The sequence below is a fragment of the Elgaria multicarinata genome, chromosome 3 (genome assembly GCF_023053635.1).
Source record: "Elgaria multicarinata webbii isolate HBS135686 ecotype San Diego chromosome 3, rElgMul1.1.pri, whole genome shotgun sequence".
Classification (NCBI taxonomy): Eukaryota; Metazoa; Chordata; class Lepidosauria; order Squamata; family Anguidae; genus Elgaria; species Elgaria multicarinata.
The window spans coordinates 87,768,000-87,998,425 of record NC_086173.1 but is presented as its reverse complement, the minus strand read 5'-3'; the positions used below and the strand labels follow the sequence as shown (position 1 = coordinate 87,998,425).

Below are 230,426 nucleotides of genomic sequence, written 5' to 3'. Positions count from 1 at the left end.
CTGGAAAGAGTAGGCCCCGAAAAGTTTGCTGGCTTTCTGGCCCGGTCAATTCTTAACACGTTTGGCCGAAGTCGGGGAGGAATGTGACACGGTCAACAAACTCCTAGAGAGAGTTCTTTTTTGCTGGGTTGGAATCCATTAAATCAAGAGCGGCCAAACTTAATGCATCTGGGATCTTTGGGTGGTTTTTTTTTTTAGTAGAACTTCAACGTCCACCAACCAGACTCTAAAATAGGGGCTCAGGGCAGACATACACCAAGACAAATTGAAGAACAAGATGTCTCTGAGCATATGGTCCAGATCAGCTATTTGTTTTCAGTATCAGAACTGAGCTTGCAGTCCTTACGCTCAAACATCTGGTTCTCCCTGCTCCCCAAGTTTTCTTCATTTCATCAGCCTAATTGATGCATAGAATGTAATTTTGTTGTTGCCATTATTAAATAGCTAGGAGTCATTCTACTGCAAGCCACCCAGAGATCTACATTTTCCCCACCCCCTTCCCAATCTACATTTTGCCCATTAAACAATACTCACATCATCATTAAGTCGGAGCTGGCTGGCCACTGTGTGAACAGGATGTTGGACTAGATAGGCCCTTGGCCTGATCCAGCATGGTTCTAAGGGCTGTTGTTGGTTCTCTCACATTATTAAATAATTGCCCCTTGTTTAATGTTACAGCAGCAATGTTTTGGTAGGTATGCATTCAAGGAAATGCAGGCAATATTCCTTTGGCACCAGCACGCTATTCAGATGTCTTCCGTATGTTTCTGTGTCATGCAAACTTGGATTTTTCTTCTACTGTGCGTCAACCCACCTCTATACCGTGAATTTAAGAACCTGAAGATCCCTGCTGGATCAAACCAAAGGTCCATCTAATTCAGCTTTCTTTTTCCAGCTGTGGTTACTTAAATTATTAGGGAAATTTTGCAAACAGGGTATGAATGCAACAGCCCTCCCCTGTGATTTGCCCTATGTAAACTTTCCAAGCAATTGAGGCTGTAGAACTAAACAACAGTATTGAACACAGTGGGACTTACTTCTGAGTAAATATGTGTAGGATTATTGGGGTAGTTTTAAATTGTCTGCTGCCCTGAAACTTTAATACAATGAAGAGTGACATATGTTTTAAATAAATAAAATGCTATCAGGGTGCTTTCAACAATCAGAATGCATTGTGCAGCTGTTCCTTCTTCTTCTTTTAAACAGATTTTCTGCATTAAGGAAAAAGTCAGAAGAAGTGGTAACAAAGCACAGGAGGGCCATGAGGGGAAGATGTTGTTGTCTGGAACACCCACCCACCCCCGGTAAACCTCTGTGAATGTAGCAGGGCGATGGTGCCATAAAAACCCCATCTGGAAGCACCCTCAATCCTTAACCTCCACAGTACTTAAACATTCTTTGGTTTAACTGGGTGTTGGAGGCAAACAGGGGGAAAATCATATTTAGCAAGCTGTAGAACAAGAGCTACAAATGAATGGGTTAATAAGATGTGCTTAATGTTCCAGATGTCCATGGTATAGTTATATAATTGGATTCTTTACCTGGGAGTGATTTACTCAGTCTTTTGTACCATCCAGTGTCTGACAGTTGGTTTTGATGTCTGGGCTTATCAGGTTTGTTGCCGAAATAAAATAGCAACTCACGTAAACGTCTAGGAATCTACATTTATGCATTCTGGCCATTGTCATCTGTAAACTTATCCTTTTATTTCTCATACTTTGGAGCTATTTCTTAACGAAAGCTAATTTGTTCTCTGCAGCATGCATTTCTAGAGCTGAATCAGATAGTGGTGAAAACTTGACTGATATTAGAGATGATTTTTAACCGGCTTTTTAGGATGGTTGGTTACACAATATGTTGCTCAGAGAGGGCTAATATACTTCTCGAGCTAGATAATGGTCCAGCTTGTAGAAGATGCTATCTGAGTCTTCTAGGTAACTGAAGACAGATAAGAAACAAGCTCCTATTCAATATTCAAGCTCCCATCTTTCAGGGTCCTCACTGCTCTAATTTCTTTGCAAGACAGAGAGATAAGGTGATACCTTGAATGATGTGCAGCCCAATTTTATGTACAATTTAGCATTTCTAAGCCCCCTGAAATCATCAAATGTGGTTTCTAACTGTTCATAGGTTCTGTCTGATGGAGTTAGTAATGTCTTGCGGTAGATATGATATTTTACTGGGCTCTCTTATGAACTTAATATTTCTCAGAACAAAAGTGGTGGCCTTACTTTCCTGGTAATGAAGACCTGCTCTAAGCAGCTAGCAGAGAGGCTTCTCTCAGAGATGGTATTTCAAACCTTCCTTTTGCTTGTAAGATTTTTCTAACTTATCAACATTTATATATAAAAAAGGAGGCCCAGATAAGTTGTTAGAAGAAATAGCTTGGTCTTGGAGACGATCTCCAATAAGTGTTTTAGATGGCTTTAGTTGAATATGGCATAGACAGCTACATAAACATTTGCACTGGTTCTAAGCAACTTTGACTTCTATTGGTAAAAAGAGGATTGACCAGATAGCCATAGAAGTTTTCAGTCTTTGTTCCCTAAAAAACTCGTAGATTGCTTCCAGACAAGGCTTTTATTCATGGAATTTTATTGCCTTATTCATGGAGTTTTATTGGAAGGGGTGGGGGAGGTCCAGACATTGGCCCTTTCTACACCTAAGTATTACCCCAGGAAAGTGGAGGGATCGTCCTTGCCTGCTCCCGGGATCCCCTGTGTGTCATTTGGATGCACAGGGATGATCCCGGGACAATCCTGGGGAAAAAGGCAGGTGTAGAAATGGCCATTGTCTTCAATTTAGAATCCTTCCGTATTTTCCCACCACTTCCTCAGTTAAGAAGGAAAAGATGGAATTGCTGAACAATGCCTTTTGAACTAGGAGCCCTCTGTCCAGAAGCACTGTTACACTGTCATCTGGGATCATCATGTAGGAATGTGTGTTGCGCAAAAAGTTTGGTTTTGATTGCAGTTTGAGATTGATAAACAAATGGTCAAGGAACACCTACTTTCTTTGAATGAGTTCAAATCTCTAGGGCCCAATGAACTAGAGTAATGAAGGAGCTAGCGGAAGAACTCTCAGAACCGCTGTCGATTATCTTTGCGAAATCATGGAAGACAGGTGAAGTGCCAGATGACTGGAGGAGGGCTAACATTGTCCCTATCTACAACAAGTGCAAAAAGGAGGAACCTGGGAACTACAGACCAGTCAGTCTGACATCTATCCCTGGGAAAATTTTGGAGCAGATTATAAAGAAGTCAATCTGTAAGCACCTTGAAAACAATGTAGTGATTACTAGAAGCCAGCATGGATTTGTCAGGAACAAATCCTGTCAGACTAATTTGATCTCATTTTTGATCGGTTAACCTCCCTTGTGGACTGCGGGAATGCTGTGGATGTCATATATCTTGACTTCAGCAAAGCTTTTGACAAAGTGCCCCATGATATTCTGATTAACAAACTAGCTAAAAGTGGGCTAATGGAACAACTATTAGGTGGATTCACAGTTGGCTACAGAATCGGACTCCAAAGAGTTCTTATCAACGGTACCTTCTCAAATTGGGGGGAAGTAATGAGTGGGGTACCGCAGGGCTCAGTCTTGGGCCCAGTGCTCTTCAACATTTTTATTAATGATTTGGACAAGGAGGTGCAGGGAACGCTTATCAAATTTGCAGATGACACAAATTGGGTGGGATAGCTGGGAGACAGAAATAAACTTCAAAGTGATCTTGATAGGCTGGAGTGCTGGGCTGAAAACAACAGAATGAAATTTAATAGGGATAAATGCCAAGTTCTAAATCTAGGAAATAGAAACCAAATGCACAGTTACAAGATGGGGGATACTTGGCTCAGCAATACTACAAATTAGAAGGATCTTGGAATTGTTGTAGATCACAAGCTGAATATGAACCAACAGTGCGATATGGCTGTAAGAAAGGCAAATGCTATTTTGGGCAGGAGCCACACCAAGCAGGATATAATGGTATGAAAGTGGTTTATGGTATGTGTCAGTGGACTTGTAACAGTTGTCAGTGTACTTCAATACTGCTATAAAGCTCATAGTGCAATATCCTGCTTGGTGTAAATTAGGCCTAAGTCTCTGCGTTTTCACCTAACTGTTCCCTGCTTTAACTTTTAACACTAACTCTGTCCATCATTCTGTCTGGTCCTTCACCCTTTCTCCAGTTACAAAATCCACCATTTGGCAATAACCAAATTGCCTCAAAAGATTGTGCAACCTTCCGAATTCTCCAGGACTCTTTTTATCAGGCTAGGTGTTAAGAAGGTAGGGATGGGGAAAGAACAGAAGAGTCCAAAAATTCAGCCAGATGTTGTGGCCATGAAGTTTGCAGTTTAAACTCAGTCTCAAAATAAAGATTGCAGACTGAACAAATTAGTCACTGCTATGTGTTATGGGTGTTAGATTCCAGCTAGCCTTCTGGGACAGAGGAGCAATGGTTGAACCTCATTTTTGAAAACGTAAAGGACAGCTGTAACTCAGTTTTGGCTTTGCTAATATAAAGACTATTGTGTTTCTCATCTCATCTCTCTGCCTACCAAATAACCTGTTTTCCCCAGAGCAAGATATTCTAAAGGGAAGCAAGTTCAGCTGTTAATGACTCAGCTGAGTCTCATGATCACTTTCCTTTTACCTCATCCCCTTACCTAAGCACAGCCTCTCTTATTGCTCTAGTAAGAAAGTATCACCAATACCTGCAGAGTCATTGGCCCTGTTCAGAAGACACCTTTAACCACAGTGAATAAGGCTTTTGGCCTTATTCACCATGCTTAAAGTTGTGGTTTAAGGTGTCTTCTGAACAGGGCCACTGTGTTACATTAAAGAGTTTCTGAAGGAGGAAAATAGATTTATAATGACATAAAATTTAACTACTGTAAAATGAACTACCTTGCCTATAATATTCTGCTTTACATGATTAGAGAACTGTCACTAATCTTCCTGTATTGCTTGTAGACAAGGGTTTGTATAAACATCAGAAAAGTAGAGAGGGAGAGGAAGGATCATCCCTAAAGCCATAGCAAATCACAGAGAAAAAAACAAAAGGCACAAAGGCCTCAGGTGCTGTCAGCTATTTGGGGCGGAGAATTGGATATCTTACACAGTTTGGGTTGGAGTTCTTCCTCAGGGGCAGGATAAAACCTTTTTAAAGCCCTAGCTTTCATCCAATTTATATGGCCTTCCCCGTTTTAGCGCCTTTAGTTGCCACTTTATTTTGTGGGGCTACATGTTTACTCTGACAGGTATGAATTTAAAAGCCGAAGCTTTTCCCATCATTTATCTCAATGCCAGGAAAAGTGTTACTTCCCGGGTTAGGCTGCTATTAAAGATATAAGAGCAGAGCAAAACCAAACAAAAGACCTACTTGTGGGAAAATGCAGTAAAGCAGTTTGATATAAATACATTCTCTTTGCAATCCTATGCTCACTTAGGAACTCCCCAAGCCAGGAAAAGCTTCACCCATTTAATATGAGTACCAAATTAGATATGGCGGGGCACCACATTTGCCATTCACACGTCTGCCCTGTTCACATATAAAGGGCAGTTGGGATCTGACATTTACATCAAAAGAGATACACAGGTGAGAGCGAAATTCTTCCCTACGTTACCTTGCTTCCTTGCTTCAGACACTTCCCATACTCCCTTGCTTCAGACACTTTTCTTCCAGTTGTGTTAATTCCAACATTAGGGTTGAACCAAACTGAAATAAAAATGCCTAAAAGCAACTGGGAGGGCGCAGTGCTCTATCCCACATGCCCCCACCCGCTCCCAGCTTTTTAACTGAATGGGTAGATGGATAAACAAATGTGGCCTCCACGCACACAGACACTTAGTATATCCTCATAAATTAAGTGGGTAAAACTTTTCCTAGCTTGGGTGGGTTTGTAGTGACTGAATTCTAGGGCCATGGCTACACCAGTCCTATATTCCGGGATTGTTCCTGTGCATCCAAATGCCACACAGGGAATCCCGGGAGCAGGCAGGGACAATCCCTCCATTTTCCTGGGATAACCATTAGGTGTAGAAAGGGCCTAGGCCCTTGTTTCTCATTAGGAACATTCCAGAAGCAAGTTGACAGGATCTTTTTGTCCAGTCGCTAAAGGGCATCACATTCTGCTCTGACATCATAGCACTTTGGATTTCCTGTCTGAACCTTTGGCTCACAAATCCAAAGACTCGCGACTATCTGTTGCCCTCTGAAAAAACCCTTCTGTTGGCCCCTTTTGGCCTGCTTGAAGGAACTTAAATCAGATGGCTATGACTCAGCTGAGTCCCATGATCATTTTCCTTTCCCCAGCAAATCCTAAAGAGGGAGCTCTAGGCTCAGTTTATATAACATGTAAATATTTGTAATCTGTATCTTTGGCACCATCTCCTTGCTCTGTCATAGTGAGTCAAGCTCTGGTACAGCAGCCGAGACCATTCTAGAACTGACTGGAACATTACCAATTTATGTTAAGATTAGGAAAAATTATGAGGCTTTGCCTCTTCCTTATGAAGCCATTGTTCTACTACAGAATGATATGGATAATTGGAATTGAAAGCAGAGCTGTCTTATTCGGTGTTCTGTTGTTATAGCAAGAATAACTCTATTTGACGCTGAAAGATTATCATCCTTCTCTTTGCAAAACTGTATGCAGGAGAGGGAAAGCACCAGAATCGTTTTTAAAGCAAGAAGATGTCCTGGTGTTTAGTTTTGAAAAATTGATAGGGATACTGCCTCCTTCAGGTCTACCAAAAATTGTATTGTTGGGAATAAAGGATTCTAGGACATCCTATGTGATGATACGCAAGTGCATTTTGAAAATTGATGTGCAGATAGTAGATCCCCTTCCCCAAAAGTATCTACTAGAGCTACAGAAATAACAGTGCTCCCGGGATCCCCTGTGTGTCATTTACATGAACAGGAATGACCCCGAGACGATCCCGGGATAAACCTTAGGTCTAGTTAAGGCCTTTGACTCTGGTTGGGGAATGCTGGAGGTGTAAGACTTTTTTTTCTGTCTAAATATGTATAGGATTGCACCCTAAAACCGAGATGATTGGAAGAATTTCTGTCTGGCATCTGTTCTGGAACCTAACAGTGCCTTCTTTCATAAATGTAAACTTTTGAAATCTTTTTATGTTAAGATCGGGAAATCTTAACATGAGTTAAAAGGAGCGCCCCATTTTAAAACACGTTCCTTTTTTCATAAGCTCTTTTAAGACATTTTGATTCTTATACTGTATAATGGAAAATTGGGCCTGGCTCTGCTGCCAATACAGACAAAATAAACAGGAAATGAAGTAATGTGTTGTTGTTTATTCGTTCAATCGCTTCCGACTCTTCGTGACTTCATGGACCAGTCCACGCCAGACCTTTCTGTCAGCCGTTGCCACCCCTAGCTCCCCCAAGGTCAAGTCTGTCACCTCCAGAATATCATCCATCCATCTTGCCCTTGGTCAGCCCCTCTTCCTTTTGCCTTCCACTTTCCCTAGCATCAGCCTCTTCTCCAGGGTATCCTGTCTTCTCATTATGTGGCCAAAGTACTTCAGTTTTGCCTTTAATACCATTCCCTCAAGTGAGCAGTCTGGCTTTATTTCCTGGAGTATGGTTTGATCTTCTTGCAGTCCAAGGCACTCTCAGAATTTTCCTCCAACACCACAGTTCAAAAGCATCTATCTTCCTTCGCTCAGCTTTCCTTATGGTCCAGCTCTCGCAGCCATAGGTTACTACGGGGAATACCATTGCTTTAACTATGCGGACCTTTGTTGTCAGTGTGGTGTCTCTGCTCTTAACTATTTTATCAAGACTTGTCATTGCTCTCCTCCCAAGAAGTAAACATCTTCTGATTTCCTGGCTGCAGTCAGCGTCTGCAGTAATCTTTGCGCCCAGAAATACAAAGTCTGTCACCGCCTCCATGTTTTCTTCCTCTATTTGCCAGTTATCAATCAAGCTGGTTGCCATGATCTTGTTTTTTTTGAGGTTTAACTGCAACCCAGCTTTTAGTAATGTACCTAAGATATAGCTCAAACACTTGAGGAAAAACATCTTATTGAAGTGCACAGCTATTCTGTGCTGTCCCGTGTTCATTCGGTGAAATAGGAAGATATGTATGGTGAATAAGATAGTCGGGAAAGGGCAGCTTCAGTTAAATACAAGAGAGCTCAGTTAATAATTCATGGTATGAGATCTGGCCTTTAGCCCCAAACAGCAGCACTTGGAGAATACCCAAGGCTTTCAACACATGCAAGTCCTGTACACTATGCAGCATGTGATCCTTTGCACTTTTACTAGGGAGTAATCCGCATTGCTCTCTTTCTTCTGACTGAACACGCAGGGAACAGTGCTATTAGTGTTTCAAATGAGGAAGGCCCTTAACTGGAGCATTCCTGCTGGCCATACCATTGTCATTCTTACATAGTTTCCCCCCTATGTATTCTAAGCACATCTAACAGTTCATCTTGTTCAAAACCAGAACTTTCTTTAGCCCAGTCCCTCCACACAAACCTGGTGTCCTCCAGATGTTTTGGCTACTGCACTTGTCAGGGACAATGGGACTTATAGTCTGGAACATTTGGAGGGTGCCAAGTTTGCTAAGGCTGCTTTAGCGGGTACTGTATGAAAATGTGCTCCATTCTGTGACCTCCACACCTTTGTGACCAATATATCATGAACTCTCTTCTTTGTGCACATAGCACATTGAGGCACATTCATTCAGACAGAATGACATACATATAGAGACATTTAATGCTTCCCCTGTCTTGCAAAGTGCACCCCTGAAATAAGCTATGGCGCAGAGAGCAAGCTCCATTCTGCTTAATAAGTTAGGCAGGCTACCAATATTTAATACTTTTTTCCACATCTGGAAACATGCCCATTTGCTCTGGGGTATGTGATAAGAAAGTGGCTGTCATATGCAGAGCAATTTTAAAGGAGTCTGGAATAGTAGGCATAGTACATACTACAGTTGGGGGGCATTCCTTACAAGATGTGTGGCCTAATCCTGTGTGTGTTTAACAGCAGCTGGTCCCACTAAGTTCAGCGGCACTTACTCTGTAGAAAATGTGCGTTAAATTGGGCTGCTCATAGAACTTACTCCATAGCGAGTGTATTTAGGATTGAGGCTTACCTGAGAGTACAATCCACTTCCAAGTAAACATGCATAGAATGAGGATGTTGACATTATTCAAGCCTTGGTCATGGATGAAAGTATCAGGATCAGTTGCAGGAGAACAGTAGATGGAGATGCTTAATGTAATAGTAGCAGCTGAAACAGAATAGTGTGTGTGTGTGTTTGTAAGTAGATGTTTTCAAAAGATTAGGAAAGTGCAGGACACAACACTTCTTGTTTAGAAATTAAGAATGATAGGGGGAAAATACAGGTCACATATTACTATTTACTTGTAGTATTAAAATATTGACGCCACTGTAGTGCTCAGTATTTAATATAAGTGAGGCTAAACAGCACATTAATCACCTTGCCTATTATTTTGCAAATTGGCTGCAGCTTGGAGAAGCCTAGTGCAGAGGATTAGCAGTACGTGCTTCTGTAACTGTGCCTCTAAATTCTCCTTCCTTTATTAGAATGTGCTGTCATGTATTTTGTGCTGCTGATACTGCTTTGCCCCATTGTTATGTCACAATGAATGCCATTTTCTGTGTTGCTGGTCAGGCTCCCTCTACTGTTTGCATCAGTCATTCTGTAAACGATTCCTCTGAGGCATGATGCACAATTATACTACCGTGAGACGGATTATCCACCCTCCATTCCCCAATTGCTGAAAGAGCTATGGAGAGAGACCATAATTCACTCAGTACGTTGCATGTGGAAGTGCCCAAATTCAGTTCAGAGCATCTCCAATTAATAGGATTTTGGATAGCAGGGCTACATGAATCCTTGGAGAGCTGTTAGTCAGAGAAGATCAGGCTAACTGGACCAAGAGCCTAGCAGGATAAAACTGCTCTAAATGAGCAATTTATTGCATGCTTGTGATTTTGCTGGTTGATTACACGACATGAAGATCCAGTACGTCTCCTGCGCTATCCCCTGATAATCTCACTGTAAAAAAAGGGAGATAATGTGGTATTTAAAGTTATTTTTGGAATATTGCAGGATCTTCCCAGTGTGCAAAGTCACCATTGCGTTGTAACGTTGCTGCCTCATTAAACACAATGGAGCCTTGCTGAGAAGGGAAGTTTTCAATTCAAAAATCACGTGGTGGCCTCGTGATGGTGGAAAGATGGCAGATGACAAAAGCCCCAGTAAATCCGTGGGATGATTACTATGTGTAGAGAAGCTCATAGTGAGAGTCATCATGTGTGGGGTGTGTGCACATATCCTACAATTATTTCTCAAAATGTTCTTGAACAGAGGGAACATTGGAGGGGGGAACCTATGTGTATATCTGGTGTGGTGATCCTGTGGCCTTCCAGTTGTTCTTGAACTCCAACTCCCAGCACCTTCGACCATCGGCTGTGCTGATGGGACTTGGGAATCCAACAACATCTGGAAGACAGATATTCTACCCCTGGAGTATACCAAAAGCAACAATGCCTCTGCTAAACTGTGTTGACCTCTTAAGCCTTTCATCTGTCCCCAATTTATAATCAGCAAGGTTTATTTTGTATGTTGTGAGCTGTCTTGAATACCTTATTTCTGTGGTCAGGTGGCATCTAAATTAAAGTCTAATCAAAATCTTTCAGGCCCCTATTTCTTTCCTTCCCCTGCTCAGTACCTCCACTCTCCAGAATCCCTCCCTCCCACTCACTATTCCAATATCAATCCCCAGTGCCTCCCACTATGCCCACTTCCACATCACATCTTTTCTAAAAGAAGGCAAAACTTTGAAAGGCAGGACTGGTTTGAGGAAGCGAGATTCTAGCTGGGAAGGATGGGCAAGGCATCACAAATACATTGCCCACTTTCCCCCCTTCTCTCCTGTTCAGAGGCGAGCCTCTTTGATGTCTTGCTTCCTCCCTTCTCTCTCCTACAACCTGGTTTTCAGCATTGTTATGCCTTGGAGACAGTCTGAGCATGACAAAGCAGCAGAATGCTGAAAACTGGTTCCTACGTATTTAGATTAGGCAGGCAGCATCATGGGAACCTAGTGGCAGAAATGCTTTAAGGATGCTGTGCTAGGTGAATGGTCCCCTCCCTTCACACACCCAAGAGGATTGGCAACTGACAGCTCTAGCAATACTCCTTAAAGCAGGGGTAAACCAGATTTATTTATTTATTTGGACTTCAACTCCCAGAAGTCTTTGCCAGCATGGCCAATGTTCAGGAACATTTGGAGATCTACTTTCTACTCACCCCTGCAGAGCTTCCAATTTCTGACACCTAGCAAAAGGGGATAACATGAAAAATGGAACATCAGTCTCTCTGCCTGCCCAATTATGTGACTTATAGCATCTTTCCGCAACTATGCCACATCTGAATATGGCAATTTTCACTATTTTAGCAGCATTGTTCGATGCACGGAATCTTGGCTTCTTCAACGATGGTCAAGCTGAAGCCTTGTGATTACAGGTTCTTCTTTGATGGGGTCGTCCCTGTTCCATTTCCCAGTTGTGCACTTCGGACACAAGGGATGTCAGAGTCTGGGCATGCCCTAAATAGAATGACATGGCAACAAATGCTAACTGTGAGGCCATAATGATCGGGGATGAAATCTGTACAACAACGTGGGTCATCTTACAAACCGCAGGTTCTAATATTACACTACATCCTAAATACTAATTTGCCAGCACAGTGGCTCAGTTGTGCTATAACTCTACAACTAGAAATGATTTGGTTTGGAATAATGACACTGATTTCCATAAGACTACTGCAGGAAATAATTTTAAGTTAGCAATCAAAATAGTTTCATGATTTGACTTCAGTTGCAAACAGTGTAAGGTTGTTTTGAAAATGTTCTTCTTCCAGGCTCTCTTTGTTTTATATGTTCTGTGACAAATTATAGTTCCAAGGATACTCTTGGAAAGAGCCATGTCAATTAAGCTGGAATAAAACTGATGAAGCGTGTGGTGCAGATATGCTTGCTAATCTGAATATACTTGCAAGATCAATGACAGGGGAAGAGCAACTGTTGTACTTCACCAGTGATAGGCATCCTAAATCCTTGTGATTATATCCCCTGGGTTATGTCCTGCTCCGTTGTCTAGTTTGGCACTATAGTTCTGGGGGAAGCTGATGCCTTGAAGTGCCCACTGCTGGGTCACAGTGATCAAAATAGCTTCAGATATGATGTTATTTCAGTAATATTCTGGCCTTCTCCTGATCTGATTGTTGTTGTTTCTGTCCTTATTGCTGGTTTTTTTGTTGGTTTTTATTGCTGTTTTTATTGTGTTTTTAGCACTCTTAATATTGTGTCAGTTTTATGTGCTTTATTGCTGTATGCAGATTTGGGAGGACTTCTGCCTTGAAAGGTGACTGAGACATATTTTAAAGAAAGAAAGAATACTGTCAACCACACATCCTCCTGGAATCTCCATGGTCACACTCAATTTGTGTGCTTGTTCAAAACTGAAACAACAACAACAACAACAACAATTTGATTAACATATTCTTCAGGCCAATGAGTCATGTCAACATTCATAGTGAGTGTGTTTAGATGATCGCACAGGGGGAAGAAGCCACTGTGGCTTCTCCCCCTCTGGCTGCCATTTGCATAACCCCGTGCGATGCAGCACTGGTTGCCATCTCATCTGAACTCGACGCACAGCATTGTGGGGGTAGCTTTGTACCCACCCTGCAACCTCTACTGCATGTCATGGGTTGTAGTGTGGGTATGAAGCCACCCCGTTGCACTCCATGTCGGGTTCAGATGACACGCCAACCCATGCTGCATTGTAGGGGATTATGCAAATAATGGTTGTGCGTGCAGCATGCAGGGCTGGAGGGGGGGAGAAGCCACAATGGCTTCTAACCCCCCTGTGCAGTCATCTGAAGCCAGTCATCTCTCAGTATCGCTTTGCTCATGCTAGATAATATACCACAAGCAATCTTCTGGATTCTGCAACCAAAAGCAGAATTTATAGTCTACTTATGATATGTAAAGGGAGTGTATCGATTATTTTAGCGTGTATGTATCAAGTTACAAACACATTTATTAGCCATCGGTGTTTGTACCCTGTCAGGCCCTCTTCTACTCTTTTTGCATTTTACTAAAGTCGAGTACACAGTGTACTTTTAAACCTGGGCTTTCAGCCATGGAGCCAATTTTGCCGTCTGTGGACCCTCCCTCTGTGCAGCATGTGTGGAGGCCAAGCTGTGTAGACTCCGTGTGTGTGCGCTGAAGCAGCCTCACATGTTTTCCCAGACTCCCTGTCCGCTCTGGAGCAGTGCATGGGCTGAATTCCCCATTCTGTCCCCACCACCTGAATTACACTAATTCCTTTGCAAGCCTTGTATGATTTGTACCTCATCTTTCTACCAAAAATGGCACTCAAGGCAGCTTACAATCACAAATAAAACTTGATTTAAAAATTATTTATTTACTTATTTATTGCATTTCTATACCACCCAATAGCCAAAGCTCTCTGGGCGGTTCACAAAATTAAGACAATTCAAAACAAACAACAGTATAAAACCATAATATAAAATACAATATGGAAGCACAGCCAAGATAAAAACAGCAGCAATGCAAAAATACAAATTTAAAACAGCAAGGTTAAAATTAATTTATAGACTGTTAAAATACTGGGAGAATAAAAAGGTCTTCACCTGGCATGTAAAAGAATATAATGTAGGTGCCAACCGAACCTCCTGAGGGAGCTCATTCCACAGCCGGGGTGCCACAGCAGAGAAAACAATAAGTAAATACATTAAAGCACAATTAAAAACAAAACATAACAGCAGCAGCAGAGTAAAAACAGCTCAACAGACCCACTAACACAACAAGCGCCCACTTGAATAAAATGGTCTTTGCCTGCCAGTGGAAGGACTGCGGAGAGGGAATGATTCCCTGCTTCCTTGGTAGGGAGTTCTACAGCCAAGGAGCGGCCATCAGGAAGGCCAATTTGTGTTGCTGCGAAACACATCCCTGAAGGCTCCTGAAGATCTTAAGAATCAGGCAGGCTCATGGAGAAAGTGTTCTCCCTATAGTGCTGATTATGACCTATGGGGCTTTATAGGTCATAACGAGCACTTTGAATTGTACCTGGAAACAGACCAGCAGCCAGTGAAGCTGTTGCAACAAGGGAGTCATGAGCTCCCTGTAACCAGCCCCAATCAACAGTCTGACTGCAGCATTCTGGACTAGCAGAAGTTTCTGAAGAGCTTTCAAAGGCAGCTCCATGTGGAGCATGCTACAGTAGTCCAAAATACTGTAGGACCCAAGTTAGACCAAGCACTCCCATCTTTGGTGCTAACTTTTGTATGCTTTTCTGAACTCCCTTAGCTACAGGTTCAGGTAACATCTACATCAGGAATACACCGCAACATTTTGTTGCAGGGCTCTGTTTGTAAGCCCTGACATTGAATTTGCCCTTTTCATTATTGAGACACACTGAACTTATTTTTTGGATGAACTGAGGAGACAATGATTCAAGAAAAATAAAATTCCCTCTTACACAGTGGCTGGGTTCAGATGCAATGCTAAACCATTATGGGTTGCTAACCACTCAGTGTCATAGATTATGCAAACAGCCCACTATGCCCATTCTGCAGAGCTGAATGGAGTTTTCTCAGAATGGGGTGTTTGGCCAGATTAACCCATCGTGGTGGCGGAATCAGCCCACAGATGGCACACAAACCAGTCATGGATGAGTTTCACCAGAAAATAAACCACCCTGGCTTTGTGTGTTGTGTGAACCCAGACAGTAGATATGATTAGATGATTGGTAGCTGTTAAGAAAGAACTGTAGAAGTGCATTAAATGGTCACAAATTCATGATCAGTATTCAAGTCTAGGCATCCTACTCCTAGAATTACAACGGTACTTACTAAAGCCAAACTAGACATGATGCAGAAGAACTGTGAATAGAATCTTCTGTGGCAGTGAACGTGGGAGGGGAAGTGGGATTGGGATCACAGTAGTGGAGAGTTGGAGATTAATCCTTTTCCCCATGCAGGTTTTCTGGTTAAAAATGCCCCAATCCCCAGAATCTTGTTTTCACTGTCAGCCAAAACATAAAAGTACCCCCACCATATCACCTCTAATTTAGCCCTAAGACCACAAATGTAGGTACACATTTTAGAGGGTGAGGCTGCAGACCTATCCCATGTACCTGAGGGTAAGCCCCACTGAATTCAGGGGGGCTGACTTCTGAGTAAACATACACAGGATCCTGCCAGATACCTTTGGAATTACAGCATTGGAGCCTGAGTGCTTGCTTTGAATGGATTGTCAATTGGCTACAGAAATTTGGAAATGAAGCATGTACCTATGTGACTCTATGCAGATTAGCCAATCACACTTCAGTGCAAAATGGAGCAGAAGTGCCATTCCACCTCCCCCACTTTCTGTCAAACAATGCTTTTGTTTGTTCATAAGCATGTTTTCTTGAAATATTATTTGTGCCATAAACCGTATTTGTGTTTACAAAAGTGTTTTTCGCCAGTGACAGCTGGTTCCGTTGTGCTCTGTTGCAGTGCATTCTCTGTCTGATGCCAAGAGCAATGAACTATGGGAGAAAGCCCCAAGAAAATAAATGTGCTTTGGGTGATAACGGTGATGTATTATATTCACAGAAGGTGTGATGAATTGTGTAGCCTACCCGCCTCTGCTCCCGTACACACGGAGTGCTTAATGCAGAACACAGCAGAGAGAACAAAGCTTAAGAACTGGATTCACACTTTACAGTTTAGAATATAATGCCTGTGTCTCTGTGTGTGAGCCTGTTCAGACAACATGCTAAGCTACGACAGTTAAGGACTTTGAGCTAAACATTATGGATTATTGTGGCATGTGAACCATTCCTCACCATGGTGGTTACATAACCACGGTTTAAACACACTAACCATTTGCTGCAAAAGGGTTAGCAGCCTTACCATGGTTTAGGGTGTTGTCTGAACAGGCTCTGTGTGTGTGTGTGTGTGTGTGTGTGTCTGTATGCTTTAGTGTGTGTATGGTTAAATATTAGAATTGCCCCACATGTTGAGTCACTTTAAATAGCCTTTCCTGACCTGGCGCCCTCTGGTTGTACTGACTACAACTCCCATAATCTGGGTGGGTGATGGGAGATGTAGTCCAACACATCTGAAAGGCGCCAGGTTGGGGAAAGCTGCTTGAAAGGTTTTGGAGCTGTGCAAGAGAATGCACCCAGCTTCTGGCCTTCCAGGCTTTTCCTCCAGCAGCCCCTTTGCCCACCCTTCTCCCCTGCAACTACAGTAACAACACCTGGAATTGCCCCACAGCAGTCAGAGGAGCCCTGCCTCCATTCATGATGCAGAGCCCTGGTGCCCAACCTGGTGCTCTCCAGATGTTTTAAATGACAACTCCCATCAGGCGTGGTCAGGAATGCTGATTTGTTGTCATCCAAAACATCTGGCAGGCACCAAGACATGACTACTCTGTTACGTAAGTGCTAGCAACAGGAAATGTATGATGAATTGCCTGGGATAGTCTGGAAGGACAGAAGGTAGTTCTCCAGATGTTTTGGATTTCAACTGTCAGAAGCCCCTGCCAGCATGGCCAATGGTCAGGAATACTGGGAGTTGAAGTCCAAAACAGCTGGAGATCTCCCTTCTGTTCATCCCTGGTCTGCAAGGATAGAGCACTGAGGACACATGACCTCTCTTTCTCCTCATTGTAAAATCCACAGTCAGAACAGCAGATGGTGCTGCCGGCTTGGCTGAAGCTCACCTAAGACGTTCTGGGCAGAGAATATTATTGTCCCTTCTCTTGTGTTCTGTGTCCTCAATCAGAGTGCAATCAAGGAAAGAGGGAGAGCATCTTTCCCCTGCTTCTTTTAGTTTAGCATTAGCGCACAACCTGAGTTTTCTTTGCTGCTGCTTCCTTCTAGCAGCTGTGCCTCAACGTGAAGCTTTTAGAAGCTGTAAAATGATACTGTATCTTCTGCTGTAATGTTATCTCCAGCCAGAAATACAGTTAACTCCATGGTTTCCAAGTGGTGTTACTTCCAGCCCTTGGGGATACTGGACCAGTTTTTAGGGAAAGCCCCAAATGTATCGCAAGGCCTTTCCCCTATTCAAAGTTCTACATGTCGTCCCCCACATCAACGAACCATATGGGAGGGAAGAAGAGAGGGGCAAGCTGGCTGGGTGGCAGCTGTTTGCTGCCTCTTCCAGCTGGAATATTTAAGCATAGAGATTGTACCTGCCTTGAGTGCCATTTTTTGGTCGAAGGGCAGGGTACAAGTCAAATAAATACATTGCCATGATTGACTGGTAGCAGTAAAAAAAAGAGCACTTGGAAGTGTGATCCAGGGCTGGCGGACTAGATTAAGGCTAGTTGGCATGTGGCATATTTATTTTTGTAACAATTAATCCTGGCTAGTACCTGTAATAAGAATGTGTGTGTGTGTGTGGTTAGGATGACTACAGAGCTTGGATTGTAATTGCATATGTGTATTTGTGTGGGTTCATGATCAACGTTAAACATTTTGCTCAGTGGTTTGTAGAACCACAGCTAAGACCAATGCTCACATCCTAAAAGGACAGGCAAAGCATTGTCTGCAGCCTTCCCCAATGTAATGCCCTCCAGATGTTTTGGACTACAACTCCCACCATCCTGAATCATTGGCCATGCTGGCTGGTGTTAATGGAAGTTGTAGTCCCAAACATCCTGGAGGGCACCACATAGGCGAAGGCTGACACGCAAGCTGCAATAGGAAAGGGCTTTCTCACCCCAAGGCCAACCATTTCTCTGTAAATATGTGTTATAATGACTAAAGTGTTGGACTGGGAGTTGGGAGATCCAGGTTCTAGTCCCCACTCGGCCATGAAAACCCACTGGGTGACATTGGGCCAGTCGCAGACTCTCAGCCCAACCCACCTCATAGGGTTGTTGTTATGAGGACAAAATAGAGATGAGGATTATGTTCACTGCCTTGGGTTCCTTGGAGGAAAAAAGGCGGGATATAAATGCAATAAAAATGCAATAATAAAATGTATAAAGTTTTAGAAAAAGACTGATGTTATAACCATGCCTGCTTTGGCACTGATGGTGGCTTCCACATTTGACTTTTCAAGCCAGATGTGTAGTGCTGCTGTGGAATGTTGCCTGCAACTCATTCAGCCTATTTTAACTCTGGGCTCACAAGCCTCACTTAATAGTCCACATTTACCATAATAACAGGTTCCATGGGCCAGGGCAGGAATAGGCAACTTGGATCCTGCATGCACCAATGAGCTCCAGATGGTTTTCTTGGTACCACTAATGTGCTCTACCATCTCCTTTTTCTTTTAATTAACACATTTTCTTACATGCAGCTGGGATTGCTGCGAAATAGGTTTCTGTCAGTGCTGAAAATTGGGTTCAAAGGAATTGTTTAGTGGGTTGGGGGGTTCAGCCCCCACCAACGCCTTTTACTCAGTCTTTGGGGCAGCTTGCTTGTCCTTTGCCCTGCCTCCCACAGCATCCGTCTTTCGGATGGACCCTCGCCAAAACCTGTTGATTAAGTGGGGGTGGGGGAAGAGGAGGAAAAGGGGCTACAGAGAGAAGTTTGAACCAAGAACATACACACTGAACAGCACTATTCAAAATGCAGGCGTCAATACCACAATATGGTGCAGCTTGAAACCATCCCCAAGAGCCTGTACCTGCTTTAAATTCTGCAGAATGATGAGAATTGCAAAACCATGATAATCCGCCATAAAAGACTAATACAGCGAAAGCGTTATGAAAAGAGAACTACACCGTTTCCACCACCTACTCATAAACCCAACCCATCCATATAGGGCTGGTGTCAAGAGTAGGCATGGTTGGGCACCAGCTGAAATCCCACCCAACCCCGCAACTGACAAGATGGAGTTGCTCCTCTTCGCCCTTGCAAACTGCTTGTCCACCTGCCTCTCACGATGGCCCAGGCAAGGCAATGGTGGTGAGAAAGAGGAGCAAGAGACGCCACTGCCTGACATGCTCACTGGCGCTCTGCCTGTCAAGGAGCGGTAGCAAAAATGAGTGACAATGGTGATGGGAAGGGAGACTCACCGAGGAAGTCGGCCCACGGAGGAGGACTTTCCCATTCACAAGTTCTGCTGCAACTTGTCAAATGATACAGATGCGTGATGCCTGTCCTTACTTAGGAGAAATTGCACTATATTTAATGCGCAAGTTCAGGACCAGGTCAGACATGATGGTTGCAGCATCACCACCACCAAAACCACTTCGAAGGAGTGTGGAAACTAACATTTGGAAATAATTTACCACAAAATTGGTGCTAGTCAAGTGAAACATCTCTGTGCTAGTGCCAACAACAACTTCCATGGTTTCATTCCCCTCCTTCCCCGCATGCCAGATCTGATCAATTTAATTTCCCTCCCCACCTGCAAGTTTATTTATTTATTTATTTAATTTATATACTGCCCCATAGCCAAAGCTCTCTGGGCGGTTTACAAAAGTTAAAAACAGTGGACTTTAAAAAAGTATACAACATTTAAAACCATCAATATATATATAAAAACAATAGTATAAAACTTCCTTCATGGAAGGAAGTTTTTGTTTTTATCTGAACTCACATGCGGGGAGGGAAATAAAATTTGAACCAAACTTGCATTTTGTTTTGACCCAAACCTATTCATGAGCTTGAAAGACGAATGCCTATACCGTGCCCTAAAATGGCAGGGGTGGGGAACCTCCAGCCTGCAGGCCTAATCCAGCCTGTGGAGGTTCCCCATGTGGCGGTGGAGGCTGGGGCTCATTCAGTAGCCCTTCACCCCCACTCCAGTAGAGCAGGGGTAAACAGGATCCTGGTGTCCTCTGGATGTTTTGCACCACAACTCTGATCAGCTGCTCTCCCTGCCAATTGGGCTGAGCAGTGCACAGGGGATCTCCCTTCTTTTAGTGCACCACTCACCCTCCCAAATGCAGTGTGCATGATGCAGAAAGATCGTGTAGTGCCCAGCCTGTATCCCATTTGCCAGGGGCTGATTTGATTTATCTGTTTGATGCCCAGAAACTGAATGTGTAAAAAGCCCTTTGTGGTGTTGTTGATTATGATGATGTTGATGCAAACATTCGAGAAGTGGTTTTTGGTAGCTGTGATACTGCACTCACACATGCAAGTCACCCCTTGTGGCTGTTCTCTCTCTTGTGTTTTAAGATGCACGTGTGGACAAGGCCTGAGCGCGAAACCGTGCTCGTAGCGGCAGCGTGGAAGTGGTTTGCCCCGCGTTTTCCAGCGTCCTTCTCTTCTTCGTGCGTAGGGGATCGGGTCAGGAGGTTCTCGGGGCGTTCAGGATGCAGAGCTTCCTTCTCCCTCTTATTGGAGGGAGCCTCTGCTGCCTGGGCGAGGTCAGGTGGCCCAGCTATATGCTTGAATCCCGGGGAGCTACCCGGTAAGCATCCCACTCCGGCAGCGGCTCAGCCCAATCCAGGCCCCACGTCCGTCGCCCGCAAACGGCTGCGAGCCGCTCTTCCTCGGCCCCGATTACACACGCCAGCCAGCCGGCCAGCCGGCGTGCCCGCGTCCGCTCGCACGTGTCTGTCGCCATGCACCCCCTCGCTCAGGGGCTGCTGCTGCTGGCGGCGGGCGGGCAGCCTGGCGAGAGGCGCGCGCGCGGCTCCTTTAACACGGTGGTGCCATCTCCGCCCCTTCCCTTCCTCGGCGGCGGCGGCGGCGGCACAGCAGCCCCCTCTGTGCTCCAGGCCCGGGGAAAGGCAAACGGCGACGAGAGCAGCCCCTGCTGCCCGCTGGAGCCGGCGGCCCGGTGGGGCGCGGCCAGTGCATGAGGGCAGCGGGCGGAGGCGCAGGAGAAGAAGAAGAAGGCGGAGGCGGGGGAGGCGGCGGCGGAGGCGGTGGTGAGTCCCTCCCGCCCGCCTGGGCACGGGCAGCCCCTGCCGCCTCCGCTCCTCGCCGGGGCCCGGGAGGCTGAGGCCGCCGCGACGCGCCCGGGACATGCGGCCTCTCCAGCCGCAGCCATCGCCGAGGAGACGGAGGACATGAGGCTCCGCAATGGCACCTTCCTCACGCTGCTGCTCGGCTGCCTCTGCGCGCTCTTCTCGCTCTCCTGGTACGGGGCCTTCGGCGGGCACAAAGGTAAGCGAGGGGCTCGCTCGGAGCCTGCCGGCGAAGGGAGGAGCGCGCCCGGCTGCCCGCCTTGCGCACTGCGCCTGGCCCGGCGGAGGGGATGGAGAGGCAGCGGCCCCCACCCTCCAGAGGGGGATCTGGAACATCCCACCCCCGGAGACCCCCAGACCCCGCCGCCAGCCGGGGGGCTCCCTTCCTCCGGCTGCATCAGGGGAGACGACCCACATTCGGAACTCTACCTCTGGCTGCCTACTGAGCCTTATTCCGAGCGTGCTTGTTTCTTGAATCCCTCCACCTGACATTCCCCCCCACCCCCACCCCCACCCCCGATCTCTTGACACTGAGCGCTGCCTCCTATTCCAGTTCTTCGCACTGCCAACAATGCAATTTGTCTGTTTTTCAATCCGTCATTTCGAGTATCTGTTCTCCTGACACCAAAAGAGCCAATTATGGGTGAGATGAGATCCACTGTGTTCTCTGTACAAAGTCGAAATCAACGACTCCTCACCCCGACACCCACCGTTCACCCGCGCCCAGCCCTAATTTGCGGACTGCTGCAGGCAGAAAGTGTAGCAAAATCTGTCCTCTTGATTGCCTCCCTGGAACAGGTACTTGTTGTGTCCCCCCCCCCGCACACCCTGGAACAGCTACTTGTTGTGTGTCCCCCCCGCACACTTTTGTGCCTGGTAGCACCCCTCTTTGTGCTAATATTTATCCAATAGAGTATCTACAACTCCTAGTGTTGCATGCCTTGCTTTTAACTTTGGGCTTTAGATAAAGCGGCCATACAAAGCATATAACCTTTCCCCTCTTGTTCAAGGTGTCCCTGAACTTTATACCACTCAAGTGAACAAAGGTTCTCCAGCCTTGTCCTGAGATTTTATAGACTTTCCATATAAAAGCTGCCTGTTGTTTGGGGACACTGGCTTAGCTGGATATTGCATCATTACCAGCAGTGACTTTTGCATTGGCTTAAAATTATTAGGTGGCCAAATGCTTATCAAACCGATGAATGATATTCCTGGTTTGTTTTGGTCTTGTGTATGTTTTTACACAAATGATGTCTCTTCCCCCTTTCCTTGTATTAGTGGGTGGCTGTATCCAACTACAGTGTTTCTCTGAGATCTCATCCTTGCTGTTTGTGTATTTTTAAAATACAGTTAGTTCAAATGTATTAACGTGTTGTAATTGTGAGCCTCCCTAAAGCAATGAGAAGAAAAGCCTATTTGTTCCTATCCATATGTTTTGGCAAAGTGATGACAGTGGCATGTGAAGGCAGGCAAGTTAAGGGGATGGACCATGTTTGAAGCATGTTAATACGGTGTTCTAGGGCTGCATTGAACATTCCTCTTTGAGAACTGAAGATTGATTAATTCATGTTGGAAAAAACATACATATAAATGTATTGAATAGTGATTCAGGTGTCTTTTTCATTCTAAGGTGTATGCAACAGGGAAGCTTCCTAACATGGGAGTATGAAATACCTTTGCACCACTGTCTGCTTAATTACATTCCCCCCCCCTCTCTCTCTCTCTCTCAGGGCCACTTCATACATTATTTTTTCAAAACACAGAAATTAATCTCCATATAGGAAAAAGTATTTTGTCACATATGAAGGACTGTAATAAATAAATAAATGCCTTTCTTTACAAGGAACTTACCTGTCACTGCACATGTACCCAAAGAATAAAATCCAGCCTGGAAAGGGTTTTCAATAAAAGCAGGATATTCATAGATAAAACCAGCCTGAAAATAACTTTCCTTTTTCCCATAGAACTTTTTACTGTGAGTTTTGTTTCTGTAGATATGTAAGATAGTTGCAGAGCAAAGAATGACTTGCATTGAGATAAGGGCTTGGGCCAAAGTTTGTACCTACTATTGCTGGGGTGGCTGATAAGGGGAAACAGAGAATTTCAGCAGTAAGCAAAAAATAATAAAATTGATGCTAATGTTTTGTACTCTGAGGTGGTAAAAATAGTTTTTGGGATAGTGTGTGAGATGTGTCCAGCTCAGGCCCTGATCACTCTGGACATATTCTGTTTTTTCCTGTTCTGTATAACGGCCTTGTATTTACACCATATCTGGCAGTAGTGGCTGGTGGCGGTGCAAATGCTTTAGCAATTTCTGCTGCTGCGCCCAGGGTCAATTCCCTTATCTGCATAAGTGCTGACACAGTGAGCTCCACCTAACAAGTGTTTTTTGCACGTTCGTTACTGGACACTCACGTAGTTTGTTCAGGTCCCTCACATGACATTGTCTGCCTCCTGTGCGCCTTCTGGCCTTCCTTGCGCAACAAAAAAAACTATCTTTAAGTCTGATTTTTTTAAAACTCGGAATTGCTGCTCTCTCCTGCTATGTGCAGGAGAACCAGCACCTTTTGAACAGCGGACTCAATGGGCCTCATGCTAATTGTGTACTTCCTCTTTTGAAAGATAAGTAACTTGAGTAAGGAAAACACAGGCAGAGAAGTGAGGTAGGGAGCGTGTTAACCCCCCCCCCCCCGTGATGGAGCTCAGTAGCTCATAGGAATAGGGCAATTGTCTTAAGAAATGCATCTGTTGACTGTCATGATGGAAGCTTAATAGCTGAGGTGCTCTGGTATCACGATCCTATTGTATCAGCCAGATATGCTATTAGAATAATGTGTTTTGTGATACTGCAGGGGTCACCATTCTTTTCAGCTGGTGGACACATTTTGTGGGCATTTTGAGAAAGTGTCCTGAGTACCATTACAAACTGACTCTCATGGGGGTGCCCATTCTCCAAATGCCTGCCATGCTGGGGTACAGCCAGTCACAAAACACCAATTTCACAGAAAGGTAAACTGGCGAGGCAAAAAGTCAAGTCCTGAATGCATGGCAAAAGTGCATGTTCTGAGTCATGAAACACAAACCCACTCCTTTTAACCCACAGTTTCTTCCTAATCTTCCCAACACCCACACACCTCCTCTCTCAGCACTCCCAGCACACAAGATTCAGTCACCTCAGACATACCTTTCTTTCTCCCGTTCAGGATCACCACTCCAACACACATTCTCCCTCCCTCTGTTTCAGGATCACCCCACCCCTGCCATCTTTTACTCACATACTCCACAGCCAAAACACACACAACCTCCACCAGCCCATTTCTCCCGCTTTTCCAGTCACTCTGCAGGCCTCCTTAACTCTCCTGTTATTCTCACAGGCTTCCCCATCTCAGCTTCAGCCTCCCAATTCCCCCCAACCAACCACCCCACGCCATTTTCAGTGTCCTGGCTTCCTCCTCCCATCCCATTGGGTCCCCTCTATCCCAGTTTCCCTGCTTCCTCCCACTCCATTGGATCATTCCCCACCCTCCTCTAGTTGCCTTCTGCCATCACTAAACCTCCCCTTTTCAGGTAGTGGACTATGTTCCTTCCTTCCCTCGTTCTCCCATCTCCTTAGGTAGCTGGGGGCACTTCAGAGTGAGTCTCTGGTCTCCAGCTGCCTGACATCTTTCATCCCCAGTGGCTTTCTGAGGGATAAAGATGGTAGGTGGCTTTGTAGTGCTCCTAGTCACCCATTTTTAAAATAAAATAAAAATGTAAAGCCCCACCAGTATCAGCAGGCACTTTGCAGGCATAGGGGGGGAGATGTCCACATTGCCAGTCCCTGTGATACTTCATAATAAATAGTGTGTTCTAAACACTTCTAAGCCTTAGGACTACATTGTAACACTATCAAATTCTGTTTCAGTGGAAACATATAGTTATCTAATGTCAAAAAGCCTAAGAAATTTTCCACATATGGCCACAAGTGTCAGTTCTCTCTTGTGTTCATACAGTTATAATTTTGCAATGTGGTTTTTTTCAGAAAAAAGAAGTGCAGCATAAGTTATATCAAGTTTTCTATCAAGTTAAATTACGGAGAGAATATCAAACTGATTGTGAAACACATCTTACTCAGTTCAGCAACCAACCCCCTCCACCTAATGGCTATACCTGTTTCCCATATGTCTGCTAAGGGCTGCAGAACAAGTTTGCCTTGACGAAGCTATGATTTCCAAAGTAGCAAATACTCCAGGCTTTTTCAAAACTATTACAACTCTATTAACTCCTGAAAGTTGAGAGTAGGCGTGTTGGAGAAATTCGAGATGGACTAAAATGAGTCCGGATTTCTAAGAATCTGACTTGCAGAATCCCCTGTGGAATGGCTTCCCCAGGCCACATGGCATCTGCAGATGTCCAGATGCATATATTATTTTACTTTCCCGAAATTTACGCAAATTAATTCATAGGAAAATGTGCAAGTCTCTGCTGAGACATATGCCATGCTGGAAAATATACACAAGTAAAAGTTGAATAGAATGGTGAAAGGATACGCTAAATGTTACATACTAACATAAATTGTGTAAATTGTTGCAAACTTTCTTACAGAATTATTTGCCTATTTTTCTGCATAACTGAAAAGAATTGAATCCGTCTGTGAATGGATGCAGGAATGAATGACACTGCACAATCCAAGTAACAAAGACGGACCGGATTTTACATAGTCCATACATCTCTAGTTGTGAAAGATTTTTCCACCGGTTCCTTCACTGATCCTGAAATTAATATTTGTAATACATAAACCAGTCTTTTATGTGAGAGGACTATGATAATTAAAACAAACACCTAATGACAAATGGAGGAGGACTTAGTGACCAATAAACTATTGGTTGTCTGTGAGTGTGCATGAGAGAGTGAGCATGCTGGTTCCTGTCTGCTTGCTTGCTTCTGCTTTCCTAAACAACTGAAGAATGCCTCATTCCTAGGTTGTTATCGTTATGTCTGAATCTAGAAACCCCCAAACAACCCAGAGTTTCCAGGTTCAGATGTAACAATCATAATCTAGGAGCAGGGGTGTTCCTGGGTTATTTAAGAAAGTGGAAGTGATGAGCATGTGGGAGGCAGAATGCTCGCTCACTTCCATGTGGCCACAACTAACTATGGATTAAACAATCCATAGTTAGCCGTTATGTGTGAACCGGATCAGTAGTTAAAACTTAGTAGAGATGTAAAATTTCTAGAAATTTTGAAGCCATGGAAAAACCCCAGTTATTTCCTGGTGGTTTTTTTTTTTTTTTTTTTTTTTTTTGAAAATAGAAATTATCAGAAAAATTGGGGGGGGGGAAGCAATATTAGCACTTTTTACAGATTGAAAGTCACTTTGTTACTTTAGGAACATAAAATGTAATTATGTACAAGTTGTTTTGGCATAAAATTATCACATTTGGTATATTAAAAGTACAGTGTATTCAAGCAATTATTACAAATTGAAATTATTATTTTAAATTTTTACTTTTTTTTTTTTGGTAACAAATGGAGCTATAAGCTTCAGAACTTTAAGGAATACCTGAACTGTAAGGAACCTCTTTGTTTTTGCCAGTTTATGAGGATCAGGCAATTTTTTTAAAAACAACAACAACCAGAAGAGACCATCAACATTAGTAACAAAGAAAATTATTTATGTCTGTGCTAGTCCTTCACTGTGTCTATAAAGCACAAAGTCTATAAAATGAACTAAGAAAAAGGGAGGACCACGATTCAATGAACATGCATTAAATTTAATCAGACTCATTTTTTGAGCTATAGCTATCACTACGGTTTCAGTCTCTGCTTCAATGGCAGTGCCCCTTAGAGGCAGAAATGCATCTTGAACTTGCATTTGAGAGTTGTAGTCTCAGTTTGCAACCTAGGACTTGGTTGTCCTCATTGCACAGAAATTGTAATAATCTGATACTGCACATAGTTTTTAGAAATCATTTGGAGAAGTAAATATATGAACACTTTATCTTAAACATTTTATTCATCATGCTAAAGAAAACATTCCATAATCCATTTTTTCTTCATTTTTTCCCCAATTTTTTCAATTTTTCAGAAAAAACAAGAAAAGCCTTTGGGGGAAATCTCAATTCCCTCCCCCCCCCCAAATGTTTCCAGGGGGTTTCTGGGCTTTCACATCTCTAAGTACATAGAAACTTATGACTGTATCCAATGGGTTATATCTAATGTTCTAACTTAAGACCCATTCATTTCATTGGGTCTACTCTAAGTAGGACGAACATTGAATACAACCCCCCCCCCCACCGGAACTTAGAAAGCATCCATAACTCACTGGAACACAGCTGCGCTCTTAATGTGGACTGCCTTGGCCATGTAGGAACCAATCCTTGGAGTACTTAAGGCTTCTTTTTAGATACTGCTAAACTGAATAAGAGGCAGTTTTTACTCCTGTCTAGAAAGCCTAATACTTTAAAAAATGTGGAGATGTGTTTTTTATACCTGTGCCAAATCTCACCATCCTCAGTCATCTTGGCTGGACACTTGAGTTTCTTTTTGCCATGTATCCATCAGTTTGTCAAGCTTCTATTAGCTGAATTCTCAGTTCATGTCTAAGCAAGCTGGATGGCTAAACTATTTAGTTTCTAAGAATGACCAACAATATGGTTCAAATTATTTTTCTACTTCCATGAGATATTGGCCTACACAGCCAGGATTAGATTTTTCTGTCATGTTGCATCTTACATCTTCTGGCAGTGCATTGGTATCAATTTCCTATCTTGTCACTCACTGCTGTAAAATGTTTTCCTTTTTAGTGGAATGTAGTCTGGGCCAAGGAGCTGGACCTTCTAGGTGTGGTGGATGCTTGATAAGTTCCCCCATTTCAACCTGGTGAAATCTGTTGTTCCACTTCTCAACCAGGGGTTTATATAAACAGTTGAATACCACTGGTGATAAAATACTAATCTGTTATTTCCTTTTTACATTGGCCACATTAGGAATAAATATTAGAAAAGTTCAGTTACAAAATAATTACAATAGTTGGAGTCACTGGTGGCAGAGTGAGTCTACCAGGCGGTTGTGAACCGCCCAGAGAGTTTCGGCTATTGGGCAGTATAAAAATGTAATAAATAAATAAATTATCCATCATGTTATATTCTATAACAGACTAGAAAAGTTGAGGAAGGGACATCGTTCACAATTACTTTCTCCAGCTTTGTCTGTGTTATGGAGCACTATGTCATCATAATGCTCAATAACAAAAGGGCTATATTGTTAATTGACAGTTGCAGGTATGAGCTGGTAGTGCTGTTTTGAGAGTTAGGTTTGGGGCAGCTTTGCTAACGTTAGCCTCTGTCAAACTACTCTTGCAAGCAACTGCGTAAAGGAATATTAGTATTACTCTGGCAATTAGTATTAGTCTGGCAAAGCTAATGGACGATCTGCTTTGGACACTGTTTCGTCTCTTTATTAACTCAGTGTCTACTTTTGCTGCTAGTTTCTGCACTTTAAAAGTCATTAGGGCCACATCATCCATCTGTCTGGAGGTTATTTTCCTTCCCCCTACCCATTTAAACAATGTGTCTTTGTTACTGCTATATAATGGGTTTTGGCTTTGTGATGCCTTTACTTGCTTCTCTTGCATTACTCATCAACTGAAAGGTTCTTTCGACTGTGGTTTAAATCCCATTAAAATCATCTCCCTACAGAGCTTCAGATAAAGAGATTTGGGGACTGATATCAGCGAAGAAATTTTTATTGGAAGCTACTGCTATATAGATCCTGTTCTTGAAAATATTGCATATGCTCTGCTTAGTCCTTCTGCTCTTTTAGACACTAAAAATGGATGTGTGGTTATATGTGCCATGAGCACAAAAGGCAATGAAATATGATTTCTATTTAAAAAAGAAATAACACAAGAGGTAAGCACATGTATTGCAATGAGATGATCCAGATGAAAGAAAGAGACTTTTCTGCAGTTTCTTTTTAAGTAAACTGCTAATTATTTCTCTTACTTCATGTAGTTACATAAAAAAAGCTCTTCCTCTCCCTTATCTAATGACATAAATCTTTCTAACATTTATATTTGACTGTTTACAAATAACAGAGATCTGTGTTATGGGTTGGATCGAGAACTAGGCATGTTCACCTGGGCAGGTGGAGGTGGATTTTCCTGGCTCTTCAACCCCCTGAAAATGCTACACCAGGGCTACCTAATCTTTTTGGGGCAGTGGGCATACTTGGAATTTTGAGAGAGTGTTGTGAGCACTCTCACAAAATAGTTGCCATGGGGACTTGTTGATTTATAAAATGGCTGCCATTGTGGGCGTGGCTGGTCACAAAATATTCATGTTCCAGAAGGCAGACGGGTGAGATTAAAAAAAAATGGTAACTTGCCCTAGAACATAAGTTATAGGCTGAGATGAGATCTGAGCTACAAAACCATTTTATTGGACCCAAATAAAGATGGTTCTGGAAAGCAGCCCTTCTCTTTTCAGCATGCTTCTTGAACCTGGCAGACACCAGGAGAAGTGTCTATGAGCCCATTCGTCTTCACCATTTCAGGGTCCATGATGCTTCAGGGCTTGCCTTCTGATGCAAAAATGGGTTCTGGTTCATGATGCAACCAAGATTTCTGTTTGTTTATTTTAATGTTTTAATGCAGCTTCACTTTTGCTGAAACAGTTTACAATATAAATCATGAAACAACATGAAATATCTGCAAACCAGCTGCCCATAAAACTCTTAAACAATCCAAAAACATCAGCAATATATCCATGATGAAGGGTGCTTCCTGCTCCTAATGCTAACAGTCAAAAGGCATTGTGCAGCTAGTTTCCCAGTGGCACAAATGGAAGATGAAGATATCTGGACCTCCTATAAAATTATGTAAATGAGGCAGGGCAATTGCAGGATAAAAGTTTCATCTGGAAGTACCCAGAGAGGCTAGCAATAACCCATTGCAAGTAGGACCTTGTGGCATTGTGTAGTGCTTCTGAGGGTTCCAGCCAGCAAGTAAAGCCCTTTTCCAGATTACTCCATTCCCCAATTTTCCATCTTTTCCCACAACTGTCAGCCAGCATTCTGTGCCCACTAAGCATATTTAGTCCTCATTGGGCTGGTTTTCAGTTGCTTGTATTTCCCTCAGTGTTTCCCCCTGCCCTAAATATGTACTTTCTTGCTGCAAACCTTTTGGTTCCCCTGATGACACCTACCTTTTGTGCATGGATTGTGCCATTTTGGCTACACTAAGGATCTACACTCAGGGAATGAATTTGCCGCTAGTACATAGGATTGGAGGATTGCAGTCAAAAAATTGTTTGGTTATTCCAAATCCATATGTGATTCCTGTCCTCCTGGTCATGTACATCACCTCTTTGCCCTCTCTCAGTTTTCCTCTTCCAACGCAAAGTTCCCCAGTGCCCTTGCTTCCCTTTAGCCCTTTCCTTCTTAGATCTTAGCTTCTGCTTCCATAGGCCCATGTTTTCCTATCTTTTCCTACTCCAGTCTGGATTCAGGCCTGGTTTTGGGATGGAATCGGCCTTGGTCGCCCTGATGGATAACCTTCTTCGGGAGAGAGACAGGGGGAGTGTGACCCTGTTACTTCCTCTTGATTGCTCAGCAGCTTTTGATACCATTGACCATAGTATCCTCCTGGGCTGCCATCGTGAGTTGGGAGTCGGAGACACTGTTCTACAGTGGTTCGACTCCTACTTGTGGGGTCAGTTCCAGAGAATAGCATTGGGTGACTGCACTTCAGCCTCATGGCAGCTGAACTGTGGTGTGCCCACTCTTGTCCCCACTATTATATGAAGCCGTTGGGAGTGGTCATCAGGAGATTTGGGGCAAGGTGTCACCAGTATGCTGATGATACCCAGCTCTATTTCTCTGTAACATCTGAATTGGGAGAGGCCGTGCACATTCTGAACCAGTGCCTGAGTACAGTCATGGCTTGGATGAAGGCTAATAAACTGAGGCTGAATCCCAATAAGACAGAGATTCTCTGGGTTGGTGGTTCCTAGGTCCAGGAATTGGGGTGTTTGCCTGTTCTTGATGGGGTTGCAATCCCTCTGAAGGAGCAGGTCCATCATTTGGGGATGTTCCTGGATCCATCTTTGTCACTGGAGACCCAGGTGGCTTTGGTGGCCTGGAGCACCCATTATCAACTTTGGTTGGTATGCCAGCTATGCCTGTTCCTTGATAGGGATAGCCAAGCCATGGTCATTTATGCACTGGTAACCTGGTGACTAGACTAATGTAACACGCTCTATGTGGAGCTACCAATGTGTGTGGTTCAGAAGCTACAGCTAGAGCAGAACACAGCAGCTAGGGTGCTCACAGGGACTCCTAGTTCTGCCCATATAACACCTGTGCTAAAAGAACTGCTCTGCCTGCCTGTTAGCTACTGAGCCATGTACAAAGTTATGTGTTATCTTATAAATAATAATAATAATAATAATAATAATAATAATAATAATAATGATCATCATAATAATTATCTTATAAAGCCCTAAATGACTTGCGACCAAGTTACCTAGCAGACCGCCCTCCCTTATATACACCTAGACAACATTTACAATTGTCAGAGGAGGTCCTGCTCGTCATTCCAAGACCAACAAAATGTCGCCATGAGGAATCTTAGTGCTGGGCCTTCTCTGTAGCAGCCCCCACCCCCTGGAAAACCCTCCCTCATGCAGTTCTGGAGGCAGAAAATGTAACAGCCTTTGAATGCCTCCTAAAAACATATCTTTTTAGACAGGCTTTTCCTGGACTATAACTTATGGTTTTATATGATATTTTTAAAGTTTTAAATCTTGATTTGTATGTTTGGGTTTTAATTGTAAACTGCCCAGAGAGCCTTGGCTATTGGGCAGTATAAAAATGAGATAAAACATTTCCTTCACTAGGACTTCTCTCCCTGCCTCTCTCTAGAACCAGAACAGCCAGAGGCCTTTACAATAACCGCAACCAAAAAGCCATCTACCTGCCATTCTCAGTGATGTTAGGGCAGCTCAGCCTCTCTGTCAGTGCCTTTCCCACCCTTACCAAAGGCCTGCTTCATTCATGGCAGTATAAATTGCGGTTTATAATAAATTACAATAGCTTTTTGGGGATCTGCCCACCATGGAAAGGATAAGGCAGTGGGGAGATATGTGCTGAAGCATTTAAAAGGAAACCAGTGACATTTCAGTATGGGTTTTGCAGTGTAGAGGTACAATGATCTTTAAAGCCTGTTTTGTCAGTTACCACCTAAAAATTGGCTGGACAAAAACAGGATGAAAACAGTGAGTCATTGGGCTTTTTCATATGCTGAGCGTAAGGAGGAAGCAGAGTTGTGGTTTCTACAGTCGAAACCTGTTCATTAGGAAGTGGACTGAAGGCATTTATTTAATGGGCTACCAGGCAGCACTGACTTCTGCCTGCTGACTGTAGTGACAGGTTTGAATGATGATCCTGAGATGGAAAAATGCTGTGGTGACCAGGTAACAATTAAACCCATGAACCACTGTGTACCGTTGTGGCAACCACTTCCCACAAAGGAGTAACTCCCTGTCAGTGATTCTGAAAGAAAATTCAGCAAATAATTCACCTGCATTAGGCATCCAGTTCAAACAGAATGTGCTCTGCTTACCATGTCCAGGCTTAGTACTGTCACAAGCTGGTAATCATGTGCTACAGCTGTCAATGACTACATCTGCTTTTTGCATAGGCTACCTCTTGTAGTGGATAAAATGAATTTACCTCCACTGTATCCAGTTAATGAAGGATTAACACAATTACACATCACTTAATATAAAGCATGGGGCAGGTTGTTGACATTCTCATTCTCTGATTTCGTGACCTGGCTAAGGCTGCATTTCCAAACAGACTTCGCTTGAAAACAAAATTCCACTGAAATCCATGGAAAATGAGTTGACTTGTGATAATGGCAACATCTGTCTCTCATTTTTTCTTCATTTTTCACCTCATATACTAGAAATATGGAGAAGGAGAATGACTGAGGTTTGTTTTGTTTTAACATTCCAATTCAGAGCTATTACAAGGAGGGTTTTTCTGCTGCTTGTTGCTCCCTGTATTTGTGGAGTGACAGATTGAGTTACGAAGGTATCGTCTACTCTTCTGCAGTAAAATTAGATTTACTGCATGCATGGTGTTTGATTAACTGCACTTAACTTTTTCAGTCAATGTCATCTTTGCAAAGAGGCTTTTCTGTGGCTCATCATCACTGTAGGGAATACCTGTTGAATGAATTAAAAAACCTTTTATGGTTCCTATACTGCATTAACAGCCTGTTTTCACTAAGAATAAAAACCTTGCTTTTTATTCCCTCTTCAGGTTGGCCAAACCAGAGTAATAGGCATATTGGGATTTTAATGAGAAAAGAGAGAGTGCTGAGGTCAATTGCTCCTTTTTTTTAGTTTCTAGCAATAATTTATTTATTTATTTATTACATTTTTATACCGCCCAATAGCTGAAGCTCTCTGGGCAGTTCACAATAAGAATATTTATTTATTTATTTATTTAAGGATTTTTATGCCGCCATTCAGCCAAAAAAGGCTCTCACGGTGGCTTACAAAAGTATTTCTTGACAGTCCCTGCCCACAGGCTTACAATCTAAAAGACATGACACAAAAGGAAAGGGGATTGGGAGGGAGGAGGAGGGGGAAAAGGAAAGCAAACTCAGGCACTACAATCTTAGTTGGAAAGTTCAGCAGTTACAGTTGACAGCAGGAGGGAGGGCGTTCTCAGCTGGAGCTGGACCCAGGCACGGTGGAGAGGTGCCTGGCTGCTGCTTCCTCCCTCACTGGTGGCATCTGCAGAGACAGTTGGTAGCAGGAGGGAGGGGCTCTCCGGTGCCTGGCTGCTGCTTCCTCCCTATGACCTTTTATCTAGGGTGACCATATGAAAAGGAGGACAGGGCTCCTGTATCTTTAACAGTAATGTAGAAAAGGGAATTTCAGCAGGTGTCAATTGAAGAGGGTGAAATTCCCTCTTCATCACAACAGTTAAAGCTGCAGAAGCCCTGCCCTCTTTTGTATCTGGCCACTCTACTATAGCTAGTGTAGCTTTAACTGTTGTGATAAAGAGGGAATTTCACCCACTTCAATTGACACCTGCTGAAATTCCCTTTCCTATATTACTGTTAAAGATACAGGAGCCCTGTCCTTTTCATATGGTCACCCTATTTTACCAACACTCTTTTTCCATGTGAAATTCTCATATGGAGTCCCTGTCATAGAATCATAGAATAGCAGCGTTGGAAGGGGCCTACAAGGCCATCGAGTCCAATCCCCTGCTCAATGCAGGAATCCACCCGAAAGCATCCCTGTCATCATTAGAAAGATATTGGGGAGGGGGTCAGAGAAATCAAAAGAACTGAACAAAGGTGATACTTTCTAGAACACCCCATTTTGTGATGGAAAGAAGTGTTAATTGTGAAATCTCAATAAAACACCATTCTTCAGATAGTGAAGATCATCAAATGTGCGTTTGTACTGGGCACTCACGGATTTTTGCAGGTCCTTTTCAGGATGCTGGCCACCTTCCGTATGCCTCCCGCTCCTCCTGGTCGCTTTTCTGTTAAGACCCTGGAAAATCTGATTTCCCTCCTACAGCGAAATGTGCCGCCATTTCCTGCTGTGTGCAGGGAAAGCAGTGCAGTAAAAACATCCACTTCAATGGGCCATGTGGTCTTTGGTTACTTCCTCTTTATTCAGTGTGTGAAGGAAGAGGAAGCTGCTCGGCCCTATTATAGGAAAGTAGCATGAGGCAAAGTGACGGGAAGAAGCTCAGTGTAGTGATCCTATCAAAATGCATCCTGGCTAGAAAAATAGACAAGTAGCATATGATGTGAATGATAACAATTCCTTCATACTACAAGGCTTGTTGAAACAGACCTTGTTGTCAGGATTCAGTGTTTAATATAAGATTGTAGGTTATTCCTTGTAATGAATATTTCAGCCTCCCCTGTTGTGGAATAGGTATTTTAATCTTGACTTTCCAGAACCAATTATGGGGATCTGTCCTTTTGTGTTACTGTAAACTTTATAGTACAATTACTTCTGGTTTTAACCTAAAATATAATGGTATTTCAGTCCTGCCCTTTTTGCTTTTGGTCCCTGCCTTCATCCCTGCCCACCACTGAAATGCAGCTCCCCCCCCCCCCCGCCCTCTGCTCTCCGCTTCAAAATTGAATTTGGCTTTTGGGCTAAAAGAGGTTCACCAGTCCTGCTGTAAAGTCTTGTCTGGGGAATTTGCAGTGAAGTGGTTCTCCTGGTGCTCAGCATCCCTCAGCATCATAAACAATTGCAGCAAGTCTAACTGGAGCTTTCTAAGGAGCTTATGAGGAAGCCTCAGAGGCAATCTTTTCTCAACCAGACTTTCTGTATATAAACCCTACAAGTTTAAAGAGCCATCCTAGAAAGTAATGTGTTGTGTCTCTTGCGGAAGCAGCAGCAGCAACAAAACACCCCAGACAGAGGGACTTGGGGACTCAATATCCCCTGAGGCACAGCCAAAGTCTAGTTCCCCAAATGAAATGCTGCCTAAAGTGGCTCGAACAGCTGGGACCATAGTGCTCTTTGTTGGAACTCCCACCCCACCTCTGGATCCTCCTTGACACCCCCAGGGCCAACACCCCCAGGAGTTGTGTGATGGGCCTGGGCATCATGACACAGTGCCCACATAACAACTTAAGGATTCCCTCCCACCTGGCCCATTTGGGGTGAAGAGGAAAGCCTCACATGTGCTCCAGATCTGAAATGAAGCATTTCTAGGATGAGGGAGGGCCTTCAGACTTGTTATTTTAAAAAAATCTGTCCCTGGCTGCTCAATGGTGGTGCTGAAATATTTCCACAAAGTTCGTTCCTCAGACCTGTGGAGCCAGCTGCAGCTCCCCAGTGAATTCCAGCCTTGGGAGCAAGCTCTTGGAGCCTCCTGTCACTTGCAACCTCCTCCGCCTGTTAGGGATACCAAAATTAGGCAAAGGCCTTCTTGATTAGTTTTGCTACATGTGTGTTGTATTCTGATTGCAGTCATCTGTAGTTCCCTATATTGAAATAGCTGTACAAATACATGAACTGTGTTGCTAGGCGAGGCATATCTAATGCTTACTTGTCTCCATCTCACAAATTTGCTGTATTTTCTGAGAGCCAATGTATTTTTATTTTGAGCATTTCTGTGGCACTGTGCAAAGATCATTATCTCCTTATTACAGCCAGACAGCTGAAACACTGATAAACTATTTTTATTATTTAGCACCATCAGTCTGCGAATGGTGCTTTAGATGCTGAGGCATGAAGCATGAATTTCAGGTCATTATTTCAGAGCTCCTTGTCTATTCTTAATTTACTTTAAATTGATTTGGATAAGGCCAAAGGGTTCATTTAGGTTGATTCTTCAAAGAATCTATAGCAGTGTTAGACAAACGCATTGTTTGTTTGCTGCATCTTTCAAGTGGCTAATATCTTCCTTGAGAGCATATCTGAAAAGTTGTGCTTTCCAAAATTTGGCAATAAATTAAGCGTTGATCGCTACACATTAAAAAATGACATGATCGTTTTCTATCCTACTGTTCTTCTTTATTTGCTGGTTCATCCTGGGTGTGTGTGTGTGTGTGTTTTGACATGGGGAAGCTTAAAAAATGCACTCTTTCAATTGCAGTGGCTTAGTCCCAGAATTATTTATTTTGCTGAGTGTGTAGGCTGGCTCTTCAGGGCACAAATACTTTTGGCAAACATCCTCATCATGGGCCCAGTTTGCATGATCTCTGGCCCTAGCTAGACGGGGCTTTATCCTGGGGCGATCCCCGGGATCATCCCTGTGCATCCACATGATGCACAGGAGATCCTAGGATCACGGAGGGATGATCCCTTCCTTGCCCCGGGATCTCACCCTACCCTTTAGGCCCTGTTTTTCCGCAGTCTTGGGCAGAGCCCGAGACCGTGCAACATGTGGCTGGGCACTGCCGTTTGTCCTGGCTCCTCGTGGTTCCTCGGGAGGAGCCAGAACCCGCGCACAGGGCACAGAGCTCCTCAGGAGGTGGGGTGGGGGGAGCGGGGAAAGTAATTATTTTTAAAAAATCACTTACCTTTTGCGCATGACTGTTCGTGCGCTGCTGTCCCTTTAACAAACAAACAAAAGGTGGGCGCGACGCCTCTCCATCTCAGGTCATTGCGTGCCTGGTGGGAACAGAGGGGGAGATCTCAGAATTAAAAAATCGCAAGATCTTCACCCCTCTGTCCCACTAGACTGCTAGGTCTAGCTAAGGCCACTGTGGCTTTAAAAAGCCACAATGGCGTGTTTAAGCTGTGGAGTATGTTGGACATAATCACCTGCTTGGGCGTGGCTTGTTTGAGGGGGAAACAAACCTCAAATAACCCAACAACAGGCCATGGCTATTTGAGGGTTGTTTCCCCCTCAGGCAAGCCATGCCAACCTGGTTCAGGCAACATGACAAGCCACACACAGGCGGGTAATTAAACGGATGGCACCCATTATGCACCACAGTTTAAGCAAGCCGCCATGGTGATCATGAGAACCAAATCATGGTATTGTTTGCCAAAACCTCCATGTGAATGTTGACTTACAATATGTGACAATCTGTCTTGGAGTTGGGTTTCACTAATTTGGGCTTAAAACCAACTCTTTCATAACTCATTTTCTCACATTTCAGGTGGAGCAGCCCCTTTCTAGAGCATGGCAAGGACCAGGGGGAGGAAGCGACTGGTGTTGTTCGTTTGGTCTGCTGACAGTTGACCTTTAGTGTTTTGGTATCATCCGTAAAGCTTTTTGAACTAAAAGCAACTACAGATATGATTAAGAAAGATGTAGTCAAATGCTCATCCTGAATATGAAAAGCTCTTAGCATTTAGTAGGGAGGCAAAGAAATTGCTGAATATATGTAGAGTTATCTCTTTGTGTTGTGAGGAATATATGGATTTTATTATATTTTTATACTGCCTAATAGCTGAAGCTTTGTGGGCAGTTCACAAAACAAAAACAAAATTGTAAACACATTATAAAAGTTTAAAACACAATAAAGCCAGACTAAAAAGTAGAAAGTAGTATCAGTGTAAAAACAAGACTTAAAAACCGAAGGACTAAAAATCCTGAGAAAATAAAAAGACATTCACCTGTGGCCAAAAAGACTACAACGTAGGCGCCAACTTAGCCTCTCTGTGGAGGGAATTCTACAGATAGGGAGATAACATTTAAAATGCCATCTCCTTAAATAACCACCTGTCTCACCCCATTTGTTGGGAGCACCTAGAGAAAGGCCTCTAAAGGTGATTGTAGGATCTGGGAGGAGACAATCTTTCAGGTCACTCGGCCCCTAGCAGTTTAGGGCTTTGACGGTTAATACCAGCACTTTGAATAGAGCCTGGAAACTGACTGGAAGCCAGTGCAGATCACAAAGCATCAGCAGGAACATGGCCAGTTCTTGTTAGTACTCTCACTGCCATATTTTGGACCAGCTGAAGTTTCCTGCCTGTTTTCCAAAGCAGTCTCACATAGCATTGCAGTGATAATGGCATGACTTTCATAATCAAGTGTTTACTATCTAGGTAGAAGAGAATGTTGATTTGTGTGTCTGCCATGAAGAGAACTGATGATGATGATCTAAATATTTCCATACTGTCTGATTTGCTAAAAAAGAAGAAGAAGAAGTGGTGTACAGCAATTTAAAACGATAAAATGTTAAAACAATAAAAATAAGAACATTAAAAGCAGTAAAATGTTAAAACAACTACTTAGTTTATAAGGCTAGATGCATCTTCACACCCATTCTAAGAAAGAGTGGCAGTCAATCTTAGTTCTCGAGGGAGTGCATTCCACAGCTTGGGAGCAACACGGGAGAAATCCCTTTCATGTACGCCCAACAAACGGGCCTCTCTGGGTAGTGGTGCCCTCAAAATAACTATTTCTCATATAAGAGTGTGCAACGTTGTCTTTGTGAAAACTGTTAGCATGTGAGTAGCTTGCTTATGGAAAGGACCATGCATTGATATAAATATATATGGCCGTGGTGATGCACAATGCCTAAGAGCATGTAAGGTATATGTGGAAGAAAACCAACAACAATGGAAGTCAGCTTACATGGGAACCAGCTCTGACATTTTCCTAAATCATAGCTTGCTGTCTACAAGTTTTGAAATGTGAACGATTGTTAACTAGTGTTCAGATGGACACTTCCTCCTCTACCACCCAGCACATTGTTTTATAATCATGTTCCACTTGATGCATTGCACATCTAGTGGAAGTAGTTTGGAGGGGTTTGGTGGAAAAAATGAATTTGTAATCACGGTTTCTTAAAGAAGTTGCCAAAAAACTTATTGAGCATTGGCTATGGAGTCCTTGATGTATTGAACCCCTTTTAGATGAACTAATTACACTTCATTCTCAATGCACAGCAACTGCAGAAAGTCAGCGTACATTGGGTGGATTTAGACAAATGGCCTTTTCTCCAAATTCCCATGGAAACAAACTTGGCATGTTGTTACACTGTTCCCCCTGCCTATTTCCAGGAACTATGGGTCACCATGCCCAGCTTCTTTTCTTTAGGATCTTTGAATATGCTGCAATGATGCATAACGTTTCTACCCATTCTGCCATTTTCAAAATCCTTCAGCTGATGTTGAAGACTTTACTAATTCTTATTTATAGAGATTGTGGTCCTGTAACATAAGCACAATACCAGATTGATGTTCCTGACTGACCAACAATCCCTGTGTGAAAGGAGTTCTGTAGAATGGAGAATTCATGCCCCCAAGTGCTTATATATTCTGTGTTAGTATGGGTGCAGTCAATAGGTAGAATAAAGGAGAGGAAATAGTGATATGTAATATGTACAGAGTGACTGTTGTTCCTTTTTTGGAATTGTATGCTGGCTGGTTGCTAATACAATAACCTATCTTCCCTATTGCTTTCTCTTCCCATAGGGATATTTGCAGCCAATTCTGTAATGCTTTCCCTTCCCAGAAAGAATCTGGTGAAGGAATCCCCAGATGAAATGTTGCATTGTAATGGAAAATGCATGAGCCAGAGATTAGATTCCTGCAACACATTTGTATTATTAAGCTAAATTTAACACAAATTTGTAAAACCAGTTCTTTGAAAACAAATAATCTTTCCCTATCCTTCCCCTTTTGCTCCATGATTCACAAAGTGAATGTTGTGTAACAGACAGAATAGTTGCATGACAATCATTTTCAAGGATTCTTTTAAGCTAATGCTAAGCTTAAACTGAAATGTTATAGCAGTACAAATATTTATTTACTACTGGTGTTAATACTGGGAAGGTAAAATGAAAAAAGAGGGCTTCCTAGCAGCCTTGAAATGCCAGGGAAAATAAATAAGCAACAAAAATAATTGGTATAGAGGTGGGCATTAATGAAAGTGGCTTTTTGTGTGACATGCAGGTGCAAAGCATCCAAATCTGGGTAACCAACTGGTTCATTTATAAAGGTTTGATTCACATGCTTTTGGGCCACTTCACACAACTAATTGATCAAGTGTCTGGAGCAGCTCCCCTATGAGGAAAGGTCAGAACATCTGGGACTGTTTAGCTTAGAGAAAAAGCAAGTGAGGCGAGACATGATAGAAGTGTACAAAATTATGCATGGTGTAGAGAAAGTGGATATGGAGATATTTTTCTCCCTCTCTCATAATATTTGAACCCCGGGTCATCCCATGGAGCTGATTGGTGGGCGTCTCAGGACAGATTAAAGGAAGTACCTCTTCACCCAGTGCATAGTTGCATTGCTGCTGTTTTTATCTTGGTTGTGCTTTTATATTGTATTTTATATTATGGTTTTATACTGTTGTTTTATACTTGAATTGTCTTAATTTTGTAAACTGCCCAGAGAGCTTTGGCTATTGGGCGGTATAGAAATGCAATAAATAAATAAATAAATAAAGAAATAAATAAAATGTCCTGCTTGTGAGTTCCCTGTGGGCAGCCTGTTGGCCTTTGTGTGAACAGAATGCTGGACTTGATGGACCCTTGGTGTGATCCAACATGGCTCTTCTTATGTTCTTTTTTCGGCACACAGTCAATTAAAAATGTAAAGTGAGAGTGTGACAAGGACGTTTTTGCAAGGGTAGCTAGTCATGGTTGGCTGAAGCTCCCTGTTGAGTGTACACTCAATGGTAAACAGATTTATAATCTGATGCGCATTTGCTCTTGGAGAGAGGAGGAGTAAAATGCCAAATGATTTTATGTATTAGCTGGAGGGGAGAGTATTGCATCCATAGTGTTTGACCAGGGGTCTGCTGTGGTTATTGTTGCACAGTTTAGTTGTTAAAAAACAAAGTCTTTTCTAGAGAATTTTCATTCTGCGTTTAGGAAAGAGTGACTATGGGGTTATAGAATTGAGTCACTGTTGTATCAGTGAGTTGCCATAGACCCATATGACAAAAGGACAGTGTTCACTGGGAGTAGTGACTCTTGATCTTTTGTTGTATTGCAAACCATTCTGGATGTCATTGCAGACCATTTTATTTTTGATAGTTTACAGCTGTCATGTGCAATGCTGTTTGAAAAGCTTCCAAATAACTGTGAAGGCTTGAAGGGAAAAGGATAACATTGCTACGTAACAATAGGCTTCACTAGGTTTCTGCATGCTCTGTGTCACTGAGCTGTATGCCACTCAAGAGGAGATTAGATGCTGATTAGTTAATAATACAAATTTATTTATAGCGCTTTCTAATGAAATGCTGTAGATGAGATAAAATAGGTCAGGAGTTTACAAAAATGGAATAAATACAATAATTCTAATAAAAAACCTTAACTGAACCGCCCAGGGAGCTTTGGCTATTGGGCGGTATAAAAATGTAATAAAAATAAATAAATAACTGAAATTAAAAGAATAAAACAATAAAACCGTAAAAACCCATGTAAGTTAGTATTACATGCATTGACAAACATTTGAGTGACCCGGATCACGTGCAAAAACTTAGAAAAGTCTGTCTGTCACCTATTAGCCGCTGCTACCACAGGGAACTGGAATTGATTGATTAAAGGCAGTTCAGGAATGCTCTGGTCAGTACAATTGAACAGGAAGCAACTAATGAGCTACTTCATAGGACAGGGTCAAGGTGGAAGCAAAGCCCCCACTTGTCCCTACAACTGCTCCTTAATTGGTAACTGCAGGAAAAAGCAGGACTTTGAGGAATGGGACTTCATTCTGAATAAATATAAAGGGACCTTGTCAATGGGGAGAGGCATTGCTGGATTTTTTTAAGAGGACTATAGCACTGTATTAAGTGTCATGTTGAGCTGCCATTTTAACTCTGCTTCCTTCTGATTGCAGAAAACAGTTCCTCAGCAGCTCTGAGCATGGAAGCAATCTATGAAAATGAATAAAAGACGGATTGTACCTTTTGCTTGAAACTCCACACTGGGTTCCCACAGTATGATAACCCACATAAATAACTCATTAAGAGAATCCATGGTTTGTTGTTGGGTTGGGAACTGTGGGTTCTTTGTGATTAACAAAGCATGGTTTTTATTATTGCAGCTGGGTTCAGACAACACAATAGCCCATGTTTCAACAGCAACTGATGGTTCAAGGACAACCCACAAGCAACACATACTCAATCCTTGAGTTTAGGTTATTGTGTTGTGAGAACTTAGTCAGTGTGTGTTTATGTGTAGGAGTGTGTAGGAGTGTAACCCTCACCTTTGCAACCCCCCTTTAACTATTGTCTTCACGATCTTGTTTCTCCTTAATACTAAAGTTAAGCTATAAAACTGTAGTTGCGCCTGCATTGTTCTTTTTATTCTATTTCATTATCCTTTGTTTCTTCTACACAACTACCCTTGTGGACTGTATTTTTCTCTAAAAATACTGAGCAGAAATGTCAGGTTGAACAGAATATAAATATTAAGACATTCATTCCATATTTAATTTTCTGAATGGTATTTAAATTTCTTAAAGTAATTGTATACTACAAAGAAATAGTTGCCATAAATTATTCAACTAATGTCAGTGCATTCAGAATGAGATTTTTGCTGGAGCCTCTTTGACTACCTTTATTAGTATCTCTCTCCTGATTTTCATCTTATTTTAGTTGTTGTTTGTTTGTTTGTTTCTTGGCTTAACACCACACTCTTTTCTTTATTTCCCATTGTTCAGGGAACAGTCTCTCTACTGGAGTTGTCTTCCTGTATGTTTCCTCTCTTGCATCCCTTTCCATTGTTCTGTCTTGCCCTCTCTGCTTTCTGTTCCTCCCACTATTCCTCACTTCCTCAAAAATCCCAGCCTCTGCTCCATCTGATTCATAGTTTGATTTCCCACCCTTTAGATCTTATCCTATATTCTGTTATTTTTGGAATCTTTGCCAAACCCTTGTTTAGACCAGATGTTTTAAATCCTGTTGCTTTTAGTAGTAATATCAATCACAATGTAGGGATTCAATGCCACCCAGGTCCCCAGCTGGCTCCCGTCCATCTGTTATTAGAATATGAGAAAGTTAAAGCTCCCTGGATTCTGGCTATTTTTCCAGTTTTGCTGCCATCAACATCAGATCCCATAGGCATTTTATATCTTTTCTAGCTTCTGCTGTCTGCTATGGGTGTGAGACTATTTAACGTTGGGACAGGAAGACGGAGCCATAGGCAGTGAGAAAGAAAGCTGCATGAGACTAAGGATGAACTTTTACTTTGGTTCTGATTACGTTCCTGTAAATCAGAAGTGAAAAAAGAAAATATTAAAGTTAGCAGTGGACAGTAGCTTTTTTTTTTGTTAAATTTTATCTTACATTACTTTTAATAATCCATTTTTCAAAGTATTTGAGAATCCTATTGAAGTTTTAGCATTATGGATATTTTATTTAAATTAATGAATTGGTTTAAAGGCAACTGATTAAACAACTAGAACGCAAACAGCCCTACTTTAATGGTACAACCTTATGCATGCTTAGACAGAAAAAGATCCCTGTAATTTCCAACTCTCCCCAGTCAGCTGGAAGTTGTAGGACTTTTTTCTATCTAAACATGCACAGGATTGCACCCTAAATCTACTTTAAGGCTACAATCCTATACACCAGAAGTGCAGAACTAAATTCAGGTGGGTGACTGAATTGTTTTGTTTTTGCTTTGGTATATTGTTGCAGTTGTTTTTTATGGTGTGGTTTCATGCTTTCAATTTTTTTTTTTTTTTTGGAGAGCTAAACTAAATTGGGAGCTGGCAGTTCTGGAGTTGTTCTTGCGTTCTCTTCTGCCTTACCAATGATCTTTCACCAATTAACTAACTACAATATCTGGTTGCAGCTAGGGGTGTACGGATTGAGTAAAATCTGTTCTGTGGGTTGTACAGTGTTGTTTATTCCAACGTCTGTTCCTAGACAGATTTGATTCCCCCCCACCTCCATTATGTGTATTGTTCCCCATTCCATTCCACTTTTCCCTGTGTATATTTTCCAGCAAGGCATATGGCTCAGTATTTTCCTGCAAATGAATTTGCATAAAATTCAAGGTAGTAAAACACACACACACACACACACACACACACACACACACACTCAATCCGGAAGTCCACACAGCCTGGGGAGGCCAGTCTGCAGTGGATTCCAAGGCCGGATTCTTACCAATCCAAATTCATTTTATCCTGTCTCATATTTCTCCAGCATCTCTAGCTGCAGGAGGTTATCATTGAAATAATTCATTTTAATTATCATGCTTGCATAGTTTGTTATGTTTATAACAGATCTATCTGTTAAGCAAGATTTGCAGTGTCATTACTGAAAATTAGTTTTGAAACAGATAGTGGTAAATGCCATTTTACCAGACCTTCATCTTTTTTGTTGAGGAAAATGGAAAAAGAAAAGACAACAACAACAACCAAAAACCTAAAGCGACTTGATCTTCATAAAACTAATAGTGTAATTGCTACCCAGCAGTGTCAAGCAAATATAGAATGGATATTTTGAAATGTTGTGTTGTTCCATTCAAAATAGGCTTGGGGTCTTACTCCCTACATATCAAAAGTGGTGTTCTGTTATAGAACACGACATGGCCATTTAGACCTCATGTTATACAGCCCTGTGCATAAATGTACATGAGAATATGTCCCAGTGAATGTGGTGTCATTTACTTCCAAGAAAACAGGCATAGGATGAGAAAATAAATCTTTATCCCTGTTGAATGCTTCAAGTCTAGAGTTCTAGACTTGGAGGTAGATGCTGATAGAATACAGCATTTGACTTTGGGCATCTTGTGTAAAAGTGAAGAAGCCCAGGTCAGGGAGCTTGTAGCATTGATTCATGAAAGGGCCATATTATTATTATTATTATTATTATTATTATTATTATTATTATTATTATTATTATTATATATAGCACCATCAATGTACATGGTGCTGTACAGAGTAAAACAGTAAATAGCGAGACCATTCAGCCTGAGAGAATCCTTGGGTAGCCCCTTCCTCACCTCCTTTGAGGCTACAAAACCTAGGTACTCTGAGTGAAGGCAGAAGAAAAGCAGCCAGAAAGAACCCTGTTGTTTTATATTTTGTATTTGTTTTTATATTTTAAAACCTGTAAACTGCCTTGGGTGCCTTGGCAAAAAGGCAGTGTATAAATGCAAACAAGAAGTTCTGCTGCAAAGGAACCTGGGATACATGCCAGGAACCAGTGGGAGGACTAAGTGGCGGGGAAGGGGGGGAGAGAACCATTGGCAAGCTGCAGAGCACCCAATCATCTATTGGGCTAGCAAGCAACCAACCGACCCATGGTGGGTTATTCACAGGGTGGTTTGGCCTGACGTGGAAACTTGCCTACTGAGTCCATACCAGAGGTGTGACCTCCACCTAGTCTTCCCAGGTTCATGTCTAGCTCAATATCTGCTGGATTACATTGCTGCTATTCAGATCTAGCAAAATGCCCATCACTGTGGCATTGTAGTTTTAAGCCTGTCTATTGCAAGGACACACAGGGTGCGGGGAGGAAGTACAGTAAGATAAAGGTACTTTCCTTTGGGATCTGTGATGGGCCCTAAGTACCCACTGACCAAGTTTGAATGATCAGTGGAGAAGCCATGGTGGCTTCTTTTTCCTGCCCTCTCATGCTGCTTGGGTACTCGCCATTTCCCTAATTACCCGCACTGTGATGCAAGTTATCATGTTGTCCAAACCTGGTGAGGTGTGCAGTGGGGGTGGCTTCCAAACCACCCTGCAAATTATGGGTTGTTTTAGGGGCTATGGGGTGGTTTCGAAGCCACCTTTACCATGCACCTCGCTGAATTGAGATGACACGATAATCTGCACCACGGTGTGGTTAATTAGAGAAATGGCAGGGGCACAGGCTGCAAGCATGGGGCAGGGAAAAGAAGCCACGGTGGCTTTTTTCCTCCAATGATCATCCAAACTCAGTCAATGTCAAGGCTGGAAGGCAGGTTTTGCCCTTGCTGTAAATGCACAATGGCAGCATGTTGTGTTCTGAATAAGAGTGTATGAACTATGTCCCAGGCTTCAGCAATTTACATTGTTCAGGATAAGTAAACAGAATCCATTGAAACCCAAACATCTTTTCTTCATTGTCCCATGCCAGGTTCTGTGTTTTGGTCACACGGTATGACAGTACTGGCTTATATATATCCATCTCTGTCTATAGCCCAGGGGTGGGTAACCTCATTTAGCTCGAGGCGAATTGATTTTCAGAGAAGCACCAGACGGGGCACATTCCAGTGATGGGTGAGGCCAAAGGCAAAACTGGGGAGCAGTAACACTAGCCAATTGTAGCTTAAAGCTCTTACTGTCGGTGACTAAGCCTTAAGAGATGTATTTCAATAGGGTGACCATAGGAAAAGGAGGACATGGCTCCTGTATCTTTAACAGTTGGCTAGAAAAGGGTATTTCAGCAGGTGTCATCAGGGCCGGGCAAAGCTGGTAATAGGCCCAGGCCAGATGGGAAATGTAGGCCCCATTTCAAACTGCTCATTAAGTATTTTTTAATCAGTTCTAAATACATATGAATTAGAACGATTTATAAAAAAGGTAATGGCAATCACTTTTATTCAAGATGTATATAAGACATCACTTCTTCACATTCAGAAATGCTTTACATGCTTTTCTTTGGGCAAATTCATCAACAACAGAAAAATCAAGCAACTTTGCCCAGGGGGACTCGGAGTAGGTCCCCTCAAAATCGTAGGCCCATGCCAACTGGCCCCACTGTCTGCCCAGCCCTGGGTGTCATTTGTATGCACATAGAACCTGGTGAAATTGCCTCTTCATCACAACAGGTAAAGCTGCAAGAGCTATACTAGAGTGACCAGACACAAAAGAGGGCAGGTTCCTGAAGAAGGAAGTTCATCAGGTGCTGCATGCATACCAATGACACCTGCTGAAATTCCCTAAAGAATTTCAATGCAACTGTTAAAGATATAGGAGCCCTGTCGTACTTTTCATATAGTCACCCAAAAAAGTTCTACCTTTTAGAGTGGGGAAAAAACTTCAAAAACTGGGAAGCCACCAGAATCATTGCACTTGGCTGAAAGGAGGTATAGCTGTCTGAAGAACCCCAGAGGGCCAGATTTATTTATTTATTTATTTATTTATTACATTTTTATACCGCCCAATAGCCGAAGCTCTCTGGGCGGTTCACAAAAATTAAAACCACAGTAAAACACCCAACAGTTTAAAACACAATTACGAAATACAGTATAAAAAGCGCAACCAGGATAAAACCACACAGCAAAGTTGATATAGGATTAAAATACAGAGTTAAAACAGTAAAATTTAAATTTAAGTTAAAATTAAGTGTTAAAATACTGAGTGAATAAAAAGGTCTTCAGCTGGCGACGAAAGCAGTACAGTGTAGGCGCCAAGCGGACCTCTCTGGGGAGCTCGTTCCACAACCGGGGTGCCACAGCGGAGAAAGCCCTCCTCCTAGTAGCCACCTGCCTCACTTCCTTTGGCAGGGGCTCATGGAGAAGGCCCCCTGTAGATGATCTTAAGGTCCGGGTAGGTACATATGGGAGGAGGCGTTCCTTCAGATAACCTGGCCCCAAACCATTTAGGGCTTTAAATGTTAATACCAGCACTTTGAATTGGGCCCGGACCTGGACTGGCAGCCAGTGAAGTTGTAAAAGGACTGGCGTAATGTGATCTCGCCGGCCAGTCCCTGTTAATAACCTTGCTGCCCTGTTTTGCACCAGTTGAAGTTTCCGGACCGTTTTCAAAGGCAGCCCCACGTATAACGCATTGCAGTAATCCAAACGAGAGGTTATCAGAGCATGGATAACTGTAGCTAAGCTATCTCTGTCCAGATAAGGGCGCAGCTGGTATATCAGCCTGAGCTGATAAAAGGTGCTCTTTGCCACTGAGTTCACCTGTGCCTCAAGTGACAGTTCTGGATCCAAGAGCACCCCCAAACTACGGACCCGATCCTTTAGGGGGAGTGCAACCCCGTCCAGGACAGGGCAAACATCACCTCGCCGGACAGAAGAACCACCCGCTAACAGTACCTCCGTCTTGTCTGGATTGAGTCTCAGTTTATTAGCCCTCATCCAGTCCATTACCGTGCCCAGACACTGGTTCAGAACAGCCACTGCCTCACCTGGGTTTGATGAAAAGGAAAGGTAGAGCTGGGTATCATCCGCATATTGATGACACCTCAGTCCACATCTCCGGATAACCTCCCCCAGCGGCTTCATGTATATGTTAAACAGCATAGGGGATAAGATAGAGCCCTGTGGAACCCCATGGCTTAGGTGCCATGGCACAGAGCAATAATCCCCCAGCACCACCTTCTGGAATCGGCCATCCAAGTAGGAGCAGAACCACTGCAACGCAGTACCTCCAACTCCCAGCTCAGACAACCTATCCAGAAGGATACCATGGTCGATGGTATCGAAGGCCGCTGAGAGGTCCAGGAGAACCAACAGGGTCGCACTCCCCCTGTCTCTCTCCCGACAGAGGTCATCCCACAGGGCGACCAAGGCAGTTTCCGTTCCAAAACCAGGCCTGAAGCCCGATTGAAATGGGTCTAGATAATCCGTTTCATTCAAGAGTGCCTGGAGTTGTCCTGCAACCACCCGCTCAAGCACCTTGCCCAGGAAAGGGATATTAGCCACCGGCCTATAGTTGTTAACATCCTCCGGGTCCAGATTAGGCTTCTTCAGGAGTGGTCTAATTACCGCCTCTTTTAAAGAGGCCGGCACCACTCCCTCTCTCAAGGAGGCATTTACAATCTCCTGGACCCAGCCGGCGATCCCCTCCTTATTTGATGTAATGAGCCATGAGGGGCAAGGGTCAAGCACACAGGTGGTCGACCGGACTTGGCCAAGCACCTTGTCCACATCCTCGGGCCTCACTAACTGAAACTCATCCAATAAAACTGAACCGGACGGCGCTCTGAACACCTCTACTAGTGGAGCTGCATTAAGTGTGGTGTCCAATTCATGACGAATCTGAGCGACTTTATCTTCAAAGTGCCGTGCAAATTTGTCACAGCGTGCTACCGAGGGTTCCACCATCTCTCGCCCTGGCCCAGAGTGTAACAGGCCGCGAACCACCCGGAAAAGCTCCGCCGGACGACACTGAGAAGACGCAATGCTGGTGGAAAAGAACTGCCTCTTTGCCACCCTCACCGCCACAGAGTAGGCTCGATAGTGAGCTCTAACCCGTGTTCGATCAGACCCAGCACGAGTCTTCCTCCACCTGCGTTCTAGCCGTCTCCCCTCTTGCTTCATCGCCCTCAGCTCAGGTGTATACCAAGGAGCTGACCGGGCTCTGCTCAGAGGGAGAGGACGCTTGGGCGCGATCGTGTCAACCGCCCGAGTCATCTCTGCATTCCACAGAGCGACCTGGGCTTCGACAGGAGCACCGGCCATACCAGCAGGAAAATCCCCCAGAGCCCTCTGGAATCCATCGGAGTCCATTAGCCTCCGGGGGCGGACCATTTTAATAGGCCCCCCACCCTTGCAGAGGGGAAAGGCCGCCGAGAGTCTAAACCTCAGTAGGAAGTGATCTGACCATGACAAGGGGGTAGATGTTAGTTCCCCCACTTCCAGATCACCATCCTCCTGCCCAGTCGAGAAAACCAGATCAAGCGTGTGTCCCTTTGCGTGTGTTGGGCCGATGACATGTTGAGACAGCCCCATGGTTGTCATGGCAGCCATGAAGTCCTGAGCCGCTCCAGAGACAGCAGCCTCGGCATGGAAGTTGAGATCCCCCAGAACCACCATCCTGGGGGTTCTCAACACCAGGTCCGAGACAACCTCCGTCAGCTCAGGCAGGGAGACTGTGGGGCAGCGGGGTGGACGGTACACCAGCAGAATCCCTAATCTGTCTCGAGTACCCAACACACAGTACAGACACTCAAGATCAGCACTCGACTGAACAGGAAGCCTAGAGAGGGAGATTGTATTCCTATAGATCACGGCAACCCCCCCTCCCCGGCCCTCGAGTCTGTGCTGGTGCTGCACCGAGTACCCAGGAGGGCAGAGCTGGGTGAGAGCAATCCCTCCCAGTTCCCCCACCCAGGTCTCAGTGATGCATACCAGGTCAGCCCCCTCATCCACAATCAGATCATGGATGAGAGAGATTTTGTTTTGGACTGACCTGGCATTCAGCAGCAGCACCACCAGACCCGAGAGCAAGCTGATAAGGCCGCCAGGAACCATCTGGTTGGGGGAAGGACTAGAAGAGGGGACAGCTGTAAGGAATCTGTCCCCTCTTCTCCTCATCTGGCCTGTTCCTCCCCCAGCACCATACCTCCCCCTACCCGTGACCACAGTTATGCAGGCACCCCCATATTCCCCAGAGCTCCCCAGGCACATATTAAAAATTATTTAAAAATTGATTAAAAGTTTTTTGAAAAATTGCTGTTGGTTGCTGGTCGGCTGGTGTTCTTCAAAACAGGGTGGCTCCTCTGTGCGACGCAAAGTGCGGCGCCGCGCCGCACTCTGCGCGTCGCCGAGGCGCGCGCCGAGGCGCTGCCTCTGGCCGGCTGCAGCTTTACCTGTAAGCAAGGCGGGGCACTTGTCAGCAGATGTTCAGCAGCTGGGGGAAAGAGACTGCAGAGCCCAGGCTCCTGCAGCCCCAAGATCTTCTCTCCCCACTGCAAGCAGCAAGCACACCCCACCTTCCCCTGGCCGGCTGCAGCTTTACCTGTAAGCAAGGCGGGGCACTTGTCAGCAGATGTTCAGCAGCTGGGGGAAAGAGACTGCAGAGCCCAGGCTCCTGCAGCCCCAAGATCTTCTCTCCCCACTGCAAGCAGCAAGCACACCCACAAGATTGGGCCCACAACCCTGAGGTTCCCCACCCTTACTATAGCTATGGAGTTTATTGTTATTTGTTTGTTACATTTTTATTCTGCCTTTCCTTTAAAGGAGCTCAGGGTAGTCTAGGTAACTCCCCACCTCCATTTTATCCCCACAAAAGTCCTGTGAGTTATGTTAGGCTGAGAGATACTGACCAGCTCAAGAGAGCTTGATGCCGAGCTTTGTGGCTGAGCAGGAAATCTAACCTGAATCCCCTAGGTCCAAGTCCAACACTGTAACAAGTGCAACTGGCCCTCCCTCACAGCTTGTTTGATAACACAAATATATTCCTGCATCTTCTGAATTATGGAATCACAGTTTGAAAATAAAAGCTAACTATGTGTAATCACTGCAGTATTCCATGTTATTACACAGTTGTAATAGGAAATAATTGAAGAAATCAATGCTTTTAGCACCAGGACTGTGTGTTTATACCCGGTTAAATACTATGCCAAGCCTGTTATCAGGTAGCAATGAGATGACCTATTGTTTAGTTTTCGATTAGCTTGCTCTGAATGCAGATCGCTTGACAAAATAAATAGTAATTGCAAAGCTGATTTTAATGAAAGCATTGAGGTGTATTGAAGTTTTGAGAATGAAGGCAGTTTCGTATGTGATTTACTTGGATCTAAGATAATGTTTTCTGTTGGTTAAAATAAGGCCATTCAGGGATGCTTTCTATAATTGAATACTAAATAGGGCCATCACCAGCCTTTCCCTTCCCCCAAAGCCTTGAACTTACAATGAAACTCAGTGCAATTGCTGGCAGCTTTGTTAATAGTGATATCTAAGTTCCAATACTTCTTGATTATAGTGGGAGATTTAAGTGCTTATTGAATTACTAACACACTTTTGTCTTTCTTCTTGAAGGTTGTTGCTATATTGATTTCAGGTTTGCTTGTGGAGTGTCATAGAGAAAGCAGTGGAAGGACTGCTTGCAGTGAGTGTGTCTGTGTCTGAATTTTAGTGCTTCTTTCAGGAGTGTCTAAAGAAACATTTCATTGCCTGTATGGGAGCGGAAAAGCTGTGTTAACAGTTTTACAAGCAATATTGCTGCTTGCTTTGGTGAAAGGTGAAAGGAACTCCTACTTGGAGGATTTAAGGATAATTGGCACCTGTTATCACTCCTCTCTCTCTCCTTTCTTTATAAGCTAGTGTAAATCCAGCTATGTAAGGTTACTCTCCCACGGCATAAGTTACAGAGCTGTAACATATACTTGTTAAATGACTTGCATGTATTAATGTGAGACTAATTAGGAGCAAGCTACATATATGCAAATATCTGTAAAGAAGTCCAACCTTGGAAGATTGTGGAAGAGTAGTGAGGGAAGGTTGTTTTTGCACTCAGACAGTACAATCATCTGCGCTTTTTTTTTTAAACTTGGTAGCAAGTTCTGCTGTTTTCAATGGGGCTTACTTGGTGAGTATGTATAGGCTGTAGCCAAAATCATCCCCCGCCCTTCCCCAACACACACACAGCTGTTCTTTCCCCTGTGAGGTTCTAGACATGATGCTTTTGGAATCTTGGCAGCAGTGGAAGAGCAGTTGGAAAGAGATCGTGAGCATTAAAATGTTTGGCCAGTTGCTTCCCTTGCCAATTGTTACATATTAGGTAGGCATGTAAGGTTAAGCAAATAAAGTGGTATTTTGCAATTAATGAATAGATTGTGTTTCATGCTGCCTGTAACTGTATAGCATAGTGCAGGGGTGGGCAACTTGTGTTTCTCCAGATGTTGTTGGACTGCATCTCTCATCAGTCCTAGTCAGCATAGCCAGTGTGAGGGCTGATGGGAATTGCAGTCCAACAACATCTGGAGATTCATAAGTTATCTATTCCTAGTATAGTGGAATGAGCTTTTGATAAAATACCTAAATGGAAGAGAGTTGTCCACCACCTTCTCTCTTTTGTGATATTCTTAAGGGGATTTAATTGGCGTTTGAATGAATCTGAACATTACTTTAGCTTGCATAGTTATAAATACTATTGGAAGCTTTAATGACATATTTATGTTCAGTCATTATTACACATCTGTACAGGTCAATTAAATACTAAAGATCCTCTTTTGTTGTATATACTAGTAGGGCTGACCAACAGACAATCTGTGGTCTTACCAAATTTTGATCAAGGTATGTTTTTTGTACAGCCAATGGTTTTATTCGTAGGTAAAATAAATTTTGTTTTCAAAAGTTGTGAGGAAGAGGCGTTCCACATTTTAATTGGACATCTCTCTCTCTTGTGTGTGGAATCTTCCAACCATGCTCAATCATCATGTGCTTCCATTACTGTGAGGTACTTACTGCTAGATGGTGTCAACATTACTATAGAATCTGAACACCTGTGAGGTGGTCAGATGATACAATAGTGCACCACGTGTATTTAAATTTAACCATGTTTCCTCATCCTCCTTTTATATCATGTTGTTTGCATATGTAAAAGTATTAGGGAGCATTTATTAGACTCACCATAATCTTGAACATATTTTGAGGACCAGAGGTGTCCACCATTTTATCTGTCTTTTTCAAATTCAGCTACTGAAGGGTTAAACGGACATGTCCTCATCTTTGTATTTATTGATAATAAACACGGTCTTCTCTCTGTCATTTTGGTGAGGAAGCTTTTGAAAAGAAGGCATTACAGTCAGCCCTGGAAAGTATGTAATCTTTCTTTGATACAACAGTATAGAGATAATTCCAATCAGGATTGAAACTACAGGGGAAAATAATGCTTGAGCAATCCGCTTATAGTATTCCCAGACACGGATGAAACCCACTAATGGAATAAAGAGGGATCCAGATAATTATCTCAGCTGCATTAACTCCCATCCTTTCAGTAAGTTATTCTTGCTTTGACACAGTTTTCACAGTTTGAAATGCGCAATCTGCCTAGATATTTTCAAGATGTAAACTGGTTAGCTCTTTGATGAAAGATGGAAATATTTCTAATGCAGGAATTGTATTTCTTTTCTGGGTGAACTGTACCATTTCCACCACCCAAGCTCCCTACCTAGTGGGGTTTATGAAGCTGATGGTTCTGTTTCTCTTGCGCTGAAAGCAAAGTCTTATTCTGACCCTATGAGAAAATAAAATAAAGTGCCTAACGAAACCAAATTATTGGAAAAATGGGAGAATATGACACACTCATATTGGAGAACAGTACCAAGGTCTGATATATGTTTACTCAACAATAATCTGAATGAGCTCTTGTATAAAATGTTCATGTTTTGAGATGAGTGAAAGGGGCTGGCACCGTTAGGTGGAAGCCAGCACCATGCAAGAGGAAGTCCACAGCTGTGACAGGACTTCCTCCCTCTCTCCTCCCCCTTTTAGCCCCCACCCCCCCTGAAAATCTGATTCAGAGGGTTCCTCACTCTCTGGAGCAGAGTTTTAGGGTAGGGGGCTGAAAGAAACAATTGGAATCCATCAGCCAAAAAAACTTCATTGGTATTCATCCACGATGATTCTTAGAAGATAATTCCTAAGAAGAGGACAGTTTACCCAGGCAGTTGCAGCAACATATTGGGGTGGAGATAAGGTTCTTGGAATTTGAAATTTGAAAAGGAATCACTATCTTTTAATTTTAATTTTTGTGAACCGCCCAGAGAGCTCCGGCTATTTGGCGGTATAGAAATGTAATAAATAATAAATAAATAAATAAATAAATAATTAGTATGGGGCAACTAGATATTTTTTTTCTAAGATATTTATTTATTTATTTATTTATTACATTTTTATACTGCCCAATAGCCGAAGCTCTCTGGGCGGTTCACAAAAATTAAAATTAAAAGATAGTGATTCTTTTTAACTGTAAATGGCTTGACATAACTGGCGTGACATTTATTTTTGGCCCAACTTCATCCTGAACCCGAACCCATTTATACATACTTGCTGGATTGTGTGTTACTCCATTATGTTTTGGTGTGTTAATGTGTAACATTTATCCCAAGGTAGTGGTGCTTTTACTTGAAGCCTATTTTGCTTGTCATTTTCAGGTTAAAGTAATTTTATTTATTTATTTGTTACATTTCTATATTGCCCAATATTTGGAGGTCTCTGGGTTTAAAAGTACAATCAGAATAAAACCTAGTAGCAATGCAGAGATTTAAATTACAGTAACATGTTTAAAACAACTCAGCCAAAAGACTAGAATGCTAAAATGCTAAAATTCCTGGAAAAATAAAAAGGTCTTCACTTGGCGCCAGAAAGAGCAGTTATTCATTCCATAACTGGGGTGCCACAGCAGAAAAGGCCCTCTTTTTACCTCTTGTAGATTAGCAGAATTAGTTTGGATTTTGCAATATTTAATGAAAAATTGGAAAGGATGATGGTGACACCCTCATCACAACATTGCACGATCTGGGCAGTTGCAGGAGCCAGGTGCCTTTTAGGTATTGTTTGATTAGGGCATTTTAAAAAAAGAAGAAGTTAGGATTCATTCTTTATCAGAAATAGAGGTGATATGTACTTGGTTAAAAGAAGCTGTTTGTGAAACATCTTGGTCAGCACAACTAACCACATAAGGAGCTAGGGAAAAGCAAGATAAAAGCTTATGGCAAGATGCTGGCAAGATGTTGCTGAGAGGTTTTGGCACCAAAACCTCTTTTATGTTCAGCTACATCTTCTGCAACAGGGCTATTGATTGTTAGTCATAACTCCTTTGAAAGCAGCTGTCCTATTGCACCGCTGTTACTTGAAAGCTTCAGTTAACTATTTATTTACTCCCAAGGTTATGGAATTAAACTTATTCTTGTGGGTTAAGAGACAGTTATAGGCTGCAGAAAAACCTTCTGATGGCAGAGGATCAGAGTATGAAATGTGTATGTTTTGTAGACTTATTTAGTCATTTCTGTTTAAAAATCTACCCTTGCATTCCTCATGAGTACAACCTCGCAAATATTTGTTGAATGTTTGTGACTTCACACCTCTTGTATAGGAACCTAGCAGTGAACTGGTACTCCATGAGCTCCATCACATCGTTTTATCACACTTTCGTCCTGCCTTGTTTACCATTTTGCCCCGTGACCATCACACGACATCAACCCTTTCCTGCAGTCAACTCGCCTCTTCTCCATTTTCCGTGTTTTTCTAGGGTTGAGAAAGTGTGTTGTTTTTTCTTCACACGGGATAAAACCGCTCTTCTGCCCCATATATTGCCATCCTTGTGCCATGTTGGAACGTCCTGTTTTTGTGGGGGCGTGTTCATTGAAGGGCGGTTTTGCTGATGAAAGAGGAGGTTTTCCAGTGCGCCGAGTTGGTTGAACAGACTTTCACTGCTCATTGCTCTATCCTCCACCTGTTTCAATTTCCCTCTTTCTGAGGTGCCCAGCTGATGAAATGCTAAATCGCTAAACTTTAGACAACAAAACCAGAGCCGGTGGGGGGGGGGGGATATGGTCACATCCACCAGAATGTCCATCAACCACAAGAACTAATAAACTGGAGGGGGGTGGAGAAGGGGTGGGGCGGGGCGGGGCGGGCGCAATAGGGGGAGAGTGAGTAAGTGAAAAGAGATTTCACCAGTACAATGGCAATACTAGGAAGCATGAGATGGCACAGGTGAAAAGGTAAACAATGCAAAATAGTGCAACAGTGCACACATGTGAAAGTGACCAGCACTTGACACACTAATGAAATGGAGGTGGAAATCATGGATGCATACCAGGAAAAAATGTTAGGTGTGATGGAGCTCTATATCTTTACTCTTTTGATGTTTCAAAGGGGTCACTCAGTTTCATGCCCATCTCTACAACTTTAATAGCCATTTCTGTTTTTTTCTTTTATTGAGATTGATCTTGTGTGTGTGCGTTTTCCCAAATGAAGAAGGCCTGCACAAACCATTAATTTATGAAAGTTAACAAGCTGATTTATTTAAGCAGTATGGTCAGATTTGCAGGGTAAACGAATTGGGAACATGAAGACCTAGTTTTGTTTAGCATTGTTTATTACAGTAACATGGGGGTGGGGGCTAAAAGTTTAAAAACAAAACTCCATACATGAGTTTTTTGTGGCTTTATTTGTTTGTTTTAGAAGAAATATTGGTTTATTTAGAAGCTGTTGCAAAATACTTTAACTCTTGCTGTGCTGCTTTGCATAACCTTGATTGCAAGAAAGTAAATAAAATGGTAGCTCTACCTTACAATTGAACTACAAAATAGACTTGAGTCTTAATGCTTTCATTTACAAGTCCTAGCATACTATTGAAACCACAACTAAGAGGTGGAGAAGGGTACCAGTAGCTCTGCTTTATTTAAAACGTGCCATGCAACCAGCTAAGGGAGGGTACATAGCCTTCAGGGAACTGAATATAATAAACTGAAGATGTGTGACTAGAATCTCCTGTGTTTAGCATTCATTTGATTTGTTAATTAGCAGCCCTACTAGGGCCTTAGCTAGACCTAAGGTTTATCCTGGGATCATCCGAAGGTCGTCCCTGCCTGCTCCTGGGATCTGCTGTGTGTCATTTACATGAACAGGGATGACCCCAGGACGATCCCTGGATAAACCTTAGGTCTAGCTAAGGCCTAGGTTGTTTGAAGATCAGAGAAGTATTGTTTTGGGGCAGCATATTTAACCCTTGGACCTGGTTTGCACAACCATAATCACTACAACCCATTATGGTTTATTTAAGCCAAGGTAGGCTGCAGGTCAAGCACATGTGGGCGGCCTTTTTAAATATTAAAGCAGTAACCACGGCTTGATGTGTTGTCCAAACCTAGGCAGGAGGAGTTGTATAAGAGTTAATCAACCCTTTCATGACTAATATCTTGTTCTAGGATTGTGCAAAGGTTGTTTAACCCTGCTTCCCAGGTTCTTGATAACACAACAAGCTGCAGCCATGGCTTAAATATTAAAAAAACCCCACTGCCCAGCATGCACCACAGCCCATGATGACTTAAACCCTATTCACAGCTTACCAGATTCACACTTAATTTGACTCCAAGTATGGGATAACATATACGTTCCCAGATCTGCATTTGCTGAAATAGTATGAAAGCAGGGAAGGATCAGCAGGTTGCTCAACTTCTGTTCTTGTCAATTCTTCCTTGTTTTTTCCTCTACGCAGACTTAATTGTGTTTTTGCAGTTCAGGTGGGAAAAATAGAATAGTTTGCGGTACATTTGCAGGGGGGCAATTGTAAATACACTTTACAAAGGTAAATACACTCCTTCCACCCACTGTTTCTCCCTTAAGCAGGAAAACAGGGTTGTCTCCAACCTCAGGTTGGGGGTCGGAGGAGCACAAAGATGTTCATCCCTATCTGCAAGTGGCAGCTCTTAATGTGATGTGTCTGAACTAACCAAAAGTGCAGAAAGGGGAACACAATGCCACCTTGGGATATGGAGGGGCCATGTACCATCTCTGCTCTACAAATAGTACACAGATTAATGTCTGTGACCAAACTGGAGTAATACCACACACCCATTAATGTCTGTTATTAGCATCTGTCTACCAGCTCCTTGAACTCTGATTTGGCAGTTAAGCTCATAATTGAACATTTTAAAGGATGCCTTTTCTTCTACACCCCACCCTAGAAATCCTTTGGCACTGGCAGCCTCCAAATCCCAGACTCACTCTAATTTGCCAAGTGGCTGGGAAGGAAACAAGGACGCTGTGAAGCCCCTAAAGCACAGACTGTAGGCGTCAGATGTGCTGCAGAAGTTCACCCAGTTCCTCACATGAATGCCATATTGCTTATGCCCCACTCCCGACGCACCCCACCCATGCCCACTTTAGTACAGCTTCTGGCTCATAAACATACAAGGATTGTCAACACTTTTCTTTACAGAACCTGGCTACTTCAAACATTCATGCAGAGTTTCTCTTCTGTTTAGGGACCCCTTCCTTAGGCTTTGTACTCTGGTGAAAGTCAATGGGCCATTAAAGCTGGGTTGTTTTGTTGTTGTTGTTGTTTGTTTGTTTAAAATGGGTTGGATCCAGCTTAGTCATATTTAGAGTAGACCCTCTGAAATCAATGGGATTTAAGCTAGTTGTGACTAACCTAAGTCCCACTGATTTCAGTGGGTCTGTTGTAAATATAACTAATTCTGGATCCAGCCCAGTGTTTGAAATGTCATGTTCTTCCTGCTTGGTTAGAGGCTAAAATACCACTTGAAGTTTGGGTTGAGAAGACTAAAGTATGTATGCCAGGAGAGGTCAAAGAGGTGGTTTTGAATTTGGGAAAGAAGAGTGGGCTGACAAGAAGCAGTCTTGAAAGGGTGGGAGCTGCACGGGGCTGCTGCTGGTTGGAGGAGTTGACATTGCTTTAGGGCTACCGCTGCCTGTTTGTGGGCCAGCTTGTTCCCTTGCTCAACCTGTATATTTTGTAGATATAACCACCACCACCACCACCACACTTCTCCAGTAATCTCTCCCCGTGAGGAAAAACACCTCTTGAAAGAGGGGAGACAACATTTGAAGCCTAGTTCAAGTAACTTCAAGCTGCCTTTGGTTCTTGCTCTGGCAGTTGTTCCCTTCCAAACCATCTCTTGCTGTACTGTCTCCAGCACCACCTGTTAACGTGCCCACAAGAGCCTTTCAGCCTACTATTTTGGAAATCCTTATTATAGGCGGCTGGTTATGGTGGTTGCCTCCATCGGAATGCTGCCAAGGAACTTCCCTTTGCTGCAAAAGAAGCTCTCTTTTACAATGGCTTCATCAAATCTTTTCACATTCCCTCTCCAGCACTATCTGACAGCAAATATTCAGAAGTAGTTTTGCCCTAAAGCAAAGTCTTCCCCTATTCAGTTCTGCATGAATAAGTTGGTAACAAGATCCCACCTTTACTGTATCCTTGTCACTATTTCTTCTTTGTTCTGTGTTAATTTCCATGGAGTCCTTTTTTTTATTTATTAGTGGGCCCGTCTTCATGCTTGCTTATGATCTCTTTCAACTGTCCATCTCTCTTGTCTTGCCTGACCCTCTGCGAAATCTATTTTAATAATGCTACTGGGTTTTACACAGATTTGCAGAAGCTCTTAATGCCGATGATGCAGATGAGAATCTGCATATCCACGTGCTATACATTTAGACTCAGAGTCAACACAAGCGGTTATATTTCTTACAGTTGTCAACAAAACAGCCAGAACAAAGAAAAATCAGAAATAATATTAAGGGTGCAGTTATTGATGCGCAAAGCCAGTGCGCCACACAGATGCTATGGTTTATGGGCTTGTTGGTGCAGAAATGTTAATAATGGCAAATTGCTAGCCTTAATTAACCTGGCCATGTTCCAGAGAGCTGCTTTCAGGTGCATCCTGTGTGCATCCAGGGGGAATTTCGATTCTGTTTTCTTTAGACAGCTGACACTCATGCTGCTTTTGAGGCTTTTCTGAGTTCAAAAATGGTTTGCTATGCAGGCAGAGTTGCTTTTTAGTGAATTAATATGCCTATTATTATTATTGAACTTAAGAAATACAAGTTCAAAGCCATATTGGACATGTGGAGCTGATCATGTTGTTTTCTAGATTGTGTGCAGAACATTTTCTTAACCTGTAACATAAAATCACGTTTGCATACTGTATAACAGACTTGTTTGGCTTAGTTTCATTCCCCCTTCCTCAGAAGTCAGGTACTTATAGCCAATCAGGCTCTATTTCTTTTCTTTTCTTCCTAAATCATTCCATTTCTATTCCCATATCCCATGATTGCCACAAGCACCCAAGCTTCCTTGGTTGCATTTTCTTCCAATCTCCCACTCCACCCATTCCATTGTGCCACCTTAATTGGTAAATGCTAATTTCCTCTTCCCCCCTCTCTCTTTCCCAATTTCTGTCTTTTTCTAGTGAATGCCTCTTAGAACTGGTATACTATCTGATATGCTGGGCAAGGGTAGGCATCCTTTTTGTGCCTGTGGGCACATTTGGCAATTTGAGGAGCAGTGCCTAGGCACCACCATAAAATGGCTGCCATGGGAGGTGTGGCTGTCACAAAGGGCAAGTAACTTACCCAAAAGACTGAGTACAAAGCAGAGGCAGGGGCTGAGCAACAAACACATTAGACATTTCTTTTGAAACCACAGTTTTCAGCACCAACAGAAACCTGTTTCACAGAAAGCACAAACAAATTATTTTTCTCTCCTCACACCTGTTTGCTAGCCAACTCATTTCCCCCTATCTCTTTTTCTCTCACTCTAGATCACCATACATCTTACCTCTCTCACCCTGGCTCTCCATCCACCTGTCATCTCTCCCCGCCTCCCACCCTACACAAGTACACACCACACCTCCATCCTCCATCCATTCACACACACATGCAAGTACCCCAAGTATCATGCATGCATACATATATGCATAGACACACATCCCTTCCTTCTTCTCACTGCAAACACATGAAAAACCACACTCACTCTTTTTCAAGATCCCCTTAAAATCCCCCTTCTCTTTCCCTTTCTCTTTTTGATACATGTACAGCTATTATCCACATGCCCCCCCCCCAACCAGGTTGCTTCCCAGTTATTGCTTGTCCCAGCCCCCACTGGTCTCCTTCTGCTCTGCCTACGTCCTCTTGGTGGGCTTTCTGCTGATCTACTGCTACCCTCCATAGCCCTTCACCATAGCTTACCAGACTGAAGTGACCCCTTTGTCTTTCCCCCTTCTTTTTCTTGGTGGCTGGGTGCACTGCAGAGGAAAGTATTGGTCTGTAGCTTCACCTTCATTTCCCAAGAGTGTTCCTGAGCCCAATGTGTGGCTCATGGGAAAGATGGCAGTGACTGGAGGCCCTCAATGTGTTTTGAAGTGATCCCAGCTGTAAGTAAAAAAATACTTAATTTAAAAAAAAATAGTGGGAGAGTTAGGACACTTTGGGTGCCAAAAAAGGTGTCCAGGGGCATATTGGTGCCTACACACACTCCACGGTCTTTTGTTCTAGGCAGTGGGTATACAAATCAGTTTTCTCTTCTGTTCTGGATGCATGCATTTTGAGAACAAAAATCTGTTTAATTCCCCCCCCCAATAAAATAAAGTCTATGTTTTTGGATTTTGAACAGGTGTCTGAGCTAATTTCCCCATTCTAGAAGTTTAGAAGCTATTCCCCTTTTAGTAAGAGTATCATAGTGCCTGCATCTGTTGTTTGCTCACCACACCTCTGTTAAAGGCCCCCTTAGATGTTACACATGTATACACACAAATTGCATGACCATGTGTGGCAACAACACTGTTATAATGAGCACAAGTCTCTTCACTGCATGTGCAAACAGCAGGAAGCTCTCTCTCTCTCTGTTAATCACACATGACGATGTACACAGAACTTCCTACATACACAGAAACAATATCTGTATAATAATTTCATCTTGTGAAGATGAGATCTTGACTGTGCAATTATTTGTATCTCCGTGTGCTGGCGAATTATAGCCAGAGGGGTTATGTGTCTTAAACTGCCTGCAGTGCAATAAGAGGTTTGGCAGGTGGGGGGAATGATCTTTCCATTTTCTCTGAAAGAATGAAACTGAAGATAACATTGAATTAATCTGAAAGTTAATGGTTTCCTCTTCTGTTGAAAAAGCTAGGTAATATAATTATCTGTTTTACAGGCTCTGATATTACATAAGTCATAGAAAATATCATCAGGAGAGATAACTAGACCTGCCTTAACATGAAGTTCGTCTTCACATAAGTGCTTTAAGGTTGATGGAGAGAGACAGTGGGAAATGTTACATTAGAACTGGATTTTCTAGCAAAGACCAACCCTGGGCAGGATACAATTAGATGTCTGCTGCTGGGCTCTGTATTTCTATCTTTGTTAAGTTACAGACTTTACTATTGGAATTGTTCTTGAAATGTGAACCTGAGAATTAACACATGGTTGTACAAGAAATTTGCTAAAGTCAGGTTCTGTGGTTTCTTTCCCCCTTAAATCCATTCAGGTTTTGACAAAGCAGTTTTTCTTTTTGTTCTACCATCTACTAATATTGTCATTGAAAAGGTTTGAACTATAACAGCAGAACAGATCTCACTTTCCTCATGTTGGAGAATAGTATTTAATTTTCATGCTTCTTCCCCACATTTGTATGTGATAATACTAGCCAGAGAATTTAATTCCTATAAATTCTTAAACAGTGACTAGGTTCAGACAACGCAATGACCAACGATGGATTAAATAGTCAACAGTCTAATCTGCTTTTAAAGCCCTCTAAATTGGTGGTGGTCACCATATCCTGGGGAAGCAATAATTTTACTATGCCTCTAAAACATAAGTTCCTTACTGGATCAGACCAAAGGTCCATCTAGTCCAGCACTCTGTTCACACAGTGACCAACCAGCTGTTGACCAGGGACCAACAAGGCAGGATATAGTACACCCACCCACCCATCCATGTTCCCCAGCAACTGGTGCACACAGGCTTACTGCCTCAGATACTGGAGGTAGCGTATAACCATCAGGGCAAGTAGCCATTGATAGCCTTCGCTTCCAGGAATTTATCCAACCCTCTTTTCAAGCCATCCAAATTGATGGCCATCACTACATCTTGTGGTAGTGAATTCCATAATTTAACTATGTGCTGTGTGAAGAAATATTTCCTTTTGTTTATTATGAATCTCCCACTATTAGCTTCATTTGGGTTATTTTTTATTTATTTATTTATTACATTTTTATACCACCCAGTAGCCAAAGCTCTCTGGGCGGTTCATATATTATTATGAAAGAGAGAGGAAAACTTCCCCCTCTCTAATTTCACCACACCACACATAATTTTATATACCTCTGTCATGCCCCCTTGCTTGCTTTTTTAAAAACCTAAATAACCTCTGTCGTAACTGTTTCTCATAGGGGAGTCACCCCATCACTTTGGTCATTTTGGTTGCTGTGCACCTTTTCCAGCTATACAATGCACTTTTTGACATATGGCAACCAATACTGTACACGGTATTCTAGCTGTGGTCACATCATAGATTTGCATAGAGGCATTATAATATTGTCAGTTTTATTTTTGATTCCTTTCCTAAGGAACCCCTAACATGACATTCAACTTTTCTCTTAATAAGTGTAGTGTTTGCTAAAACGAGGAAAGTGTAGGTGGCTTGTTCTTTATGTAAGATTTATTTAATATGAATCTGGAATACAGTCAAGACCAGAATATTCCCACTCCTTTCCCCTCCCTCCCCCTTCCTCTCTGCTAGCAGATGTTCTGGGCTCCCACCCTGTAATAATATGAAAGAACTGTTGGATTTAGCTTGAGTGCATTGTGCTTCCTGGGAAGAACCAGGAAGTGGTTGAGGACATCAGGCTTCTGGCCTGAGGAGAGAGAGGCCACAGACTGAGAAAGCTCTGTGAAAAGGCTTTGTTTGAAAAACTCTGTGGGTTAGGTTTGTTTGGAAGGCAGGATATGTGGGGGCATTTCACCAATGTTGAAACACACCTGAACAGTCGGTAGACTTAACCATTCACCCCCAAGTTGGTCCTTTCTTTGTAAGATGAATTTGTCAGTGATTACAGATGAAAGAGGTGGGACTTCTGACACCGATTATTGATATACATTTTTAAAAGCCGCTTCAAGGAGTGGCTTTTCAGATAAATGTTCTGAATCAGACAGCCCTCCTCGCCTTTACTTTGTAACAGATAAGTATGTGACTTTTGTTCTTTCATTATGCTGGCTCTAGCTGGGGAATCCAGAAGATTTATAGAGCCACATCCCCAAATTAGTATTATCTCCCCTATGATTCCAGTAATGGGTAATCATGCATGAAATCTTGCAAGTTCACTGAGGTTAAAAGGGTGTTATCTAACAAAGGAAAACTACTCATGAGGGCATCTTCCAGTAAATAGTATGATGGGGGAGTGTTTTTGAAACAAGCTCCTTCTGACAGCTTATCCTCTTACATCAGACCTAATACTTTTTTGTATGATTGGCATGGAGGCAAGGAGGGTAAAGGCAAGCTTCGTGGACTTAATGAAGCAGAAAAAACAGGGCTGCCTTGAATTCATGGGAAAAATATTTATAGATAAACAAAGAGAAAAATGAACTTGCATGCTGGTTTGGGGATGGGTAGGGGAACTGTTGTCAGGAACAAAGCTGTCAGATGCTTACCAGCTGGAACAATAAAACTCTGTCAGACAGTTATGCATGCACAAGATCGCCAACGTATTAAAAGGGTTGCCACTGTTTGTTCTTGTTAGGTGCTCTGCTCCATTAACACCTGCACAACAGGCAGAAATCCAGTGGGGACGTCTTTTCCCTTCACTGCACAGAGCCTCAGTCTTTTTTCCTTTTCCTTTTTTTGCATTGCATCCCAAAAATAATAATCAAGATTAGGCTTTGGTAAATCTTTCAGGGGAGGGGAGTTCTGTAGCTGGGGGAGAAAAGCAGCTGCCTGCAGTGGATAGCAAAATCTTAGTGGAGCAAAAGGGAAAGGGTTCCCTTCGATCTCAGGCTCCTTAGGGATTTTAGCGCTTGCTTTCCAAGCAGAATTCAATAGGAAACTAGTTTAGACAAAGGCTAGCACATTGGTAATGTGCTCCTAACTAGTTCCCCCAAACATCCCCTCTTGACTGTGCACCAGCTGTAGCCTTATAACTGGATTCAAAAACAGGTGTTTTTTTTTAATCTCTCAGATGTGTTGGACTACAGCATGCCTGCTATTCTCCAGCCAGCACTAATGTAGGGCACCAGGTTGGGGAAAGCTGGCTTATTCCAAATCTTGCTGCTATCTCATTGACCCTGTTCACACAACACAGTTGTGGTTCACACAACCACTCAACCACAGTGGTTGAGCATTTTGAACTAAGCATTAGTGTGTTGTGTGAACCATGACTTAGCATGTCATGTGAACCATTTCTAACCATGGTGGTTACATGTTCACTAACCATTTGCTCAAAAGAGTTAGCGGCCTGACAATAACTTAGTATGTTGTCTGAACAGGCCTATTATGTCCACTTTGGATGTGCTCCAGCAGAAAACTCCAAATCTTGGGTGCTATAATTGACTGGTAGGATTGGTGTTGCTGAATTTTCAATTTACCTCCACATTATTAAGCATTGAGGTAGTCCTTGAATGAGTAATTTGTGAGTAAAGCCAAGCCTAGTTTACTTTAATGCTTTTTGGATCTGTTAATTAACAGATTTCTTCAAATGATTGAACTGCACTGTGTTTTTGCACCTTGGACACAGTTATAAGCTTGCAGAGGAAGGAATATTTTTTTGCTTTGAGAAGCATCCTTTTTTAAAAAAGAAATGGTGGCCTGGTGAATTCATTAGTCTTCAGAATACTAAGCAGTATGCAGTTGGTTGCAAAAATAAAAATAGCTACAGGTTTATACAGTAAGTTTTAAAGAGAATATTAACAAGAATGTTAATTTGACATTTGTTAGCTGCAGTTGAGAAGCTTGCCTGCTAAACCCATGACAGTTCCAAAGTTCAGCTTTTTTATTCTAAAACTTTCCTCTAATTTGAAGTTTGTGTAGAAATTGAAATATAATCTTGTGTTTTCTCATATCTCTTTAAGAAAATATGTAATTCCAGGGTTCCTCAGGCTTTTTGAGAATGGCATTCTATCTTTCAACTATAACTCTCTCTCTTTCTTTCCTGTCCCCTCCAAGCTAATTGGGTACACCCACATCTTACATATTCCTGGAATGCTTAATTGTCTCCTAAAAATCCTCTTTCACCTCCAGCCTGAGGTAATGCTTGGTCTGCATCTGTCAGACTCACAACCCTCCTCCCCCTTTTTAGCCATTTCAGTAAGTCATGCCAAACATTGACTTTTTAAAATAAGTCCATTATGGCTGCACCGTGAATAATTGTTCATGTTGCCCTTCTGAGATCCCATTGCCATTTATACAGAGCTTTAGTTTCACCAGAGGAACATTGTGCTGGTTTCAATGTCTTGCATTTCTATTGGTCCTTAAAACTGGCCTTTTGTTCCTGCTTTACTGGAATATTACCAGGTCCATTTGTGCACCGGTTTGATAAAAAGCAGCAATTCGATGGCTAAATCAAGCAAATTGTTCACATAATTCTCTGGAAAGCAATCCCTGCCCAACTGACAAAGAGATCATCCTCAAGGTGATGTAAACATCCAGACTTTTAACTTTGGAGCCCATCCATTCTATTAGTCCTGGGGCTATTTTTAGATTTTGATGACCAGGTTCCCCCCCCCCTTTTTAATATGTTCTGCTGTTCACTCCCAGCATGTTTTATTCCCCAACCGAATGAGAACGTAAAAACAAAAACAAAGCTGCTGTTTTGTGTGGAACAGAGAAAACGCTTAGAAAGCTTTATTTGTGTGCACCACTTGAACAATTAGACTGCTAATGAAGTAGCTCTGCTTGAAGTGGGAGTGTGGGCTTAAAGCAAAGATCGACCATGAAAAGGAGGAGAGACTCAGCAACCCTTTGGACTTCCTTTTACTCTGGCCCACTGAAGACAAAATGCTGCCCAATCACTTAGGCAGTCAAAAGCACTCCTTAGCTTGCATGATGCTTGTCTTCACTGCTTCCCTCTTTCATGGACATTCCTCCCTCTGTTCAGTTTTGGATCTGATTATGGTTGGTGTTGCATCTGCACGGGTGTTTTTGCTAACTGTAGTAGCACCAAATCACTGTTCACTAACATGGTTAGAAACAGGTTTTCAAATTGCTGTTTGGCACTTAATATGGTTAACAAAAACATTGGTGTAGACATGATGCTACCCAGAGGTAGTTCCCAAGTCTGAAAAGACAGTGGAGAGGAGCTCACAGACATTAGTGGTGGTACTGATCATCTAACCAAGGCTATGCAGTCAGGCAGCATTACATCTGCACCAGGCTGCTGCCACTGCCACCGCCACCGCCACCTCCTCCTCCTCCTTTTTGTGAGCCTTCTTTGGCTTAAATAATGACCTCAAGTCCATTTTAATGGACCAACATGGGTACATCATTGAAATAAAACTCTGGCTTTTAAATAAGCTTTACATGAATGCAAAAGCTATAGGGATGATGGGGGGTGAGGACTGTCTACAGCAGGACCAGTAGCTGAAGCAAGGCCTCAAATGCACTTCTGTATTAACTCAGACATACTTCCCCAAAAAGCAGTGTACAAATAAAAATAAAGTCCTCTCAGACGAGAAATCACATTCTTCTTGCTGTTTCAGGGTGAACCCCTCTTCCCCCACTTTTCCTCTTTTCTAAAACTAGAGCTCTCAGGCACTTGTGCTAAGAGCAACTCCGTATCACTTCAAACAGCAGGTCAAAGATAGATTATTATCCATCACAATGTTGCATCTGTCAACTGTGTATTTCAGCAAGCAAGCCTCTTCCATCCGGCAACTGCCTTAAGCCATGGACACAGGGTGTTTCATTGCATGTGGACTCCTGTTCCTCCCCTCCCATATGGTATGGAGTTTAAGTGCTAGTCTCTTGCATGTATCAGCAGATTCTGTTATGTGAATCAGCTAGTCTTGGAACAATTATGTGTAAAATTATTATTTTTATTATTTCTCCATAGGCTTAAAGAATAATAATTGGATTCTAGCATTTACTTCTAAGTGCAGATTTTGGAAGAGTATAGAGTGTGGAAAGGTGCGTGGGGATCTCATTGCTAAGATAAGCTTAAGATATATATTACACACACGCATACAGTGGTGTGGTTTTCAAATCCACCTTTTTTTTAAAAAAAATGTGGATCATTGTGGAAGAGGAAGTGTGCACTAGCACACTGCCTCATCACCCTCACTGCAAGCAGACGTTTGTTGTTGGGCTATGACTCTGGCTTGTCAGGGAGAGATAAGCCACTTCCTGGTTCACACATCACACTAAACAAACCACAGACAGAAGGTCTGTGGTTTGCTTAGTACAGTGGGAACAAACCGGCAGCATGCATCAGCAACACTGTCTAATTCATGATAACCATTATCGCGATGTGTGAACTGGAAACTTAGGCAGTTTTGTAAAAACGTAAAATGCTACTGTGAACTTCAGTGCTGGTGACATTGGACATTTTTTTCTGTTTCTGTTTTTCTTTATTAATTGTTATTGTGGAGGTTTTGCACTGTTGGATTTGTTTAAAGAGATTTAAGAATATGTACCAGCTAGGAGAAGTTGTTCTGTAGATTGATTACAAACTGTATATATGTTGTATATATCACTTATATCTCTAATATATTGCATCTATTTTACATTTCTAAATGAATTTTTGTGGTTGAGTGTTATCACCCTTATTGTGCCTTGTTAATTTCAACCACAGCCTTCTATCTACTTTATCTATGGGATAAAAGTACAGCCATTCTGTGGCTAAGAATATCTCAGCAAGGATGGATCTGAAATATGCAGGCTTGGTCAAACACTCTCTCATTATAAGAAAATGTGGAGGTTTCAAGCAGTAGCATCCCACACTTCCAAGGCAGCCCCATCTGTCATAAGCAACTTTAGCTTACTGGATGAAATGCAATAAACAACAGAGCAAAACATAGTCCATAACAATATTTATCATCCATAAAAATCAAAGTTAATGAAAAGGGTATACCTCCAAATAAAATAGTTTAATACAAATCAGTACAAACATAACTATATAACAGGGACACAGGGGTTGGACTCTGTGGCCTTATAGGCCCCTTCCAACTGTACTATTCTATGATTCTATGAATATTATAAACTTTAAAACCTGAGTATGTAAAACATAGTAGGACAATTATGTTATAGCTTTTAGATGTTATATATACTCAGATTTTATTTTTTTATATTATGCATGTATCATTGTTATACTGTTATTTGTATTGATTAGTATTAAACAATTTTGTTTGGTAGTATATCACTTTCCTTATTGGATAAAGTATCTGATTCACACATCAGAACCCCAGCTGAAACTTCTCTTGTCATCTGGTTCTGCTAGTTTATTTGTTTGTGCAAGAGATCTATTCAAATGAATAGTCAGTGGCATACTCATAGAAGCTGTAGTGGTAGCTTCCATGAGCCAACATATTCCCATCCTGAATGCTACGTGGGTGCAAAAAATAGTGTTACCATTTCTCAAGTATGCTTATTCACTGGTTCACTACTCACATGAATAGACAGCTCATGTAGACATATATTTTTATGAATAAGCTGGCAGGTAAAATGTATGAATTGGATTTAGTCAGGAAAGAAGCACCTATCCTCAGACAAGCCACCATATCAGAACCCCAACCTAGGTCAGAGTAGTTTTTTAGGATAAGGAAGAAAAGTTTGGAAAGCGTTTTGTCTGCTAGAAGTGTTCTAGGCATTTTTGTTTAGCATTTGGGTGTTACAGCTATATGTGTTGCAGAGTGTTCATACTATTTGAAATACCAACTTCCAAGTTGGTTGAAGTAGCATGTGGGTTTACTCCCATGGGCTCTTGTATCCACGCACTGAAAGCTGCAGATGAGGTATACATCTCTTGCCCTTTTTGTAATAAACTCCCCAAAGCAAAGAACTTCTGGATGCATTACTACAAATTTGTTCACAATTTCTGACCTTCCACCAACCTGCCCCTCAGTATGATGCAAGAAGCTCTTTTGCACTTCATTGATTTTCTAGACAGGCTCAAAAGGCATGTAAGCAGCACATTGGATGTTGACTTGAGTTCATTAGCTGCTGTCAACATTGGGGATGGAAGAACAATTTGGATGCAAAATCAGTATATGAACAGTATCAATAATATGCAGGGCTAGTGTGCTGGACCTTGAGCAGATGAACTTGAAAATATCTGTCTTCTATAGAAGAGTTGAGAAGTACCATTGACAAAATGACTTCTGTCTCACAAACTGCTAAGAATTGGTTTGATAGACTTGCTAATAAGATGGAATAACAGAATCACTTAGGGCGTTGCTAGACGTACCGGGTGTTCCGTCGTTGAGGAGCGGTGAAAGCGGCTTTTCCCGTTCAGCCGTGACGCCTCATCATCCACACCTGCCTTCGATTTGTGGCGGAAGTTTGCGCCGGTTGTGCTGCTGCCGCCGCGAGAACGGTTGCGCAGCCACACCGGCCTGATTGCCGCGGCTTTTTTTTTCGCTCGCTGCACGGTTTGCGCACGTCCGAAAGACCGCAAACTTGCGCAGCCGTCAGCGATGCCACCGCCGGCCCTGGCGGCGGCAGCGGCGGCAGTGCCAGTGCCAGCCGAAGTGCTGCTGGTGCTGTTGAGGGTCAACATTGATGCGCTCACTTCCTGATGGGGGTCGTGGCGGGTGTCATATGACCCGAGGTCAATCGTCTGCATGGCCACTCTGTGCCTACATCTCCCATCATGCCTCTGAGGTGTCGGCGGCGATGATCGCCTCTGTGCCCTCTGCCCCATCCCAAGGAGCCAACCCACATCTGGCCGTAGCCATGGCAGCAGCCCACAAACAGCTCTGCCCTCTGCCAGCCTGGTACCCACACTAACAGGCAGCGTACAGCACCGCCATTATGCGGCCACGGTAGCTGCCCACCGCAAGGAGTCACCAGCCACTTTTCCGGTCCTCCGTTCCTGCGCAAACTGTCACTGGGGAAATAAAAAAAAAAAGCCGCTCCGCCGCGCTGCCCCAGCTGGCGGACTGCGCGCAAATGGCGGACGCGGCTTGACCGAAGCCGCTGACCACTCCCCCTTAGCACGCCTTTTCCTGCCCAGTGCGGACCGCAGTGACCTCACATCCTCCCACACGTACTCCGAATTACCGCGGGACAGCAGGAAAAGGCGTCCTAAAACTCACTTTTTTAAAGTCGGGAGAAAGAGGCTTCACCGCGGGATAACGGCGGATCCTCGTGAACGTCATCTGGAAGCCTCGACGTGACTGCGGAAGGTAACGCGCGCTAGAGCCTCGTCTAGTAACGCCCTTAGAGAGTGTTTCCAGATGGAGGGCTCCTAGCGCTAGCAATCAGAAGGCATTCACCACTGTTCCATCTTTTTCTCCTTAGTGAATTTTCTGCGGTATTGAAAAAGGTGGAAGAAAAGTTAAAACTCAGGAGGGTCATCTGTAGAAGACTTCTGGGAATGAGGCAGAGCAATGGGGCTATAAAAGCATCATCTGGAGACCCTTACACTCTATTATGCCAATTCAGAAGTACAACTTACACTTGCACAACTAATTCGTATTGACTTTCAGTAAAGGCAAGTCCATTGGCTTCCAAGGGAATGGAAAGCACTCAACCGAAAGCTAAATTCAGAATGTAAGTTCTACCACTGTAGGAGTTGTGGCCATTGCATCTTTAGAAAAACTGATTAATAACTTTTAAGTAGATCTCTCTCTGATGCTGTTAGGTAGGGATTGCTTTTCAATTCAAGGCAACTCTGCAATAATGTCGTTATGGTTATTTTTGGAACCAGCTCACTGGAGAAGGTCAGCTTTGAAACACAAAAGAATACGTCTTCCTTTTCATTATTCCCTGCCCTAAATTCACATCTGAAACATAATATGAAGTAATGTTGTTGGTGGTGTTGATTTTATGAGCTTCTTTGCACCCAACAGCTTCTGTTTAGGTTTGTAAGCAAACTCCTAGATTCTTACTGGAAACTGCTGGCCATAGATTTGTCTATGAAATCGTGCCTCATGTTAAGTACCCACTTGGGTTTTGAAATTACCCACTCAATTTGCATTTTTGAGCTTCAGAAGGATTAAATCATTTGTATGTTTAACAGTCAGGTATGACATTTCCAACTAGTGTAATGTAGTGAGTAAGAGAATAAGTTTTGATCCAGGAAGTTCTTGGTAAAATAGAGTCATTCACAAATAGTGTGCCAAGTACACAATGCTGCCCCAGTTGCCCCCAAGTCAAATGCCTCTAATAGAACTTGCAGGTAAGGGCATGAGGTTTCCCCTCTCCATAGTTGTAGTTCAATGGCAACAGCCTCTTATTGCTTTCTAATATGTCACCTCACTAGTCTCTGCAACCTTCGCCAGGAACTTTACACGGTGGTGGTCTTAGACAAGTTATTTTCTGTCAGCCCCTCTTCCAATATGGGATGTAGCTATAATTATTATTTGTTAAGGTGTCTTCACCTGAACATCTAATTGTTCTCTTCTAGTGATTACATAAAGGGAAGGGAAAAGGGTCAATTATTAGATTCCAAGTCAGAAAGCACTTGTATCAAGGGCATTTCTCTGTCATCTTGGGCAGGCTTTTCTTGACCCCATTGAAGCGCTATCCATCTAGTCTCTGCCAGATACTTTTGTAAACAGCTCAGTAATACATTAGCCAAGTGGTGCTTTGGCTGTCGATATTTTGGTCAGTGTTTGCTTTGAAATCCAAGGCACTAAAAGCTGAGTAGCAAATGTGCCAGCTTGTGAAACTTGGCACACGCTCAGCAGTGTAGGTTTTCAAGTCAGTACAGTTTGTTCACTAGCTGGCAAAATACTTTGCCTGATGTGCTCTGGTGTATTTCTTAGGCCTGTATGTGTGTGTGTGTGTGAAAGAGTACCGTTTCTCAAACTAGTTCATTGTGTGGCTGTCACAATTTATGCTCGCAGTTAGAATGCTAGGTTGAGAACCAAAAGCCTATTCCTGATATTCCGCTCAGCAACCCATTTCCTCATACTTCATACCATTAACCTTGGCCCCAAAACAACCTCATTCTTAGTGGCTTTGTAGCTGATTTTCTCTTACTTAAATTATATCCACTAGGAACTATGCTTCTCTTTCACTAGCCCCACTCTATTCCCCTCTTTTATCTCAGTCTGCTATCTACGTTATTACCTTAATACTAAAGGAATCTAGGTACACTCACGAGTCAGAGAGGGAGGTGGGCTTGGGCTTCGGCTTCCTTATTCCTGTGTCTGCGATATCCAAAATGTTGTTCACTTTACAGACAATTAATAACCTTTACAATTGGTTATTCTTAATAGTTGCCATATTGCCTTACATTACATACAGCATCCAGAAAGGCATCAGTATGTTTCATTAATGCCTGGTTAAATGTGGGGGACTGTCCCTCATCACCATTATAAAATGGCATAGCAATAAAAGAAAACCCCACACCTGATTCCCATGTGAGTCAGTTTTGGCCTATTAAAGCGGCTGTTGTGTGTCTCCTTCCTCATCCATAAGGAAGAGAATTTGAAACTTCTTGGAGTGTTGCGAATGTAGCTATATTTTAATCCATCTTTCCCCAATCTCCAGATGGCTGGAGCATGCTGGGAATTGTAGTCCAACGCATCTGGAGGGTACCCGTTTGGAGAAGGCTGTTCTAATCTATCTGCATGCAAGTTATACAGACTGTATAACTTACCTGTTGGGATTTAAGGACGCACAGCTGCGCTTCCTTAGTTAAGGTGTGTCAGGAAAAAGAAGTATTCTACCATTATAAAGGGGTAATTGGGGAATATTCTAACATTCATAAAATTGAGATTTTTTTTTTCTCATCAATCTTCCAGAAAGAAATGCCTATTTTACATAACCTGAAAATTTCAGGAAGATGGGTTAAAGAGTGGGGGAGAAAGGGCAGTTAACAGAAAGAAGAAGAAAACTTGAGCATGCAAAAATGTTTCTGAAAAAGTATTGGCAACCATTTGCACCTGCCTCTTGTAGATCACAAGCTGAATATGAGCCAACAGTGCGATGTGGCTGCAAGAAAGGCAAATGCTATTTTGGGCTGCATTAATAGAAGTATAGCTTCCAAATCACGTGAGGTACTGGTTCCTCTCTATTCGGCCCTGGTTAGGCCTCATCTAGAGTATTGTGTCCAGTTCTGGGCTCCACAATTCAAGGACGCAGACAAGCTGGAGCGTGTTCAGAGGAGGGCAACCAGGATGATCAGGGGTCTGGAAACAAAGCCCTATGAAGAGAGACTGAAAGAACTGGCCATGTTTAGCCTGGAGAAGAGAAGATTGAGGGGAGACATGATAGCACTCTTCAAATACTTAAAAGGTTGTCACACAGAGGAGGGCCAGGATCTCTTCTCCATCCTCCCAGAGTGCAGGACACGGAATAACGGGCTCAAGTTAAAGGAAGCCAGACTCCAGCTGGACATCAGGAAAAACTTCCTGACTGTTAGAGGAGTACGACAATGGAATCAGTTACCTAGGGAGGTTGTGGGCTCTCCCACGCTAGAGGCCTTCAAGAGGCAGCTGGACAACCATCTGTCAGGGATGCTTTAGGGTGGATTCCTGCATTGAGCAGGGGGTTGGACTCGATGGCCTTGTAGGCCCCTTCCAACTCTGCTGTTCTATGATTCTATAAGGCCAGGATGGCCATCACGTGTTCACCATTGCTGTTTCTGGATTCCCTTTCTTCTCTACTAGGTGGAATGGAATTTCTTTTTTAAAATTCAATTTACTTTCTTTCTTTCTTTTTTTAAAAAAATTGCTAATAAAAGCCTATGGAAACCCATAATGCAGCATATTGAGGGGGAAGGGGAGGGGGATGAGGGAATAACTGCCATCTGGATTAAAAGCAGCAAACAGCAGCAGCTGTGAATTTCTGTGACGTGTGTGTGTGTGTGTGTGTGTGTGTGTGAGAGAGAGAGAGAGAGAGAGAGAGAGAGAGAGAGAGAGAGAGAGAGAACATGTGGACAAGCAATCCCCTCAGGGTGACCAGACTCTACCACAAGGAAGCTATGGAACTGAATATAAGCAGGCCTATTTTCCTTGCGGGCAGAGAGTTTTGCTGCCTGAAGTCTGATAAGCAGGCTCAACCTGGTTCTTGCCTTCCTTTTAGGAGAAGAAGAGTCCTCTTTTCTCTTTTATAACATGTTTTCCTTTAGCTTTGAGACTATTTTTGGGTTATCTTTTCCCAAGGCCAGTTTCTCTGACCCAGGCACTTGACTCCTGGGCAGTTTGGTGGCTCTGCCCTTTATCTTAATCTGCTGAACACGTAAGAAAAACCCTCTATGTTAGTCCCCCAACACCATATATCTGATATTCAGTGAACAGAAACCTATACCATGTGTTGAAAACTACTTTTAAAGTCTGAAGAACTGTCTGGATTAGATATTCAAGATTCATTCATTGTCATTTCATTTGGTTTAAGACAGTCTATTTAAAGTGATGCACCTGTTTTGGTGTTCCTTGATGGATTGCATATCTTAATGCTGAAAAAGATCATACTTTAGAACAGATGTGGGAAGAAAATAGATCTATCCTGATGTTTTGGATATCAACTACCAGCATTCTTGATCATTGCCCATGCTCGTAGGGGCTTTTATGAATTGAGCTCTAAAACTTCTGCAGATCTGCATTCTGCCTGTCCTTGCTCTAGAATAGTCTTCCCCAACCTGATGCCCATCAGTTCTTCTTCGTGGTCTCTATGCATCACACATATGGGCTCTGCGCCTGCGCAGAGACCAGACCGGAACCTACTATAGCTGAGTGGAACGTTTTTGGCGGGAACCCCTCCCCCCACGCTACCGCGCATGTCCATGGGGTTCCCGCCCTTACCTCAGTTCTTCGTCGTCCGCCATCGTGCATAGACCAGCTTAACCGAACCTCTAGCGTTTTTCTTGTTAACTCACTTAGTCTTCTCTTTAAAATCTTTTCAATCTTTTCCTAAGACTCTTCTTACTTCTTTCTTTATCTATCTATCTATCTATCTATATATATATATATATAAAAAAGTTTTATTGTAGATAGTTTTCCCTCAGCGACTTCGGTCGCTTGAGGCCTGTATGGCAGCAAAAGCCCCGTTTAGGAAGTGTGTCAGGTGCGGGGCGAAACTTCCACCGACGGACGGGCACTCCCTTTGTCTCGTTTGCTTGGGAGAAGGACACGTTGTGGAGGCCTGCCACCACTGTATGTCGTTCACAAAACAGACTAGAAAGCACAGAGCCGACAGACTTCGTTCTATATTGTGGGAAAAAGCTCTCAAGGCCACGGAGGCTCCCACTATGGAAAAAACGGCAGTTGGTAAGCCCGTTACTGAAAAAACGGCAATCCGTAAGCCCGTTACCGACAAATCAGCAGACCGCAGCACTGAAGTGCAAGCCAGAGCTCATAGGGCACAGATACCCCTCACGCCTGGCCGGTCTTTGACGAGTTCTACGGCTAAGAAGATTTCAAAGAAAGCCAGAACTCCTAAACCTTCTTCGGAGCTGGAGAAGAAGAAGAAGAAGAAGAAAAAGAGGGACGCTGAGAAATCCACCCTAGCGTCGCCTCGAGCGGCGGAGTCAGTTAGGAGTCATTCCACGCCTCCCATTGCTCCGACCGCGTCGATGTCGAGGCCTCCCTCGGCATCGAGATCTCAGTCGGTGCCGATGGCCACGGTACCAACGCGCCCGCTCAGCCTTTCGGAGGGCGAACTAAGAGATTCCGCGTCAGCGGCTTCTTTCCAACAGCCTACAAGGCCTCAAACATTGCAGGGATTGGTCCCATTACAACCATCTCCAAGACTGACACCTCGCCGTGAATGGGACGGAGCTTCTAGATACTCCGATCCTCACCCAAGATTTGAAGACTATGAATGGGACCGATATCGTCCTCAGCGCTACTTCCCGGATCGACAGTGTCCCCAGGAAGAGTATTATGCGCACCCGCCACCTATGACCTATGACAAGAGTGTGCCGGTTACCTTCACCACCTGACCATCAAGCTTCGAGGGTGTCTACCCCTCGGCAACGTATGCAGCCATCGGCGTCGATCGGGGCAGCTCCCACGGTACCGACGGAGCAACTTCAACTGCAAGTGGTTACATTGTCTTCTCCTGAGCAAGACTACCCTTCAGATTCGGAGTCGAGGGTGTCTGCAACTCCAACAATGCCTTCGCCGGAGGATGAGGTCCACGATGACGACCCTTCCTCTCCTTCGGACGATATGGTCAGATTTTCTGACCATATGCTTAGAATGACACAGGCTCTAGGATTAGATATCCAGCAAACAGACGAATCGGTTGTGGATCCCATTTATGATGTATTCCAATCTACCACTAACCAGAGACTGGCTATTCCCATCCCGCATGCGTTGAAGCAAACAGCCCAACTATCCTGGAAGACACCTGCTGTAACTCAGGCTACGTCTAAAAGATTAGAGACCCTTTACCGAATTCAAGAGGAAGGTGTCATGTTTTTGGTGCAACATCCAAAGCCTAACTCCATTGTGGTTGAGTCAGCCCAAGGCCAATCACAAAAGGCACATTCGGCTCCAGTAGATAGGGAAGGCAGAAAATTAGACCAGACTGGTAGAAGGATTTACTCTTCTTCTTCTTTAGGCATTAGGGCGTCAGCATACGAAGTGACGATGGCGAGGTACCAACTTTTCCTGTGGGAAAAGATGGGTTCCTTATGTGAACACCTACCGGAGGACAAGAAGGAGCTGGCGAGGGTATTTCAAAATGAGGCCTCAGCCATCGCCAGGCAGCAGTTATCCACGGCTCGACACCAAGTGGACTGCCATTCGAAGTCGATGATGGGCGCAATATCTCTGAGGAGACATGCGTGGCTCAGATCGGCTAATTTAAGCCATGAAACCAAGTGGAGGATAGAAAGTATGCCATTCGATGGCGAAGGACTTTTTAACACTAACACCGATGAAACACTGGATTCCATCTACAAAGCCAGAACAACGGCTAAAAAGATGGGTTTCACTGCTCCTCCAGTGCAGTACAGGCCAAAGAGATGGGTGAGGCCGCCAATGCAACAACACCAGCAATACCGGCCTCAGTACCAACATCAGCCTCGCCAGCAACAACAACAGTTGCAGAGGAAGAGGCCCTACCAGGGCAGATATCAGCAGGATAAGAGGCAGCCCGACTTCAGTAAGAAGCAGCGGGTTTGACTCTTCGGCCCCAGATCCACTCCCTTTTGCGAACCGCTTAGCACCCCAGTACCATCAATGGGAGTCAATTACAACAGACTCCTGGGTGCTCACTATCATCAAGTCGGGCTATGCCATCGAGCTCGATGCCCTTCCTCCTTTTTCCGGCGTGAAAGTAACGACTCCATCCCCTCCTCTGCTGCTCGAGGTACAGACCTTACTATCGAAGGGAGCCATCTCTTCCGTACCTGCAGAGGAACTCAATCAGGGATTTTTCTCTCGTTACTTCACGGTCCCGAAGAAAGATGGAGGTCTTCGACCGATCATGGACTTAAGACAACTGAACAAGTTCATCACCCCGAGGAAGTTCCGTATGACAACGGTTACTTCAATTCTGCAGCTTCTACAGAAAGGAGTTTGGTTCGCAGTGGTGGATCTGAAGGATGCGTACTTCCACATTTCCATCAGGAAGTCGCATCAAGCTTACCTTCGGTTTTCGATCGGTGCATCCCAGTACCAGTTCACCGTTCTTCTGTTTGGATTGGCGACGGCACCGAGGGTCTTCACGAAGGTCATGGCGGTGGTGTGCGCCCACCTAAGGCAGAAAGGCATTTACGTTTATCCATACCTGGACGATTGGCTCCTCGTAGCGGACAACAGCGAGGCGCTCCAGTTAGACATATTAACCACCCTCAACCTGTTGGACTCGTTGGGGCTGTGGGTCAACCACGAAAAGTCCATTTTGACTCCACAGCAGAGATTGGACTTCATAGGGGTAACCCTATCCTCTCGAGACGGGAGGGCATACTTACCGTCAACCAGGGCGAACACCTTACAGCAGTTAGCCATCGATACCGAGAGCCGCCGAAAGGTTTCGGCATGGACAATTCAGAGACTGTTAGGATTGATGGCAGCTACTACGGCAGTCATCAGATTTGCAAGACTCAGAATGAGGATCTTGCAGGCCTGGTTTTTGAGGACTTTCGACCTCAGACACAATGCTCGACGAACTTACCTTTCGATACCGAAGCAAGTGAGGGCATCCCTGAGATGGTGGTTCTCGATGTCGACTCTTCTCGAAGGCGTTCCATTCCAACAAGACGCGCCTTCGGTAACGATCACGACGGATGCATCTTTAGAAGGATGGGGAGCCCATTGCAGCTCTTTAACCTCTCAGGGTCGTTGGCCTCGATCACAGAGGGAGCATCACATCAACCATCTCGAACTCCTGGCAGTAGAAAATGCGGTAAAAGCATTTGCACAGATGATCGAAGGCAAGAATGTCTTGATCGCAATGGACAATACCACGGTGGTGGCGTACATCAACAGGCAGGGTGGAACAAGATCACACCCTCTGAACCGTTCTGCACTCAGAATATGGAACTGGTGCATAAAGAGAAGGACTTACCTGACTGTGGTCCATGTAGCCGGCAAGGAGAACGTCGTTGCGGACTCCCTCAGCAGGTCGTTCCGTGTCGACCACGAGTGGGAGCTCGACGTCGAAGTGCGAGAAAGCCTTTTTCAGTATTGGGGCCGCCCTGCTGTCGATGTCTTCGCTACCGAGGACAATACAATTTGCGTCAAGTATTGCAGCAGGGCAGGAAGAGGAAAGCGCTCTCTAGGAGACGCTTTCACCAGGACTTGGAGAGGAAATCTCCTGTACATGTTTCCTCCCTTCCCACTGTTGACAAGGGTGGTAGCCAAGATTCAGATAGACAACTCCAATTGCATCCTCATCACACCGTGGTGGCCTCGACAGACGTGGTTTCCTCACGCCCTTCGGTTATCGAGAGGGGATTACATCAGGCTCCCGTCGACACCGAAGCTACTGTCTCGACACCAGGGCAAGGTTCGACACGCAGATCTGTCGACCCTCAAGATGACTGCATGGAGGATAGCAACCACTCCTCCTCCGGTACCAGAACTTTGACTGTGGATCATATCATACTAGCAGCATTAAAGCTTTCCACAAGGAAGGCTTATACAGCAAAGTGGCAAAGATTTCGGAACTTTGCTTCAGAACAAGATCAAACACCAGAATCTTGCCACTTATCTTTCATCCTCAATTATTTATTGACACTTTTCCAGCAGGGACTTAAGCTCGCATCCATCAGGGTTCACCTTGCTGCGATTACATCTTTTCACCAAGGTATAGATGGGTTTACACCTTTTACCCATCCAACAACGAAGAAATTTCTAAAAGGTCTGAAGAACACGATACCGACTGTGAAGAGTATCGTGCCACCATGGAGCCTGTCAGTTGTGCTGCAAGCACTGACACGCAAACCCTTCGAGCCTATGGCTTCGACAGACCTTAGGCTACTTACTTTAAAGACTGTCTTTCTAGTAGCCATTACATCGGCAAGACGGGCAAGTGAGCTTAGAGCTCTTAGGATAGATGTCCCATACACTATCTTTCATAAGGATAAGGTTGTGCTACGCACAGATCCAGCCTTCCTACCTAAGGTAGTGTCTACTTTTCATCTGTCCCAACATATTACTTTACCTGCTTTCTTCCCTAATCCAACTACACCTCTTGAGTCTTCCTTGCACACTCTCGATGTAAGAAGGGCTCTTGCTTTTTACAAAGACAGAACAGAGACTTTAAGGAAAACAAAGCAATTGTTTATTTGTTATGGTGAGCCTTCTAAGGGACTCCCTGTCTCTTGCCAGCGGTTGTCACGCTGGATAGTGGAGACAATAGAATTGGCCTACTCTATTTCTAAATTAGAGTTAGTGAAACCTGTGACGGCTCATTCCACCAGAGCTGTTTCAACATCGGTGGCCTTCACCAGAGGTGTTCCCTTGGCAGAAGTCTGTAGAGCCGCAACGTGGTCCACTCCATCCACGTTTGTCAAGCACTACAGTTTGGACACCCATGCGAGGCAGGACTGCTCATTTGGGAGGACAGTGCTTTCAGAGATCTTCAGATGATGCACCAACCCACCTCCAAAGGTATGTCAGCTTGCTACTCGCCCATATGTGTGATGCATAGAGACCACGAAGAAGAAATGCAGGTTGCTTACCTGTAACTGTAGTTCTTCGAGTGGTCATCTATGCATTCACACAACCCACCCACCATCCCCACTTGGTGGTGTGAGACTTATAAATGACACTGTTTTATTGTGGAATGTACTTTATTTTATTTACACTCATGTTTATGGGGGCACAATGTCGGACTCCTGTAAACTGAGGTAAGGGCGGGAACCCCATGGACATGCGCGGTAGCGTGGGGGGAGGGGTTCCCGCCAAAAACGTTCCACTCAGCTATAGTAGGTTCCGGTCTGGTCTCTGCGCAGGCACAGAGCCCATATGTGTGAATGCATAGATGACCACTCGAAGAACTACAGTTACAGGTAAGCAACCTGCATATATGTTGAGTTGCAACTCTCAATATGAGGAGATGCTCTAAAAAAGAAGATGATGTAGGTGGCCCTAAGTTGTTCGTCATCAGTTTTCCACAACCCCACAGTCACCTCTGCATATCATATGCTCCATCCTGTCCTCATGGTTTATCTGCTTTGGGAGAATGAGAATTTCACTTTCACATTTTTCCTCCTTAGGCAAGATGTGGTGTTAAGGCTTGTGAGCCTTAACTCCCAATTTCCCAGCTGTTTGGTGCTTGGTTGAAAGCTCTAGAGCCTTAACATTTTGTAAGCAGTAGGTTTTTTGCTTAATGAATATATATACACACTTGTTGGGATATATATGCAGCACGGATTGCTGTGAAATAGATTTCTGATCATGCTGAAAAACTGGATTCAAAGGAGTTGTTTAGTTATGTTGGACCTCAGATCCCACTTTTGCCTTTTATTCTGTCGTTTGGGCAGTTGACTTGTCCTTTGCCACACCTTCCATGGCATCCATTTTGTGGTGGTGCCCAGGACAGCTTCTCAAATTGCCAAAAGTGCCCATGGCCCAAAAGGTAGCTACTCCACTATAGAACAAGGTAAAAGTCAGCTTGTTAGTGCCAGGATTTCTCTGATATGTCATGGTAAACTTTTCCAAGTCAAAAAGCAAATTGTTTTGAGAGTCACAGACACATTTAGAGCTGCTGTGTGGAGGCCATTTTAACCCTTCTGGTAAACGTTACTGTTTGCTGAGCCATTTGAGAATGTGCAGATCTGGTGGGGTTTTTTGCTACAGCACAAATCTTTCTATTTTAGTATTTGTGGTGGTGTGGCAACTGCTTTTTGCCATGAAGTAACAGCTGCTGTATGGGGTGATTTTTGAAGCAGTCTTATTGTGGTGAGTTTAAAGTCAAAACAGGCTCTCAAATGTGGAGGGCAAATAGTGCATATTCTTGCCTCTGACAGGAAGCCATGAGATTGTATGCACTGTATGCTAACTCCAAGTGCATAGGCCAAAGAGAAGGGAAGGTAGAGATAGCTCCATACAACCAATTTGGGAAACAAGGAAATTATGGATTTAGTATCAAAAATGTAAAATCCTAAATGCATGTTCAGATAAGCTTTCCTTGCTGAGAAATAGGGATCAAATAGCGCAATAAACGAAAAGAATTCCAATTTTGTCTCCACTGACTGTCATGTGAGGTGGAAATGTGTGTGTGTGCCGGGGGGCGGGGGGCATTGTCAGATTTCCACCCCCTACAGCTTTTGTGTTATCCTGTACAATTGCATTAATTAATTGAATGCTCTGTTATTCACAAGCTAAAGTTATTTGCTAGTGTGTGTTTTTTCTTCCAGAAGCAGGAGATTGGGGGTATGTTTGCTCTGGGCCTAACAGATTAAAAGCATTAAAACCAGGGACAGTTTCACATTTGCTGCCTTTCCAGCTAATGAAAGGAAATCTCTCTGATGGTGCCCCAGCTTTCCAGTTTAATGAAAGTGCAGGTCTCTGCTGGAACCGGCAGATCATTAATGACGGATAATCAGTGACATTTCTCTTCTTACTGTCCAGGGGGGTGGGGGGGAGGGGAGGGGCTTCTTCCTTGTTCTTTTTTTAGTCACTGAATAACATCTTGCCTTCTACTCATCTCCCAGGTTTTGTATAAAAGATTTGGAAGCCGAAGTTCAGTTGCAGCTTGCTTGCTTCTCCAGAAGTACAAAAGGGGTGTGTACAGACATGCCTTAAAAACGCCTGTTTTTCTGCTCTTGGTGAGCAAGACTTCTACCTGGCTTCACTGTGAAAAGGACAAACCTGCTACTGATTTGCTCCCCAGGAAACTGTACTCATGCTTCAGGCACGCTGTCTAACTTTTCAGACTTCTAAAACCCCATATATACATTGATTTATTGATTTATTAAAACATTTATATCCTGCCCTATATCATAAAGATATAGGGATGAATATCATTTAATATTCGTTCAATTAAACATTCATTTGTCCCTCACTTTTTTGTTCTTTTAAAGCATCTATTTTTAAAATGTTGAAAAACTGCTCTGGTGAGGGTTATCAACATTACTTGTTCTAGCACACAGGTAGGCAAACTTTTGGGCCCATGGGCAAATTTGGAAATTTGAGAAACTGTCTTGGGCGCAACCATAAAATGGCTGTCATGGGTGGGCTTGGCTAGTCACAAGGGACAAGGAACCTGCCCAGAAGCATTCATGGAAAATTCACTTTGGGTCTATCCCAGCTGCCAGGGGGAAAAAATCTTTTAAAATGAAAATCGGGAAGAGTACAGTGTCTCGGTGGGCACCAAGGAAGGTGTCTGGGGACACTTTGGTGCCCATGGGCGCCACATTGCCTATCCCTGTTCTAGCAGCTAGATTCTAGCCAATCAGTGCACACTCTACAGCCAGGTTGTACTGTACCAATGTAGAACTGGTTTTCCAACTGCAAGAGAGAAGATTATGTGCCTAAAGAAAATGTGGTGAGTACACTTCCACATCTGGTTTATTGCTCAAAATATATACACCCATGTGCACCATAGGCCACTGAAATCAACAATGGCCTCCCATAACCAGTTGCACTGTTAATTTACTCAAACTAGATGAACAATGCTGAGTAAAGATTGGTAGTCATCTTAAAAGCTGGCTCGTGATTTCTATAGTTTCAGTCTTGGGAGTTCTGTGAAGTGACTGTTATATTTAAAAATTGTGATTTTCAGATCTGCATCTATGGAACATGCATGTCCTTGGACTGGACCTGTTAGCATTTTTCATCCTCCCTTTTTCTTTAATCATTGATTTGCATGTTAACACTTTCTGTATGTACAACTTTCCCCTGCTTGTGATTAGTGTGCTGCGGTTGAATCTTGAGCGTGGGCTTCAGTCTCTGTTTTAATACCTAATGTTTATACAAGCAGCTGTGAACTCTACAGTAATAAGAGTAATGAACTGAGAAAACTTTTAAATGAAAGAAAGAAGGAAAACCGAACTTCCCTGTGAGATTGCCTGAGGGCCAAATGGCACATTGAGTAGATTTTTTAATTTAGGTTAGTGTAATTTCTCCCCATTAGGACTGGGACCAGCACAAATCAGGAGGGGAAGATTTAGCCTCCCCTCATTTCCCCCCTTAAATTCACACAGCCCGACAGGGGGTGAAGGGTGGGGATTGGAAAGTGAAGGAAAGAAGCCTCCATTGGAGACTTTTCTTTTTTTTTAAGGCCTCCCAATTGGTGGAATTTCAGGAGGGAAATGGGGGTGGGGAATTAATTCTACACATTCATGTGCACTGGCCCTGATCCAAATCAAGACCATGTGCAGTTACACTAGAGTAAATAAAACTAGTATGCTCAGCAACATACTATGCAATGACCATAACATGTCATTTGGCCCTGAGCTGGGGCTGAGTAAGGTGGGGAAGAAAGTGTACAGGTGAAGCATCTAGTCGGAGTGGTGAATAGGTGAATTCACACTTAGTTGGTTTTGAAAGAAAAGCAATCCAATAAACAAGGAGTAGGAAGTTTAATAGTCAGGTTGAAGGGCACTATGAAACTTTTGTTCAAATGTCTACTTATTATGCTTAGGATCATTGTGGTAAGGCTGATACTTGTGTTACGAGTAACTGGAACTGTATGCATCTAGATATGGAGTGTTGGTTTTTTTATAGGTTTAGGATAGTACCTATTATATTCTGTGGAACAAATCAGCTTGTGCAGACATGCCCTGATTCACATGTCTCCTTTCAAGAAATACGTGAGTGTGTAGAGAATGCAAAAATACATAAATCTGGTAACAACAAACTTTCCTTCCCATATGAATGACATGGGAGGGTGTGGGCAGGATGTCAGTAATATGAAAAAATGATCCTTAGTACTTAGAATTGAAATGCTCTTGGGGAAGGAAGTAATAGATCTGTATAGGAATGCAATGGATTTAATGCACTTTTTAAGCTCTTAAAATTACGTGGCATATACTTATTATTCTAATATCCATGGGATAAATTAACTTAAAATGATATGGAGTAATATGAAAAGCACTTTCTACTTGTATTATGTAATTTCTACTTATTTGTGTCCATGCCATGTATAATTATGAAATATTTATTATTAAATTTATATACTGCCCCATAGCCGAAGCTCTCTGAGCGGTTTACAAAAAATATTCACAGCTATTAGCGTGAGGAAGAACTATCAAATGATTAATCAAATAACATATCTGTAACTGATACTTTTTTTAACCCACTGCTCCTTAAAAAGGGGGGATCTTTGGACTTTGCTTTGAAATAAACTTCTTTGCAACCTTGCTAAGACTTTCTTTCGATTGCACACATCTTTCATGATGGAGCTTGAGAGACATCATTAAAAGAAACTTTTCAAGTCGCCATTTCTTGTTGTACCTTATTTAATACCAGCAGTGTGTCTATATTTAGATTCCTGCCCCCTACTTTTATTTGAATTCTATGTCTCTACGTCATACTGTGTGATTGGCGTTGGTTTGGTTTGCTATTGTCTTTAAAGTTTATGTCAAGAGAGACATCTCTGTTATGGTTCAAAATGAATCCATCTTCATTTTGTCAGCTAGTTTGGACATAGTTCCGCATCTAAATATCTTACTCCTGCTAAGATCTGTTGCTCCCTCAACACCCGTAAGCCTTGCCCTTGGCGCTTCTAAACGTTTTGGGCTGCTGCAGCTATTCAAAATCCAAAGGGGGAAGGGCTTAGCTTTACTAATAGAGCTATAGAATGTGGGCTCAGGCGAAATCTTCCCTTCAAAAAAGAGAGTGCAAAAATGCTGGCGTAAGGGAAGTTTTCTGCAGAATATGCAGGGAGATATGATAGGTCTGTAGTATTTGCTTCAGTCAATGCCTTGAGAATGCAACTGTTGATGAGCGTGTGGGTCAGCCATGCACATCTGCCATGAACCAATGCAAGTTCTTATTGAACTACAGATAGTTCTGGAAACAGTTCTTATTGAACTACAGATAGTTCTGAATAGTTCAAAACATTAGCACTTTGACAGTCTGGGACAGTTGCTCTTGATGGAAATGGATCAATTCATTAAAAACATTTCTGACTTCCCCATCATCCTCACCTTTGTCTTTGCTGAAGTTCTATTCCTGTGAACTGCCTCCTTGAGGTCCATCACTCAAAATGGCGAGGGCTTGTAAATGCCATGAAGGAGCTTCAGCTCCAATTTCTATGCCAGCATTATCAGAGCAGCAGGGTCATCTTGCTGTCTTCACTCATGGCTGAATTCAAGATAGAGAGGAAGGAACTGACCTAGAACAGAAGCCTGTGAGAGATAAAGTCAGGACTGGGGGAGCAGCTGCTTGTCCATCACTGCCTTCTGGATATGTCCTGTTAAAAATAATATGAATTTGACTTTGCCTGCAGTATACTTCTAGCTAATCAGGAGCATGGTTTACATATAGGACACTCAGGGAAATGCCTAACAGCCTGCTAATTAAATACTCGCTCCATCCATTGATTTTGTTTCCCCAAAGAGCTGTTTTGTGCCATCTGTCTAAGGGGACAGTCTGAGATCCTGTACCCTTCCCTTAATTGTTCTTGCAGCTCTGCTATGAAGCAGCTGATAGTTCAGATATAGCTGGAGAGGGTGTGTGTGTGTGTGTGTGTGTGTGCGTGCGTGCGTGTGTGCGTGCGTGCCTTGCAGGTATGATGTCTGAGGCTTCACTGGCCTGACATGACATGACGATGGTAGGGATCCTGATTTCCTTAGTCTTGAAACACTGTTTTCATTACAGAGTCTTTGGTCTGGAATTTTAATTTAGCTCCTTGATTAGTTTTCCTTTCTCCCTTAGTTGCACACTGCTGGAATTCTGGATTCCAATTTGTACACAGTGTATCAAGGGTGTGGGAAATAAACTGGAGAGGTTTTTTGTTTTTTGGAAGGAGAGGCTATTTTTGTGTCTTTCCAGTAGCTGCTCTCAGGAACACTGGTTGCTATAGTAATAATACTTGGGAACTAGTTAAACTTTAAGCTAGTTGAGGGAAGTCAGTTCTTGCTTCTAATATAGTCCTGATTGAACCTGATCCTATTTCCTGTAATTGCCAAGTCTTAAAGAACAAACCAGAACAGTGTTTGCATTATGGGTTTTGCCTTTTACATAAAGTGGTTTGTTTTGGAAATAATTTCCTCATAAGTAAAGTAGGCTTTTTGTTTTTCTCCCTTTATCTTCTTGTTCTTAGCCCTTGAGAAATTAGAATGTTTAATTAATTTCCATTGGCTATTTTCATAAATATTTCTTCTCTTATTAAAAAGGCCAGGATTTGCAAGGCCACGCACAAATTCACTAATGTGACCTTATATTAATTCAGTGGATCATCCCATACATGAACATATGTACATAGTGTGTGTGTGTGTGTGTGTTGTTTGTAGAGATTCATACAAATAGAACAACTTGTGGTTAGATACTGTTGCCTAGATATGTACTCTGTGGTATTCATCCCCTTCTTGGAATGGTCAAAGATGACAAAAAATGGTCCTGTTACATTTTCACTTGCATATTCTCAGTAGGCCCACCATTATGCCAGTGGGCTCACATTTTGTCATGTTTATGAGCCAATCCAGTGTAGATAATAGCCATTATCTTTACAATGTGTATATTGCTATAGTGTTTATTTATAGTGTGTATATTATCACTATGAACCACTATTATCACTATGAACTTGTAGTCTTCCAGATGTTTTGGCCTACAACTCCTTCAGCTGTCACCATTGGCTATGCTTGCTAGGGTTGATGGGAGTTGTAAGCAAAACATCTGGAGGGTCACAAGTTTCCCACCCTTGCTTTATTAGTGTGTGTGTGTGTGTCTGAGTACCTGGCATCATCATCTTCAAACAAATGAACAAAGTATATCTAATCACTGATTCCCTCTGCTTTCCTTAGAAGGTATTGTTCTAACAAAATGGCAAATTCTATGTATTGTAGCAAGCTGACTTTCCCAAGGTGACTTTCAAAGGAATGTGATTTATATATAAACCATTTAACTGTGACTTTGCTCCTGGGTACTTCTAAAATTATGTGTATTATCTGAACTCCTGCCCAAGGGTATTAACCATGAATACAGGTGTGAATGTTTAAATATTTAAAAGATGTGTAGGACCCACTTGAGGAAGGAGTGTATTGTTCTGAGTTAATATGTCTAGTTAAATCAGAAGAGTTTCTCCCCACACACACACACTCTACCCCCATTTCCAAATTAGCAGTAGTAGTAGGATGCTTCCTCCCTCTTTGAAATAATGTAGAAAATAGCACTACTTTGTCTACACTATGGAAATACTTCCTTTTTGCAATAGAAAAAAAGACACAGCATTTTCTCTTCTCTGCAGGTGACGTTGTGGATATCTATCAGCGAGAGTTCCTAGCGCTAAGGGACCGCTTGCACGCTGCAGAACAAGAGAGCCTCAAGCGATCTAAGGAGTTGAACCTAGTCCTAGATGAAATAAAGCGAGCCATCTCGGAGAAGCAGGCCCTGCGGGATATAAACCGGACGTGGAGCAGCTTATCTGGTAAATCAGGCTTTAACGAGGATGAGCTCATGATGCGCTGAAGCCATGCACGTTCATGTAGAGCATCCGATAGACAGCCATTCTGTGTGTCCCAGGGCAGGCTTATCACAGGGAGCAGGTCACAGGGTGCAGTGTGGAGCATATAAAGGTCTCTGCAAATATTATTGTAGGGTGGTAAAGTGGCGTGGTGACATTAAACATTTTCCTTTAGGTATCATACAGTCACTGGGTATGTGATGTGAATATGATGAGAAATGTTCCTAATCCACTGAAAACATGCAGTAATCTTGCACTTGCCAGCTGCTGCTACGTAGTATATGAAACCCCGGTAAAAACACACACCTCTATGTGCTTAGTCTTCTGCAACCAAATTACTCACCCTGTATTGCCCACAGCTTTTTGTCCCTTGCAAATCGCAGGCACAGGGCCTTGCCCGTTCTTAATCCCCTGTTGCGTCAGATATCACTCTTTTCACCCCCTTATGCAGCTAAGCTTTCTAAGTGTTCTCTCTCTACCTGCTTCTCCTCTTTGCAATGGCTCTAGACAGCGATTTCCCATAGGCCTTATCTAGCTGTTGCTCCCTCCTGGACAGAAAGCCCTTTCTTGCCCTCACTGGCTATGCTGGGAGTGGAGCAGTATACAGAGTATCACCTCTGCTACTTCAGTGCCCCCTGGTGGGGGCTGCATAAGAGCATGCACCTAGAAAATGTTGAGGGTTTCATGATTTACAAAGGTTTATAATTGCAAGCAGAAGGGGGGTGTAGAAGAGAATCCCATTATGAAATTATGTTTGAGATACACTTGTTTTTAATAATTTCCAGAGGGTAGCCATGTTAGTCTATTGCAGCAAAAACAACCGTCTTGCGGCACCTTAAAGGCTAACCAATTTATTCTGGCATAAGCCAAATGGGCTATAGTCCATGAAAGCTTATGCCAGAATAAATGTGTTAGTCTTTAAGTAGCCACAAGATTCTTACTTGTTTTTAAATTGTATTGTATTTATTTAGTTACAGTCACAGACCAACCACTAGAAATAGAAAATATGAAATTCAAACTAGTGAATACAAATATACAAACAAACTGCAAATATAAAAATATACATAAAATAGGGGATTTGAGATCAAAACTAACTTCAGAGACAATGTCTCCTAGTATCAACTAATGTTACAGTGAATTATAATGGATTTAATCATTTGATTCCTAATAGAACTGGCCTGGGCGCAAATTTTTGCCACCTTAAGAACCACTTCACTGGTAGAGTCTGACAGAAGAAAGGAGGAACGAAACTTGGAATTTTGTTAAAATTGGAGCAATATAATGGGAATGAAAGACCTTGTAATATAGGCAGTATAATAAGACATGTTCAACTTTTTCAACCATGCCCGATTGGCAGTGACACTCACATTGAGAGGAAGGGATTCGTAAATATCTCCCCTTTCAAAAGAGCTGATGGTAAAACATTAAAACGCACCAGAATAAAAGCTCTGCAGTATTGGGCTTCCTTTTAAATTAGACTTTGGTACTCCAAACCACTGGATTTTGCATGGCAGACACACACATTGACTTGTTTTGCTTTTGAAATTGCAGTCAGTCTCCCAAATGCTGCAGATTTAGAACATAACTGTTAAGGAGTATTAGGTCCCTGAGATTTGATTTAAAAAGTGCATAAATGCTGGGTATAAATTTAGATCACTTTGCCAAAGATCTGGTTTAACTTTTACTTTCCTCATCTCAAAAGACTGGTGAGGTTGTGGGAGTGGAATACTTATCTGTCTTGAGCTTTAAGTAATTCCTGCTACACTTAATGCGATTAGTGGGTGCAAGTGAAGAAGATTGGACTGATTAACTACGTTTAAGTGATCATCTCAGCTGGCCAGATGGTGCTATGAAGTGGGTATGTCTCTAAAGCTTTACAGTCTCTCTCCTTTACTGTTTTGGAAAGTGATTGTGGGGCTCCCCCACACCTCTTTTCCCCCCAGATGAAACAAAACTGAAACTGTGGAACATCACTAACAAGAATGTGCTGCATCTTCCCACCATCTTTCACCATTTGCCACATTTGCTGTCAAAGGAGAACAGCCTGCAGCCGGCTGTACACGTGGGACAGGGGCGCACTGGAGGTAAGAGGACATTGGTTGGTTGGTTGCTGCTCATGACATCACTTCCCTTCACGTCTTGCATGGCCCATGCTTACTTTTTTCTGCTTCTAGGTCAAGACAGACAAGGATGCTAATGTCACTTAAGTTGCTTGTTGCACTGCCATCTTAGGACCAGCAAGTCAGGTTTGATTTACACGTTACAGCTGTCTTGCAGAAGCTGCTTTCAGTCACTTCCTGTGGCAGTCATTATTATCAAATAAGCCAGTTTTCCCCAACCTAGTCCCTGCCAGGTGATGGACTACAACTCCCATAATCAGGTGGCTGAGGGATTATGGGAGTTGGGGGGCTTCAGGGGGACATCAGGTTGGGGAAGGCTGAAGTAAGCCGATTGTGATCAGCTTCCCTTGTGGTTGGGGCAATGTTTTATTCCATGGCAATACAATTTTTTAATTGGGGTGGAGAAAATCGCTCCTACTGCATGGTTAAGCCACTTGATAACAGTCTCCGCCATGGAGTGATTTGTAAGCTATCTCCACCTGGCAGCCATAATGTGTAAACTTGCCTTGGGACCGATGAAGGCTTTACGCGACAGCCATGTATACACACAAATGCTGCCTATGCACTGATCAGTCCTACAAAAGAGCTTGCTGTTTCAGTCCAAGGGCAGGTCTGAACAGGCGATTCCTATGCTTCTCCATCTATTGCTGTGCACAAAGCAGCAAACGCTGGAGGAAACTCCTGGAAGTGATATGGCATAATAGGGTTTTCTCTGCTCCTTTTGCCTTGCAAACTTCACTATCCAAGGTCATTCTGTGATGCCCCAATATCTCGTGCAGATGGGCAGGAAGACCTGCAGAAGCCAAGCATGGATCAGATGCACCAAAAATGACTCACAAGTAGATTTCTGTTTGCACAATGGGAAACATTCCTTCCTTTCCTCCCCACTGCAGTGTCCGTGCCCTTCCTGCAAATTTGTTTAAGAGGGTCTCCCAATCTCACTTAACTTAAAAGAAACAGTGCCTGAATATTTAGAGTTCCATTAAGGATTTGACTCATTCAGTACCCTATTCAGGCATTACACAGACACAAGTGCTCTACATGGGCAAGTTAAGGACTTGGAGGCCAATTAGGGAGCCTTATTCCATGACAGCTGTGGTGGTCACCACTGTGTGCCCATGAATGATACACTCGGAACTTTGGTTCATTCTCCAGAACACATGGAGAACTTTCCTGAAAGCAGGTAGAAAAGGACGCTGGGCTCCTTTTTTGATAGGAAATGTGAGATGCTGAGGAAGTGTTTGGCTGTTAGCAAGAACTCCCTCCACAGGAAGGATAGGCAAGCTTCCTCTTTAGCATCCTTTAGACAGCTGGTGAAAATGATACTGTTCCTAAAGCTTTTAATGGTTTAATGCCTCTCTCTCTCTTTTTAATTATTAATCCCCAGCTTTAAACATGTATTTTATGTATTCTTTGAATCGTTTTTATTATATATCACCTCGAGTATTCATTGAGTTAAGGGGCAATCCAAAAATATTCTCAATGAATAAATAAATTTAAATATCCTTTGTTTTTCTCATTTACAGTATCAATAGTCATGGGGATTCCTAGTGTCAAGCGAGAGGTGCATTCCTACCTGACAGACACCCTAAACTCTCTGATCTCGGAGCTCAACCAGCAAGAGAAGGAAGACTCTGTCATTGTTGTCATGATTGCTGAGGTAAAATTATTCTTTCCCCTCTGAATCTAGCTTTGATAGCTCTCTATCCCTTTATTGTCTCTCCGGGAGAGACTTGATGCTGATCCAGGAGGCTGTGTGTAGTCGTAAAACAGCAGGATGTGTCTCTACATGGCCGTGGGCCAGGTTCTCCTTTGGCACAGGGAGAGAAGTCTAACCTCATGTTGCTGTCCGACAAGGATCATCGGGCATATCCCGCCAATGAGGCCCAGGGGCTGTTCCCAATGTGAAACAATGCTTGGATGCACTCAGCTGTGGAGGGTCAATATGTTAGCAGAAGGCTGCATGGCTGCTGCCAAGCTGGCACTTGTGAATGTCTCTTTAATTTAAATAGCACTCCATTTGTTGACCTTTGATCTTACAAAATGTTAGGCAGCTGTTGAGTGGACCCATGTAAGAGACCTGGTAGGGAATTCCAGAGAGCTCTGGCTATTGGGCAGTATAGAAATGTAATTAATAAATAAAATAAATAATAATAAATTACCTTTACAGTGTTCTCTCAGGATTCTCTGCTGTCCCCTGCTCAGTCGGTATCCCAAGGAAAGACCTAACTAAAACTGAGGCCTATGCAGTTTGCTACACTAATGCCTTGCATCAGAACCGGTTTCTGAATTCTGGATTTCAAATGACCATAGCAAATTAATACACTGTGGATTCCGTTTATCTTCAAGTTTATATGATTGGCGTATGTGTGTTTTCCCATAGCATGTCCCACTGAGATCATTTATTTCTGGCCTAAAATAACTTTGTTTTTCTTTCCCAAAAGTAGCACATTATTGCCAAGAGAACAACAGCTCTTAATGTTGCCTTTCTCATTCCCCTTTTCCAGCATTTTTGGTTGAGATTTCTGTGCTTTGCATTTCCGTCCTTTTAATTCATCACAAGAAAGTTGTCCTCTTTAGGAGCAAGTGGCATCTCTTCAAAAAAACAAGAGACGTAATGGAGGAGACAGGGCTGCTTCACACCTGGCCTGGTGCCACCAAGTGGCATACTCGGGCACTACTGCTGATTCTTAATAACATCATCCAAACTTCCAGCATGTGTACATCTAGGGCAGGGCTGGTGTAATTCAGATGGCAGTGTCAGTACGTTTAAGCACACAGGCCCAGAAAATTGCTTAGTGGCAGCTCCTTGGCTACTAAGACCATTGTTTCCCCTGGGTGGCTGATTGGGGGCGGCCTGCAGTAGCGCTGAACAGAGCTCTAGGCCCACCTGCCTGAACCATCTGCATTAGGCTGCCCTAATATCAGCAGGTATAAGCTCATTGCCATCTTGTACCAACTAGGAAGTGATGGGAGTGGGCACAAGCAACTGGAGGCATCTTACTCAGGGAGCCCTAAAACCTAGGCCCCGGCCCGCTTCATGTATTAATTGCTTTTTACATCAAAATTGATCTCTGTGTCAGAAAATGTATTTGCCCTAAATTATCAGAAAGGCAGCATTGGGAAGCTTTTGTGTACATTACATTCTTGTTCCAGACACTTGTGCTGTCCATCGCTTACGTGTTTTTCTTGGACATGGAGACGCATCAAGAAGTCTTAAGGAGTCTGATGGGCATGCTTTGACTGCAAACAAGACATTTTAATGTCTCCATTGTTAGCTTTGAGGCAACATTTGTGGATCTTGTGGGAATTTTAAAGAGATACTCAACTTCAAATAATGTGTGTACATTTTTATAAGTATAGTACTGGCAGCTGAGTTTCCTTTGCCAATTCATGTGTCACTCTTTTAAAACAACAACTTTTTTTTTAACCATTCCTTATGTTTAGCCTACTATATGTTTTTAGTTGCTGCCTCATTTTATCATTAATGTTACGGTTTTATTGCATATTTTTGTGTTTTATGATACGTTTGCTATTCATCGCCCTGGTATCTATTGGATGAAGGGCAGTATACCTTTGCTTTAAATAAATAAAATAAGTAAATATTAAATGAGAGTTAGAACACTACAATATCAGTTTTCAAAATGTATTGCTGGCTACATGGAAATAAAGGAGAATAAGCTAAACTTCAGTAATCTTTGATGCTGAAGGGTAAAGGTACCTTAGATATAGTATTTAGCATGCTCCACCATCCCCAGCATGTTAGGGACAGTTGGTGCTGTTACTGTGTATGTTAAACAACTAAATGCAATACAATTCTTATTGCTCCTCCCTTTAAGCCCTGTCTCCAAGTTACCTGATTTGTATGGTGAACCAGTTCCCCTTGGTCATTCCGTGTGCTCCACTGTATGCATCCTATGTCACTTTAAAACTCCCAATGTTGAGAGTTTCTACTCAGGCTCCCATTTCTGGTACATACTTGCACTTTTCATGTGCTATCATCCTTCATGACACTGGCCCATCCATGAGGTTCCAAGGCCCCAATATCCCCACCTTAGGTATGGGGGTATGCAGAGGGAAACTTATGTACATAGAGGTTTTCCTCCTGCAGGTGTTCATACTTAGTGGTGGATGTCTAGGGTGGGAATGAAGGAGGCCACGTCCCCTCAGGGGAGTGCAGTCAGGGGCAGAGCCCCACTCCCTAGTAATCACATGAAGGCAACTACATGTATACCACATGTGAAGAAGGCTAAACTCTTAACCACGCTGGCATTTTCCACATAGCAGGTGGCTCTATGCATTACAGTGAAAGATGGGCCGTCGCCATGGGGAACACATAATGTTTTGGTTATTTATTTATTTATTTACATTTCTATACTGCCCAATAGCCGGAGCTCTCTGGGCGGTTCACAAAAGTTAAAAACATTCAAAGTATAAAACAACAGTATAAACCATAATATAAAATACAATATAAAAGCTCAACCAGATAAAAACAGCAGCAATGCAAAATTACAAATTTAAAACACCAAGTTAAAATTTATTTATAGACTGTTAAAATGCTGGGAGTCTAAAAGCATATAATGTAGGTGCCAAGCAAACCTCCTTAGGGAGCTCATTCCACAGCCGGGGTGCCACAGCAGAGAAGGCCCTCCTCCTGGTAGCCACCTGCCTCACTTCCTTTGGCAGGGGCTCGCGGAGAAGGACCCCTGAGGATGACCTTGGGGTCTGGGCATATGGGAGGTACATATGGGAAGAGGCGTTCCTTCAGATAGCCTGGCCCCAAGCCGTTTAGGGCTTTAAATGTTAATACCAGCACTTTGAATCAGGCCCGGACCTGGACTGGCAGCCAATGAAGCTGGAAAAGGACTGGCGTGATGTGGTCTCATCGGCCAGTCCCTGTTAGTAACCGTGCTGCCCTGTTTTGTACCAGTTGAAGTTTCCGGACCGTTTTCAAAGGCAGCCCCACATATAACGCATTGCAGTAATCCAGTGTATACCCATTCACTGGTTAGCCAGTGACTGGGTAAGAAAGGATGTTTACAGCATCAGACTGTCTCAGGTAGCCAGATATATAGAAGCTTCAATAAAAACCATAGAATAGTAAGCTAACAACTGATGTTGAAGTAAGCATTGATAATCATGTAAGAAGATGCTGATATTTTGTTATATTTCATTAATAGCTTAAATAGTTCTTTCTGAGTCTTGGGCAGCGACCCAAATCCAGGACTCTGACAGCATGTTGCACAGTTGCTTGCTTCCCTCTCCCCTCCCCCCTTCCCCCGCTTGGGAAGATTTATGAAATCTAATGAGATAGAAAGGAAAACCAAATAAGCTTGGAATGTATGAAAGGACTTGAAGATCTGTTGCAGGCAGGGACGATCCCGGGATAAACCTTAGGTCTAGCTAAGTCCTGAGACACAATCAACCTGGAGTAGGCAGAGCCCTCCTATGCAGGATCTCTGATGTGGAAATGCCTTACATATTAAAGCAGGATGGTATGTCTTGATGGCACATGTGTACCTTGATTGTCGGGTACCAGGGTGCCTGCACAGGTGTATACCGACCCTCACTTCTCCCTCCTGTGACCTATGTCATTGTGTTTTGTCCTTGTTTATCAATTGGTATAGATTTTTCTTTTGTCTGATCTCCAGGACTCTGTGTGTTTCCTCCCCCCGCCCCACCTAAGTCACCTTATTCTCATTTTGTTCTCTTTATTTGGGCTCAGCAATCAGTCCTTGTTTGGAATTCTGAAAATATCCTATAGTTCCATTTATTTATTTATTTATTTAAGCATTTTTATGCCGCCATTCAGCCAAAAATGGCTCTCATGGCGGCTCACAAAAGTATTTCTTGTGATTATTCTCTTAACTGATTATTTTAGAGATGGTACATAAAATCCTGACCTTTCATTCTTTGCTGCTAAACCCAATCCTTGAAATTGCCCTATCTTTTCCCCAGAGTCTGTTGAGAATTGTAAACTTGTGCTTTGTGAGGCTGCTTTTGTTGGTCCTGTTCTAGGAATGACATATTTTGGAATCATTATTTTAGGTCTTCTTCGAAGAGTGTATAATCATGCGTGAGGAGAAGAGTGTTCCAGCTCTGCGCCCCCCCCCAATTATTGCTTTTGTCACCCTCTAATTATGGAAGGTGAGTGCCTGAGCAGGAGAGCTGTCCTGCATCCATGGAGGTTTTCCATGTGATTAAGAACACTGGTTGGATACAGGAGTCTCTCCTGTTCAGACTGTCACCCTCCATGTGTAGAGGGCACTGGATGCAACAACAGAGGCCTTGAGGCTGGAGCGTTCCTCTTCTCATGCTTTGATTATACAAGGTAAGAAGAGTGCTTAAATAGGGCATATAAAGCAAGGAATTCATTTTGATCCGGTACCTCTTCACCCATCGTTATGGAATGGTCTCTGTGTCAATGTCTGCATGTATGGGAAAACATGCACCAATCCTCACTTCTATGGCCCTTGTCTTTCAGTTTTGTCCTTGTTTATCAGTTGATATAGATTTTGTTCTTTTTATTAAGACCATACAAATACAATTACAGGGTTATTACAGCATTCTAAATATATTTTTGAAGTCACAAACTCACCTTTTTATTAGTCACCTTTTTATTAGTCATATTTGGTCATTTGTGGTTTAAAAGAAAAGAAAAAAAGAGCCAATTTTTGTAAAGCTTTACCGTCTGGTCACCTGGAGGCCATTCTTAAGTAGACTTGCTAAACAAAATGGCTCCTATGTTCTTAAGTATTCAGCTCGAGAGGGAATTCACCACAAGTGACCAAACAAGTAGGTTATTAGAAACAGGAATATGCACGTATACTGGAGCAAAAGGTGTCTGATGGCTATTTCTAGACTATGAGGAGTGTGTTGAGCTAAGCAGGAGGCTTCTGTATAGTTAGGGGGCTTCTTAAGTAGGGAATTTTAAAATGAAGTATATCTAATAATAAGAGGTATGAGCAAGCACTGCAGTTGGCATAGTAGCAATGATTTTTGAGATGCGGAATAAGCACATTGATGGTTTCTCAAATAGGAGTGTGTTCATTGTCTTATATTGTGTCATTTTCTTTTGCAGACAGATCCACAGTATACAACAGGAGTGGCAGAAAATATCAAAAGCCTGTAAGCAGTGTTCTACCGTCATGTATTAATATTGCCGTTTATGCACTTTTTTGTTTTGCCTGTAACAAAAATAATGAAAATGTTTTGAAGTTACATGTATTTTCTGCCTAAGATCACTTTTTACTAAAGCCTATACATCAAGTTTGCATGCTGGTTAAACGTAATTTCTTCCTCGGCTGCTAAAAAACCAATTGTGAATCTCCATCAGCTATGGAACCAATTATGGCATCCATTTATTTCCCCCACCCAACCCCTTGTTTCTTAGGTTGTCGGGAGACCGATTATTTAGAACAGCAGTATGTGCTATGTGGCCTGTGGCCTGTTTTTACGCTGCTCGAAGGCTGTATGGCAGGTACTGCTGTCTCAGATTTACACGGGTCCCAGGCACACGATGCTTGTTATCTGCATCCCCCCAGCCTTTTCACTGCATGAGAGGGGAATGGTAATCGGCAGCACTGACCTCAAACCAAAATAAGGCTTAATATAGTCTTTAGGGTACACTTCCATCCAGGCTGACATCAATATCCCCTCCCTTATGTTCTTTACTACATTTGGTCATATTCCTCCCCCACTCCCGCTCCTGCCAGGTCTGCATCTCTGATTTCTCCAGAGCTCCATGTTGACTTAACAGTTAATTTCTGTCTTGGAGCGTTCTGTGGTTCTTTTTCTTTTGCGGTGTCAGGGTTTTCTCATCAATTAGTTGCTTTGGGCTCCCCCCTTCCCCAAAGATTTGTATAAGAGACGCTGGTGGATTGTTTTTTATTATTAGCAAGCTTGTAAAAGACAGTGGGCAGGAATTAGCCATGTTGGAGCTCAGAGGACAAAACATTTAGAAGCTAAAAGTAATGGAAGAGTCCCCGACTTCATTACTACTCCTGCATTCTGCATGTGGCCTATTAATAGCAGTAGCTAAGATCAAGTCTGGGGGGTGAGGGTGGAGGGGAAGGAGAAGGATGGTGTGACCTACTAGCTGAAGCCGTGCTCTTTGCAACGTGCAGGTGAGGAGAGATGATTTCTGTAATAGCTGAGGGGAGAACCATTGCGTTTTCGACGCTGAACAAGAGCCCATTACCTCGGTGTTGCCATGTGAAGGCTGGCAGATCGCTCTGCCTCCTTTTGGCTCTTGGCGAGAGGACCCAGTTAGCAAGAGATTATAGGGCTGGTTGTGTAACGGACCCCTGATGAAACGGATGGACGTTGTCTAAGAAAGTGGCCCTCTGACAAGTTCCTCAGACTTCCTTTAATCAGCTTAGTGATTTGCCCCGTTCCCCCTTCCCCAGTTAAATTGCTTGCTTTATCTGCCTTAAATTGAATAGGCAGAAGTGTGTGGGGAGGGGGAAACACAAGGGAGTCAAATACGGTCTTTAGCTTAGATGGCTTAGAGGAAAAAGCAATTGCTCCTGCACCAAGAGAACAGCATTGGCAATAAGAAGCCACAGTTCAAATATTGTAGAAAGAAGATTAATTTAAAGGAACACAACACAATGTCAACAGGAAATAGGGTTTCTGTTTTTGCTTTTAATGAGGCTCAATCCAGACAGAGGGGTTACTTTTTGTTCCTCAGTCTCACTGCCTGCTCATGTGGCCTTCTAAGCATATGATTGGGAAAGTAAGACTCACTACAGGGCAAATAAGGAAACTCTGTATATGCAAATGCTGTCAGAATGTGCAATATTTAAGGCTCTAGAAAAAAGACAGATCTTTGGGAGTTTGAATATTCATTGGTATGTTGATGTAACATCAGGGCATTTAAATAAAATTAGGTTCTTGATAATAGCCCTTTAACTTCTCTTTAATTGAATCTTGGATGAAAAAAAAAAGATTATGGTAGCTCTGCTACGATAGGAAAAATATATTAAAATCAGATATGTCCGTCTATCATAAGCTTTGACAACAAGAGCCAGGCAGGATGGGAGGAGCAATGGAGGTTTTTACACCCTCTCCATTCTCCTTTGTTGCATTTTGAGCTAGACAGACCTCTGAGCCCGAGGATGGAGGCTGAGAGGTTTATTGATCCATTAGATTCATGGCCTCTCCCCTCTCAACCCACTGGCATGCCCCCTTTCCTCCCTCCTCTTCCAAGATCATTGAATCATAGAATGGTAGAGTTGGAAGGGACCTATAAGGCCATCGAGTCCAACCCCCTGCTCAATACCAACCTCTGGAGGGGAACTACCATGGAGCTTTCCGCAGTGGCTGGCAGGTGCAGGGGGTGAATCCCTGCTCAGATTCCATGCCCTTTGTCAGTGACTTGAGGGTGGTGAATCTCCAGCATCCTTCAGCCCTCAGATACCGTCAAGGGGGGCATAGGATTGTTGTCACAGTTAGATAGTTAGCTATTTAGTTAGAATGGTCTGAAATTCGGGACAGATAAAAGGGGGTCCTGCTTCACACAAGCCTTAGTTAATCTATGGAACTTGCTGCGGTAGGATGTACTGATGGACACCAACATGGATGGCTTTAAAAGGGGATTAGATTAATGGAGCATAAGGCTAGTGGTGGCTACAAGTACTGATGGCTATATACTACCTCCAGTGTCAGAGGCAATATGCTTCTGTATACTGTTTGCTGAGGAACACAAGTGGGAGAGTGCTGTTGCACTCACGTCCTGCTTGTGGCCTTCCCCTGAGCATCTAGTTGCTCACTGTGGGAAGAGAATGCTGGACTAGAAAGATTTTTTGTCTAATTCAGCACAGCTCTTTCTATGTTCTTATTTGAAAAGAAACGATTCATTAATAGAATGAAAATTTTCAGCTGGTTTACTTGTTGGCAAGTTTCAATGCAGGCAACTCTGAAGAGAGTTGCTGAAAGGGAACAATTGTACTTTATTGAAATATCTGGTTTTCTCTGCTTGTCCCTTCCAAATCCTGAGATGGCTCATAGCACACTGGAATATCTGCCACCCCTTGAATTATATGACCAATATACTTCTGAAATCATGATCTACATAGGGAAGCTTTTCATAACACCCAAACTCGAAGCATTAAAGTCTTTTGAAATATTAAGCACATTAGGATCACAGATCTTTAAAGGTGACATAGGCTTCCCTAGTTTTTGTGAACCACCCAGAGAGCTTCGGCTATTGGGTGGTATAGAAATGCAATAAATAAATAAAATAAGCATGAGCTGTTCCTCAAATTCTTCCCAGCCAAATATTTTGTGTAGACGTTGATTAGACCTGGTGGTCAAACCACCCTCCTCTCCCAGTCAGGACAGCACAGGTGTCTGAGAATCCTCTTTATGGGTGGTGGTGGTGGTGGTGGGATTGTAACTAATGAGGCATCCACAAGCCCTGGGATGTATAAAATCAGGACCAGAAAGCCATCCAGTCCAACCTTCTATCCATAAGCATGACCATCACACCCACATCCTAGACCATTGGTTTTCAACTAGTGGGTCAGGACCTGTTGCTACTAGATCACAGCATGTCCTATGGTGCAGCAGCACTTCCTCTTATGAATATATTGCAAAACTTTAAGTAGTGTGTCTCCAGATGTATGTTTAGGCTAAAAGTGGGTCCCAAATCTGGGAAGGTTGAAGTTGAGTGTTAGATCACAGTGTATAATAGACAAGGAGCAGGTGCACTATGACCACAGTAATGTGCCCACAGAGCAAATACTTGCAAACTATGCAAGAAAATAGGCACATAGGAAGATGCCTTATACTGATGCAGACCAGAGGTCTATCTAGCCCAGCATTGTCAACAATGACTGGCAACAGTTCTCTAGGGTTTCAAACAGGAGTTCTTCCAGCCCTACCTAGAGACACCAGGGATTGAACCTGGGACCTTCTGCATGCAAAGCAGGTGCTCTACCCCTGAGTCACAACCCCTTCCTTATATATACACACACACTGCAGAAATAGAAAGAAAACTCACCAATATCTCTATCCCAGAAGTAGGCAGACTGATGGCCTCCAGGTGTTTTGGACTACAACTCCTTTAATCTGCACATGTCCTTTTAAAATGTAATTTTTAATTATGTTTTTATTCTGTTTTTATTCTTTCACTGCTCCGAAATCCTCGGATAGGGAGCGGTATAGGAATGTAAATAAATAAATAGCCCCTGACCATTGGCCATGCTGGTTAGGACCAATGCCAATTGTAGTCCTACATCTGAAGGGCACCAGTTTATCTACCCCTGGGCTAGCCAATCTAAACTGGGGAAGGGGAGGAATGTCTTCTGAACAGTAAATATTATGATTCATTAGAACCCACCTGTTGAGTCATCCCAAAGACATTTTATTTGTGAGTCTACAGCTCAGGGTCATTTCTTCCAACCTTCCCTTTCACTTGGCTGCCCTTTGGGACAGGAAAGAATCTACTGGCCTAGATTATGTCTGAGTTGCCCTCGGGAAGGCTTGAACAGTTAGTTTTTTCTTCTCCTTGGGATATGAACTCTATTAAGGTCTCCTTACCCGCGTTCACACATACACGTTTCCCCCTTGGATCTGCTCAGGAGATAGCTAGTTGGTGGCTTAGCTGTTTGGTTATAATGGGAAAGTATAATCTGGAGAAGGACTTACTCTTCTGCTGCTTCTTGCACTTATCAGGGTGTTTGGTATGTAATCCACAAAAGTTAACATTTCTTAAAAAAAAACCCTGCAACATTCAAAAGCCACATGCATGTAAGAAGGAGACATGAGCGTGACTGAAAAATCTTGCTTCAGCTTCCAGCTGCTGTGATATATTTGAGTAATGCAAGAGGGCTAAGATATTCAGAATGGCAACCAGTACCCCTGCTGATGTTCTTCTGTTTAAAACAGGACCTAATAGTGCAGCAGATTGTGCGGAGAATTTGCCCAGAGCTTTGAATGTTGCTTGGCTCTGTGGCGTGCCCGGACTTTGGGGCTATTACTCACTGGTGTTGGATTGCATTCTCATCTTTGCAAAAAGTAATGGCTACTTCCTTTGTCCTCCCATTCAGGTTCCCCAATGAAATACATTCTGGTCTTCTAGAAGTTATTTCCCCTTCCCCACATTTCTATCCAGACTTCTCCCGCCTCCGAGAATCTTTTGGTGACCCCAAAGAAAGAGTCAGGTAATACCCAGGAAACTTGATCTAAAATGGCATCCTGCACTATTAAGGCTTTGTTGTTGTTGTTGTTATATTGCTTTATAATGGGCCTTTAAACTTGCTTAAAGGAAAACAGAAAGCATTTAAAGGGAGCAAGTACTCACTGCAGGCTACATATAGCTTGAATTGACTTGTGTGTATTCCCTCTGTCGCTTCCTTGTACCCAAGAAAGCCATTCAAATTGTATATAAATCTTTGCTTTGGCTTTTTAAATTTTTTGCTGTGATTGGGGATGCTGGAGAATTCAGAGACGAACTAAAATGCGTTTGGATTTCTAAGAATCTGACCTGCAGAATCCACTGCAGACTGACCTCCTCAGGCCACATGGAGTCTGTGGACTTTCAGTTCTTTTTTTTTTTTACCTGCAGCTGCTATTTTACTTTGTTTTGCCATGCAGTAGCTAATTGCATTAATAATGCTAATTGCATTAATCACATCTAGTTTAGTCCTAAAAATCAACTAGAATCCAAGCTAGCACGATGGCTGTGCATATACAATAGATTTTTCATGGGCTTCAGAATTAAAAGTTTTCTGTATTCTGAATGTTCTGCTGAATTTGTATTATTACTCCAAAGAAAGCACCTGTTGCCTGCCAGCAGGGTAACATCTTTCTGTTTTGTTTGCAGGTGGAGGACTAAACAGAACCTAGATTACTGCTTTTTAATGATGTATGCTCAGTCCAAAGGCATCTATTATGTTCAGGTAAATGTACCATTGGCCAAGGGATAGATTTATTATTACTTCTGCTGATCCAAGCAAGAAATGTCATATCTGGGGCATTGGATAGAAAGAATTTGAGGGGTGAGGGGTGAGGAGAGGAAGGGCCTTGTGATGTAGAAGGGGAAAAGAAGTAATATGGTTTAGACAGTGCTATTAGTTCCTTTATTTTGGTACAGTTGTTGTGGGAATCTTCAAAGTAAGCCTGATCATTTTGGGTCCAACTCTCTCAGGCAGGACTTGGAACTTACTTTGCCATTCCAATTTCACTTGGCCACATGACATTTGCTTGGATTTAGATAGAGAAATGATTGTTTTCACTTTTAGGAGACTGTTGTGAGTTAGCTGGAGTGGTAGAATGAGCCATTTAGTTTAGAAACAAGCATATCAGTTTTGACATTGTGTGGACTTGATTGAACCGGCATATTTCCTGCTGGTACCACATTGTGTACCATGGCTTGTGATAACAGGGCCTATTCCTAATGGCTGCCTATTTAAAATGACTAGGAAAATGTGCCCTGTTGAATTATGTGAATAGATCTTCTCTTATATCAACCCCATTCAGAAGACACCTTAAACCATGACTTTAACCATGGCGGTTAAGCCAGAAAGCCAGACTGTGTTCAGAAGACACCTTAAACCATGACTTTAACCATGGTGAATAAGGCTTTTTGGTTTAAGTCCTTATTGTTTTATTATGATTTTATTAGAATGTAAGCCTATGCGTCAGGGTCTTGTTATTTATTGTTTTACTCTGTACAGCACCATGTACATTGATGGTGCTATATAAATAAATAATAATAATAATAATGAACAGGGCTATCATATTGGTATGTTCTGCAGCTAACTTATCATGACTAATTGAGTCTTATTCATTATTTTACAATGAAAATAGGAAACTGATGGAAATGGTGGATTTTATCTTGCTTAATAAGATCCTGTCCTTGGCCAGACATTTCTCAGCCATCGTCACTTGTTGGGTGCGTTCTGGGATAGAGGTTTTTCTTTTCCCAATGGTGTACATGTTCTGTCATGAGCACTGACATCTCCCTCTGTCATGCAGCTGGAAGACGATATTGTAGCGAAACCAAACTATCTCAGCACAATGAAGAACTTTGCTCTGCAACAACCATCTGAGGAATGGATGATTTTGGAGTTCTCACAGCTTGGGTTCATTGGTAAGACTCCCTCCCATATCACACACACACGCCCGAGAGATGTTTTGCTTAGACATATCCTTCGTTGGAAGGACTATTCCTCTAACTCAGCTTGCCAGGGCAAGAAAGCATCACCAAAGTTTTCAGTCATGCACCTTTGGCACGAAAATGGGATGTAAAGTTGAGTCAGTTACATTCTTGTTCTCTTAGAGCACAATTCAGAACACACAGAAGATACTGCACTGGCCGCCATCTCTAATTTCCTTTTGCTTTTTATGTGCCACAAATTATTGATGTGGCTTGTTAAACAGGCCAAGCATCCTAAGGGGCTCTTATTACAAGTTGGAAGGAGCGCACGGTTCTTATACCTATTTGTCTGTGGAGCTGGGAAGAGAGAGGCGCTAATCTACTGTGATCGTTCTGTGGTTACAGATGAATCAGAGTGGTAACCCTTTGTGCCACTCCCAGTTGGCTGGCAACAGTGGGATCTAGTAGCACTTGTTGCAGCTGAATCAGGGAACATGGTACATCCATGTAGAACAGTTTCACAAGCAGCCTTGCCTACTCCTGAAAGAGAGGGGAGTACATTTGAAAGCAGCCCAACAGGTATGGCTACTTCTCAAGCTCCATTCCATTTGAAGAGTAGTCTAGAGCAGAGATGGCTCAAGGGCCAGTTAATAAGGCAGGTTTATCTGGCCATCAGTGTCCTGCCAAATCTTCATCAAGGCTGGGTTAAGAAGTTTCCACAACATTCATTTCCTTGCAACATTTGCATCCCATTTTTCTAATTGACAAAGTAGCTTATGACCTAAAAATAAAGTATAATTGACACCAAGAGGCAATAATATATTAAAAATAGCATACAATCAGTTGGATTAAAAAGCAGCAGTAGAATCATTCCTCAAGTTTTGAGACATCATCTTCAATGAACAAAGGCCTCATTCGCCAAGACCTTTTGTCTGCCTTCAAAAGGAGACAAGTGTGTTTCCTTCTTTACCCCCAGCATTATTTTTACATGTTCATTGTTATTTTGCTAGTGCAAACAATCATCCTGGACCTTTCCTTAAACAAATGGTCAAAGAACTCCTAATTTCCTTGAATGAGTTCAAATCTCCAGGGCCCGATGAACTGCATCCTAGAGTAATGAAGGAGCTAGCGGAAGAACTCTCAGAACCTTTGTCTATTATCTTTGCAAAATCATGGAAGACGGGTGAGGTGCCGGATGACTGGAGGAGGGCTAATGTTGTCCCTATCTTCAAAAAGGGCAAAAAGGAGGAACCTGGGAACTACAGACCAGTCAGTCTGACATCCATCCCTGGGGAAATTCTGGAGCAGATTATAAAGAAGTCAGTCTGTAAACACCTTGAAATCGATGCAGTGATTACTAGAAGCCAGCATGGATTTGTCAGGAACAAATCCTGTCAGACTAATTTGATCTCATTTTTTGATAGGATAACCTCCCTTGTGGACTGTGGGAATGCTGTGGATGTCATATATCTTGACTTCAGCAAAGCTTTTGACAAAGTACCACATGACATTCTGATTAACAAACTAGCTAAAAGTGGGCTAGATGGAACAACTATTAGGTGGATTCACAGTTGGCTACAGAATCAGACTCAAAGAGTACTTATCAATGGAACCTTCTCAAACTGGGGAGAGGCAACAAGTGGGGTACCGCAGGGCTCAGTCCTGGGCCCAGTGCTATTCAACATTTTTATTAATGATTTGGATGAGGAGGTGCAGGGAACGCTTATCAAATTTGCAGATGACACAAAATTGGGTGGGATAGCTAATACCCTGGAAGACAGAAACAAACTTCACAGTGATTTTGCTAGGCTGGAGTGCTGGGCTGAAAACAACAGAATGAAATGTAATAGGGATAAATGCCAAGTTCTACATCTAGGAAATAGAAACCAAATGCACAGTTACAAGATGGGGGATACTTGGCTCAGCAATACTACAAACGAGAAGGATCTTGGAATTGTTGTAGATCACAAGCTGAATATAAGCCAACAGTGCGATATGGCTGCAAGAAAGGCAAATGCTATTTTGGGCTGCATTAATAGAAGTATAGCTTCCAAATCACGTGAGGTACTGGTTCCTCTCTATTCGGCCCTGGTTAGGCCTCATCTAGAGTACTGCGTCCAGTTCTGGGCTCCATAATTCAAGAAGGACGCAGACAAGCTAGAGCATGTTCAGAGGAGGGCAACCAGGATGATCAGGGGTCTGGAAACAAAGCCCTATGAAGAGAGACTGAAAGAACTGGGCATGTTTAGCCTGGAGAAGAGAAGATTGAGGGGAGACATGATAGCACTCTTCAAATACTTAAAAGGTTGTTACACAGAGGAGGGCCAGGATCTCTTCTCGATCCTCCCAGAGTGCAGGACACGGAATAACGGGCTCAAGTTAAAGGAAGCCAGACTCCAGCTGGACATCAGGAAAAACTTCCTGACAGAGCAGTATGACAATGGAATCAGTTGCCTGGTGAGGTTGTGGGCTCTCCCACACTAGAGGCCTTCAAGAGGCAGCTGGACAACCATCTGTCAGGAATGCTTTAGGGTGGATTCCTGCATTGAGCAGGGGGTTGGACTCGATGGCCTTGTAGGCCCCTTGCAACTCTGCTGTTCTATGATTCCCTCCCCCCCACCCAGTATTCCTTTTGTATGGAAAAAAAGTCAGAATGATTGTTTTCACTAATAGAACAGCAATAGATATGTAACAAAAATGAAAAACAAAAACAAAAGGAGACAAAGGATGAGGCTGGAGACAGGCAAGGAGTGATTACCAGTGTCCTGGGGCAATGTGAAAAAGCCCTGCTCTTGCATCCACAGAAGATGATAACTAGAGCAGACCCTCAACAACAGACTTTTGAGTGACAGCATGTCTTTGTGGTTCACTCATAAAGAAAATAAAAACTTTTTTTAAGTAGAATAGATCTATTGCACACTTTAATGTTACATTTCTCTTTGGATTAGTACATAATGACATCTGGCAGTGCCAGAACAAATGTGTTCTCCTACTGTAAAGTCCTTACTGCTAAGGGGTGCTAACTTTATTAGCCTGATCTCCCTTGAGGGGTTTGGGATGTGCAACGAAATATATTTTTTGCCCCCAGACCAGTGTCTGGTGAATAGATTGGGCCCAAGAGTACAGATGTTGGCCTTCCCTAGTCTACAGCATATGTAAGAGATACAACAGTGTGTGGTTTTGTATGCTTAGGAAAAGGGTGAACATGTGGCCCTTCAGATATCTTGGCCTACAACTTCTGTCATCCCTCGCCATTGGCTATGCTGGCTAGGGCTGATGAGAATTGTGGTCCTTAAGTTGTTTTGGCCTTCAAGTTGCCCACCACTGCACTAGAGAAGGCCTAGGATAACAAAAAATGGTTCTCCTACTATTGATCCTTAAATGTGGGGCCGTGTCTGTTTCATGATTGTTCTTCCCTATTTTGTATCCAATATGTTTTCAGGGAAGATGTTCAAGTCACTGGATCTCAGTCTGATTGTGGAATTTATACTCATGTTCTATAAAGACAAACCCATTGATTGGCTCCTCGACCACATCCTCTGGGTAAAAGTCTGCAACCCAGAAAAAGATGCAGTAAGTCAATCTCTTGTTAGAAGAAATGGTCACATTCTACTCTTTTATGTAGGCCTGTTTTTACATGATATAGCTACTGAAAAGATGCCTCGTGTGGCACAGAGCAGTAAAGCAGCAGTTTCTGCAGCTGAAACTCTCCCCACGGCCTGAATTCGATCCCAGCGGAAGCTGGTTTCAGGCAGCCGGCTCGGGCCGACTCAGCCTTCCATCCTCCCGAGGTCGGTAAAATGAGTACCCAGTTAGCTGGGGGAAAGGTAATACCGGCTGGGGAAGGCAATGGCAAACCACCCCGCTATAAGGCCTGCCAAGAAAACGTCAACGAAAGCTGGCATCCCTCCAAGAGTCAGTAATGACTCAGGGCTTGCACAGAGAGGGTTTTTCCCTAATATAGCTACTGAAAAGATGGAAAATTCTGCATGGAATTCTCCAGCGGCCAGTGTTAAAATGTGTCATGTGTCTTTTTTTAATTTCCTATATTTAATCAAAAAGTTTTATTCAGACAAGATGAAATCCCTTGTGGAGATGCTGAGGAATACCTGAGCTCTGAGTGTTGGTTGGAGGGAATAGAATTCTATGGTGGCTGGAAGCTGTTGGTAGTCACAGGGCTCCTTATGTGGCATGATGAGAGATGCTCCCCAAAGCAAGAGAGCTCCTGGCATGGGTGAGTGCTGGGTTGCATTGCTTTGAGGCCAAATGTTTTCAAGTAAAATGCATCAAAGGAGTTATGCAGCAATCTTTCTGGCAGCTAGAAAGGTGGTCGTAGTCCAGTAGAATCCTTAGCCTGCAACATTGTACTTAAGGTTTGGGTAGTTTTAGTAATAATATTTATTTCCCATGTTGAGAATCTAATGTTGCCTGTCTTCTTGCCTGGCACCATCCCACCTACAGCATGTAGCCTTTTCTGACAAAAAATTACCATGTCTGCGCTTCCCTAGGCAAATATACTCTGAGTAGGGCAGTGGTTAGAACAGCTAGCAAGGCGTTTTGCTGAAAGAGGTTACTGTTGCTGCTGCTGCTCCTGCCGTTGAAGATGACCAGCCACCAGTTTGGTTCTCTCTGGCTCAGGAGTCCATTGAGTGCTGCAAGTGCTCTGCAGCTGTAATGACCTGTGTTGGCCCCCAAGGGAAAAGAGAGTCTTACTTCCTATGTCCAGAGACTAATAGAAGTAGACTAGGCCTTGAAAGCACAAACCTTTCTATTGGGAGAGTGGAGTATAAATTGGCCCTTGTTCAGCGAAGATCCTGCAGCCACTTCTGCCTCCAATGTAAAAGGTAGAAGGACCAGGATGATGTGGGCAATAATGCACGTGTGCCTATGGACACTCACCTCTCTGCCCTCGAGGCTGTCTTTCCACTCTTCGGGAACAGTGGGCCACCTGGGCCTCAGGTGCGGCAGCTAGCATGTCCTTCAGCACAAACAGCATACACTCTCCTTCTGCTCTAGGCCAGGTTGGGATTTGCCATGTGCATTGCTTTGTGCCAACCTGATGAGTTGTCACTGGTGCTTTTTCTCATTTATAAAGCCTTTAGCTAGAACAGTGTTTCAATGTCAATGTGTATCCAGGCTCACTTGTCTTGTCCTGCCCTATTGTTGATGCTTTCCAGGGGATCCTGAGAGCGTCTTAATCATTGCCTGTTGAAAAATGTAGCCTAGTTCCAGCATGGATTTCTGGCTCTGGCTCCCACTGTTTGCATGATTAACTCTGTACAACAACCTTTGGGAACAGACTTTCCCCTTGTAAATCCTGCTGTGTAGAATCAAATCGGTAACTTGTAGGATTTGTCTCCTTGATTGAAAGTTTGCCTGACCTGAGCTTTTGCGGTGAATGCTTTGCCTGAACTGGATATTTGTGTTCCCTTTGTCTGAAAAATACTTTTAGGGTATACCTGCTATAGCTGCTTTCAAGAGCTGCATGAGTAACAATAACAAAAAGGCACAATGGGGAAAGTGGAACCACTTAGCTGCGGGCCAGCAGGAGCTCTTTGCTAGCTGCATTCAGGAATTCTCCCATAAATGCAGCCAGGTTTTTAATTTTCTAAAGTAATGAGAGCTGGATTAGGGGATTAACATGGAACTGGGCTTCAGGGAATAGGCCTACAGTCCCCACAGTCCCAAGTGTTGCAGGTAGTACAAATGTGTTTGCATAGCAGCCTGAATCTCTGAGTCAGAGCTGTTGCAGGAGGCCCTTTCTATACATATCAAAAGGACAGTTCTGTTTGGAATGGGACCACAGAAGACTCCCATTCATAAAGCGTTGGATTTCTTGGTCTTAAAAGACTTAGCCAGAAGGAGACATGAGTTCTCTTGAGGACAGAATTCTGCCGTTTCCATTTGTGTATGTGTGTGTGCGTGTGTGCGTGTGTGTGCTATCCATTTTTTTCTTAGCTAAAGAGAACTCTGGCTACGGATTTATTTAGTATATCGTGGCAGTAAAAATGTATATCCAAACCACCACTTTTTGAGACCAGCCATAAAATATATCACACTTCAAGGAGTGAGAAGGGGAAGCAACAGGTGACAGGTGGGATTTTGTGCTGGATAAAAATAAGGCAAAGTATGACAACAAAGAGGGATTTAAGAAAAAAGACCATTGATAGAATGACATGCTTTATAGATGGTGGTCTTAGGACATTTCGTTTTGTTTTGGCCTTTACTGTTTTGACATTGCATGTTTCCTCCACTTGAAATTGCAGCCACAGGCTTAAAATCTCCTCCCCCACCCTCTTAATAAATGCTGTCATTACGCAATTACATCTTCACACACCTCAATACGTTTGTTGTTTGCCTCATAAACGACAGACAGGATGTTGGGAGATGCCCTTGGAAAGAGGCCATAAATAGTGGCTGTCCTTAAGGAGGTAGGTTTAGATTCTTCTAAAAGAAATTAGCAAGAGAAATTTGCAAGGTGAATCAGTTCAAGGCTTCAGTGGCATGTCTAAATGTTTAAAAGGGAGCAGACACGGCTCCAGTAGTGAAGGAGGAGGGGTTGGTAATGGGCAGGAAGAGAAACAACAGGAGAACATATGTCTAGAGCAAGCACAAGAAAGTTTGAACCTCTTTAATGAGAAGTTCAGACGTCATTATAGAATCAGGTGCAGATTTTTTCCTCTTCTTTTCACAAGGATATCAGTAGCGATTGTGTGAAAAGCTCCCGGTCTGTGCAGATTCCAATTTCAGAAACCTCTTTGCTCAGCAGTATCAATATTGTTTTGGCTGATCAAACTGTTCTCTTTTTTCTTGCGGTGCAAACTCATTGTAGAAAAGGAAGGTGTCCCTTTTTTCTTTTTAAAGGAGGTCCATTAAGTAGCATTTTTGAAAATGAGCCATTGAGTAAGTAGGGAGGAAGGCCATAATTTACTTTGACAGCTTTTTTATTTAATCCAATGTTCATGACACATTCTTGGAACTCCCTACACCAGCCAGAAGGTCACAGCATGCAGATGTCCAAGATTGCCTCTGCCCTTTCCCTTCTCCATGCCCTGGCTCTGACATGCTGCTGGAGGGTCAACAATACATTCCTCTTCAGGCTCCATGTAAACAGCCAGAAGTGTATCAACAATACTACATGTGGACAACCCTGCCTCTAACCCAAGAACCTTTGTGCGTTGTGTGTGTCCACAGTTTTTTAATACTAAATTCTTCTCTGCCGCGAAAGACCCTAATAATAAATTTCACCACCACAACCCTTTCTAAGGGTTGAGTCTAGCAGTATGGCTCAACTGAATTATTCAACAAAAGCATTTGGGGGGGACCCTTTTTGTTATAGTTCAGCCTAACTGTGTAAACTAGCTCAAGAGTGATAATGCCAGGACTGAGATGGACAGCTGAGCTTGATCCATGACTATTGGACTATGAGTCAGGAGAAGGGAATAGTCCACTTGGAATTGGGCCATTGGACCAATTTGGGTACAGATGAAGACGTTTGAGTGTGTTGTTGTGGAAATGTTTTAAACTAGGGATTTCCATCACTGGGAAATCCAGCCCTGTTTGGGCTTGCTGGATTTCCGCAGTGCCCTGACCTGCATTTGCAAGCCATGCACAGGTTTCTTCTCAAAATCGGGGAACATTTTCAGGTTTTTTAAAATTTGCATGAACTACAATTTGCATAATTTGTGCAAATTTCAGCCACATTGTGCAGTTTATGCAAATAATGGGTGAAATTTGTGCAAATTGCAATTTACACAATTTTTTAAAAAAACCCAAAGATCAGCAAACTGTATGACTTGATCTGCGTCGAGTTGGTCAAGCTCACGGGAAAACAAGCTGGATTCCTCCGACATCCACATTTACTGCATTCTGACGTGTTTGCTTTCAGGGATGTAAATGTGTATCCCAGCACACATAGGGTATAACAGTTAAGCATGGTTTGAACATCTTTTTTTTCTTTCTTTTTTTGCATGAAAATAAATACTTTAGGATGCAGCAACTGTGTGTTCATGCCATTTCTACCACACTTAGAGTACTGAAAAAGGATTGAGTCCCTAATAGCAAATCCTAATAGCAAAATCCACATTTTGTCTTCCTAAGCTGGAAGCAGAAATCCTGAATTCCTTCTGTGCTTTTTTTATTGTTTCAGAAACATTGTGACAGACAGAAGGCAAACCTGAGGATCCGCTTCAAGCCCTCCCTCTTCCAACATGTAGGAACCCACTCCTCCCTGGCTGGGAAAATCCAGAAGCTGAAAGTGAGTAGGTGACGTCATAGCCATGGAAATGCAAAAAACAATGAGAGCGAGTGGAAGAGCTGCCTTTTCTAGGTTAACTAGTTAAAGCTCCTCTCAAAGAAGAATTTATCCAGTAGTTTCCCTATCTGCCCTCTGTTATTGTTGCAGTGCCTCAGGTAGAGCAATACTTTTGTCTCAGACAAGTCAGCAGAACCCACTAAGGACTCACCCACGCGTAGTCTTGTCATAGAGCCCTAGCGGGAGTTATTCTTCTTGCGCACCTACAGCATGATATCATGTGGTGGCTATCCCCATCCTGTTCAGTGCTCCAGCCAGCCTGGAACCAGGACCATTGGAGTGCTCTTTGGGACTTGCAGGGATGGGGGAGGTTTCAGGAGGGTGGGGAGAAACAGGATGTTTGGGAGGCAAAGATTGGGCCTGGGAAGTGCATGGTGTCAAAGGTGGGCAGAAAAAGGACCAAAGTGGCTGCTGCAGCTGCACTTTGGAAGCAATGCTATAACTGGATGGGAGGCTGCCTGGATACTGCAGCTCCTTGGATGGATGCAGGATATAAGCCAAGGATGTGAAATAAACATGGATACTAGTAGGAGCTGGACAGGTACAAGGTACTGAAATTTCACCCTCTGGCCACTGGTAGTTTTGCCTCTCTCTCTCCCTCTCCCTCTCTCTCTGCACCCCTAAGGGATAAAGCTGATGTTTGTTTGAGGTTTGAAATTTGTTGGATTATGATGATGATGATGATGATAATAATAATTTTATTTATTACCTGCCTCTCTCTCTGGATCAAGGCGGGGAACAACATAGAATACAAAATATTATAAAATACATAAAACTAATTAAATCATATAAAAACGAATACATTATTAAAATAACAGCCAGCCAGACATCTTAAAATGCCACCTTTTGTGTCAGTCCACAGTCTGCACCTGACTGGTGAGCCTGTGGGCAGGTGGTGTGCATATACACAGGTGCATGTAGATGCAAGCTGCATCTCAGTATGTAGTAGAGATCTGTATGCAAAATGAAATAGATTTTTAAATGTGTGTAGCAGTTTAGGCAGGGAAAGCAGGTGCTTTGAAATGCAGGTGTATGCCCTGGGGAAAGGAGGTCAACTGGCCTGCTCCGTGGGGAGGGTGTGGATGCTTTGCTGACAGAGTATGGAAGAAATTGCAAATGGTTTGGAAGGAAAGGGAGTCATCAGGTCAGGAGGCAAGGGAATTGGAGCATGGCAGCCATCAGCTTCTGATTAATAGGGGCCAGGAAGCATTCACGGGCTACGTGTTGCAGCATCATTAAAACCCTCAGAGCAGCGGTGTGCCTCTGAAAGTGAGCCTGTTCACAGGGCAGAGGCTCCTTGCAAATATTTGACTGGAAGTGTGCGGCATCACAATCCATTTTAAGTTTGTATTATTGGAGTATGTTCTACCAACAACATCCTAAAGGACAGCTTCTCAGATTCTTCTCTTTTTAACTTCAGACAAATGTTGTCTCACCTTTTCTTTCTTTCTTTCTTTCTTTCTTTCTTTCTTTCTTTCTTGTAGTTTAGTAGAGCAGCCACAAAAGCTCAAGGAATATTTATTTTAGTTCTGTTTCCATCCTACCCTTTCCCAAGGGCTCAGGGCAAGCACCAATTATTAAAATGAAAATAAAACACAATACTTTTTTTAAGCCTTAAATAGCAGAAATTATTGAAACCTGCTTAGTCTTGGCATTTGACTGCTAGCCCAAAAAGGAAAGTTTTACCATTCCTAAAATGTTCAGTCCTCCTAAGGACCAAATTGCCTGTTGCATCAAATGTGTTTTTAACTAACATACTTAGAACTGGTCACATCTCCATCTTGAGAGCCATAGAGATGGGAGGACCGTGTTACGATCGCAGTAGTCCAGAGAGGAGAAAGTAATAGTATTGGCACTGAGGGGTTTTAAGGGAGAAGAAACGTGAGTTAATAATGGATTGAAATATGGATAGAGCAAAAGGTGGGGGTGGATTCAAAGATGAAGCCAAGGATTTGTGCCTGATCAACAGGCTGGATGGTGATACCGTCAGTAGATAAAGTTAATTTATAAGGCGAGGAAGGCTAGAGGGGGAGGATCTGTGCGTCCCTTTATTAAAATTCCCCCAAGGCATCAGAATGAGTATATTTCCCACAAAAGTACAAGGTGGGTAGATTGCACATTTAAATAAATTTGTATGAAAGGTTTTGCTTCTTTCTTGTATGTTGAGGACAAAGATTTTGGAAAGCAAGCTCTTCGAAAAGAGCACGTTAACCCTCCTGCAGAAGTGAGCACCAGCCTGAAAACCTACCAGCACTTCTCTTTGGAGAAAGCTTATCTGAGAGAAGATTTCTTTTGGGCATTTACCCCCACAGCAGGTGACTTCATCCGCTTCCGCTTCTTCAAGCCACTCCGCATTGAACGGTAAGTGTGGAAGAAAAGAATGGGAAGAATTCACTTGACATTTAAAAGTCACTCATTGCCTCGCTCCTGTGCTAGAACAGAGGGGCTGTCTATACGTCTTCTAAGCTCCGCAGTGGTGCTGAGTCAGTTATATGATGCAGCCTCCAACTTACAGCCACCACGGGGCTTTTCGTCAAAGCAATGCGGTAAAAAAGTTGGGAACTTACTCCCGACTTTTTTCTTCAAAGGGAGGTCAGCACAGCCCTTCCACCATGTGACCCTGTTCCGGGGTTGAGTCGGGGGTGGATGGCGACCCCTGATTTGTTGCCAGAAGCTGGGCAGAGGGCAGGGTTGTGTTAATTAACTTCTCTGATTCTGTGTTAATTCACCCCAACTTATATCAGAAACTGCGCATTTGTGGAGGGAGCTTTTGTCCTTTACTTTGCTGATGCATGGCTGTGTATCTCCAGTTTATAAAAATGAGGATCTGCTGCATTCCCTGACCATTTGCTCTAATGGGGCAAAATTGGGGTGGGGGTGCTCTCATCAGCGAAGTAAAGGATAAGAGCTGGATAGCTTGGAATTTTTGCTTCTTCTTAGAACAGTGGGCATAATGGGGGGGAGCTATTACTTCCCCTCTGCCCCACCCCCATCCAGAAGTATGTTTTTCCAGGGTTTTAGGGAAAAGCCAGCTCTGCCATAAAACACCGAAGGAGCAGAGCTGATTTCATCGTACTGCGGAGAATAAGAGCAATGTGCTTTCCTCCTGGGCTCGTCAAGATGAGGCCAGAGTTCATCTGAAAGGCATGGTGTGCCTCATCCACTTGTTGCCCTTCTTGCCTAACCTCAGGCCTGTTTCAGTTTTGACTGCACACAGTTACAGATAGCAAACTAAAGCACCGAAAGAGTAATCAACTTGCTCAAGGGAATCCTCTCTGGTGCCCAAATCCACCTTGTTTTTCTTTAGAGTTTGTCTGCGTTCTTCTGAAGGCAATATAGCTGTCAGAATATAATCTGTAATCAAGACTTGAGTGCTTCCAAGGATGTTCAGTTTGTGGGTATTTCCTCACCATCATGGCTTCATGACTGCCTTGAATGAGTCTTCTCCATTTTGATAATTCCAGATACTGTGCACAGAAAAGCAACTAGTGTATCTGGAAGACTTTATGACAGAGAGGGACTGAGACATGAGCTTCCCAGCTCCTGGAACAATCTGTAATGAGAGAGGCTGGCTTCGCATGAGATGACACGTGAGGCCAGCTCTTGAAACTCCAAGGGAGCCTCAAGCCACACCTCTATAAACCCCTCACAACCTTCCTTTTGATTCTGACTCTGTGTTCAAAGTGCTGATCTCGTGCTGAAAACAGTTGTATGGCTGCCAGTATCCTGTTTTCAAGTGTGTTGTTTGCAGATAAAATGGCACTGTGACCACAGTTTAAAAGGGGCAGATGCTACATTTTCTTTGGACTCTCAAAGGAACTGGGGAGGAGATCTGATTTGGGAGGCATGTGTTCCTGTGTCTGCTTCCTTACCTTTTGTGTAACAAGTAGCAGCTGGGACAATATCCCTTTAGGCTCCCCCCCTCCGTGTTTCCTAAGTGATTATCAGACACCTACTTCCATTAAATCATTTGGGTGTTCCTGTATCTTCACTCTTCTTTGTCCAGCGGTTGCACTGTGGATTTTTCCATTTATATTAATGCTGCATTTCCGACTGATACTTGGGAGTTATCAAAATGGGAGGACTGTCTTTGGGCTGGATCCAGACTTCGTCATACTTAGAGTAGAACCATTGAACTCATTGAGGGGGTCTGCTCGAATATGACTAAGTCATAGAATCATAGAATGGTAGAGTTGGAAGGGGCCTATAAGGTCATCAAGTCCAACCCTCTGCTCAATGCAGGAATCCACCCTAAAGTGGATGAGCCCCACTGGATCAGACCAAGGGTCCATCTAGTCCAGCATTCTGTTCACACAGTGGCCAACCAGCAGTCCATGGGAGACCCACAAGCATGACATGAGTGCAGCAGCACTCTGCAAATGATAGAGCTTTTATTCTATTCACCGGGCCTGACTATTTTACGCTTGTGGCACCTAGCCTCCATTCTTGATCTGAGAGCTGTTGCTTTTCTCCTCCTGAATTGACAGTGGGCTGGATCCAGCTTCTTTTTTGCTTGCAGGAGCATTCCCTGAGCAGAATTCCACTCAGAAGGTTCCCTCTGACGGAAAGGGTTGGATGCCGTCTTTGCTGTTTCGCCTGCCTCTGCAGTCCCCAGCGCCAGCTACCCCAGTTTTCTGGAGGGTCTCCCAACTCTCTGGAGCAGATTTGGGTGGTGGGGACACAGGGGACGGCAGGGGATAAGGGGATCAATAAAGATCACCACCAGCCGGATTTGCCCACAGGATCAGAAGCCTTATACTGGATCCAACCCAATGTTTACAACTTTAAATATGTCCGTAGGAGCTATGGGAAAAATTGGGTGTAGTCTCTGGAAATCCATCTATAACATTTCCCTGAGCATTTAATAGGTGTTTGGTTTTTTTAATGAATGGGGAACATCTTATCTATGGGGCCTCATCCTCGATTCCATCCTTGCATTCAATCTGCATGCACAATTACTTACTTCTCTAGCTTGGTATAGCTGAACAGCAGACTGAGTTCACCACAGGAGTGGATAATTGCGCTTCTTACTTATATTCATTCAAATGCAGTGTGGAGTGCTTAATTTGCAAGAGCAATCAAACAATCAATCTGTAATTGTTTGTTTGTGCACTTTGAGCTGTCTCTCTCAAAGTGGGCTTTCCTGCTAGGAGAGAGCAACCTGTTAGGCCCAGACATTTCGGTAAATTTCTTCCTGCGGGGGTACTTTCATGTGCTAATTTATCCCCTGTGAAACTTTGCAGTCATTGTTGGTTCCTGTCCCACAGGTTTTTCTTCCGCAGTGGCAACATTGAACACCCTGAAGACAAACTCTTCAATACAACAGTGGAAGTTTTACCCTTTGATGTAAGATTTTTGCCTCTTTTTTCTTTTCTTCAGCTGAGCTTATAGATGATGTTTTGGAGAGCTGGGAGATTGGAATGGATTCTTCTCCCAAAGCCGCTGAATACCAATTGCTGTCTCTAATTCTGATTCACTCCTAAGTGAATAGTCATAGCAAGTTAGCGTTGTGGCCATTATGATCTCCTGGGGATAGGTGGTGATTTTGTAGTTCATAGGGGATTGCTTGCACTAGAATTTTGAAGGCGGCATATCTTGTTAGGAGGTTATAACCCAGATTCTCATTCCTGTGCAACTGGATGTCTCTACAAGAGCATCGGTCTGGGGTCGAAGGCTTGGCAATGAGAGCTTCTGAGATGTCTATGCCATATAGTCAGGAGCCACATTCTCATTCCTAAGGTCTGATTCCAAAAACCTAGAAGGAGGCCTGCTTAGTCATCCTGTCTTTAAAGTATACAACTTGTGGCAAGAAACAGCATCCTTACTAGGTATACTTTAATAGACTTTTTTATAGGTCCTTGGAAGGCATAGAGAAGGTCTTCTAACAACCCTGCATGTTGGAGTACTGCTCTGTCTGTGCAAACGTAAACATTGCCTGGAGCGTTATGGTCATAGTGGTTCAAGCTGTACCCACAGAAGGCTGTTTAAATCCTTGTGGCTGGCTCTTTTTCTTTCTCTTTTTGCAAAGATTGTCTGTTTCCCTGCATAGAGTCTCCAGTCAGATAAGGAAGCCCTGCAGGAGGGGAGAGCAACAGCATTCAAGTACCACAGGACATCTGACGGCTACATACAGATAGGTAAATTGCTGGTTCAAGGCAAACAGTAGCCTGCTGGTTGTGGAAAATTCACTGTATATATTGCTGCTCAGATAACACAATTACACAGAGAGTGATGGCAGAGGAGGCTTGAGGGGTACGACAAGCTTATGCTGAATTAATAAGTGTTGTTCCCCACTTGATCTGGACTTTAGAGTGAAAGCGCAACACACATGACATTTTGTCATTTTCCAAGGGTTTGTGCTGATCTTGGATCGGAATAATTTATTTATCTATCTAAGGGTTAACACTTGCTTATGTCTTAAACATTTTGAAGGCTGTGTTCAGGTGGCTGTTCCTCAGTTGGCACCATGCAGATGCCAATGTTGACAACAACACTGTAGAGGTCAAGTAGACTGGACAAACCCAAAAGACAGAAGCAGCAGCCTGCTTGCATTTGATCTCAGAGCCAAACTAAACATTCTGTTAACCAATTAGTTGATCCTGTTCATTGTTCCCCTCTGCCAGTCCCCCCCCTGAAATCCCACCCACCCCAGTGGGGTTAAAAACTGGGGGGCGGGGGGCTGGGCTTCCACTGAATTCAATGGAGGCTTTTCCTCCCCTTTTTTAAAATTTCAGGGGGAAATGGGGCAGGGGGATTTGAACCCTTCTCTCTTGGAGTTCCATGGCCCTGATCTGGATTAGGGCCATGCACACTTACACAAGAGTAAAGAAAAATGGGCTCAGTCTGGCCTTCAAATAGCTCTTGGCAGTGGTGAGTATGCCCGTTTTCTCTTAGGTTCTGATTTTAAGCCCATGAACATGAAAAATAAGTACCCCTGAAACCACTGGAGCTGTGCCAGTCTGTGGCCAAAATGGTAGGCTCTTATATGGGCAGCTTCTGCTGTCATTCCCCCCCCTCCCATTTTTCATTACATTTTAATTTGTTTTAAACCACTCCGATAGCTCTCAATGCAGAGTGGTTGATAAATCCTATGGGTTGGATCTAGAAACCTTGTTCTTCCCCCAGAAGGATACCGCTGGTGGAACAGGGCTTCCGCATCCTCTCCTTCACCCCTGCAGTCTCCCTAGGAGGTTAGTGGGGAAGGGCCTTCATGAGTCCCCCAGTGGCTGGCTAAACAGCATTCTGCATAGCCAAGTTCCCCTAAAACAAGACAGACAGGTGGTTCCAGGGCTCATTTCAGTCTAGCTGTTTTCACATTTGTCCCCAAGAGGGGTGGTGGTGGTGACTGTGAATCCACAGTGTGCTCGCTGGTCCAGGGAGGTGCATCTGCCTCAGCCCTGCTTCTCTCAGCATGTGGAGCTGCTGAGGGACGGAGAGGAAGAGCGCTGTTTCATTGTAGTTTACAGAGCACTTGGCCTCTATGACTATACAAGAATGCTCAAGGCACTTCTTCTTCTCTTGGCTTCCTATTCAGTGTCATTGTTTGAAAACCCAGATACAGTTCTATCCTAAAAGGGAGAGCCAGTGTGGTGTAGTGGCTAGAGTGTTCGACTGGGAGTCAGGAGATCCAGGTTCTAGTCCCCACGCAGCCGTGGAAGCCCACAGGGTGACTTTCGGCCTGTCATAGACTCTCAGCCCAACCTACCTCACAGGGTTGTTGTTGTGAGGATAAAATGGAGAGTTATGTACACCGCTTTGGGTCCTTGCAGGAAAAAAGGCGGGATATAAATGCAATAATAATAAATAAATAATAAATAAGTGGGGCTGCAACAAAATGTTGCAGTGGTAAGGGCTCCTGTTCGCTGTTTGCTGTCAGCCAGCCTTGCCCTTTTTCACCATGGACTATTTCATTCCCCCCATCCCCTCTGGATTTTCACACACACACACACACACACACACACACACACACACACACTCTCCTCCAACAATCAGCCAGCATTCTGTGGCCACGGAGTATGCTGAGCCTCCTTGGGCTGATTTGCGCCAACCCTTAGCATATTTTTCTAAAGTTTGTTTGTACTTCTGCAAACATTGGGATCCCCCCAGCCTGCTTCCCCCTCCTCATGATCGTATCTCAGCATGTCTTTCAGATATCTCAGCTTGGTTGCTTCATCGTCGTTTGAAACTTAACATGGCAAAGACTGAATTGCTTGTTTTTCCTCCTAAACCTTCACCTCATCTCTCATTCTCTCTTACTGTCAATAATGTTACGCTTACTCTAGTCAAGGAAGCTCGTAGTCTTGGCTTTATATTTGATTCCTCGCTCTCCTTTATTCCTCATATTGAGGCAGTAGCTAAATCCTGTCGTTTTTTCCTGTATAATATTGCCAGGATTCAATCATTTTTGTCTGTCTGTTCTGCCAAGACTCTTGTTCATGCATTGGTTATTTCTCGGTTGGATTACTGCAACCTTCTTCTCACTGGCCTTCCTTCTTCTCACATAAGTTCATTGGTTTCTGTTCACCACTCTGCTGCTAAGATCATCTTCTTGGCTCGCCATGTTACCATGTTGACCATGTTACTCCACTTCTGAAATCTCTTCATTGGCTTCCAATTCACTTCAGAATCCAATATAAACTTCTCCTGTTGACCTACAAAGCTTTTCACTGTCTAGCTCCTTCCTATCTCTCCTCTCTCATCTCACACTATTGCCCCGCTCGTGCTCTTCGCTCCTCTGATGCCATGTTTCTCGCCTGCCCAAGGGTCTCTACTTCCCTTGCTCGGCTTCGTCCATTTTCTTCTGCTGCCCCTTATGCCTGGAACGCTCTTCCAGAACATTTGAGAACTACGAGTTCAACCGCAGCTTTTAAAGCTCAGCTAAAAACTTTTCTTTTTCCTAAAGCTTTTAAAACTTGATCTTGTTCTGACTTTTATACTGCTAGTTTTACTCTACCCTGTGCCTGTTTGGTGCATTCTCTTCCCCTCCTTATTGTTTTATTATGATTTTATTAGAATGTAAGCCTATGCGGCAGGGTCTTGCTATTTTACTGTTTTACTCTGTACAGCACTATGTACATTGATGGCGCTATATAAATAAATAAATAAATAAATAAATAAATAAATAATAATGGGTGATCCTGCATAAGGATCAGCAGTCAGAATGAGTTTGCTCTGTGTGTGAAAGATCTATGATGAAGCAGTGCCACCTTCTGGGCAACCGAGGCTTTGCAAACATACGCACAACACAACAGCCTTCTGAGCTCAGCGTTTGGGGCAGGGGCGGATGGTAATTTTGCACAGTCGGTTACACATAGACTCTTATTGCCACACACCAAGGCTTGGTGCAGTCATATTTCTCTGTGATCTGATGCCGTCATGGACTCCGGGTGCTTGTAAGGAGGCTCTTTCTCCAGAAATCGCCTGTCAAGTCATGTTGCGGGCGAAGGCCATGCTCTCTCAGGATATACTGTACCAGGAACCTTGGTTATATTTTCCATGACCATCCAGACTGTGGCACTTCTTTGAATTTTAATAAAAGCCACATCCTTCCTCTTGGACATTATAAAGTTTCCTCTTTCAGGAACCTTGGCGGGGAGAGGCGGGACAGGGCATAACTCATTCACAAAGTCATTCTTTCTGCTGCATGTTTAGCAGCTGCTGGAAAGGAAGAGGCCAGTGTATGAATGAGTCAGAAGGTGAAACTATGTAGGCACACCCAAGCCCAGTAGGCTGCCTCCAGTCTAAACAGCTACACTGAGCTAGCAATAGGTCACGTTCATTATGTGGTAAGTTATTCACAGGGAAACACTTCATATATTCAAATGTGTTAGCTGCCAAGCTTGCCACATTTTAGGGCGATGACAGCAGGCACACCTACAGTCGGTACCCTACAGCAAGAATGATAAATTATATGAATGGGCCAGGTTATGGAGTGACATTTGGCTGTGTGTGTGTGTGTGTGTGTGCATATATTTGTTAGTGGTGTGCAAACTTGGCACAGCGATACCTCTTAAGGCGGGCTTTAGCCCTGCCAAGTTTGAATCAGATAGGTTCATTCTTGGATTTTTTAAATGGAAATTAACAAAAATGTTTACATCTGTGTAATTTTATAGATAAAGAGATGAAACATGGAGATGTGATAGCTCTTAAAGAGGGCTTTAGCCATGCCAAGTTTGGATTAGATCCATTCATGCCTTGATTTTTTAGGAATTTTAAAAAAACTTTCCCCACTCCAGCCTTCTCCAACCTGGTGCCCTCCAGATCTATTGGACGGAGCCACCCCCACCCCCAGAATGGGAAGCCCAGACACTGAAATAAAGAACCTGCCTGTGCCTGACTCAGGTGTAGAAGATTTCTCACTCACCATGCCAGCCAGCCAGCCCATCAGCACTTTCACACTATGGAAATGTGGATGATTGGCTTCTTTGAGTCTGAGCAGAAATGTGCTCCCTCTCTTCCTCCTCCTCCCCATGGCCAGAATCAGCAGCCAGTTAGTGTTTCCCACTCCCCTGAATACTGTGATTGGAGGAGAACACAGTCAGGGACAGCGCTGTGGCTATTCCTAATTGGTCAGCCACAGATGTCAATATCAAAGCTACCCCTCACCCCATTCAGCATCTTCCAAATATGGAGATATTAAATTTACACACACACAACACACACACACACACACAGCAAGAGCAAGATAATTCTGGAGACTTTAGAAGCTCCGATTGGGCACGTCTCCGCTCTGATATTAATCAATGGGTTTGGAAGCAGCCAATCTCTGCTCTAGAAAATCGAATGCTCCACGGAAGTTACCAGATAATTCTGGGGCAGAGTGCACACCCTATATATAATTTCTATACTGCCCCATACAAGATTTAAAACCACAAAAACATGCAACAAACACAAAAACATACGTCTAAAATCAATTATAAACAACTTCAAGCTATGAACCTAAAAACAGATCCAGGATCTGTGAAGCTCATCACATTTTGCTAAATGCCAGGGGGAAAAGAAAAGTCTTGACCTAGCACCAAAAAGATAGCAATGTTGGTGCCAGGCAGGCCTCATCAGGGAGATCATTCCACAATTGGGGGGGGGGGGGCACCACAGAGAAAGCCGTCTCCCTTGTTGCCATCGTCTAGGCCTCTCTCAGCGCAGGCACCCAAAGGAGAACCTTAGATGTTGAACGTAGTGTCCAGGTAGGTTCATGTTGGGAAAGGCGTTCTGTTGGATATTGTGGTCCTCAGCCATTCAAGGCTTTATAGGTTAGAACCAGCACCTTGTATCAGGCGCGGAAGCATATAGGCAGCCAATGCAAGTGGGCACACGTGGAGCCAGTCGTGTCAGATATAAACTGAAAGCAGGATTCCAACTCTAGCCAGTTCTGAATGTTGATTTCTCCTAAAGAGGGAAATGGTGGCTTAGGAACCACATGACGGATGAATTATATAGAGTGAAAAGCATGTGCTTGAATACACAGGTGCCAGTGCCTGTGTTGGCATTGCTAGGAATGTCTGCTTGCATCTGAACGGGCTCCTAGGAATAGCCCACCAGGGTGGCCTCTGAGTGCAGTGGTCACTGGGGGGAGCCAAGCTCTGTCCTGAATTTGTACTTTCTGTCCTCCCCCAGGCTCCTTTTCAAAGGGCATTGCTGAAGGAGAAGTGGACCCTTCCTTTGGGCCTCTAGAAGCAATACGGCTGACCATCCAGACCGACTCTCCTGTATGGATCATCTTGAGTGAGGTAATGGGCACACTTGGAGGAGCAGCTTCTTTAGGGTGTTTCTGGCAGCAGCTCACACCTACCCTTCTCTTTCCATTGATCTGTCCAGGCAGGGCATGTTGCAGCGATCCCCCCCAGCCTCACACCTGGCAGGGAGCAGGAATCCTGAAGGAGTGCACTCTTCTAGATGGCACTGCTCTCTTCCAGCCAGTTCAGATGCTTCATAAAACCTCTCCATGTATCCTGACTACAGGGCCAGTTCCAAGTTTAAGGGGGCCTTGGCAAAGTGCCCACTGAAGCACCTCACCCCCCCCCCACCAACTAGAAGCACCTGAAGCAGCCTTGCTCTGGGGCAAAGTGGGAAATTTTAACATGGTTCCTCGCAGCAGTCCTGCTGAGGCTTTAGCATCAATCCAAGAATGCCAGATGTCAACACTAGTCCTGCCTGCAGAGAGATGTGTGGTCAAGGGAATAATTGACCCCAGCTATCTCTAGGAAAATATATATATATATGACATTTGAATCCCACCCTCCTCCTACCATCTCGCAGAGTTGATCCAGTAAGATACCATGATCAATGGTATCAAAAGCCACTGAGAGATCCAGGAAGATCAACAGGGTAGCACTCCCCGTCTTTCACCCAGAGTAGGTTGTCGGTCAGAGCAACCAAGGCTGTTTCAGTGCTGTGTCCTGGTCTGAAACCAGACTGAAATGGGTCCAGATAATCCGTTTCTTCCAAAAACGTTGAAAGTTGCCCAGCCACCACACACTCAAGCACCTTGCCCAAAAAGGGGATATTAGCAATAGGGCGGTAGTTCTCACATACCTCTGGGTCCAGAGAGGTCCTCTTCAGGAGAGGGCGCACTACAGCCTCTTTCAAGGCAGCAGGCACCACTCACTCCACCTCTGCTGGATCCAGTTAGCCAAGATGGGCAAGGGTCAAGCTTACAAGTGGTGGGACGGACTGATTCACTCGTCTTGTCCGCATCATGAGGCTGCAACAACTGGAACTGATCCCAGGAAACATTACCAGACAGGGCACTGTACACCTCCTCAGGCTCTGCAATAACTGTGGCATCAAGTTCTGAGCGAATACAAGCAACTTTCTCCTCAAAGTGCCTAGCAAATTTATTACAGCAGATGACCAAGGGTTCCAATTCTGGTTTCTCTGAGCCTGAGCCTCTTCCCAACAGGCTCTTCAGCACTCAGAATAGTTCTGCTGGGCGGCATTTTGAGGATGGAATTGAGGAGGCATAAGATTTTTTTGCCATCCTCACTGCTGCATAATAGGCACAACGAAGAGTCTTTGCTAATCTTCATTCATACTCCCTCCAAGACTTACACAACCTGCACTCTAGCTGTCGTCCAGCCTGCTTCATTGCCCGTAGATCTTCTGTAAACCAAGGTGAGTTACAGGCTCCACAGCACTGAAGTGGGCGCTTAGGATCAATTGTATCCATGGTCTTTCCTATCTCACCGTTCCATAGTGACATCAAGGCCTCGACCGAATCACCAGCCCTATCAGCCGGAAAATCCCCCAGAGCATTCAGGAATCCTTCAGATTCCATAAGTCTCCAGGGGCGGACCATCTTAATGAGTCCCCCATCCCTGCAGGGAGGACCTGCTACCAGCAAACTAAGTTGACCCCCCCCCCAAAAAATCCCACCAACAACAACAGATCATTCCCCCATCCGACCAACAGTAAAAACCAGATCAAGGGTATGCCCTGCCACATATGTTGGGCCAACGATACACTGAGACAGCCCCATAGTTGTCATGGTATCCATGAAGTCCTGAGTGGGCCCTGTCAGAACAGCCTCGGCATGAATATTGAAGTCCCCCAAAACTACAGTCCTAGGGTTCTCCAACACCACCTCCGAGACCACCTCTGCCAGCTCGGGCAGGAAGACTGCTGGGCAGCGGAGTGGGCGGTACACAAGCAGCATACCTGTTCTGTCTCTTTGGCCCAGCACAAGGTACAAACACTCAAAACTGGCACTAGGACGGATGGGCTTCCTTGTGAGGAAGTTGGAATCCTTGTGGATGACGGTGACTCCTCCCTCTAACCTGGCCCTCCAATCTAGGCTGGTGCTGCACCGAGTACCCAGGTGGACAGAGCTGAGACAGATCCACTCTGCCCAGCTCATCCACCCAGGTCTCAGTAATACACACCAGGTCAGCCCTTTCATTCACAATCAGGTCATGGGTGGTGATTGTTTTATTGTGGACTGACCTGGCATTCAGAAGCAGCACCAGCAGATCAGAGGGTGGGCTGATAGGGCAACCTGGGTCTTGAGATATGGGGGAAGGACAGAAAGTTGGGACGGATTTCATATATTTGTCCCACCTTTCCCTTGCCTGGCATGTCCAACTCCCAACGCCATATCTCCCTCTGCCTGTGACTACACCAGTAGGGGCACCCCATTCCTCCCTCCTCCCCTGGGATTCACCTGGGCACATAGAAGAACAATAAAAACCAAAGCCAGTACAATCAGACAGGTATGCCAGGCCAGCGGGGGAGTGCAGCACCAACTAAAATTAGAGCAGGCCTAATAGACCTCCCTCCTCAAGCAACATTCCACAACAGGCTGTCATCCAGGCTATGGCCAGTCTCTTACCCTGGCCAATTGCCCCCACCCCTCAACTCTCACCTAAGGGTGGTTGGATATCAGCCACACCAGCTATCCTACTCTCTCAGCGTAGGACAGCTCATGCACACATCACATTCACACACACAGTTACCTAAGAAGGGGGTAAGGCCTTGCCCTTGTCACTCCTCTTTGGAGGCGCCCCCGCTACCTCAGCCAGCCAGCTTCTATACCCCTTGCGGTAAGGGGGACAGATGGAGCTGGTCAGCAGCAGCTGGCTCAGTACCTGGGGGCCTAGTCCTGCAGGAGTAGTGGTAGTCTGCCAGGCAGAAAGTCCACAGGAAGAGTGCAGCACAGTGGAGATGGTAGTGGTGGCAGCAGCAGGCAGGCACTCCCTCTTCCCTGGCTGATGGTCCCTCCTAGGCATAGGCATAGGTTACAAAATGAATATGCAGTAAAGCTCAGAGGCCCTATTCAGATACGATTGAGGAAAGGGTGGTTAGGGAGACTATGGAGCAGGGAGGAGTATGGAACTATGGAGCACATAATCAGGAACCGTGAGGTTCACATGATTTACTTACCATTCCCAGTGTCATAGTTAGTCCCCCGGCCTCCTGCCACTGGTTATCCTAGTGGCTATTGCTGTGTGATGGCGACCTTCCAGTCCAGCTGTGACACCTACAGTGTTGCTGGGGGTGGCCACTGCTCTAGGTGGCCAACTTTATGGTCGCCACATTTTCATGCAGAACAGCCGTTTTAAACCATGGGGACCGTGACAGATGACATGATCAGCCGCCCTGGAGTTCCTTAACCCTACTGCAGGGGTGGTGTTTAGCGGGGAGGGTTAATTAGCCATTGCGATCGGGATTTCCTCCCCCCACAAGACACGCTAAGCCACTGTGGTTGGCTTCCCAATGCTAACCATGGTGGTTTAGGGTTACATGTGAACAGGCCCAGAGTGTAAGCTTGCTTACCTCAACATCTTAGGAGATACAGCACACTTTGGATGGTCAGAAGAGGTATTTATGGAGGAGTTGCCTGGGTTTATGAGGGGTGGTGCAGAAAAGTTTGGTAGAAGGGACATTTTGTAGCAAGATATTTCGGGGCAGCATTTGTATCTATTTTGAGACTTTGTCAAAATAGTGTGTTCTTTACGTCCAACGGTGAAACCCTTTCCCACCACATGCAAAGGTTATAGTGAGCGCTTGCCTGAGGTGTGGTTTCACCGAAGAAGCCAAGTCTTCCTCCAGCGGTTTGCTTTAAGAGGGAGTTGCTCTATAGCACAAACAAGAAAAAAGCAGATTGCCAAGCTCTGATAGATATGTTTAAATTCCTGTGCTTCCAGATATTCCTGAAGAAAGCCGACTGAACTTTAAGACAGATGATGTGACGCACAACGTGGCCATTCGCTCTTCCCCTCTTCTTCCTCTCGTCCATGAAACTGCAGGCATGGCAGCTTAGGAGCTGTCCACTCACGACGTGGAGAGGTGTGCTGGGAAGGGCACCTGCTGCTCCAAGAACAGGGAGAAAAAGCTGGCGGTGACACTGGGCAGGGCCTTGGTGTTTCCTGACCACTTGACTAGGAGAAGAGAAGCATTTTCCACGCATAGGGTGCTGGACTGAATTAAAAGAAGCGGCACCGATGCTGGCCGATCTTGTATCCAGCTGCTTTGGCAGCTGCAGAGAGAGAACCATGGAGACAAACTTTCCATGTAAAAAACTTCTTCGTTTTGTTCCCTTGAGCAAGGACCACATTGTTCCCACACCTCTTCCTTCCCCCCCCCCCCACTATCCCGGGTGTTGATGCCTGAATGTATCATTAAAGGGTGCATTTAGAAATACGGGTTTAAGGAGTGTGAAGGCGAAGCAAGAAAGCAACGTGACCACGTCACCCTTATGATCTGCGGAGAAGGACTGAAGTGTGTTGGGAGAAAAGCCGACCCCACGTCCGGCCCCTCCAGACCCTCTCAGAGGATTAAATATGGAGGGTAACTGGTCTGGAGCAGAAAAAAAGAAAAAGAGGGTGATGTGTGGAGAATGGCAGGGAAATAATGATACCACACTGTGCCTGCCAGGGTTGTACAGGCCCCCTTCATACAATACGGATCATGTTGAAGTCTCCAGTGTCTTCATGCCTTGAGAATGAGTGCAAAGTCCATCCTTTTAAATCCATATCTGTTATTTACTGGTTGGTGTGAATTTTGAAGAAAAAAACCCCATTTAGGCCAGTTCTCAAAAACGTAGGGATTAGAGTGTAATTTAAAACAAAAACAAAAACCCAATGTCTCTAGCTATACACTGGAATGCATTATACTACTTTAATGTGCTGTATTTTTTATTATTGGATACATTTGATTTTTTTCAAGTATATCTATATAAAATATAAATATAAATATATATAAATATATATATTAAAATGTGCACTGTAAAATTTTAATTCCACTTAAAGTAGCATGGTTTTGTTCTATTTGCTCTTTCCATAAGCAGGAAAGTCTGACCAATCAACTGAAAACATTGTACGGGGATATTAGAATTATGCAAATGACACGGTGTCTTCATGAAGGTAGAGACACGCCCAAGAGAAGTTTTGTAAGGGGGAGGACTTCTGTTTCTATTTAAACTAAAACTTACAGCCGCTTCCTCGGCATGATAGACCTTTTTCAGCACACTGGGCATTCACTTATTCAGAAAGTGTATTTTGCTCTCGTATCACACAGGTGTTCTCAATGTTTCCCCTAAGGACATCCACTGAGAAACAAGTCATAGGTGTTCTTTCCTTAGTAGACATGGGTCTTGTCATTCATCATTTATCATTCATCATCATCTTTCCTATGCCATGTAAGGGGAAAAACGTAAAAATCATAAACTTTGCTTCCTAGAACGATATGTCTTTTAAAGGAAGTCTTTTAACTGTGAAGATGTAAAGAGGGCTACTTGAGACTAGCTCCTGTCCAGGTGGATGGATGCTGTAAGTACGTGTGACTCACTTAAGCTCTCCGCATCAAGAGTGCAAAAATACAGCACGTCATTGGCAAGCACTTGAAAAAACACTGCTTACTGGGTAGGTATGTCACGTGTCTTCCAGGCAACACAGGCTTCTGGCTTCTTTTCTGTAAGGGGGCCTAGACCGGCATACTTTTTCAGGGTGTTGGAACTGGGTGTGTGCTCTTGTTGCAACAATATTTGAATCAACAAAGCTTTCATCTCTTTTTGTAGTCTGACCAAGAGCTGTGCAAAATCTTGTCAGGCAGTTTATATGCTTTTTAATTTCATGTCACAACAGTTGTAAGGTAAAGCGGTTGCAACAGTAACTTAGAAAACCAGTAAATGCCGATACTGCTTTTTAATCTTTAGCAAGTGTATTTAAAATACTAAAACTTTTTTTTTTTAATCTATTCCCGTTGTGAGAGAGCCGGGGTCTGTGCCATCTGGACTGCAAAGTTCCAAAAGCAGATCTAGCTATTAATTTGGACCATATTGAGAATAAAATGTAAGAACTTCCTTGAATCAATTTCTGCCCTTCCAGGATTAGAGGTGTTCCATGTTCAAATTGGCAAACACCAGTTATGTGTGTTATAGACACTGGTACTATAATACTACAAGGGCATCACCACTTCATAGCAAAACTACTAATCCCAGAGATATGGTTATCGAACACTGCACCCTTGCTGAGAGCAGTTTCAATTTCTGACAACAGAGCTGTGCAAAAATAGAACCATAAAATGTTGCAAATCATTTTGCAGCCTTCTGCAGTGAAGCTCACCATGGAGAGGTACAAAATGAAAGCAGGCCGTGGGAAAAAGAGGAAAGCATTCCTCATTTTTCCACAGAAAGGGGCCTCAGATAGCAAGGCTGAGAAAGCTTCACCCCATCCGCCCAACTTGAAGAGTTGCTGCTCATCACAGTGGGGAATACTGGACCAGATGGGCTAACGCTATGCAGCAGCTTCGTGGGATCGAAAAAACTGGAGCAAAGGAAAGTGGTTGAAAGAAATCCTTAGGCGAATGTGTGTTCATGTTACGTTGGGGACGAGGGGAATGGATTAGAGAAGGTATAAAATATACAGCTAGAAATTAACTCTGACCTATTCAAACGACACACTTAGCATTTTGAGCTAAACATTATGGCTTAGTGTGTCATGTGAACCATTCCTAGCCATGGTGGCTATATAACTACAGTTTAAACATGCTCACTAACCATGTGCTGCAAAAGGGTTAGTGGCCTAACCATGGCCTAACTCCAGGTTAAGTTAGGTATCCTTTAGAGATCCAGCTTATGTTTTTGAAGGTAGGAGAGATTCAAAGAAATGCACTGAACTGGCATCATTGGGCACCTACCACAGCCCACTGATGTCCCCCAAGCTCCTTGGTTCTGCTCCTCGCTATGGCTGCCTCTTCCTGTGCTCTCCATATGTGCAAGCAGTGACAAGAGAAAGGCTTAGGAACAATAATTTCCATTTAAGTGAATGATGGTAACAAGGAGTTGGATCCACTCTGGAGGCCCAGTGCGGGCTTCTTGCCAAAGGTGCCCCCACCCCAATTCTGGGGCAAATATGGGATACACAGAATATTTCATGCAATATGGAAAGTCGCATAGTTCACAATTCTGCCTCAGAAAAACAACCCCGTTCCACTAAATTGGGGTGGAGAACTTCCTGCCCTGCAAATGGTTTGGCCTACTTTCATCAGCCCTAGCCAGCATAGCCAATGGTGAGAGATTATCAGAGCTGCAGGCTAAACATATATGGAGTGTCACAATTTGCCCACCAATTATCTAAACCCACTGCAGAAGCTAATCCAGGTCACGTTTGAGGTCAAAGCCATAGCAACATTAACATAGGTCAGGAAACATACACAGAATTACTTTAATTCACTTCAAACCACTTTAATTTGAAGACATAGAAGTCGAGAACTGTGATGCAATAGTCAGGGTATTTTAGCAACAGAAGAGCATTGATGGGTGACTCAGAAACTCACTTCTGGAACCAAAAATGTGTCCAGTGATGTGCAAAATGGACAATGAGCCCTACCACAGATAAACCAATAAGAAAGCAAAGAACTCCAGCACTGAAGTACATGGGGCCCAGTCTGTGCAAAAAGAACAAAATGGGTTAGTTACTATTTGTTCAGTTGGTCAGTGGTGACAGTAATTTAAGGCTTCTCTCCACTAATGGTTTACATATTAACACTATAAATAGGCTTTCTCTGTGACAACTGACTTGTGCTAGTGGCCATCATCTTATAGTTGCAGTTCTGGGAACAATTAGTTGGAAAGTATAGAAAAATTCCAGCTAACCTAATTCATAAGATCGGGGAATGGAATAGAATAAAATACACTTTCTATTAAGTTGTTGAGAGGTTTTTAACTATTTAAGATATAAGGGGGTTGGTAAAATAGTCATTGGATCAGCTAAATCAGCGGTGACTGCCATTTTCATCCATCAGAAGTAACTCCATCAAATATTGCTCTGGAAATGTGTACAAAGTAATTGTATTCTTATTACATTTATATTCTGCCTTTATTCCTCTTGCAAAAAAGCCGAGGCAACTTTAATAGTCTTCCTCCCCTCCATTTTATCCTCACAACAACAACCTGTGAGGTGGGTTGGGCTGAGAGTCTGTGACTGGCCCAAAGTCACCCAGTGAGCATCCTTGGCTGAGTAGGGACTAGAACCCGGATCTCCCAAATCCCAGTCCAGTACTCTAACCACTACACTGGCTTTCAAAGTAATGGCCCAAGTAGAGGGGGTTCAATGAAAAGAAAATAAACTCTGCCCCAAACATTGGGAGTCATTCTTATACTAAAAACTACCGTTTCTGTGGTAATGTTTTTGGAATTGGCAAGCATTAGACTGCAATCCTATGTCCAGTTTCCTGGAAACAAGCCCAGTTGAATTCTGTGGAATTAACATCTCAGTAAACACATGTCAGATTGCACTGTTTATCTTCGATAAGACCAGAAAATGAAAACATTACTTTCCTCAGATATACACCAAAATAGAGGAATTCAGAAACAAAAGCCGCCTATCCAAACAAGCTACTTTAAATTTTAACTTTCTAAGGAATTGCAAACATAAATAGGAGAAATCTGTACTTCTTCTCTCACACTTTCCACCTTGTATGTTCATTGCTCACCTCTAGCCCCTATTCTCTCCTAAAGACTACAGAACCATCATCTCCAGACATAGGATGTCGCTGGGCTGGGCTGGAAGTATTTTTAGGACTACGACATAAGCAATTACACATCCATGCTTCTTAGCCAGCATGTGGAAGGACAGGATCATGCCTAGGACTATAGAAAGCTGCCATAGGTCCATCTAGCCCACTATTGCCAACACTGTCTGGCAGAGGCTCTCCAGGGGTTCAAGCAGGATTCTTTCCTGGAAATGTCTGGGATTGAACCTGGGACTTCCTTGTGTGCAAAGCAGGTGCTTTATGGTCCCTCCCACTAAATGCCTATTGTTGTTCAAGGGTATTTGTTAGTTTTGGGAGGAAGAGATAAAAAATGAAGTACATTTAGGGTGACCGGATCAAAACTTCCAAGATATATTTTCCTTGGCTTACTTCTTGGTTAGGTGCTAAACCTGTGCCTGGGTTGTACCATTTCAGACTGCACATGAGAACTCACGTGGTTGCTCCTCCATGTAACAAACAAACAAACAAACAGCACACATCACTAGATGTCAGGGAGAAAGTGAAGCTAGAAAGCTGTTATATAATTTTCTATACGCATAAAATGTTTCTTGTCTGGGAGACACTCAATCATGTAAGCCGCCATCTGTAGTCTGAAGCGGTAGAGCCCAGACATGGGTTTTTGATGCTAACAAGACTCCAAAAGATAGTTTGGATTTCAGCAAAATTAATTGGCAGGCGGCAGGAAACAGGCAAACTACTTGGTACAATTCACACCTGCACCTTATGCTTAGAACTACTCACCTTTCTTGAGCACAACGTGTATAGCCGCTAAAGTACCGATAACGTGCATACAGGTAAACTAACCCACAGGATGCAGCCAAAACTGCCGGAGAAGACAGTAATAAAAGTAATTACTATGGCAAGCCTATGAAATACTGAACCTACTTTCAAAAACTCATTTAAGAAACATTCTAGGAGAAAAAACTGGAACAAGTCATTGTGCAAAATAATTTCGTCCTGTTGCACTTTTAAGTGGCAACTATGTCTTATAGACTAAGCATGCACTGAACTGTTTTGCCATAGTACAACACCAGAGGGGCAATTCCCACCACCAAACCTATAAGGGATGTATGATTTATTAATCCATTAATAGACCCACTTTATATCTAAAAAGACATCTTGAAGCAGTTGACAACGTAGATTAAAATAGAAAATGTCCTCAATTAAAACATTTGACATACAAAACATCTTTAAAAACACTTAAAACAAAATAAAACATTCTCAATCAAAACCTTTAAACTAAAGTATGGGCTTCCCACCGAAGAAACACCACTATGCACAAATGTCCATTCACCAGCTATTTGAGATCCTTTAGCCTGAGGTGGCAGGAGCCCTCCCGTGAGCCTGGTCTTCATGATGGAAACAAACAATCACTTACTTACTGCACAGTCATGGCCTGAAAGTATCCTGTGCGACACCTGATTAAGTGGACTCTGGTCCACGAAATCTTTTGCCACAATAAATTTGCCAGTCTTTAAAAGTGCTCTAAGAGTCACTCCCTTGGTCTTTTTGCTGGGACAGGGAGAAACACACGGCTGCCACGTGTGGGAGCCATTTTTCTGGCATTATCACAACTGTGGGGACTTTGTGGGGCAATGGAAGCATTGTAAGTGATGACTCGCCACATGGTCTGAGTTTACAAAAGACCAGATTTTTTTTTCATGCGCTGCACAAAACATTTTCAAGGAGTGATCCATGTTTAGCTTAACTTTTCATGAAACTGAAAACAAATCCGAGATCTACACCAAGCAGGATATAACACTTTGAAAAAGGTGTATGAAATGTGTCCTGGGCCCCAACAGTTGTCAAAACCATTATAAACTGTTATAAAGCGGTAGTGCAGATCCTACCCCAGTTAGAGGGGCTTCACACTTGATGTGGCACAATTGCTGTAGGGACACCAGTGCTTCCAGAAGCAATCAAATGAAGTGTGAATAATATACTAATATCTTGAAACACCCATGTGCCTGGTTCCTTGGTTGGACCCAGATTCCTCAATGCAAGAACACCAGATATGTCAGCCACATGAACGCCATGCTGTGTGAAGCACTGACCTGCAGCAGTCATTTCAATCACTTAAAGCACAAAGCCACCCGTAGCATTAAGCCAGACATCTAACATAACACCTAAAAGTAGCAAAAGAGCAGAAATAAGGTTTTAACACTTCACACACACACACATACACACAAGCAGTAAAACAATATGGGACTGAAAAAATATGCCCCAGAGAGCTAAAACATTAACAAGGTTTGCATTTATTATTTTACAGTGACAGAAGGTTTGCTTTTTACCTTGATGGGAAAAGACTCCAGCCACCCACAAGAGTGAGAGAAATATTGGGAAGTATTCTGAGCAATTTGCTCTAAACAAAACAGAAGAAAGTAATTAATTTGCTGTTTAGGGGGAAAAATAATTAATTGTAGTTTCACATGGAGGCCTAGCTATACCCTCAATAATGTTCCTCTGGAAAACCCACCTTACCAGTTCATTTCATGACCCAATTTACCATGGAACAATGTGAAGATGTGGGCATAATTTTCCTATCTCCAACACACAGGGCTAAGGCCTAGTTCTCATTACCTAGGTAAACCTGTGTCTGGGCCACACCATTTCAGAGGATTCATACAATTGAATGCTCCTCCACAGGAGCATTCCCTGTATAAAGAACGCAAGTTGCCCTGAAGCCTGACAGCTAGTTTTCTATGTGGATGTAATGTGTTTGCATGGAGGGGCATTGTGTCACGTGAGTTCCAATCTGCATTCTGAATTAGTACAGCCCAAACACAGATTTACCACCTCAGTGAGGGCTAGGAACATGAGCCATGGAAAACATGAGCAAGAAAGGGGTGACGTTTTGACTTTCAACCGGATACCACAAGATCTAAGGCTGGCAATGAGTAATTTGCCAAATACATAAGCTTTGAAGAAAATCTTGAAGAATTATTTTAATGCTTCCTTGACATTTTATGGGGCAAATACACTTTTACTATATCTTGCAGAATAGCAGTTACTACCATTAATATAGAAAAGGGGAATTGAGATTCTATATTGTAGCAGTCATATGGCAGAACTCTGTCCTTGGCAAGTAATGAAGACTGATAACTTCTGTTGAACATAGAGAATCCAGGGTTTCCATCAAATGCACCAACACACAGGCAAGTTAGCTGTTTCTAATGCTGTGAAAATATATGGGCAATTTATCTCTTTCAATATATTTATATGTATAGCATCCTCAATGTGTATTGTGCTTTACAAAGAAAAAGAAAGATAGGTCCCTGCCCCGCGTTACAGTCTAACATTTGACCCAAGACAACAGAGGAAGGGGAAGGAGATAAGGGCTGAGGTAAATGGGGAGAATGTATTATCATTATAGTTGCACATACTTATGTCTAGATACAGTTGGGCACAAGGAGAATGGAAAAGGTGGATTTTGAGGAGGAATTTGAAGGTGAGAGGTGGCATCAAATAGTTCATCTGGAAGGCAGTGCCAAGCATAAGAGGCAGCAAAGAGTGGGGAAAGGTTATCCTCTGAAAGAGTAGGGCCAGATCTACACCAAGCAGGGCGTGACACTTAGAAAACATTTGGAAAACTGTATCTGGAGTGTGTCTTCGGTCCCAACAGTTGCCACTACTGTTATAAAACGTTTTAAAGCAGTAGTGTAGATCCTGCCCAGGAAACCTTGAGACTGCTGAGAGTAGTAGAGCTGAAGGAGTGAAGTTTGGGGGCAGGGATGTATTGGGATATGAGAGCAAAGAGCTGGGGAGGGGAGGATGAAGAGTTTTGTGCTGGACATGAAAACACATGGGAAGCCGGTGAAGAGATTTACACCTGGTTTGCACAATCACCATGGCTAAAATAAGCCACAGTAGCTTGTTTAAGCCATGTGCATGCCGAGCACTATTTGCCTAATTACCTGCCCAGGCACAGCTTGGCTTATCTGACAGGGAAACAACCCCCGAATAGCTCATGACCTGTTGCTGGGTCTTTTGAGTATTGTTTCCCCTCAGACAAGCCATGCTATCTGGCGGCTTGTTTGAGCCATGGTAATTGTACAAACCAAGTCATGAAGAGGGGTCTCATGGAGGCCGGACATTAAGGGAAGGGGAAATCATGTTGGCAACAGAGTGCTGAATAAAAATGAGAGGAATGAAATGAAAAGTTTATTTAACAATTTCAGTCCTGTCACACAGCTCAAGCAATAGGCAATGTGTTTGAACCAAATGAAGTTTCCAGTCAGCCTTCAGGCACAATGCCATGTAAAGCAGAGTATTGAACCTCAGGTCTGCAGGTGAATCTGGTCTGTCTGGGTCCCAAACCCAGCCCTCTGAACTTCCCCAGCTTCCCTCTTTCCCCAGGCTGCTGCTCATTGGAGAGTTTCCCAGCTTCTGCATTCTAGAAGGTTGAAACACCTCTCCTAAGGCTGAATTACTAAGAGCTTTGATCAAAAATATGCTGGGATTTTGGCCTCATTCCTTTGCCTTTGGCTCCCATCCCCTTCTGCCTCCACCACTGGAACGCAGCTCCTGAGAGCCCCTCCGAAATGGAATTTGGCTTTCGGGCTGATAGATGCTCTCTATCCCTGAGATAAAGCATGTGACAGTACTCCAATCTAGTGATCAGCTGGTGCGTGTTCCCAAGCAAGAAGCAATTACAAGTCTCAGTAGAGTAGAGCTGGATAAGTTTTCAGTCCAGTTGGTTTAAAGGACAATAAACATGTGTTTCTATTTACAAACGATGTGTAAAGAATAGAGTCTAAGGTGGTAAATTCTGCTCACTGATACCTTAAACTAAATTACATGTTCTTTTGCAGCTGTGTGCAATAAATGTCAGCAGACCCCTTCTGCCTTGTAAAACTCCTTCAGGAGAGACCAATTTGCATTGGAGAAGGGAAGGCTTAATCTTACCTTTGCCAGCCACTTGCATTGTCCTCTGAACATTGTCCCTTACAGCAGTTTTTCCTTACAGCTGTCTTCCAGGGTGATGTTGACTTCACAAACATGGTTCTGGAATCTTTATGGGTAAAAAAAAAAGCTGGGAGGGAAGAAGGTTCAGGGGGAAAGGGCAACAGTTTCCCTCCTGTCCTTTCTCCAATGCAAATAATCCTTCCTAATGTCAGAGAAAGCATCAGCATTTTCTCTCATAGAATGCACCTGTTTTTCATGTAAAGTTTCACCACCACCACCACCACCACCCAAATTAGTTTCCATGACGTAGTATAGCCACCATTGACAGTCCATTGCAAACCTTATTACCTCAAGAAGAAGTGTGTGAATTAATACCCACAGAGGTGTTTTAGTATCTTTACAAAATGTGTTTTCCTCCAGGAGGTGGAGCCTCTCTCAAATAAAAGCTGAGGGAAAGGGAGAGGAACGCAAAAATATTTTTCATAATCTGAATAGCGGTTGTTGTGATGGCTTTGCAAAGACGTATGGCATTCCGATAGCAGTGTTCACATCTCCTCTAAAAGTACCGTAAGAAATCAGAGTAGAGAGAGGCCGGGTGCACTTTCCAGAGATCAGTGTTGTTCACTTAGCAACACCTCCCAGTCACTCCATACAACTCGTTTGCCCCCACACTCAGAACAGGGCTGCTTACTTGCCAAAACGCTACCAGCCATGAAATCAAAGGTTCCCTGGGATGCAGAAAACTGAAATACATTATTGCCGTGAACCCTGCCATGTATGGAAGGCTGATCTTGAATGCAGCAACCTTTTAGTCAGCTCACAGACATGAAACCAGTAAGTATAATATACAGATGTTACCCACATCAGCTATATGGGAACTGCCCAGAGAGCTTGTGAACCGCCCAGAGAGCTCCGGCTATTGGGCGGTATAGAAATGTAATAAATAAATAAATAAATAAACAAACAAACAAACAAACAAACAAACAAACATGGAAGGTGGGACAAAAACCTGAAGAGCAAAATACTTCATCTATGGCAATAACAATGCTTTGTTGTTTATTCGTTCAGTCGCTTCCGACTCTTCGTGACTTCATGGACCAGCCCACGCCAGAGCTTTCTGTCGGCTGTCGCCACCCCTAGCTCCCCCAAGGTCAAGTCTGTCACCTCCGGAATATCATCCATCCATCTTGCCCTTGGTCGGCCCCTCTTCCTTTTGCCTTCCACTTTCCCTAGCATCAGCCTCTTCTCCAGGGTATCCTGTCTTCTCATTATGTGGCCAAAGTACTTCAGTTTTGCCTTTAATACCATTCCCTCAAGTGAGCAGTCTGGCTTTATTTCCTGGAATTTGGACTGGTTTGATCTTCTTGCAGTCCAAGGCACTCTCAGAATTTTCCTCCAACACCACAGTTCAAAAGCATCTATCTTCCTTCGCTCAGCCTTCCTTATGGTCCAGCTCTCGCAGCCATAAGTTACTATGGGGAATACCATTGCTTTAACTATGCGGACCTTTGTTGTCAGTGAGGTGTCTCTGCTCTTAACTATCTTATCAAGATTTGTCATTGCTCTCCTCCCAAGAAGTAAACGTCTTCTGATTTCCTGGCTGCAGTCAGCGTCTGCAGTAATCTTTGCGCCCAGAAATACAAAGTCTGTCACTGCCTCCACGTTTTCTCCCTCTATTTGCCAGTTATCAATCAAGCTGGTTGCCATAATCTTGGTTTTTTTGAGGTTTAACTGCAACCCAGCTTTTGCACTTTCTTCTTTCACCTTCGTCATAAGGCTCCTCAGCTCCTCCTCGCTTTCAGCCATCAAAGTGGTGTCATCTGCATATCTGAGATTGTTAAGGTTTCTTCCTGTGATTTTAACTCCTGCCTTGGATTCGTCAAGCCCAGCACGTCGCATGATGTGTTCTGCATACAAGTTGAATAGGTAAGGTGAGAGTATACAACCCTGCCGTACTCCTTTCCCAATCTTAAACCAGTCCGTTGTTCCGTGGTCTGTTCTTACCGTTGCTACTTGGTCGTTATACAGATTCCTCAGGAGGCGGACAAGATGACTTGGTATCCCCATACCACCAAGAACTTGCCACAGTTTGTTATGATCCACACAGTCAAAGGCTTTAGAATAGTCAATAAAACAGAAATAGATGTTTTTCTGGAACTCCCTGGCTTTCTCCATTATCCAGCGGATATTGGCAATTTGGTCTCTAGTTCCTCTGCCTTTTCTAAACCCAGCTTGTACATCTGGCAATTCTTGCTCCATGAATTGCTGGAGTCTACCTTACAGGATCTTGAGCATTACCTTGCTGGCATGTGAAATAAGTGCCACTGTCCGATAGTTTGAACATTCTTTAGTTTTTCCCTTTTTTGGTAAGGGAATATAAGTTGATTTTTTCCAGTCTGATGGCCATTCTTGTGTTTTCCAAATTTGCTGGCATATGGCATGCATCACCTTGACAGCATCATCTTGCAATATTTTAAACAGTTCAGCTGGGATACCGTCGTCTCCTGCTGCCTTGTTATTAGCAATGCTTCTTAAGGCCCATTCAACCTCACTCTTCAGGATGTCTGGCTCTAACTCACTGACCACACCGTCTGAGCTATCCCCAATATTATTATCCTTCATATAACAATGCTACCTCCTGTTAAAAAATGACTTTGCCTGCAGAGTGGGGAGAGTTTTCAGTCTGTCCAGTCTGATGCAGAGACTGAGGTTGGGGCGGAGTGCTGTGAAGAGAAGGGATAGAATCTCCCCACTTGCATGCGATTAGTTACAGCCTGAAACATGCATAATTTGAATTAAGCCTTCTGATCCAAATGGAAATTTCTTCTAAGAGCGCTTTAGGAGGTAACATGGCATTCCCCACCCACCCCACCTGCCCGAAAAAACCCTCCAAGTAAGTTAACCTACTGGGCTCTGAAGATCCGTTCAAATTCTGGTGGTCCTGAAGTTATTGGAGGAGATACTTTGCACTTCCGCCGAAAATAGATCACTTGCATGGCAAAATATGCTGGGTGGAAAGTGAGGGGGCAGTGGGGGGTGAAGAAAGAACAAAGAGAAGCCAGTTATTTTACCTGGTGAGACACAACAATGGGTAACCAACTCGTTCTCATCAGCAAACACCACTCATGTTGAATATGCAAAAGCAGTGAACAACGACCTCATTTATTTCAGAATCATCCATTTGCTAAATAGTTGACCTTTATTCTCAAACCAGCCTGTTCTCATCATCTTATCAATGGCAGTTCAAGTTAATCTATTCCTTCCCACAAAATGCAGTGATGGCCAGCAACTTGGACAGTTTTAAAAGGGGGTTGGACAAATTCATGGAGGATAAGGCTATCAATGGCTACTAGTCCTGATGGCTATAAGCTAGATTTGTGTTGTACCCCGCCTGAATCCAGAGGGAGAGGCGGGTAACAAATAAACATATTATTACATCATCATCATCATCATTATTATTATTATTATTATTATTATTATTATTATTATATCCAGCATCAGAGCCAGTTTGCCTCTGTATAGCAGTTGCTGGGAAATATGACTGGGCGGGTGCTATTGCACTCATGTCCTGCTTGTGGGCTTCTCACAGGCAGCCGGTCGGTCACTGTGTAAACACAGTGCTGGACTAGATGGACCTTTGCTCTGACCCAGTATGGCTCTTATGTTCTTAAGGGGCTGAAAACTTATAAATTTGTGAGCCAGAATACACAATATTCTGCAAGGCTATTAAACTGTGCAAATTGTGGGTATTAATTCAATAATTTTACAGCCTTATTTTGACTGTGTGGTTTTGCTTGGTTGGGTTTGATATTTGTCTTCAAATCATTTGACAAGAACTGTGGAAAGAGGACTGACTCCTAAATGCCCTCCAGATGTATTAAACTACAATTCCCAGCATCCCCCAACCCTTTTCCACTTCTGTGAATTATGGATTCCCACAACTTCTTTCAGGAATTCTTGCCAATCTAGTGCAAAGCATTCAGAGTTCTTCCAGTAGATCTGTTTTATCCCTATACTATTAGCTCTCCCAATGCTCTTCTTTCTTGAAGTCTATGGGCCTGTTCAGATGACATGCTACCCCATCATGGATTGCTGAAAAACGTGATCTATGATGGGTTAGCATGTTGTGTGGCAGATTTCCCTCCCCAGAAGTGGGTCAAGTATCCACAGCCACTACTTACCTTCTGGAAGATGGTTAGCAGGCATCCATGGCGGTTCCTGTGCCATCTGTGGGGTTTTGGCCCCCAAATGACAGTTTGATTTTTAACTGACCCCAGAATAGTTGTTTTAAAAGGATATTGTTGTTTTTATGCTTTTGATGGCTTAAAATTGTGTATATTTGTTTTTAATGTTCACTGTTTTTAATTTTTGTAAACCACCCAGAGAGCTTTGGCTATGGGGCGGTATATAAACGTAATAAATAAATAAATAAAATGGGGGAAACAACATGGCGGTGACCATAGAGTCCACCAGCAAGAGCGACCGCCACTTCCAACGATGCTCTTGCCATGGACACTTTCTATGGTCACATGGCCCTTTTGACGGCTGGGGAGGCTGCCACAGTATGAGTTGTGCTGTGGTGCTTGCTGGAATACATGGGTGTTACAGCAGGAAGCTACGACTTGATCCACAGAGCAGCGAGGGGTAAGTAAATTGCAGCACTCCGCAAGGTAAAGCTTTGTGTGGCAGCCGTGTGTATTGTGCTTTTCCTACCCCTTCATGGATAAGTTACCCTCCCTTTCCCCATGATACTGTGAACATGGCCTATTTCTCTGTATACCAGAGATGAGCAACATGTGGCCTTCCTCCATGCGTTGTTGGACTACAATTCCCATCTTCCCTCACCATTGGCTATGCTGGCTAGGGCTGATGGAAGCTGCAATCCAACAACATTTGGAGAGCCCCTACCATGTATCTTCCATCTCTTGTTCGTATCTTCAACCACTCTGTATCTTCTGAGGCGCCATATTTATTTAAAAATTTTGATCGTTTCCCCCCATCCTTCCTCAACGTCATGTTTGGACCCATTTGCTATGGTCACTTTTTGTCTTCCCCTTTGATGTATCATTCCAAGGCCAATGTTCACCAATCCTGAGGGCCTTTGATGAATACTTCATTTGCACTGGGATGTTTGCCACGAGGCTTACGGCGCTTAACTGACTCTCCGTGTGTGTTTTCATTGCAGCATAGAAAGAGGTGCGGTGACCAGCATTAACAGAACCCCCATGCTGACAGAGAATATTATTCATGTTGCCAAAGGTACTGTTTTTGCCCTTCGGAGGAGTGTATGTGGAACATTCATTTCCGCCCTTTCTCAGTGCTCAGCGGGGGAATGCACCTATCTCCAAGTAGCTGATGATGGAGATAAGAGCATTTCTGTGTGGGTAGAAGAGGAGGAATCAGGGGAGGAAACTACTGAGTAATTTAGTCCTGCTTGCTTCTGTGTAGATGTGACGCTCATGCTTATTTCTAAATAGACACGTCTCCTACTATAAATTGGTAACAATGGAATTTGGGGAAGGGGGTCTGGACTTTCAGCCACACCCACTTTTGCCTTTGGTCCCACCCACAACAGGAATGTGGGGTTCCTGAGAGCTTCCCCAAAATGGAATCTGGTTCCCCACCCTTCATACACACAAACACTTTCTAGAACTGTTAACATTTAAACTTAATGCTGGTTGCACCAATACACTGGGCCAACTTGGGGCAGGAGGAAAGCCTAGGGGCTGTCTATATGCCCTGTATATTCCATGGTAGCTGTGCAGTGGTGCTGCGCAGTTTATACGACACAGCTGCCAACTTCCAGCCACCATGGGGCTTCCCCTCCCAGCCCGAAACTGCGCATTTAAAAAGTCACTGACTTACTGTGAGTTTTTTCATTTACTCTGAGGTCACCACCTTCTTTGCTCTGTCTGTCGGTGGTGACCTCACTTCGCACTGAGGCTGGAGACGTTTCAGGGGTAGGGGTGGTGGGGTGGTTAGGGGTAAATTTTCCACTGCATTGGATGGGGAAGCAAATAGCAGCAGGCAAAGCGCAACTGGTCTGCCCCTGGAGAGTTGCCCCTGGCTGGCATTCCATCACCCTCCTTTGGCAGAGGGAGCATTATGCAAGAACAATTCCCTCCTTTCCGACTTTGAGTTCATGGAAAACAAGAGACATAACATTTCTCCCTTCTCGCCCCCCTCCAACCCATCCTGCAGTAATAGCAGCAGCAGCAGCAGCAACTGCAGGGCCGCCCTGAGGACAGGCTCATTGAGCTGAATGGCTGCCAGTGATGCGGCTTTCTCGGTCAGAAAGCCTGCGCTGCCTCAACGCTGTGGGGTGTTGAAGGAATGAGCGGCAAAGCGTGTCATCAAGACCGCCACCCGCCCCATTTAACACAGGCAGACTACTCACACGAACAGTGTGATGTGGGAGCTATGAGCTCACATGAGGTTACAGCCTCCCATTCTATGAAAAGGAAAATTACTACCCATATTTTTTACTTTTCATATGATTGGAGCAATGAATGCCTGTGAGTCTGTGGCTCTCATGCGAGTAGATTTTTAAGTCAGTCTCCAGCATATCATTAAAAACAATTATCAGATATAATACACTAGTAAAAAATAAACATGCTATACTAATCAACTTATTTAAGTTGGCCAAATATTATAATAAAAATATTATTGCTATTAATCCCTCCTCTGTGTCAATAGATGACACCACTAAAGCTTTGGTTGGCCGGGGTGGGGACTTCCTATAACGGAATATTTCTCTAATGTCACAGGTGTGAACAGGTTGGTTCCTATCTACCAAGTTGGTATTATGTCTATCATGTTCCGTGATTTGTACAGTCTTAAGAATTGTTTTTTCTGCTCATTACACAACAAGGGGGTTGGGGAAAGGAAAGCCAAGTGCCTTTTGGGGGGCATTAACAAACCCTTGTCTATGAAAGTGCCAGGATGCGATAGGGGCACTTTATACATTACCTCTTTTCGGTTACCTCACTTTATACAATCATTTGCTTTAATACACCTGGGTAATAGTTTTGTGTTGTTTAACCCATCCCATTGAACACCCACCTGTAGTTACTAAAGATTTCTCACGGATTAAGTCTACATTCCATAGCATATCCTCCCCACCCCTTTTTTTTTTGTAAATCCTTTTTGTTTTTAGTGCAATTACTCTGACCCTCTCCCAAGGTTTGTTTCTTTAATTATTGCTATTTAAAACCAACTAAGCTCTTTGTACAAATGTCACTGATGCAAACATGGTTTTTAAAATCCAGTTTCCATTCTCTGCCCCTCTAATATATAAAACAAGAGCCACAAGTTAATTGTATTTTAGACTTTGAACACATAAAAGGATTGCCAGGGCATCACCAACCAGTGTGCATCTTATACTCCAGACAGCCGTCCACCATAGAGTGCATATTTCCCATCTAACCTAAAAGATTCTACTTGGTTCACAGTGCCAGAAAGAGATGGCATTAAACGTGTCCTTACTACAATAGTGGTAGCATGTTCCTTACCTTGTTCCAAGACTCCCAAAATGGTAACAGTGGCCAGGAAGGCTATCTGATGTAGCATGTTGGGTCTCAGAAGCTGCGAGATAAAAGTGAAGCAGCTACAGAGCTGGATAGACGTTTGAGGCTAAGACTTTTCTGCTCCTAATATTCATACCCACAGCTGCTGTCAATATAATCAGACAGCACTAAGCCTTCATTTCCTCTTCTAAAAGGCTGGTTAGTTAACTCCCTGCTTGCTGATTGGATCCTATCAACAGTGTTGCTACCAAGCCACTTTCGAGAGCTTCCTTAATCTATTATTAAAGTGTAGGCACTTGTTAAAGCCCAAATTCCTACCCTAGGCATTAAAACTAGCCCATTTTGTGCAGTTTTCATTGATTAGTCTATGGTGTATTTTATGGGCCAGTTCATAGATTGCATGATGGAAATTCTACTTGTAGAAGCTTCGTCAACATATTGAAAGTGTAGGATCTCTTTTTGGGACAGCCAACAAATGAAAGATGTGCATTAATGTGAGAGCAGATGAAAACCTCACACTTCCTGTCCTTTGTGAGTCCATTAACTAAAGCAATGCTAATTAGAAATTGAGCACTTTAGAACGAAAGAAGAAAACCAGGATAGCAACATCAAAATACATACATGGATACATACATAAATGCATATAGGAATGTCTGAGCAGCATTGTCTCCGTCCTCTGAGTGACCTGTGGGTGGGAAAGAGAACAGCGGACATCAAGCGCACACAGATGTGTCTCCCCAGCATGGCACGTACCGCTTAATCTAATTTTCCCTCTGGATGGTCATTGTCAATTGGCTCATACAGTATCTAAAATTTGGTTTAATCTCTTTCTCTTCCCATTATTAGTATGTGAGGCAAAAGCTGAAAATTGACATATCGGTATCATGTAGTGGCAAAATTTTGTGATTTTTCAAAAGGTGTATGTCTCTGGATTGTATCTCCATGCGATAACCAGTTGCTTACTCTTTTAATGGCATCACGATGGCTGAAGTCCTCTTTTTCTAATGTTTCTAACTTATTATTTATTTATTTATTTATTTATTTATTTATTTATTTATTTATTTATATAGCACCATCAATGTACATGTGTGCATCTTATACAACTTATGCTCTCTTCTAATTTTAGCACTATCCTCTAATTTCCCAGAGGATAGTAGTTTATTTGAAGCATGGCTTGGTCCAAGTCTGGTATTACAGACCGTAAAAAGGGTGATCAGCGGCAGCCTTGACGTTTCCCATCAACAGCAGCCGGCAGACAAGTCACCTGATCATAGACTTCCGCGTTATGGTGAGCTGTACTGCCCTTCTATTTAAATTATAATTATTTCTACATTTGCATTCAGGTTTGCAAATTTTATGCAAATTGGTGGTAGTTTTTTTTAGTGATGTCCTCCTTTTTGGCAGTTCACAAGTGGCTTCCCTACCAGGTTGAGGTGGTCATGGGAAAAAGGTCCTCTGGTTTGTTTCCTCCTCATTCCTGGACCCCTTGGGCTAACCTGATGTCAGTGGCAGGCAGCAACGTTGGGTGGCTGCATCTGGCCACCATTTCAATTCCCCACGATTGTCTACAGTTACACCATGTTCTGAGTATTCTGGGAAATTAAAATGGTGGCTAAACCCAGCCACTTAGTGCTGCTCAAAGCACTGAGCTGAAAACATTTGAATGGCCCTGCGGCGTTAAACTCCACAAGTCAGTTCCTTAATGTATGTCTAGAATTTGTTAGTCTATTGTGTTTAGAATGTTGACCTGAGTGGGTGGAGTTTGAATATCTTAGGAGGGGGAGGAGGGTATATAGGGGAATGACTGAGGTGATAGGGGTTAGTAAAAAGTACTTGGGTTCGAGGGGAGAATTAGAGGATCTGGGTAAAGAGGGTTGTCTTTTGAGTGTAGTGTGCAGATAGTCAGTTGGTGTATATTAAACAATCCTGATAATAAAGAAAGGTCAAGAGTGAAGGTGTGAGAGAAAGGAAAGCGTGTATGAGAAGAGAGAAAAGACTGGATGAGAGGTTTTAACAAAGGTCTGAAAAGTTTTATTATGAAGCAAGTTTGTGAAGAGAGCTTCGGCTATTGGGCAGTATAAAAATGTAATAAATAAAATAAATAAAATAAAATAAACAAATTTTTATTCAGTTTGTTTTACTATCACAAAAATCCCACGTGTCTCCTTGGCATTTATCATCTGCAGTTATATTCATATAACACCCGTTGTGACATTAATTCACCATCAGCACATATAATTCACAGCACATTATTTTATTCCTGAAATTATTCCTGTTTAACCCCTTTCTCCACATAGTTTGTAGAAAGGTGGTGTTTGTCCCTCCCCTCAGGCTCATAAAGTGGTGGCGCTTAGCTTGAGCAGGGAGTGTCCGCGGACAGGCTTGTGGTAAAGAGCCTGTATTGTGGCACAGACCCCCCAGGGTTGTTTTCAGCGGTAGCCCCTGTTGGGATGCTGGGGCACCAGCAGCTGCTCAGGGATCCAACTGCTGATGCCCCCACTTTCCAAGGCCAGCAATTTAAAAATGGCTTGAATTTAGAATTGTTTACCTGCAACAAAGACATATAGGCCTCCTGTTTTTCATTATTCATCATATAAATCAAATGAATCATTATCAAATAAATAATGAGCTAGGTAGTGAGAAGTTTACTTAGCTTTTAAAAAACAACAACAGTTTTACCTTTTAAAGCTGCGTAAACTGATTTCCCTAAAGAAATACTATACAGGTAAAATTGTAATACAGATCTGTGTCTGCAGGTCAATTCATACTCATGCTACTGCTGAGCCCACACCATTAAAGGGATTCTTTTCATAAGGTTTCTGGACACCTCGTAATTATTCAGGTTACTTTTGCCTCAATTACTGGCAGGTTTTCAATGATGTGTGGGAAAGCTGGTTAAAGTTTTATTAATTTTTTGAGAAGATAATAGGAATGCATGAAACCTCATCTTTCATGCCTGAATGAGCACACATGGTTTGTAGTGTACATGCATGGAGATGTTTGCAATTAAACGCACATACAATATTTTTTTTGTAAAAAATAAAAATAAACGCACATACAACACAGAAGAAACAGCAGGGAGCTCACTGAGTACACTGAGGAAATGTTTTCCCAAAGGCAAAGTGATGGATTTGGGGCGGGGAGATGGAGAGCAGAAAATGCTATCAAATAAAATAGGCCATGTCAACTTTCACTCAGTTTTGTTTTTCTATTTGGCTGCTATTTGCCTTATGAGATATCACTTAGTTACCTAAACTAATGTTATCTCCACAAAACCATTAGAAGTAAAATTCCGGGGGTGAGGAGTAGTTTGTGGGTGGCTGCACAACTACAATGTAGTTACGCTTAAAGTTTAGAAAAAGTCATAAACACGTATTTCAAAATACATTTTTTAGGAACTGTGAATTCCTTGGTAAACGTTTATGGGATAACACTCACTTTGTTAATCTAAGTGCAATGTTACAATAGGTACAAATCATGTATCAAACCAAAACCTGGGTGATGCAATCCACAATTCCTATTTGAAGAAGTGTCTTCAAAAACACTACATGGAGAAAGAATAATAAAGTTAAACAAAGATCTCCACCTGACAACTATGATGGACGGATGGATTTTCAGAGTAACAGTAAACCTGTGGCAGAAAAAGCAAGTTTGAAGACAGATTACTAGCACCTGAAAACTTTTTTTTCCAAGTTTTCTGAATTGTCCTGTGTCTTCTTAAAGCACGTCTCCAAGTCAAAATGCTTTATAGCAATATCAAAATGCTAGATTCCTCAAATTGTGTGCCTTTTATGTGGGGGACAAGCGAGGAAAGAGATGGACACTCTTCAAATATGCTCTGGAGGGCTGGTGAACTCTCTAGAGCAGATGTGGAGTGTGCAGTGGGGAAGGTGGGCATGAGGAAGTCCTGTTCCGACAGTGGTATCTGTTCGACTGTCAGAAAGATGAAGTTGGATTTAACCTAAGCCTATTTGAAAAGTATTTTCATATTATAACCACTATATAAAGGACTATAATCTCCCTGCTCCTTTTTATTTCCTCCTGCTAAATGACCTATTGTTAGGCCTATTCAAGCTTCATTTCCTTGAAAGTATCACAGGTTTTTAGTAGGGCTTATAGTCAAATATGTGTGCGTAGGACTGCAGTCCTAGTCTTCAAGACTTGTCTTACTCCTTCATCCCTGAACAATTCAGAATCATGGTGCAAGTCTGATATTCACACTACCAATGATTTTCTAAGAGAAGACTTGCCAAGCTTGTAGTGTTCTCCCAGGAAACTCCAAAATACCGATCCATCCTCTTCCTGGATTTTTTTTAAAAAAAATCTAATTTAGAATTTTACCTCCCCTTCAAACACATTTTAATATATATGTAAGTCATCAAATTTGTGAGTGTAACTCAAAATGCCAGAATCCTTTGATATTGCATATTAATGCTGCACCATTCCTAGGAACTTATTAGAAGTGTAAGGGCCTCCAATTGGAATTCCCTGTGCATTTATTTTGGCTCTTTCTCCCTTTAAGCCTTAAGACTACTTTCTGTACATAGTATCAATATCTTACACAAAACAACTGCATGGATATATAATCATATGCAGTTCAGGATGGTTATGCACATACTGGCGTTTAGCCCTTATGTGGTATACTGGCAAGAGTGTTGGACTGGGAGTTGGGAGATCCAGCTTCTAGTCCTCTTGGCCATGGAAACTCACTGGGTGACTTGGACCAGTCACAGGCTCTCAGCCCAGCCTACCTCACAGGGTTGTTGTTCTGAGGATAAAATGGAGATTAGGTGGATTATGTACACTGCCTTGGGTTCCTTGGAGGAAAAAAAACATGGGATATAATTGCAATAAAGAAATATATTGTTCATAAATATATAAAATATGGCTTAAAATGCTTTCCTAACTTCATCACTACTAGCCTCCCAATTTTAATATGCAATTGATAACTGTGGAAGTTTCACCAACTCATTTAGCTAGCCCCAAATGACAAACTGTTAAGTGTTGATGATGATCATCACCATCATTTATTTATGAAGTGCCATAACTTCACATGGCACTGTACACAGAAGAAAATAAAACACCCTGCCCAAATGGCTTACAATCTAAAAATTTCAATATCAATTTTTAATAAACTTGTAATAAAATTTCAAAAGGTTAAAATTGAAAAAGGGGGGGTAAGGAAAGGATAAACGTAGAACCCAGTTTTAAAGGAGAAATGCCAAAAGCTTTAGAAAAAAATAAAAGTTTTCAACTGAGCCTTAAAAGCTGATATTGAAGGAGCAGTCCATAGATGCTCTGGAAGGCAGTTCCAGGAATAAGGAACAGCAAGAGAAAATGGGCAAATTTGAGCGAGAGAATAGACAATCCTCCAGCGGGTCAGAAGCATGGTATATGAGGAGTGAAGATCCCTGGTAGGGGGTATAAAAAGAGATAAGAAGGGGCTAAATCATGTAGTACTTTGAAAGTTAAAAGCTTATATTGCATCCTAAAGAGAATAGGGAGCCAATGAAGGGACTTCAAGAGTGGAGTGATGTGATTGAAACGGTGGGCCAGATGGTAATGGATTGGATGGGGTCAAACAAATTGAAGTTGAGTCCAGACCTGACAGAGGTGCTCCTACTCAATCCAAAGGCAGGTCAGGGAAAAGGGATTCAACCTATCTCAGATGGGGTTACACTAACCTTGAAGACTCAGGTTCACAGTTTGGATGTGATCCTGAAGCCAGTTCTGAAACTGGATGGACAGGTTTTGGCAATGGCCAGGAGTGAGTTTGCACAGCTAAGGGTAATTGGCCAACAGCACCCATCCCTGGAGATGTCAGATTTCACCAGAGAAACATGCCTTATTTACATCCTATTTGAATTACTGTTATAAGCTTTACATAGGACTGCTTTTGAAGTGTTTGGGAATTTCAGCTGGTCCAGAATGGCCAGACTAATGACAGGGGCTGATTATATGGAACATGTGTTATGCCTGTTACAACAGCTTCACTTGTTACTGGTCCATTTCTGGGCACAATTCAAAGTACTGGTTATGACTTATAAAGCCCTACACAACTTGGGTCCTGGATATTTGAAAGGCCACATTCTTCCATATGAACCTGACTAGGTTTTAAGATTCTCCAGAAGTAGGTTTTAATTGGTGCATGTTATTTCATTTTATTAACTGACTTGCTTTGGCTTTAATTATAATTTTGCATTTTTGGCCACGTTGATCATTATTGTGTAATGGAACGAGGGATATAAATTCAATACATAAATAGGTATACATTATATTGAGAGGAAGTATTATTAGTCCCTCTAATCTTCTGCAGAAATCTTTGTGGAGGGATTGCAAAATGCAACATAAGAATCTGAAACAGAATATTTTTTTCTCCAAGTCATATGGTATTAAAGAAATAATTCAAAGTAGAACATTAGTATTTTGAAAATCGTTTAGAAAATATAAGGGATTAAAATGTTCCCAAACTAAGATATAATTTATTTCTGCAACATTCCTCTTATCAGCACTAACACTGTGACTAATGTGCCATGTGACAGATTCTGAAGATTCAAACTTGGGTGTAACAGATGAAAGTCAGAAAATAGTGCATTGTTCTGATGCAAAACATGATTCTAGAGTTTGAAACAGGAAATAATAGATACTCACTTTGCAATACAGCTCATTGCTATCACTATGATCTTTGATCTCATCATGTGAACCAGTAGCCTACATATCTGAGTTCTGTGAGAGGCAGCAGAGACCACAACCTGGTCAAAGGCTGGGAGAGGGGGGTTGAGGTGCTTGTACATTAAAACATAGGTGTAAATATAAAAAATGTAAAGTATGACTGCAGCAAACACATATTGTAAAGGTATATTCTTTAGCAATCAAGAGTTTGCCTCTGTAAAGTGGATGAAATTGCCCTTAAAGATCTTAGAACAACACACCAAACACCATTTTCTTATGCAGAAGGAAACAATGTCCAGATTAAGAAATATTTTTCACTTTCTTTCAATGATACCCATGCTTTGCTGTTTCCCAGAACACAACTTTAATGCTTCAAAGTTACAATTATCTTCTGGCCAATCTCTCTACTTAGTGAAAGGATATTCCACATTGTAAATGAAAATTGCGAAGAAAATGCTTAGACCTAAGAAAGAATGCATTTTAGTACTTTCAATACAGAAGTAACCATATTTTGCCTTGGTTTATTGGAGAATATTTTGATGCCTACATTTTTTTTTGAAGTATCAAGGAAGTCAACAATTCAAGCTTAGCCAAAAATATATGTGAAACTAAAACTATAATACCAACAACCATTCACGTTAAAGTGTCCCAGAAATGTGATGTGAAATGTGATGCCTTAAGTAAAATCTATATATAAGCAAGTGGCCGCCTCAAGCCAATACTCTGCTCTTGACCTTCAAGCATATTTACGTCTGTCTTTCAGTACGTCTGAGAACAGAAAAGAAAAAGGTAAGCTTGTTTCCTATCAGATAAAAGGGAAGCCAATTTAAAGGATCACTCTCAACAGCAAAGATGATGCAGGACTATGTTCGATTGAAGTGCTGCTTCAAAAACCACAGGAATTTGTTTAATACACTAGCAAAATATTTATTTTTTATAATGACATAACAGAAATGAAAGATTTCTTTTTGGTGTGCCACAGTAATTGTAATTAAAGAAAGATGAGATTAATGGGCTCTATACATTTCAATGACAAAACAGGTTAGCATCAAATCTGAACTGTTCACAATTTAAACAAGTGTAAAACGTATCATAACCACCCCCAACATATATATAAAGAATTATAGTTTTAAAATCTATAAAAAGTAAAAAATATACACTCAGAAGATCTAACTCTTATTTAATCTTTTAATATAAAACTGTAAACATTTATTTACACAAAGAAAATGTGTAGAATAGAAAACTGAGCACCCTTTCAATTGAGTTGTGGGGTTCTTGGAAGGCAGTGGGTGTTGAACAGTGACATTTTCACACCACCTCACCTGTCCGTGACCATAGTCTATAAATAAAGCTGAGGCAGCAGGCTAGGTAAAGCTCAGCGGAGCCACATCTTATTGCTCTGAAGCTGCAGCAAATGGAAAGCTGAAGTGCATATATCCATTTATGAACTGCTGCAAGTGACGGAAGGACAGCACTTGGCCTTTCCCAACCCAGCCTCCGTGTCCAATGATAACTAAATTCCGCATCAATATTGTTCCACCAATGCTACATTTTAAAGGTCTGAACAATTATGGATGGACAGTGTGCAAGAATTTAAAAGTTCTTAAATCCAAGTTTAAAAGGATTTGTTTTCACATCCCAGTCCAAAAACATTCTAGGCCAGTTTGCTTAACAATTTGCTTTATCTGGATAAGTCAAACAGCATAGGCCTACAGTTGACAAAGCCCTATATAACTACAACAAAGATAGGGAGGAGATTATCAGCCTTTTACTGGACATCAAATTCTGATTGTAGCATTAGAAAGGTGTTGAATTTTCCTTTAACCTAGATTCTAGTTGGGAAATCCATCTAGAATTTAATATCATTTAATTCCATAAAATCTGTTATTTTTCAGTGTGCCGAAGGGGGAAATCAGCAGAACCCAGACAGTTAAGAACTATGAGGTCCCCAAGCACCTCCAATAAGAAAAGGAAGGCACACTGGTGCAAAATTCTAAATGTTTACAAAATGAGTACAGTTATCTCCACTTTGACTCCCCCCCCCCAACCCCTTCCCTGGCCAAAAAAGCAGCTACAAAGATTAAAAGGAAATTTTCCTGATGACGTTCATCTTAGACCAATTCTTTGATTAAACCAAGCTCACTGAAACAATTTCACTCAACTGCTGACTTATGGAAAAGATTAGTAAATTTCACTCTAATCTAATTCACTTACAATTTCAGTAACACCTATTTTTCATTCATTAAATTAACCACCTCTTAGAAAATATACAAGTAATGCAAATTGCTTCAGTTTGGACATTCAGCAGTGGACCCACTCATCACCATGCAGCTTTTACCATTTATTCCCCATCAACAGTTCAAGATACAATACAAAAATCTGTTTAGCACGGCATATGGAACTTGCTCATGGGCGGCAAGTATATAAAACAAAACCAATGGGAAAGATTAAATTAAAAAAAAAGTAGTGTTAAAGCAGATTTTTTTTCCAAAGTGCACATTTGAGGAAAACACTGCAGATACAGTAAAATATGTCCTTTCTTTCCTATGGTTCAACTGTTTTATCCCTTAACTGTTCCCCTGCCTAAAATATCCCAGACTTAAATCTTCACACTTTTCTTGTGTAGCTCCTGAATGTGCTGGATGTGAAGGAAATTCTTTGATTTTCAGTTGCAGGTGTGATGTAGTAAATTAAGGATCCTTGTAACAGGAGGTAAATAGTCCTGTTCATCAAAGAACAAAACCAAACCCAGAGTAGGGAACAGAGAGGTATCTGTGCATCTAAAACAACTTTCAAATTTATCACCCTTATAAACTAAAGGTTAAGGCAAAAGGTGGCTTGTTGGCAAGCAGAAGAATTTTTTGGTAAAACGTTAAGAACAATTCTCTTTTCCTTGCCCTGTATGGGACTGACCCAACACATCCATGAAAGTATCTCCATGGACAACGATGAAATAGCAGCATCTGCTTCACTGGAGATTATTCTATATATTTATAGAGATCAAATCACTATTTTTCCCGGAAAGGGGGGGGGAATCTCACAATGGAACAACCTTTATTAAAGTATTATGCCTCCCCCAGCTCCCTGTGCCATTATTGCAAATGTTTTCATGTTAGTAACGACTTCCAAGGCACAAGGGCTGCTTCACATACTTGACCAAAAGAACTAGATCCTGTTCTTATTGGTACAGCATGTGTGTGACAACAACATTGCTAATTATAAATGGCCTCTGAATAAGAGAGGATTAATTCGACTCTCATTTAATGAATGCTGGAAAGGAGATAGAAAAAGTGCACACACTTGATTTGAAGTCCGATTCTCCAATTAAAAAAAAAATCCTCTAAAAACCAAGAGCTCAGTCTCCCTCCACAGCAGAGTGCAAATTGTTTAACTTAGTAAGCCATAAGCCAATTAAGACTGAGTTCCCCAGTTTAAGTCCATAGGAACCTACTGCTGGACATGTTTTAACGCTTGACAATCTCCAACACAGAAACCCTTCACTATTACTGTGAATGCTCACATCTTGTTTGCTGAGAATGCAGGCGCACACATCACTGGTGACTAGAAGATTGCCCTCTCAAAATAAGAGAGGATCCTGCAAAGGAACAAGGGCTACACATTCTTTCCTCAGAAAAAAGTTGGAAGGGTATTACTTTCACTGGTTAGCAGGCCAAACTAGGATCTAGAAACCTGTCAAGTATTAATTGCAAGAAAGATTGCCTTAACACTGAATATATATGGAGTCTTCATTGCTGGCTTAACTTTCCGCACCACAACTGCATGGGTTTGCATTTAAATCTTCAAAATGCAAAACACTGTTAAAGTGAAATTTCTAAAGGGCTGGCTGGGGTATACAACATACCAATTGGGATTATATTCATGTGCAGTGTTCCAGACACGCAACAAAAAATGACCAAGCTATTTAAACTGGTGCATCCTTCTCACGTTGTTAGACCCAGAAGGGAGCAACTCCAATACATTCCCACTAGTGCCTGTGAATCTTCTTAATGCCACAGGTATTTGGTCCAAAGATAGTTTGTAATTAAAAAAAGATTCAAGGATAGACACCAATCATCATTTTAATGATTTCCCAACAATTCATCCAGATCATTCATCCACTCTTCTGAAGTCCTGTTTTTCAACAAAGTGTCTATGAGATCTGTATCCCCGGTTAAGCTCTGTAGTCCATTGCCCCCAGATGGACTGTTGTAGGCAAAGGGCATTTCCTGACTGGCTGTCCTCACTGGATACCCTTGGCTACAGTGCAGATTGCCTCTGTTGGGCAGTTGCTGGCTCTGATTCTGGCTGAAAGAAGACAGATCTGGGACAGCCTGACTCATACCTGGCAAGACCTGTTGTGATGGGACCGGCTGCTGGTTGGAAGAGTTTGTCCTCTGCTGGGCACCTATGGATGACAACATCTGTCCAGAGACGGCTGAGTTCATAGAAGCCATTGGCCTGCTGGTGTTGAGGCTTACCTGAGGCATCCCTTGCGCAAACTGTTGACTGGTCAATTTTAGGTGGGTCTGCTGCATGTGGAAAGTGGAGCTGGCAGTAAATGTCCCTAAACCACTATTTCCTTGTGCCTGGTTGTTCATATTTGATATACCTTGGTGTTGCCATGATGGATTTTGGGCTCCAATAGCTGTTGGCATTCTTGCCATCTGGGGTTTGGATAATGTAGGATTCAGTGCTCCTTTATTGTGTTGTTGAGAAATGCTTGAATTTCCTAGGGTGCTCTGTCCATATCCAGCAGGAAGAGCCGTACCCTGAGCCAAACTGGGTTGTCTTTGCATCTGTGGCTGTCCATTGGCACTTGTAGTTGCATGCTGTGGGACCATTTGTGTCATACCTGATGCCATGTTATACAAATTACTTCGCTGAATGTTCTGCAGGCCAGTATACTGAGGTACTCCTCTATCCTGCTGACCACCACTTGTTGAGACAGAACTGTGCCCAGTTCCAATCTGGATCATGTTCTGAGTTTGAGAAAATATGCGTGGACTACTGGAGTTGGACTGGCCTAAATTGTTTACCCCTGCCATTGCTGGAGATGAGCCTACAATACAAAATGAGATTTTTTTCAATATTGGTGTTTGTAAGAACTAATTCAACAACTATCACATTACATATATATTGCAGCATGAAACATTTTGTAGCTCTATTTAGGATTCATAACCTTGGATCTTGAGAAGTGCTGGTGCGAGGGGATTGGCAGAAGATGACTTTGCTACCCATTCCTCCCCATTGCATCAGCCCCCTGAACAACTTGATCTGGTTATTGGGGATTTTCCTGAACACATACAGATTTGGTGTAAAGGGATTTGGTGTGGGAGGCTGGGGCACGGAGGGGGTTTGCTGAAAATTGAGCAGAGGCAGCTTCCATAATTATGCCCTTTCTTTATCTAACATCTCCTAGGTAAACAAATTCACATCTCACCAGACTAGCAACCAAGAACAGGAATAAGGACTGTTGAGTAAACTGAATTATATGGTGCAAAGATAGCTCAAGACTGCCACCTATGTATATTGTTAGTTCTGCTCTCAGGCCTGGCAATTTAACTCTCAGGCCTGGTAATTTAAATTTATTCCAGGATTGATTCACATTGTCATGTTCCTTTACACATGAGCCAGTTTTGGCCATGCTTGTGCTCATATTCATATTGGAAAGTGTTATTGTAAACTGCACTGTTTATGGATATGGCCACGTTGATTTCCATGACTGTGACGGCTATTTTCTCAGCTGCTGGAATTTTCTAAAGCTGTATTAATGTAGAACTTGTTTCACCCTGTGTTTCTCCACAAGCATGTGCCAAATTACAGGCTAGGAGTATGGTGAATTTCCCATAATGAGAAAAGCATCTCTGTGAACCAGACCTTATCTATTGAGACATATAGAATTATATCCAATAGTTGTGCGAGTGGAAAGGAGATCATGCAACCGATACTTCTCTTCCACTCCACCCCCCTGCACCCCAAGAAAACTCTCTCCAGAGGGTTAGGGGCCCTCCTGGACAGTGAGGGCTGTGTCATATGGTGCTGCAGTGGGAGCAGAAAACTGCCTGAAATTATGTGGAGGGATCCCCTGGCACAAGATACGTCTGCATAATTTTGGGTGATTCCCCCTTCCCAATGCAGCCTTGTACAAAATAGCCCTCTTCCATTCAGGAGGCCCAGCCCTCTGGAGAGGGTTTTGTGGGGTGCAGGAAGAGAAGCGGAAGAGAAGAAACAGTTACGCAAACTACCTTCTCGGTATACAACCCATGGACTTCCTGGTTATGAAATGTATGTATTTTTTTAAAAAAAATGTATTGGAAGAGGAGTGGGTTGAAGATGCAAAAGAGCTATGAGAGATGGCAAAGTTTGCTGGAGCCCTGGTACAGATAATTTCATAGTAATGGAGAATGAAGAAGCCCTGAGATCAGGACTACCTGTTCCATTATATACCAGTGCTGCTACTAAGGAATGCCTCTCAGTGGCTTACGATTGACCATAGTATTCTTCTTGATAAGAGTATCTGGATGGGAGTTGGAAGAACTGCACTTCAATGGTTCCACTCCTACATGGATGGTCAACTCCAGAAGGTGGTTCTGGGGAATTATTGCTCTGTCCCCTTGGCAGTTATGCTAGGGGATGCCACAGAGCTCTATTTTATTCCCCATGCTGTTCAACATCTATATGAAACAGCTGGGATAGGTTATCTGCAGATATGGACTGAGGTGTCACTGATATGTGGATGACACCCAGCTCTAACTCCCCTTTTCATCAAATCCAGGAGTGGCACTGGGTGTTCTGAATCAATGCCTGGATACGGTAATGGATGGGCAAGACAGAGGTCCTGTTAGTGGCTGGTTTGTCTGCCTGGCTAAGTGATGTTCAACCTGTTCTGAAGGAGGCTGCACTCTCCCCTAAGGATCAAGTTCGTCATCTGGAGGTGCTCTTAGACCCAGCATTGTCACTAGGGGCACAGGTGGACTTAGTGGCACAGAGCACCTTTTATTAGCTTAGGCTGATATAAGAACTATGTCCTTATCTGGACAGAGATAGCCTAGCTACAGTTATCTGGTAACCTCTTGTCTGGATTACTGCAACTTGTTATATATGGACTGCCTTTGAAAACAATCCAGGCAGTGAGACTGTTAACAGTGACTGGCGAACATAATCATTACTCCTCCAGCTGCCAGTCTAATTCTGGGCCTGTTTCAAAGAACTGGTATTAGAATTCCAAACCCTAAATGGCTTGGGGCCAAATTACCTGAAGGATCATCTTCTCCCATAGATAACTGCCTGGACCCTAAGATATTCTTCAGCATACTTCTCCAGGAGCCTCCACCAAAGGAAGTAAAGTGGGTGGCTACTAGGAAAAGGGCCTTTTCTGTTGTGGCACCCCAGTTGTGGAATGGGTTTTCCCTGAGAGGCTTGCCTAGCAGCTAGTTATGCTCTTTTCTGCACCAGTTTCCCATTTTGTGAACCGCCCAGAGAGCTCTGGCTATTGGGCGGTATAGAAATGTAATAAATAAATAAATAAATAAAATTTCCCAGACATTTTATTCTTTCAGTTTCTATTGTTTTAAATCTGTTACTGTATTTTACTTGCACTGCTGCTAGATTTTATTTTGGTTTTTATTTTATACTGTAGTTTTAAACTTTTATATTGCATTTGATCCTGTTGCATTTTATGGCTTTAATTGTTGTGAACTGCCGAGAGGGCTTCAGCTATTGGGTGGTATAGAAATGTAATGAATAAAGAAGTAGGTTTGGAATTAGGAATTGGAGATGTTGGGCAGAACAAGGAGCCTTATACGAGAGAGAGAGAGCGCCTTCTTGGTGGGTGTCTCCCCAGTTATGGAATGATCTCCCTGATGAGGCCCACCATGCACCAACATTGTTATCTTTTTGACCCTAGGTTAAAACTACCCTCTTCTCTCAGGAATTTGGCAACATACAGTAAGTTTTAAATTAGGTTTTGAATCATTTTTAGCTTATGTTTTAACAAATTGTTTTTAGATATATGTTGTCTCTGTGTTATCTGTTTATATGGTTTTAGGTAAATGCCTTTATTTTTTGTACTTTGTATAATGTTTTTTAATAGTTGTTATTTTTGTGAACCGCCCAGAGAGATAAGACTATGAGGTGGTAAAGAAATATAATAAATGAATGAAATGAAATCCCTTGTTACCGCATGTTTTTGTACAACCACCAACAAGGGGAAGGACAGAAAAAACAGCAGTACTTATTCCTTAATTCAGGGGATAAATAAAATTAACCATTCAAGTGGTAACTTCGGTCCTTGTTCACAGCTACTGTTTGCCCAGAGTTAGAAGTTAGCCTAGATAGAGCCTATACATGTTAGAAACTTTCAATGAATAAGCATAACATAGAAAGTACAATCACTATATGAAAAAAAATCAGTTTGCCTCAACTCCCAATGTAAGAGATTTAACACAACCCTAGTACTAAGCCATGCCTAAAGTAACAAGTGTTGACTGATTCAGTCAATAATGATTAAATAAGAGAATATACTACTATTATTACTACTACAGAATCAGCCTTGTTTCCCTTTAGCAGTGCTTTACCACCAGGAGAGTGTTTGCTATCGAGAGATACAAAAGTTAGTAAATAAGAGATAGTAGTCATCAAAAAAGACAGTTCAATGTCCATGTACATTGAAGTAGAAGGGTGGCTTCCGTGGAATGCAACTTAAAACACAAAAAAGTTCCTAAAAACAGTGTGTAGGAATTCTGGCTGCAAAACAGCATTTTAAAATTAACCAATGACCACACCAGAAAATCTGAAGGAACTGTGCTAGTGCACATCCTTTTCCCAGGGAATCTTTTGCAAGTCAACCCCACAGTCCAATTTACCTGTGAACTGTCCAACCTGCTGTTGGTATGGATTCTGTGTCTGATCTTGGTACTGAGGGGGTGGTCGAGTTAGATGCCTCTGGAGCTGTTGCTCCTGATGGTGTCTTTGCTTCTCCTAGAACAGGGGAGATGCAAGGGTGTTAGAAGATACAGCCTAAATTTCATTCCAAATAATCTCTGGAATAAAGGTTTATTTTATTTATTACATTTCTATCCTGCCTATTAACAGATCTCTGGGCAATTTACAAGATAAAGCTTAAAACATTAAAATACAACAACATAATATAGAATTGTAAGTTTAAAACAGAATAAAACTAAAGTAGTAGCCAAGATAAAAGCTAGCGGTAGTGCAAAGATCTAAAACCCACAAACACATTTATTTTTAAACTAAAGAGCTAAAAAGCTTGGTGGGGAGAAAAGTGCCGAAAAGACCACAGTGTAGGCATCAGGCTACACAAGGCTATACATCAGGCCTCTTTGGGGAGGTCATTACACAACCGGGTGCCACCGCTGAAAAGAGCAGCCACCTGCCTCAACTCATTCAGTGGGAGCACCCAGAAAAGAGCCTCTGAGGAGGATCACAGGGTCTATGCAGGTATACATGGAAGGAGACGATCCTTATGGAAACCAGGCCCCAAGATGTGATATGTGAACTCGGCTGCGCTAACAAATCATGGTTTGTTAACCATGAATAACTCAGAAAGAGAACTATGTTTTGTTGTTGGGTTGTAAACTCTGGGTTGTTCATGGGATGTTTCATCAGGCTACAGAGGTGGTGGCAAGAGTGGTTAACCCACTCACTCCCAGATGCTCTACATGCCAGTACTACAGTGCCACAAAGGAATTTGGGATACAGGGAGGGAGCAGGTGAAGGAGGTGGGAAACAAACAATCTAGGGACTGAGAAAACAAACCATGTTTTGTTTGATCATCTGCCAGACAACCCTGGATAGGTTAACCATGGGTTTAAATAAACCATGGGTTAGCATTATGTGAGAATCATGTTGGTATTTTGAAAGGTTCAAACCATGCTTCTTCTCACATAAATTTACTTGAGGGAAGTAACAGCAGTGGTGCCATTTTAATTCTGAGGAGGCAGAGTCATCATGTTCAGGCACAGTGAAAAAATATTTTGGGATTCTAGCAGTACATTGCTATTCCTCCACTCATTCTTTGGAGAGGAAGCACAGCAGCATGATTCAGATAGGAGGTTCAGCAAAATACTGTCTGGATTGTTCTAGTAACAAATGTCATGCCTCCTTTCAATTACATTTTACTCATAAGGAGCAATGTGTTCAATCAAACCTTACTCAGCCAAGTAAGCTACCGGTTACTCAATAGAATGGATAGAAAAGCAGGGCTATAACTAGCCTAAATCTGGATGAAGTTCTTCAGACCAACTGCTGCCTTCCCCCCTTCTCATGACTATTTGTGTTCCCTTCGGGGAGTCCTAAATACAGTTTGCAGCACTTTCCCACATGTTTATGAAAAAATTTAAAGCAGGAGTGGGCAGACTTGTGGGATTTGCTTTCTTCTTCAGTAGAACCCCAAGGCCCATCATCTGACACCAAGTGAAAAATAGTGGCTGAGGTAGGGGAGCAAACAAAGAGAGGCTAAATGGGCTTTTCGGCACCAGGTGAAGACCTCACTTTCCCAGGCATTTTAGTCTTTCATTTTCTTTAATTTAAAACCCATTATTGTATTTGAAATCTTTAATGTTCTGCTAGCTTTTATTTTGGTTTCCATTTTTATTTTATACTGTAGTTTAAAAATAATTAAATTATGTTTTATCATGTTGTTTTTTTATAGTTTTAATTGCTGTGAACTGCCCAGAGAGCTTCACTTATTAGGCAGTATAAAAATTTAATAAATAAATATAAATTTAAGGAGGGGACAGAGATTTGTGCCTGGGGAAACAGAAAAATGAGGGATACAGCAGATGGGAGCACAGATTTGCAGTGGTGCAGAGAGAGAACACGCTACAGGGTACAGAGAGAAAAACAGTGTAACAGAAAGACTTAAAAGAACACAGATAAACATTGCAAGAAAAATGTTTTCCTTCAGTTAACATGACTGAATAAATATGTAAGGATGATCCCAAGTGCAAGCTGAGTTGTGCATCTGGAATGCAGCCCAAACCTCCCTTGCACACACTGTGCAAGTATCTATACACCACGTTGGATCATAGAAGTGGGCGGAAAGGGGGGGGGGAAGCAAGTGGTATCAAAAATACCAAGCAGGGGGCAATTCATTCCATCCTATAGTTTAAAAATTAAGCCATAAAAGAGTAAGCATGAGATTAGACTCCACATTCATACAATTCATCCTGAAGATTCCTCCACCCATAAAACTAAGCACAACCACTACACATTCCTCGCAACCATGAGAACAACCAGCATCGCGTTTTGAAAATTTTGAATTCTCCCCTACCTAGAAGCAGAGAAAGATGTAGGGTATTGCAATCACACAAACAGAGAAGGAAGAGCCACTGGCCACCTTTCTCCATCTATCATTTATCTCCACTGACCTTTCCTAAGCAGCCTTGAGAGGCCACTACCCTTAAAGGCAGCATAAAATTTATATATACACACACACACACACACACACACACACACACACACACACACACACACACACCATCCTTAGGGTTATTTTTCCTCCCTAAAGATGTTTTGTACTCCCCCCAAGTTTCCTGATACCTCCCCTCTTTTGCATGGATGCTGTTTTGGCTACATAAGGATCCACACTTAACTCTGAACTTTAGCCACTAAGGAGAGAGATTAGTGGATATACATAATGGGTGGAGAAAGCTGGCCAGCAGCTCTTCCTTCCCTGCATATGTGATTGAAATCCTCTCCAAATATCTCCGGTGTGTGCGTGTCAGAAGGGGGCTTCAGAATTCTCAACAGGTAGAGCTGGGCAATAATCAGTTAACAAGGGTTCAAGTCCATCAAAACAACAAGACTGGCACAAAAAGAAAAGGCTACTCTTACTCATTCTGATGCCCCTTTACCTGTTCAGCAAGAAGTTGCCTCTGTCCCATTAGAAACTGTTTCTGTTGTTCCATTAACAAATGCTTCTGTTGCTGTTCCCTCTGTTTCTGCTGATCTAGTAGCATTTGGTGCTGCTTCATTACAGCTGCTTGTTGCTGACTGTTGAGATAGGCTGTGTTGCCATGGTTACCTGCCATGGAAACATTAGGAGGCTGTGCGTTCACACCAGGGCCAGGAACAGAAACAGGAATGCGAGGAACACCAGCAGAAGGATTTTGATCCTACAAAAGCAGACACAGCAATTACGTAAGACAGCCTGGACTTCACTTTAAAAATACAATATTAAGCCATTTTGTTTTTGATTGCCTGAGCCCCGGAGAACTTCACCTATATACATTGTTCCATAGTTGTTAGTCAAGAATTGATGCTCAGCATAACTTTGGTTCCAACAGAAATGATGGTTTACTATGTGAAGGAGCAGTCACCTAAAGGCAGTTTCTAGAAGCCTCATTTTGAGAAGCAGCCCAAAGGGTTCTATATCAAAGAGGATTTATTCATTAAATAGAGGACTGAGCAGAAACATAACAGATAACGCTTCCTATCAACAAAAAGGAATGCATTTTGTCTTTCATGTTGTCTCACTGGGGACTCTATTACTACAGGCCAACAGAAGGAGAATAGGAATACACGTATTAAGCATCAGTGTGTTTAGTAGAGGGTGGCAAACAGAGCAGGATTGCTGATTTTCTTGCTTATAACAAGACTAATAATTTTCTAGGCAGACAGAACTTGGGGTGCTCAAAGGGACTCCACACTGAACAAAACAGATGGTGATTCTTTGCATTTCTAGGCTCTGAATGGTAAAATGATCAAATAGCATCAGTAACATTCAATACCACATGCAGTGTTCATGATGCCCCTCTACAGTTAAAGAGAGGATAATTCAGCTGCAAACTATAGTAAATTTTCCTTTCAATTAGTAAGGTTTCCAAACTGAAAAATATTCAACCCTTAGCAAACCAATTCAAACAAATCCGAGGAAAGGAAATATCTCCTTAAAGTGAACAGATCTGTATATCAATTTTAAAAAATCTATTTAGTGGCAAGTGAAATAATCCCCCATATAATGGGTATTTTACATCAGAGATTTTCTATCATGAAGTCACGTTGCTTTCACAATGAAAGACAGTTGCAATCTGTATTTTTATCTTTACAATAGGCCCTAGCATATTCACCTCACCATGAAACTAGTTTGCTCCATGTATTCAGCCCTCCTCACTGACTATAGCCAACCTGTGACTAGAAGCACTTACCTGGCTGTGTGGTCCTAGAGGCCTATAAGCAATACTTCCAGACTTCTTCATCACAAACATCCCATTCTGCTCATCGCTCATATGAGGCAGTGTAGGTTGCTGGCGCTGCGGCATATATGCCAACATAGGGGGCTTGTTCTGGCCTGGTATTGTAACCCCTTGGCCACATTCTTTATAATGTGAAAGAGGTTTTGTATTCCCGTAGTCTAGCACAGAGCTTTGATTAGACACAGAGTTCTGGTTCAAGCTATTTGGCTGATGGCTTAATATATTTCCACCATGATAATTACCTCCAGCCCTGGGAGAACTCTTGTTTGGCATACTAGACATCATGAGTTTCTGGTTACTGAAGTCCTGTTGGTAAATTGAAGGGCTAGTGGGATTTTCCATAGTGTATGGGACAGCCAATGGACTGTGAGAAGATCCAGACTGCTGCCAGCTAGAAATCTGGTTGGGTTGGTGGACCTGCTGCTGGTTCTGTAACAACTGATCTCTCTTCTGCTTGGCAGCTATCTGCTGAAGCTGTTTTGCAGATGACATCTCTTTGGCACCCCCTGTACTTTGTCCAGATAACAATGAACTAGGTAGAGGCCTCTGCACATTTGGAGACTGGTTTGATGGCTGCATCATGGATTGGTTGGGATTTTCAGTCACTGACTGATTGGACGGCTGAAACATAGTTTGAGAATTACTAACAGCTGGAGAAGCTGCACTAACAGGGACAGAAGAGGTACCAATGAATGTTGTGCCAGCAGAACTAGCCCTGACTTGTGGAGATCCCATCTGCTCTGGTTCAAAGTCTGCTGGGGAAAATTCAGTCTTTATAATGATGTCTTGTGGTAATGGAGTTTGTGCAGCTGAGTTTGAAGAATCAACATCCTTCTTTTCCTCGAAGTCTTCAGTAAATAGATCTTTCATGTCCTCCTCAGGCACTGACCTGTTAAGTTCATCAATGAGCTCCTTCCACTCTTGCTCATTAAGGTTAAGATCAGACATCAAATTGTTCTGAGATATAGAGCTTCCTGGTCCTGTAATCATACAGGGAAGATCATCTGGTTCTTGTTTGAGCTCCTTGTTAATAACCATAGCAAACGAGTCATCAGCATCACTGCTTCCATTTAGCTGAAGGTTAGAATCCGGCAGACACTTTTTGCTGATGCCATCTAGCCCCATGGAATGTTTTCCATTAAGCTGTAAAGTGTCCCCACTGGGAGGTTTGCTGTCAAGCTGGTGCAGAGGTGATACAGGAGGAATTCCGTTGGAGGAGCCACTCAACCCACCAAGACTATCATCATGCCGTAATTTCTTGGACACAGAAAACATGTCCCCATAGCCATTCTGCTGGTCACCATTCTGAGGGGAAACAGAACTATCAAGCTTCCTTTTCACTGTTTCATGAAGCTGCTAAAACAGAAACAGTTTTAAATTAGTTTTATGCTCCACACAGTTTATTAGCTGTAAAAAGTTTCATTTTAGGTGAAAAATTTCAAAGGGTTAAAGTCTCTTTCAGCCAACACTTTTCTTAAACTGTATTAAACCATGTGATTAAAATCCATGTTTGTTTTGGAGTTAATAAAAAGGAATATATTTTGCACCATGTGTAAGTGCTTTTCAAACTAAACGCTAAAGCAGCCTTGGAAACATTGAGTGTACAACTGCTTCCCTCAATGTCGGTTTACTTGCTTGGGCTCCATGACTTCCATTGCTATGGCTTACATTGAATTTTCTTGTAGCTTGGGAACTCAGTGAAAGGTCTGGGAGCATCTGAGGTTGCACATTGCTGAAGCACCTTTAGACCTGATCAGCTCCCCTTAATTGGAGACTACTTGAAGCCTTATATAAGAGGAGGCGATAAATATAAATATTTTTAGGGAGCAATCCTATGGGCCCTAGATAATGCCTGGGAGAGCCCAGAAACCTTGATCCCTGTCCCCTCATCACTGTCGCAATTCTCTCTGTGCTGGCTGTATTTTCATGCTTGGAAATGGAGGACAGAGATGGAGAAAAGGGGGTGGCTCCAGGGTGGGAAAGGGAGGAGGCAGCGGAAGCTGCTTAAGGCAGTTTCCTACCAGGTCTCAAGGCTACTTCCCTCCCCCTCCCTGAAGCTGTGGCTAGATGGGCTTCAGGGAGGGAGAGGGAAGGAGCCTGGAGAAACTGCCCATCTAGGCAAAATGCAGGGCAGCTAGAGCAAGGAGGAGAGGATCCTCTCTGTGCTCCAGCCACTCAGCGTAGGATAGTCAGCCACCTCTGATATCAGACGTTGGTGACTATCCATATAGGATTGCGCCCTTAAAGTTATAAACAGCTCCCTTGTACCCATAGTAACTCTCTACATTTAAATACATATAAATAAAGGTGCATTCATAGTATTCCTTCTTGCCCTAGTCTTAAAAGGTTTCTTGGGCTTTAAGGTTAAAAGCAAGTATACTGTATGTGCAGCTGCCATAGGTCTGTACTAACATGGGCCAACAGGATGGAGCTTTGTTGTTCAGTTTGCCATCAATTGGATAATTGCTACTCACCCCAGCCCATGTGGCAATTTGCACTAAGTCTCAAAGAAAATCTGTCACTCACCTAACCTATTACAAGATTATGCTGTTATAACCTGCAGGCAAACCTATATAAAAATAATTCAGACCTGTACTTACAATTTCTAAAAAGGAGAAAGAAAAGGAAACTATACAAAATATAATGACTCTTTCCTCTTCAGAATTTTTATTCTGAAAAGTGTAGTATATTGCTTTTGCAGACGTTGGTTCCTAGAAACAGAAACATCTCAACATAATCAGTTACAGCAAACTCTGCCTCAGAAATCTGGGCCTGATGTATTTACTGTCCCAAAACCTCTGATAATATTACCTCTTTTTTTAAAAAAAAAATTATTCCTTTTCTGAGGCGAGGTATAAATTTTATACCAGTTCATTTCAGGTGTCCAGAAACCTGACATGGACTATTTGAGAGTTGACTGTATTTAGGACAGAACATTATACAACACAATGGAAGACTGTCCTCCAAACAAACCCTATCTACTGACCTTTAAATTTGGTTTATTTAGCAGAAAATTGTATTTCATATTTCCCTATCCCAACCCCCATTTTTTTCCATGTGGACATTTTACAAAGTGATAGTACTGAAAAAGATAGCACTCTATAAGCAAGTTTACTCCACATATTTTAAACTTGCTTTGTCATTGAATCTATTGGGGAAGACAAAATCACTTTCTTTGAAACTAGAACTCTAATTCAACGTTCTTATTCTGGGACATTTTCATGCAATGTGGGTACTTCCCAAAACTAACATGCACTGGATTGCAAGGGAGCAATTAGTTTATTATGGTTCTGGAGGTTATCAAGGTCCACTGAGAATTGGTCTAGACTTCTCCATGAATTAACAAATGTGCCACAGTTGATATTCGACACTATTTGGCAACAATTTCTGGAATTGTTCTTTAACTCTCTTTTAATCTCTTATCTTATTCTAACCCATAAACTTACCTCAAAATCCTTTCTCCCCCCCCCTTTGGTTGTTTTACTTCCCCACTGGGCCAAACCTTTTCATAATTTAAAATCAATTATTGTAGTTGGAGGAAAGAGAGTTCTGCTAACTCAGGAGATATCAAATTGGCTGCTTTTTAAATTATTATACCAATGACATTTTGGTGAGCCTCCTATCAATAATGGTTTATAAAAATATGTTGAAAGCATACAAACATAGAGTGGATACCAGTATGAAGAAACAAAATGGGGAAAATAGTGCGGGACAAATGACCATAAATTCATTCTGCAGTAGAAGACAGTTGTTTTTGCTGCAGCACAGTAATATAGTATCTTCCAGGGATGGATAGCTATCCCCAAAAAGCCTCTTACTGTTAAACACACACTACAGTACATTAAATGTATGCTTTAAGGTGGATTCCTGCATTGAGCAGTGGGCAGACCCCTTCCAACTCTACTATTCTATGGTTCTACAAAATGCAATACATTAGAAAAAAAAGTCCATCTATAGAATATATGCTTTTGCTACATGGCACTACCATCACCGTTTGTGAAAATCATCTTATGTAAAGCAGCTACAACAATAACATTTAACTTCAATGAAAATATTCTGGGACAAGTGACTTCTTGAATGTGATCTTCAGGTCAGTTCTGATGGTGTATTTTCATGCTGATTTGTGCAAGCAATTACCTACTCACTCAAGTTCCAATGGCTGCTTCTGTGAGCTGGGATTTCTGTGCAGTTTTGCTAACTTCTCAGGCAGGCATGACTTCTGGCCCAGTAAGTGGTTTGGCAGATGTTCAGCAGTCCCTGTGTATTGCAGCCCCAGTCAGGCAGCCCCAAAACAAGAACTTTACCAAGTTCCTGGTGGCTACCAAATATTGGCTGCTTGTGGCCTAGTGGTCTGCACAGATCTCACTTAAATAGAAGAATCACATTTGAAATAAAGCTTTTTGCATCATAGCTCTGTAGACACTACACTTGACCCAGTTTTCCCTTGTACACACAAAATCCTGTTTTAGATCATACAATTACCTAGCATATAATTATTATTTTAATAATTTGTTGACATGACCCTACTTTATATAATAATTTCATCCTATATACTAATAGCAAAACCATTTCCCAAAAGCTTATCTTTGCATAGTGAAAATGCATCACCCATGTACAAGATGGATGTAGTAGCTAACTTGGGGAGGGTTCTCACAGTTTGCAGAAGTACAATTTTTTTTTTAAAAAAATCTTTAGAAAAAAACCCTGGGTGTGGGCAGAACTCAAAACTACCCAATGAAGACTAAGCATGATCAGTTGCTACATGTCTGTTGGGAGGGAAAGTGCAATGAAGCATTGTGGGAAAAGGCATAGCTGGCATCCTGCACAGGAGCACTCCATACTGCCACAGGTTCCACTTTTCTCTCAGTTATTACAGAGAATGCAGTACAATTTTACTCCTAATTATTCTCAGCCTAATAAGGTTATTGTGAACATCCTAATAGTGAAATATAATGAACTGCTTTGTACATGCTTATGCTAAGAGTCATATATTTGGTAATCTATATAAAATGGACAAAATCTACACTAATGTATATAGCTCTCTCAAAAGAGGAGTCTACAGAAGCTTGGCAAATGAGTCAGATAGCAGCCCCACCAAAGTAGTGTCAAGGCAAGAAAAACCTGTTCTAAGATGAAATCTCAAAGGAAAGGAAACCCTGAAAAAGAAATCAATACTATCTGCCAAAGTACTAAAATGCTTTTAATCTATTTAAGGCTGCTAAACAATTACACACCTAACTAAAAATTAGTGAAATTAGTTTTCTAAGTAGCATTTGCATATTTCACACCCTGGTAATACTTTCTAGAAAATATTCTAATACCGTTTTTATGAATAGAATAAGAGAAATATGAGACAAGTTGTTTGAAGAGTAATAAAAATCTATTCATTTCTTAATGGCAGTATTCATAATACTTATGAAATTCACCTATTTCCTACAAGTATACAATATGAAAACAATTAGCTCTCCTAGTCAAATGTTAGCTGAACTACCATACAGAGCCAAAGATTTTTAGGGTATAATAATCTTTTTTTAAAAAATGCATATTACTATAAAATTCTACATATTTCAAGTAATGGAACTTAAATATAAATCTCAAAAATTGGGTTAACAAGTTGTTACCAGGGCACTACAACCACTCTTACCTCAAAGTAATAACAGATTTAAATGTACTTCCATTATTTCTGGGACACAACCCACTAAGGATGCAATCCTATTGCATCTGCCCTTTATACTCATAAGCCTTAAGAGTATCCAAAGCAGAGAGGGAGGTGCACTCTGCAATTTAGCTAGATGGCTTTGTTGGGGAGAGGGAGGGAAGGAATCCTAGGGATATGTGGTAAGTCACCCCCATCCCCTCCCACTGGCATGTCCCCTTTCCTTCCTCTCCAAGCTCACATTTGCCTCCCCTCTGATGCTTTCTAGGGGCATAACATTGCTGTTAGTGGAATAAATTGCATCTATAGCAGCAACATGATTTAAAAAGCTAGTTTATCCATCCTCATTCAACTCAACACCGCTACCTATTGCTCCTAGTGCTTAATAACTGAGAAAATATCATTACAATCAAATGTAATGATATATGAGAGGCAACAGCATTATTTTGCCAAGAAAGTACAGACCAAAGCAAAACAACAACACCCTAACTCAACTTGTTTTGCAACAAGTTATCCAACTTGTTAGCAGAAACGTCTATTGACTCATATAAAGCAACTGTGATTATAACCCCCCCCAAACACTTTGCTGCCATTCCATCTCCACACTGAGGCACACCCCAGCATACCCTAGGCATATCTGGAAGCAAGATATCTCATGGCCCACAAGCTATGTAATTGCTATTAGTGCTGACATGTTCCTGTATCTAATTTGTCACAAAATCTCTCAACCAAGATAGATTAACTACTTGGAGCAACAGGACGGCCTGCACAATATCTGGCTCCAGGTATCCCCGATGTTTGCAGGTTATGGTTTCCTTCATCGCAGGAGGGAATGAAGTCAACAACAGCACTTTAATTAAGATGAGCATACAATACACCACTGAAAATTTTGGGTATTGCTGTTTTCCTGGTAAAAGAATAGATTACCAGATTCTATGGTATTTTTCTATAGTACTTTATTTTTATATAACTGCTCCATTGTTAAAATTAGACGCATATTCCAGTATGTATGACCAAATTGCTGAACATTGTTGCAAACTGTACAAAGGCGCAAGCTATCTAAAAAAAATATGTTCAGCAGAGAGTGTAAGGTCAGATGCAGGCCTACTCGGGCTTTTCTTAACCTTTCTCTTCCCTTTTGGCAAGAGGATTTGAGAGACACTACCACCAGAAAATAAACAAGGGAGATAGAAATTCAAAACCTCAAGGTTTAAGGCAAAATATTAGGCTATAATATATTCCTGCAGGGTAAGTAGAGGATGAAGTAGTTCTTAATATTAATACTAATTTAATTTAGAAATATCATACCAGTGACAAGAATACTCTGTTAGATGAAGACATGACTGCTCTACTTAACACTTAACTCTTACAATAAAATCTGTATAGAACAAAAGTCACCCAATTATGTCATCAAAGAATCTATGATTTGTCACTTTTTAAAGTTTTGAACAGTTTTCAAGCTAGGACACATACCATTTACGACAGTGTCAGATCACAAAACTTCACTGCCAGATAAAAGATTAAAGTGCCCCATCCTTCTGACTGTGTCCCAGCCAGCTTCTAAACGGAGAAATGACTAATGGACCAGGCAATTTCTGGTTCCACCAGATATAGAGATCACAACAACTTAAAATGGCATAGAAAGAAACTACTTATTTGGTTTTCCTTTTTAGACACTAACTTACTAAAGATGCAATCCTATGTCTAGACATAAAAGTCTTTACAACTGCCAGCATTCCCCAGTAAGTCTTTTTTCTGTCTAAATGTGTATAGGATTGCACCCCAAGAACATCAAGATCTGAAAGATGCATCTTTCAGATGTGCCGAAAGCCACACATTGTTCAATAGCCAGGCAAATCATTTCCACTTTACCTGCCTAGCTGATTCCCTTCATTTTCAGATTATAATAAACGTGGAAAACAACTAGAATCCTAACAAATTCACAGCATTCCATTTTTCAGTGTGTCTTATATAATATATTTTTTATGTCAAGACATAAATTACCATCAGAGAATATGTCTTTCGATTTCAACAGCAAGCCAAAACTTGGACTATGTCATTGGGGAGAGACCATAATGCAAAGATTGGACTGCATCAGACCCCAGGTTCAATTTCTAGTATCTCTGGTTATGTAGGACTGGGAAAGGCCTGTTTTAGACCTTGGAAAGGCCTGTTTTAGCCCTTGAAAGCTTGGTACTAGACTGAATTGACAGCTCTGGGCTTTTCAGTCTGTATAAAGGAGTTCTTTCAATTCTTATAAGTTGCTGTAGCTTGAATATTTAAAAAGAATCGTGATCAAGCTCTACTACACTTAACATCTCAAAATGAAAATAGAACATTGACATGTATACCTAGCCCCACTGTGCTGGGGGTTCAGTAAACTGGGGTGGGGAGGGAGTAGTGAAACCTATTCCAATACAGAGAAGACAAGTTGCCAAGCTCATCTTCAAATCCTGTTGTAAGAGACAGGCATAAGCAACTTTTCTCATTTTCTGGAAACTCATTGTCTACACAATATAGTGAATTGATTTATTAGAATCAATTTGTTTAGAAACCTAGAATAAGCAGGTTATGTTACCTGGAGGAAAATTCTTAATCTCTGCTGTGTAGAAGTTCAGTACCTATCCTCCATTTACATTCTCCTGACTACTATTAGAAGCTCTACATATATGAAACTCTCCCTCTACTGTGTAGCAGGTGTGGTTGCAGTCACACCTGGACAACACAGACCTCGGTGGGTGACCTTAGGCCAGTCACAAACTCTCAGCCTAATCTACCTCATAAAATTGCTATGGATAAAATGGGCTAATCCAGAAGTGAGCCTCCATAGATGTTTGAACATAATATAAGTTGAAGAAATACAGGCATTGTGCATTGCTTGCTGCCAAATGATTTGTATATGCTTGTTATACTGGATACAAGTAGGGCTTTAAGAACCTTCAATTCCAAACATTAAATCTATTCAACTACTGACCAATATGCATCATACTAAAGCCATACTCAGCTGGAATCCACTTGCAGTTTTTAAGAAAGCAAACAACAACAACAACCCATTACCCTTTATTTTGATCCTAATGCAACTGAAAGCCTACAATTTACTACTTTCATTCTTGTTTTTCTACAGGCCGTCGCTGACTACCTGAAAAAGTTGTCAATTTACCTATTTTTCGATTATAGCAAGGCCTGAAGCAGCTGGAAGAAGAGACCATACACATATGTAACGAGAAAGAAAACAATCAGATCACAAGCGATGAATAAGTTTTCCTTTCCTACAGTTACATCTGGGGTAGGAAGAAAAACAAATATCCTCTAACTTCGTCCCCAGAATGCGAATTCAAGACATGGAAAAATCAATTCTTTAGTTACTGAATTTTAAAGGAAAATTCATTTCAAACTGCAAGTCTTCTAAAAAGTGGCATTGTTTTTTTTTATAGCCAAGAACCCCCACTACTACAAAATACACCCACCCCACAAGTCTTTTTAAAGGGGCAATGCGGATGCCTCAAAGCCGAAACAAACCCCTGGGTCAGGCCAGTTAGGACCTTACCGCAATGAGGGCGCTGCTACGGCCGTGCTGTTGCTGCTGTTCACCGCCCGCGGTGTCGGCGTCCAGGCCGTTGATTCCAGGCCTGTCGGAAGAAGTGGAGGTAGAGGCAGAGCCCACGGAACCAGGAGCTGGAGCAGAGGAAGGAGGCTGCGACGGGGCGGCTGGCGGGGGTGCTGCCGGGGGAGGAAGGGGCGGCTGGCGGTGCTTCCCAGCTCGCTTGGCCTTGGCCTGCAAGCAGCGTTGATGAAGAGCGAAGGTTTGTTGGCGTTCCAACTCCAGGCGCTCAGGAGACACGGCCTGGTAGCGGGACTCACAGGCGCTGTGATGCCGCCGGCACAGCTCGATCCGCCGGCGGAGCCGCTCCATTACCGCGCTGTGCCGCGGCACCACGAACTCCGCCATCCGATAGGGAGGCAGAACCATGAGCCGAGGACGACAACAGAGAGAAAAAGGCCGCAAGACAAGGCGGCTCTTCACTCCGCCATGGCTGGCGGCGAGGGACACCGGGCAACCCTCAGCCCCAGCGCTCCCTACTCTTCTGCTGCTGCCGCCACTCTTTTCAAGCGGGGGCTCCCCGCCGGACTCAAGCCCCGCTTCCTGCCTCAGGCCTGGCGACCCACGACCGACTTTCTCTCTCCTGCCCCCTCCTAGCTCAGGCCCAGAGCCAACCGAGCCTCCTGTTTCCCATTGTTATCCGCGCCTCAGTCGCCGCCATCTTGAAATTGTTTTATCACTTTTCCTCGCTCCCCTCCCCCATTTGAGAGCCAGCCCAGTCGAGGGGGGTGGACTTTCCTAGGTGGTGGCTGACGTCAGCGCCCACACACTCATTGGCGGCAGCAGTTAACAGGCAGTGGAACAAGCCAGTAGGGCGTGAGAACGGACGAGAAGAGGCAGGGTAAAATTGGGGGGAAGGGATTTCCCCTTCAGCTTTCCATCTCCTTCATTCCCCCTCCCCCACGACCTTTCCGGAAGAATATAAAGGGCGGAGTTTCATGATTGACAAAAGGTACCCCCTACGTTGCCCCATACTAGTGAGTGATAGCTGAAACGGTCCTAGGGCTACTGCGCCTTGAAATACCTTCTTTCCTCCCGCTCCTTACTGAAACCCAAAAGCACCCTTTACGTATTAAATAATAGTAGTAACAATGGGAGAGGAAGTATTTGAAAGAACAGCGTTAATCTTCTCGTACTGAAAAAGCCCCATCGCCAAACGTTACACCCACGTATGTATGTGGGTGTGTTTAGGACCGAAATCAAACACTCAAATTCTCACAAATTTCTTTAATTTAGAAGTCCTGCCATTTTGGTTCTTTGATTTCTCTTCTGCTGCATGCTGAAAAGAAAGCCCACTGTGCCCGGTTGCGAAAGGTTTGAAGGAAATGTAAAGGACTAGTAAACATTCGTCAAGATAACCACAATCCTAATCTCACTGTCACCGCTTAATTATAAGACCACCACCACTCTCGCTTTATAAAACTACTAGCCTACTGCTGCTACTTGATGCAGCAGATAATTTAAGGCCATTTCAAATTTTTACACTTATTCCCCTACTAGTTCAACCTCAACCCATAGGCAATGGAAACAAAGCTACCTCGAGAATGAGAATGTATTTCTCCACTAAGCTTTGGAAATTAGAAAGCAGGAAATTAGGTAATACCAGACGGAAGTGCAGAATCAAAGAAACACTTTTTTTTCCTTGCTTTATGAAGCAGATCTATCAATTTTATCAAGCACAGTACAAATGTGGGCTAGCACAGGACTTCTCTCAGCACCCTCAGAAAGTGAGCTAGTACTAAAGAATATAATCAAGCCAACATGATGCAGTTTAAATGCTCGTACAAGGTAGCAGAGAAAAAGGAATTCTATGTGGAAATACAGAAGTACCTTCAAGAGTTGGCCAGTATTTCAAATACAGATTTTCAGTTAGTGAACTGAAAGCCACCACCCTGGAATGGGTACAAAAATAATGAACTCAAAACTGTTCAGCTTTAACGAAATCTACATCATCACCAAATCCCTCAGCTAATTGGACAAAGTCAAGCAATTTGCTACCAGACTACTGAAGCTACCTTATGGGGGCAGGGGACTGTTACCCAAGGCACAGTTCCAAAGAGGTCCTTGAATAGGGATTGTAGTGAGAACATTGGTCTAAATTTGTGCATTATCCATGGAAACAATTCTGTGGTGGTGATTCCCACCCACTCACTTCTGAAGTCAAAAACCTAGCACAAGTCTGTGTGCCAGACTAAACGCTGAGCCATCAAAACATATTTTTGAACATCTGTGGGGTGCCCAAGGTAGCTTACCAACTAAGAAAGGCCAGAATTTAAAAGCCACTTACACCTGTACACTGTTCATTCAATTCTTCAGTAGTTCATGTCTCAGGATCAAGTACAAACAAAATCCTTATTACCTATGTATATACAAATAAAAGCTTGATACTTGCTATCGAACACTATCCCTTGGAGCAGATGGGAGAAATCTGTGGACTGCCAAATGCTGGTGGACTCAAATTCCTACCAGCCCCAGCCACCATGGCCATGGTTGTAGTCTATCATCTTCTTAAGGGCTACAGGTTGCCCATGCCTGCTCTGGAGTTTTGCTAATTTCTAGACAATATTACTTGAAGCCTGGTAACCTTTGTAGAAGTATGACAGGTTGAAGGCAATCCTGCCATGCCCAGATATTAAACATGTCAAGTTAAAAAAAGCAATTATGAACAAGCCAAGCAATTCTGTATTTTGATGACCAAGTTGGTAAGGTTCTTGACACCATTCAAGCAGCTTATTCTTCTAAAAGCAAGGTTTTAACTACAAATGTATTTGAACTTATTTCCCTTTTTTAAAAAGTAAAAACCCATCATTTCAACTTGGTTAAAGTATAAAATAATTGCAACTCAGTATTTTTAACAGTCAAACGTATGAAAAGGCATATAATGTATATTCAATAGTACATTTGAAACAATGCAGAACATTTCACTTTGATATTCCGCTGTTCCAGAACTGACTGGTCTCTTGCCCCTGGCAAACCTGAAGTTTCCTTTAGGACCTGCCAAATTCTCTGTCCTTAGTTAAACCCAAGAATTCATATATAGATAGATAGATAGCAGACTAGACAATAGAAAAAATAGTGATTTACGTTTCTTTATTAATCAGAGTAAACTTACATTTGTTTATAACTTAACCAATATTTATATGCATACTGCATCTTCAGGTTTATTATTTTTTATAACAGTCAGGACTTTTGTGAGAAAATCACAGTCTTGTTTTTACCAACACTTGAGGGGTTTGCATCTGAAACTCGCATGTAGGCAATACTGGCATTTAGAAAACTATATAGTGGAGAAAAGGCAGAAGGGTGCCAAGAAATTAGTCTTTAGCACCATATTTACTGCCACAGATTAACTGGAGCCAAACGTTGATCCAAGATACCTTTCCCCATTCATGGCTGATTTCATGGGACTTCCCTGTCCATAACATCCACATATGAGACGATCAGTGCACTTTACATCAGCATTTTCAATTTATGCTAGTTTGCAGTTTAAGTATCACATGAAAGACTACTTGTTTATTGAACAGCATTGTTTAAAAGCAACTAACTTTTACCCAGCGCCCTAACAGAGATGGATTTGAAATTGCTCAAGTGCACTTTATTTTCCAAACAGAGTAAAAATCAATTAAATAGTCTAATATCTTTAAGTTCTCTTCTTTGAAAGGGAACATTTTCCTTACATAACTAATGAAGTTTAGGAGTGTGCTTCTTTCCCACTATCAACTCATCTGTCAGTATAAAGGATTTCCTACAAGAGAATGTGTTTTCTTCAAACTTAACAAAATTCCTAATCACCACCAAGTCACAGATAGTCAGTTATTTGGAAACTACAACTGGCTTCATAATATATGAACTCTTGCTTTATTCTGAAATAGCTGGTGTGACAGTCCTCTCCCAGTGTGGAGCATTCCTTAATATTGGTTCACAATTACACACTGGACTCAAGGTTTATGGTTTTTTTAAGTAGTACATTTCAAGCAACAGATTATAAAATGATATTGTAGTGCCTTCTCGAATTTCAATGACATAAAAAAAGCCAAAACATGCAAACAGGAGAGCATTCTGAAGAGGTCCTGTGATGTCAAATATATTACCTTTAACTTTAAATTAAACATCACCTTCACCTGAAAAGGAAATTAGAACTTCATTTCTCTCAGGACTCTGGAGAAAGAGCATCATATGTTCAACCGGGGGGGGGGGGGGGGATAAAATAGCTTGTTCACAAGACAGATAGCATTAATTCAAGTACATTACAATTAGTACAAACTGAGGTGTTAAATGGCAACTGCAAGTCAATTATTTGTAGGAAAATAGATGACAAGCAGCTATGGACAAGAGTTTCATTTTTAATCTGCTGCCTAACAACTAAACGGAGCTAATGAAGCAAGCAATGCATGCAAGCTTCCAATGAAGACAGCAGCAGCACTGTGGAAAGATCACATAACTAGGAAAGTTTTACAAGGTGAAAAAAATCTGATTTCTAAAAGGAAAATGGTCCACAAGCAGATTTTTAAGCTCCTCTGAATAAGCTATGCACTTACCAAGCCAAAAGGTTCTGCAGGGCATTTATGGTCAAAAATTTGAACAGGACAATCATACTTTGCAGGCAGCAAAAGCTCTTTTAGTTACTCTGAAAATTTCTTATCCACAAGTAAAAACCTCAAGTGCTTCTATTCAGTGCACGTACAACAGTTTTGCCCATATGTTTAAACAGAGGACAACAGGTGGCAAAACATTTACTCTCTCCCCTTGCATCCATGCTTTTGATTACAACATTAAAGGGTTACGTTTATCCTTGGAGGAATACACTCTGATAGTGTATTCAAAAAGGAGTTTAAATGGCTAGATACTCGACGCAACACATTTTTTTAAAAAAAATATTCAGCTGGAATTGGAACCCCCTGCATTCACAATATATTTTGATACATGAAGATCAGATTGAGATTCAAAATGTTACATATGCCCAGTACGTTTTCACATGCTCCTTCCTCAGCCACAAATACTGACATCTGCTTTTGTTGCAAGATTTATTTTTAGATCAGCTTGCCTACGCCTCATCTCTGTGCATTAATGTACATACAATGGCAACAATGAGAAAGTTAGCAACACTGTCCTGTCTACAGTGTTTGGCCCCAGAAAGATACCATTCTACCTTTTGTGATTAAAAAATAACCCACACACACAACAGACTTAACAGTGAGCTGAGCATATGTATCTGTAGCAGCTAAACTGCATTCTGAACAAACTGCATAGTAGCAGAAGAAGCTGGAACAGGAAGGAGTTTTAAAAAATGGGGGAGGGAGGGAGAATTAATAAACCCAAACACAATGAAAACAAAATCCATATTGAGAAGAATTCAAGGCTTAAAGCAACAAGATAATCCAGTCTCAGTCTTAGTACCCTAAACCAGAATTTGCTCCAAAATTCAGGCTGATTGTGAATACTGTTTTAACTGGCCAGTACCCATGACCAATATACATATTTCATGGCCTCGTTATAGCTTTCCTCCTGATGAGAAGAAAAGTTTTAGCGCTTGATATAGTTTCTTTCAGTGGATTTCACTTTATCCTATCTCTGGTGGAAGTGGAAACATTAATGTAATGGCATTGACCACTTTACTTTAACATGATCAAACTAAGGGAAGTAAGCATTTTATAAGAATGTCCATGTTTGTAAAACAAGTTTGCAAAAAAAGAAAAAGAAAAGAGTTATAAAAACTGTGTATCTAGCATTTTTCTAAGGTTTGCTGTTCATTTCCATTGACAGATTAATACATTAATTTAAGCCAAGGTTGAGACTGGCAATTCTATCATTCTATTTAAAAACAAAGAAAATGTTAGTTCTTGTAACATTCCAGAAATTCATAGCTCGATTGTGTTAAATGCATTCTCTTTCTACAGGAATATTCTATTTTAAAACACAATTGCAAATATTTGACTGCTAAACACTCAATTTACACTGGAGAGCATTTGACAGGAACCTGTGGATGGTGAAGTCTTGAGGTTTTTTTAAGTTTCAGCAAAAGGTATCCAAGGTCCTTCTCCCAAAACCATGTTGGGGAAAAATATTCAGATCAAGTTCTTAGGATATTTCAATCTCTTCTTGGTTTTCTGTTTCTGGGGGACCTATTCACAGTTTCTTCCTCCTGCAAACATAAAAGAATGAACTTCTACATAAATAAAATATACGGTCACTTTACAAGTAGATTTTTAGCTTTAGAAAGTAATGAGAGGGTTTTGATTATTTGTTCCGATCCAAGAAGAGGGATGCCTGCAGTTGGAACTTTACTTTCTAGTACAGCGGTTACCATGGCGAAACAGAGACAAGCTACTTTTCAAAACTTAGTGGCTTGCTTCTTCAGCTGTCACTCAAACCAAACTGGGTTACTATCCCATTACATATAATTTCTTTTAAACTGAGCATTAAAAGCCAATTTCTGAAGTGTCTGGAATCGTGAACTATGTTGACCAAGGCAAGAGAAAAATCAATAGTAAGCCAGGTTTATTTTCTCCAATTTTACTACAAAATATTAAGTTGCATCACTCAACTTAATATTTGGACTCGATGGCCTTGTAGGCCCCTTCCAACTCTGCTATTCTATGATTCTATGAAAAAAAGTTTAATGGAGCCAGGTTTGTTTGTTTTAGTTTTAAACAAATACACATGGTAACTACCTTTTCTTTAAAATAGTATTTTACTTTGTAAATTCTTCAAAGTATAATTTATGTATTGCCAAATACCTTGTTTTATCATTTAGGAATGGCACTGAATCCATGTGATATCTTACACTGCACTTATCAGAACTTCATGATTCAAAAGCAGCCTTCAAATTACTTTTTGTGCTGCTACATTTACCTTCATTTTGACAATATCCTGAAATATTGGAGGTACAGACTTAACAGAGGTTTGTGCAGAACAGCATGCAATTACTAGAGTATAGAACTTGTGACAAAATCCAGCTAATATTTCTCTTCATGAATGTCAGCTGTAATTTTGAAGTGTACTAGTGGAAATCCTGTGCAAACATAACATTCAACTCATAGCAATTATCAGCAATGTACAGAAATTAGTATATTCACATCAAAAGTTTTTTTTTTAATTGAAGTTGCATTGGCTTTCAGAATTCACAGAACTGATCCCACAGGCTATGATGTGCAAATGGTCCTATCAATAGATGGTGCCACAGTTGTGATTTAGGAAATGCTTTATTTGCAGGGTACTCTTAAAAAAACATTCATAACTTTTAGGTTTACTGTTCTTCCAGTGCAGAGTGTTGCTTACCTCTGTAATTGGTTTGCTATCTTCCTCCTCTTCCTCTTCCTCCTCTTCCTCTTGACTACCAGTTTCTGCATCACCATCGCTCCTCTGCTTCTCTTCTAAAGTGAATATACAAAGTTTTACTCTTTAAAAGGATGTCACTGTGTTTCCTGTAGACACTGTTTTAAGCTTCCACTTAGAAAATATGAAACTTTCTAAGGGATGATTTCAGGACTAGTGAACATAATCTACTCTGCTTACCTGACTTTTCTTCATTTGTTTCTTCCTCTTCATCCTCTGCTTCTCCCTTGTCTTTTTCTTCCACCTTCTCTTCCTCATTTACATCAGGCTGAGGAGCATCTGTCTTTTTGTACTCTGCAGCACTTGGTTGTTTCTGAAACAATTGTCAGAGGTATTCCACAATAAAGTTTCTCAGAGATAGTTCACTTCCATTCTGATCCTACCAAATATACTTTTGAAACTAGCTATTTCCAGAGTACACACCTTTCCGGAGCAGCAGAAGAGGACAATGAGAAACACAGGCAGACCCACAGTCAGGATGTAGACTACCCAAAGCCAGGGACGCTCCTCAGCAGCCGTTATCATCTGACTCACAACACCAGGCTAGAAAACAAATTAAAATTCAAAGTTGCATGCACTTCCCCAGTGTGTAATAGGCAATATGGCTGCCAAAGGGGACTGTAATCTCTTGCTCAATCTCTCAGTGACTTTAGACACTGAAGACCATGGTTTCCTTTCGGATCATATCTGTGAACTGATGTTAGGGGACACCATTTTATGGTTCCTCCACTCCTACTTAAAGGGCTTGTTACAGCAAGTAGTATGGGGTGACTGTTTTTTCGGCCACTTGGGCAATTGAGTCCCACAAGGTACCATCTTGTCCCCAATGCTATTCATTCAACATCTATATGAAGCAGCGTTTATTAGATTTTGTGCTCAAATAGGAATTAACTACTAACAAAACTGTGTTTCAACAATGTTCAACTAATACGTGCATGCACAACTATGATAAAGAGCTTTGCAAGAAGATTAACCATATATATCTGGCAATGACACTTGGCTCTATTTCTCTCTTTACGTCTGAATCAGGAGAGGCAGGTCCTAGACTAGTGCCTTGATGCAATGATAGGCTGGATGGAGGCCAATAAACTGAGAATGAATCCTGGTAAGACAGCGTTCCTGTGGGTGGGTGGTTTCTGGATCTGGGAATTAGAGAAGTTGCATGTTCTGGATGGAGTTGCACATCATCTGAAGGAGCACGTTTGTAGTCGAGGAGAGGGGATGCTCTTAAAACCATCACTGAGCCTGTTCAAACAACATGCTAAGCCATAGTTAGGCCGCTAACCCTTTTGCAGCAAGTGATTAGTGAGTGTGTTTAAACTGTGGTTATGTAGCCACCATGTTAGGAATAGTTCACATGACACACTAACGTTCATCTCAAAACATGTTGTCTGAACAGGGCCACTGTCACTGGAGGCCCAAGTGACTGCAGTGACCAGGAGTGCCTTTTACCAGCTGTAGCCATTCCTGGACAACGATAGCTCAGACACAACAACCCATGCACTGGTAATCTCACATCTCAACTATAGTCACATGCTCTATGTGGGGGTGTCTTTATGCATTGTCTGGAAGCTACAGGTAAGGCAGAATTCAGCAAGGAGTTTGTTGTGTGATGTGACTAGCTGCTGCCATGTAACTCTGTGGTAGAAAAAACTGCACTGGCTGTCAATTTGCTACCAGGCCAGGTTTAAGGTTTTGGTATTAACTTCTAAGTCCTGAACAACTTGGGCCCAGAATATCTCACAGAACAACTTTTTCTACATAGATCTGTCTAGCTGCTGCGACCAATGTCAGAGGCCCTCCTGGGTTATACCACATTCTACGTGCCTGGATATGTTGCACATGACCAGTCAGTATAGAAATATTTTTAAATAAAAATTTAAGCAGATTACAGTCATTTCTATTATCTGTTTAGTACCAGTGTTTCAACACTGTTCCATCTAATATACGCGCAAGTAATTTAAAGCATTCTGCAGGACGTTTAACCACATATATTTGGCAGTGACATCCCAAGTTCAATCCCAGGCATCTGCAGGTAGAACTCGGAAAGGCTCTTCTTTGAAGCCCTGGAGAACCATTGCCAGTCAGATGGACCAATGGTAGAATACAGTTTCCTATGTTCCTATATACCACAGGTCTGGAATAAAAGACCCTTGATGTACTGTTTGATCTTAAAACTAGTCAGTCTTTTAGTTCAGCTTCTGAACTAATGAAATAAATAAATGATCTGTACAAATGGGAAAGTCACTTAACCCAACCATAACATTGTAGGAGTATAAGGATGCCACAAGCAAGATGGTCAAGAACTATTTTCCATGGCCACAGAAATTAGGATCTGAAATAATGGGCTTAAGGTACAACTACCTAGATTCCAATTAAATGCAAGGAAAAACTTCCTGACGGTAAGATCTGTACAACAGTGGAACAGTCTACCTTCGGAGGTTGTGAGTTCTCCATCTCTGAAGGTTTTTAAGAAGAGGCTGGACAGCCACCTCTCATGAATGGATTAACTGGTTTTCTTGCACACTGCAGAGGGTTGGACTAGATGATCCTTGTGGTCCCTTCCAACTCAACAATTTTATGATTCTGTATAGTAAAGAGTTAGAATTGATAGCACGCACAATCTCCCACATCTTACTGAAGAAACCTAAAATTTTGTGCTGTGCTTTGTGTTGAACATGAGTACACAAATTCAAGACACACATAGATCTGTTAAAGAAGAATGCAGAACAAGAACAGAAGACAAATATTTGGATTCTATTCTCTGCTAAACCTTGGCAGAGCTACATAAAAAAGCAAACCTTTTATTCCTCACCTCAGCAGCACCATCAGCTGCCTTCTTCAGACCCCATCCATCATTACCCCAGTCATCTGCCACTGCCCGGTCTGTACAGATGATGAAGTTATCAAAGAATATGTCAGAGGTCATAGACCATAGCTCCAATCCCACAGCATTAAAGGGGGACATTTTGAAAGGTACCAAGTCTTCAAAGAAATCTGGATTTGGAATCTTCCTTGGCTTCCAGATGCCCTGAAAAATTAACAGACACCACTCAGTCAATTCTGACACAAATATTTTCACTGATCTTTCAGAGATTCCTGAACTGATTAGAATACCTGAAGAAATCTTCATTTTTTTTCTCAGCTTACACCCACAAATTTATTACTGATGTGTATCCTGTATGTATTGAGATTAGTGTTTTACAGTTTTTCCAATTAACTTTTTAATATTTCCGCCATGTCTGCTGCAGTTTTCTACTCATAGGTCAGTGGCAGAATACATGCTTTAAATGCACAATATCATAGTTCAATCCCTGACATCCCTAATTAAAAGGAGGCTGGAAAGCAGGGCTATGAAAGAGCATTGCTATGATCTCAGGGAGCAATTGCCAGAGTATTAGGGAATGTTTTTTTAATTGCATATTATTTTAGGTGAAACAATACAAATTAACAGTTCCCTTCCCCGCCCCCCCCACTAATGAGAGTACTACTGAAAAACATGGATAGCAGGGACAAAACAAAGTTTACAGTAGCAATAATAATAACAATAATAATAATCTTCCACCAGTTAAATAAAAGTAGTGTTCCAAAGATAACCATGTGTGGCTGGAGGTCGTTATCCATGTTCCTTAGTAACCACGTAAGAAATAAAATTAAACCAAGTTTTATTTTTTTAAAAAAGTGGTGGTGGTTGTGTTGCTTCTTCAGTTCCAGGTTCCATTTGTTAATTTGTCCATTAGCGCTAAGTGCCAAAGCTGTGTCAGCCAGATTTCAAATAAGTCTCCATCCAGGGATCGCCAGCATTTGGCTATAATGAGTCTTGCTGCTGTCATCAGGTGAGTTATGTGGCCCTTTTGGGAAAGATCTAGTGCTGTCTATTAGGGAATGTTTGAAGTTACAAGCCAAGATATAGGCAATAAAGCAGCATATATCGTTGCTGGGAAACACAAAGAGGATTTGGTGGGCAACAATAGTCGCCTATATACAGCATGGCCTGCAAGTGCTTTCCATGGTGTAGTGCTAGACAGACCTATAATCTAACTCCATATCACACCGTTTTCAGAGGGGGAGCCATGTTAATCTGTATTACATTAATTCGATTCATTTGAGTCTTAATATATAAATCCAAGATAATTTACCTGGTAGTTAGGGTTATCAATCATGGGAGGCTTCCATTTGCCTTTATAGTTGGGATTGTCAATTGTGGGTCGTTGCCAGGCGCCACAGCCAGGGGCGGACTCACACTTGGGATTTGCAATCTGAGGTGCCTCCCATTCTCCATCCATATCTTCATCCCTGAAAAAAGGAGCTGTTTCAGGATCCCACATGTTTTTTTTAAAGAATGTCTTTGATTTATTATATCAATTTAACCTACAAGCCATTATCCCAGTGATGAAAAACGACACGAACCACCACACAAATTATGCTAGAAATCCTTTTTAACCTTAGCATAATAGAAGCTAAAAACTGAAAATACAAGTGAAATCATTTTCATTGAGTTGTCAGCAACTCAAAAGTCTACATTGTTTTTGAGTTTATTAACTTAATACTCAGACAGGAACTCTGTGCTACAATCTAGAGTTAGAATTTAATTCAGATTGTCCAATATATAAACTACCAAAATGAAGGCATCTTGAAGAAAAAAATTATAGTAAAAATATGACTAAGTGGGAATACAACACTTTCAATATTATTCGAGCCAGCTGTACCAACTGAGTAGTAACATACTCCACTAGGGTTACCAAATGAGAACTTGGTAAATCATGTTGCCTTTTGTAAAAAAAAATTGGCTGATGCAGCCATTAAGGTGACACAGGAGATAATATTAAGTCAACACTCATGCAATTGACACAAGGCCTGCCAGTAAGGACATGCTTACTCACCCCCAGATACCACTCAGTGGAAGCCATGCTACTTCTCATGCCTCACTGGCTGCATTAGCTAACTTAAAGGCCTTTTTTTTCGAGGGGAGGGAATAGCCAATCTGGCATTACTATATGCCACACATCCATTTAGATATATGATTTATCAAGAAGACGATATGCATCAATGTCCAATTTCACCACTACTGACACCTCTAGATATAGGCTGCTTTTTTACTATTATTAGTTTTGATTCTATTTTAAAAGAATGTGGTGTTGTGGTGTGTGTGTAACCTATGTGCACATGCACAAGTGTGTGTGTGTGTGTGCATGCATGTGTGTAATATTCCTCCCTCACTCCATCTTTTATGAGAATATAAACTTAAGAAGAGCACTACCGGATAAAATGTGTTTCCTGGAGCTTGAACTCAGCAACGTTAGGAGAACAGGTATGTCTGGATACTGCTCCACAAATAAAAGCAGTGTTTTCCTTCTTAATTAAGCAATGCACACACAAAGAGCTGAGGCAAGCCAGTCAAGAGATGCATTTGTAACGGTTGATCTTGGTCTCTGGATGCAGTGATGTACTCCAAGAAATTGTACAATGGAACTATATGTGCTTAACTATGAAATTTCCTTCCCCTGGCTAAAAGAATATTAGGGAAACATAAGGTTTCACAACTTATTTGTATTTTTCACTGTATGCATACTGACCAGGATTTGGACAACACAACAACCCATGATTTAAAGAAACCAGGGATTTTTGTGAACAAGCAGGACTGAGCAAGCGTGCTGGCTCCTGACAGCTTGCTCATGCCTGCTGGGCTAAACAGCAGGGATGTTCCATCCTTGGGTTGTTTAACATGACATGCTGACCCAGAATTGTGGGTTGTTGGAGGAGGAACAACCCAGACCTGGCAACCATAGTACAGTGGAAGTGGGTAAGTGCCAGCATGCTCGCTCACTCTTGTTTACTTCTGAACAACCCATAGTTTGTTTAACTGTGGACGGTTGTGTCATCCGAACTGCCCCAACATCTTTACATTCACAGTTCCAAACTTAACACAAAACCCTATTCTATTACAATCTTATCAATAGCATCTTAACAGCTAAACCACTTTAACACAAATAACAACATCCAATAGGGACCATGTGCGTGCATCCCCACAAATCATGGGTTAATTAACTAACACATGATTTGCTGCCATGACATGTGAACTGGGTTAAGACTACACCACAGTAATTTCCATGTTCGTCATTCATGCCAATTATATAAACAAAAGATTTGTACAGATTGCAATACTATCAATCTGTGCAATACCAAACTGCCCCTTTGTTAGTATGGTCTTTTATAATATGCCATATTTCAACAATCAACTTCACTGTGATCATGACTCTGTTACATTTCCAATCAAGGCAGGATACAGAACAAGGATCCATGTAGGTCTAATGCAGAGACTTTTTAGGAAGCTCACAGCACAGTATGAAGGTTAACAGCCCTCTCCTGTTGTTTGCAATTGACAAACAGCTGGTATTCAAAGAAATATCATCTCCAAACCTAGAGCTAGACACTTCACTACTGCAACAAATATCCACCTATAGACCTATTTCATAAATGTGTCCAATCCCATTTTAAACTCATCCAACCTATAGCCAATACCACATTTTATGGTAGCATATTCCATAATTCATTGGGTTGGATACAGACAACTCCTGTCTGTCCTAGCCAGCACAGCCGATGGTGAGGGATAATGAGAGATGTGGGCCAAAAGATCTGGAGGGCCACAACTTGTCCAACCTTCATCTAATGGATCTACTCTAAGTATAATTATGTCTAGATCCAACTCATAATACATTGTGTGAAGTAGCACTGCCTTTTCAGTCCTGAATCTATTGTCAATTTCACTGAGTTCTAGTACTATCAGAAGGAGTAAAGTTCTGTCTATCCACAACCTGCATAACATGAATAATTATATAAATTTCAGCATGTTTTCATGCACACACGTCAGTCTTTTAACTTAGATTATTTCAAACAAAATAATCTAAGAGCCTGTGGTGTACAGTGCATCAAGGTAAAGTTGAGAATTTCTCTTCACTACAGTAAAACTACTCTGTATTGACTGCTTTCTAACAAATATACTGAGCAGAGGATGGCGATCGCCTATGACACTTTTCCAATTTATACAAACCAAGTGTCATTCTTAGACTGATAAGCAGATTATGCATGTTAAATCTCTGAAAAAGTGAGCTAGAAAATGCATAATGTAAGGGCAAATATTGGAACACAACAGGCTGTTTCACAAGTACAACTAGATCGAGATTATTCCATAAAACAGAACAGGCAAGTAAGATGCCACAAACTATGAAATCTACTTTTTCACATTATTGAAATGATCACTCAAAAAACTGACCAACACCAGTTACTATCATAGTTTAAAACTGAAAAAATGCAATGTGGAACCAGTGTTAACTTACCAATCCTCTGGTTTCTCTGCATCAGGGTCAGCAACATACTCTGGCTCATCATCTAACCAGCCTTCTGGCTTCACAGCGTCCTCATCTGGAATCTTAGCAGGAGCATCCTCATCCCTATAAGACAGTAGAAACAGGGATCACATTTCCAGAGAGCATGTTACTCTGCTCCTGTACCAGTTTCAAAGGCTGACTTGTCACTTTCAGATACACATCAAGCCTTCAACAGTGTAGAGCCAGAATACCTTTTAGGACCATCTCCCCCATATGATCTATCCCATTCCCTGCAGTGAGCTAGAGAGGTCCTTCTGTATGTCGCCTCCTCAAGTCATGATTGATGGTACCAAGGGAAAGGCCATTCTCTGTGGTAGCACCCAGATAGTGTATATCCGAGAGATACATGCTTTTTCCATTTGTTGATGGCCTTTTTCCATCAAGAAAAGACTTTTGTTTAGGCAAGCTTTTGGTTTGCTTCTCTTTAATGTATTTTTTTTCAGTTCCTAGTTACAATGCTTTGCTCTGCTACAGTTCAGAGTGTAATTGATGACCTGAGAATAAGGCTACAACAGCTGGATTTCACTTTAATCCTTTTATGGATATTTTCATACCAGTAGCAAAGATATCATAGTGGCTTAACCAGGGCCACTGCTTATCCCAATGTTCCTCTAACAGCTACTCACCAGTCGTCTGGCTTAACAGCATCTGGGTCAGGGATCTTCGCTCTCTCATCCCAATCCTCCGGCTTCTGATCATTTGGGTCCTCTATCTCACGTGGAGGATTCACAGCAGGGGTCATATCAGAAAGCAGATTCCCACTGTTGACAACGGTCTGATCAACCAGGACTTCAAAGCTGTTGTCTGGGTTCAAAACTAGGGTAACAAGCCAGGGAAATAAAGGTAAAATACTTTTCAGAAGATGAGAAAACAAATGAGCTCCAAAGTGGTCTGTTTCCCCCTTTAGTCTCTTGCAGAGATACTGAACCTTTTTCAGTCCAAGGGCTGAATTAAATTTTATTTGCTAGATTTTTATACTGCCCCTCTGGCAAATGCTGTTTATATTCCATTTCAGAGAAGCTGGAAATGAAGGCAAAATAGGGCAAGGGCAAAACATGCCAAAATACCAGTGTATTTTAGCTTAAAGCTCTTCCTGCCAGCAAGTATGCCTTAGGAGAGGCCTTTCAACCCTTAAGAATAGAAAAGCCGGAAACGAATGGCTATCAGGGGAAAGGGGATGAACCCTGGAGGGACAGATTGGGACCCCAGATGTGCTGGATTTGGTCTGTGAGCACGAAGTTCTGCACCCCTGGTCTACAGTCTTTTTCAAATGCCAACCAGTAGCCATCTTTATAGCTGATCAGATACAGCATTTTAAAAATAACCCTTCACCCAAATCCAATGTGTTAGTATTTCAGGTTTCTTACACTGCTCATCAGCAAGCTAGAGATGTCAAATAATTTTTTAAGAGACATATTTAGAACCCCAATTATCTATTAGAATCCCTATGTTGTCCTGCAAGACATTCTATTATTTAAGGTGTCTTGCATGGGTCAGGGGAAGAATAAAATAAAGCTCTTCTCTTTCATTGGAATACAATCCACTGTTGCAAATAGATCTTCTCAGACTCTTTCCTACCTTCCATATGAGCTATCTGCATTAGAATTTCAAAAGAAACTCAAAAAATGTGATTGCTTTACCCAGTGTATACAGATGAGTCTTCTTATCAGTAAAGTAGTTCTTCAAATCCGCATCAGGACGCTTGGCATGCTTCTCCTCATACTTGCCAGTCTTGGGACTCTTGTGCCGGAAGATGAAGTGCAATTTGTAGTCTTCCCCACATTTGTCTGGACCAAACATGATTGTATAGGGAGTCTTGTCATGGAATTGATCCTTTAAAACACGCAGAGACAGAGCTTCAAAAACATAGTACAAATTAACTTTTAAAACAAGATCCTGTTTTCCATCTTGAACACTTGGATTCTACTTATGTTCAATTCAGCAATTTAAAAACCTCCCTATGAACTGACAAATTGACACATATGATAAAAACCTAAACCAGAAGATTTCCTTTGTCAGAATGTCTCTTCTACAGCAAGAACAGGGCAGTTCTCAAAATCAAAGTTTCAAGGACTCCAGTGACACAATACATCAAAATTATAAGCCACAGATGCTTAATAAAAATTTGAAATGCAAGCTACCAATCAATTGATGTTTTCAGTGGTATTAGCATTAGAAATTTACACAATGTGCTGTTCAGGATAGTTTAAAAAGCAAGGAGTTAATCGGTTTTCAGTGAAAATTGGGTATTTACTTTTTGGCAGCTCCAAAAATTATAAGATTCATGACAACCTAAAAACAGTTCTACTGTATATATGTAGATCAGTGGCCAACTCTATTACAGCAACAGTTAGTCTTTGAACACATTCAATTTTGCAAGTGATCAAACACTGGGGAAAAGTCCAGCACAAGACATTGGGAGCTAAAGCTTAGGAGGCAACAACAGCACACCACTCACCAGGTTCAGTTCATGACCTTTGGTAAGCAGCTTCACATATGCACCACCACACTCGATTCCACTTTGGAAATTGACTTCATACCTAGTTTAGTTTGGAATACAAGAGGATACATCGTAAAAAACAAAAAACACCTACAACTTTTCCTGTAGACAATTACTCATTTCACACCAAGGTTTGACTATCAAGGCTGTGTCATGGGCTTACATGCTCCCCTCCCTTCTTGGTTTGCCTCCAAATCAGTATTTGCAAATCCACTTAAACCACAATTTTAAATTCTGCCTGGAGGCAAACCACAGTTTGCCCAATTCAGATGTGAGAGATTAAACTGGGAGTGTGAGCCAAAGGCATGTTTCCAACAGCCAAACCATGGTTTGACAACTACATTGTATTCAGATAGTGAAAAGAACAGCAAGGTATTTTGGCCTAGGTTCCTACAAGAACATAATGGCAGCTTCTACCACCTATACAGAATTGTTGGCTTTTGCTGCACAGTAACAAAACCCGTTTCCCTTGAACTCAATCCTTGTAGACCTGTTTATAAGACAGTGACTGCATTCCCACAGAGCCTCCTGTGCTCAAGGTATGTCTTTGGGCACTTTTCATTGCTAGACGCCAAATAAAAGGTATAGAAAGCCGTTTCTACTTACTGTACAATGAGGGGCTTGGTATCAAAGACAAAGGGCTTAGTAAGTTTGGCAGAGACTGCATGATGCTTAGCTCGTGAAACCAGAACAAGCCCTTTATCCCCTGGAAGTTTGGTATCCTTCATTTCCTGTACTTCCCACTTGCCTATAACAAACAAGATGTGTCAGGAAGCCGCTTGCTATTTTAACTCTGTTTTCATAATCGCCATAAGCAGACACACAATACAAACAGCCATAGCATTTCTAGGCTTTATATTTACATTGGTCATAGCAGACGTTTCATTGTGCTTAACACACTTAACTAGAGAGCTCATATTCACAATTCAGCTACAGCTGCCTGCGATGAACTACAGATGAGTAAAGGTAACTTTATACAACACAAGAAGTATTTTTTCTCAGGAGAATCACCCACAGAATAGCCCAACTCCAATCTTGCAACTATGGCTTGGATCCTAATGCTTTGTTCATGGGAGCAGCCGCTCACCAAAAGTTCCAGTCACATGCCACAGGATGCTCTCACCAGCAGAAGCTGGAGGTAATTTGCCAATTCCCCCTCCCCCCCTTTGCATACCCCCAAAATCTGCTTTGCAGGCCCTCAGGAACAGTGTGTGGAGTTGCACAAGGGGCTACAGAAAGCAAGGGAAATTGGTAAAAAATCTCCTTCCCCATCTCTTCCTTCAGCAGAGTCACATCTGCAGATGGCAGAAGCAATTCTGCATGGAGAAGAGAACTTAGGATTCAATCCATAATATTAAACCAAGTTTCTATATTACTAGGAGTCTCTTCACATCAAGATGATTTGTTTATCAGAATCAGATAAGTATGAAGTGCTCTAAAACTGGCCAATATATGAGTGCTGTTGGAACAGTCAGCGGGGACAAAGACATGTGGAGAACTTTATTCCTATCCTGGTTATTCTTCCCACTCAAGGGCTACTTACTGAAAGAACTGTGATGACTACTAATTCTAGCATAACTTTTTGCTATATAAATAATCCCAAGAACAGTCCTTTTTTTGGGGGGGGGAACTCCCTTCAGAAGGTAATTAAGTACTAAAAAGAATTTGGATGAAGTATCCAGAGAACAGTTTTGCTAGTAAATGATTACAAACAATTAAAATACTCTTGCAAAACTCTAGCCTAGCTCTCAGTAAGGTAATAAATCTATGTATGGGCTGCGTAGACTGCAGGTGGAGGCTCACATAACCAAATGTTTCACCCTATAAAACATTCCTTCTACATAGGAAAACAAGCATGTTGAAGATAGTGCTAGAGTGTTTTCTATGTGGAGGGATTTTCTTTTATATGGGGGGGGGGGAATACAATCATGGATTCAGAAATAACACTAATAATACCTCACTAGTGAGAACTAGGTCTCTGGTGCAACATAAGATAGAGATCTGAACTTAAAGAGTTTTAGTCACAAGTCTTATTTGGTCATAAGTCTTATTGAAATCAATAAGTGTAACTTGTTCTGTTTGGTATCATAGTGGACAGGCAGCTTGTTGCAGTGGTTAGCACTGGGCTAGGATTGGGGAAACTAGTCTTCAAATTCCCACACAGCCATGAAACTCACTGGGTGATCTTGGGCAGTTACTTTTTCTCAGCCTAACCTACCTCACAGGGTTGCCGTGAGGCTAAAATGGAGGGAGGAGACACACACCATGTATGCTGTCTTAACCTCCTTGGAAAAAAGGTGGAATATAAATGTAATAAATAAGACATACAACCTGCTTTCTCTGTAATTAATAAAAATGGCTTACAAATATTAATACTGTTAACATTACAATCACCCAAACAAATGATAATGAAGAGACTAGTGGCATCTTAAAGACTAACACATTTATTCTGCTATATGCCTACATGGACTATAGTCCGTTTCATCAGATACATGAAGGGTTATCTAGAGTTTCAGGTACATATACCTGAGGTGCTTTGGAGGGGGAGGGGAAAGAGTCTGGAGAGGCCTCAGGATAGCTCTTATCCCAGCCTCTCCAGTCTCCTCTCCTCCCCGCCCACTGAAACCCCCCCCTTTTCCCTTCTCCAAGGTTGAATTCCTGACCTAAGAGAGCAGCCACTGCACTTCTTTCCACACCAGCTGCAAGGGGAAGGGGGGCAGAGATCCAATTCCCCCCCTTTAAGGTCAGACCACTGTCTCCAACCTCAGATCAGGGAATCCGAAATATCCTACGTCCCTCAGACACTAAGGGCCATAGGACAGCTCCCTTAAAGTACCACAACTTTTACACAACTGTTTCAACATTTTATCTACACATAGACACACTATTTTATTTTTAATAAGAGCTGGTGAAAAAATTAGGCACCTATAAGTTCAATGCTAGTGCCCCAAAATGATTTTTCCTTGCCTTCCTCACAGCACACAATGAAGACCAAGCAAGATGCTATACATACCATCATATTTAGCAATCTCATCATCTGTATCATCCTTCTTAGCTTTCGAAAGAACCCACCTAAAATGAAAAACCAAGATTCTATTGAAGGCATAGCAAGAAGGTGTTCAACAAGAAGTGCCCACCAATTACGGCAGGCCTACCCAGTTGAATTTTAAGATGCCTTTTAATAATGTATTAGTCTTTAATGTTTTAATTATATGTATTTTATGGCATTTGCATTTGTGTTGCGATCCAGAGGGAGAGGCGGGTAACCATTATTATTATTATTATTATTATTGCATTATTTCCATTTATATTCCACAGTTCACTTAAAAAAAAAAGGACAGAAAAGCATTAAAACATCCAACAATACAATAAAATTCTAATAAAACCAATTTGTCAGCAGCAGAGCTAACCACTCAAATTCCTGAGTGAATAAATGGGCCTAAGCCTGGTGCCAAAATGATTGGCACTGGGCATATGTCTTGGAGAAGGCGAGTCAGGGCACCACAGAGAAAGCCCTACCTTGTGTCACCACTCAATGTACTTCCCCCTGTGGTGGGATGAGATAGATTCATCCCACAGATTTAAGAGCATTTGATTAATATGTCTTGTAACAGTTTAAATAGATGTAAATGTTACCAACTTCAATCCTCTGAGATACTTGTGTAAGAGCTTACAACTTAATCAGGAAGTTATTGGCTCTGTAACTTATATATTTAAAACAAGCCATACTTTGGTAGGAATGCATGACAAGGCATTCAGCCTTTCAGTGCCTGGGTTCTGGAGTGCTCCTGCCACAGGAGAGTTTGCCTCCTCCCCTGACATTCCAGGCCAGGCTTAAGACCTTTTATTTTCGGAAGGCCACTGTTTCATCTGATGTTTACACTGCGTTTTTCTGACCCTCTTTGGACACTCTCCCCACACATTGTGGTTGTTTTTAGTTTCTCATTTGTGTCAAGTAATTTTGTGTTTATTATGGCTTACTTTTGGATTTATTTTATTTTATTATCTTTTGAACATCTCATTAGTAAGTCAAACGAAGGATAGAAATGTTTTCAAACAAAAGCTGTCCTTTTGTAAATCTAGTAGTGCCTGTTTGGACAAACACTTACCCATCTAAAGTTCCTTTATCAAAGTTTTCAGCGAAATAAACTTCTCCTGTTGGGACTGGGGCTGTATAGGTAACCTGATGGAGAAGGATGTTCAATATACTTTGTTAACTCATATTTTGAACAGTATTTTAAATGGATTCATATTACTTATGATCAAGCAGAACCAATACTACTCTTCGTTTGTAAGTCAATACTCTAAATTACTCTACTTCAAGGTTAAAAGCAGAATTATTCAAACACCTCCTCAGTCAAACACAGATTTAAAAATTATTGTTCAGAAGGTCAGCACTTATATCCTTGCTCCACTTCCTGTTGCAGTTGCCTTGCTCGGACTGCAGTCAAGCACTATGCTGGCAACTCATACTACTTTGGTGTTCTTTTTGCCTTAAAGGTCCAGAAGCCCAAAAGGCAAAAGAGAGAGCAGAACACATAACCAACACAAAGCTCTGCTGCATTTCTAGCTTGCCTTTCAGCATAACTCTATGCTGGCCATGTGCACAGCTAACACAGTTAACACTCCAGTTCTAAATAAAACTAATTTCAAAAAGAAGCACAAATTCCCATGTACAGGAAGCTACGATGGCAAAACACCTGCACAAAGTGCTCCAAACTTTAAACATCAAAAGCTGCTCTAGACAATGCAGCAACTTAAGCAGGGGTGTAAGAATGTAGTTAACATTTGCCACATCTTATCAGGGGGCAAGTCCAACTTGCCAACAGCAAGCACCATATTGCACATTGGCCCCCAAGTTCTCAGACGATGGGCAGGCTAAAGTCAGAATAAATTATAGCTAGAAAGCTGTATAAAGCTTTTATATTTAACATATAAAATACTAAGCATGATTCTTTGATGGAGAACTGCACTGGAATGAAGTATTCAAGCAAACCTTTGGGAGTGGAGGAGGAGTGCTGGCTTCATGCTTCACATCCTCTATCTCTTCAACACCATCTTCAAGGTCATCTTCAATATCTATTACGTCGTCGTCATGGTCATGATCATCCGCTTCATGTGCCAGGACAGCGGAGGCTCCAGCTAACAGCAAAGCTGCACACAGCAACCACTTTTGTTTCATGGTCTATGCATAGGTGTAAGGAAGAACAACAGAAAACAATGGTAAGCATGCCAGCAATATCAAGGAACCATCCTCATAACTCAACATATACATACGTTACCAAAGACACAGGATGGTTCTGTGTTCACCATGTGTAGCCACGAGGTCCCGGCCATTAAATGCACAAGAAATGTGTGGTGGTGATGAGCACGTTTAGCAAACAAGGATGTGAGCCTAAAGCAGTTTTAGCCAGGCAAAGTAATTACTGTACTAATACTGAATTTACACACTGTAATTTTGGACTTTAACAGCCTAACAGATACTGCAGGAGCACCTCTGCATTCCTTCACTTGAAATAATGAAGAGAAATGCATTGGAGTCAAACAGGTAGTCATTGTAAGTAAGCTTGCAAAAGCTAATGTATTCAGTCAGAATTGGTGACCAGAATGCCGAATTAGGAACCAGCATCCACATTCCTCCAAGTTTCATAACTGAAGTGCTATTTTGCAGTTTTAGTGGAGCCATTCTATCCTATAGGAAACCCTGCATTATATTAGAAATCCCGTTTCTTCTCCCTTTTGTTTTGCTCTCAAAATCGTTAGAGGTAGATGCAAAACGCTCACATCTACATACAGTTCTACTCCATGACAGAGGTGGGGAAAGTGTGGCCCTCCAAATGTTGTTGGACTGCAATTCCCATCAGCCCTAGTCAGGGGTAGCCATAGGTGAGGGATGATAGGAGTTGCAGTCTGAAGGGCCACACAGCCCATATCTTCACTTTATGAGTAGGATGCCCTTACCTCTGGGCCAGTGGAAACGCTGACCATTCATACCCAACCATTTCATAGATACCTTGTGTTTTTTTCAGACTTTGCAGAAACTATTAAGAGTACCCCTTTTACATATTAAAACCCACAACAAAGCAAGCCAAATCCTAACCTGTACATCAGGTTTGGAACTATGCAGCACCTAGATGGCCTTCTCAAAATAAAAGCAGCACTGCACACAATTCCTCAGGATTTGCCTAACTGTTGAACCAGTTCAAATATGATTCTAGAGAAGAGGGCCATTTAACAGCATGACAAACCACCTTCAAATCGGAGATGGGAACATAAGTACACCTCTCCCTCAAAACAGGAGCTTCAAAATGTACCCCAAAATGTTTAATGGACTGCTGGGGTACTAGAAAGCTGGTATTTGGTAAGCATATAGCAGCCCAACATGTATTAAAAGATTCTGAGAATAGGACATTGGTGCACAATTTTGAAGGTGAGTGTCTTTACCATCAGCCACCCAGAGCCCAACTTTAGCTCCTCTTGCCCCCTCCCTCTAGAAGCAAAGAGCCTGGAACCTAGACTATGTTATCAAGTGCCAGAGGCATCCACCATACACACATACATAAACACAAACTCCTAGAACCTTAGATTATATATTTGTTATGAATTTTAAATGTTTTATGGTTTTGAGAGGCAATCTCTGCTGAAAAGGTTATCAATATATACTTCATAAAGGCCACTATTCAAGCATAGAGCAAGCCACAGATCCATGCTTGCACACATGATGCTTTCGGTGCTCAAGCCCAAGTGAAATTGCTTACATAGCCAAGAGGGAAGTATCAGAAGGCTTGGGAGAATGAAAGGTCTTTCGTACTTCCACAAATCTAAGAGGGCAAAATAACAAGGGGGCACTCCAAAACCCACCGAATAGGGACTGAACATGCTCAGTAGCAACAGAACGATCCTTTCAGCAGAGGACTGTGCAGAACCTGGGAGGATGGAATGGAGTATTCTGGAAGAGGACATAGCTGGCTGGGGAGTGGGGGATTCCATACTGCAACATTTTGTTGCAAGTCCTAATTGTTCGTATGATAGATATAAAAGTGCTAGAGAGAGACTCATACATACTGGACATCTTCAGGATGGGCTAAAGTCCTAGCATTTAGTACATACAGAGCCCAAGTTAAAAGGGTAAGGAAACTCTTTCAGCCAGATGGCCAAATTCAATTTCAGAGATGCTCTTGGAAGATGCATTCAAGGGGGTGGGCAGGGCTGAAGACAAAGGGGGCAGCAAAAAATGCCAGCATATTTTTCTTTAAAGAACTTACTGCTAGCAATGCTGTAGGAGGGGCATTTCAGCTTATTAAAATGGGGGAGGGATGGCAAAAAAAGTCAGGAAACCACTAAACTATCAGAGGTTAGAGAACAGGGAGTGGGCCAAGGGCATGGCTACCTGAGGAACCCCTGCGGGCTGGGATCTGAGAAGGGCCAAATTTGAGCCCTAGGCCTGAGGTTCCCTACCACTGGTTTAAGACACCCTGGTTAAAAGAAAATCTGAGAATTTTGACATTTTTTACATTTCTTCCCCAAATTGGAGATTCAATGTTTATTTTAAAACAGTTACCCTACTCCCACACTATCTGAGCTGAGGCCAGCTACTCAGAAATCTGAAGTTTAAGCCACAAAACCTAACACATAATTACTACAAAAATCTAAAAGTCAGTCAGCCCCTAGTAGCTGAAACTTGGATCATGGAAGTTTACCTCAAAAGAAGTCAGCATTCCTTTCCAGCACAGAGTAAACCAAGCCAAATGATGGAATATTAGAGCTGCAGTTCTGATGCCTCTTCATATAACTCAATCAGGCAACCATTTAAGGGAGGAGGGCTTCCAACAGATAGGAGCAATGCAAGTATTTTTTTATTAGTTAATACAACTAAATGCTACAGGAGAATGTAGCTCAGCTGGATCCAGTAAGCCAGCCAAAACGAAATACAGAGCATGCTAAGAGCATGTTGGAGATTTCTGTCTTTTTCAAGTATTCTGGTATGCTCCCATCATATTTAATATGTGTATATTATTACATAGTGTTTGCTTTCCTAACTAGGACATCCTTGCTGATTAAATTTGCCTACTCAGACTTTCCAGCAAATTCTGCTTTAACGCCACATTTTTCTACTGCGATGAGCATTTGCCCCCTGCAGATGAAAATTAGTCTGCTCAAGAGGTAGCCAACACATCCTTTTGTAATTCATGTTCAGCTGTTAGTGGAGATAAGTGAAACCTGCTATGAAGTGTTGCACTGTCGAGTGCCTCTGCCAGCCATACCCTCTTCCAGGATCCTCTGAGATTCCACCTCTCCATCCCTGGGCAGCATTCAGTGGCAACAGAACATGTTCAGTCCTCATTGGGCGGCTATTTGGGGGGTTCTCCCCTTAAGGTATTTTTCCCCTACTGCAAATTTTCACAGGCCTGCTGATGCCACTGTCTTGTGTGTGGATGGTGCCATTTTAGTTACACAAGGATCCACACTCACTTCTGAACTTCAGAATTACAGGGGAAGATAGCCTTTTTGTGAGTGTCAAGGCCTTTGCAATGAATTTGCTTTTACTATTTAATTTAGGACACTATGTAAGCATACTACAGAATTAAAAGCCATTCTGGCCATTTTAACTTGAGTGATGGAACCTTCATGTTCAGAGGAGCTATACCTCTGAATATCAAATGCTGGGGACAGGGGAGAGCTGTAGTCTTCGTGCTCTGTATGGAAACCTCCGAGGGACTCCTGGTTGCTCAATACTAGAAAGATGGACCTTTGGTCTCATCCAACAAGGCATACAAAGCTTCTATGAAGAATTATTGCCTTCTTTAATCTTCTTACACTTCTTTAGGAAAGCCTGTCTGCAACTTGGAAAACACTGGATGAGAAGGGTTTGAGAATATCATCAAACCCATCATCATCCAAGAAGTTGTATGTTATCCAGGTCTTTAGTTTAAGTTGATGCAAAGCTATATATTATATCAGATAACCTATAACTCGTGCAAAGGAAGCACAAGTATTGTTAAGGTTACATGTGTACATGGGAAAGTATCTAAATATACTGTTTTACCTGTGCTTTTTTATTAACATTAGATTAAAATATTTTAACTTTATACCTGAATCCCCCTTTCCCTCCTCCCCGTTCTGTCTGTCTCTCTATTCAAACACACAACACATTATATATATAAAAATATAACATTAGAGCAGCTGTTTGCAAATAAATTAAGGGATTGCTAGAACATTATTAAACACCATAATGTTATCAGCAGCAGTTACCAGATGTAGTGTCATCTCAGGTTTAGATGTTAACAGTTCACAGCTACTGGAAATACTACAATAGTTGGTTTTGTGAGGATACATATATAAGAATATGGTAATATAAGGCTTATTACTCAAGATCTAGCAGGCTAATTTTGCTAATTTTTGTTTTAAACTGAAGCTTTAGTGTAGATCTGCAGAAAATTTTGGAAGTTTGAAAAAGTTCTACACTCGAGTTTTAATAGCCAAACAGTATGTTTTCATGCCCTAGCCAGGAGCCTGAGGCAGTCAAGGAAGTACAGCTTTCATGTAGCACTGTGCAGGCAGAAAAACACAAAGGCGGAGACAGAGAGGGCCTTGGGCTTTGCGAGTTGAGCCTGCTCTCAAAGCAGCCATATCAGTGACAGGGATGGTGGTGAAAGTGGCGGTGAACATCCTGAAGCAGTGGTAGTGGAGGAAAAGAAGCAGGCCTAGGAAAATCTGGGTTTCAAAATGTGGAGAAAGAGGGAAGGAGGTGGGCTTGAGACCTAAGGGAAAGAAGCGAATGTCATTCAGCGCCGCCGCACGTGAGGAAGTGAGGGCCAGAAGTCCTCAGTTGCATTGAAGGAAAGTAACCGCTATACAGCTTCTGGACAACTGACTTAGCGGGAGTCAAGGAACAGTGTGCTTTGCCCTCAGACTACTAGGGCCCACGGCAACATAGGCTTTACACTAGTCACATAAAGTTAACCCACTGGGAGGTCCTGTGCTGTGAATAGTGCGGCTTATGACTCTGCATTGTTGCTGGACAGACAAGCCAGAGTTCCCCAGTTTGGATGCCATGCTAAATCAGGTGTATAATCTATGTATGTAGATAATTTATTTTCTTTTTTGTTCCTTGTTATATTGTCTGAAAACCAAAACCAGGGGTATAGAACCTCTCTCATCCCGAGGACCTAGTTCTATCACAGAGAAGCTCTTAGTGGCTACGTTCCAGCAGTGGACGTGGCTTGAAGAAAAAAGAGGCAGGACTGAAAAATACTGGCACAGTTTAGCTTAACACTCCTACTGCAACTAAGTTTTAGGAGAGGTATTTCAGTATTTTAGAATTGGGGTGGGGGAACTGCACAAAGTTGGCAAATCACCAAACTATCAGTTATTTTGGGGGGAAATGGGGGGGCAGGGAAAGGGAGCATGGCTGTCTGGGACACTCCAGAGGGCCAGATTTGGCCTCTGGGGCTGAGGTTATGCACTTCTGCACTATATAAGACTGTAACCCTACAGTTTATCTCAGTGGTAACCAAGCCAGCTAGTATAAACTAATAATCCACAACCATACCCTTCTCTTAAATCACCTTAAAATTAAGTCCTAGAAGAAATTTGTAAGGCATTACACTTCCATTCTACATAGAATGTTACCTGGATTGATCCTAAATGGCCTCTCCAATTTGATGTTCAGTTATCAGTATTTTATCATTTCACAAGTAGGACAACAACTTATCACCAATATCAAAGCAGCCACCCTCAACAGGTATACTTAGAAGTCCAAAAATTACAATCTAACATGAGATATAATTTTCACAAACCTTGTTAAATGCAGAATAGCAGGGGAAATCAATCAGCAAGAGTCAATCCATTCCATGTCTCTCTAAAACTCTATTACTAATCCTATGCATATATGCTTGGATTGTCCCACTGAACTCACTGGAACTCATTTCCAAATAAACACGCTCAGGGTTGGTCTGCAAAACGAGTTAACAATGAACTACTGCTTAGCAGTGAGACTACACAAAAAGCTAGAGGGCCCACAATATAGCAACGACTAATAATATCTATACAGGCATTTTGTTTGAGCAGACTGACAAAAATGAGAACTAAAGGTGTTCCCAAATTACATCAAAAACAGAATAGGTACGACCAATTTTGTATTCTTGAAGGTCTCTATTTTCCATTGCTCCAGAGGTCAGAAATGTAGTTTGTTATACAGCCTGTCTAGGTCGTATAGAAATGATTAGGCATTATTATTATTATTTATTTCTTACCTGCCTCTCCCTTTGGATCGAGGCGGGGAACAACATTAGTACAACAAATCAACACATCTTAAAAATTCTTGATTTTACATTCATCTGGGTAGGCCTGCCAGAAAAGGTTAGTCTTTTAAGCTATCTTAAATTCAGAGAGAGAGAGAGAGAGAGAGAGAGAGAGAGAGTTCATTTTATGAATTAAACTCATTCCACAATCTGGGGGCGACACAAGAAAAGGTCCTCTGGGTAACAGTTTTCAGCCTAGTTTTGACTGACTGAAGTAAGTTCTCCCCAGAGGACCTGAGTGTGTGGGGCAGACTGTATGGGAGAAGGCGATCCCGCAGTTACCCTGGACCCAAACCATGTAAGGCTTTAAAGGTAATGACCAACACTTTGTACTTTGCCTGGAAACTAATTGGCAGCCAGTGGAGAGATTTTAAAGCTGGTGTAATATGTTCACCCCTAGATGTACTGGTGACCAACCTATAATAGTCTCGAAATAGCTAGTTTGCGATACATACAAAATTTAAGGAGATGCAAATTAAAATGAACTTCTCTGCAACTTTCACCTCTATTGCAATAGAATCTGAACCATCACTAGTGTAGATTCATTCCTTACATAGGGGCAAAGAGGATACACAGACTAAACTGGCTAACCAGTAGATTGTTTCCCCTAGTTTTCTCACTTATGTAGCAGTTATCAATATTTTAAAGCCATAGTTATTATTTTGTAATCTTTTAATGGATCCTAAAGATGATATTACCCTACTATTACCTTGTATTTTTTTTTAGCAGACCATCACAGCTACTTCTGATTTATGTCTTCTTTGCTGATAATGGAGTATGTTATTACACTGGTTCATAGGCTGGATAATTTGATTACTATTTACTGTACAATTGCAGTTCCAGGCCACAATGCACATTCATATAAACTTGCAAATAATCACTTGACTGGCTGTCTAGCGCAAGTAAAATTGCCTGAGGAAAGACAGTTCTCCACACAGCCTTAATGTTAGTTTCCCCTTTCTCTTACAAAGAAGGAAACATTCGCATGTTCTTTTTAAGACCAGAGATGGCATGGAGGGCCTCCGTAATGCAATGCTCGGGTCCAGCAGGCTGTATTCCCAGCCTTTGTTCTACCTTCCAGGTTTAAAGCCCCTAGCTCTATTCTTGGGAGGCTAGTGAGTAGCTGCCATTAGAACTGCATCATGGAACATTGGTACAGCACCAATGGCAGCTGCCCTCATGTTGCCTTTTAGGAAGGAGGGTAAGAAGGGCAAAGGAACACGACTGGGCAGAGGGGGATGTAGGCAGGCAATAGAACCATATGGGGGATTCACTCACTAAAACGTTATTTTCAAGGTTACGTTGCAAGGAAAATGTCATTATTTTACATTACAATTGCATGTTTAAATATATTAAGTTTTATTTTTATATGCTAACCAAATTACACAGTTCTACTGGCTCCCTACAGAAAGTCTTGGCTATCGGGCAGTATAAAATGTAATAAATAAATAAATTAAATAGAAATTGCTTATCTTTAGCCTTCCCCTGCACTGTTCAATCAGGTTTTAGCTTCTGGCTTTTAAGTGAACAATCCAGCTATTTTATTAGCCAATGTAACTGCTAAATTAACAGCACAGCCTCCAGTGTTCTGTAGGAAATAGAAAACTGCCTTATACGAATCAGACCATTGGTCCATCTAGCACAGTATTGTCGACACTGACTAGCAGCGGCTCCCCAGGGTTTCAGGCAGGAATGTTTCCTGCCCTACCTGGACATGGCAGAAATCCAACCTGGGTTCTTCTTCATGCAAAGCAGATGCTCTACTACTGAGCCATGGCCCCTCCCTTGAGCCATGGCTCCTCCCTCTTTACCAGAAAGTTCTAAGCAAAATGTACCAGCTTTTTCAACTTACTAGAAAGACAAAATTAAAGTATCCCAAAGTATACATTATAGAGAAAATCTTCTAAAAGAAGTGATTTCTCATAACTGGAAAAAATCCTAAGGTATGGCAGAAATTGCAGGTTTTATGTACTAATTTTAATACTATTGATGGACGTATCTCCAGATAATAGGAACTCTGATGAAAAGAAGGGGTGCAATCATATAACCACTTGCCTGGGAGTAGACCTTATTGAACTCAATGCAACTTATTGATAAGTAGACATGTATAGGTTTACTGTGTAAGAAGTTTTCCATTGTATGTAGAAGTTTGCCCTATATTCTCTCATCAAAAGTATTCCATTTTCAAAGATGACCAATTGATTACATCAACCCCTGATGATAGGAAAGATAAGAGGCCGCTCAAAATATGGAAAATAGTAGCTCCATTATGAAACTAAAGCTTGCTTCCCTTAAAGAAAAAATGCATTTAGAATTCAGGAGGGTTAACATGCTTCTATTGCACTTCTATAAAACTTATATAAACACTTGAGAGTGTGTTTCACACAGACACACCCATGCATTAATTCTTACAATGGACATGTAAGGTGGGTCTGTAGCACCTGTTTTGTGCAGCTGGGAATTGGATGAAACAAAACTGGCTTGGGAAAGGTTGCCTAGCCAGTTCATGGTAGAGGTGGGATTTGAACCAAGAACTTCCCTGGTTAAGACCATGTGCTAAATAATGATCAGAAGCTATCTTAAAACCATGCTAGTTTCTATTCCTACTTTTGCCGATCTTGTACATGCCTGTTCACCTGTCCTTGTGCTATAAACCCCTTAAGCTACTAAATTTCTATTAACAATATATCCAGTGATGCTACAGCTATAGTTTTGGGGGGAAATCTGAAATTTTTACTAGTCACCCATTCTATGTGATACTAAATGAGGCTTTAAATCTTCTCTGTGTCTAGCATTGCTAATTACAATATGACTCTTGTGTCAAACTACTTTCTAGTTCAGAGTGTACCTCTGCCCTCTTAAATAATGCTGATCTGGAAACTGATCTGGCTGTAATCCTAAACACATTTACTAGGGAGTCAGCCCCATTGAACAAAATGGGAAACACTTCTGAACATACATGCACAGGAGTGCACTGCATGCCACTCTTCTTACAAACCAGCTTTCAGTTATTTTAGGACACCACACTCAGGAGTACTTACGCCCATAACAAATAAAAGCAATCAATCATGCTGAAAGGAGCACCCAGATCTCTGAAGCAGATGCAGAGTTTTGCCATTTCCAATCAACATACCTGTGCTCAAAACATACTAGAAACATGTAATTGCTACTACTGTTGACGAGAAAGGTTTCAAACATGCCTAGGAACATGAATAAGTAACATCCCATAAAACCTTAACTGTTGTGGGGAATTCAGGCTCCTTTCATAGTTCAGTTGACAGGATTAAAAGCCTTTCTTTAGTATTGTGCAGAAATAAATTTTTATTTATGCAAAAAAAGTAAGTTAAGGGCTTTTAGAATACCTCAGTGCTGGTATCAGCCTTTTCCATCTCAGATCTGCATAAAGGAATATGTCTAACATGCACAATAGAGGGAGGGAGAGATGCAGTATTCCAAATAACCCAATACAAAATGCATGTTTTCAGTAAGCCAATACTTTTCAGTATACTGATAGGCATTTCCTCATTCATTTGTGTTATCTATTAGAAGTTCAAGGCCTGACCAGTTTATGGCACTATTCATGCCCTCACTTTGTAGTTTGCCTTTGTCCTCATATACTTTCACATGTTACAATGCTGTATTTTCACTTCCTTCTTCACACCAGAGATGACTTCAGACCATACCTTCCTGAACAACCTAATTCCAGTAAGTTTTTCAGCTGACACACCCTTTGTTAATAGTCTAGAGTAAGTTCAAGACAGTCTTAAGTCATATTTCATGCTTGCTTCAATTATTTTATGTTGCATGTTTCCTTCAACTATTTTCAGCTACCTGTCCAGAGAGCCCAGTTTTACTAGACTGGCACTTTACAGAATTAGTTCAGCACTAAAATAGGTTCACTAATTAATTCTGAGAGTATCCACTACAAAACAATATATTTAATACAGCAATTAACTGTGCGAACTCCCCTTCCTCTTACACTGAATGTCACACTGCATTACACATACTCTATTAAAATACCTGTGCTACTACATTCGGTCACGTTCTCATTCTTTCCTCATCTTGAAACAACAAAATAACATACTGCTTGCACAAAGTCACACATTTTTAAACTCAAACTCAACAGGGACAGGAAGGATTCTTGTGCATGAGGCCCTGCTTCCTACTCCACAGACACGCATTTCTTGATCTTCCTTTCAATTTAGAGTAAGTTCTTTACACAAAACGACCGCTTATAGGGTCCTTCGGCTTATATTTCTGTCCCCCTCCCCTACACAAAAGATATACACCTTTAAGCCCCTAGAGGCGACCAGACACCCATCCGAAATACTGATTAGTCATACCATGCATGTACTGCTCGCCAATAGATCTGCAACGTTACCACATCGGTCCGCATGCCTGAACATTGAAGGCCCGCTTTCCCCACCCATGATGTATCCTTGCCGCCTTCCACCCAAACCCCAAGAGGCCTACCTCGCTCAGCCAGAGCCCAAAGCACAAGCGGGCCTGGCTATGTTTGGCTGAAGAAAAAAAGGATCCCCCGATCCCCCCATTCAGGCCTTGCGGACCAAACGCATCAATACCTCCCCCTACCACACACGTTATACCTCAGGCCTTCTTACTTACTCCCCCCACCCCACCCCACCCCACCCGCTTTCCCTCCGTCCCACGATTCTCGCCTCAGCCCCCCCCCACATCTCACCCCCCGACTCTCCCTCATCCACCCCACCCATCAGCACAACTCACGGCCAGTCCCCCCACAGATGCCACTCACTCCCCCCTCTGCCCACACTTGGCCATGTCGCCCCCCTCCCCCCTTGGCCACCTCCAGATCCCAGTATGCCCCGCGCGCGAAAGAGAGAGAGAGACCTCTGCCCACAGGCGTCTGCTCTCGTCCCTCGTTCGGGGCAACAAGGGAGGAGGGGAGAGTGGAACACTCACCTCACCACACACCCCACCCGCCAAAGCACTCCGGACAGCCCCAGCGTCTCCTATCACGTGCCCCCGTCTAGAGAACCGCCACCCACTCGCCGCCTATCTACCTAACACGAACTCCGCCTCTAACGCTCGGATACTTCCTACCCCATTGATTCAGGCGGGCGCTGACTTCCCGCCCCTGAATTCATCCCTGCGTCCCATTGGCTAGGCGGCACCGTCACTTACCGTTGCTCTCGCCTTAAGCCACGTCCCTACGGCGCTGCCCTTCGTGGAGCGCCTCCATTGGCTGGTGGTCTGGGAGGGAAGCGCCTGCGGATTGGCAGGCAAGTCTGAGAAGGCGGCGTTTGAATGATGAGGAATCCAATTCATTCTTAAAGTGACATAGGACCTAAATGGACGTTCTCAGAGCGTGCTTGGGGAGTCAGCAAATGTCAGGGCCCTTGGCTTCTCTGTCATGGAACACACAGGCTGTTTCGCTTGAAAAGGGACATATTGTTAGGTGCACGTTTTTAAATAAGGAACATCCGGCATTTCTATAGGCAAGGGCACGGAGAGAGCTTCTTTGTGTAAAGTGGAAAGAACTGTGAGGGTTGTAGTAGCAATCGGAACAGTGTGTTATCATTTCACTTTATGTAGCTGTACAGCCCGTTGCATATGAAGCCGTTCTAAAAATCCTGTCAACCCAAGAAAACCTGATATTGGTGTTTGATGGTGCGTGAGAATCTGGGAAAGTTGTGTAGAAGCTGGGAGGTGCAGAAAACTGACTATAAGGAGACTATCACTGTGGCCCTTCTTTTGGTTTCAGGAGAGTGTGTAGGTGAACCACTAAATTCTCCTGGAACAAGAATCTCACTTCTACATTGTGCACATGAACAAGAATATGTGAAAATATTATTTTGTGGACCTGCCACCTCTATCTTTCAATTGCTGTTTTATTACCTTTTTATTGATTCATAAATGTAACAATAAGTGGTGGAAATAAAATTTAAAACTATATTAGGAGGAAAATATAACAAAGACAATGTAATATATCACTGAGGGCAGAAGTAATAAACATCCAGAAGTTAGAAAAAATTGTTATAATTTCAATGCTGATCTCTTATAATCCTATGAAGACCAAATATCTGACCAAAATAACTCATAAATCTTAGCAATATGTAAACAGGCTAAGTCTTGATAGACATGAGTTATGAATAACAGGGCTGGCCCTACCATTAGGCAAATTGAAGCAGTTGCCTCAGGCAGCAAATGCTGGGAGGCAGCAGCAAGCTATAGGAGGAGAAAAGAATTGTATGCCACATGGCCAGGCCTGCAACCCCTAAGTTAACCTGCTATCTTTAGGTGTGGTAGAGGATGCTATCCCATTGTCAGTGTTGAAGAAAGAATCAGCTAGCAGCTCAGTTTACTTGGCTTTTGTGCATGGAATAGGACGGGGCATTATTTTGTTCTTCACCTCAGGTAGCAAAATGTCTTGCGCTGGGCCTGATGAATGGATACCACTTCTGTTTGTCCAGTGGAGGCATGAATTCGTTATGTTAGCTTAACCACTAAGGGCACAATCCTATGCATGTTTAGACAGAAAAGTCTTACAACTCCCTGTGCTGGGAGTTGCGGGACTTTTTTCTGTCTAAAAATGCATACAATTACATTCTAAAGCCAATGTTCAGAGCCTATACCATCATGTAATGTCCAGCATAGGTAATTCTTCCAAACTTGCAGTTGGCATGGCCAACTTTAAAATGTTTCTGTAGGTTTTCCTAAAAAATGTTAAGTAAAGCCAGTTTTGGATCAGGTAAAATGGGTCTTTTTAATATGCTGTTAAACTCCTCCAAAACTAGTTTCCAATAGCCCTTAACCATCTCACAAGTTCACCACATATGTAGTAACATGCCAAACCTTGTCATAACCTCTTCAGTACTTAGGATTTATTTATTTATTTATTTATTTATTACATTTCTATACTGCTCAATGGCCAAAGCTCTCTGGGCAGTTAACATCATTTGGGTCCAAACTATCAATGAATCATTTTAACCTATACTCACATGCATTAGCTGAAATAGATTAGAATGTTATTTCGCTCCATGTCACTTTCCAACTTTCCACAGAACTTGAACATTTTATATCTGCATTTCACATTGCTTTGAGACGTTAACATTTAGGGTTACTGATGTATTATGCAACACAAATCTTTTAATTGCTGATCATGCTGTTGTTATTGCTGGATATTTAGGATTGTTTTGATCTATTTTTTAAATTATTTTTTGTAAACTGGGTGTGGTAACCATGGATTAGATTGAGCCAATAAGTATATGATCTACGTCATTTGCACTATCACAGAAGTGGGAAACCTGTGATCCTCCAGATGTTGGGACTCCAACTCCCCAGCCAGTATGATGAAGGGCCAGAGCTGATGAGCCTTGTAATCCAAGAACATCTAGAGGACCACAGGTTTCCCACTCCTGCACTAACAGCACCTCAGAACTAAAGAAAATTATATTAGTTTGTAAGGGACAAATTTCCCCAGTTCAGCTTACCATGCTAAGCAAGCATGTAAATGGGTTTTTGTAACCATGTCCTCCCAGTGGAATCTGATTGTTATTTTCCCAGCTCTCCTTCCTTGTCCAAACCTTTATTCAAAAGATGAGATTGTCAAGTTTTATTTATACAATTATAATTTACCCAATTGTGCAGATTCACTAAACTTAGTAGACATGGAATAAGAGGAGAGGTCCTCTTATGGATCAGTAACTGGTTAAAGAACAGAAAGCAGAGAGTAGGAATAAATGGTCAATTCTCCCGACGGAGGGAAGTAAATAGTGGGGTCCCATGTAAGCAAGTGTAAGGTGATGCACGTTGAGGCAAAAAATCCCAACTTCAAGTATAACCTAATGGGATCTGAGCTGGCGGTGGCTGAACAAGAAAGAGATCTTGGGATTGTGGTGGACAGTTTGATGAAAATGTCCACCTAGTGTGCGGCTGCTGTAAAGAAGGCAAAAGAAGTTAGGCATTATAAGAAAAGGAATTGCGAATAAAATGGTCAGTATCATACTGGCCTTATACAAATCTATGGTGCGACCACACTTAGAATACTGTGTATAGTTCTGGTCACCACACCTAAAAAAGGATATTATAGAGCTGGAAAAAGTGCAGAAAAGGGCAACTAAAATTATTAAGGGGCTGGAGCATCTCCCCTATGAGGGAAGGTTACATCAACTGGGATTGATTAGCTTGGGGAAAAGGAGGTTAAGGGGAGACATGATAGACGTGTACAAAATTATGCATGGTATGGAGAAGGTGGATAGGGAGACATTTTTCTCCCTCTCTCAAAATACTAGAACCCGGGGTCATCCCATGAAGCTGATTGGTGGGAGATCCAGGACAAATAAAAGGAAGTACTTCTTCACACAGCGCATAGTTAAATTATGGAACTCATTACCACAAGATGTAGTGATAGCCACCAATTTGGATGGCTTTAAAAGGGGGTTGGATAAATTCCTGGAGGTGAAGGCTATTAATGGCTAATAGCCCTGATGGTTGTGTGCTATCTCCACTATTCGAGGCAATAAACCTGTGTGCACCAATTGCTGGGGAACATGGGTGGGAGGGTGTTGTTGTACCATGTCCTGCTTGTTCATCCCTGGCTGATGGCTGGTTGGTCACTGTGTGAACAGAGTGCTGTACTAGATGGACCTTTGGTCTGATCCAGCATGGCCCTTCTTATGTTCTTATGAGCCACATCATCTTGACATGAAATATGCTTGCTTGCAGCATATGGATTTGATGTTCAGGAATATACAACTGTGAAAATCGCAGAAGAGGCTTTTTTTTTTAATGAGAGATGGGGATCAATCTAGAACTGGTGTGTTATAGTGTAGTTTAATAGCTAGGACTCCAATGCTCATGTAAAATTAAATCCAATTAAATAAAATGGGTCACACTTCTGAAGAAATTGCATTCCACAAAGTGGGAGCTGTTATCCTAGGAACTCCAGGTTGTATTATTGAGCCTGAAAATCACAAGGTGCCCTTGGGCAAACCTCAATTTTTCTGCCTCAAGCCTCTTGGCTGCAACATGAGGATCATAATACTGACCAATAAGCTGTTGCAAGGATTAATGAGATAATGTATTTGAACAGCATGGAGTGCTCTAAGGTATCATATGATACTAAATATTGAAATATTAATGTATTTGAACACCATGATCAAATCATCTAGCTTAGCCCTCAAGTGTATTGGGAGTGGTTTTCAATGCTGTCTCCCATAGCCAGCAATAACCTACAACATGCTAAGCCTGTGTTTTCCAGAGAGCTACAGCTCTATTTAGAGGCTTCTCAATATTGCGCTATATGTCCTAGGTTCTAGCTTCCTGTAGGTATGGCTTCAGGACATTTGGCTGATATAAGCATTACCATTTTTCCATTCAATGTTTGCAGAGATTCACTGCATTGGTTCCACCACCCAGTTTTGGGGCATGTTCCTGCTTTTACTTTTCAATACTATTCTTAATTCCAAGCACAGTAGAAAAACAAAGGAGAATTCTTCAGTTACCTGAATACTCCACCTTCTCACCAGATGGCACTGTTCACAACTGCACAATACAATCACACAATGCAGAATCTGAACAAACAAGATTACGATTTTCTTTTCATATCTAGGGTGTGTCCACAGCCTCATTTTTCATATGATATGCTGATAATCTTGTAAGGAGCTGGCTCAATAAACACCACACCCTAATCTTACCTTTCTTCTTGTTTTGAACTTCACTTCCTGATGTTTCCTTTTTCACATGTAACATGTTTCTGCTTCAGTTAAAGCAGCACAGTGAAGCCTGTTCCTCTCAATCAACTTATAAAATTCAGATTACACATACTGCTAGGCTTCCAATGGAAATTGCATTTCACACTTTATTGGTGAAAAAATGCAACATTCTGAATGCAAGTCAACAAAACAGGTTCCCTAATCCAATTAAGTGTTACATACAGCCTGGAAAGTGATCTGAGAGGGACATTTAATTAGATCAGCCTTCCCCAACCTGGTGCCCTCCTGATGTTTTGGACTACAGCATCCATCAACTTTGGAAAAATAATTATATTTTGAAAGGCAATTTTGAAGTCTTTTAAATAAGCAAACAAACAAACTATATTAACCACATTGACAGGGAGAAGTGATGGGGGAGAGAAAATAAAAAAGTTTAGAGATCAGAACGAAGGCTTTGGATTACAAAGATGCCCCCTGGGCTGTTAATTTGGCTTCTAACTTCTAAGCCATCTTTCAAAATACTTTTCTTTTCAAAGCAACCTGCAGAATATAATAAAAACATATTAAAACAATTCTCAAAACTAACACTGAAAATAATAAATCAGAAGCAGCAATATAAACCATTTAATTTCTATCTCTGTGTCCCATTCCACTCCCCCTCAGTATCAACTCCTTTCTTATTTGTAGTTTGCATTGATTTCAATGGAGCCCAGTCATGTCAAATGATATTTACATTACCATTATTTTCTATGGGCTTTCAAATATTCTCATTGCTTCCATTAGACATTCTTGTTGTTGCTTAGTATATTGTGTGATAAAACCTGTTCCTGTGAGTCATTTTTGCCATCAAAATCACCCTCAGACCCTTTCTTGCCCGCTGGGGGAAAAACGGGCATCTCTTGAGAGGAGGGGACGTTTGAGTTTGGTCACAAAAATGATCCCATCCCCCAGTTTCACTCCCTTTTTCCTTCCCCTAATACCGCCAGTCCAAATGCACGAAAGAGATTCGATAATAAACCTGGACCACACCACAGGGTTGTTGTACACTACTGTCTTTCAGTGACACCTCTCAATATGGGTGTAATGATACTTCACAGGGACCCAATTGTAAGGCTGTCTTACACAACTACTGCCCTCCAACCAGCAATAAGGGATAATAAAAAGTGATTGCATTTGCATCAGCAGGGCTTTTTAAATGTCACATTTTTCACATGGGATAAGACCCAAATTGGAAGACCCTGGAAGTCCCGTCTTTGTTTCTACTTTTTGTTGGAGAATGGGGCATGCTTCTGCCCAATCACAACTACGCTACAATTTTTGAAGAGAATCAGTCACTTCCATCTTAAGGAGGCCTCAAAAATGGTGTCAAAAGAAACCAGGAAATCCTGACTTCAGGCAATGGAAGTTATAGTTGACTGTTCCCTTTCCGCAGTTATCCCACCTGCCCGTCCTTCATTATTAGAAGGGCTGGGGACCATTTACACTTGTACAAACAATTAGGCATAGACATTTGTCTTGCTATTTCTAAAGATGTTAACATAAAGAAATGTCACTAATTTAAGCGTATTGATTGGTCCATTTGCATATGAATTGAAACTATTAATTGAAGGGGGAAACCGCTACTTTTTGTTTACAAAATGATTCGTTATTACAACAGCAACATTGGGCCAAAATATATTACTTTATATCTAGCAAACTTTTTTATGTTTACCCTAGAGGGCGCAAGAGTCTGATCTGGATCTGAAAAGCCCACCCTAAGGTCCCAATCTGAATCAGGCTCTATGTGCTTACTGTAGAGTAAAAATCAAAGAAAGAATAGCTGCTACGTATGGTTTTAATGTAATGTCTGTATTGGCTCATATAGTAACATCTTGCTCTCCTTCTGCAATCAGGATTTCAAACAAATCTGCTTGTTTGCATTGGCAGTGCACCATTTAGGTGAATGTGGCACATCTGCCTACTGTTTGCTTCCATTGTGACTACCGTATTTCTTCGATTGTAAGACGCCATTGATTGTAAGACACACGCTAATTTCAGTACCACCAACAGAAAAAAAACCCCCTAAGACACACCCGCGATTCTGACGCACCCCATTTTTAGAGATGTTTATATGGGGTGAAAAAAGTGCATCTTAGAATCGAAGAAATAGGGTAATTCCCTTTTCAGCCATTGTGATACCATACCCCACAACTAGTTGCAGTCTTGATTATAGGGAGATTGCAATAATGAGAATAGTAATAGGTCATGGGATTGGGAAGAGTATAACACACAGAAGGCCCAGATGAGAAAATATACCTATATCTTAACAGAAGCAACATTAGGTCTCTTCAAGTACTTACTTTTATTTGCATAAAAGGTATTCATTCCTGATACACCTTGATTTTATTTAATGTAAACTTTAAACATTTGTTTGGCATGTATTGACATATATTAGTCTCTAGGTAACTCTCTGTTAAATTGTTCACATGTTCAGCCTGAAAATGGACTCTAGCAGTGAGTCTAGAATCTAATCTACAATCATACTGGACACCAGTCTAGAATCAATATTTCCCTTGTCCCATCTTCTAATTAGCCCCCTAATTTTGGTGCATCATATGATTCCTTTCAAATCTCTTCTACAAACCTTATTCCTAGATCACCAGGCTCACAATAGACTAGAAGCATCTCTCTAAAAAAGAAGAAACCCTCAATTTTTAATGTGAATTCCAGTTGTTCCCAACCTTTTTCTTGTGTTGGCTGTCCCTAAGTCCCTGTTTAGTTTCTTCCCAGAACAAAATAGAGCTCTGGAAACAAGATGCTAGGGCAGAGGTGAGCAATATATGGCCTACATGCAGTTCCACATGACCATCCAGGGTTCTCTTGGATGTAAACAACAAAAAGAGGGATTCCTGTTCCAGTAAAGTGAGGGAGGGAACAATCCTATGGGCCCCCAGCTCTGAGGTCAGATCCAGCTCCAGCCTTAGAGCTGAGAACGGAGCTCCGACCCCCTTCCCCTTGCACCCGGCATGGAAAGAACCCTGCTGGCTGCTTCTCTGAGTTTGGGAATGCAACCCTCGAGAGGGGGGAAAGGGAGCGTTTCAGTGGGTAGCGCTATCCTGAGGCCTCTCCATCCTCCTTCCAAGACACTTTTGCTAGGCTTGTTGTAGGAGTTGTGGGGTGGTTTAGAAGCATTTCCCGCCATGCACCTCACTGGATTTCGACGGCAGGCTAACCTGCATTGCACGTAATTAAAGAAATGGAGGATGCTTGAGTGGCACAAATGGCGCAGGGAAAAGAAGCCATGTGTCGTGTTTATGCCTGTTCCTTCTGGCATTCACACGTGCTGGCAAGCTGACACGAAACACTCACATCAGTGAGACTTCTTTAAATCAGACGGTAGACAAGCAGTTAGGAAGTTTTATGCTCTTTTTTCTGAAACAATCCTTAAGGCAAACACTTGGTGGTGAATAGGGTACACCAGTAACTGCTTTGAGCTTCTCCAGACGCCGCATACGCTGGCACCTCAAAGGAACATGGCCAATCTCCTAAATCGAAGTCCCAGGAAAGGTTACTCTGTGCCACCAGAGCCGGGTAGAGAGATCCGTTGCACACTTGTCAATTTCAGCCTACCACTACTGAGCTGACCCTGTTACCACGGCTTCAGGAAAGGTTAAGCATCAGGCCCAGGATTCCCATCCTTTTGCTAAGGACTGGGAATTCTCTGCTACCTGAGTCTGGCTACAAACACAGAATCCACAGCATATGCAAGTCCAAGTCTATGAAAAGCCTCACTACTTTTCATGGCACAGTTCTTAGATATCCAAAGTCCAAATAGCAAAGTGTCCATGTGCAGAGTGCTTTCAAAGTCCCAAATGGAGATGGAATCTAAAGCAGGAGGGAGGTCAGATGTTGCATCGAGAGATGAAATCTAGCAAAGCTTTTTCAGCTTTGCACCAGCATTTAAGGCCTATTCAAAGCCACTTGACAGACAGGTCCTACTCCTACTCCCATGGGTACTCCTTACAGAGATAAGCTTGCAGAGAACATCTGTCATTCTCAAACTATTTCTTAACAAATCTACCCATTAGGTAGAAGGCAGGCTTTGTACTATACCCATGGTGGCTTCTTTTCCTCCTGTGATCTTCTGAACTTGGCCAACAAATCAAAAGCAAGAAATTATATGGCATCTTAAAGAATAACAAAATTATTCTTAAATTTATCATGATCTATAGCCCTAAAAGATGATGCCAGAATAAATTTGTTAGCCTTGAACGTGCCACAAAACTCTTTTTTGCTTTTGCTGCCCTTCTAGAAAGTGGGATAATGTATGTAAAGTACTTTGAACATTCTCATCTGCTATACTGTTATGATCATGATTTCCCATAACAGAAATACTGTGTTGAAAGATGTCTTGATACCATGCAACTACTCAACAACTGTATAGTTGTTGTTTGAAACAAACATCTGGAAAGGACCTAACCCAAACTGACCAAGTTCATATGTTCTTGCAGGATGTAGCAGTAATTATGACACTCTTCGTATACCTCATGTAGTAGTAATAGTAGAAGCAAAATTAGTGATGGAGGAGAATTTCTATGATCAGAGAAATACATAGGTCTCTGGTGGCAAATATTTACCCTTCTAATATGTCTTATGTTATTTCACTGTTTGTACAATCTTGTAACTGCAACTTTATTATTGCCATTCCTACTTCTGGGAAAAACTAATTTATTTATTTATTTATTGCATTTCTATACCGCCCAATAGCCAGAGCTCTCGGGGTGGTTCACAAAAATTAAAAACATTCAAAGTATAAAACAACAGTATAAAACCATAATATAAAATACAATATAAAAGCTCAACCAGACAGCAGCAATGCAAAATTACAAATTTTTAATTTAGGACTGCTTCCAAATGACTGCGATGAGGGTAATTTTTATTGTTTCTTTTTATACATTGCCTTGAGTGCTCATTGAGCAGAAGAGCATATCTATCTATCTATCTATCTATCTATCTGCAATTCATCAATCACTTTCTAAATAAATAAATAAAATGATAATTTGGGTGGCAGGCTTGCTGATTCAGTGTGCTCACTACTAGCAAGGCACATGTGGCCTTTGTCAATTCTCACAGTGGCCCTATTAGGCCAAAACAAGCTGAGCGAGAGATTAGAAGGATCAGCAATGCATGTCACAGTCCAAAATAAGGAGTTGCTTGGAGATGGTTCTGCAATACCCTAAATAAATGTGTGTCTTTATGGTTGTAATGTTTCTCATGCATTCAGATCAGTACAAAATTGTGCAATCAACTGTGTGGGAAACTGCTCTCTGGATAATATTTTTAAGAATACAGTAGTATAAGGCTTACTACTACTGATCTACCAGACTGATTTTGCCTATTTTTTAAAACTGAAGTTTGAGTAGTGTAGATGTGCAGAAAATTCTGAAACTTTGAAAAAGCTCAAAGCTTGTGCTTAAATAGCAAAACAGTATATTTCTTGGCTCTGTGCCAAATAGTCTCTAATTGCTCTGCAGTTTAGTGCTGATCTGACATCATATGTTTTTCACCTCCAATACCTGCATCCTCTCGCTTTCCTTTTTTCTGTTTTTGTTTGGGTTTGTTTTGATTCATTTTGCTTCACAGGGCACTGCTAGGGCAGCTGTTTGGAACAACAGCCATGCGCTCCCCCACCGGAATGTATTGTTTCAGATGGGATTAATCAGAGAAAAGGAAGGAGGGGCTTTTGCTGGTCCTCCCATTGTTGTTGTTGTTGTTGTTGTTGTTATTATTATTGCCTCTTTCTTGCTCATGGCGTTTTTTTCTAGACGGACATGACAGGTATTGCCAAGTCATGTTGTCTTTTACAGATTCAGGAATTTCCTGACAATTGAGCATATTTTAATTAAAACTGCTTTCTGGATGGTGGTGTGGATTGGATGTATTTTGGTAGGCCCAGTTTCTGAAGGTTTTCAGTATAGTTTTTTGAGGTGATGCCGGTGACTGATGTGACTAATGGAATAATAGTGACCTTTTCCTGTTGCCATAGTTCTTTGACTTTCATGGCCAGTGGTGTATATTTTTCTCTCTTTTCCTCTTCCTTTTCAACAACATTTTTGTCATTGGGTATTGCTATGTCAATGAGGTATGTGGGTTTTTTTCTTTTTTGTCTATGTCTGGTCGGTTGCAAGGTATTGTTTTGTCAGTATGAATTGTTCTGTTCCAGTATATTTTATGATTTGCATTTTCCAAAATTGTTTCGGGTGAGTATGTATAGATGGTGTAGGTTGTTTGATAAAGTTGAATTTGATGGCCAGTTGTTGGTGAACTATTTTTGCAGCTGCATTGTGTCTGTCCGTATAGTTCATTCCTGCCAGAAACTTACATCCTCCTGTTACATGGTTTATTGTTTCTTGGAACTGATGGCATTTCCTGCAAAGGTCTGTTGTTACATTGTTATATTTTATTATGTATTTTTGGTAGTTCTTGGTTGCTATAACTTGATCCTGTATAGCTATTGCTGCTATTATTATTGTTATTGTTATTATTAGCATTTGTATACCGCTCCATAGCCGGGCAATTCACATAAGATAAAAACACTTAAAAACAATATACAAAAAATTAAAAACCACAAAAATGTGATGCCCTACAGGTGGCTGGGGTTTGTGTATTTGTATGTGTGTATGAAAGAGAGGGGTGTAGTGGGTGGGGTGGCACAGCAGGAGTGGGCAGGATGCAAGACCAGTGCCATATTGGATGGCTTTGGCTCAGGGCAGGTGAAAGAAAGGTGGCATTTTTTCTTCTCTCACCGCGGTTTCACCTTTTATTTTTCAGGCCCAGATGAAGGTGAAGGTGGAGCTTCTTGGGTGGGGGCTTGGAACACCCCCTTTCCCTGCAACAGAGGAGGCATTGGTCTGTCTATGCTTTCATGTAATGGGATGGGGTTCTTATTGGAAGGACAGAAGCTAATAGTGTGGCTGAATGACAGTGGGGGGAGGGAGATGGGTTGGAAGACCCGTTTGCTATGGCAGGGGGAGGCTTGTGTTAATGTTGTGCTGGGGCATGCTGGGAGTTGTAGGACCTTTTTTCTGTCTGAACATGCATAGGATTGCACCGTTAATGAAATTGTCACAGTCTATACTTTTTGCATTTCATTTCCCTCTGATTTCACCTCTTACAATACCAACCCCGCCCCCTCCTTGTGTACAACTTAGGAGAACACTTCCTGTATCTGATAAAGTGAGTTCTAGTCCGCAAAGGTTATATGTCATAATAAATTTATTTGTATTTAAAATACCACAGACTCTTTGTTTTTGATGTTTTTACTGCAATAGGCTAACATGGCTACCCCCTCTGGATTCTGGAGTTAAAATTCCTGAAGAATACACCTTTATACTTTTGGATCATACTGAGCATCAATATATTCCCAGTTTGTGAGCAAACAATGTGGCACATACATGTGAAAAAGCCTGCAGTGAAACCCAAAAGAAGCAGTGAAATTGAGTGTACTTGAAGCTCCTCTTTGTGATGCAGATGTGTTACACAGGTTGCCATAGTAGCTGCATCCATAACAAAAGGGGGCCAGCTGCAGGGCAGAAGTAGGTCAGACAGGTCTAAATAATACTCACTTTGATCAGAAAAACATCCAGATCAGTGAGGAAAGAAGAGGAGAAATGGGAAGGACAAAGAAAAGAGTTAAGGATGCAAAGCTATTATGTAAAATGTTTGCAGGTTTTTTCAGGCCAAGAAACAGATTCAGGGGCAACCTTTTAATTGTACATTTGTATTGTTGTTTAAGTTTGTATTAAGGCAAACCTGAAACAATGTGCAATTGGACAATAAACAGCCTAAGTCCCACTGACTGCCCAATCCTATGCATATTTATTTTACCATTAAATTCAATGGGGCTTCTTCCCAGGTGAGTGTGCATAGGGTTGTACACCAACTTGTCGAAATCAGTAGCTCCTGATATATTTTTTCTGACTCACTTTGGCCTTTGTTGAGGAGATCCAGTCAGCTCTGACAGCTATTCAACCCCTATGTTAGCATTCTGGGGTCCATGAGATATGGTATAAAGTGCACATTGTATGTTGTTATTTAAAGCAGAAAAGCAGAAGATGGGTATGGGACCCTTCTCCCATCCTTTTGTCCAAAAACAGCTTTCCTCTAGCCACTTTTCTCTGATCAGGGCTTTTTTCTCATCTCATTGCCTACCTCAGAGACAAGCAACTCAGGATATGAGGTTTTCAAGAGGAGAAAGGCTCCACATCTTACTCACTCACCCTTATTTGTGTGAAACTACTTCCCTCTGCCCAGTTTAGATCTGTTCATCCATGACCCACATTCTAAAACGTGTCAGCTGTTGTCATTAACAACTTTTTCCTGCACTTAATCCTCTCAGTGTTTAGGGCTGCATACTATGGCACACATTTAGCACGTACTTGTTCCCTGTGTAATGCTTGTGTTCTGAAACACATTTGAAAACATGCAATGTGGCTAAAAATGTCAGACGGAGCACATGACTGGTCTGTACCCCATATATGAGAAAACACAAGTTTTCTCATATATGAAGCCTTTTGTGTTTCAGTGCTGGCAGTCAGATGACTGATCCTTTTGATAAGGTTCCCACAGCACTGTGGGAAATGCTGACCAACCATTTAGGAATTATGGATCTTGGTCTGGTGTGAGTATCCTATGTCATTTTGTAATGCTTCTCATTTTGTAACATGTTATTAATTATAAATAACCAACATGCATTTCAGAATTGACAGTGGTGGTTCTATGTGGCCTCTAGAATCTTTCTGTCCTTCTGATTTAGTAGTTTATCTCTATCCTGTAAACCTGAACATTAACAGTGCAAATGTGGGAGGACAAGGAGCGTTCCAGGCTCATCCCTCTCTGTCACATTTGCTATCCTCAGCTTGTGGAAGGTAATTGTCTGAAGAAGATAGCTTCTTCTATCTGTAGAGGCTCTCTGTGCAAGCAAGAAATGCTGGGAAATCAGCATTATAGTTCTTGTGGAGAGCCTCCATGGATAGAGGAGGCTCTCCTCTTCAGACAGTGGCTCTCCATACAGTAGTGCAGCCTGTGCCGGACCTCCGGTCACAGATCTGGAGTCCGGAGGGGCCCCAAATGACCTCTTCTCCTTCTAGCCCAGCCCCAGCACTATAAAAAGAAGCTCCATGAAAGCCAGCCAGGTAAGCCTGAAGCCTCTGTCATGCACCATTTTAAAAATAACGTGTTTAAAAACTAACAACAACTATGTTTTGAGTACCTGCAAACTAAGCCAGTCAGATGCTGCCTTTGGGGGACACAGCCAGTAAGGGCACAAGAGTGACATAAAGATTGCCACTTTGCCACTCCTGTGCCTTCATTGGCCAAGGCACCTCAAAGACAGCGTTTAATTGGTTCAGATAGCCACTACTTAAAACATAAATTTAAAAAATCCCAACCCCTTTACTTCGAAAACAGTGAGTTGAGCTAGGACAAGGAGAAGTTGCTACTACTGTGGCTGCCAGGTTTTTCTTTTAAAAGGAGTAAGGGAAGGCAGGAGGACTGGCTGGTGGCAGCAACGGAGGTGGGGGTGGGTTGGTAGGAAAGTAACTTGCCTGTGGGGGTCCTCAAAGCTAACTACATTCCTGCCTCCATGAGTTGAGGGTGACAAACACGATGGAGAAGAGCAAGGCTGGAATGCTCCTTCTCTCATGCATTTGCCCTATTCAGGTTCAGAGTGCCTGCACAGGGGTAGCATAAAGGGAAAGGTAGAACTGTGTTTACAGGCTCTGTGCAGCAGCTGTAGTTCTGAAGCTGAATCCAGACAAGAAAGGCTTACTGTCAATGGCCCCAACCTGGGTTTGGAGGTGTGTCAACCTGTCCTGTATGGGGTTACACTCCCCTTGAAAGACTGCGTTTGGAGTTTGTGAGTGCTCCTGGATCTGTCACTCTAAATTACAGCTCAGATAGATGTGACAGCCAGGAGTGCCTACTTTCAGCTTCTGCTGATATGCCAGCTGTGCCCCTTCCTAGAGTTGGAAGACCTAAAAGCGGTAGTGCACGCGCTGGTAACTTTGAGGCTCGACTTCTGCAATACGCTCTACATAGGGCTGCCTTTGTGCCTAGTCCAGAAACTTCAAGTAGTTCAAAATATGGCAGCCAGGTTGGTCACCGGTACATCTAGGGGTGACCATATTATACCAGCTTTAAAATCATTCCACTGGCTGCCAATTAGTTTCCAGGCAAAGTATAAAGTGTTGGTTATTACCTTTAAAACCCTACATGGTTTGGGTCCTGGTTACCTGTAGGATTGCCTTCTGTACAATCTGCCCTGTGCACTCATGTCCTCTGGGAAGAATTTACTTCAGCCAGCAAAAACTAGATTAACACCCAGTGGACCTTCTCTTCTGCCACTCCCAGACTGTGGAATGGCCTGCTGGGAGAGATCTGCCAACTCTATAGTCTTTCTGAATATAAAAAAGCAATAAAGACTATTGGTGCGTTATCCCGATTCTTCTTTGCGAAAGGTGGGAAATATCTACCGGCAGCCATCCGGGTTTACAAAGCTAAAATAGTGTCTCAGACTCTATTTGGAGCTCCAATATGGTTCCCACACTTCAAAAGTTCTCTTGAAGGAGTGCAACATCTCTACCTCAGGCTTATATTCGGAGTCCCTAGATGTGTTTCCGGTGCTGCCCACAAATCGGAGGCTGGACTAAGTACACTTAAATGCCAAGCTTGGATATTCACCATACATTACTGGCTCCGCTGTCACCTAACGCTCACTCCCAACTCCTTGGTTACCAAAGTCCTGTTAGAACCCTCCGAATCTCACTGGTCTAGGGCAGTGGTGCAAAAAGTAACCTCAATAGGGCTATCCCCTTTTTTCCTGCTATCTCTGGACTTGGACAGCGCTAAACAGATCACCAAACAGAGACTACTGGATATAGACCACCAAGAACTCCAGGGAACTGCCTGGGGACCATGTTCCCCCCAATCATTGGGTCTCCTAGTCCCTTCTTGCAAAGATGGAATGCCATATCTGGGTTGGTTAACCATTCCCAAATACAGGAAGGCATTCACCCTAGCAAGATTTAACGTCCTCCCCTCCAAGTTGCTGGAGGGCAGATATAAGAAAATTCCATCCAAAAACAGATACTGCCCATGTAATAACATCGAGGTGGAATCCATTCTGCATGTGCTCTTCCATTGCAATTTTTACCAACAGGCAAGAAAAGACCTATTATGCCCTATTATGCAACGTCTCCCTGGACGATCCCATGAGTCACTCCTGATTAGTCTACTTCAGGGCTCCAGTAAATCTACCACTGAGCAGGTGGCCAAATTCCTGAATTTGGCCATCCGCACCAGATCGCTTATGGATGTTGATTGCGTTTAAATCCACAGATTAGCAATTTTATTATCTGTATATCCCTCCCTTTTTCACTATGCTATGCCCCAATAACCCAATTCTGTCCCCTTTTCAGAAACCAACAAATAACAATCTAGTATCTTTAGTGATTTTGTAACACTCCTTCTTTTTTATCCCTACTCTGTATTGTTTTATATAATGGTGTATCTTCTTGTTTTATATTGGTCTGTTGACTGTAAATAAAGAAATACAATTGGTTAAGGGAATGCCTTTAACCATTTTGTGGTTAAGCAGCATGGTTTAGCGTGTTGTCTGAACCATGCCTATATGGAGTGAAAGAGGTATTCTGGTGTGGTCATGGGCTTAGAATTTTACTTTTTCTGTTTGAATGGCCAACTTCCATGCCATATAAGCTTTATTTCAAATTCCTGATGTTTCAGAAGAGGTTTGCCATACATCATTGGGAGAGGGAGTTCTGTCTGAGAGAACAAGTCCAACGTTCCTGTGGTGAGGCAGAACTAGTTTTGCTCTTCTTTGTACCCAGATCTGTGTTCTCAGTGTTTCTCCCCTATGGTTAATTATTTTTGGTGGTCTAGACTGCATACCTAAAATAATTCTAGGGCGGGGGGAGATGGAATTCAAGAGAGACTGCATTTTTGTTTTTGTTTTACAAGCACTAATTAATTGGGACTTTATTTTACTTATTTGAAACTTTATATCACTTCACATTTACTCTTTTTGCAGAGTATGCTAGAAATGAATTAGCAATATGTCACTCCACTGCCTTATTTCTTCTTATCTTTAGCCAGCACTTTTTCATGTTTGTGTGCCTCCCTTGTTGGCACTGTTCTATAGGATAAACAAAAGGTAGGCAAAGCACATATGTGAGATAACATATAAACCAGCTCCAACATCCACTACTGGCAATTACACAATGTAATCAACCACAATAAACTTAAGACTTTCCCTCACAAACTGGAAATCCTTGTTTTACATTGTATCTTTCCAGGGTTGTTCTCTGATTTATTCCATACATTTCCTAATAATGAGCATATTTAATAATATGGGAAAGCATCTTCAGATTGGTTCAAAGTCAGTGTATCATACAATCCATCTTAGTGTCATAACTTTATTAGGCCAATCATAAGGATACAAAAGAAGAGTACAGACAAGTGGCGCAGAAGTGCCGAAATGGCGTCAGGAAGGCTAAAGCTGTGAATGAGCTGAGATTAGCGAGGGATGCTAAAAGCAATAAAAAGGCTTTCTTCAGATACGTGAGTAGTAAAAGACAGAGGAAAGAAATGGTGGTTCAACTGCTTAATGAGGATGGCAAATTGATAACAGACGACAAACAAAAGGCTGAAGTGCTCAATTCCTACTTTGCCTCGGTCTTCTCCCAAAAGCGGATCTATGACCCCCCTGGAAAAAGTGAAGCAGAAGTTGAGGGGGCAGGATTGCAGTTTGAGATTGATAAACAAATGGTCAAAGAACACCTAATTTCCTTGAATGAGTTCAAATCCCCAGGGCCCGATGAACTGCATCCAAGAGTAATGAAGGAGCTAGCGGAAGAACTCTCAGAACCTTTGTCTATTATCTTTGCAAAATCATGGAAGACGGGTGAGGTGCCGGACGACTGGAGGAGGGCTAACGTTGTCCCTATCTTCAAAAAGGGCAAAAAGGAGGAACCTGGGAACTACAGACCAGTCAGCCTGACATCCATCCCTGGGAAAATTCTGGAGCAGATTATAAAGAAGTCAATCTGTAAACACCTTGAAATCAATGCAGTGATTACTAGAAGCCAACATGGATTTGTCAGGAACAAATCCTGTCAGACTAATTTGATCTCATTTTTTGATAGGATAACCTCCCTTGTGGACTGTGGAAATGCTGTGGATGTCATATATCTTGACTTCAGCAAAGCTTTTGACAAAGTACCACATGACATTCTGATTAACAAACTAGCTAAAAGTGGGCTAGATGGAACAACTATTAGGTGGATCCACAGTTGGCTACAGAATCGGACTCAAAGAGTACTTATCAATGGAACCTTCTCAAACTGGGGAGAGGCAACGAGTGGGGTGCCGCAGGGCTCAGTCCTGGGCCCAGTGCTCTTCAACATTTTTATTAATGATTTGGACGAGGAGGTGCAGGGAACGCTGATCAAATTTGCAGATGACACCAAATTGGGTGGGATAGCTAATACCCTGGAAGACAGAAACAAACTTCAAAGTGATCTTGATAGGCTGGAGTGCTGGGCTGAAAACAACAGAATGAAATTTAATAGGGATAAATGCCAAGTTCTACATTTAGGGAATAGAAACCAAATGCACAGTTACAAGATGGGGGACACTTGGCTCAGCAATACTACAAATGAGAAAGATCTTGGAATTGTTGTAGATCACAAGCTGAATATGAGCCAACAGTGCGATATGGCTGCAAGAAAGGCAAATGCTATTTTGGGCTGCATTAATAGAAGTATAGCTTCCAAATCACGTGAGGTACTGGTTCCTCTCTATTCGGCCCTGGTTAGGCCTCATCTAGAGTATTGCGTCCAGTTCTGGGCTCCACAATTCAAGAAGGACGCAGACAAGCTGGAGCGTGTTCAGAAGAGGGCAACGAGGATGATCAGAGGTCTAGAAACAAAGCCCTATGAAGAGAGACTGAAAGAACTGGGCATGTTTAGCCTGGAGAAGAGAAGATTGAGGGGAGACATGATAGCACTCTTCAAATACTTAAAAGGTTGTCACACAGAGGAGGGCCAGGATCTCTTCTCGATTCTCCCAGAGTGCAGGACACGGAATAACGGGCTCAAGTTAAAGGAAGCCAGATTCCGGCTGGACATCAGGAAAAACTTCCTGACTGTTAGAGCAGTGCGACAGTGGAATCAGCTACCTAGGGAGGTTGTGGGCTCTCCCACACTAGAAGCATTCAAGAGGCAGCTGGACAACCATCTGTCAGGGATGCTTTAGGGTGGATTCCTGCATTGAGCAGGGGGTTGGACTCGATGGCCTTGTAGGCCCCTTCCAACTCTGCTATTCTATGATTCTATGATTCTATGATATGATTTGCTCATAAAATGTGAGCAAGCTTTCAAGATCTCCAGATCTCTTTATCAGGCAAGGTAATTCCATTTCAGGACTATGATCATACAGACACCAGGACTTCAACATCAAGTCATCCCCCCACCCCACCCTACTGCCTCTACTTTTTGTAACATCTTGTCTGATGGAGCTTTGAAGATTTTGAAAGCTTGCTCACATTTTGGTGTCCTTGTGGTTGGCCTAATAAAAGTATTAAATTAAAAATAATTTTGGAATCTTTTTTATGGCTAACATGGCTACTTTTGTATTTTATAGCATATAAAGTTAATTTTCAAAATTATATTATATCCAAAAGTATATATCTTCAAGTACCCATGAAGAATATAGATACAAAAAGTAAAATATATATCTTAATTATAGGTGATTATAAAAGCTGTGTGTGTGTGTGGAAATTAGTTATAATATCTGCAGGAGATGAAATTGTATATTATTTGTTACATGCATTTGGTTGGTGAACAACATCTGATCAAGTTGAGCCAGGATCCTACATACATTTTGATATAGCACAATTATGACTCAGGTTCAAATTCTAGCTCAGGCATACATTCGCTCACTTGCCTTGATGACATAGCATTTCAGCTCCAATTTTCCTACTTGTAAAGTGGCAAATTAATCAATTAATGCACTAGTTATTGTGTGCATGCCAGGGGTATGTGTTGTAAGTAGTTTGCACAATACAAGTGCTATGTAGAATGGTAACATTAACTTAGCAGTTAAACTAAACACTAAACTAGGGGTGTTGAACCTCTGGCCCACCTGATGTCCCTATCCAGCTCTTTGGGCTTCCCAAGACTTCCCTCCCCTGGCCCTACCCCCTTTCCTCCATCCATCAATTGTTGGTGGTTTCCTGGCTTTGGAGTGTTTTCTTCCCTGCTCTAAGAGGTTGAAATTCCTCTCCTATGGCTTTGTTACTGGCTGTAAGCACTTTAAGCAAAAATATGCCTGTATTTCTGGTATGGTTGGCCCTGCCCCTTTCGGATCCACCCACCACTGGAATCTTGCTCCTGAGAGCTTCAACAAAATTGAATTCAGCCCTTGGGCTGAAAGTGGTTCAACACCCCTTCACTAAGCAGTCTGCTGTCAACCATAAAACACCAATATGTCCATCTGGGTTTCTATTACATAGAAAAAAATGATTGGCCAAAATAGGAAAAGCAATTGTGAGACATCGCAAGCCACATGATGACATGAGGCAATCAACATGATGTCAGGCATAATTTCTGTGTGTGTGTACTCAAAAGCAACTGTTTCTTTCCTGTGCCATACCAGTTCATATCTAAGGTTTCAACGGAAGCTTGTACTTAAGTAGCTACAACCAAGTGCTCTGTGGTAAGCAGAGTATTTTGAAAACTGAAAGAATTCTTTTTTTAAAAAAAGCTGATGGGTGATCTGCTTGCAGATGCTTTGGTGTTTTTTTTAAAACCCTTTTAATAGGGAAGGCAAGGAGCTCATCTACAC

At 42.4% G+C, this 230,426-nt stretch overlaps 4 protein-coding genes across 9 annotated transcripts; 1 reads left to right on the top strand and 3 right to left on the bottom strand.

Moving 5' to 3' along the window:
- Positions 1-20,728: 20,728 nt before the first annotated feature.
- On the top strand, positions 20,729-130,976 carry MGAT4B (alpha-1,3-mannosyl-glycoprotein 4-beta-N-acetylglucosaminyltransferase B). Of its 2 annotated transcripts, XM_063120846.1 has the most exons (15): positions 20,729-21,167; positions 89,485-89,664; positions 91,644-91,784; positions 93,347-93,480; positions 98,902-98,948; positions 103,874-103,987; positions 104,650-104,725; positions 105,804-105,918; positions 109,367-109,497; positions 114,074-114,181; positions 116,406-116,599; positions 119,506-119,584; positions 120,288-120,375; positions 125,855-125,967; positions 129,880-130,976. In XM_063120846.1, the coding sequence occupies exons 1-15, from the start codon at positions 21,071-21,073 to the stop codon at positions 129,901-129,903; spliced, it is 1,641 nt and encodes a 546-aa protein (XP_062976916.1). In that variant the 5' UTR covers positions 20,729-21,070; the 3' UTR covers positions 129,904-130,976. The 2 variants fall into 2 exon arrangements, with proteins under 2 accessions (XP_062976916.1, XP_062976917.1); XM_063120847.1 differs by lacking the exons at positions 125,855-125,967; positions 129,880-130,976 and having other exon boundaries at positions 120,267-120,353.
- Positions 130,977-133,468: 2,492 nt separating this feature from the next.
- Positions 133,469-147,271, bottom strand: LTC4S (leukotriene C4 synthase). Its single transcript, XM_063123315.1, has 5 exons — positions 147,145-147,271; positions 142,541-142,640; positions 137,020-137,090; positions 135,470-135,551; positions 133,469-133,621 (listed from the first exon to the last, which is right to left on the bottom strand). Exons 1-5 carry the CDS (start codon positions 147,200-147,202, stop codon positions 133,507-133,509), a joined length of 426 nt encoding a protein of 141 aa, XP_062979385.1. The 5' UTR covers positions 147,203-147,271; the 3' UTR covers positions 133,469-133,506.
- A 7,472-nt stretch (positions 147,272-154,743) lies between these two features.
- Positions 154,744-176,698, bottom strand: MAML1 (mastermind like transcriptional coactivator 1). Of its 2 annotated transcripts, none has more exons than XM_063120838.1 (5): positions 176,252-176,698; positions 167,001-168,404; positions 165,708-165,968; positions 162,696-162,810; positions 154,744-158,890 (listed from the first exon to the last, which is right to left on the bottom strand). In XM_063120838.1, exons 1-5 carry the CDS (start codon positions 176,672-176,674, stop codon positions 157,911-157,913), a joined length of 3,183 nt encoding a protein of 1,060 aa, XP_062976908.1. In that variant the 5' UTR covers positions 176,675-176,698; the 3' UTR covers positions 154,744-157,910. The 2 variants fall into 2 exon arrangements, with proteins under 2 accessions (XP_062976908.1, XP_062976909.1); XM_063120839.1 differs by having other exon boundaries at positions 167,001-168,401.
- Positions 176,699-179,378: 2,680 nt separating this feature from the next.
- On the bottom strand, positions 179,379-209,938 carry CANX (calnexin). 4 transcript variants are annotated; one of them, XM_063120836.1, is made up of 15 exons: positions 209,914-209,938; positions 198,525-198,713; positions 197,638-197,711; positions 196,542-196,600; positions 194,135-194,276; positions 193,487-193,568; positions 192,669-192,861; positions 191,655-191,844; positions 190,978-191,091; positions 187,780-187,936; positions 186,456-186,671; positions 184,064-184,183; positions 183,821-183,953; positions 183,584-183,678; positions 179,379-182,447 (listed from the first exon to the last, which is right to left on the bottom strand). In XM_063120836.1, exons 2-15 carry the CDS (start codon positions 198,708-198,710, stop codon positions 182,394-182,396), a joined length of 1,815 nt encoding a protein of 604 aa, XP_062976906.1. In that variant the 5' UTR covers positions 198,711-198,713; positions 209,914-209,938; the 3' UTR covers positions 179,379-182,393. The 4 variants fall into 4 exon arrangements, with proteins under 4 accessions (XP_062976906.1, XP_062976905.1, XP_062976904.1 ...); XM_063120835.1 differs by lacking the exon at positions 209,914-209,938 and adding an exon at positions 209,773-209,867; XM_063120834.1 differs by lacking the exon at positions 209,914-209,938 and adding an exon at positions 209,701-209,766.
- Between the last annotated feature and the right edge of the window lie 20,488 nt (positions 209,939-230,426).

Excerpts from the sequence above, each read along its gene's own strand:
- MAML1 (XM_063120838.1), bottom strand. The coding sequence starts at position 176,674 with ATGGTTCTGCCTCCCTATCGGATGGCGGAGTTCGTGGTGCCGCGGCAC. Across the intron at positions 168,405-176,251 it reads GTAGCAGCGCCCTCATTGCG|CAGCTTCATGAAACAGTGAA; the intron begins GTAAGGTCCTAA and ends TTTCTGTTTTAG. Across the intron at positions 162,811-165,707 it reads GGCAACTTCTTGCTGAACAG|GAGAAGCAAAGACACCATCA; the intron begins GTAAAGGGGCAT and ends CCCCTGTTCTAG.
- CANX (XM_063120836.1), bottom strand. The coding sequence starts at position 198,710 with ATGAAACAAAAGTGGTTGCTGTGTGCAGCTTTGCTGTTAGCTGGAGCC. Across the intron at positions 193,569-194,134 it reads ACCAAGCCCCTCATTGTACA|GTATGAAGTCAATTTCCAAA; the intron begins GTAAGTAGAAAC and ends AAACTAAACTAG. Across the intron at positions 191,845-192,668 it reads GACTCATCTGTATACACTGG|TTTTGAACCCAGACAACAGC; the intron begins GTAAAGCAATCA and ends TTGTTACCCTAG.
- MGAT4B (XM_063120846.1), top strand. The coding sequence starts at position 21,071 with ATGAGGCTCCGCAATGGCACCTTCCTCACGCTGCTGCTCGGCTGCCTC. Across the intron at positions 109,498-114,073 it reads GCAACCCAGAAAAAGATGCA|AAACATTGTGACAGACAGAA; the intron begins GTAAGTCAATCT and ends TTATTGTTTCAG. Across the intron at positions 116,600-119,505 it reads AAGCCACTCCGCATTGAACG|GTTTTTCTTCCGCAGTGGCA; the intron begins GTAAGTGTGGAA and ends CCTGTCCCACAG.
- LTC4S (XM_063123315.1), bottom strand. The coding sequence starts at position 147,202 with ATGCTACATCAGATAGCCTTCCTGGCCACTGTTACCATTTTGGGAGTC. Across the intron at positions 137,091-142,540 it reads GAACGGATCTTCAGAGCCCA|AGCAAATTGCTCAGAATACT; the intron begins GTAGGTTAACTT and ends TGTTTTGTTTAG. Across the intron at positions 133,622-135,469 it reads ACACGTTGTGCTCAAGAAAG|ACTGGGCCCCATGTACTTCA; the intron begins GTGAGTAGTTCT and ends CTTTTTGCACAG.